General features: G+C 35.3%; 5 protein-coding genes and 1 long non-coding RNA gene across 13 annotated transcripts; 1 reads left to right on the top strand and 5 right to left on the bottom strand.

Moving 5' to 3' along the window:
• Window positions 1-29,480: 29,480 nt before the first annotated feature.
• LOC127880682 (uncharacterized) lies at window positions 29,481-36,606 on the bottom strand. Its single transcript, XM_052428016.1, has 3 exons — window positions 36,394-36,606; window positions 34,798-34,989; window positions 29,481-30,529 (listed from the first exon to the last, which is right to left on the bottom strand). Exons 1-3 carry the CDS (start codon window positions 36,443-36,445, stop codon window positions 30,363-30,365), a joined length of 411 nt encoding a protein of 136 aa, XP_052283976.1. The 5' UTR covers window positions 36,446-36,606; the 3' UTR covers window positions 29,481-30,362.
• A 22,371-nt stretch (window positions 36,607-58,977) lies between these two features.
• LOC127880681 (uncharacterized) lies at window positions 58,978-63,774 on the bottom strand. Its single transcript, XM_052428015.1, has 3 exons — window positions 63,543-63,774; window positions 60,007-60,198; window positions 58,978-59,422 (listed from the first exon to the last, which is right to left on the bottom strand). The coding sequence occupies exons 1-3, from the start codon at window positions 63,592-63,594 to the stop codon at window positions 59,247-59,249; spliced, it is 420 nt and encodes a 139-aa protein (XP_052283975.1). The 5' UTR covers window positions 63,595-63,774; the 3' UTR covers window positions 58,978-59,246.
• A 14,571-nt stretch (window positions 63,775-78,345) lies between these two features.
• LOC127880677 (nonsense-mediated mRNA decay factor SMG8-like) lies at window positions 78,346-136,040 on the bottom strand. 2 transcript variants are annotated; one of them, XM_052428012.1, is made up of 23 exons: window positions 135,871-136,040; window positions 122,987-123,107; window positions 122,018-122,053; window positions 121,015-121,134; window positions 120,433-120,516; window positions 119,049-119,116; window positions 117,056-117,230; window positions 116,307-116,395; window positions 107,959-108,083; window positions 105,252-105,382; window positions 104,579-104,718; window positions 103,318-103,405; window positions 102,351-102,506; window positions 100,779-100,919; window positions 94,347-94,484; window positions 88,005-88,104; window positions 87,473-87,595; window positions 85,736-85,882; window positions 83,851-84,033; window positions 82,603-82,724; window positions 81,518-81,579; window positions 79,732-79,911; window positions 78,346-79,095 (listed from the first exon to the last, which is right to left on the bottom strand). In XM_052428012.1, the coding sequence occupies exons 1-23, from the start codon at window positions 135,930-135,932 to the stop codon at window positions 78,981-78,983; spliced, it is 2,706 nt and encodes a 901-aa protein (XP_052283972.1). In that variant the 5' UTR covers window positions 135,933-136,040; the 3' UTR covers window positions 78,346-78,980. The 2 variants fall into 2 exon arrangements, with proteins under 2 accessions (XP_052283972.1, XP_052283973.1); XM_052428013.1 differs by lacking the exon at window positions 120,433-120,516.
• A 16,152-nt stretch (window positions 136,041-152,192) lies between these two features.
• Window positions 152,193-273,324, bottom strand: LOC127880966 (multidrug resistance-associated protein 1-like). 6 transcript variants are annotated; one of them, XM_052428482.1, is made up of 34 exons: window positions 273,198-273,324; window positions 269,570-269,752; window positions 266,043-266,171; window positions 264,883-265,011; window positions 260,047-260,160; window positions 251,329-251,390; window positions 248,785-248,934; window positions 242,470-242,727; window positions 240,593-240,770; window positions 238,075-238,244; window positions 235,111-235,261; window positions 197,710-197,847; window positions 196,788-197,019; window positions 196,254-196,320; window positions 190,688-190,814; window positions 189,722-189,898; window positions 187,805-187,972; window positions 186,984-187,173; window positions 183,834-183,936; window positions 179,698-179,857; window positions 178,407-178,553; window positions 177,748-177,838; window positions 176,415-176,559; window positions 173,957-174,122; window positions 173,790-173,862; window positions 173,244-173,334; window positions 170,995-171,121; window positions 169,464-169,565; window positions 167,032-167,175; window positions 162,777-162,935; window positions 157,475-157,641; window positions 155,968-156,162; window positions 153,908-154,030; window positions 152,193-152,458 (listed from the first exon to the last, which is right to left on the bottom strand). In XM_052428482.1, exons 1-33 carry the CDS (start codon window positions 273,228-273,230, stop codon window positions 153,910-153,912), a joined length of 4,647 nt encoding a protein of 1,548 aa, XP_052284442.1. In that variant the 5' UTR covers window positions 273,231-273,324; the 3' UTR covers window positions 152,193-152,458; window positions 153,908-153,909. The 6 variants fall into 6 exon arrangements, with proteins under 6 accessions (XP_052284442.1, XP_052284441.1, XP_052284443.1 ...); XM_052428481.1 differs by lacking the exon at window positions 173,790-173,862 and having other exon boundaries at window positions 173,135-173,334; XM_052428483.1 differs by lacking the exons at window positions 173,790-173,862; window positions 264,883-265,011; window positions 266,043-266,171; window positions 269,570-269,752; window positions 273,198-273,324 and adding an exon at window positions 264,396-264,405 and having other exon boundaries at window positions 173,135-173,334.
• Window positions 194,875-224,856, bottom strand: LOC127880968 (uncharacterized). 2 transcript variants are annotated; one of them, XR_008049832.1, is made up of 3 exons: window positions 220,653-224,856; window positions 217,051-219,759; window positions 194,875-194,908 (listed from the first exon to the last, which is right to left on the bottom strand). XR_008049832.1 is itself a non-coding variant. In XM_052428487.1 (2 exons), the coding sequence occupies exons 1-2, from the start codon at window positions 221,167-221,169 to the stop codon at window positions 219,407-219,409; spliced, it is 870 nt and encodes a 289-aa protein (XP_052284447.1). In that variant the 5' UTR covers window positions 221,170-224,856; the 3' UTR covers window positions 214,935-219,406. The 2 variants fall into 2 exon arrangements, 1 of the variants encoding a protein (XP_052284447.1); XM_052428487.1 differs by lacking the exon at window positions 194,875-194,908 and having other exon boundaries at window positions 214,935-219,759.
• Window positions 204,593-209,581, top strand: LOC127880969 (uncharacterized). The gene is made up of 3 exons (XR_008049833.1): window positions 204,593-204,677; window positions 205,159-205,318; window positions 207,470-209,581. It is a non-coding gene; the product is annotated as an uncharacterized LOC127880969 (long non-coding RNA).
• Window positions 273,325-288,358: the final 15,034 nt, after the last annotated feature.

Here is a 288,358-nt window from a genome sequence, read left to right as displayed (position 1 = left end):
AAAGGGAATTAAAACGCATTCAATTTAATTGCTATTTAATTACTCAATTGCATTGAAGATACAAGAGTAACAGAATTACAACTTTTTGACGAACGATCAAATAAAACTATTAACAATTGTCAACTACATTCCTTCTTTATAGAAAAGATTTGAGAATACAGAATCATAGAGTTAATATCTCAGATAATCATCGCGCAAATACAGGAAGAAGCAGCAATAATGGGTGTAAAAATTCCATATTACATAGCTTGGTTGTTTATGTGACTGCTAAACAAATTACAAGGCATTTTTCATGAACAATTCCAGGGAACAGTTAAGCATTTGAAACTTGAAATGTTTTATTTTATTCATAAACCCATGTGGGACAGACAGACACAGTGATTGCAGTATAGCTCCAATCACTTGTGGTAGGGGAAAGCCATATAAAAAGCTACAGCTTTTAAGTGGAGCAAATAATGGTTATTACATGTAATTAACCTTCGGTTTATGACAATTTATTGCAATTTTTCCCCAAAAGTGCCCGTCACATGGTATTTTCCCCTTTTGAAAGGTAAGGCCGTATCCCAGAGTCAATTGTTTGTTTGCTTAAAGGATTTGATGCCCATTTTATTTTTTCAAACATATAAAGGCAAAAACATGTAGTGCCAGCTGAAATTGAAATTAACAAACAAGATTAAATGACTTAAGGTCAAGGCTACAAAGAGGAATCTTAAATGATGCACAGTACCAACTCCAGGGATTTTCTTAACTCTTTCAGTGCTGGAACCGAATTTTGAAGGCCTTTGCAAACAGTTTGGATCCAGATGAGATGACACAGAATGTGGCGTCTCATCAGGTTCCAAACTGTTTGCTATTCTTATAGTATTCTTTGAAAAAATTCAAAGAAAACGCTAATTTGAGAAATTCAGCAGACAACATTTTAGCAGACGACAAATTTCCCAGCATGCAAAGGTTTAAGAACTTGACTTCCACTTGCACAGATCCTAGGCCCAAGCGTTCTTGAGTTATCATCCGGAAACCACCTGGTGGACGGACCGACAGACCGACATGTGCAAAGCAATATACCCCCTCTTCTTTGAAGGGGGGCATAAAAATCAGTTACTTGTTTTATTTCTGCATAAACAAACTGTTGAGTGAAACATCTATCAGACATGAAAATCATGCAAGATTAATACATGGCTTTATATCTAACATAAATGATATTTAAATTTTCATAATATTTAATGATTAATCAAATAACTGTAGAGAATGAAATTTTGAAAGGCCTTATTACTCACTTAATGTCATAAAGACTAGTCACTTTAGGGAGAAGTTCTGCAAAATCTCAAACAGAAGAAGGAATAACGTTGGTCCAGTTCTTTAAGATTATTAAATTGTGTTTTGGAAACAGTCAATCTTTAGAAAATTGAAAACAGTTTAGACAAATGATCGTTGTTGGCAATGTTATTAAAACGACCATACTATTGACTGCTAGCCGCTGTCAATCGAACTGGACGGGGCTTTATAATCAATAATCGAGGTGACTGCCAACAGCTGTTGTGTTGGAATGTATTTGAAACTCTGACCTTTGGGCGAAAGAATTTGGTTGAATTTAGATTGATCAGGTTTAATGCCTTCTTGAACCCAAATTAAGGTCATTTTGCAAGTGGTCAGGACATGAACCAGCTTTCCTACTTCTTGTGATCAGTATTAGCCAACCACAAGTGACCCACTTCTTCCCCACTTGATTCAGAGGTTGGGGAAGAATGACCTACAAATACAATGTTACAATGTTCGGGAACCAATCTTTATGAAGAAACTTTATCCTACCCCCAGATTCAAACCTTAGAATTGACAGTCTGGCGCTCTATCAACTGAGCCATCAACTCAGCTAGCTGGGCAGGCCCAAAACATTTTGAATTAAAAAATCAATGCACAGAAAGCAGAAAGCATACTTCATTTTTAGCATATGATCATATAACCGGACATTACCTAACTTTTGGTTCCTAAACATCAGTAAATTACAGACTGCGCATCGCGTTAAATAGTTGATATTTTTAGATGATATTTAATATATAGCATCTTCAAGGTCTGTTCTTTAAAACGCACTGATTGAGTCGTAATGGGAAATACTCTTTGTCAAACATTTCGGTATGTTTTGCTGACATTTATATACAATTTTGTTGATTTCTGTCTCGTTTCCAAATCGAGGTTAAACATTGTTCGCGGCCACATGCTATAACTATGTTGGCAAGCAAAAAGTTTAAGCATTAATTTTAAGGCCATTTAGTAGTCCTGCCTGCAAAAGTCCATTTCAGTTTTGATTCGTGTTTAAAGATTTTCAGCACCTTAAATGAAATAAAGAATAAGGACAATAACAGATCAAGCGTGATAATATGCGTATTGCTAATATATTATATTAAAATATATGAAAATCTTGTTGATTCTTACAATAAATGACATCAATCTTATAGTTTTATTTATGATCCATGTTTAATATCGATGATTATATATGATTCAAATAATTTCATGGTTTATAAGACGCCCATATCTTTCTGATCTATTTAGGATTTTCATCAGATATTTCACACAAGAATACAAGATCACATATAGAAAACAATCAATAACAATAACAAAAACATTAATATTATTTATAACTGGCAATATAACTTGGTCCTTGTTAACAACAAAGTTCATGTTTCGACAGTTCAAATAATATGTTAAATGCCCCCCTCCTTGAGTGGTTTTGATCATGTGATCCGTTATAGCTACAACTGATCCGTTAATGCATGAATTGTGCGGCGAAAAAAAGGTAACACAAATACATTTCGGATTTGACAAGGCGGACAGTCGCTCCAACATTATTTTGCCAACCCGGCTAACATCTATAATTAACAGACAATTAAATTTGCCAACTTGTTAACAGAAAGCCAATTTAACATGAGCCGATCAATGTGATTTTAATTAATCAATTTACTTATTAAGAAACTATGTTACAGTTGGTCGATTCTTTAAATGTAATTTAGCAATCTGTGAAAACAATATGTATATATTGTAATGTCAATATTACGCCAATAATTTACTACCAACATGGAACTTCTAACAAACAAACGCAGTCAGTCTGTGCTATGCTTAGAGGGTCACTCGTACTCAAAGAAGCACATGTCTAAGTCAACCATATGATGGTTATGCAGTAAATCGAACATGTCTGTAGTCGAATTTGCCTGCATGTTGCATTTTATGAATTTCGTCTTCAATGTATAATTTTTCTGGTCTATTTTGTGTTATTGTAAGATATACAGATAACATTCTATCAATATATTACAATTTATTTCTTTGCTATTATATAAATATAATCGGTGATAAAACGCGTAAGAAAGAAGACGGTGAGCCACTGACAGACACTAAAAACCTTTTGTTTGGATGTTTTTTCGTTTGTGTATTTTGTGTATATATATGTTTATAAATGTCATATAAATGTCATATCATAAAAACAAATGAAATTAAGAACAACATATTTGCGGTTTTTATGTTTATCCCATTCGCAAAATGGCACTTACATGTATTCCAATAAATGTAATGTAGGAAATGTAATGTTTTGAATTGGCTAACTGTCAACAAGTTGGCAAAATTAATTGTCGGTTAATTATAGGTGTAAGTCTTTGATAGGCATATAGAACGTTTTGCCGTTGAATAAAAGTAATGTAGGAGCGACTGTCCGAGTTGACAAAATAATGTAGAAGCGATTGTCCGAGTTGGCAAAATAATATAGGAGCTACTGTCCGCCCTATCAAAACATTGTAGGAGCGAATGTCCGCCCTGTCAAATTTAGCGTTAGCTAAAGAAACTTCAGCGTACAGTTTATATAGTATTGACATATCTGTACGCTGAAGCCAACCCTGTATCGAAAGTCAACCAGAGTCGTGACAGATTTATGTCACGCTATAAATCAAAGACAGTATGTTTTCTTGGATACATTCCTTCATATATTGGTGAATGAATATAAATTACTGCATCAGGGCATATTTTAAGATTCAAATTTTTCAAATGCATCTTACAATAGATGAAAATAACTCTCATCAGCCTGAAAGTCATAATTTTGCACCATTGTCGCTTTGTCATGTGACGAGTTTTCATTTGGATTCTTTCGGATCGACCTTGACATTTTTTGCTGGAATTGTAAACATTACTTTCGTTTTCTGAAATCTATTATTTGTGATTAACAAGTTACGTCTGGTGGATTTAAACACTGATTTCAAAGTGAATTTGATAATTTTGAATATTTTGTACATTGATTTTGTATTTACACTACAATTTGTTTACAAAACAAGCAAGAATAATTATAAAAAAAAACGGGAAATGTCTTTCTGAATTTGTAAACAATTGAGCACATGGTTTGTTACTAAAAATAGAAATAACATCATATGACCGTGAAATCTCGGGAGATTCGCATTTCAATCATGTGTGTCACGTCGCTGTTTTTCTCGATAGACCAGTTGAATGTTATTGTTTACATTCGGGATTTTCCGCGCATGCGCACTGGCTGGTTGGCAAAAAACACTGGTTACAGTAACGTAAAACATGTATACATGTCGTTTGTTTAGTCAATAAAACGATACAAAAATCCGAAATAAACTTAAAAACTCTTACATAATAGTGCAAAAATATAATATTTAGTACCAATAAATGTATTTTCATAAATATAATTACCTCTGTATAAAAATACGAATTAATAATATTAATACATCAGACTAAAAACTGGCAATCCAACAAAACAAAACAATAAATATTCTTTCCTATTCTTTGTGATTGTAAGATTTTGGTAAATTATATTTCAAAGATAATAACACATACATTAATTCGATTATAACTATGAGTGGTGCAGATATTGTTATTGTTCATAAGCGAGCGAAGGTGCAAGAGGGGCATTTAATCAATTATAAAACGAAGCCCTAAAAGCGGAATACATTACAATTTATAAACATTGTAGTAATTTTATTTTACATGGAATGAATTACCATTTCGTTTCCATCGAATGACAATATCATAAAGTTTAGCATACATATGAAAAACAAGAATTGCATATTAAGCAAATTAAACTGTCTTTGCATGCACTCTCTTTACTGGTGGTAAGGAGTGATAACAATCTAGCATTTTATGATAAATATATCTATATATTTATTATTATTAATTTATTTTACGCAAGTATTTTTTACCCTTTTGTTGTTTGCTTGTTTTCATGTCATTTCGTACACTACAGAAACGTACAATCTTAACATGAATAGCCGAGTTTACATTTGCCTGTACTCGTTAAATACGTTAATTGTGTAGCAATGAAATTGCACAATATTTTTAATTTATACTTATTAACACTCTATTATTATGATTAAACAGGCTAATATATACATACACTAATTCCTGTTAATCCATTTCGGACAAATATCTTCATTTTTTAATATGTTCAAATATTTTATTAAAGCAACTGTTTCGTATTTTGGCTTTACAATTTTGCTTTGATAATCGCTCAATATGCCAAGAGATGACATGGAGGTATCATAAATGATGTTTAATGACCAGACACTTGTATGCCACATGTGGTTTATGCAGGGGCCAAGAATAGGTCCCTGGATTTATCACACCATGTGTTCTTTGTAATTGTTTGGACAGTATCCGATCATAACGAGATAATCGCTTTATGATGAACAAAGGTGCAATAAAACACCGGGTTAAAAACGCTGAAACAAAGAGTGTCAAAATTGGTGTGAATAATTAAATAAAAACAATTACATTTATCAAGAGAATTTATTTAATGTGTTACAAGGCAAGTTTTTACAGGCATGTTCAAATCAGTTACTATATGTTGCGTACATAAAGTCGATCTATTTGCTGTTTGTTTACATCCTTATGTTTGTTCGTTCATTAAATTTGTTTTATTCTGAAAAAATTTCAATATCAGAGAATTTTTTATCTAAAAAATGGTCGCGAAGATGTGCCAAGTAGAGATTTTTATGGTAACTGCATACCGCGCACGTATATTGTGTTCCATTCCAGATTTCGTTTATAGTAAAAACAAATAATAACAACAATATAATCGTTCCAAAAATGCATTTCCTTGCATGCTTATGTTTAATTCAGACATAGTTAGTAAAATTATATTTGATATAGTGCATGATTATCAATAAAAACGATTATTATTTCAACTTTCTCTATATGCGCTTATATGAATTTCACCTCTTTTTGCCAACCAGTGGGCGGAGTGTAATATTTGCAGGTGCGCGTGACTTCACTAGTCAACTGGTCTATATGTTAGAGCAGAAAAGATAAATGTTAAATGTTTAAGATAGTATTTTGTAAAAAAACATCTCAGTTAAATGTGAAAAATGTCAAGCTTTCCAATAAAGACATAAAGTAGCTGATTTGGGCCAATAACTGCTTTTACAAGCTGTTTTGGACCGGTCTTTGTTAACTGTCAACTTTTCGTATATTCCTGGTTGACTTTCCTACTGGGGTTGGTCCATAACTTTAATGTCGCGCCATTCAAAAATCATAGAAAGCGAATTTTAAAGTTATTGAAGCCAGAACTAATTTAGCGTAGGAGTGATTGTTTGTGGAAGCGTTTGTCCGGATACCTTATCAAACTGATGTAAAAGAAGTCTTAAACCATTTATTGCTTTTCCCCAGAACAACTTTATTACGCTACTGATCCGGTAATAGTAACATGACTGTACCACTAAGGCTAATCCAACTTGTGTGGTTAAAGATTCTGTTCTTTTATAATTTATTTCCCCAGTCTAACCATTGCAGTCAGCCTAAAACATATATTGAACTTGTATCGCATGGAAATGATCTAATGCTACAATCATGCTTGCTTTCATGAATGTCACTATATCTGCATTAAATGCAGATTATAGGTTACATTTGTTTGTTTGCGGTAACAAGGTTGTCACCTAAATTCGTGCCACGGCTTTACTGGTCATGTACGTAATTCCGGCCACTTTTGGGACTATTTAAGAAAAATCTTTAGTGTTAGGCAACTGGTTGAAACTAAACTTCACATATATAATCCTGGGTTCAAAACTCACCTAGCATGAAAATTTAAATAGAATTAGATCAGTGAATGTTACTTAATGAACAGAAAATGATGACATGTAAACTATCCATTTTCGTAGGTTAAATGTACCTAAAAAATCGGCCACTTTTCAGTTTGATCTGCAGATAAAATTTCAAAGCAATATCTTTTGACAAATGTCTTCAATTTCAGAGTTTTAATCTATGTTTAAACTATTAAAATTTTTTACTTGAAATTTAAAATAAATGCGAAACTATTATACCAGTTACTCCCCCTACCAATTTTAATAAATATAAACAATGGGAAACTGCTAATTCATAAAAAAATATTTGTTTTCAATGTGTTAAATAAATTTTTTCAAACATAGCTAAAAAAGTAAACACATTTTGTTTGAAAAGTTGACTTCAGTGTTGATTATTAGTAAACACTTATATATAATATTAAAACATGTAATCTAGTAATATTCCTATAAAGGGAGGTAATTCAGATATTAAAAATTTATATTTATGTTCTGATTTGTATGTGTTGAATATAAGTTTTTGTACAATTAATTTGTAAAACTTTAATTAAAGTTTATTAGATAAAATAAAAATAATTTTATCAAATATATTTGTTTCTTATATGAATATAATTGTTGCAACAAATAATGACATCACTTTCCCCATGAGCCAATTAGTTCCTGCTATAGTTGTGCCATTTTAACACAAAAGTTTACAGTGATATGGTTCTTACAGTTGCAAGATATTGAGAGTGGGATGGTTTTCATGTTGATTTTTCTAAATAAAAACAAAATATGTGCGTTAAGATCATGAAAATGATTTTACACAGGTGGCCGAATTTTTACGTACAGGCCGGAATTACGTACATGACCAGTACATGTTTGAAATATGTTTTCATTGTCAGCAAACACTTCAGAAACTGTGTCCTAATTATTGGTTGCAGTTTCAGTTTAAATTCAGTCATTTGCAGAATAATTTTAATAACCAAAAATATAAATAAACCTAATAAATATTATCGCAACTTACCTCTTTAAGTTTAACCGCGAAAATTGGCAATTTTTCACTCTGGATCAGCAGACGATTTATTTCATAAATCAATCTCTGGGTTATTGGTCGCCATCTTTCGAACTACTTTCAAAAGTACAACAACAACAATAACAGTAGAAGACAATTTTAATTGCGAAAAGTTGAAAAATTGAGTACATGTGTCACGGTTGTTGAGTGAAATAGTGTTATTTTCAACTGTGTATGAAGCATGTGAACTGGTAGTGGAATAACCGAATTGTTGGTGGAAATGGAATTTAGAAATATATCTAATAATTCATCATCGTGTAGAATAATCATCAGCAGCATTTCTGTGGAACATTGCAATATTAAAAAAACAAGTGTTTCATAGATATGGTGCTTTTGACATACTAGTAGTTCACTAACCATCAAGACTGAAATGATTCATGCACACAGGTATAGTAAATAATTGAATTTGTGCAGAATGTTTATTTTTTACAAATTATTATTTAATTTGACCAATTTATTTTAGATTGATTGCACTGAAACTCAAAGTCTAAAGCTTAGTAAGACACTTAAGCCAGTTTTCTGAGAAGAAACAATACTTGTTCAGAGTATAGCAGGCTCATGCGGCCTCTGGTTTATTAATTTGGCCTTGGCCTTTAACCTGGGTCGCTTTGATTTCAGGTGTTTAGCCCCCATATCAACAAGGCTCTCGACCCTATATGTAGTTATTCATATTGTTTAAAGATTTTGAGAACCCTCACTCGGTGCCAGTGGGGATAAAACAGGGACCTTCTTATAGCTAGATGAATGCATCAAATATGCCAGCAACACTTTATAATCAATAACTTTATAATTGATGATTCTGTTCTTTTAACTACATTACTAATTTACTAAAACAATGTGAAACACATTTTTATGCCCCCAAAGGAGGGCATATAGTGATCGCACTGTCCGTCTGTCTATCCGTCACACTTTGCATTTAGGTTTCGAAAAAATGCTCATAACTTCTATGTCGCTTCAGATGTAACATTCATATTTGGTATGCATGTGTATATGGACAAGGCCTTCCCATACACACACAAATTTTTACCCCTTTGACCTTGAACTTAGGGTCGGCTTTTAGGTTTTGAAAAATGCTCATAACTTCTATTAAAGCGTTTATCGGGGGCGTATGTCATCCTACGGAGACAGCTCTTGTTTTTGCTACTGTCCTCTGCACAAACCATGATATATCTGCATATATGCATCCAACCAAATCAGTTATACTATTTTTCACTTAATTACAGTAAACTTATTGCATGTTAACTTTTCAACAATATATATATATACAAGTATATATAATTATATATAACAGATCTTTAAAAAAAAATCACATCAAACTTCAAATTGTTTTAGTAAATTATAGGCTTTAATTGGTATTGTGACATTGACACCACTCATGCATGCGACTATACAATTATACAACTATGGAGCACATTATTTATGAGAAATTCCAATACATCAACATATCGTCTCAGATTTAAGGCAGATAATCTAGTGCTTTTTGCTGCCATTTTTACTATTACACATTTTTTCATTTTATGTTATGATGCATTGATCTTGTTTCTAAATTAACCAAGCAATCATGTTAAACTTTTGAAGAAAGATGTTGTCTGATAAATATAGAAAATATAATCACTACAAAGTGAACAAAATTCAGTTGAATACTGTGACCAACAAAGATTTGCCAAAGAGCAATTCAGATCATGATTAAAATTAAATACAAGTAATATGAAAGTCTGCCTATTGGATCCCAGTTAAGACTTATTTGTCAAATCTGCACATTAATTTTCCCTTAGCCATGTAGAATTGGGGACTAAATACCATCAAGTCATGTAAAAAGGAGCAGGGTATAGCACGCTGCTATTGATCTCTTGAGCTTTCACAAGAATTTTACGGGTAATTTTCATACAACAAATGATATTATGTAGTGTAATGATAAAGCATTATGAGCACAAATTATATCTCTTACTAGTGGTGCAAAAATCATTTAAGTGTCACATTTCAAAAGAAAATTTATATAAAAAGGTATTATTAATTGTTAAAACGTTATAAAAGGTTATTTCAATTCACTAAAGCATTTAATTACAAAAACAAGTGCATTTTATGTCCATCACAATACATGTAACAGTATTGGCATTGTATTTATCTGCATTTGATGTGCATTTAATACACTTAAAAATGCAGACAAGACACACTTCTAACAGAAACAAATGTATTTTTTTCTGTATTTTTCCAGCATTAATACTCTTCAAGTGTATTTTTTATCATCCCAAATACACTTTACCAGGAAAAAGGTATGTTAAAATGCATTTTTAGTTTGTTTTAAGTATATTTTCAAATGCATTAAGACACTCTTTTCTTTTGCAAAAAATGTTGAACAAAAACTTGAAAATATTTAATATACTAAAGCGTAGTAATAATTAAAGTTTTGTATGAGCATCAAAAACAGTGTCAAATTCATACCAGTGCCTATTTAGTAGCAGTAGGCCTTATATGGTCTACTTGTGGTAGAATTAATGCATTTTGTATAATACAACATACATAAATTAAAAAATATAGCTGCCCATACAGTTCAATACAATGTTCAATTAACTACACTATGCAAAGTTGAAATATGACATCAAGCTTGGAATAATCTTTTCAATAATGAATAATATGCTGTTTTAATTTATAAGTGAAATAGACACTTGCATATAAAAACTGATATTAAATCAAAACTAAATGTTTAATTTGATTTTTAGCTCCACTGGCCAAAGGTCCTGTGTCCATCGTGCATCCATGCATAAACTTTTCCTTTAAACATCTTCTCCTAAACTACTGGTCCAATTCTGATGAAATTTCTTAGGAATGTTCCTGGGGTGTACCTCTTTCAAATTTGTTCAAATTATGCCCCTGGGGTCAAATTTGACTCTGCCCTGGGGATCACAAAATTGAAAATTTGCTTAAATAAGGCCTATTTTGTGAAAACTTTCAAAATCTCCCGTCCATAACCATTGGGCCTAGGGCTATCAAATTTGGTATGTAGAGACATCTAATAGTCCTCTACCTAATTTGTTCAAATTATACCCCTGGGGTCAAATTTGACCCTGCCCCGGGGGTCACAAAATTGAACATATGCTTATATAGGGTATATTTTGTGAAAACTTTACATATCTTCTCGTCCATAACCATTCGGCCTAGGGCTACCAAATTTGGTATGTAGTGGCATCTTATAGTCCTCTACCAAGTTTGTTCAAATTATGCCCCTGGGGTCAAGTTTGACCCTGCCCCGAGGGTCACAAAATTGAACATATGCTTATATAAGGCCTATTGTGTGAAAACTTCAAACATTTTCTTGTCAATAACAATCCGGCCTAGAGCTATCAAATTTGGTATATAGTGACATCTAATAGTCCTCTACCAAATTTGTTCAAATTTAATCCTAGGGTCAAATTTGACCCTGACCCGGGGGTCACAAAATTGAACATATGCTTATATAATGCCTATTTTGTGATAACTTAAAAAAAATCTTGTCCATAACCATTAGGCCTAGGGCTACACAATTTGGTATGTAGTGACATTGTATAGTCCTCTACTTATTTTGTTCAAATTATGCCCCAGGGGTCAAATTTGACCCTGCCCCGGGGGCCACAAAATCAATTATATGCTTATATAGTGCCTATTTTGTGAAAATTTTAAAACTCTTCTTGTCCTTAACCATAAGGCATAGGGCTACCAAATTTGGTATGTAGTGACATGTTATAGTTCTCTACCAAGTTTGTTCAAATTATGCCCCTTGGGTCAAATTTGACCCTGCCCGGGGTCACAAAACTGAACATACGCTTATATGGGGCCTTTTTTGTGAAAACTTTAAAAATCTTGTTGTCCATAACCATTGGGCCTAGGGCTACCAAATTTGGTATGTAGTGACATCTAATAAACCTCTACCAAATTTGTTCAAATAATGCCTCTGGGGTCAACTTTGACCCTGCCCCGGGGGGTCACAAAATTGAATAAACGCTTTTAAAGCGCCTATTTTGTGAAATCTTTACAAATCTTCTTGTCAAAAACCATTTGGACTATGGCTACCAAATTTGGTATGCAGTAACATCTTATAGTCCTCTACCAAGTTTGTTCAAATTATGCCCTTTGGGTCAAATTTGATCCTGACCCGCATGTCACAAAATTGAACATTATATACGCTTATATCTTTCTTATTTTGTGAAAACTTTAAAATTATTCTTGTCCTTAACTCTAGGACCTAGGGCTACCACATTTTGTATGTAGTGAGATATAGTAGTCCTCTACAAAGTTTTCTCAAATTATGCCCCTGGGGTTAAATTTGACCCAGCCCAGAAGGTCACAAAAGTGTACATGTGCTTAAATAGGGCCTATAAAAAAGTATTTGCACATGCAGAGAAATTTGTTTCAGCCTTTTTTTCAGCAGTGGAGTGATACAGGGCCATCATGGCCCTCTTGTTTAAATACTCAAAAAATGAAACCGTGTTCATGCTTGCAGTTTATAAATGCTGTCAGAATTATAAAATATGCAATTACTATAAATACAAATGCCAGGGAAAAGTGCTTTTTGTACTAAAAAATTCGAATAAATATAACAATAATACATTTTGAATACTTTAGTATGTAATTAACAGTTTTTGTCTGAGAAAATCACTAAATTTTATATATTTATTCAAATTCACATAAATCATATTTCAAAAACACATCATTACTTCAAATCCTTTCACACAATACTGAAAAAAAAGCACAGTTTCTGATTGTTATTGATTCTTTATTAATTAATACATGTACCATTTTTTAATCTTGATGCATCCTCAATAGTATAATGCACATCTTAATCTGTTTTAACAATTATAATATAAAGATTAAGGCTGACTCAGTAAAATACTAATCCATGATTTCTGCAGTACTTGCAGACAAAATAGAAATACTGCTGTGATATTATCTATCTATCTAATGGGATATTAATTTGGCTTCAATAGAAAAAAATCAAAGCATACACATGTAAAAAATGTGTATGTATATATTAGTTAAACTTAAATTGATTGACCATCGATAAAAGATATTATAATATATGTATGTATATATATATCCTTGTAAAACTAAAAATTAAATATGTATGTTTCTATTACATCATAAAGGACTTTTATTTTCAGACAAAGTACAGTGAAGCTTAAAACAGTATCCAATTGTAACAGTCAATTTTGGGAAAATCAACCTTATAATTATTTTCTGTGTTGGCCAATGTCATAATTGGTATAAAATGTATATTGAACTGGAAGTTCTCTTTATTTTAAATGATAACATTTGCTTGGTCAGCCATAATTGTCACAATCAAGTGGTCTTTTTACACTGTAGTTTTCTCACTGACTATGGGTTTGTTCTGAGAATGAGCCACACAAAGTATCGTTGGGGAGATGAGTTGTCAATTTTATGTTTATCAGTCTTTCATAATCCAGTATACCTGTAAAAGGGAATTTGTAACTAATAATCACACAATATACACAATTAAAATTGTATGCATTTAGATTTATTTAGTACTGCACATTAATCATTTTCCAAAAATATGTAGCAACATTACATTATATAATGCTGCAATACTAAAGTAATTTACTAATTAAAGGTCGCTGATGTGTAATGGATGTGGTGTCCACCTAATGATCTGGAGGTCACTGGTTTGATCCCCAGTGTGGGAGCATTCTTAAGAAATCTCCAAGAGACACCCAAGTACTGGTTCTAGGCCCAGGAAACGAACTCAAGAGCATTTCACATACATGTACGTAGTTAGTACTTTAAATTTAATCGAACTAAAAAAGGGTTAAAACTAACAACTGAAACCCTTATTAATACATTTTATTTTGAATCAAGCAAATGTGGAAATTCATTAAAAATAATGAGTAACATTTAAAAATTCTACTTTAAAGTAATCATGATAATTTAGATCATTTTCAGAATATTTAATGATGATAATGATACAATTATATATTCCCTAAATGATAAAAATAAAACATGTAATGTTAATTTATGAAAAAAAAAAACGTTTTAATTTTATCAATATCATGGTAATTACAACTAGATACAGACAATTAGATCAGAAACGTGCATTTATTATATTAACCCATTCATGCCTAGCGTCCTGAAAAAAAAGGACATTGCAAACAGTGTAGACCCAGATGAGACGCCGCATGATGCGGCGTCTCATCTGGGTCTGCGCTTTTTGCTTAAAGAAATTTCTGTAAGAAATATTCTAAATATAGAAATAAATATACCAGACACCCCTACTTTTGGAAATAAATTGATCCAATTTAGAAGGATGGGTGAGTCCACTGGGCATAAATGGGTTAATGAACAACCCAGACATTTGTAGTGATTTATGGTCACTATTTCATTTGATTAACGTTCTATACATGACCTGTCATAAAAGGTATTTTTTAGCCAGTACTACAATCGGCAATGATAGTCTGTATTGCATACATATTCCAACGTCTATTATCGATTCGCTTCCTCAAACTGAACAAATATTTAATGTTTACATCGCGAAACGTAATGCATCCAGTTTCACTTTCGGTTTGGTTGGTTTTGTAAACACCGTAATTTCATCTTAAAAATTGGATGATAGGGTGATTAAATAATAATGGAAAAGTAAATCACTTGGATAATAGGTCAAAATGCAACACAAATGAACGTTAATAGTGCTCTTAATATCAAAGTTTCGGTAAAAAGTTTGGCGCTAGTTCAACGCGCATGTATACAGCCTCATAACAATAGACTGACAACCTTTTGGGTAGTAAAGTAGTAATACAAGGCAATATGGCGACCGTTAGCCACGAGGCCTATCTTACGGAGGAATCCGAGATAGCCGATGTATCACGATTGGCAATTTTTATTACAGAGTTGTCGTTCGTTGCTCAATCTGAACGCATCGGACAGTGGGCTACACCACACCGTCTCTCTGATGTACGTAGGCGGCCGTCATATTGGATTTGGAACTACTTTAAAAAACAAGATGGCGGCTCCCTTGTTAAGAGGAAAAATTTGAAAGTGTGTTTGAGCTCGTATTTTTCAAGATAACATTCTTTAAGTAATAATTTAATGTAGATCTGTGAATTCCCACAACGTACTTAAAAACTTGTTAAAATTTAAAGATGTCATGACTAACATACTGATAGGAGTAAATTTAAAAATTAAATCGACTGTTTTCATTATATTTTGTGAGATACGAGGATTGCTTACATAAACTTGATAAAGTATGAAACACATCACTCATTGTATGAGCATGGATGGCCGAGTGGTCCAAACGGTAGACTTTTACTCCATGGGGTCAATGGTTCGAGCCCATTTGAGGGTTACTTTCATATTTGTATTCAATTTTATTCCTTTTTTAATTGCATCTTTTAGATCCAATGTTTGCATTTATCAATATAGCATAGAGTCTATAATGAAAAGAAAATTTGGGGAAATCTTATGTTGTAGTTAGATTTTGTGACATTACAAGGATTGCTTATATAAAGTATAAAATAAACAAGGGTTGGCACCAATTGACCGCCCCCGGTTTTAACCAGGGTTTTTTACTGGTTAAAACCGCCCCGGTCAATACTCCCGAAGTGGTCATTACTGGTCAATTTAGGATTCGACACTAAGGCACGTCCGACAGACATTGTCTAGTAAGATCCGTGGTCGGGCTAGTAAAACTGTGGGCTAGCTTGTCCGACTGGTCGTACATACAAAATCTATACTGATTCATATAACTATAACTAATCGAAAACCTTTTTCTCTTAATGTGTAAAATAACTATTGTATCCATTATTTACATCAAAACAAAACTAGCGTATATAAATAAACGCGGAGCATTCACATGAATCATCGCTATTTTTAGACGCGAAGGAGAGCTTCCCGCAGAAATAGCTTGTTTCCATTGGTAAAGTTGTCATGAATATTAACGCTTTGCATGCTGGGAAATTTGTAGACTGCTAAAAAGTTGTCTGCTGAATTTCTAAAATTAGCATTTTCTTCAAAAAAAATTCAAAGAATACTATCAGAATAGCAAACAGTTTGGATCCAGATGAGACGCCACGTTTTGTGGCGTCTCATCTGGATCCAAACTGTTTTCAAAGACCTTCAAAATTCGGTTCCAGCACTGAAAGAGTTAATGATTTTCTGCAGTGTTCTTGAACTTTACATCATGTTTTTACGACTTCTATGGAAAATCTGTATCGTCAATGTAAACATTTTGGCGTAGCAGACGAGAGAATGTAATTTAAAGAATGACTTTGTTGAAGATTGGATTTTCGTCCGACAAATAAGTTAATAAAGAAGAATCCAACGGTAAAACTGACACAGATTATGATGGAAAAGGGCATTGGAGCTGTGGTAGCATGGAGCACAGCGGTCAAGGAGGCCAGAATTTGATAACGTTTAATAAATGTCACCTGCTTTACAGACATCATTTGTTTAACTGGTGATAAACAGTGAAATTACAACAAACAATTTATGTTGTTAAATACTTAGTAGTTTTATTTAATTTTTTACTCTGTGCATCAAAATAACTTTCTTGTGTTCACTAATTATTTTCTGATAAAACCTGATTAAACAGTTACATGACACAATTCTGTTTATTTGCTATGTCATTTATGGTCTAGTAGACATCAGATTCGGGCTAGTACATTTTAAGAGGAGCTGGTCCGATGGTCTGGCTGTAAAAAAAGTTAATGTCGAACCCTGTCAATACTGGTCGATTGAACTTTACCCCCAATTTTAATTTATATTCCATGCCTAATTAAACAATATTGATAATATAAATTAAACCACAGGAGTTTGAAATTCTATCAATATAGCTAATCTAATGGCTAAACATTTTTGTTAATTAGCCATAAGATTAGCTATATTGATAGAATTTCAAACTCCTGTGATTACACAGACATGTTGCCAATAATGTCTTAAGCTATTAATACCCACTATTTTATACCCGTTCATGCAATTTGTAGGCCAACCTCTCAAAATTTTGCAAATAAGTCAAAGTTGGTCAATTGGATTTTTCTGGTTGATTGAACCTTTTTTATTCTAATGAATTATGATGCTCAGATAATTCTGTGCTTGATTCAACAATAACCTGTCAATTACTGTGTATGCGTTGTTCCTCATACCCCACTGTCCCCACAGTCTTCTAACAGTCTTCTCACCTATACTGGTTGGGGCACCCGCAACTGATAATAGGGCCTTAAATGGCACCTTTTTGACACAATCCTTACTTGTAGTGTAATCTTGCATTGATTTCTTTAAATACTTTTTAAACAAAATAGTGAAAAAAAACTTCAATTTTTATTGATATAAGAATAAAAAACATAATAAGAAATAATTATTAAAAGAAAAAAATAATTGAAAAGAAAAGTAGACCCCCACTTGGAAAACATTATTTGTTGGCAAAATCAAGAACTTTGATTGTTTATTCATTTGAATACCAATTGAACTTTTTCGAAAGTTATGAGGGTTTTTTTGAAAGGGAAAAAACCCTCATAATACAGAAAGGAAACAAGTTAGAAGTAACTATTAAATAAATAGCAAGTACAATGTAATCTTCTTTTGTGTGAGTGATATGAAATAGCCTAAGGGCAGATTTGCTTAATTGTCAATATCAGAGACATAACACTGCATGCATTTTATTACCAACTAAGAGGCCAGATTTATAACCCTAGAATACACAAGAGTTCTGTTTGTGCATCTGCTTATCAAATAGATATACCAATAGATAAGTGAAATGCTATGGTACCTACAATAGTAATAATACTTTAGTAACAGATGTGATACACTGAGAAAAAGATATTGCCTTAGTCCTTATGTAATTGAGGCTGTTTCCATAAACAATAAAGAAGTAACTTTTTACAGCTTTAAAGATTTTTTTTTACAATAAATAACTCAGAAAAAAGTTGATCAATTACAGAATAATTATTGATTTAATATAAAATGGCTCCTTTGTAATGTTTAAATGCTACAATTTTCAATCGACCAGTATTGACCGGTTTTAACCGGGTATTGACCACCGGCCCGGTCAATACTCAATTGACCGGTCAATATGCCAACCCTGAAATAAACCACTGACTATAATGGGAGCACCGATGGCCCATTGGTTTAAGCTTTTACTCCAAGGGTCAGTGGGTCGAGCCCTGTTAAGGAAGACTTCCTTTCTTTTTAAATTTCTATTTTTTATTGAGGTATTTTGCTCAAATGTTTACTTATCAATTTAAAGTATTTAATAACAAACTTCAATCAAGTCTAATCGGTGAAAATTTCCCTTTGAAATTGCTAGTTTTCCTCTTACATGCCCTTGTATTTTAAGATAGAATACTTTCCTCTCCAGAGGAAAGAGGTGTGGGTTTGAATCCCATCAGGGGCTTCAGAGGATGATTCATTTTGAGACAAATGTTAATATTTGCTTTAGTGTATACCAAAAATAACCTAATATTAAATATATAACTGTGAAAGATAATTCAAAATAATGTTTATTTCTATATACATTGTGATCCATGGACATAAACATTCAATTATGCAAGAAACATGTATGATTTGAGGGATGAATACGACAGAAAACTTAGAATGGACATTCTTTTAAGATTGTTAAGTAATTAAAACTATAAATGTTGTAAAGCTTGTATATGACGTCCTTGCTTCTGGACAGCAGAACAGTTTAGGCATAAATGATTACTCTTTTTCTTTAGAATCAACATTTATGCATTATTACTTAAGCAAAGTTGAACTTTTTAAAAACTCGATGAATTGGGAACTAAATTTTTCATGTTCGTTGCTTGCAATTTACCAGTACTGAACATAATGTTACTGGTGAACAAATGCCTTCTGTCTTTACACTTTACAGGGAGATGGTGTTTTTCATAAATATCCAGGTTAATTTGTATAAATACCGGGTATCATATTTATATACACGTAAGCTTTACATTTATGATGATCACATTTTGTGTTTCGCTGTAAATTTACAGAGAAAATATACTACAGCAGCATGTCACCAGAGTTGTTAAAAGGGCATTTAGACAGTATTGTCCCTGACTTTTGCCCATTTTGACATATTCTTATAAACAAGAGGGCCACGATGGCCCTCTATCGCTCCACTGCTGAAAAAAGGCTGAAACAAATACTCTTGGCATGTGCAAATACTTAAATATAGGCCCTATTTAAGCACATGTACACTTTTGTGACTCCCTGGGCTGGGTCAAATTTAACCCCAGGGGCATAATTTGAGAAAACTTTGTAGAGGACTACTATACCTCACTACATACAAAATGTGGTAGCCCTAGGTCCTAGAGTTAAGGATAAGAATATGTTAACAGTTTTCACAAAATAAGCAAGATATAAGCGTATATAATGTTCAATTTTGTGACCGCCGGTCAGGGTCAAATTTGACCCAAAGGGCATAATTTGAACAAACTTGGTAGAGGACTATAAGATGTTAATGCAAACCAAATTTGGTAGCTGTAGTCCGAATGGTTTTCGACAAGATTTTTAAAAAAGATTTCACAAAATAGGCGCTTTATAAGCGTTTATTCAATTTTTTGACCCCCGGGGCAGGGTCAAATTTGACCCCAGAGGCATTATTTGAACAAATTTGTAGAGGTTTATTAGATGCCACTACATACCAAATTTGGGAGCCCTTGGCCCAATGGTTATGAACAAAAATATTTTTAAAGTTTTCACAAAATAGGCCCCACATAAGCGTATTTTCAGTTTTGTGAGCCCCCGGGCAGGGTCAAATTTGACCCAAGGGGCATAATTTGAACAAACTTGGTAGAAAACTATTAGACGTTACTACATACCAAATTTGGTAGCCCTATGCCTTATGGTTAAGGACAAGAAGATATTTAAAGTTTTCACTAAATAGGCCTTATATAAGCATATAATCGATTTTGTGGCCCCCAGGGCAGGGTCAAATTTGAACCCTGGGGCATAATTTGAACATACTAAGTATAGGACTATACAATGTCACTACATACCAAATTGTGTAGCCCTAGGCTTAATGGTTATGGACAAGAATTTTCTTTTAAGTTTTCACAAAATAGGCCTTATATAAGCATATGTTCAATTTTGTGACCCCCGGGGCAGGGTCAAATTTTACCCCAGGGATAAAATTTGAACAAATTTGGTAGAGAACTATAAGATGTCACTACATACCAAATTTGGTAGCCCTAGGCCCAATGGTTATGGACAAGAAGGTTTTAAAGTTTTCACAAAAAATAGCCCTTTATAAGCATATATTCAATTTTGTGACCCCCGGGGCAGTTTCAAATTTGACCCAAGGGGCATTATTTTTTTAACAAACTAAGAAGAGGACTATTACATGTCACTACATACCAAATTTGGTAGCCCTATGCCATACAGTTATAGACAAGAAGTTTTTAAAGTTTTCACAAAATAAGCCTTATATAAGCATATGTTCAATGTTGTGACCCTCGGCGCAGGGTCAAACTTGACTCAAGGGGCATAATTTGAACAAACTTGGTAGAGGACTATAAGATGTCATTACATACCAAATTTGGTAGCCCTAGGTCCAATGGCTATGGACAAGAATATATTTTAAGTTTTCACAAAATAAGCACTTTATAAGCATATATTCAATTTTGTGACCCCCGGGGCAGTTTTAAATTTGACCCAGGGGCATTATTTGAACAAACTAAGAAGAGAACTATTACATGTTACTTCATACTAAATTTGGTAGCCCTATGCCATACAGTTATGGACAAGAAGTTTTTAAAGTTTTCACAAATTAGGCCTTATATAAGCATATGTTCAATTTTGTGACCCTCAGGGCAGGATCAAACTTGACCCCAGGGGCATAATTTGAACAAACTTGGTAGATGACTATAAGATGTCACTACATACCGAATTTGGTAGCCCTAGGCCCAATGGTTATGGACAAAAGATTTTTAAAGTTTTCACAAAATAAGCACTTTATAAGCATATATTCACTTTTGTGACCCCCGGGACAGGGTCAAACTTGACCCCAGGGGCATAACAAACTTGGTAGAGGACTTTATATGCCACTACATACCAAATTTGGTAGCCCTAGGCCCAATGGATATGGGCAAGATATTTTTTAAGTTTTTACAAAATAGGCCTTAGCCCAATGGTTATGGATGAGATTTGTAAAGTTTTCACAAAATAGACCCTATATACACATATACTCAATTTTGTGACCCCGGGCAGTGTCAAATTTGACCCCAGGGCATAATTTGAACAAATTTGGTAGAGGACTATTAGATGTCTCTACATAATAAATTGTATAGCCCTAGGCCCAATGGTTATGGACGAGAAGATTTTGAAAGTTTTCACAAAATAGGCCTTAAATAAGCAATTTTCAATTTTGTGACCCACGGGGCAGGGTCAAATATGACCCAGGGGCATAAGTTGAACAAATTTGGCCAGTGGAGCTAAAAACTGATTCTTTGTTTAGCGTGCAAAGGGGATGGAGGAACATTTTTTGGTGCCTTTTTAAAAAGCTGCTTCATTGTGTGGAAAATTGATTTTAAAAATGTATGCACAATGCCTAATATGTGGCAAATTCCAACAATGTCTGTGGTTTTTCATGTAAAAACAAGAGACGTGTTTGTCAGAAACATAATGCCCCCTAGTGCGCCGCTTTGAAGCCGTATATTTGACCTTTAAGGATGACCTTGACCTTTCAGTACTCAAAATGTGCAGCTCCATGAGATACACATGTATGCCAAATATCAAGTTGCTATCTTCAATATTGCAAAAGTTATAGGAAATATTTAAGTTTTCGGACAGACAGCACATATAAGTTGGTTTTACAAATTCACTGAGGGTAAACATTGGGCACTTATATAGTTCAAAGTGACCGGGAAACAAATTCTTGTGTTCTGATTTACATACATGTATTTACACTTGCAAAATTCAAAATTAAGAATGGTAATTGTTCTCTTATTGCCAACAACTGCATAAATCTTAACATTGTAAACTGGTTGTTTTATCTTTATTACTACTTTTGTACATTCTTTTGTATTGCCCTCTTTATATTAACTTTCAACATATATATTATATCCAGTAATTGTAGATATCATATGTTTTGTGATGTAAATGTGTAGGGTTCTTGTTACTTGTCACACCATTTCCATTTCATAATGCCTTAACACTGATATAGGATATGAGTGATTTTTGATTATTGTATTTATGTAAACTTATTCTATATGCCGATGAAAGTGTCATCCTTTATTTTCACAAAGATCCTAGTATCATCAGTAGTGTTTTTTGTAAAGAACTTGCAAATTGTATTAAATGGTTAGTGGATAACAAACTGTCTTTACACCTTGGAAAAACTGAATGTATAGTGTTTGGTTCCAAAAGGAAATCTAAACTTCATAATTTTAATGTAAAATGTAATGATCACACTATTGTTTCTCAATCATCTGTTGAACACCTTGGTTCAATATTCGACACTGATCTTTCTGCTACATCTATTGTTAATAATATAATTAAAAAAGGTGAACTCAAGAATAAGATTCTTCAGGGGCGTAGCTAGCATTTTTTGAGCTGTAGGCCCGAATATGTTACATAAAAACGGGGTGTGTGTGCGGGGGTCCTCCCCCAGAAATTTTTTAAATCCAATAACGCCTGTGGTGAGATTTAAAGCATATCTAGACAAATAATAAGGTAAGAAAATATAAGACTTTTGCCTGTATTTCTTTGATATTTTACTTTTTTATCTCAATGTCAGAGAACTAAATTTTACTGTATTATCTTTATACCAGAGAACTAAATTTTAAAACAATATGGAACAGAGAAACATTTAAAATTGTAACACTCGCTTATTCACAAGTCAAACCATGGGAATTCTTTCCAATAATACTGTCTGCATGTCTATATAGAAAGAAGTAGAGTTGATAATTGGAAGATATGTCCTTTGAACAAGACCAGAATCCATTGCCTGAGGATCATGTCAATATGAAATGCAGATTCAGGGTCAACATTTTAATGCATTTTTGAAGTTGAAGCAATTTTAATTTTTTCATGTTTCAAAAAACAATGTAGGCCCGGGCCTGCTGTGCCTAAAAGCAGCTACACCCCTGTTCTTTTATAGACAAAACCACTGTTCAAATATGGAATTAAGAAAATTGTTATGTAACTCATTGCTTCAATGCCATTTTGACTATGCTAGCTCTTCATAGTACAATGGTATTAGTAAACAGTTAAAAAATAGGTTACAAGTTGTACAGAATAAAGTTGTTAAATTTATTCATGGATATGACTCTAGAACATCTTTGAAAGTTAAAGATTTTAGTAATATTGGTTGCTTAAATGTTCAAAACAGAGTTAAGCAAATAACACTCATTCATGTTTATAAAATTGTTAACAAGAAATGTCCTTCTTACATTACCTTTTTTGTATAATAATTTTAGTTTAGTGTCTGATATACATAGTGATAACAGTAGACATAGTAAAGATAACTTTTATTTACCTCAATGTCCTCAAGTGAATGGTTTTACCAGCACTACTTTTAATTATAAACGATCAAAGACTGGAACTGTTTACCTGCTGATGTAAAAATTCTTATAAAAGAATAAATATGAATTTGAAAACAGAGTGAAAACTTCTCTCACAGACAATATGATTGAAATTGAAAAAGATGCTGATTTTATTTGTTACTAGTAGTCTTATTGTTTAAATTATTGTTTTATGTGATTGGTTTGTTATATTATATATATAATATATATATATATTGGTTTGTTATAATATATATATATATATATATATGTATTACTGTTGTTCAAATAAGTCATCAATAAAGTATTTGTATGTACATTTAAATGTAATGACAAATTGTCACAAAATAGTAGTATACATTGTGTAACTAATGCTCTCTAATAATATATGCTAATTACTATTTGATCTCAAGACTATAGTCTCAAGTTTAAATTAATGATATTTTTATGCATATTAATGCCACCATTTTTGTACATTTTCCACCCATCTATAGGGCCCCATTGGAAATAAGTTGCAAACCTTTCATGGGACATCCTGTGGTATATATATAATGTCTTGATTTAAACATCTTGTAACTACTTGTTATTTCAGATCTCTGCCAAATACACTGACTATTTACTTATAACTGAATTTAAATGATTAACTTTGACTGTGATATTCAAAATGTGATATATCAATGCATTGTGATCCAAATCCTGTGATAATTGTTTTCCAATTGTTAAATGTTGTAAATTGACTGTACTTGTATGGCATATATATACATATGCATGAATAAATCAATATTTAGGAAAGTGTGACTGACACTGTTTCCAGACATATTACAGTTAAATAACTTCATGTCAGTAATGGCAGTCATGGATGGAAAATATCTTTTTACAATTGTTGCCTGCACTGTCGACCATATTTAGTGTTTTTGTTTCCCATCTAAAGAGTACCGACCCAAAACCATGGGCATGCCTGTGATATGTATCTTAAAGTTTCTTAAAAGATAAATAATATAAATTTTAACAACACCACAGCTCAGTTTTAACATTTCCAATACAGTATGTCTTATTTTGAGAGGCCATTCTGAATTGAGTTCATTTCCAAGGGCAAAGTTATGCCTTATAATATATTAATATTACAAAACTGAACATTGTTACACTGTCCCTAATTTTAATGGCACTGGATTGTTTAAGGCTTTGAAAAGCTAGTTGCCTGGCCGGGATTATAACAACATCTGGAATTAAAATGCCTAGGATAAAGTATAAACAATATCTGCCAGAAGTACTGTATGGTTGCCATCATCAAATGTACAGAAAGAATCGTTTTTCAAATTCAATCAAGCTCCACTCATTCCATTTCATGAAATATACAGTTTGTGACTGCCTGGCTGGTCACTATAATGCCATTGGGACCAACGTGGAGTTTACTATTTCTTATATTACATCGAAAAGTTTTCTCTGTACCACTGTACAGTGTTGTACGATTGTTGATGGTATAGAACATAGACATATTGATTTAATCTCAAAGTTTGTCGCCTGCAGCCGAACATCAGCAATGTTGCAATGAATATAATTTAAGAAAAACTGATTCTTTTAAGTTTGAATAATGTTGATGTTTTCCCTTCAATAAATAACTAATAGGCTTTTTTAGCATTTTATTAAAATTTGAATATTTTGCATGCAAAATATCTAATTTTAAACAATAACATTAATAAATATTCTATTATATTACTCCTTAAAGATATTGGTCCTTATATATCTATATTATTGTTTGATTCAGTGCAAATTTAATGGTGTGTAACCCGAACTATATTTTCGGTGTAATATCTTCCGCCTAGAGGCGTTAGACATATCCTTCCACCAAATACACCCGAGAGACGATCGCCGATATGGCGGAATTGTCCGAGGAGTCCCGATTGGTTCGTTGCTATGCTGGTTCCCGTCAAATCACTGCGCCGAGGTTGGTCAATCTCATACGCAGTGGCCTCCCTTATTCTAGAAAAAGACATTAATGATTGGCGAATGCCCAAGGGAAGTAACTGCTGTGTGGAGTTTGACCTAATGTGTGCTAATGGGAGATATAGGCCCGACAATTCGAGTAAAATAACATATGCAAATTTGAATTAAAAAATAGTGATGAGAATGTTAAGCAGCAGTTTTTTAAGTGGGTCTTCAACGGTCGGGTCCAAGGGCCCGATAATCGACTTTGGGACCCGACAATCGACTAAAGACCCAACAATACGGCGGTAGAATGGACGTTTGACCCACCATTTTACCCAATCTGAAACTATAATATATATATATATATATATATATATATATATATATATCTTTTTGCTCAACTACATGCAAGAACTGCATTATGTTTTAGCATGTTATTGTGTAAAGCATTGTTCACCACTCGACAATATGTTTAAATGCTATGCCAACAATTTGTGCAAACACCGTTGTCATGCATGAATTGTAATATACATGAATATGTGTCAGGAGCCGGAGGCCTATATCACATAAAACAGATTCAAGATTCAAGACAATGACAAATGAACTAAACTTGGCAAAATATCTCTTTAAGAGTATCCATATATTTTTTTTAATTTTCACGCAGCGACTTAGTTTTAAACCTCACTTAATTTATTTTCGAAATCCCCGAAATACTATTTAAAAAAATGTTATGTACACGTCTAATGGGCAATCCATTTGGCCTACAGATAACATTACGGTCCAAAAATAAAATTAAATTGCATAATGATATGATAAAAGCAAATTTACCTAGCGATTACTTTACGGTGTCGTAAAATATCTAATTCAGATTGTCTACATACTTTTGAATAATTATCGAAAGGCGACCTAATGTTTGACCCCGAGTGCTTAATTGTCGAACTCCTGTGAAATATAGTTTTAACAAGAGCTTGTCACAGTAGTGCCAAATCCCCGCCGAAATGTGTTTGCTTGTATGACAACATTTGTTTTAGAGAGTAAAATACTATTTGTAAAACATGACAACTGTGTCATCTATTTATACTTCAAGGATCAATTACTTATAAAGTGTTGGAGTTATGCTGTAGAGAATTAAATATATGTGGAAATGAAAAAAGGGGGGTAATTAAACAAGAAGACAAAAACAGTTACTGTTCTTGATAACTGTAATTTTCCTTAAACTTATCTATTCATTTTACAGTGAATACTTCAGTGTTCAAATTAAATAATGTTGCAAAATTAGATAAAGGGAGATATTAAAATTAAAAAGCTAAACTATTTACCATGGAATTAAATTAAATATAATTTAACATTATAAATAAATAAAATAACAAAATAATTAAAATAAAGGGATATAATTAAACAACTACAGCCAAAAGAGTTATGGTTCATGTTCACTGCACTTCTACTATTTGCCATCTGTTTGTATTTATAGTTTCAAGTAAATCCCTCCAGTAGATTTAATGTTATGCTCCGGACAAAAATTAACTTTGAAATTAAATAAAGGGAGATAATTAAAAAACTAGGGTAGATATAGTTATGGTTCTTAGTCACTGCATTTTTCCTACTTGCCATCTGTTTATATTTAAAGTTTCAAGTAAATTCCTTCAGTAGATTAAGAGTTATGCTCCGGACAAAAATTAACTTTGAAATTAAATAAACGGAGATAATTCAAAAACTAATGTAGATAGAGTTTAGGTTCTTAGTCACTGCACTTCTCCTACTTGCATCCGTTTATATTTAAAGTTTCAACTAAATCTCTTCAGTAGATTTAGAGTTATGCTCCGGACAAAAAAAATACTTTTAAAAATGTATAAAATGGGAGATAATTGAAAAACTAAGGTAAATAGAGTTATGGTTTTTAGTCACTGCACTTCTCCTACTTGCAATCTGTTTTTATTTCAAGTTTTAAGTAAATCCCTTCAGTAGATTTAGAGTTATGCTCCGGACAAAAATTTACTTTAAAATTATATAAAGGGGAGATATTTCAAAAACTAAGGTAGATAGAGTTATGGTTCTTGGTCACTGCACTTTTCCTAGTTGCCATCTGTTTGCATTCTAAGTTTAAAGTAAATCCATTGAATAGATTTGGAGTTATGCTCTGGACAAAGTTTCGGACGGACGCACGGACAAACAGACGGGCGGGACCTATTACTATATTCAGAGCTCCAGATAAGGTTTTGTGAAATTCTTAACGTTACTACGAAATTTTCACAAATAATTCTTAACTCTGAAATTTTATTCTTAACGTTACTACTAAGTTTCGGAAAATAATTCTTAACTTTTCTAAATGACCTAAAAATAAATAATAATGGTTATTTTCATGCAAAAAATCAAGATAAACATACCAGCAACTGTATTTATACGAGTTCTACAGTGTCTATTCAGTATCATGTAATTTTATTTTTCAAATACCTTCATATGCCCAAACTGTGCTTAGATTGAATGCCTTCGATGAATTTTTACTTATTTGATAATCAAAACGGGTCTCCCATTCAATCTTTTCAACGATTAGCCAAGGGAATTGTTTCTTCCACTCGTTCAATGTTTTTTGTTTAAGTTTGGACCCGTCGTGTCGCGTTTTTTTTATAGCTTTTCCGACTGTGTGGGAAACTGAACATACAACATCGTATAAGATATTTTCTGTAATGTCTTTCTGAATATTCAACTTCGACTCACTTTACGTACACTATGTTAAAAGCGTGTTTTTGCACGCTATGCAGTTTTTTAAGACGCTCTCTGGGCGCCGCCATTGTTTTTTGACAGATAGACTGTACACGCCGCTTTTATTGGCAAAAAATGCGCTTTGTTAAACAAACCCGATAACCATTCTTTATAAGCACCGAAAGATCTTTAATACGCGAAAAGTACTCAATAAAAATTGATACGAACCGATGTAACAATAATATTCGTAACTGTATTTTGTTATTCTTAACGGTACGACACGATTTTAAAATAAATACGTAACGGACTTGAAAATAATTCGTAATTACGAAAAATACGACCCTTATCTGGAGCTCTGATATCCCCTCCGAAATTTGTCGGCGGGGATAATTCGTGCTATATCAGAGGGGGTATTCACGTGATAGTCAAGATGGCGACGTCCATGCCGAGACAGTTATTTTTCGACGCTTTATACACTTTATTACTTTTGTTTAATTATAAAATGACGCTCACGTTTCAGCCATATCAGTAAACATGTGATTAGCGTTTATTTCGTTTTAAAATTCGCTTTATATCTCGACTTAACTCCCCGCACATTTTCTTAGTGGAGCTTTTATTAGGTCATCCCGCTAAGCAATTTCGCAACGAGTTAAGTCGAGATAAAGAGCGAATATAAACACGAAATAAACGCTACTAACTTTCTTGCTGATGTCGCTGGAAAGTGAGCGGCATTTAAACAATAAAAACAAGTAATAAAGGGTATACAACGGCGAAAAATACCTGCCTCTGCATGAACGTCGCCATCTTGACAACACGTGATTACCCCCTCTGTATATACACGGCTAATAAGCAATACAGATTACATTACGGTCCAAAAACAGTTTGTTTTTGAGTCAGTTTCAATTTTCTCAACAATTCTATAATGAAGACTTGTAAAGCCCCCAACCTCTAGTGCACAATACTACATAATCAACATCTTATACCTACCGTACACTGTAAAAGCTTGAAATCTCAGCAATATGTTGTCCCTTTGTTACGCTTTCCACAGCATTATACGTGCATGGAACACACTCTTAGCGAAGGTCGTATGCTGTCGCATGTTCTACTTCAAAATACCGACATACTGTTTTACTAAGTTACATATGAAGACAAATATATCGTTTCCTACATCGGAAAGCTTTCATGTGTATTAGCGTATACTATACGTGTAGATCTGTTGAAGTACCAAAATAATCGCACAAATAATTAACAATATCAAATATCAGCAATTTACTATACACCACAGGAACAGGCTAGAGGAAGTACCCATTTGTGCATTAATGATGTTCTCTTCGTGACAACACAAAATATCATTGAAGTAAGATGATTGCGGATATGGTTAGAATATATCAATATTTTGAAAAGAGCAAATACTTAAATAATGTCTTCTATAATTCGTCATAACTGAATGAAATTCTAACAAAAAAACATAAGGTTGAGTAGGGATCCGATCGGTTGGTTATTCTTACGCCACTACCTAATTTGGGTTAGCCTATGACAGCATTTCTGTTGCATATTATACGTGAGATTGTAATAAATGTAAACGTTATAACGAGTGGCACAACACGTCAGAAAACGATCGAAAACATATGTAGCAAAAGCTCTTGATGTCACGTTTATATTCAAACGGACGATTTACGCAAACAACAGAACAACACAAATGGCATGTCATTTGATACAGTTTGTTGAGTATGCAATTTATAACTTTATGCTGTTGATTTGTGCATTTATCGTTATTGAAACAGCGCAATTTATAAAAATCAATTTAATAAATATAACTGGTCACGCTTAAACGAAGACTAACGCGTTACTAAGTTTTCTTACCAACAATTTACAGACGATAATTAAATAAGTATAGACAGTGCTTGCACAAATAATGTTGTACGTCACGAGGAACAATGAACAATATCATTCAAAAGAGCACGACAAATGCCCAATATTGACAACTTACCGAACTAAAACAAAAATCCCCCAGCTTGCCTTTTCGAAACTGTCATAGAAATTCAGTTAATGTTCAACATATCTATGATTTATTACGAGTACTTAAACTCATCAAATGGGCGACAGTCATATTGGCATTTTGTGTATTGCTGCACTTTAACTCCAAATCAAACGGTTGACAATCGCCGGTAGAAGCAGTTCAAGAAGTGAAGTTGAAGTCGTCGTCATGGTAACAGCGCTGTTACAGAGGTCAGTGGTACAGGCGCAAGCGTCCTTCAGACATCCGACGCCTCGTGGTGAATTCTCGCAGCCGCGCGCATAGGCTGTGTTAATAAAAGATAATAAATAAAATATATACATAAACAATAAATATAAACTTCACCGATCATACAATTCCTTTTTATTCATTGACTTTTGCCATAAATAAAACATTCCCCTAGAGTTTCCATTCCTATATGAGTAACATCACGTGAAAGATAACCCAAATTTATTTTTTAAAGCATCATTTCCTCGCCTACTGAAGGCTTTGGTTATTAAAAAAGGCATGAACAACAATGTACCGTGATACTTGTTAAGCTTACCTAAAGACAAAGTGATGAGTGATGTCACGCGCCCGCAAAGTTCAGACTCCATAAGTTGACAAAATCTGATATATTTATATAAGGTCGCCGTTATAATAGTTTATATTCACAATAATTCGATATAATTTTACGAATTGATTGATTAATATAACATGATAATAAGAAAATATGCATTTTGACAGATTATGATTGATTTTAATTACACCTTTAGATAACATTGTTTAAGAAGAGAAACACTCAGTAGTCGAGCTTATTTGGAAAAAAATCTAATTTTCTGTACTCAAACAAATATGGATAAAACAAACAATTAACAAATCGAGTCCAAGCACAATGTATAATAACCAGCAAAAATAGTATTTGTCAGGAAAAAACGCGCTGTGAAACAGTGAACAATTGTTCATGATTAATTTTATCGTTTTAATTTAAATGTTTGCATCAATCTTCTATTCGTTTGAACAGTTTTATTCCGATGTTCAGTTGCCCCTTGATCTCTTGTTGATCAGTTACCGATAAGGCGATCACTGACGAACACCACGGTGTCATAAACCACAGGTGTCAGACAAATGTCTGGTCATTAAACACTTTTTATCATTCATCCATGTCTTCGCTTGGTTGTGTAATCAGCAGCCATTACGTTGAGTAATCTTAGGTACAAAATACTTATGTGTTCATTCAATTAGATATATAACATTTAAAAACACAATAAAAGTCATTTGTCGAAAAAAGATTATCCGACAGTACATGCTGTATAGAAAGTAGTACTGCATTGATAGTAGTCCGTTTAATAAAAATGGTAAAGTTTAAAATAAGTATTAATATAACATTTAAACATTAATCGTATTTAGCGTGTAACGGTAAATAAAAAGTCCGCCATAACCCATAAATATTGTATATTATGTCAATTTACGAAACAACATCATAACATCAAACAATCACGTTTGTAAAGAAATAAATATATAGGCGTAGACAGATCAATAAGCTACGTGGGCAACTTTGTTATTTAGTTAAACTTCATTAATATCATCAATCAATTTAAAATAAAATTTCATTCAATGTTTAAGACAATAAATGTAACATTTAAATTATGTCATGCACCAGTTTGAACGCTAATGAAAAAAAATAACACATACATGATAAGCACACCCATAGCATTTATAATTATATTTACTAGTCTATAACAACATGTTTCATCTTTTTTAATTTAACATTGTGAAGCACTTGATCAATAAATATTTAACGGCTAATTGATAGGATCGTTTTGTGAAATTGTCGGTGTATAGTCTCCTTTACGCTGCAGGGTTTTTTCCAGCCATTTTCGGAAAAGGAGTCTGGTCAAACTGGGATTTTTTAATTGATAAAAATGGCATTTTGGGGAAAGTTTTATCGACAAAAAGGACCAAATTGGGATTTTTTATAACCAAATATTCGCAAAAAAGGTCTTTTCCTGACAACTTTGGGGAAAATCATAAAAATTATAGTTAAATATTTTGTAGGTTGTTAATATTCTTATTGAGGTTTAGAGTCTTATAATCCTAATAATCATAAGGTCAGAAGACACTTCTGTCTGAAAAATATATAAACAATTATCATTTCGCTTTGGACTCGGGTCCGTTTGCTTTGGGATCGGGTCCGTTTTGGCCTTTTAACATAGCAGAAAAAACCTGCTCTGGGTCTAATAACTTACTCGTAATTTAATTAAGTTGCAATTAAATGTATTAATATATAGAATCTTTATATATATCGGTACTAAAAAATGATATTTCTGTATTATAGTTTAAATGTTATTATGTGTACTTTGCAATTGTTTATCGATGTATTGTCTGAACACACGCTTGTATGAATATTTAACCGCTATCATAACCAGTACTGGACTTATTGTGTGTGTTCTATGACCAATATCTACAACCCTGCTCGGAAATTAGACAAATTAAAATCTTCTTCGAATTTCGAAAATTATTGTCATTTAAACAACAGTACATGTCATATAAAATAACGATATATTAATTACGGCCACTGACGTAAGACCAGCAATCTAGGAGCAGTATGCCCCTTTTGTACAAGGAAAATCGGTTTAAATACTTAAAACAAATGTATATCTCTGTTTAAGTACCGAGATATAGTATAATTTAACTCAAAACTTCACCCAGAGTATAATTGTCTGATGTTATTGCATGCATGATAAAAGCCAATATCGTTGGCCTTCAACTTTTCAGAATTATGCCACATAGTGTGCTTAGAAAACGGCACATTTAAAAAATAGTTAATTATCATTTTAATTGCCTGAATATTAAAACTTCGTGATAAAATTGAAATAATTGTATTGGTTGCATAATCGGTTAATATTTATCACCTAATTGACAATCAGATACATTGCTCTTAAAGGGACAGTTTGCAGATTGTGACATTTTTTAACTGTGTCAGTATACTCAGTATTATTTAAATTGCTGTACAGTAAGCATGGAACTTTTCAACACTTTTATGATAAAAATCATAGAATGGTTTTAGTTTATAATTTAAAACACAAAAATACACAATACAAGCGAGTCCTTTCGAATGAAAAGTGTATTGCGTGAGAAACTCGGCCATCCTTGCTGTTGAATCATAATTATTTCGTCATCGAAATTCAAGCCGAGTGCGGTATCGTGTTACGTCACTTCTGACTGAATTTTTCTCTTACTGAGACATGTAGATGGCCCATAGTCTAGCTGAATAGGTCAAGTTCCCCACGGGTCCTACTTCCCCGTACCCCGGATACTTTGAAGTATACTTCAACGTACACCGATTTTCAAATGATACTTTTTGGTACCCCGGTATACTAACAAGTACACCATCTTTTCTAATAAAAAAAAATTCGTACCCAATATTTTTTTCGTACCCACAACTTTTCGTAGCCTTTTATTTTCGTACCCAATTTTTGTTGTACCCATTTTTTTTCGTACTCATTTTTTTCGTACCCATTTTTTTCTTGCATAATTTTTTCGTACCCGAAATTTTGGATACCCGAAATTTTCGTATCAATTTTTTTTCGTACCGCAAATTTTTGTACACACTTTTTTTCGTACCCAAAATTTGTTTTGCCATATTTTTTAGTACCCAAAATTTTCGTATCCAAATTTTTGTTTGTACCCACAATTTTTGTTCGTACACCGAATTTGTTTTGGCAAGAGTTTTGGGTACAAATACAAATTGGGTTACAATTTTTTAGGAAAGATGGGGTACCTGTAAGTTTACCGGGGTCCCTGTACCAAAAGTATCATTTGACAATCGGTGTACGGTGAAGTATACTTAAAAGTACCCGAGGTATGGGGAAGTAGTACCCGTGGGGAACTTGACCCATTCAGCTCCAGCAGCCATAGTCTATATATTATATATTACATATACGCGTTTTTTTGTGCCGAATCCCTATGGTTCTGAGTAAAAGAATCTCGCTTTTATTTTGAAATAATGAAACGTGTATTTTTTAAGTGACTTAAGAGGGACTTACAATATCCATGCTTTGAAATTTGACCTATACATGGCTTTTTCCCATTCATTAGCAAGGGCTTTATAAATGCCCCGTCCCCAAAGAGAAAGGCCCCTTCCACTAAGAGAACGTCTTTAAAATTATTCAATTTTCCCCAAACTTCAAGCAAACTTTGGGAAATGTCTTCCTCATTTTCGGTTTTATCGATACTGTTTTCCCCAAATCAAGAAACGAAACTGCTATAACAACCTTATGTCGACTTCAAGAAAACTTCCAAAACTGTAAGACAAGCAGTCCGACAACTTCAATGACATACTTGAAACAAATCTTGTTTATAACATGCGTCCCGTTTATTTTTTATACACAGCCAGACGATAAAAAGAGTCTTGAATGATATTTATAAATAGAAACGGATACAAAATGTCTATGCTGTCCGTTGTCACCCAATGTAGGCCAAGGCTCATTTGTTTTCAATTAATCATTGATACCGACCAAGGACCAAATACAGCAGCACGATGTCGGAAGAGCGCATAAACATATCACTTACTATAGAAGCCCGAAGTTGGGTCGTGAAAGTATGCCTTTGTGCAGTAATTGCATTCTTTGCCTTTGTCGGGGAGGTGGGATACGGTTTTGATGGTGTCGTTCGAATGCGCTCTTGGGTCGAAGTTATCAACATCGCACGTTGCAGGATTCAAGACACTTGCACACGCATAGCAGGTCAAACCAGTTACTGGTGCTTTAAATAAAAATTGAAATGTGTATGTTAGCTTTCGGGTGCTTAGATCTACTAGTAGATCTAATTAACAAGATATTTTATTATTTTGAACTATAAATTCCTTCAACTAAGTTTGATAGATCTAATAACCTTACAAATAATCAAAGAGGTTAATGTTTCGTTTTATTTTATTCCAAACACCATAAAAACAAATATGCAATAACGCGGACAACCCATTATTTGGACATTTATAAAATGTAGAACTTTAAACTCAATAAAATGAATGAATACAGTATTCTTTCCTCGTTGATATTCAAAGAGTCTGAATCATAGGGATTAAAATTTGCTAACCAATTATTCCAATGACGGAAATAACAGCAGCACACGCTATGGCAACAAAGGCCATGTTTGTTGAACTGATAATTTATGTAAATCAAGCTAGATTTATAATTTTATATGACGAATAAAAGGTACCCGTATGTATATGGACCTAAAACAATTCAATGATGGATCTTCTGACAATGTGATGTTTATTGCGTTTTGTGTGTGTATGTGTTTTGAATATGATATTGATTTGCGTGAATGTTATGTCATGTGCGTTGCTAATGGTTTAATTATGCTATTGTTTTGCATATTTTGCTTTTCATTTTGCAATGTGTATAAACTTAAACTTGTATGACATCACGAATATGCAGACAATTTTATTTACGTCATTGGATAATATTGGATGCATGATGTCATTAATCATGTTTTATGTCATACCCTATTTTCAATTATTTGCAGACATGTTTATTTTGTAATAACGAAAAAAAACTTCATACATGTTTTATGTCGTTCTCCACTTTATTTAATAAAAAATAGAATTCACATGTTTCACAATATTATTATGTAATCATGTTGTATTTTGTCAGTGTGACTGTATATTGTCTGTAAATGTTTGCTTGTAGAAGTAGAAGTAAATGTATAACATACTAAAATACCAATAATTGCTTTAAGGCCTTTTTGGTTCATTTTTTGGCCTTTTTGGTACCCTTTAAGGCCTTTTTTGGTAAGGCCTTTTTGGTATTCGGCCTTTTTGGTATGCGGTCTTTTAGGTTTTTGGCCTTTCTTGACCTAAACCTTTTGCGCTAAGGTGACGATATAGTTGTTCTGAAAACTTGAAAAAATCTGTTTTCAAAAGAGGATTTACATAGCAATTACAGTTGCCAGCCATGAAGAAACAAGTTCTTTATCAAATAAAGTACTTATAAATATGTTTCATTACTTTCAATATTATATTTGAGTCAAATTGACGTGTCAAAAATTAAGAGGTTCGAAAGATGGTTCGTCAATGATGGGTATTTTTTAATTTAGCCATTAGATTAGCTTTATGGATAGAATTTCAAACCCTTGTGCATTGCCAAGAAAAAATACCAATTTACTTACCGGTAACGACAAACAGGCAAATAACAGCCACTAGTATCGCAATGAACTCCATAATCGCTTTTAAATCCTAATCGATCAGTGATCGTATGGCGCTTAAAAAATGTGTTAAAGAAAATTTACGAAGTCTTCCAACGACCGCAGATGATTTAATTAGTATCCAACAGAGAAGAATTATTTATATAAGCAAACATGGCGGCTGTCTTAGCCGGTTTATTCGAGTGACAATAACGTAGTGACGTCACCATCTATGTATAGAATGCGAGTAGGATATAATTCGGTCCAATAGTTACCGGCATAACATTTTTAATTGCACCGCATTGGACCCGGGTAAAGCAGATTAAAGGGGCATTTAGACGGTATTCCCTTGAAATGTAGACGAATGTCTACCGATAAGATTGTTTAGAAATTATTGTTTAGACATACGCCTTCAGAGGTTTTCAAAGGTGCCAAATTGTCTTGTGATCGTTTTCGCCATGCATTGTTGAGAGACTTGCGGAAGATGGATGTTCAACAGCTGTATCTTCATCTAGGCTCAAATGACATTCTTACGAATGAAGCGGTGTTTTACCGGTACATAAACAATTATAAAAAAAAGCTTTGATATTAAAAGTTAGTGTAGTTGTTTCCCATAACTATATAAATTAGCAAAACTAACATTTTACATGGTTTATTCCTCAATGAGTCATGGAAACTTGCAATCATTGTAGAAGTGTGATCTAGTTTCTAATTTATAAATAAAGCATTTCACAATATTTTCTATTATCCATGTTAATTTGACATTTTATGCACCCACCAAAAATTTGGGGGGGGGGGAGCATATAGTCGCCGCTTCGTCAGTCCGTCTGTCCGTCCGTGCACAATTTTTGTCCGGGCTATTTCTCAGCAACTAATGACCGGAATTCAATGAAACTTTATAGGAAGCTTCACTACTAAGAGGAGATGTGCATATTATCAGCGGGTTCTGGTCGGATGATTTTTCACAGAGTTATGGCCCTTTGAAATTTTCCATTAACTGTACATATAGTGCAATTCTTGTCCGGGCTATTTATCAGCAACTAATGACTGGAATTCAATGAAACTTTATGGGAAGCTTCACTACCAAGATGAGATGTGCATATTATCAGCGGGATCTGGTCGGATGATTTTTCACAGAGTTATGGCCCTTTGAAATTTTCCATTGTACATATAGGGCAATTCTTGTCCGAGCAATTTCTCAGCAACTTATTACGGGAATTCAATGAAACTTTATGGGAAGCTTCACTACCAACAGGAGATGTGCATATAATCAGCCGGTTCTCGTCGGATGATTTTCCACAGAGTTATTGCCCTTTGAAATTTTCCATTGTACATAAAGTGCAATTCTTGTCCGAGCTATTTCTCAGCAACTTATTACGGGAATTCAATGAAACTTTACGGGAAGCTTCACTACCAACAGGAGATGTGCATATTATAAGCCGGTTATGGTCGGATGATTTTTCACAGAGTTATGGCCCTTTGAAATTTTCTATAAACTGTACATATAGTGCAATTCTTGTCCGGGCCATTTCTCCCCAACTACTGACTGGAATGCAATAAAGCTTTATGGGAAGCTTAACTACCTTGAGGAGATGCGCATGTTATTAGTTGGTTCTGGTTAGATGATTTATTTACAGAGTTATGGCCCTTTGACATTTTTAAGGTGCTAAACCATCCATCGTATTATTTTAGCCAAAGTTATGCCCCTCAAGACGTTTCCATTTATCTGAATATATAGTGCAATATTGTGGGAAAAAAAACTTTGTGGAGCATCACCCGTCTCAAACGGTTTCTTGTTTCATTATTTGCTGTCTACAATTAATTTTTCATGAAATAGCAAATGTTTTATTTATGCGCATAATATAAACAATATAATTATACTTATTTGTTTATATAACTATTTTGATAGGTACTGTAAGTCAGTCTGCAAAGAAAAAGTACACATTTGTATACTTTACTCCACATTTTTTATGCCCCCTTTCGAAGAAAAGTGGGCATATAGTTTTCGCACTGTCTGTCCGTCTGTCACACTTTTCTTGTCCGCTCTCTAATTCAAATAGTTTTTATCCGATCTTTACCAAACTTGGTCAGAAGTTGTATCAAGACAATATCTAGGTCAAGCTCGAATATAGGCCATGCCGGGTCAAAAACAAGACCATGGGGTCACTTAGTGCATTTCAAGGATTAAGCATGGTGTCCGCTCTCTAATTGAAGTAGTTTTTATCTGATCTTTACCAAACTTGGTCAGAAGTTGTATCAAGACAATATCTAGGTCATGTTCGAATATGGGTCATGCCGGGTCAAAAACTAGGTCACGGGGTCACTTAGTGCATTTCAAGGATTAAGTATGGTGTCCGCTCTCTAGTTTTTGACTTATTTTGCATTTCTGGATTAACTTTTTTTATGCCGCCGAAGGAGGGCATACAGTGATGGCACTGTCCTTCCGTCTGTTTGTCTGATGTCTGTCTGTCGGTCACACTTTGTGTTTAGGTTTCGAAAAATGCTCATAACTTCTTTTGTCGCTTCAGATGTAACATTCATAGTTGATATGCATGTGTATATGGACAAGGCCTTTCCATACGCACACAAATTTTACCCCATGACCTTGACATTAGGGTCCGCGTTAAGGGTTCGAAAAATGCATTTAGATTTCGAAAAATGCTCATAATTTTTATCAAAGCATTTATTTGGGGCATACGTCATCCTATGGAGACAGCTCTTGTTTAACAATTTAATTGAAAATAATATGTTTTCAACATGAAGTGTATATATGCAAGATCACAATACCAGTGACAACAACTCTTTAATTGTTGACTGTATTTTAGCTCGACTATTATATATGAAATATATATAGTGGAGCTATTCTACTCACCCCGGCGTTGGCGTTTCAGTGAGCGTGCAGATGTTAAAGTTTGCGTACTACCCCAAATATTTTTAATTTCCATTGACATATTGCTTTCATATTTTGCATACTTTTGTTTACCAACATGATCCTAACCTATAAACAAGAGCAGACCACTGTATCAAGCATTTTGACAGAATTATTGCCCCTTTTATACTTAGAATATGCATATTATTGATAATTCTATGTTAAATTGTGCGTACTACCCCAAATATTTCCTATGTCCTTTGACATATTGCTTTTATATATTGCATACTTGTTTACCAACATGACCCCAACCTACAAACAAGAGGAGATCACTTAATCAAGCATTTTGATAGAATTATGGCCCCTTTTATACTCAGAATATGCATATTATTGATAAATCTATGTTAAAGTTTGCGTACTTCCCCAAATATTTCCTATGTCCTTTGACATATTGCTATTATATTTTGCATACTTGTTAACCAACATGACCCCAACCTACAAACAAGAGCAGACCACTGAATCAAGCATTTTGATAGAATTATGGCCCCTTTTTTACTTTGAGAATTGAACATTTTGCTTAAATTCACATAACTTCTTTATTTATGATAAGATTTTATTAATACTTTGACAAAACAACACTTACCTGAATACCACAATGGATTCCACCCATGCAATACCAATACTCCAGCTAGGCCTAAATCGAAGGGCGCCCCGCCCTGCCCTCCCGAACCTCCCCCCTGACCTTCCTAGGGCCCACCCCCCCTGCCCTTAAAAAACAAATATATATTTTTTTATTATTTTTTTTACATATTATGATGATTAATAAATCTCTTATTAAAATACATTGTAATTAATTTATTCCTAATTGTAGTCATTAAATTTGAATTGTTTAATGACGATGGGAATAATTTATTCTTACAATTATTAAAAACATATAAATTAACATGCATGAGGAAGCATTCTAGAAACGCCCGCGCGCTCGAAAGTGCCCTTTTGACAAAATACTGCGCGTCCAAAGTGCCCTTTGGCAAAAAATCCCCCTGCTCTTTTCAAATCCTAGCTGCAGCACTGCAATACCCCACGCTCCAACCCAGAATCCCTGCCCCCCCCCCCCAAACCCCCCCCCCAATTTTTTTTTCCTTTTTTAATTTTTGAAAGATCGTCAGATCGTCTTATAAATGACCACACCCCACGTTATTAACCCCCTCTCACCCCCCTACCCCCCCCCCCCCCAATTTTTATGTTTTTTCCTTTTTCTATTTTTGAAAGATCATCTAATAAAATATTGAATATGAACAATTTCCCCATGATGGCTTACGTTATACTGTCAAGCACTCGAATAGTCGAGCGCGCTGTCCTCTGACAGCTCTTGTTACATATTTTTATTAATGAGAATGATTGTATTGAAATAATTTCAGAGATGTAGCTGACTTGTGCGATTTGGTGCATCAGGTAAGTCCAGACACTGAGGTTGTCTTTTGCAAAGTTTTCTGAATAAAATACCGGGTACACTGAACCTAGTGGTTTGATAAAAATAGAAAATGCCCAGAGCCAGTAGCACTGACACTTGCAGTGTGATATAAGAAATGGCAAAAATATTTTGAACCTTCTCCCATAACAGATATCACCCTGTTAGCTAACAAACGTTTTTTTTTACTGATAGTTCAGTCACATAAATGTGAGGGGGCTGTCAGGATGTTTTTTTTAAAATAATAACTATTGGTTTAGTGATAAGAAAAAATTGAAATTGTGTTCATTGTTATTTGAACTTACTTTAAGAAAATATTGAAATTGTGTACATTGTTATTTGAACTAACTTGCTTACATTACATGTTTTCTTATCTAAGTTAATCTCAAAGTTCTTGTTTAGTAGGTATTTATTGGTTAAAATGATGAAAAATAAATGTTAAATATATTTTTATGTTTCACAAAGTTTTATATTTTATATTTATATTTAAAGTAGGCGCACAATCGGTGTCCAGAATGCAGGGTTGTTTGCTCCAACGAAGACGCTTTGCTGAGCCACTTCTGCAGTCGCCATATCAAGCAACCAGAGACTGGAAAAGAGAGTAAAATTAAGCTGATAGGCTCACCAATGGTATGACTTTAAATCAATAAATTATGCATGCTTGACAAGCATTTTATGTACAAATAAAGTAACAAAAAAAGGAGGTCAACACATGCACTTTCCCATATAATGCTTTCTGTATCTTTTAGCAACTAATAACACGATTTTGTGTTGACATACTCAATATGATAGTTATAGCCCTATATAACTGGTATGTTCATTTTAGTTAATCTTTCTATTTTAATTAAACCTGTTTGTTTCAGCTAGATTGCTTTACAAACACAACCAGGATTATTTTATGCCTCCGGATCGAAAGATCGGGGGTATATTGTTTTTGGCCTGTCTGTCATTGTATGTGTCCGTGTGTGTGTGTGTGTCCCAAAACTTTAACAAAACTTTAACCTTCATCATAACTTTTGCAATATTGAACATAGCAACTTGATTATTGGCATGCACATGTATCTCATGGAGCTGCACATTTTGAGTGGTGAAAGGTAAAAGTCAAGGTCATCCTTCAATGTCAAAGGTCAAAAAAAATAATTCAAAAACTTTAACCAAAACTTTAACCTTCTTCATAACTTTTGCAATATTGAACGTAGTAACTTGATATTTGGCATGCATGTGTATCTCATGGAGCTGCACATTTTGAGTGGTGAAAGATCAAGGTCATCCTTCAAGGTCAAAGGTAAAAAAAATAATCAAAGTGGCGCATTAGGGGGCAATGTGTTTCTGACAACCACATCTCTTGTTAGCATTGTCTTACCCTGTTACATGCAATGTACATGTGGCTTATTAAATTGGAAACCCTGGTTCGCATGAGAATATTTTGCAAAACATAGTTGAAAAAACATACATGTATACAATTTAGTCATTACTGTTAGTATAATGAGCACCTCTATTTCTGAATATTTTGATTGGATGGTTATGGGCCTTAATGCGTGTGTCACATTTATGTATGTGAAAGTGTGTAATTAGACAAAAGAATTTATATTTTTTTTATTTTTTGGGCAACGATCACTTATTTTAGAGTTATTTATAAGTAAATCTTACAGATTGCATCTGCTAATCATGAACTCAACGAAGTCAGCTTAAGGAAGTGGAAGGCATGCTTGGAAAATAGAAGTTTCCATTATGAAGGCAAATTTTAGTATATTTCAAATTTGTAACCAAATGAAGTGACAAGATCTTGAATGAAAATTTGATTGAACATTTGTTATCTGTCAAGAGAAACAGTTTGAAGAGAATGAATTAAGTATTGCCTATTGTCTATAAGTTTATTGTGTGACCTGAACGCTGTGATGGATATTACTTATTTTTAAACGCCGGTTTTGAAAAAACGGGACGTATTATAGTTTCACCCTTGGCGGGCGGCGGCGTCCATAACAGTGTCCGCTCTCGTATTCAAATAGTTTTCATCCGATCTTCACCAAACTTGGTCAGAAGTTGTATCTAGACAATATCTAGGTCAAGTTCGAATATGGGTCATGCCAGGTCAAAAACTAGGTCACGGGGTCACTTAGTGCATTTGAAGGATTTAGCATTGGTGGCTCTCTAATTGGAGTAGTTTTCATCTGATCTTTACCAAATTTGGTCAAAAGTTGTGTGTAAATGATATCTAGGTCAAGTTAAAATATGGGTCATGCCGGGTCAAAAACTAGGTCGCGAGGTCACTAAGAGCATTTCATTCATTTCGCATGGTGTCTGCTCTCTAAATGAAGTCGTTTTCATCCAATCTTCACGAACTTTGGTCAGAAGTTTTATCTAGACAATATCTAGGTCTAGTTCAAATATGGGTCATGCCGGGTCAAAAACAAGGTCAGGGGTTCACTTAGTACATTTCTAGGATTAAGCATGGTGTCCGCTCTCTAATTGAAGTAGTTATCATCCGATCTTCACCAAATTTGGTCAGAAATTGTGTCAATATGTTATCTAGGTCAAGTTCAAATATGGGTCACGCCAGGTCAAAAACTAGGTCACGAGGTCACTTAGTGCATTTCAAGCATTTAGCACGGTGTCCACTCTCTTATTGAAGTAGTTTTCATCTGATCTTCAACAAATGTGGTCAGACGTTGTATCTAGACAATATCTAGTTCAAGTTCAAATATGGGTCATGCTGGGTCAAAAACTAGTTCACAGGGTGCATTTCAAGGATTTAGCATGGTGTAAGCTCTTTTATTAAAATAGTTTTCATCCGATCTTCACCAAATTTGGGCATAAGTTGTGTCTTAATGATATCTAAGTCAAGTTCAGATATAGGTCATGCCGGGTCGAAAACTAGGTCACTTAATGCATTTCCAGCGGTGAGCATGGTGTCCAAAACCTTCAAACGGGCGTATCTTGTGACAGTTTGGCACTCTTGTTTATTACATTAAAGCCACACACCTTGAAATGAAATACATGTTGATCAGTACATATAGATGCTATTTGAAAATGTGCAAAATTGTCATTAAATCTATAGCATAGTTAGCAAGTAATTTATTTTTTTTATATTTTAAAACTGAATGTATGATTTGTATACGTACATGTTCAATTCGAGAAACACAATTATTTTAAGTTTTAAAGCGCAAAAAAGACGGATTTCTACCTTGCAACCACCAGATATATTCTAATTGGCAATGATAAAATATGTTTCTTATTTATATCCAAATTTACTATGCCATATATTTCATTTCAAGGTGTGTGGCTTTAAGGACTGTTTTTTAAATGGGTATATTACCAAGATCTGCACAGCCAGGATGATAGTAACCTTCAGACGCATTAAGAGCTATTTTCGCAAGACGCGACTATAAGTGTGATTTGGTTGTGTTGAAAGAACACTGTGCATGTATGAACTATTTACATCTCATTGCGATGGCGATATAATAAATTCATAATAAGCCTTGTGAGGCCACATATGATCACATGTAGTATATTTTTATCTAAGAACAAAATTGTTCGGTTTGAATATACGTGCACTTTATAAGAAGCACATCATGCGGTGGATATGCGACAATTAAACCTTTATTTTCTATTTAAATATTTATAAACGTGAATATACGACTTGCTTTAACGAAACAAGCGTTAATGCGTTACTGATGGGAACATGCGGCAGCAATGAATTGGACACTCCTCGTGCAAGTAATCATCATAGTCTAGGGACCCTTCAGATTTTGCATCGTAAAAAGTGTGACCCAGTAATATTGCATAAAATGGTTGAGCTAACTTAATTTTCATCTTTTCTCGTGCTCTTTAATTACCCACATATTTAGGTCTGGTTGATTGTACTTTTACTTCCCACAGAGCAATGCGGTTCAAATTACTAATAACAACAATACACATTTTTAGCTTTATTTCAAAAGTGAACATATTTATTTAACGCAGACGTGTACATAATTTTAACACAGAACAAGGGCTGTTTGTAAAACATGCATGCCCCCCATATGGGCTGTCAGTTGTAGTGGCATCCATTGTGAATACGTTTTTTGTCACTATGAACTTGACTTTTGACCTAGTGACCTGAAAATCAATAGGGGTCATCTGCCAGTCATGATCAATGTACTTGAGAAGTTTCATGATCATTGACCTAAGTATTCTTGAGCTATCAACAGGAAACCATTAAACTGTTTTGAGTCACTATGACCTTAATCTTTGACCTAGTGACCTGAAAATCAATAGGGGTCATCTGCCAGTCATTATCAATGTACCTATGAAGGGGGTCATCTGCCAGTCATTATCAATGTACCTATGAAATTTCATGGTCATGAAATTATCGGAAAACATCGTTAAAGTTAAAGGGTATCTGCCAGCTTATGCCATTATAACACAAATTTTAAATGACAAAAGCTGTTGCCCGGTTCACGGCACGCGGAGCCTACCCTATTGTGAACCATAACCTTTTTGTGTATTTCATCCTAGTAGTTACCTTGACATAGAACAGAAACATTGGTTACTTTTATGAAACAATTCTTATAAAACTTGGTATACAAATTGCGACATTGTTGCCCATTTGTCTGTCAGTCCAGGTCCGAATAGTCGCTAAAATTGAGAAAACTCAGTAAGATTTCATGAAACTTAATATTCACATCATTTTTAAATACACAAAATAATACATTGACCATTTTAATTTTGTGATAACACTTGGTTTACAAATGAACTCAGAAGAGCAATGTGATATTTATTTTGTCCCTACCGTTTTCACATGAAGGGATTTACGGTTGACCCACTGTCTATCGGTCTGTCAGTCAAATAAACAACCTGGATCTGGTTACAATGTTTTCCTAAGATTTCACCAGGTAACCTACTTTTTGGACACACTTAACACAGGCTTACTCAACCAAGATGAGTATGTCGATCAGGTTTCATCAACATTGAGTCGAAAAGGGCCTGGTTTCTTTCTTCACCTGATGATCCCCTAACACAGCAAGTCAATCCTCAAATGTCCGAAATATGTTCTGGTTCTTATAATGGCAGACAAAAACAAGACCTATGATTTTAAGTAAATTTGTTATGTTCATATATACATTAATTATTCCAACTATTTTTTAGCTTGTATATGTTGTTATACAATTGTATTAAACATGGCCATTTAAGTCTTTCATAAGATTCTAACTAAACAAATGAGTTTTAATTTCTTTTAAAACTCTTGATGCAAGCAAACGATGAACGGCAGTATTGGGGAAAAAACTGGCAGACAATATGTATTTGACCATCAACACTAGAGAAGACTGAGATAAAGATATGCAGAAAATGAAGTAACACCAGTTCATACACAGTGCTCAACTTACATCATAGAGATGTTTAAGTGCATGGATTTCAAGGCTATTAAAGCTCAGGACTTTGATACAGTCTCCCCATCTACAGCATTTCTCTTGAACCACGTGAGAGATGATATGTGTATCTTGCTGTCCTCTGGAGTGGAAGTCTTCCTTGCAGGATATCCATTTGCACGAATACTCCTATAACAAGCAAATTTGTAAAATGCAGATTGGAAGCCAAAGTCAATTAACTTACAGTGTCCACATTTTTAACTGTAGTTATAATCATTGACTAAGTTTTTCACAAATGTTATTTTTGATTGAAAATGTTAATTAAAAGGCAAAAAAAAGAGATTTACTGTGAAATAAGTCAATGGAGATAAGCCTACTAATAGCTCTTGGTGTGTATTGTGGATTTCACCATGACTTGTTTTACTCTATTTTTGTTTTATTTATCTTTATATTGATATATTCCATGAGCACTTTACGCAGATACACATCTAATCAGAGCCTCTGTTAAAGTAATAAAAGTATGTTACTGTTTTGTTCTTCTGTTAATAACTAATCTAAAAAGAAAGAAAAAAGTAAATTTGCTCTATTGTATGAATATGGCATACACTTATTTTTTCATGTTGAAATCTTATTAAATTCATGATATATAGCCCTAAAATGTTTGTAACAAACAGATGGATGGACTGACAGACTGACCGATTGAAAACGCCAACACTATATCTCTCTGGCTTTAATGAGGATAATGATTCAACAGAAAGTAGAAATCATCAATAAAAGCTTGATGCATCTAAGTTAACTTAGCAATTAGTGAGTTCAATATGTCCTTTAACTGAACAAAAAACAGATGTTTCAAAAACTTAACATGATTTGTTGCAAATATTAAGAAGCACTTACAGGTCCTGGGTTTCAATCACCAACATATGATAAAATAGTTCTCAGTAATAAAAGGCACAAACATGCAAGAAAAAAATCACTTTAATGTTAAAATAAATATATATAGTTATTCAATAAACAATGTATATTTTGTCATAAAGTACCGGTCCTGGATTTTTCTCAACATCATTAAAGAGCATCAACATCTGCTGGGACAGGTTAACATGTTGTTGAATACACAGCTGCATCATGATGTAATGAAGACCACCTTGTCCACACATACGACCCAGAATCATCAGCCCAAACATCTTGATCCACATGGTGGGTGGGAAATGTTTGTATGTTCCTAAAGAACAAAACATGTTATTTATTTATCATTTCAAGAATAAAAGGCAAGCCTTAAAATTCATAGAAAGCTTTTACTTCTGAAGGTTAATATCATCCTGGCTGTGCAGATCTTGGTAATATACCCATCTAAAAAACATTCCTTAAAGCCACACACCTTGAAATGAAATATCTGGCATAGTAAATTTGGATATAAATAAGAAACATATTTTATCTTTGCCAATTAGAATATATCTGGTGGTTGCAAGGTAGAAGTCCGTCTTTTTTGCGCTTTAAAACTTAAAAATAATTGTGTTTCTCGAATTGAACATGTACGTATATAAATCATTTATTCAGTTTTTAAATATAAAAAAAATAAATTACTTGCTTACTAGGCTATAGATTTAATGACAATTTTGCACACTTTCAAATTGCATCTTTATGTACTGATTAACGTGTATTTCATTTCAAGGTGTGTGGCTTTAATGTAATAAACAAGAGTGCCAAACTGTCACAAGATACGCCCGTTTGAAGGTTTTGGACACCATGCTCAACGCTGGAAACGCACTAAGTGACCTAGTTTTCGACCCGGCATGACCTATATCTGAACATGACTTAGATATCATTAAGACACAACTTCTGCCCAAATTTGGGGAAGATCGGATGAAAACTATTTCAATTAAAGGCTTACACCATGCTAAATCCTGGAAATGCACCCTGTGAACAAGTTTTTGACCCAGCATGACCCATATTTGAACTTGAACTAGATATTGTCTAGATACAACTTCTGACCACATTTGTTGAAGATCAGATGAAAACTACTTCAATAAGAGAGTGGACACCGTGCTAAATGCTTGAAATGCACTAAGTGACCTCGTGACCTAGTTTTTGACCTAACGTGACACATATTTAAAGTTGACCTAGATAACATTTTGACACAATTTCTGACCAAATTTGGTGAAGATCGGATGATAACTATTTCAATTAGAGAGCGGACACCATGCTTAATCCTTGAAATGTACTAAGTGAACCCCTGACCTTGTTTTTGACCCTGCATGACCCATATTTGAACTTGACCTAGATATTGTGTAGATAAAACTTCTGACCAAAGTTCGTGAAGATTGGATGAAAACGACTTCAATTAGAGAGCAGACACCATGCGAAATGAATGAAATGAAAACCCATATTTTAACTTGACCTAGATATTATTTACACACAACTTCTGACCAAATTTGGTAAAGATCAGATGAAAACTACTCCAATTAGAGAGCCACCAATGCTAAATCCTTCAAATGCACTAAGTGACCCCGTGACCTAGTTTTTGACCTGGCATGACCCATATTCGAACTTGACCTAGATATTGTCTAGATATAACTTCTGACCAAGTTTGGTGAAGATCGGATGAAAACTATTTGAATTAGAGAGCGGACACTGTTATGGACGCCGCCGCCCGCCAAGGGTGAAACTATAATACGTCCCGTTTTTTCAAAACCGGCGTTTAAAAATAAGTAATATCCCTCACAGGGTTCAGGTCACACAATAAACTTATAGACAATAGGCAATACTTAATTCATTCGCTTCAAACTGTTTCTCTTGACAGATAACAAATGTTCAATCAAATTTTCATTCAAGATCTTGTCACTTCATTTGGTTACAAATTTGAAATATACTAAAATTTGCCTTCATAATGGAAACTTCTATTTTCCAAGCATGCCTTCCACTTCCTTGAGCTGACTTCGTTGAGTTCATGTTTAGCAGATGCAATCTGTAAGATTTACTTATAAATAACTCTAAAATAAGAGATCGTTGCCCAAAAAATAAAAAATTCTTTTGTCTAATTACACACTTTCACATACATAAATGTGACACACGCATAAAGGCCCATAACCATCCAATCAAAATATTCAGAAATAGAGGTGCTCATTATACTAACAGTAATGACTAAGTTTGTATACATGTATGTTTTTTCAACTATGTTTTGCAAAATATTCTCATGCAAACCAGGGTTTCCAATTTAATAAGCCACATGTACATTGCATGTAACAGGGTAAGACAATGCTAACAAGAGATGTGGTTGTCAGAAACACAATGCCCCCTAATGCGCCACTTTAATTATTTTTTTTACCTTTGACCTTGAAGGATGACCTTGATCTTTCACCACTCAAAATGTGCAGCTCCATGAGATACACATGCATGCCAAATATCAAGTTGCTACGTTCAATATTGCAAAAGTTATGAAGAAGGTTAAAGTTTTGGTTAAAGTTTTTGAATTATTTTTTTTTAACTTTGACCCTGAAGGATGACCTTGACTTTGGCCTTTCACCACTCAAAATGTGCAGCTCCATGAGATACATGTGCATGCCAAAAATCAAGTTGCTATGTTCAATATTGCAAAAGTTATGATGAAGGTTAAAGTTTTGGTTTAAGTTTTGGGACACACACACACACGGACACATACAATGACAGACAGGCCAAAAACAATATACCCCCGATCTTTCGATCCGGAGGCATAAAAACAATCCTGGTTGTGTTTGTCAAGCAATCTAGCTAAAACAAACAGGTTTAATTAATATAGAAAGATTAACTAAAATGAACATACCAGTTATATAGGGCTATAACTATCATATTGAGTATGTCAACACAAAATCGTGTCATTAGTTGCTAAAAGATACAGAAAGCATTATATGGGAAAGTGCATGTGTTGACCTCCTTTTTTTGTTACTTTATTTGTACATAAAATGCTTGTCAAGCATGCACAATTTATTGATTTAAAGTCATACCATTGGTGAGCCTATCAGCTTAATTTTACTCTCTTTTCCAGTCTCTGGTTGCTTGATATGGCGACTGCAGAAGTGGCTCAGCAAAGCGTCTTCGTTGGAGCAAACAACCCTGCATTCTGGACACCGATTGTGCGCCTACTTTAAATATAAAACTTTGTGAAACATAAAAATATATTTAACATTTATTTTTCATCATTTTAACCAATAAATACCTACTAAACAAGAACTTTGAGATTAACTTAGATAAGAAAACATGTAATGTAAGCAAGTTAGTTCAAATAACAATGTACACAATTTCAATATTTTCTTAAAGTTAGTTCAAATAACAATGAACACAATTTCAATATTTTCTTATCACTAAACCAATAATTATTATTTAAAAATAAAAACATCCTGACAGTCCCCTCACATTTATGTGACTGAACTATCAGTCAAAAAAACGTTTGTTAGCTAACAGGGAGATATCTGTTATAGGAGAAGGTTCAAAATATTTTTGCCATTTCTTATATCACACTGCAAGTGTCAGTGCTACTGGCTCTGGGCATTTTCTATTTTTATCAAACCACTAGATTCAGTGTACCCGGTATTTTATTCAGAAAACTTTGCAAAAGACAACCTCAGTGTCTGGACAGACCTGATGCACCAAATCGCACAAGTCAGCTACATCTCTGAAATTATTTCAATACAATCATTCTTATTAATAAAAATATGTAACAAGAACTGTCAGAGGACAGCGCGCTCGACTATTCGAGTGATTGACAGTATAAGCCATCATGGGGAAATTGTTCATATTCAATAATTAATTAGATGATCTTTCAAAAATAAAAAAAGGAAAAAAAATATAAATTGGGGGGGGGTAAGGGAGGTATAACGTGGGGTGTGGTCATTTATAAGACGATCTGACGATCTTTCAAAAATAAAAAAAGGAAAAAAAAAATTGGGGGGGGGAGGTGGGGGGGCAGGGATTCTGGGTTGGGGCGTGGGGTATTGCAGTGCTGCAGCTAGGATTTGAAAAGGGCAGGGGGATTTTTTGTCAAAAGGGCACTTTGGACGCGCAGTATTTTGTCAAAATGGCACTTTCGAGCGCGCGGGCGTTTCTAGAATGCTTCCTCATGCATGTTAATTTATATGTTTTTAATAATTGTAAGAATAAATTATTCCCATCGTCATTAAACAATTCAAATTTAATGACTACAATTAGGAATAAATTAATAACAATGTATTTTAATAAGAGATTTATTAATCATCATAATATGTAAACAAAAAATATATATTTTTTTTAAGGGCAGGGGGGGGGGCCCTAGGAAGGTCAGGGGGGAGGTTCGGGAGGGCAGGGCGGGGCGCCCTTCGATTTAGGCCTAGCTGTAGCACTGGTATTGCATGGGTGGAATCCATTGTGGTATTCAGGTAAGTGTTGTTTTGTCAAAGTATTAATAAAATCTTATCATAAATAAAGAAGTTATGTGAATTTAAGCAAAATGTTCAATTCTCAAAGTAAAAAAGGGGCCATAATTCTATCAAAATGCTTGATTCAGTGGTCTGCTCTTGTTTGTAGGTTGGGGTCATGTTGGTTAACAAGTATGCAAAATATAATAGCAATATGTCAAAGGACATAGGAAATATTTGGGGTAGTACGCAAACTTTAACATAGATTTATCAATAATATGCATATTCTGAGTATTAAAGGGGCCATAATTCTATCAAAATGCTTGATTAAGTGGTCTGCTCTTCTTTGTAGGTTGGGGTCATGCTGGTTAACAAGTATGCAATATATAAAAGCAATATGTCAAAGGATATAGGAAATATTTGGGGTAGTACGCCCAATTTAACGTAGATTTTTCAATAATATGCATATTCTAAGTATAAAAGGGGCAATGATTCTGTCAAAATGCTTGATACAGTGGTCTGCTCTTGTTTATAGGTTGGGATCATGTTGGTAAACAAAAGTATGCAAAATATGAAAGCAATATGTCAATGGACATTAAAAATATTTGGGGTATTACGCAAACTTTAACATTTGCACCCTCACTGAAACGCCAACGCCGGGGTGAGTAGGATAGCTCCACTATATATAATTCATATATAATAGTCGAGCTAAAATACAGTCAACAAATAAAGAGTTGTTGTCACTGGGAATGTGATCTTGCATATATACACTTCATGTTGAAAACATATTATTTTCAATTAAATTGTTAAACAAGAGCTGTCTCCATAGGATGACGTATGCCCCCAATAAATGCTTTGATAGAAATTATGAGCATTTTTCGAAATCTAAATGCATTTTTCGAACCCTTAACGCGGACCCTAATGTCAAGGTCATGGGGTAAAAATTTGTGTGCGTATGGAAAGGCCTTTTCCATATACACATGCATATCAAATATGAATGTTACATCTGAAGCGACAAAAGAAGTTATGAGCATTTTTCGAAACCTAAACACAAAGTGTAACCGACAGACAGACATCAGACAAACAGATGGAAGGACAGTGCGATCACTATATATGCCCTCCTTCGGCGGCATTAAAAAAAGTTAATCCAGAAATGCAAAATAAGTCCCAAACTAGAGAGCGGACACCAATCTTAATCCTTGAAATGCACTAAGTGACCCCGTGACCTAGTTTTTGACCTGGCATGACCCATATTCGAACATGACCTAGATATTGTCTTGATACAACTTCTGACCAAGTTTGGTAAAGATCAAATAAAAACTACTTCAATTAGAGAGCGGACATCATGCTTAATCCTTGAAATGCACTAAGTGATCCCATGGTCTTGTTTTTGACCCGGCATGGCCCATATTCAAGCTTGACCTAGATATTGTCTAGATACAACTTCTGACCAAGTTTGGTAAAGATCGGATATAAACTATTTGAATTAGAGAGCGGAGAAGAAAAGTGTGACAGACGGACAGACAGTGCGAAAACTATATACCCACTTTTCTTCGAAAGGGGGCATAAAAAATGTGGAGTAAAGTCTACAAATGTGTACTTTTTCTTTGCAGACTTACTTACAGTACCTATCAAAATAGTTACATAAACAAATATGTATAATTATATTGTTATATTATGCGCATAAATAAAACATTTGCTATTTCATGTAAAATTATTTGTAGACAGCAAATAATGAAACAAGAAACCGTTTGAGACGGGTGATGCTCCACAAAGGTTTTTTTTCACAATATTGCACTATATATTAAGATAAAAGGAAACGTCTTGAGGGGCATAACTTTGACAAAATAATACGATGGATGGTTTAGCACCTTAAAAATTTCAAAGGGCCATAACTCTGTAAATAAATCATCTAACCAGAACCCACTTATAACATGCGCATCTCCTCTAGGTAGTTAAGCTTCCCATAAAGCTTTATTGTATTCCAGTCAGTAGTTGGGGAGAAATAGCCCGGACAAGAATTGCACTATATGTACAGTTTATAGAAAATTTCAAAGGGCCATAACTCTGTAAAAAATCATCTGACCATAACCGGCTTATAACATGCACATCTCCTGTTGGTAGTGAAGCTTCCCATAAAGTTTCATTGAATTCCCGTAATAAGTTGTTGAGAAATAGCTCGGACAAGAATTGCACTATATGTACCATGGACAATTTCAAAGGGCCATAACTCTGTGGAAAATCATCCGACAAGAACCGGCTGATAATATGCACATCTCCTGTTGGTAGTGAAGCTTCCCATAAAGTTTCATTGAATTCCCGTAATAAGTTGCTGAGAAATTGCTCGGACAAGAATTGCACTATATGTACAATGGAAAATTTCAAAGGGCCATAACTCTGTGAAAAATTATCCGACCAGAACCCGCTAATAATATGCACATTTTCTCTTGGTAGTGAAGCTTCCCATAAAGTTTCATTGAATTCCAGTCATTAGTTGCTGATAAATAGCCCGGACAAGAATTGCACTATATGTACAGTTAATGTAAAATTTCAAAGGGCCATAACTCTGTGAAAAATCATCCGACCAGAACCCGCTGATAATATGCACATCTCCTCTTGGTAGTGAAGCTTCCCATAAAGTTTCATTGAATTCCAGTCATTAGTTGCTGAGAAATAGCCCGGACAAAAATTGTGCACGGACGGACAGACGGACTGACGAAGCGGCGACAATATGCTCCCCCCAAATTTTTGGGGGGAGCATAAAATGTCAAATTAACATGGATAAAAGAAAATATTGTGAAATGCTTTATTTATTAATTAGAAACTAGATCACACTTCTACAATGATTGCAAGTTTCCATGACTCATTGAGGAATAAACAATGTAAAATGTTAGTTTTGCAAATTTACATAGTTTAATAGCTGAAATACAATAATGTTCTGTGAACAGCAGTATTTGGCATACGTACGTGTTTTTTTATGCCCCCCCCCCCCCGAAGAGTGGCATGAAGTTTTTGAACTGTCCGTCAAGCCGTCCGTCTGTCTGTCTGTCTGTCCGTCAGTCCGTCCGTCCGTCCGTCCGTCCGGCCGAACACTTTATCATTGGTCATAACTTTTGCAATATTGAAGATAGAAACTTGATATTTGGCATGCATGTGTATCTCATGGAGCTGCACATTTTGTGTGGTCAAAGGTCAAGGTCATCCTTCAAGGTCAAATATCAAATATATGGCTTCAAAGCGGCGCAGAAGGGGGCATTGTGTTTCTGACAAACACCTCTCTTGTTAGTTGTTCGCTTGCGAACAATTAAGGTTAAGAGCTAGTTTTGCAAGTCGGTCTGCTCTTAACTACCCTAAGAACGATGACCACCGCATCTGCTTGTGCACACTGATTAGCCTGTTTATGCTTCACCACTGGTACACTGCAGACAGTGAGTGTGTATGTAATCAATAGTGTTTAACAGCCTGTGCGACGACATTGGCCAGTTTGTCATTGAAATCTGTACATATTGGAAGCGTTCAGGGAAAACGGGGCCTTATGTATGTCCAATAAGTGGTGTCCTGTGCACACTGATTAGCCAGTGCAGTTCGCACAAGCTAATCAAGGACGACGCTTTCTGATTCTATGGTGTTTTTCGTTTAGAGACAGTCTCTGGTACTGGGTTGACAATTTATGCATATGCATTAAGCCCTGTTTTCCCAAGAAGCTGCAGTCAGTATACAATACACTAATTGTTTCAGTAATGAAGGAATTGAAACAGCGTAACGGTAGCGATACAGTGTGTTTAAATTATATTTTATTTAGAGGAATTGTCCGAACGTAGTTAATCTACATTTAATAAACATCATGATTTCGGAACTTGTAATCAGTTTCTATCCCAGGTAAATTATAGTTTATAAGATTGTTCGCCGAGTGACTCAGCGTCATATCACCAACAATTTCCTCGGCATCATGCCGAGGCGTGCCGCGGCGTGTCTCGGCGAACAGACACGGCGACTCGGCAACGAGATGGTCGATGCCGAGTCGACTCAGCGAATAATTGATGTCGTCAAACTCCGCGGATCGCGGAATTTGTTGGTTTTGCGTGAGCTGTACTGTACAAGACCTTTCTGAAACTGGCATTATTTATCAGGAAACCTTATGACTATTAATACGGTTCCAACCATGTACATATGAGTCGCGTTCTGAGAAAACTGTGCAAAATGCATGTACGTAAGGTGTCGTCCAAGATTAGCATGTGCAGTCCGCACAGGCTAATCAGGGACTTCACTTTCCGCATGTATGGTATTTTAAGTTTCAATGAGTCCCTCCTTACACAAAATCAAGTTTCGGCGGAAAGTGTCGTCCCTGATTAGCCTGTGCGGACATCACAGGCTAATATGGGACGACACTTTACGCACATGCATTATGCCCAGTTTTCTCAGAACGCGGCTTTTATAGACGCTTGTAGATGCGTAATTCGTTCTCTGGTGATCCTAGTTTGAAACATTTTACAAAGAAGTAATGCTAAACAACAACACTCGCTAGAAATCTGGTTCTACTGGAACGGAAGCAACGTTCATTAACCTATTTAAGCCTAGTGGACTCTCCCATCCTTTTAAATTGGATCAATTTATTTCCAAAATTAGGGATGTCTAGTTTATTTATTTCTATATTTAGAATATTTCTTACAGAAATTCCTTAAAGCAAACAGCGCATACCCTGAAGAGACGCCGCTCATCATGCGGCGTCTCATCTGGGTCTACGCTGTTTTCCAAGTTTTTTTTTCTAGACGCTAGACATAAATGGGTTAAGTTACGTTTGCATATCTACCAAAACTGTTCATGGCAATCGAATAGTCGAAAACTTAATATTAGCCAAACTAATTAAAAAAATATTTAAGACATTGGTTTTGATTTGCGTTGATGAAAGATAATCAGCTATATCAAATCGATCAAAGATCGAGAAGGCCCTTTTCTGCGCACCTCTTAGCTGCATTTCACCCGCATCAATTTCGGGGTGTTGCGCAAAGTCTCGTGACGTAGTTCACATTATTATTTGTTATTTCTCATAAATCCATATAAATCACAGACATACAAAAAAATGGAAGAGAATTGAAAATCTATAAGTTCGCTGAGATTAATGTTGACAAAAAAACCGTTGAAATAACGATTCACGGGAAGACTTACAGTGAACTTTTGATACCTTTCGGGATGGAATGCGATGTATGTATAATGAGGCCACAATTTAACCGCTGAAGATACGGCTTGTTTTAAAATTGATACTTTTACATGCTCAAAGTCCAATTTTGAAAACACTTAACCCATTTATGCCTAGTGGACTCTCCCGTCCTTCTAAATTCGATCAATTTATTTCCAAAATTAGGGATGTCTAGTATATTTATTTCTATATTTAGAATATTTCTTACAGAAATTCCTTTAAGCAAACAGCGCAGATCCTGACGAGACGCCGCATCATGCGGCGTCTCATCTGGGTCCACGCTGTGTGCTAATGCCTTTTTCTAGACGCTAGGCATAAATGGTTTAAGGATATGGGCCGTGCTCTGTAAACATAAGATTTAATGCATGTGTGTAAAGTGGCGTCTCAGATTAGCCTGTGAAGTCCGCACAGGCTAATCAATGATGATATTTTCCGCATAAACTGGATTTTTGCAAAGAATGGACTTTCTGTCAACGAAAAATACCATAAAAGCGAAAAGTGTCGACCCTGATTAGCCTGTGTTTATTGCACAGGCTAATCTCTGGGACGATACTTTACGCAAATACATTAAGCCCCCTTTTAACTGAGCGCGGCCCATATTTTGGTGTAAAAATATCAGAATAGTGAGCAACAGTTCTTAAATAATATACAAGGAATATCTTTCTTTAAAAAAAGATATTCGGCATATACCTGATTTTTAGACTAAGTTTGACAATGCAAGTTTCTAAATAATTTAATTGAAAACAATTATGTTAATGTTGTGTCTTTTTTGTCAACGATTGGTCACATATCTACAGCATAAACTATGTGTTATTACGTGCACTTTAATTAAAACGATACTAAATTGCCTGCGCAATTGCAATCACGCAATGTTTCGTGGTCTCTTTAGGTATCTTCTGTCCAGACTGTGTGATGAGCAAGCTGGGCTGCGGTAACGCTAGCCGTATAAGGCATTAGACCTATTTTCGCATGATGCGTGTGTGTAAAAATCTCAATGCGTCGTGTAAATGGAACATCTCACTACGATATTTTTTGAGAGAACATGGGTGTCAAACTGTGTTATTTATAGCCAACTGGCACAGTTCGGTAGCCTATTCAGACTTTCAGGAATAATTTCAAACACGCTGACCAGGTACGGTGTAGTTAGACGATAACGATTTCCTTCTTTACATGACACTATACATTTTCGGCAGTGTTTGTTTTCGAAAAAAGAAAATAATTGTCATATACAATTATCAATAGGTTTTCTTTGATGCCTGAAATTCGTGTTATTTATACATGTATTTCAAATAGTTCATGACCTAGTAGTGACCCTGAAATTCTCACACCGTTCAATCGCCTCCAGCGAGGACTGTGGATCATACGACGACTATGATAATGTATATATGTCGGTTGAAAGCGGAGTGTAATTATTTCCCTATTCTTTTTATTTTACGTATTCGATTGAGCAGGTTTGATTGCGTTCTTTGAGAGCCTAAGTAAGAAGGACATTGTTAACGGAATCCCTACCTTCCTATTTGCTTATGTTTCAAGAAATCCGTTAGAATGTGGTCAAAAATCAAACAAAATTCACAACTCTGTCAGTAAAACTCTAATTTCACACGATTTAGCCCAAACATAAATATGAAAAACATGTTATTGAAATCTTTTATCATTTTTCTTTGGTATTCCAAATTACAGTATCCCACATGAACAAACAAGAGATGTGTTTGTCAGAAACACAATGCCCCCTTTTGCGCTGCTTTGAAGCCATAAATTTGACCTTTGACCTTGAAGGACGGCCTTAACCTTGACCTTTCACCACTCAAAATGTGCAGCTCCATGAGATACACGTGCATGCAAAATATAAAGTTGCTATCTTCAATATTGCAAAAGTAATGACCAAGGTAAAAGTTTTGACGCCGCGTTGAAGCCATATCTTTGACTTTGAAGAATGACCTTGACCTTTCACCACTCAAACTGTGCAGCTCCATGAGATACACGTGCATGCCAAATATCAAGTTGCTGTCTTCAATATTGCAAAAATTATTCAATATTGAAAATTTTTAACCAAGGTTACAGTTTTCCACAGAATGACAGACAGACAGACAAACAGAAAACACAGACTGGCAGGCAGGCAGGCAGGCAGCCAGACAGACAGACAGACAGACAGACAGACAGACGGACAGACCAAAAACAATAAAACCGCCAATCATTCGATCTGGGGGCATAAAAACATGTTTATCCACGATTATATTCGAGTGAGTTTTGAAAAACGCATCATGATGACGGCCATGACTTATTATTAGATGGTCATGATAACGGCTACAAAAATAAAGTTATGCTCATTTAAGGTAAACTTACAATTTTAATATGTTACATGCATTAAGTAATTAAGCATTAGTATACAGATTAACACAAACATGTCGTAGAATTGGTACAAACATTAAATGTTTACAAAACACTTCGAAACAAGCATCACACAGTGTGTCTTCACGAATATGTCACACATATAAGTAATACAAAAGAAATGCATACAATATCTACGAATTGAGTCACGAAACTCACATAAAAAGCATAACAACTTGTTCGTTGTAAAGAAGATCCATCTCTGCTATCATAAGGCTCTTGAATTCATCAAATATGTGACGGCCCCAAATGCTACGAGTGCTAGGAATGCATGTGCGTTTGATGACATGGTTACAGCGCTGTTGCAGAGGTCAGTCGTACAGGAGCAAGCGTCCTTCAGACATCCGACGCCTCGTGGGGAATTCTCACAACCACGTGCATAACCTTAGCAGATAACATCATTTTAATATTAGCCGCGTTCTTCAAGCATGTGCGTAAAGTGTCGTCTCAAATTAGTCTGTGCAGTCCACACAGATTAATCAGGGACGAAACTTTCCGCCCAATTTTGATTTTCGCTACGAAGACACTTCCTTTTAACAAAAAATACCATACAAGCAGGAAGTGGCATCGCTGTATAGGCTTATCTGATACGACACTTAACGAACATGCATTAAGCCCAGTTTTCCCAGACCGATGCTTATATTGTATAGATAAGATAATTTAGATAAATATAACTATCGACTATTATAGAAATATACCATATCATACTATTCTTTGTTAAGAGGTGTTCAATAAAAGTTGCTTTGAAAATCAGAAATCGTTTCATGTTTTGTCAGAATTCAATGACTGTCTATCAGATATGTAAATAGCGGACTTCTATGCATGAATGTGATGAAAACGTAAAAAATGTGTATATTGTCCGTCGTTAATACGTAGTTTACAACTTGAAGATCAGGATGGTTCATTTACAACGAAGCAATTTCCAAAGAGAACAATGTCAATTTGAAAGATGACATCATATCACTTACTGTAAACGCCCGTATATGGGTTGTGGTAGTACCCCTTTGTGCAGTACACGCATGTCTTTCCGGTGTCGGGGGGATGGGGTACGGTGGTGGTGGTGGTCTGCGCATGCTTGCTTGGGTCGAAGTTTTCTACGTCACATGAATTAGGGTAGGTTACCGAATCGCACACGTAGCAGGTAAGACCCGACGCGGGAACTGTAAAGTAGGGATTCACACGAAAATTAACTAACGATTAATTTACTAACTGCCAGATAGGAATTCCAGCGCTATAGAGATATATAAGGCGTTTAAGGTGTTCAGAACTTTATATGTTGAAAACAAAAAATACTATTTACTTTACCCAATAACAGCATTGTTTATTGCAAAACTGTGTAACCTGTGAAAAAGTATTTATAATGTATATTATAACTGATACAATTATTTGTAACATTGCTGCCTCGCTGCAGTTAAATTGCAATAAGTATTATATTAAATAGATGTGTGAATAATTGTGTATCAGTGTTGAGAATTGTTATCTTAAAATAAATATTTTGCTTTTAAATACTTTAAAAAATAGAAAACCGCTGAAAATGACCCTTGCAGACTGGATTTTCAGGGGCATAACAGGACCAGATTGTCAGTCCTGATTTTAATCATTTTCATACCCTTCTAGATTGCATTTCCATGCAGTTTTAAATGCATTTAATTATAGCGAAAGAAAGATTTTTTCCAAGAATTTACTTACATAAATAGAAGTCACATACCATTCTCGATAGATGCTTCAGATTCTCCGACAGAATAAAAATGTGCAATAAAAAATAATCATTAAAAAGTACGACCTTAGCCAATAATATAAACAGCACTACAGAAAAGTCACATACATATATATATAATATGAACGATTTCCATATAACAACTGATGCTGTTACAAGAAAACATAATCATAAATTATTCGTCGAGTGGCTAAATTTACCACACATACCCCACCTACCCGTTTACGCAAAGTAAGATTCACGGTCGTTTTTCTTTGTTTTTGTTCCAATGTCAAAGTTTATCAAATTAATCGTTTATGTAAAGAAAGAAAATACGTTTAAAAGCTTCTAAACATAGGTTACGTGGTCAAAATTTACCTTCAAACTTGGGATTTGTTTCGTCGTTACTCAAAGTTGATAAACGATCACTGATTTTACTCTGTAACATTTCAGACCATGGGTCATTTGATTCTCTTTTATTTAATCTATAAAATTACATATACTAAATTCAATTTATCGGTTTAAGTTAACATATTAAATAACCATTGCCCACAGGAGTTTGAAATTCTATCCATTAAGCTAATCTAATGGCTAAATAAAAATAATACCCCTATATAGTATAAGACTACAGGAATGAAACGCAGCAGACCCCGGACTCGCCCATTTTCCAGTAAACAAGGGAAATTACTGGAAAAACAGGGTACTCTACATTTACCCATGGTATAATAATCAAAAGGCCGGTGAAAGAAACTACGAACACTGCTTACCGTGAACTATCTTCCTCTCAATTAAAAAAATATATATAATTTTACAGGAAATTGTGTATTCTTGAATCCGAAAGTTAAGCTTAATTTAATTAACGTTCATTTTATTGACGTACATTTTCCCGCATTTTAATGTACGTTAAGTCAATGAAGTAACATTTGTTATTATTTGTATTATTCTGATGAAGGCGTAAGCCGAAACGTTGATAAAAAAGGAAAGGAAAATATGTGTTATTGTTGGATTTATCATACTATATTTTCATTATTACCAACAATGTGGCATCTCAAGATCCACATATACAAAATCTACAGCGGATAGCGGAGAAACAGATGAAAAGTGCACTTCATGCACAATTTCTCGAAAATTGCAGAGCAGAAAACATAATTCCAAAGGGTCTTCAACTCCGTTTAAAACTGAACGTCGGCAACAATTCTAGCGAGCTACAAGATTCCGTAGATCTTCTTTTACGTAAAGTGAGCATAGAAATTTGCGAACGTATACGTGATGACCATCTTCGTAGATCGACAGAATATGGGTGTTTACTCGAGGAAGTTAGAAACGAACTTAAAAAGAAAATGTCAAACGCCGACATGTTTGACTTGGATTGTGAAATTAATAAACAAACAGAAATGAAGCGCGAAAAACTTGCTGCTTTGCACGAACAAAAAATTCGCCACATGGTTAATAAAAAGTGAGAAGAGAATAAATCAAATAAAGTGAACGAAAATACAGATGCAACCTTGCTTAAAACAAAAAACGATGAGCAAGATTCATCGCCACGCAATCGCCGAAACAACGGATGGAAGTCAAAGGGTGCAGTGAATCACAAAGAGGATAAACGCATCAAGATTTCGACAAATACGGCGCAGCGCGTTGCTGATTCCAAGAATACGGAAAACGCAGTATTACATCACATACTGGAAACACAGTCATCGGAACAAAAGGCGATAGTTCAATACCTGACGATAGAGCAACACCGTCAAAAAAACGAGGCAGCCCCGGGTCCAAAGAAAACCTACGCAGAGGCCGTGAGCAACGGGGCACATGTAAATCTACAACTGCGTATTTCAAGTCTTCAAACATCGTTGGACAGCCTAACAAAAACCGTTGCGCAACTAGTAGCAGCAGCGGCTCAAAGGGGAAACGACAGAGACGTTTTGTCCGTGTTTCAGACCGAAAAACATGTAGGAAGACAGAGAAACATGATAAAATTAAGTTGGCCGAAGAAACATTTAAATACAGTAAGCGTTTAAGACTTAAAGAATTTTTCAATGATTTAAATAACCCTGATACCCAGTCTACTATTATTAATAATGATGAAGACTTTCAACGGCCATTCTTCAATAAACGCGAATCTACTTTTACTTCTTTCGCCGCTAGAGACATGTACCTTGACTTTAATATCACAGCTATCACAGAAGAAATATTACAGTCCCCTAGTAAAAAACAACAGTATAGTAATATTACTAAGGAGGAACTAGCTTCACTTTGAAAACTGTCCCAAGATGATAGCATTGTTATCTAGAAAGCCGACAAATCTAACACTTTTGTGATTATGAACAAAATAGATTACAAAAATGAAGTTTTACGTCAACTAAACAATGAAATTCATTATGAAAAACTACCCGGCGACCCATCAGAAAATGTAAAAAAAATGTATCATCAATTGCATTGTAGATATCCAAAAATCACATCCTAGCATTTAAAACGAATTTGATGCGTTACCACTGGATATAAAGTCTCCATTTTTCTACATTTTACCAAACTTGAAAAAAATCTGTTTTCAAAAGAGGATTTACATAGCAATTACAGTTGCCAGCCATGAAGAAACAAGTTCTTAATCAAATAAAGTACTTATAAATATGTTTCACTACTTTCAATAATATATTTGAGTCAAATTGACGTGTCAAAAATTAAGAGGTTCGAAAGATGGTTCGTCAATGATGGGTATTTTTTAATTTAGCCATTAGATTAGCTTTATGGATAGAATTTCAAACTCCTGTGCATTGCCACGAAAAAATACCACTTAGGCACTTTACTTACCGGTAACGACAAACAGGCAAATAACAGCCACTAGTATCGCAATGTACTCCATAATCGCTTTTAAATCCTAATCGATCAGTGATTGTATGGCGCTTAAAAAAATGTGTAAAGGAAAATTTACGACGTCTTCCAACGACCGCAGATGATTTAATAAGTATCCAACAGAGAAGAATTATTTATATAAGCAAACATGGCGGCTGTCTTAACCGGTTTATTCGAGTGACAATAGACCCATACCCTACCACAATAACGTAGTGACGTCACCATCTATGTATAGAATGCGAGTAGGATATAATTCGATCCAGTAGTTACCGGCATAACATTTTCAATTGCACCGCATTGGACCCAGGTAAAGCAGATTAAAGGGGCATTTAGACGGTATTCCCTTGAAATGTAGACGAATGTCTACCGATGAGATTGTTTAGAAATTATTTTTTAGACATACGCCTTCAGAGGTATTCAAATTAATGTCAACAAACATAGCTTAATTGAAATATTAATGTAACACCACAGATTGTTATCGATAGTACACAAAGTCATGCGGTGTATGCGGTTCTCTTGTACACTTCATTCGTAATAATTTTTATACTTTCACTCCCCTTAATGCGCAGCGTGTTCCGAAACATAAAAGGATCTGGGCTGGGTAATTTGCATCGAATTTATTAAGAAGTTTTTTCACAAGAAATGCATAATTGTTGAAATCAAAACAGCTTTATTTTTCCTGAATTCATGTACTCCCTCTTAATTTTCTTAAATAAGCTTATTGAACAGTGTTTTCAAATAAATTAATTATAGAAAAACTGTGTAAAACGTCATATACATTTTGACAATATTTCAAATGTTAAATCAGTCCATGAGTAAACTAGAAATGGAGCGGCAGAGGCCGACGCGTATCTCCACGCCGCATGTTTGACCCAGACGGCGCCCCATGATTGTTAATGGGGCCATGCATAGTTTAGATTTACCGTATTGTCATAAGAGTTCAGTATCAGTTTGAAGTAAATCGGTGTAGAAATGAAGAAGTTAATGTAAAATAACATAAAAAATGAGTGGCAATCTCTCACGCGGCCCACCTCAACCCCCATAACGTTTGACCCAGGGGTCAGATCAAAATTCCAAATAGTGCAGGGTCGCACATATGCTCATAGCTACCATGTGTGTAAGTTTCAAGGTTCTAGTGATAATAGTGTAGGAGGAGATAGTGGCCAAGACGAACGGACGGACGGACGGCGGAGATATCCACAATTTACCCACGCTTTATAAAAAGCGTGGGGATAACAACATGCCCTGTTATACGTCGCTGTTAAGTGCCTTTAAACATTTTGCAAAAAAATAATCGCAGGTAACTTCATCGTGGCTATTTAAAATACATTCTTTTGTTAATCGGCTCACGCAGGCTAATAGCATTATTGACAAAACATTAACGGTCAAAATCTATTACGAAATTGTAATCGCAAATGTAGCACAAGAACGGTATTATTTGTATAACCCTCGGCCCGTTCTGCTAATCACTGGGTGATCAATGTAAACATTTCGCTAGTGTTTTAACAATGGTACAATGTATTTGATTGCATTGCGGATCGGTAGCCATATCAAACAAATATAAACAGTATAACATACTAAAACGTATGCACATGACGAGGATTTATTACTAAACGTCGGTGAATAAATACACTATAACATTGTGTTACCGGCCTTTACAATTATAAATGAAATATATTGTACTTTCAAAAAGATTATGCTTATATATTTACTCGGTGTTTATTAAAACTATGAAATATGAAATAATCATTGTATTTGCAGTTAAAAGGGTCAACCTACGTCTAATCATTTTATTTGCAGTTAAAAGGGTCAACCTACGTCTAAGAAATGGTCTAAGGAAATAAGTTGTCCAATCAGAATTGGAGACGTTCATTTAACAGGAAACTGTGACAGAACTGATAAAACTGATTATTACATAATTTGTTTAATTGCAGATTGCCTTATGCAAAAATTAATAATGTCTTCTATACACCACACATAGCACATCATTTGATAATCAATAACTTTTTCAGACAGCAATACATATTTATTAATCAATTTAAATTATTTCCCATGAAATTATAAAAATATATAATAATAATAATGATAAAATAAATAAAAAAAATAACAATAATAATACCTCATCTCATTTAAAGGGACCTTTTCACATATTTGGGCATGTATTGAAGATTGACATTAAATGCTTTATATTGATAAATGTAAACATTGGATACAAAAAGCTCCAGTAAAAAAAAAATATAATTGAGGAAAGAAAAAAAGTAACCTTCAACTTGACTCGAACCACTGATCCCTGGAGTAAAAGTCTAACGCTTCGACCACTCGGCCATCCGTTTTGTGCTCATACATGAGTGATGTATTTTATATTTTATATAGCAATCCTCGTTGTGTCGAAACACATAACGACAACAACAGAACTCTCCAAATTCAACGCTTAGTAAATTTCAGGTTTTTAAATCGTCAAAAGATGCATTTAATCGATATTTTAGAGCATGATAAATGTTCAGTATTTCTGTTTCCTTACAAATATAAAAAATACAACGAAAATTTGCGAATCTGAAACATTTTTTATTATTTTTTGTCAATTTACCAAAACGTGACCAGGGCCCTGGGAGAAAATAGTTTTTGAAGATTTTATATGGTTTGCCAATTTACTATGTATAAACTATTAGTACCCATATGCTGACTGGAATATCACATGGGGTGAATAAACATTCATCAAACTTTTCCTTTTAAGTGTGTTTTTTTTGTTTTGTAAACTTCCAATAGCATGTGTCACAGCCCCCTGGGTAGCGAATGAAATTCCATGTGTTCAATTCGGATTCCCGACGCAAACTTTGGTGCCAGTAAGAACCGTACATTTATCTGAAATGAAGCATTTTCCGGATAAACATAATAAACCATCGCCGTTTCTGACTACACTGATGTGAATGCGAGTTCTTTGTTTATTGATTGATATGTTGATTTAAGTCATATATCATCAAAATCAAGACTCTGACGAAGGGAAATTACTCGTCTGTGTATATGATAAATAGTATTTTACTGCTTGCGCCCCTTTGTATAATACCAATCATACAATTTAAGGTTTATGTGACGTTATACCCAGTATGACCTACCAGGTAACCAACTCTTTGATCCGATGACACGTCAGAATTTTAGTAATAAAATGAAACGATTTATCTTAAAGAGGGTTGCATTATTGTATGCCATGCCTGAAGTCGGTTTGGTTTCTTCAAATACTACTTGCTTAGAAGCTGTTGTAAACATAAACCTATTTTAGATTTCTTTCTTTCTTTCTTATTTCTTTATTTACTGTACAATTTAAAAAAAAGTACATAAGCGAATCTTCAGAGCACGGGGGGGGGGGGGGGGGAGGGGGATCTTAATCTTAAACACAAACAAAATCAACTAGACAAGCAAGCAGAGCGACTCTGGTCCCTGACCGTCTTTACCTTATATGGTAATCATAACCATATATGTCACAACACAAACATCTATAAATAAACGTGATGAATGATTGTAATATGACCATCTATGGCGAAAGCGTAATCAAATAACGTGCGATGGGTACCGAATGGAGAAACAATAAAAAACATCGTTGGAATAATCTCCCCTTCTGATTGCCCACGAGCTTTCAAACGGTTAAGATCCGGTATTGTATACGTTTGCAGGCTTTTTCCGCTCCATTTTGGGAATACGCCACACTGGAATTTTGGGAATTTCGCGTCGTGTAAACCCCCATTTTGGGAAAAAAATTATTCGCAAAATTGGCTCAATTGGGAAAAAATATCGCATGTAAATAGTGTTTCTTATATTTCAAAGAAGCCGTTAATTGGAAAGTAACGACTATTTTGATAACTTATTGTTAAAATTTTACAAAGTATTATGAACATGTGAGATAAGTGCAGGTTTTTTAATCAGAATTTGGGGAAAAGGCCTGGCCTTTTTTGAGGTGAAAAAAATCTTTCGAAGCGCCGGATTTTGAGGAAAATAAGGAAAGTCTTAAATAATCATTAACATATTTTACAGTTTTTAAAACAAATTCAAGGCAACAGATAATTTAATTATGCAACACTTTCTATTTTCTACACCGGATCAGGTTAACTTATATTTTTTAAGTTAAAAAAAAAAAAAAAAAAATTTTTTGGGGGGGATTTTTTTTTTCATTTGGGAAAAAAACAACCAGATTTGCATTGGGAATGGGGCCGAATTTCGGACCCGTGGCATAGGGCGGAAAAAGCCTGGTTTGTGACATTGTTTTGAGATCAAGAAGTCATTTCGGCGCTTTTATATTTCAGTGTTGTTTTTGAACTTGCAATAGCTATCTTTTAATTGTGATTTGGTGTATTTCGACGTTGTAAAGTGTATAATTCAAAAGTGGCATTCATTTTCGCGACCTAGTCCTAGTAACTCAGTGTGAGTGAACGAAGGATTTGTGTTTACTTTGTGTTCAACTGTGTGTTTTAATACCCATTTTGTGATCTATTAAAAACACGTGCTTCGCGCATTTGAACACTTACAGTGTGTTTTACACTAGTGCAATAATTGACGCTTTTGATGTGTTTATAGTGACTGTGTGATATTTGCATTGATTGAACACTTACCAGTGGATTGCAATTTTGAATGACACTTTATACTAATTATTAAAAAACAGGTGCTTCGCGCATTTGGACACATACAGTGTGTTACACACTAGTGCAATAATTGACACTTTTGACATGTTCATAGTGATAATTGCAATTTTGACACTTATTGATTATTGAAAACTAGTGCTTTTTAACTTGTGTGACCTTTATTTTTATTAAAGCGTGATTGATCTGTTTTGTTTATATTCTTTTTGTGTAGTTAGACACACATAAGACAAGTTTAGTCGTCCTTATTAGTCTTGTTGCAAAAGTATTGTTAAGGTAGTATTTGGATTGTTAAGACTTGTCTTTTTATAATTAGTAGATTTATTACGCAGGCTCTTTTGAACAGGATGCAGCGTTGTGTCAGGAAGCATTTTCCTTTTATTTTTTCAGGTGCCCAAGACAGGAGAAAAGTGAACCTTATTGCTGGGGACTCCAATGTTCATCGGATTAAGGATATTCTTCCTGACGATATAGCTGTCAAATGCCTGCCAATCTCTGGTGAGAATATGTAATGAAAATGGTATAGAACAGTAGTTACAGTTTCAGGTTTGTTTCTATTAATGGTATCACATGTACAGATTTTTCTAAACGTTAAAAAGAAATGATTAATGAAATAAACAAAAGGTTACCGTTTAAACGGTATCCATATGTCAGTTATAAAAGCGTCCTTGACATCGCATTTCCAAACTGAAAGTAATGATTATTTCCAGAAGTTATATTCAGATCATAACCCATTTGCGCAATAACGTCATATTAAAACCAACTGTTCTTGCCGTTGTCGAATCATTGGGTACACGTTTTCTACTTACATGCTGTAGTATTTTATAACAAAGACGAATAAATATTGATCCCACATTTCTTCAATAAGACTACACCTGTGTAAATTTTTTATTGTTTTCTACCTAACAAGATGTACATAAAAACGAGTATCTGTTTATTAAATTAAAAATGAATGCGGATGAATAAATGTCGGGAAAATTTTCTCATGCACGTTGTGCTGAAGCGCGTCGAATGTTCAAGACAATTCGGGGCATGATCATACAACAAATAGCTGGAAAATTTTCCCGAGCACTTTGTGCCGACGTGTGTCAAATATTCAAGACGTCTAGGTCGTACATGGTGTTTTGCTATGTTTATGCTGTTGTGAATAAGGGCCATCTGGCACACATAATACAAATGTAAACGAGTCTTTTTTAACAGCTTTTAATAAGTTTTGCAACATTGTAACGTAATGAACTTAAATGGATTATGTTGATATCAACAGTCGTTTAAATGTTTACTGTTTTTGTAAACATTTTTGAGGAAATTTTTTATTATGCTGATGTGCAATGATTGCGTTTTCTTACTAATTTGCATGGTTATATATTTTATTTAAGCGTGTGGAATATTTTACAGATTGTAGGGAATTGTATTTGCAAACTTTTCATTTTAATCCTGAGGCAAAGCATGCATTTTCCTTGTGTATTCATTCATTGTATATTTGTGATTTATTTACACAGACATTCGCTAACTCTGTTTTCAAAGGTGCCAAATTTTCTTGTGATCATTTTCGCCATGCATTGTTGAGAGACTTGCGAAAGATGGATGTTCAACAGCTGTATCTTCATCTAGGCTCAAATGACATTCTTACGAATGAAGCGGTGTTTTACCGGTACATAAACAATTATAAAAAAAAGCTTTGATATTTAAATTTAATGTAGTTGTTTCCCATATTATAATTTGCAGCCGTTGTTCAGTGTTTTAACGTTTGAAAAATGATTGCTATTTTTTCAGGAAAGAGATGTATACAACGATTGCATCAGGAAAAGTAAGGAGGCAAATGAAGGTCCAGACAGATATGTCCATTTTACGTTCGATTTGAGCGAGAATGTGAGTCTACCTCACTATTCCCGCCAGATAGGACCGCTATATTTCCTCACTCTAAGGAAGGTTCAGATCTTTGGCGTTCGAGTGGACAGTTGAACTTCCTGATTGGCGAGGACCAAACGATTGGCAAAGACGGAAAGACCTCACATGGCCCGGACGCTGTCCTTTCTATGCTTGATTGGGCCCTGCAGAATTACGAGTCTGATGCTTACACTTGTTCCGTTCATGCAGACAATTGTCCCGGTATGTACAGTTTATATAAGAACGTATGTGTGTGCATGTACAACGTGTGCATGTGTTTTTGCGCGCGCAGTTGCCTTGCTGATTTCGCTTGCGCACATGTATTTTTAAAGTGAATTCTTTTAGCAGCTTTTCCACTTATTTCTACATGAATGTTATATACGCAGTGCCAAAATAAAGATTCCACACAGGGCATTTACATTGCAGGGCAGAACAAAAACCGGTACGTTCTGGGTTATTTCATGTGGCGAGTGATGACTGGCCAACATCGCTTGATTGAGTATCACATGCAAGTTCCTGGTATGTATACAAATTATATGACGGAAAAATAATTTGATGTATTGTCGAATAACTTTCTTAAAAGATTTTTTTACCATTTTTCAATTCCCTACCTTAATTATTTTCTGAAGGGGTAATACGCGCCGAAATATTCAAAAACACTTACAATTTTGTTCTATCGCATTTTAATAATTAGACAAATGATTTTTTTTTACATCATTTAGCATTTTATTAAGACATTTTAAATATATCATTATCAGTACAATTATATCAAAACATTTTTGTTTCTGTCAAAGGGCATGCAAGGTGTTTGGTGGATTACGGATTTGCGCATATAAAAAACAGATACCGGAACCACGACTGTGAGACTCTCGAACAACTAACGGCGCTTGTTGACCAGTCGTCTGTTACCAACACGGCAGTCTCGTACCCGACCTGGACATGGCGGCAATGGAAGCCTTTCCTGTAATTGTACTTTAAACCTGTTACAATAATAATGTAAGTACCTGTTACAGACTTGAATGTTCAAATGTTAAGTAAACTTAAACAATTGATGTCGTAACGGTTACTAACCCAGCACTTTTTGTCGACATTTATTCTTTACATTATTTTGTCATGCTATTTGCATAAATTAATGTATTTGTTAGCCCTTTCAGGCAGTACCAGTACTTTAGATTTGACCAAAGAAAGCCGGGTATTGTGACTGCAAAAATCCAACACGACGGAGAAGAGAAGGAATTGCAGATCCTGAAATCCCCGACATGTCGGTTCCAGAATGTGGAGCGTCCACACCCAGTTCCCTCTACTGGATTGAATGCAGACCGCCGGTAATACTTGCGCCGATCCGTGAGCCGGTATGTCCGACCAGCGTCGAAGGATTATTTCTTTGGAAATTGACTCTTGTGACGACGTGCATATTGTTAATGTATTTAATAAACATCATGCAACTGTACGTGCCAGAAACGAATATGACTTACTGTCCTGAATAGTGTGTACTATTATGATACAAATGCCATTTCATTGTTTTCAATTATCTTTGTATCTGATACTTTGCGCATCAATACATTCATACACTATAGCATTGGTTGTTTTATAATATAATTATTATAATAATTATATATAAGCCCTTTAAAGAATTATGCATTAAAGGAACAATGAAAGTAAAACAAAACAAACCCTACAATCTACCCTCGACGTCAAGTAGAAATCGCAAATTTAAGAGTTTTTTATAGGTAGCTCTAAATTTGGCTTTGTCGTAAAATGAAGGATAACGATTTATAAAATAATGTTTTCTTTAAACGTTGCATCAAATTGATACATTAATTTATAATTATGTCGGTAAGATTTTTCAAATTATGACTGGTTTCGGATCAAAATAAGCCACAAGCCGTCTAAAATCGCGACACGTCACGCTTTTCTTATCGCCGACATTCTATCGTTGCGAGGAAACAACATGTAGTTACGAATAATGAAAATATAAAATATACTTATTTTGATCATATTGTTGTAAGTTTTTACCGTTTAAGTGATTAAAAAGTAATTATAAATATTGAAAGAAATGTGATACAAGAAATTCTAACACGGCACGCGACTTGTTTTCTATAGACAAAGAAGGAAATCAAGTGTGGGTTATTCTGCAATAACTTATGGGCGGAGCTTAATGTTTCGAAAAATGTTCCGAATAAATAAAGAAAATATTGCAGTAAAATGCACGTGCTAAAACCCGCTTTAAAAGAAATGTAATAAATGTAGCATGTATATAAATGTAATGAAACAACAAATTGTTTATTTGGTGATAAGTGGCATAACCACACCTACAATGAATGTTATTGGCTAGGAAGCGTAATTCAGAAAACATTTATAGCATGTCAGCTTTTCAGTAGCATCTATAAACGTGACGTCATTAAGTTTCTACGATTGTTGTTTTCAATGAAAGTGACGTCATTTGCAAAATATTTATGAATGAAAACGACGTCATATGTTTGTACAATTCAATGACGTCACTAAATAGTGAACTTTGTACTAAGAAGGGCGGCGTATTGAAAAATATAGTTCACGTCCTAAAGCTTGAAACAAATCAATGAGAATCGTGTTAGAATCGAAATAATATTTTTCTATGATGGTTTGTTGTCGAATAACCCACAGTAAGTTGTATAGATGCGTGTTATCAAATCACTCGTGCTTCGCACTCGTGATTTAATTCCTACGCATCTATACTCCTTACTGTGGGTTATTCGACAACAAACCATGATTGAAAAATATTATTTCTTAAATAACACGACGTCATAAATATAACGTCATAACGTAAGCGAATAAAAAACCGGATTCTGTGACGTCATTAAATACCCATTATTCCGCCGTTTTGCATCGGATACTTAAAACAAACATACCGTTATGCTCAGAAAGGTCTGCACTTTAAGAAACTATAAAAATCTAAAATTCGAAAATTGTGTCATTAAGCCCGGTTTTCTCACGACGCTCCTCATATATGAATGAATAAATGCATGAACGAACGAACGAATGAATGATCGAACGAACGAACAAACGAAAAAAAGAATTAAACAAAGACCAAAATCAAAAAAGAACGAAATAACAAAAGAACAAACAAACGAACAAACAAACGAACGATCCAAGGAACGAACCAAAGAACGAACGAACCAACCAACCAACAAACAATAAACAAACGCACGAACGCACAAACGAACAAACAAACGGATGGACGAACTGACGGACGGATGGAAGGATAAATGAATGAATTAATTAATAAATAGATGGGTAATTTATTAAAAAAAAATAATTAAATAAAATTACGTTCATACTTTTTGTTTGTTATTATTTTTTCTATTGCATACTTAAATATAATTTAACTACATGTATCAACAAATGCATAGTGTTTTTCAATATATTGAATCTATTGTACATTTCACAGGTATTACAAATAAACCACGAGGTAACAAGATAGATTCACTTTAGCATTTATTATATTCAATCTTAAAATGTTCTAAATTCCTTGAATAAAATAAATATTTGCATTCCATATTTAACATTTTTTTTAAAGTTCAAGACCTAAAAGGGCGTTTTTCTTCATTATTTTCAATAAATAATCGAGAGATCGAGATACCGTGACCTAATCCCTTTTCCTTCGTTATCTATAAATAAACTATTTATTTATAGATCTTTGATCCAGGTTATCTACAGGCTAACCCCATACCAAATGGTATGATGGTAATACCATTGCCTGTCCGTACAGGCTAACTCCGTTAACCTAAGGCCTGTTGAACAGACTAACTCGAGTCGTATCGGGTGTTGCATATTCGGTATGCACGTTCTTTTCCGGTTCGAAATATGTATAAAACGTCATACTTTTATTGCTATAGCCTATAATCATTTACATTTTCGTGAACCTATCTAACGCTGAGACGAGCGTCATTACGACGTAATTTTGACGTCATGTCGTTCGGAGTTTATTTAAAAAATAATCGACGGGTTACCGTTGGTTATTGTGGTAATAACCAACGGTATGGAGTTCCGATGCGTAGGAATTAAACCACGAGGACGTAGCCCGAGTGGTTTGATAACAAGCATCGGAACGACATACCGTTGGTTATTTCGATTCTAACACGATTTCATCAATAAGTTATCCGCGATTTAAAGGTTTTATTTAATGCTTTCCGGTGGTTTATAGAGAAATATCAGTGAATTAAAACTGATAATTTCACTGTTTCAAACAGTGAAAATTATCAGTGAGAATTATCGATAATTTTCATTGTTTACTGTGAAATGACGTCATTTTTTTGACGAAATGACGTCATTATCCCAGCAAAATTCGTTAGTTAAACTCTTGAACAATGTATATAAACTGTGAAAAATGCATTAAATAAAAAGAAAATTTGTTGGATTCGGTGGATTATCGACTTTAATTCACTCGTGATCATAGAAAACATATATTTTCACTCGTGGCTGCGCCACTCGTGAAAATATTATTTTCTATGATCACTCGTGAATTAAAATCGATAATCCACCGGATCCAACAAATATCCTCTATATAAATGAGAATTATATTAACCGAACGTCTTTTCCGCGAAAACGTGACGTCACCACAACAATGACAATCAAATGACGTCGTCTTCATTCATAAACAGTGCGCGGACAATCAAAGTGACGTCATACTTATCTTCGTTGGTATATCGGGGTAATAACCCACGGTATTTTTCCTTCTTTGTATATAGAAAACAAGCTACGTGCCGTGGTAGAATTTCTATTTCACTACGGATATCTTTTATATTTGCAATGTCCGTAAGGATTGATTGATAATTTCAATGTTTTTCTTTTTGATACCGATGACGTTTACAGTATGTGTTACTGTTTGGTTATGCCATATAGATCTATATAGGATCTGGCACGAGTTGTCATATCATACCATATTTTATTAAACGAGTTCAGGAATTGTGTTAGTAAGCGAGCCTTTGGCGAGCTTACTAACGAATTTCCTGGACGAGTTTAATAAAATATGGTATGATATGACAACGAGTCTCAGATCTTTTTTATCACATGCTTTTAAATGAGCAAATTAAATAAATATTAACGCATACGTAATGATAAATCCCGAATGTTGTTTGCATTTCGTGACGTCATTTTACGTTGCAACGTCATTTCAGCAAAATAACAAAATGCGATTGATCAATAAACGAAAACTAAGCCAATGAAAACGCTTAAAAATGTTGTATTACACATGTGTAATAAAAAAAATATGTAATGGTTGTATTACATGGGAGACAGGGTATAGCATGTGATAAATTGTGATATTAATTTATGATTTTCTTCACAAAATTGAATGCCGTTAATTTATTTCAATTTAAATAATCGCATACTCATTCTATCTTTTTGTGATACAAACAAACGTGCAGAATACATAATATATTTACCATAACTGGTTAGATGAAACACTTTAGCAACAATACAAATGCCACATGCTGTCTAACACGGAAAGCCTTTGCGACCCCGAGCTGACAATATAGACCGCACGTTGTCACGCAAGTAGTCGCGCCGTGCTGCAGATAATCCCGCGGCAAGTATCGGCACCGGGCGGTGTACATAGAGCGAACACGTTCGTTCTTCAGGAAACAAAAGTCTTCACCATGACTACGCCTGGGGTTGCAGACGACCTTTGGAAGTACAAATATTTCCTGTAGCGATGTACACATTCTATTTGCGGTAGTTTGTCAAAATGAAATAAGTGTAAATAAATATTTGCGTACAATTCACTTTTTTATTATTTCATAGCTGCTACATACCGGATGCCAGATAGCGCATTGAAGTGTTCGTATTAAAGATCGACTTCCAGTTACACCAGGGCCTTTATTCACCAAACAATTCTTAGACTTAAGTCTAAGAATAAAGAAAATTCTTTAAATTAGAATATTCAAGATTTTCTTTAATTTTGAGTCAAACTCTGCAGTAAACATCTTTTTCTATATTATTCTTCATATAGAACATTTTGTTAATGACATAATCACCAGTGGAGGCCTGTATATATTCAAACACTGAACACATTTTTCTTGGTTCTAAGTCTATTTTTTATTCTTAAGTCTAAGAATCGGTTGGTGAATATGGCACCAGCTCCACGCAGTCTAAGTAAACGTTTCTTTCATGTAAATATATAAAGATAGATTAATTATCAATACCAATTACCGCTTTGGTTTTCATTTTCACTGGCATTTTAACTAAACATACACAATATGGGAATATTACATTACATTATTACTTAGATTTACACATATTAGACAGTGAATCATGGTTTAAAAAATCAAAAATAATCAAGTAATCAAGTAAGTGTCTGAAATATTCAACAAAAGTGTCTTTCATTCAATGATTCAGTGCAAAAAACAATACGTGACGTGGTTCAATAATCAATAGGAGGCTCTAATAAATGACATTACACAGTTTATTCAGTGACGATTTAAAAAACAACATCAACATTACATAAAATAAATGTATGAACTATAAAGTAATTAAGGTTCTTACCTTAAGTTTGGCATCCATTCCTTAAGTTCTTAAAGGAACCGTCAACCAGATTGACGAAAAAAGAAAGTTCTAAAATACCGTATTTTTTTACAATTATAATATTAGTTTATATTGATTAAAATATCACGACTGGTATATTACATTACTTGAAAAAAGTTGTAAAGTTTTCAGAATTTCAGTATATTCGGTACGGAATACAGATAGTGCCATCGCGGTTACACATTAAACTCCAGAGGGCGACAATGCGATAGTACGATGACGACAGTGCGACAATACGATGACGACAGTGCGACAATACGATGGCGACAATGCGATAGTACGATGGCGACAATGCAACAACGCGATAGTACGATGACGACAATGCGACAATACGATGGCGACAGTGCGATAGTACGATGGCGACAATGCGATAATCATATCTTACTCTCGCTATCGTATCACTCAGACTGGGTGCATCATACTCGGACTGGGTGCATCATACTTCGACTGGGTGCATCATACTTGGACTGGTTGCATCATATTCGGACTGGTTGCATCATACTCAGACTGGGTGCATCATACTCAGACTGGGTGCATCATACCCAGACTGGGTGCATCATACTCAGACTTGGTGCATCGTACTCAGACTTGGTGCATCATACCCAGACTGGGTGCATAATGCTAGGACTCGGTGCATCATACTAGGATTGGGTGCCTCATACTCGGACTCGGTGCATCATACTTGGACTGGGTGCATCATACTCGGACTGGATGCCTCATACTCGGACTGGGTGCCTCATACTCAGACTTGGTGCATCATGCTCAGACTGGGTGCCTCATACTTGGACTAGGTGCATCATACTTGGACTAGGTGCATCATACTTGGACTGGGTGCATCATTCTCGGACTGGGTGCATCACACTCAGACTGGGTTCATCAAATTTGAACGGGTTGCATTAAATAATTTAACTATATAAATGAAGACGTGTTACTATTGATATTATTTTAATCGATTTTTTTCTAGTTGTTTCAGCTGCTCCACCCACATCTGCTGAAGATTAAATTTTGAGATAGACTCACAATTTTGTTTTGACTCGCGTCATTGAAATCTTCAACAGTAGCTAATGAATGCATTACATCATGCAAACGTGAGGAACAAGAAGTATGAAACTATTTTATCAAACAAGTTTTCTTATATTTACACAAATAAGCGGCGAAAAAGAAAACAAAAGTATTAAAAAAAAACAACACAAAACCACACATGATAAAAAGGTAATTATCTTATAACATTCATAATCGTTGATTCTTTCTTTCGCAAACTATGTGGCTTTAGCTTCAAAGCTTTGCTAAAAAAGACATGAAATACATGTAACATGTATTTTAGGTCTTTTTATACGTGATGTATACGATGATCTATGCGTATGAGTACTTTTTTGAAGAATTTATTAGCAAATGAATACAATTAACATATAAATGATAATTAGATTTTAGAAAACTTTTACCCTTTAAAACCTTAGTCGGTAAAATAATGGTAAATAGAACAATTCCGGCGAAAATCTCACATACAGGCTTTAAAATTCACGAAGGCTTGAAAATCGCTAGCGCCAACTCGGATCTGTCTCGGATTTACTTTCGCTCAAATGACCCACGTCGTTGTTTATGCTAACGGGCAAAAAGAAAGGTTCCTCGCAATAAACTGAGATATGTGGTGACTCTTTGGTTTTATGAGCTTTTAGAATAACAACAAATATGTATCTTTATTTTTTAAATATATATTTTGGAAACAGACAATATTGTTTGAATGTCAAGAACATTAAAGGGTAAATATACTCAAACAACATATTCATAACACATATACACCTAATATATCAATGTACATGTACATGACAAAATACTCGTCAATCATGTGCAAATTGTTTTCTTTTATGAAAACATTCTTCTGACATAAAAGCATCAACATCTACATTTGTGTTAGACTTACGTGTATGCTAATGATTTAAAAAAGTTTCTGAAGTCTGAGTCTAATACAGTCAAGTCATATATAAACTTCTAAGATAGATATTGACTTTATTTCGGTGCGAAAATTCGCACATTTTACATTTTAACTGCCTCTTTATGACGTCATTTCATGTAAAGTTGATTGCTCCTTTCAGTTTGGTAGCTTCATTATGCCGTTATTTCATCACGTAATAAACGCTCAATTCTGTTAAACGGCAGTACAAAAATGTCATTTTCTTTACAAGACAAACGCTACCTTCAGTTCACCGTTCTCATTCTGAGATCACTTCCAAACGCGATAAATGCTCCTTTCTTTTATCGACCTCATTACAACGTCATTTCCTCATTTCCGGTGGATGGACGCTCCTTTCAGTTTACATTTTCATTCTGACGTCATTTCCTTGAAGTTAAAGGTTCCCTTCAGGAGCCTGCAGGCAGGCAGCTGGGCTGCATCAGATGGTATTGTATATGGGCCTTCGTCCCCCATGTACACGGAACTGAACTCACGGTTAGGGATCATAAATGTTTAACTTTATATGATCCTCGTCCTGCGAAAACGGGACTTAAAGCATGTGCGCAAAGTGTCGTTCCTGATTAGCCTGTGCAGCCGTCATTTTCCGTTTGAATGAGGTCTCTTGTGAGTGCACACGCTTATCGGGACAACACTTGTCGCACATGCATAAAGATACGTTTTCACAGAACGCGGCTCAATTTGATTGTCAACCTACTTTTTGTGACACAGAGCTGCATAAGGCATGGCTCAAAGTGCGTATATTGTTCTTGATATTAAAAAGGTAAATGAACAAGTGAAATAACTGTAAATAAGAGCTACCAACTTGTTTGTTTCATGTAACATGATCAAGAAAGTAATAGCATAGATTGGATAAAATTGCAAATACCGGGGTAGCTTGCTTGAATGTTTTTCGTGGGAAGCAAATACCCTCTACGACAGAACTGGGATTATTTGTTTGAATTGTTATAATAAATGCATACTTTAAATTTGCGGCTGTCAAAATAAATAAAAAATCTAGCTGAAATTAAAGCAAAATAAGACATTAAAATAGATGATTGATAGTTACCAAAAGGAAACTGGAAAATAAAATAAAGTGCATATAATTTTGGATGAAGGATACGGAAGCCTGAGTACCCAGACTGACGCCGGAGTGAGGTCAATCTCCTCCCCGACCCCTGGGTGGAAGGTGGGGCAAGGATGGGGTGCAGGTTGCACCAGGGGATTCACGCTGACCTGTAAGGGACCATCCGGGGTCACAATGTAGATACGCATCATCTGGGCCATATACCCCTTGGATGACCTGGGATACACAAAGGGATGCATGATTTTTAAATTAAACTTTACTATTTCTTTTATACCTAATAATAAAATATGACATTTCTGCAGTGAAACAATAGCATTGAAAATAAACAAGTTGTTATGTTCACCAGTGAAAATAACACATTTTCGAAACTACTTTTTCTTTTTAAAGATTATCATATCAAGATTTATTTTATTAAGATGTATTTTTATGATCATAAGTGAATTAAAATCGATATTCCATCGAATCCAACAAATTTTCTTTTTATTTTATGTTTTTTTTTACCATTTATTTACATTCTAATAGAGTTTAACTGGATAATATCGCTGAATTTATGAAGTCATTTTGTGTATTGAAATGTATTGAGGCACGCCACTGGAGATAGGGTAACTTTTCTGCGAAAGGGAAGCAGCTGTTAATTATTTTCTTGAAAAAAGGGCATAAAAGAAGCACAAAATTTGCTCATGTTAGGGTAAGATTGTTTGTTATTTCACTCGTGATCATAGAAAAATAAAATTTTCTATGATCACTCGTGAAATAACAAACGATCTTACACTGACATGAACAAATATCTTCTATTTCTTTATTTTTTTTTGTAAATTGCCAGTGTTAAATTGTTTATATTGATATTAGAGCCTAATTCTGGCAAAACTGGGCTAAATGCATGTGCATATTGTCCAAATTGGACTGCACAGGCTAATCTGGGGAAACACTTTAGGCACATGCAATAAACCCTGTTTGTTCAGAGCAAGACTAAAATTATGTACTCACCTGCAGTGCAGACACGGGCAGTAGAGGGGCATGTCCAGGTACTCACCTGCAGGCAGACACGGGCAGAAGAGGGGCATGTCCATGTACTCACCTGCAGTGCAGACACGGGCAGTAGAGGGGCATGTCCAGGTACTCACCTGCAGTGCAGACACGGGCAGTAGAGGGGCATGTCCAGGTACTCACCTGCAGTGCAGACACGGGCAGTAGAGGGGCATGTCCAGGTACTCACCTGCAGTGCAGACACGGGCAGTAGAGGGGCATGTCCAGGTACTCATCTGCAGTGCAGACACGGGCAGTAGAGGGGCATGTCCAGGTACTCACCTGCAGTGCAGACACGGGCAGTAGAGGGGCATGTCAAGGTACTCACCTGCAGTGCAGACACAGGCAGTAGAGGGGCATGTCCAGGTACCCACCTGCAGTGCAGACACGGGCAGTAGAGGGGCATGTCCAGGTACTCACCTGCAGTGCAGACACGGGCAGTAGAGGGGCATGTCCAGGTACTCATCTTCAGTGCAGACACTGGCAGTAGAGGGGCATGTCCAGGTACTCACCTGCAGTGCAGACACGGGCAGTAGAGGGGCATGTCCAGGTACTCACCTCCAGTGCAGACACTGGCAGTGGAGGGGCATGTCCAGGTACTCACCTGCAGTGCAGACACGGGCAGTAGAGGGGCATGTCCAGGTGTACTCACCTGCAGTGCAGACACGGGCAGTAGAGGGGCATGTCAAGGTGAATTCACTTGCAGTGCAGACATGGGCAGTAGAGGGGCATGTCCAGGTGTACTCACCTGCAGCGCAGACATGGGCAGTACAGGGGCATGTCCAGGTGTACTCACCTGCAGTGCAGACACGGGCAGTAGAGGGGCATGTCCAGGTTGACCAGCTTGTTGGCGTTGTCCTGGAAACGGATTAAAACGGCTACATACTTTCATGCACATTTTTAGTGAAAATAATTGAAGTTATCCAATCAACACAGTTTTACTATTTTTTATGTAAAATATATTTTCCTAACCAAAAGTTATTGTGTGCGACAAAAATGATTTGTTGTTTGAATATAGATATCTCTGTCTAAATAACGGTCATTGTGTGGAAACTGATTTGTTGATACAACCAGCTAAAAGTACGATCCCATGCTAGATCTCTGTGCAAGCTTTAAGACAGGTAAATGCCCAGAGTCCTCTGTAGATACCTTTAAATGTTTATATATTTGTGCCTCTCACTCTAGTAAAAGGGGGTTTAAATGCATTTGCGTAAATTGTCATCCCAGATTAGCCTGTGCAGTCCACACAGGCTATTCAGTGACAACACTTTCAGCCTAAACTGGATTTTTGCAAAGATGAGACTCTCTGTAAACTAAAAATACCATAAAAGCGGAAAGTGTTGTCCCTGATTAAACTGTGCAGACTGCACAGGCTAATCTGCGACGACACTTTAGGCACATGCATTTATACTCTCACACTGCGCTTACAGCTACATCCAAGAGTTTACTGAGGAATGTGAGGGTTAATGGGAAGGAAAAAGTATCTTATACACAAGTATGTCTTGGTGATGACATATTTGTTCTTTTGGGAGCATTATTAAGTAACAAAAGAAAAACACTGTTTTGTTGGTTTAAGTTTCTTTCTTTTAGGGGCTGGATAAATATTGGCTTATTTTTACAGAGCCAATGTTCACTAACCCATTGTTAGATTTAGGAATAAGGAAAGACTTAGACCAAAGAAAACATTCTTCACAGGGTGCATATATACAGGCTACAAATTGTGCTTACACCATTAAAAACAAATGTTGCAATTATAGGTTTTTAATGAAGTGCTAGACTTCACTTGTAATTATTCCTTAAATGTAAGTTTTAAGAATTTTTTTCACTTTTCAGACTTAAGTGTAAGCATGTGTTGGTGACTACGAGCCCAGTCTCCCTAACCTTGACACTGCTGGTGCTGGAGACCTTGATGACCTTCTCTGGACCACTGCAGCAAAACCTGTGACCCCTTGGGCACTCATACTCCTCTCCCAGGTACACGCGCAGGCTAACCTCCACTAATTCTGAAAATCACAGATTTGTTTGATACGGTTTAGACACATCCATTTTACCGCGTGTACACATGACGGATAACCTCCACTAATTCTGCAAATCAGAGAATTGGTCAATCAATTTTTACATATAACCTTTTCACCAAGATCCTCATGAAGGATAATCTCCACTAATTCTCAAAATCAGAGAAATGGTCAATACCATTTGGACATACACAACTGTTTTCACCAGGTACACATGCAGGATACCCACGACTTATTCTCAAAATCAGACATGAATTGGATCACATACGACTCATTCTTGCAAATCTGCTATAGTGTAGTCCCAGATTAGCTTTTGCCATCACAGAAGGCTTATCAGGGAAGTAACCTTCGCCCTTAAGCGGATTCTTGGTTAGAAGAGACTACCTTTAAATGAAAAATTCCATAGAAGAGTAAAGTGTGGATCCTACTTAGCCAGTGAAGACTGTACACGCATCCATTAACCCTTTGCATGCTGGGAAATTTGTCGTCTGCTAAATTGTCGTCTGCTCAATTTCCAAATTAGCATTTTCTTTGATTTTTTTTCAAATAATATTATCAGAATAGCAAACAGTTTGGATCCTGATGAGACGCCATGTTCTGTGGCGTCTCATCTGGATCCAAACTGTTTGCAAAGGCCTTCAAAATTCGGTTCCTGCACTGAAAGGGTTAAGCACAGTGTTCCCAGAATGTGGCTCGTATTGATAAGCACAAAAGTTCTGTTGCACTTTTTCACACCTTTTGAATAACAAGTCTGGCAAGCAATGTTAATCAAAACATTGAAGAAGTGAGTTAAAGAGAAAACTTTAATCCAAGACAGCCTGCTTTAGTCTGCCTTTTTCAACTTTATGAAAAATTATCATCCAACCCCACAAACTCCTTTAGAATATAAAGCATGAGAAGTCTCATTGATGTCAAATAAAATTTTTATAATAAGTTCAAAGGAAAATACATGTTAACAGACTTTAAAAAGGGCAACCAACAGACCAACATTCTTGATGACTCAAGTGCTCCCACATCAAACGTTTTTTCTGGGCGTACAATTAGCTTAAAATATTAACAGGCAAATTATATTCAAATGAGGTTATTAATTTAAAACAGCTATATTGTTTTTCACCTTTTCCTCTGGAGGATTTCTTTTGCTTTCCTTTCTTTACTGCAGTTTCCCCTACTGAGGGCCATTTGTCTCTCTTGCTGCTACTTTCCCCTACAGTGGGCCATTTATCCCTCTCTGCCTGCACAGTGACATCCCAGGGCAGGAGGAAGTTGCTTCCAGGCAAAAAGCCTGGCATTTCAAGTCCTGTAATGAATTGCAGTATCCATCCTGATAAGTCTGTGACACATAACAAATATGAGCCTGGTTGGAAAAACTGGGCTAAATGCATGCATGTAGAGTGTCGTCCCGGATTGGCCTGTGCTATCTGCCCAGGCCAATCAGGGAGGAAATTTGTTGGCTTAAACGGATTTTCCTTTACCCGGTAAAAGAGACTTCCTTTAAATGTCAAATTCCATGAACGCCGAAAGTGTTGTTTCTGATTAGCCTAATGGTAGTGCACATGGTAATCTGGGATGACACTTTGAAACATAAGCTTTTAGTCCAGTCTACCAAGAACAAGGCAAATGTTAAGTCTTCACAGTATGCTCAGTTGGGAGTGTTCTGGACTACATATCCTATAAGAAGGTCTTCTCAGTATGATCAACTGTGAACACATGGGGGCAGAAGTTACTGATATCATTAATATCGAAGTAAGGGAAAACTTGTTCTTTTCAATTATACATATTATATACATATTATATAGATGTGTTTTATTATTATTTAATGCTTTCCGGTGGTTTATAGAGAAACAATATATTTTTTTATTTTTTTTGTTGCCATAGCAACCAGAATTCTTGACGTAGGAACAATATGAAATCACGTGCATACTCTCCATATTGCCATCTATCCACGTTTCAAGTTTCATGAAAAAATACGTAGAACTTTAAATTAAATTTAAAGTTATCGCAGGATCTAGAAAAGTGTGACGGACAGACAGACTGAGCGCAAACCAAAAGTCCCCTTTCACCGGTAGGGGACAATAACAGTGAAATAAAACTGATATTGCACTGTTTCAAACAGTGAAAAATAACAGTGAAAAAAAATGATAATTTTCACTGTTTTACTGTGAAATGACGTCATTTTTTCGACAAAATCACATCATTATTCCAGCGAAATTCTCCAGTAACACTCTTTTACAGTGTATAAAACGGTGAAAAAAAAGCATAAAATAAAAAGAAAATTTGTTGGATTTGATGAAATATTAATTTTAATTCACAATGATCATAAAAAATATATTTTTTCACTCGTGGCTGCGCCAGTCAATATTCCACCGAATCCAACAAATATCCTCTATATATTACATTTGCTTCATATTAGCATATTATCAAAAAAATGTTTTAAAATCTAAAAAGCACAAACTCCATGTATCTTAGTTATTGAAAAAACTTACATCCCCCTTTACAAGGTTGACAAAAACTTTTCAATTGTACCCACATTACGCAAGGAGTGACAGGGGACAGTGCCCTGAATTTTACCTATTATCTCAACAGTTTCCCACCTTTCGTGGTTGTATATAACTGACTCTCTCAGGTTCAAATTTCACCCATGATCCCAACAGTTTACCACCTCATTATTTTTTCACCATTTTGAGAATGGGGCATGCTGTCAATTGGATTGGAAAAAATCACGCTGTTTGCCCAAAAATCTGGGTTGGGTGTATTTAATTGTTACTAATAAATACTTTGAAATTGGGAATAGGAGTTTTCTATTAAATTCTAAATTCTATTAACAAATGTTCCACCAATAAAGCTGCATAGGATAATTAACTATATGTTTCATTTTATGAAAAAAACAACATCTTTTCAAACCTGCAATAAAAATTTTTAGGCAGTTATTTGGGATGAAATTTACACCTTAAGGTTGGGAATGGGGCCGAATTGCCGCCCCAAATTTGACAACACTGCACCTTGATTATGGTTGTAGATACTGGATTTTCCAAGACACACGAGGGACCAGGATGGGAACTTGGGCAGCAGCCCTGCGGGAGAGTCCGTGTGAATCATGCCCGGCAGGTACTCCGTTGTCGAGTGTTGGCGGGCTGGACTCAGGCATTCTAAAATATGTCACAATATATATGAGCCGCGCCCTGTAAAGAAGGGGTTTAAAGCATGTGCGTAAAGTGTCATCACAGAGTGTACGGACTGCACAGGCTAATTTGGGACGACACTTTACGCATATGCATTAAACCCCCTTTTCACAGAAATATACCCATATATATTCAAAAATGTGACACAAGTCTACCATCTATTGCACATCCTCTGTTATTGTGACAAAATAACACCCATGGGATTTATAATTATACCAACTATTCTGCATACTAAAGAATTCAAAATTATAAGTATAAGTAGGTAGGTATAATTATTGACTAACCAAGAACAAAGTGAGTAAACATTCAATAGGACTAAATTTCCACTTGCTACAATCAACATAGTTAAGAATATAAATGTGGCAGATATCTCAGATTTCAATCATTGTAAACCATTTGTACATGCATCCACTTTTTATTGTGTTCATCAAACTTTATATTGGTTTCATTTGCATATAAACTCATTATATTTCATTATATTTCTGATTGCAAATTACAGAAAACAAAAATTGAAAACAAGCTATGTGTTTGTGAAACACTATGTCCCCATATATTTGACCTTTGACCTTGAAGGATGACCTTGACCTCTCACCACTCAAAATGTGCAGCTCCATGAGATACACATGAATGCCAAATATCAAGCTGCTATGTTCAATATTGCAAGTGTACATGAAATGAGCGATTTTGACCCATATCTTTGACCTTGAAGGATGACCTTGACCTTTCACCACTCAAAATGTGCAACTCCATGAGATACACATGCGTACCAAATATGAAATTTCTATCTTCAATATTGAAAAATGTGTTTGTCAGAAACACTATGTCCCCTTCTGCGCCGCTTTGAATTTATTTTTTTTACCATTGACCTTAAAGGATGACCTTGACCTTTCACCACTAAAAATGTGCGGCTCCATGAGATACACATGCATGCCAAATATCAAGTTGGTATCTTCAATATTGCCAAGTATTCATTAAATTAGCGATTTTGGCCACATATACTTGACCTCTGACCTTGAAGGATGACCGTGACCTTTCACCACTCAAATGTGCGGCTCCATGAGATACACATGCATGCCAAATATCAAGTTGGTATCTTCAATATTGCCAAAGTATTCATAAAATGAGCGATTTTGGCCACATATATTTGACCTCTGACCTTGAAGGATGACCTTGACCTTTCACCACTCAAAATGTGCGGCTCCATGAGATACATGTACACATGCATGTTAAATATTAAGTTGCTATCTTCAAAATGGCAAAAGTATTCATAAAATGAGCGATTTTGGCCACATATATTTGACCTCTGACCTTGAAGGATGACCTTGACCTTTCACCACTCAAAATGTGCAGCTCCATGAGATACACATGCATGCCAAATATCAAATTGCTATCTTGAATATTAAAAAAAGTTATTGCAAATGTTAACGTTGGAGCAAACAGACCAACAGACCAACGTACAGACCAACAGACAGGGCAAAAACAATATGTCCCCCACTATAGTGGGTGGGGGACATAAAAATTAACAACCCAAAGTGCATTTATCAAACCCATCCTTACCTGGTGACGCTGGTGACTGGACGTCCGTGTGATCTGGAGGATTGGATACTGAGTCTTGGTCAGGCAGAGGACTGCAGTTACTATGGTTATTAGCCACAAACAGGTCAGAACTGCCCGGCTGACCTTAAAGAATAATGGTTAAAATGAGGTCACTGGGTTCTGGAAAAAAAATTGGCTTAAAGGGACTGTCAACCACCACGACAAAGAAAAGAAAAGTTGTAAAATACCGTATTTTTTTACAATCATTTGTTTATATTGATTAAAATATCACGACTGGTATATTACATTACTTGAAAAAAGTTGTTAAGTTTTCATATTTTCAGTATATTCGGTAATAAATTTTACTGGGTATGTCTACCAGGTAACTACCAGTTAACTATAAATTACGCCAGTAGATTGATCATCATCGTCACGTGGGAATGCAATTTGTGCATGCATAGTGAATTGTATATATTTCAATTTATTATAATAAATCAATCAAGCAATTTCTCACTTTAGGGTATACTAACTCAATATGATAGGGTATACTAACTCAAGCTGAGCGCCAGACTAAGGGTGGCCATGCCCTGGGTAGCTGCAGTTAGGTCAGTCTTGATGGCCTCAAGGTCGCCACTCCGTATTGGTGCTCTGACCTTTGTAAGGACAAAACAGAACAGAACAATTGGTTATTCATCCCAGGTAAACATCAATATAACAATGGGGAACTTAAAATGTTCATAGTACAAAATACGTAATTTTGTTTCCATTTCAAGCGTGGTACAGTTTAGTATATAGGTAAGTCATTTAAGCAGTGTGAATCACTGTAATAGTTGGATTGAATTTTTGGTGTGAATTCAGTACAGTAATGATGAATATTAACATAGGTCTACAAAATGAACATTCATGCTACTATAATAACAAGGGCTGTTTGTAAAACATGCATGCCCCCCATATATGCTGTCCGTTGTAGTGGCAGACATTGTGTGAATACGTTTTTTGTCACTGTGACCTTGACCTTTGATATAGTGACCTAAAAATCAATACGGGTCATCTGCGAGTCATGATCAATGTACCTATGAAGTGTCATGATCCTAGGCAAAAGGGTTCTTGAGTTATCATCCGGAAACAATTTTACTGTTTTGGGTCACCATGACCTTGACCTTTGACCTAGTGACCTGAAAATCAATATGGGTTATCTGCCAGTCATGATCAATGTACCTATGAAGTTTCATGATCCTAGGCGCAAGCGTTCTAGAGTTATCATCCGGAAACCATTTAACTATTTCAGGTCACAGTGACCTTGAACTTTGACCTAGTGACCTCAAAATCAATAGGGGTCATCTGCAAGTCATGATCAATCTACCCATGAAGTTTCATGATCCTAGGCATATGTGTTCTTGAGTTATCATCCAGAAACCATTTTACTATTTCCGGTCACTGTGACCTTGACCTTTGACCTACTGACCTCAAAATCAAAAGGGGTCATCTGCAAGCATGATCTAATTACCTATGAAGTTTCATGATCCTAGGCGTATGCGTTCTTGAGTAATTATCCGGAAACCATTTTACTATTTCGGGTCACCATGACCTTTGACCTAGTGACCTCAAAATCAATAGGGGTCATCTGCAAGTCATGATCAATCTACCTATTGAGTTTCATGATCCTAGGCATATGCGTTCTTGAGTTATCATCCGGAAACCATTTTACTATTTCTGGTCACCATGACCTTGACCTTTTACCTAGTGACCTCAAAATCAATAGGGGTCATCTGCGAGTCATGATCTATCTACCTATGAAGTTTCATGATCCTAGGCCTAAGCGTTCTTGAGTTATCATTCAGAAACCACCTGGTGGACAGACCGACAGACCGACATGTGCAAAGCAGTATACCCCCTCTTCTTCGAAGGGGGGCATAATAATCATAATAATTATAATAATAACTAGAAAAAATGGCGCAGCAGTGGACGACACATATCCCAACACCGCATGTTTGACCCAGGGGGCGCCCAAGGGTATGTAATGGGACGATGCATAGTTGAGACGGTATTGTCATAAGAGATGTTCAGTATCAATTGGAAGTGAATTGGTGTAGAAATGAAGAAGTTAATGTAAAATAACATAAAACAAGAGATGTGTTTGTCAAAAACACAATGCCCCCTCCTGCGCACCGCTTTGATTTATTAACAAGAGGGCCAAGATGGCCCAAGTTCGCTCACCTGAGAGGAGTGGGATTGTTCAATCTTTACCAAATGTCAAACTTGACCTAGATATTGTCCAGACAAACATCCTGGTCGAGTATCATCATTATTTCATTATTTCATCTGCGAGTCATGATCAATGTACCTATGAAGTTTCATGATCCTAGGCGTAAGCATTCTGGAGTTATCATCCCGAAACCATTTTTCTAAGTTGAGTCACCGTGACCTTGACAGCCGTTGTGTGAATATGTGTTTTGGCACTGTGACTTGACCTTTGGCCTCGTGACCTGATAATCAATATGGGTCATCTGCGAGTCATGATCAATATACCTATGAAGTTTCATGAAGCTAGGCATAAGCGCTCTTGAGTTATCATCCAGAAACCATTTTACTATTTTAGGTCACCGTGACCTTGACCTTTGACCTAGTGACCTCAAAATCAATAGGGGTCATCTGCAAGTCATGATCAATCTACCTATTGAGTTTCATGATCCTAGGCATATGCGTTCTTGAGTTATCATCCGGAAACCATTTTACTATTTCTGGTCACCATGACCTTGACCTTTTACCTAGTGACCTCAAAATCAATAGGGGTCATCTGCGAGTCATGATCTATCTACCTATGAAGTTTCATGATCCTAGGCCTAAGCGTTCTTGAGTTATCATTCAGAAACCACCTGGTGGACAGACCGACAGACCGACATGTGCAAAGCAGTATACCCCCTCTTCTTCGAAGGGGGGCATAATAATCATAATAATTATAATAATAACTAGAAAAAATGGCGCTGCAGTGGACGACGCGTATCCCAACACCGCATGTTTGACCCAGGGGGCGCCCAAGGGTATGTAATGGGACGATGCATAGTTGAGGCGGTATTGTCATAAGAGATGTTCAGTATCAATTGGAAGTGAATTGGTGTAGAAATGAAGAAGTTAATGTAAAATAACATAAAACAAGAGATGTGTTTGTCAAAAACACAATGCCCCCTCCTGCGCACCGCTTTGATTTATTAACAAGAGGGCCAAGATGGCCCAAGTTCGCTCACCTGAGGAGTGGGATCGTTCAATCTTTACCAAATGTCAAACTTGACCTAGATATTGTCCAGACAAACATCCTGGTCGAGTATCATCATTATTTCATCTGCGAGTCATGATCAATGTACCTATGAAAATTCATGATCCTAGGCGTAAGCATTCTGGAGTTATCATCCCGAAACCATTTTTCTAAGTTGAGTCACCGTGACCTTGACAGCCGTTGTGTGAATATGTGTTTTGGCACTGTGACTTGACCTTTGGCCTCGTGACCTGATAATCAATATGGGTCATCTGCGAGTCATGATCAATATACCTATGAAGTTTCATGAAGCTAGGCATAAGCGCTCTTGAGTTATCATCCAGAAACCATTTTACTAATTTAGGTCACCGTGACCTTGACCTTTGACCTAGTGACCTGAAAATCAATAGGGGTCATCTGCGAGTCATGATCATTGAACCTATGAAGTTTCATGATACTAGGCATAAGCGTTCTTGAGTTATCATCCAGAAACCATTTTACTATTTCAGGTCACCCTGACCTTGACCTTTGACCTAGTGACCTGAAAATCAATAGGGGTCATCTTCAAGTCATGATCAATGAACCTATGAAGTTTCATGATCCTAGGCATAAGCGTTCTTGAGTTATGATCTGGAAACCATTTAGCTATTTCGGGTCACCATGACCTTGAACTTTGACCTAGTGACCTGAAAATCAATAGCGGTCATCTGCAAGTCATGATCAATGTACCTATGAAGTTTCATGATCCTAGGCATAAGCGTTCTTGAGTTATCATCTTGAAACCATTTTACTATTTCGGGTCATCGTGACCTTGACATTTGACCTAGTGACCTGAAAATCAATAGGGGTCATCTGCGAGTAATGATCAATGTACCTAAAGTTTCATGATCCTTGGCATAAGCGCTCTTGAGTTATCATCTGGAAACCATCTGGTGGACGGACGGACCGACATGAGCAAAACAATATACCCCCTCTTCTTCGAAAGGGGGGGGGGCATAATGAGAAAACTGCCCCCCTCCCAGCAGCCATAAACTCAACTCTTGTATCAAGGAAACAAATGTTCAGAGCAAATTTCATGAAAATTGGGCCAAAAATGTGAATTCTACTGTGTTCACATGTTTTCACTATATACATATAGAGAAAAATGCCCCACCCACTGGCGGCAATGTTTTTTCACCGATCCCGACCATTTTCAAACTTGTCCGAGATATCAATAAAACCAATGTTTAGACCAACTTTCATGATGATTGGGCAAAAATTGTGACTTCTTGAGTGTTTACAAGGTTTTTCTATAGCCAAATCGAGAAAACTGCCACTATATACATAATTATAGAGAAAAATGCCTCGCCCACTGGCAGCCATGTTTTTCACCGATCTCGACCATTTTTGAACTCGTCCGAGACATCAATTGAACCAATGTATTGACCAACTTTCATGATGATTGGGCAAAAATTGTGACTTCTAGAGTGTTTACAAGGTTTCTCTATAGCCAAATTAGGAGAACTGCCCCGCCCCCTGGCGGCCATATTTTTCAACGGATCGGAACCACTTTTGAACTCAATCAAGATATCATTAAGACAAACATTTTGACAAAGTTACATGAAGATTGGGCATGAAATGTGACTTCTACAGTGTTTACGAGGTGTTTCTTTTTTTTGACCTAGTGACCTAGTTTTTCACCCGGCACAACCCAGTTTCGAACTCTGCCGAGATTTCATTGGGACAAAGCTTCTGAACAAGTTTCATGAAGATGGGACAAGAAATGTGACCTCTAGAGTGTTTAAGAGCAAATGTTAACGGACGGACAGACAGACGGGCGGACATACGATGGACAAAGACCGGTCACAAAAGCTCTCCTGAGCAATCAGCTGAGCTAAAAAAAACACTAGAGCTTTGTCACAGACGTGACGTATACCCCCACATGATGCATTGACACAGACTATTTTGCATACTGTCTTCACATAACAAGAGAATCTAATTTATTGCGATTTTTAAGAATTATTATGCCATTTTTGACCTTTGAGTTCCAAAGTGTAACCTTGACCTTCTAGATATCGACATAATTCTTTCGTGCGACACACAGTCCAATGATGATGAACAAATGATTTAAAATCTCACAATGAACGACAAGCTCATTTATGGCCATTTTGACCTTTGAACTTAGTGTGATCTTTGCCTTGGAGATATCGACGTAATTCTTTCGCATGACACACCGTCCCATGATGATGAACAAATGTGCTAAATGATTTGAAAATCTCACAATGAATGACATAGTTATGGCCATTTTTGACCTTTGAACTCAAAGTGTGATCTTGACCTATGAGATATCGACGTAATTTTTCCGCGCGATACACTGTCCAATGATGGTGAACAAATGTGCCAAATGATTTAAAAATCTCACAATGAACAACATAGTTATTGCCCGGACAAGATTTCGGGACAGACCAACAGACCGACCAAGTGACTCCTATATAGCCCCCATTACCAATGGTAATAGGGGTATAATTTGGCAGGTTCATTACTTACCTCCCTTTAAAGCTTATAACTTCCCTTTGATTTGTTTTTTTAATCTTGAAGGATGACCTTTCACCACTCAAAATGTGCAGCTCCATGAGATAACATGCATGCCAAATATCAAGTTGCTATCTTCAATATTGCAAAAGTTATGGCCAATGCACCATACCGGGGGCATAAAAATGAGTGAAAATCTCTGACCCGGCCCCACCTCAACCCCCATAACTTTTGACCCAGGGGTCAGATCAAAATTCCAAATAGTGCAGGGTCGCACATATGCTCTTAGCTACCATGCATGTAAGTTTCAAGGTTCTAGTGCTTATAGTGTAGAAGGAGATAGTGGCCAGGACGGACAGACAGACGGCGGAGATAACCACAATATCCCCACGCTTTTCAAAAAGCCTGGCGATAATAATAATAAAATCATAATAATAATGATAAGAATAACAATAATAATAATGATAATAATAACAAGCAAATTGTTGAATTTGTATCCCCCGCAAACAAAATCCTTTTGTGACAGACAGATGGACAACCCCAATTCTATATCTCTCTCCTTTGGCGTTGGATAATAATGATGGTAATAATTATAATGATAGTAATAATAATAATGATACAAATAATGATATACTCCAGATCTGTTAAATTGCGGTCCCCAAGATCCATGGATTGCCGTATATTTCGATCGCCATATAACTTGTCAGGTCATTGATATGTATGGATTAGCATACCTTGGCAATTTCAAAACACCCTTTTTACCTACCTGTACCTTATTTTATTATGTGTTATATCCATATGTTATCCATTGGTATAAAACAAAAACATTATTCAATGTAAGTATTTTCAAATGCGTATAATTACATTTGAAAATAAAGTTTATTGTTCACAAAAGATGACAAAATCTAGCCACAAATAAACAGTGATAATTATAATAATATCAAGCAAAGTTGTTGAATTGATTTCCCCCAAAAATTTCAAATTTTATCACAGAGAGGATGACAGAATGACGTATGGACAGAATGAGGGACGGACAGAATGACGGACAGACGCCAAATTGTATATCCCCCTGCCGTTGGTGGTGGATAATAATGACAAGACTACTATTTCTAAAAGTAACATAATAATGACCTTTGTTTGCGGGCTGGTGAAGGCTAGCGTAGCTGCCTTGATGTCTAGGGTGCTGGGTTTGAACACAGGGAATGCATAGCTCTCCAACGTGCCACAGCAAGTCTCCTTCAGCTTCTCGTAGAAGTCAAAATTAGCGACCTATAACAAAAGTGTTTGTGTGTGTGTGTCAAATGTTACGAAGTCATTCGCGTATGAGGAGCCATAATGTATGGCCCCAGAATGTGTCCCTGCACTCAAACCTCATTTACTTGCTTGATATTTTGAATTATAGCTGAAATTTCCAGCTATTTTGTTCTAACTGAAAGATTTTAACATTTGGTGTGATCTGATGTGTTTGAGAGGGGGGAAGGCGGAGTACCTAGAGGAAGCCCAACCCGTCCTAAATGGTGACCACCAACCACAGAGTCACATGCTTCCAGGAACAGGCATTGATCCTGGGTTGCCTAGGTGATGGGAACAGGCATCGATGTTGAGTTGCCTAGGTGAGAAGCACTTGTATCAACCACTGCGCTTACAAGACAAACCTATATCACAATTTACATGCATTAGAATACATCCCATATTATTTGATTTTCCTTCAAATTTTCCAAACTACCTGTTCCCAAGAAATACAGCAGTTGATAGTGGCCAATTCTGAAAAAGGCACAGTTTGAAAAACGCGTTCTCCTGAAAACAACAGTTATTTTGCATTTTTTTTTGCTTTACTGTTCAGCCTGAATGTTCACATATCATTGTATATAAGTTTGTGGCTTTGAATACATGCAGAGATTTATAGTATGACATGGCATGTTTCATTTAGCAGTTCATATTCGTCAAAGCTGGCCTCTTAAAACAACAAAATCATAATCATAAGAATTTTTCATAGTGATTTCTTTTATTCTTAAAAATGTTCAACTGCTTGTGAAAAAACAACCCATTAGATAATACCTACCAAGTCCTTAATAAATAGTTTCCCAGTATATCAGCAGGTTTTCTTTACTTCCTCATGGAAGATAGCAATTATAATGTATACTGTTGATTTATTTTCTATCATTGATATGACATTTTGTGGAATCCTAAAATTGGACATGATCGTTGGATACTAAATTTGTGATTTTGTTAATATTGTCTGATATAAGCCTTAAAGGAGCCTTTTTACAGATTTTGGCATGTTCTGAAGGTTGTCATAAAATGCTTTATATTGATAAATGTAAACATTGGATCTAAAAAGCGCCAGTAAAAAATCAAGAATACAATTTTTTTTAAAGAAAAAAAGGTAACCCTCAGCAGGGCTCGAACCCTGGAGTCCTGGAGTAAAAGTAGTACCCACATAGACCACTTGGCCATCCTTCCGGATACAATATATTGTATTTTATACTTTACATAAGCAATCTTCGTAGTTTCACAGAATATAACGACAACAACAGAACTCTCCAAATTATTAATTTGTTTCGCGTTGCAATGCTTTATAAGTTTTGGGTTTTTAAATCGTCCAACTATGCATATAATGGTTATTTTAGAGCAAGGTAAATGATCAGTATTACTGTTTCCTCACAAATATCATAACTAAAACGAAAATTTGCGAATCTGAAACAACTTTTTTTCAATTTTTTCAATTTACCCAAATGTGAAAAGGCCCCTTTAAGGCGTAAAAGTTTGTTGAACCTTTGATTTTGTTGTTGAGTGGACACACAAAAATCGATTTAAATAAGCATCCTATAAAAGGTATTATTTTCAGAGTAATACAACCATCAGACATTTGGATATATTTACAGTTCTTGAATATCCCAAAAAGTACTAATAGGCTGGCATAAAATCCCCTGTGTTAAGCACATTTAGTAATAAGCGATTGAAAAGAGAATAAATGTTAGAAAGTGCCTATGATACATTACTTGACCTGTTAATATGCACACCGTATTACACCTATGTAATAATAATAAACTTTATCTATGTGAAGACCTTCTTAAACAAGTTCCATATTTAGTAGTTTTGTTGACAGTTCATGCCAAACGATCATGCCTATACTGTCAATAAACATCAGTATCTTATTCTTGTATCATTTTTGTCCCTGTCTTTGCAGCCATGATCAATAAATAATGTTCATAATATCTCAAATTTACTTCTAAATAAACACGCAAATGCGTAGATTTGATATCCCACCAAAAATCAATTGTGTTGATAGACACCAATTCTATGTCCCTCCACCCTGGGTGGGGGATAATAATTTGATAAACTTAACAAATGGCTTTACGAAAATGTAAGAATATTTAATTCATTTTTCTAAATAACATACTGTAAAACCATTAAATTTCGTGAAGTACGAATTTTTGTGGATTTCGTTGGTCCGCTGAACCACAAATTCAAGTACCAACGATTATTTATACATTTTTAATCAGAAATTGGTCATTTCGGAATGTCAATTCCGATACTTTCTGTTGTTGTCAGTTATCCGAGATATTTGTTGTTGTTTTTTGTAATAGTTACTTCACTTCAGTAGGTCGCATTACACTATATCTTGACTAATTAAATATTTCCGAATCGAAAATGTTCTTATTTTCCACCCATTTGACATAAATATATTTGTTTGATACTTACTAACATTATTTTGATTACTTAGTATGATAAGAACTACGATGTTAATGAATACTTAGTGTGAATGACAGTGTGTTTATATTAAATATCAGTTTGTTCGCCCTCCAGTGCATTAATAAAAATCTAAAATCGTGTGAGTTTTTCTTTTTTTATTCATCATCGTTAATGTACATTTTATTCATCATGGTTAATAAATATAACATCAACGATTATTCTCATTTACGTGACGTCATCAAATTAACAGTTTGCAGATTTATCACATTTGTCAATTAGTGCCAATTAAAGTTAAAAGAGACAACGGTTTTCACACGTGATTTTGGGGTCCTTATTACTCAATTGTCACTACTAGGGGACCGATTGCGCTGAGAATTGCAAATACTGTCAAAACAACATTGATGGCAATTAGCGAGCAGGGACCCACAAGTGCGCCATTTTATCGCTCATATTAACAATTATCGGCAACACTTTCATGCTTCAGTGCACATGAACCTCAAGTCTTGCTGTCAACACAGATCAGCAGATTATGCTTCGTTATTACTCTGCTTGTTTTAATAAAAGTTTAATGGCGGTCAGTCTTTCCCAAAAATTTGAAACCCACGAAATAATGTATCAGCGAATTAGTTGTTTTTTATTTGAAATCCATGAAATTACGTGTCAACGAATTAGTTGTTTTTTATTAAACCACGAAATTTCATACCGACAAATTTCTATACGTTTACAGTAGCCAATGTTTTTTTCACCATTGTGGTAATGGGGCCAGGCCCATTTGGGATGGAAAAAGTATGTGACATTTTGACTGTAAATGGGGTATTTGTGTTTACTTACAAATACTTTAACATTGAGGATAAGTGTTTTCAGTATTATATTTACTGATGTTCAATTTATAGACCTTGATAGGAAAATGAGCTGTAATTATTTTTTTAATTTATTTACTTTATTATTTTTAAAACTTCAATTGGAATTTAATTATTCATTTCGTACCAATATATACTGTTATACTGGCAATCGTAAATGGGGCAGAATTTTGGAACAAAAACTTAACCAAGTAAACCTACTAACAAGAGGGCCAAGATGGCCCTAGTTCGCTCACCTGAGAGGAGTCGGTTCATTTAATCTTTACCAAACGTCAAACTTGACCTAGATATTGTCCAGACAAACATCCTGGTCAAGTTTCATCATTATTGAACCAAAACTCTGGCGTATGGAGTGTTTTTGTTTTTGTAAGATTTTACCTGGTGACCTATATTTTGAGTTGACCCCCCTTACCAAACATCAAACTTTGCTTACAAAAATAAATATTTTGACCAAGATTCATAAAATCTGAAACAAAATTGTGACCTCTAGAGTGTTTACAAGGATTTTGTATAATATAATGAAAATTTGGACAATCTAAGGGCAATCATTATGGCATTAACTATGTGATTTTGCTCATTATCAAACTTGACTGAGATTTTTCAGCAACTTTCATAAAGAATGCTTGAGAAGTGTGAATGCTAGAGTGTTTACAAACCAAATGTGGACGAACGGATGGCGGACAAAGACCAATTCACAAACCTCACCTGAGCAATCAGGTGAGCTAAAAAGTGTGTTTCACCAAGTTTCTTGATGATTGGGCAAAAAATGTGACTTCTAGAGTATTCACAAGCTTTTTTTTACTATGTAATTATAAGAAAACTGCCCCCCCCCGGCAGCTATGTTATTCAACTGACCGGAACCATTTTAAAACTCAACTCTCGTCTCAAGGAAACAAATGTTCTGACCAAATTTCATGAAAATCGGGCAAAAAATGTGACTTCTAGAGTGTTCACATGTTTTCACTATATACATATAGAGAAAAATGCCCCGCCCACTGGTGGCAATGTTTTTCACCGATCTGGACCATTTTCGAACTCGTCCGAGATATCAATAAAACCAATGTTTTGTCCAACTTTCATGATGATTGGGCAAATATTGTGACTTCTAGTGTGTTTACAAGGTTTCTCTATAGCCAAACAAGGAAAACTGCTACGCCCACTGGAGGCCATGTTTTTTAACGGACCAAAAGCACTTGTGAACTCAACCAACATATCATTAAAACAAACATTTTAACAAAGTTACATGAAGATTGGGCATGAAATGTGACTTCTACAGTGTTTACAAGGTTGTTTTTTTTTTACCTAGTGACCTAGTTTTTTACCCAGAATGATCCAGTTTCGAACTCGACCGATTTATCATTGAGACAAAGCTTCTGACCAAGTTTCATGAAAATCGGAAAAGAAATGTGCCCTCTAGAGGGTTTACGAACAAATATTAACGGACGGACGACGGACAAAGACCCGTCACAAAAGATCACCTGAGCAATCAGGTGAGCTGAAAAAAACCCATGGAACCTCGAATAACAATTAACACATAAATGATACACACAACTACACTGTATTATTATGAAAACATTAAAAGTCAAAGGGGAGTTACTACTGTTAAACTTAAATGCAATATTTAGAAGAGTTGTCTCCCATGTTACATGACCTTAATTCATGATTGTTTACAAGCCTTTTTTACTATCGGGAAAACTGCCCCGTCCCCCTGGCAACCATGTTTTTCAACAGACGGGAACCATTTTCGAACTTAACTCACGTATCTAAGAAACAAGTTCTAACCAAATTTCATGAAAATTGGACCAAAAATGTGACTTCCTAGAGTGTTCACATGTTTTTACAATGTACACATAGAGAAAACTGCCCCGCCCCTTTGTGGCCATGTTTTTCACCCATCTGAACCATTTTCGAACTTGACGGAGATATCAATAAAACCAATGTTTTGGTTAAGTTTTATGACGATTGGGCAAACATTATGACTTCTAGAGTGTTTACAAGGTTTCTCTATAGCCAAATAAGGAAAACTGCCCTGCACACTGGCGGCCATATTTTTTAACAGACCGGAACCAATTTTAAACTCAACCAACATATTATTTAAAAAACATTTTGACAAAGAAACATGAAGTTTGGGCATGAAATGTGACTTCTACAGTGTTTACAAGTTTTTTCTTTTTTTCGACCCAGTGACCTTGTTTTTGACCCGACATGACCCAGTTTCAAACTCGACTGAGATTTCATTGGGACAAAGCTTCATACCAAGTTTCATGAAGATCGGACAATAAATGTGGCCTCTAGAGTGTTTACGAACAAATGTTGACGGACGGACAGACGACGGACAAAGACCGGTCACAAAAGCTCACCTGAGCAATCAGGTGAGCTAAAAACACAACAAAAACCAAGCCGTCAATATGAACACATTTTTTGGCTCAAAACTTTGATGGCCAGTTACGGTTACAGTCTGTTAACTTCAGACACAGATAAAACTAGAGCTTTGTCACAGACGTGACAAATACCCCCACATGCTGCATTGACACAGAATATTTTGCATGTTGTCTTCACAAAAAACAGTGGACACCATGCTCAATGTTTAAAACGCACTAAGTGAACCCGTGACCAAGTTTTTGACCCGGCATGGCCCATGTTCGAACTTGGCCTAGACATCATCTAGATACAACTACTGACCAAGTTTGGTGAAGATCGAATGAAAACTACTTCAATTAGAGAGCGGACACCATGCTCAATGTTAAAAACGCACTAAGTGACCCCGTGACCTAGTATATGACCCGGCATGACCCATATTCAAAATGACCTAGACATCATCTAGATACAACATCTGACCAAGATTGGTGAAGATTGGATGAAAACAACTTGAACTAGAGAGCGGACACTTAATACCTAACGACCGACAGACAAGCTCACTCCTATATACCCCCCTAAACTTCATTTGTGGGGGTATAACTAATTTTAAAAGCAAAAATATTCCATTCGAAATGCAATTCCTTCAAACCTTGTGAGTAAAAGGGTCCTCTTTGTCTTCAATGCGATGTCCACAGTTGCACGCAGCAACCATCTTGAGTTGGCTGGAGTGGGGCATCATGGGAAGGTGACTCAGCGAGGGTGCGATGATGTCATCATCCGTGCGATGAAGCTGCAATTTATTCTTAAAATTGTAAAAGCAATCGCCACCTGGCTTACCCCTAAAAAAAATAAAATAAATGTGCATATATTTTCTATTGTCTACATGTTTGCATTTTATTTGAATATCAATTGACATTTTGTGTTTGTAAATTTGTTTCAAGTTGTAAACTCATACCATCTACATATTTGCTTCAATCTGTGAACTCACATCGTATATGCATGTCCTGTGTATGAATTAACTGCTGTGTTGCATCATTTTGGGGAGGCGGAGGGTGGAGCGGAGATGAAATCTTATTATTGCAAGTGAATGCTAAAAGTTTTTGGAATACACTGATTCTGGAATTGGCTAGAGTTTAGAAAAAAAACACTAACCCCTCGGTACAAACAATGCTGGTCCGTTATATCAACCAATAAAGCTTGATCTAAATAATAACGGTTGATACAGTGTGTGATTTTGAAAGGTTTATAAATGGGTCAGTTTTTTTTGTACCCATAGATAAGTGTTTTTCTCGAAAGGTTGCATTTCCGGGATACATATATTCTAATGTTATATTATGCAAGTGTAATTTAAATAGTTAATGATTAAAATTCAACATAAATATCAAGTAACTAGCTTAAACAATAACAAAATGTTATCATGAAAGAGCATTTTGAACTTTTTTCCACAAAAGAAAATTTAAATAACAAACGTATAGTCGTTAATAGAATGGTTAATAAAATACTTGATTATCACTCTTAGCTTTACATATTAAAAGCTAAAAAACTGAAGCAATTAATTCTACAAACCATGTTAACACAGTTCCTGCCAAAGAGAATTGGTCAAATCAAAACCATCTTGAAACATAAACAATTTTGCAATAAGAGCTAGCTCTAGGAAAACGGGCTAAATGCATGTGCGTGAAGTGTCGTCCCAGATTAACAGGTGCAGTCTGTACAGGCTTATGAGGCAGCGCCCTCACACTACTTTGGAGGAAGGGGTCCGCAGCCCTTAGGAGGGAGAATTTTTGCGGCGTTTCCCTTTTTGGGGGATTTTTTCACTTACTCTCTCATTATTACATTTGTACATGTTTGCACTATATTCATTGCATTTTTCATAATTTAGTATGTTTGCAAAGATTAAATTGAAATAGAATTGAGATATAATAATCATGAGACATTTTTTTTTTTTTTTTAGGGGGAATTTTTCCCCACAAAAGGGGAAAAAAGTATACTTTTAAGGTGGGGGACTGCCGCCGAAATTTAATAGAATAAGGGCCCTGTAAGGGATGACACTTCCCGCTTTAATGGAATTTATTTGTTAAGGAAGTTACTTTTGAGCAAACATAAAGTTCACTGCACAGGCTAATCTGAGAGGACCCTTTACCCACATGCAGTAAGCCTCATTTTCCAAGAGCAAGACTCATATTCATTTCAAGAAGTTAAAAACAATCCCAATGCATACCGGGTTAACGCAGTGGTTCCCAGTGAGACTAGTCTCCTCACAGAGTTGTCTCCCATTTTTCCAGAACGTGTCACATGACTCCTCCAGCTGGTTCAGGTATTTGTCACATGCCGGTCCCCGGGCCAGCTGGGTAAACACCTTCTTGGCATGGGCAAGCTGCAGGGAGCCAGTAAAAATATTTGAACATATTTATAACATACTATTCTTAAAACGTGATTTTGTTACATTTTTTATATTTTAAAAATACATTTTGCTACATATTTTTAATTTATGGTAGTAGGGTTTAGCTTATCGAATAAACACACAACATTTATGTGTAGTTATTTGAGAAAACTTAATATATGATGGTATTCTAGATATATACTCCATAAAAATTAGGACTCCAAACAGTAAGTTCTCATTACAGTAAACAACATACATGTACACATTTCTGCTTTATTCATATTATCACAAACAAAAATTGTGATTTGTTCTGTACTTTAAAAAACATTGGAGCCTGCTGAGAGATGAGAGATACAATGGTTTAAGTTTAATCTGCCTATTTCAATATATTGTACAACAGTACAAAATATTGAATAAAATATAAAGGAACAGTGTGTTTCCAGTGACAAAGCTGAAAGATAAGTATGCAGTCAAAATATTAAATAATCTTTAAGTCTGTGCTGCATTAGTTTTTAAAAATGAGCATTGCTTTGCTAAAACAGGGCTTAATTCATCTGGGTGAAAAGCTGTCCCAGATTAGCCTATGCAGTTTTCACAGGCTAATCAAGTACTACACTTTCTGCTTAGACAGGGTTTTCTCTAAGAAGAGACTTCCTTAAAAAAAATAAAAAAACAGCTGAATGTGTCGTGCCTTATAAGCCTGTGCAGACTGCACTGGCTAATTTGGGAAGACAACGAAAATGCATTAAGCCTGTTTCCCCATAGCAAATCTCACATCGTTTTTTGCTTATAAAATACCACCAACCTTGCTTAGGTGATAGGCAGTTACATAGTGGGTTGGAAGGTTCTCCTGGTATGCACTCTCAGCCAATGGCAACACCTTGTTACAGCGACTGAGGAGCAAAAAAAAACTGTTTCACAGGGCTTCGTGTCAAAGATGGCACTACAGACTTGCACTTGTTTTAACACATTTTTGTTGTCATGTCTGTGTTTGAGGTTTTAGAGTCCACAAGCAATCTGCACATGGTGAACACACAAATGAATACTGACCCTTTTCCCAAAAACTTGAAAACAAATTCAACAAAGGTACCCCTATACAAAAGGTTCTTGCCAAAGGGGAGATTTGGGGCACCCTTTCAGAGGCTTGTAAACAGATTTTGTAAACTGAGAATTGTCTCATATTTATATAAGGATGTATGCATTTTTTACACAAGCAAAATAACAATTCTGGCTAAGAAAAAAATGTTACAAATATATGTTTGTTTATTCATAATCTCCTATCAAAATCACAAAAATAGTTTAGCATTTGTAACACTTCTCTTTTATAATTTAGCAAAAACTTGTATCATCATCATTTAGTTTCAATTACCATTGAAATTTAAAAGCCTGCATGATGTAGTGGTAACAAGTCCCAGGTTCAAATCTCAAGACTGGCACTTTTTTTAAATTTAATTGTTTATCTTATTGTTTAAATAATTTAAAAATCTTCAACATTTTCTTTGGATTTGCATTTCAGTCCACTAAGACAAGGCACAAGACCTCTTTCTATGTATACAGTATATCCAGAATTTAAGTGCAGAAAAATTTATCTGTTCAACAGTCCTATATCACATACAATAGTTTTACACATTAACCATGAATTTAACTTTATTGTTCTTTTGTGTTTTTGCATTTTATGACATTAACCATCGTATGTTAATCATTTCAAATTTTGTAACATTTCTGAGAATTTGAGGTATGTTTTCAATAAAAACATAAAGGATAAAATGCTTTTTTAACAGTAACCCTTTCCCACTTAGAGTCAAAGGGACAATGGCTATGTACAAACAGCATAAAACCAGAACAGCCTGCTAGTAACTTGCAGTCTGTTGAGGTTGTATGCTGTTTGCTGCTCATCATTATGACAGTATCTAAGGGTTGGAAATGAAGCCTTTATCACTTTAATCTAGTAAAAAAGGTCTTTCATTAAATTTAAATTTATGAGGGACTACAAACACATCAAAATACATATCTAAGTGGTAATGGGTTAAAAAGAATAAACATAAAGCATTCACTAGGTATGCTACTTTTCTGAGAATCTCCGGTCTGTTTCCAGCAGAGACTTCAGTGTGTTCCAGTGCGGCTGTAGTTTGGCATCCACTTTATCACCGAAAAACATGGCGTACAGGCGACCAGCTAGGTTGAACCATGTCTCACTTTTTGCTAGCTGAAAACACACAGAAAGTCTTAATTTGAAGCTATTAAAACTTCTACTGCAATTGATCAACAGTTTGTTTTTTAGTTTCTTAGTTTTAGAGGTTTGAGTATGAATAACATTCATCTAATTAATAGAAAGATTCTCACAGAATGTAAAACATGACAAGTCAAACAGTGATGCATTCAAGCATCAAAGTGATGCTAGTCATTTGTCTCTTGATACATTCAAGCATCTAAGTGATATTGATAATTTGTCACCAGATGAATTCAATCATCTTAGTGAAATTTATCATTTGTCTGTTGATGCATTAAAACATCTTAAGAATATCATTTGTTTCCTAATATCATGTAAGTGATAGTGATCAACTCTTTTAGAGTGCAAAACAAGACGAGTAAAAATAGGATGCATTCAAGCATCTAAAAGATCTTGATCATTTGCCTTTCAATGCGTTCAAGAGTCTAAGTAATATTGATCAAAGATCTCTTTAAAAAATAAATGCCTACAAAGCACATCTTGGATTTCAATTTTCAGATCTTGTTTACCTCAAAATGAGCAGCCACCTGGTGTCTCCCTACATTGTCATCAAATCCCTTGGTCAGAGCCATCTCTATGTGTTGCCATAGAAACTCCTTGAAGCTGACCTGCCCTTCACTGGGGCCCTTCTTAGGTCCAACTGAAAATTTGTCACAACAGTGAGGGAAGACTATATACCCTTTACAGCTTAAATATGCTTTTTAAGGAGTTTGTAGTCGCTTAAAAAAACAATTTAAATTAAAGACATTTCTTACTATATTTAATTTTTAAAGAGTTCATTTCCAATCCTAGATACTGATAAGCAGAAAACAGCCTAAAACCGGAACAAACTGCTAGTTACTTGCAAAAGCAATTTTTACTTTGCGTAACTAAGCAAAAAAGGGTCAAGAAACAAATTTGAGGTAGAAGTCAATGCTCCCTTGACTGGGCTTTATGATAAGTCAGTAGAAATCAAGAAGTAATGTGTTTTTGGTTACATATTATATCTTGTGATAAGTTGCATTATTTTACCCTTTAAAAATATTGTACTTATTTTTTTTTATATAAATTGTAAATGATAAATACTTGAAAAACAAAATTAAGGTGTAAAATATCTTAAGTATAAACTGAATTTACCATAAAGAAAACAAAACTACCAACAAAACAAACAGCTCATAACAATCTTTGCCATCAAGTGTGCATGTAACTGCATTTATAATAGCTTCACATCCACACCTTAACCATTTTTTAAGCCTTTCACCCATAAGAAGTAAAGTGGAAATGGCTTTTGCAACTACATGTAGCATATAACCAGTACAGCCTGCGAGTTACTTGCAGCCTGTTCAGGTTTTATGCTGTTTGCTGCTCATCAGTATCTAAGAGTTGAAAATGAAGCTTCTAAAAATTGAATTTATAAATAAAGGTATTTAATTAAATTTAACTCACTATGGGACTACAAATGTTTCGAAAACGTATCTACATGTAAGTGGTAAAGGGTTAACAAAACATTATACCGGTACTTATATTCCAACCATATATCACATTAAACAACAATAAACCTGTTAAAAATACAAGACTTGATAATTACCCCTATGGGACAGAATGACAGCTTGTTAAGTCATACAAATATACCATAAGAAAAAAGAATAATCCCATGACGTACATATACATTTTTAGAATGATGTTATGAAAAAATCTTTTTAAAGTTGAAAAAAGGGCTCATCTTTTGGACTCTTTATTGTAGAATGAAAAAAAGCATAAGCACAACTTCATAAGGAACAATTGTAAGCAAGTTTAAATATTGTTAATTGAAAAGTGTAGGAAAACACATTCAGACAAGGTTGTGACTTCAGACAGATAGATGGCAGAACAAACTAATATACAAATACCATGTTGACTCAAACACACTGCAACATTACTTAGTTTGCAGAATAATAATTTATTTCCGCTAAAACCTGTTCATTTAACTTGATTGGGTCAAATATTTTAAGAAGAACAGTGAATAGTGACAAGTATTTTCAATATCATCATTTTACCAAACTGTGAAAAAGTCCCTTTAGAACCCTAAATAAAAATGTACAGTCAATCTTGTATTTAGAGACCACTAAAGGGAGTATCCAATAGTAGTCTCTTAATAAAATGGTCTTTAAATAAAAAAAGGCCATTTGTGATGAATGCGCACCTTTGATTTTAAATCCAGATATCGGATTATCTCCTTTTGACACAGCGATTTCTGCTTTTGTAATCAAATGAATCTAAATATAAATAAAATGAATAAAACAATTTTTTACTTAAAATAAGTTGTATTTGTTCTCTCTTATTCTAAATACGTTGTAAATGGTTTGCACGGAGAATGGGTTTTTCCGACTCCAAACTCATTCGCGATTAAATTTACGTGCACTTTTACTCTTCGACACTTCCAATACACAAATTTTCTCATTTAACGTTAATACTTTCCGTTTTGACATTTTAATTTCTGCATGTAAGATAATATATATCTGACTCGGTTATGGTACATAGGGAAATAAATAAAACACCTTGATTGAAAACTAAATAAACACGCCTGATTGGAAAATTTGCTAACACAAACTAATTAGCATAGTAACAATTACATTTTTTAATGAACAGATTTCGCTACATGTTACCCATTAATAGTTTATATTTTACACCTCTCGAGAACACTGTGAAAATGTTTGTCGCATCGGCGCATTGTTTCTGCAATAAAATCGGCAATCAAATTTGTCACTTAACGTCCCAGATAGTTAACTCTTTAACCTGAAGACTGTTGGCAATACCTCAATGTATTATTCAACACCAAAATTGATATGCAGTCAGCATTAACACCGGTCAGAACCGGTCATCAAGACAAAGGAAAATGGCTGGTGTGAAATCAAAACAAAGGTGTAATCGTTCATGTAATCGGCTTAGATAAACAATCAACACTGATTTGTCCCTGAACGGTCAACAGATTTGCCACTTTTACCTTAAAGTGGTCGCTTAATTCAAGACTCGGGCATCAAAATACACTAAAATCAGCGGTCCCTGGTCACGTAAGACAAAAGTCGCTTAATACAATATGAAAATATAGTTAAAACGCTCGGGCAGAATTTAAAGTGGTTGCATAAGACAAAAGTCGCTTAATTCAAGTGGTCGCAAGCACACGATTGACTGTACGTTCTTTTTCATTTCAAATTGAATGAAGCCATTTTTTTCTAAAGAAAATAACTGGTATGTAACCTGTATGAGTGATGTTTTCCCGTAACTGGGACAGGAAGAATTTAACAGGATCAGCTGCCTCGTTTTCACACACATGTAGGAATACAAACTCCTGATTGGCCGGGACTGCGAACAGCGAGTTGTTGCTAAAAATAACAAGAGCACCGCCTTGCGGGTGCAGACCGCTCATCTATTTTCTTTTTAAAGGTGAAGGGACTCTCATTTTCAATCACAAAGGAGGGAGGAGTGGAGTGAAGAGGGGTGTATAGTGTGGGGTTGTGGACATTTATTACATTATCTTCCAAAAAGCGAAAAAAAAAAAAATAAAAAAAAATAAAAATCGGGGGGGGGGGGGGGGGGGGGGGGTTGGGTGCGATGGTTGGACGGTATTTCAAACATAACAGTTTTAAAAAAAAAAATGGGAGGGGGGGGGGGGTATAGTGTGAGGGTGTGGTGGTAATTTGTGAGATGATCTTAAAAAAAAAAAAAAAAAAAAAAAAAAAAAAAAAAAAAAAAAAATGGGGGGGGGTGGGGGGGGTGGGGTGGGGGTATAGTGTGAGGGTGTGGTGGTCATTTGTGAGATGATCTTAAAAAAAAAAAAAAAAAAAAAAAAATAGGGGGGGGGGAGGGGGGAGGGGGGGGGAGGGGGGGGGAGGGCACGGGGGTGGAGTCTATTGTGGTTTGTCAGGTAAGAGTTGTTTCATCAAAGTATCAATCAAATCTAATCATAAATAAAGAAGTTATGGCAATTTAAGCAAAATTTAATAATTTGACCTTGAGAGTCAAGGTCATTCAAAGGTCAAAGTAAAATTCAAGTTGCCAGGTACAGTAACCTCATGATAGCATGTAAGTATTTGAAGTTTGAAAGCAATAGCCTTGATACTTAAGAAGTAAAGTGGATCGAAACACAAAATTTAACCATATATTAAAAGTTACTAAGTCAAAAAAGGGCCATAATTCCGTAACAATGACAACCAGAGTTATGCAACTTGTCCTTTTACTGTACCCTTATGATAGTTTGTGAGTGTTCCAAGTATGAAAGCAATATCTATGATACTTTAGGGGTAAAGTGGACCAAAACATAAATCTTCACCAAATTTTCAATTTTCTAAGTATAAAGGGCCCATAATTCCGTCCAAATGCCAGTCAGAGTTACATAACTTTGCCTGCACGGTCCCCTTATGATAGTTCATAAATCTTGCAAGTATGAAAGCAATAGCTTTGATACTGTAGGAATAAAGTGGACCTAAACACAAAACTTAATCAAATTTTCAATTTTCTAAGTATAAAAAGGGCACATAATTCTGTCAAAATGCCAGTCAGAGTTACATTACTTTGCCTGCACAGTCCCCTTATGATAGTTAGTAAGTGTTGCAAGTATGAAAGCAATAGCTTTGATGCTTAAGGAATAAAATGGACCTAAACACAAAACTTAACCAAAATTGTCAATTTTCTAAGTATAAAAAGGGCACATAATTCTGTCAAAATGCATGCCAGAGTTATCTAACTTTGCCTGCCCAGTCCCCTCATGATAGTAAGTAAGTGTACCAAGTTTGAATGCAATAGCATTGATACTTACTGAGAAAAGTGGAACTAAACGCAAAACTTAACCAAAATTTTCAATTTTTTAAGTATAAAAAGGGCACATAATTCTGTCAAAATGCACACCAGAGTTATCTAACTTTGCCTGCCCAGTCCCCTCATGATAGTAAGTAAGTGTACCAAGTTTGAATGCAATAGCATTGATACTTTCTGAGAAAAGTGGACCTAAACGCAAAACTTAACCGGACGCCGACGCCAACGCCAACGCCAACGCCAACGCCGACGCCGACGCCGACGCCGACGCCGACGCCGACGCCAAGGTGATGACAATAGCTCATAATTTTTTTTCAAAAAATAGATGAGCTAAAAATGAACCTCGCTCTAGGAAAACAGGGTTTTCACTTGCACTTGCGTATGGTGTCGTCCCATATAAGCCTATGCAGTCAGCTGCACTTGAATATGGTGTCGTCCCATATAAGCCTAAGCAGTCAGCTGCACTTGAATATGGTGTCGTCCCATATAAGCCTATGCAGTTATAAGCTGCACTTGAATATGGTGTCGTCCCATATAAGCCTAAGCAGTCAGCTGCACTTGAATATGGTGTCGTCCCATATAAGCCTATGCAGTAAGCTGCACTTGAATATGGTGTCGTCCTATATAAGCATAAGCAGTCAGCTGGATTTTAGCTAACAAGAAACTTCCTTTAAACTAAAAATACCTAAAAATCGTAAAGTGTTATCTACGTGATTAGCCAATGCGAACTTCATAGTCTGATCTGGGATTAAACTTTATGCACATGCATTTAGCCCAGTTTTCCTAGAAAGGCGCTCAAATATTGATACAGGTTCATATAACAATGGCTTTTATATGAATGCAACACAGGGCCAGCTAATAAAACATCATCTGGAGATAATATCTAAATTACACAAGTAAAAATGATAATTAAATTAACACGATTAATTTTGTCTAAAAAATCAAATCAATCTAATTTTATAATTGGAACTTCATATAGATTGACAAAAACATTTGAAACTTGGATTGTTTAAACTACAGCAAAGTGACATACAGCTCAAAATTGAAACCCGACTTCACATAATTGTAACATCATTTTACTTGCCGAGGTCTTATTTCTGAGTATCTCAAGGTCAAAACAAAGAAGCAACAATCATTAATCTTCACAAAATTTAATCTTGCAAATGATTATGGAAATACTATGGTTATTGTAAATGAAACAAAAAAACATTTTTTAAATAAAAAGACCAACAATTTTAACATTAAAAAATTAACTGATTATAAATGGCACATATCTCCAAAGCATTTGTAAAGCCCAAAGTCAGCAATGTAAAAATCTGTTTACCAGTAAAAATACTTGCCCTGCAGAAAAAAAAAGACAAATATGTTTCCCTAACCTTATATGTCACAATACGATTTTAAAATGTTTACAGTCGTTCATTCTAAATAAATCGCACAATCTTTTTTTTATTGATTGATGGAAAATAAAATCTTTTGATGAACATATTACCCCCACATAATCACATTCCTTCCTGACAAGAACTTGTTTCATACTGAAGATGCTGACTGATCTAGAGATAGATTTCCCTGAACTTGTTTCATACTGAAGATGCTGACTGGTCTAGAGATGGAATTCCCTGAACTTGTTTCATACTGAAGATGCTGACTGATCTTGAGATAGAATTCCCCGTTTGAGCAAGTATTTCTGATATCGTATTAGCAAGGTGCCTGTACCACATGACTTTTTAAGATCTGTGTTAAGAGAATAAACCGCGACCCAGGTAACATTTTGAACGATGTCTTTTTAAATATTTCACCATTTTTAATGGGATAAAGTGGAGAGCCTGCTCATTCGTGAGAGTTTTCTATGTAGGTAAAATATTTAACAAGGGACAAAATTGTCACAAAACCAGGTTTTCATTGTGAAAAAAAATCTGATAAAGGGAGAAAACTCAAACTGAACTTTTGAAACGACCAAAAAAAATTAACCCCCTTTGTAAGTTTTTTTTTTTTTTTTAATCTATTTTTAGTCGTGGCGACCTTGACATTGGAGATATTGACGTGATTCTTTCGTGGGACACACCGTCCCATGATGGTGAACAAATTTGCCAAATGATTTTTAAATCTCACAATGAATGACATAGTTATGGCCAGGACAAGCTCATTTATGGCCATTTTTGACCTTTGAACTCAAAGTGTGACCTTGACCTTGGAGATATCGACGTAATTATTTCGCGCGACACACCGTCCAATGATGGTGAACAAATGTGCCAAATGATTTTAAAATCTGACGATGAACGACATAGTTATGGCTCGGACAAGCTCATTTATTGCCATTTTTGACCTTTGAACTCAAAGTGTGACCTTGACCTTGGAGATATCGACGTAATTATTTCGCGCGACACACCGTCCAATGATGGTGAACAAATGTGCCAAATGATTTTAAAATCTGACAATGAACGACATAGTTATGGCCCGGACAAGCTTATTCCGCCAGCCCGCCAGCCAGCCAGCCAGCCAGCCCGCCAGCCAGCCCGCCCGCATTCGCCAATCTAATAACCAGTTTTTTCCTTCGGAAAACCTGGTTAAAAAGACATCCTTCAAAATGTTATCTGGCTGGCGCTTTATTCTCCTAACACAAATCACGTGGTATAAGCATTGTGATTAGGATTCAGCAAAACTGTAGTCACCTATTCAAGCAGGTGAGTGGAAACTTACACCTCTGAGATTTAATGTTTTGCATACATGCTTTTTTTGTATATATGACAATTATTTTCAAAATTGTCATTTTACCATACTATTAAAAAGTCCCTATAGGACCCTAAATAAACAGGAGCTGCTTTCGTGAAATACAATGCCCCCTACTGCGACGCTTTGAAGCCATATATTTGACCTTTGACCTTATAGGATGACCGTGACCATTCACCACTCAAAATGTGCAACTCCATGAGATACACATGCATGCCAAATATATAATTGCTATCTTCAATATTGCAAAGTTATGACCAAGGTTAAAGTTTGTGACACATAAAATGACAAAAGTTTGTGACAGATAAAATGACAGACACATACAATGAAGGACGGCCATAAAAAGTACATTCTTTTTAATAATTTAATGTAGCCATCTTCTAAAGAAATTTTCTGGTATGTAACCTGTATGAGTGATGTTTTCCCTAATAAAATGCAATGTTTTAAAGTACCTTACTATTATAACAAGAGCTTGTCACAGTAGTGCCAAATCCCTGCCAACATGTGTTTGCTTGTATGACAACATTTGTTTTAGAGAGTAGAATAATATTTGTAAAACAAATAAAGGGAGATAATTCAAAAACTATGGCTGAATGAGTTATGGTTCATGTTCACTGCACATCTCCTAGTTGCCATCTGTTTCTAGTTTCAAGTAAATCCCTTCAGTAGATTTAGAGTTATGCTCCGGACAAAAATTTACTTTGTAAATAAGCAAGATCTTGTCACAGTAGTGCCAAATCCCTGCCGAAATGTGTTTGCTTGTATGACAACATTTGTTTTAGAGAGTAGAATAGCATTTGTAAAACAAATAAAGGGAGATAATTAAAAAAACTATGGCTGAAAGAGTAATGGTTCATGTTCACTGCACTCCGGACAAAAAATTACTTTGTAATTAAAAAAAGGGAGATAATTAAAAAACTAAGGTAGAAAGTGTTATGGTTCTTAGTCACTACACTTCTCCTACTTGCCATCTGTTTTTATTTAAAGTTTCAAGTAAATCCTATCAGTAGATTAAAAGTTTTGCTCCAGACAAAAATTTACTTTGAAATTAAATAAAGGGAGATAATTAAAAAACTAAGGTAGATAGAGTTATGGTTCTTAGTCACTGCTCTTCTCCTACTTGTCATCCAGTTATATATCAAGTTTCAAGTAAATCCCTTTAGTAGATTTTGAGTTATGCTCCAGACAAAAATTTACTTTTAAGGCCACGACTTTTTTTTTTATTGGTTTACAAAAATTATTTTGAAAATGGTCCATCGGGCGGTCGAAAAAAAAAAAAAAAAAAAAAAACATCATTGGAAAATTAAGTTATTACTAATAACATCAGAACAAAGACATCATATCTTTTATAACCTTAACACAGAGACGAAAAATCAAAATATGCAATGAAAGACATCTATATCTTCAAATGAAATGAGTCACCTAAAAGCACCTTTTGTAACATCAGGATATTTTAAACACTCCATTAAATGACATGCGTTCTTCTCCCATTAAAACGAAAAACTGCGCTTAATTTCCGTAATTCGATGCGCACCATTACGCAATGCGATGCCCGTTGCATAAATCTCATATAAGATAAACTACTCATACACAAAGTATGTGTTTGCTCTTATTCGATTTATGACATCGCCCATGCAAAAAATCGAGGTAGATCGATCCCCGCGTCGTCGCGGTAATGTTTGTTAAAGTTGTTGTTGTCATGAAAACTCGTTGATTTACAACGCAAAACGTCTTATTTGAACTGACGCGAATTAATACAATCATATTTGTCAACTTGGCTTTTGCTTTATTTTGATAATTTAATCCGAAGTTTAATGTTAGCAAGTGTTTTGACTGGAATTGTAAACAAGGAGCCAGTTAAAGTCTTCCGAAAATGTGCAGTCTGTGTGAATTGACAGTTTGACGTCATCAAAGGAAAGCCGCTTGCTTTCTCAAGCAATAAAGCGACAAATTTCGCGCCGACAAAATTGGCTTCCTTTGTCTAGCAATCAACATGCCGAACCAATCGTGCGTTTGTTTCTCAGTTGCAATGCTCCAATTTAATAATAGCACGTGCATAGCTCCGCCTTCGAATCTTTTGCAGAGAACGGAGGCGGAGTTTAACGGTTAATTGAGCTAGTATTTTACGCAAGTTGAGTTCCGATTTGCCGAAATTACTCGGCCCTAAGCATTAAAACGACAAATACATTTATCAATGATTTTCCGAGATATACCGATTTGTTCCGATTTCCAAACTTTCTGTACAGTTCCTATAAACTATGGCGGACGTGTTAACAAAATTCCTAAACACATATATTGTAAATAATGGCAGTGTTTTATTGGATTATTTATACTAATTATCAAATTGCACGGTAATACTTTTTTTTATCTACTAGAATATCGGGTTTGTTTAATATAATAAACATGTTAAACAATATAGTTGCGTCACAGACTCGGAAATAAATTATGATGCGGTCGACATTTTACTGACGCTGATTTTCCTATTGTCTGTAAATAAATAAATTTTGAGAAGTGCCCATAAAAGGACTGGTACATACTGTGTCACATTGAAAATATCCCGATCTCTGCAATATATGTGAACCAATCGTTGATTGTACTTACTTGATTTTATTCGCAACAGTACTCAAACCGGATCGTTTTTTTCTCGGTTCGCTCGTTTTTCAGTGCGGTCGGGAATAAAATATATAAAAAAAAGACGATTTTCCGATTTTATTTTTTTTCCCATTTTCCAAAAATTAGGGTCGGCGGTTTTGTAAACCAAGAAATATAAAAGTCGTGGCCTAAATGATATAAAAGGGAAGATAATTAAAAAACTAAGGTAGATAGAGTTATGGTTTTTAGTCACTGCACGTCTCCTACTTGCCATCTGTTTATATTTTAAGTTTCAAGTAAATCCCTTCCGTAGATTAAGAGATATGCTCTGGACAAAAATTTACTTTAAAGTTATATAAAAGGGGAGATATTTCAAAAACTATGGTAGATAGAGTTATGGTTTTTGGTCACTGCTCTTCTCCTAGTTGCCATCTGTTTATATTCAAAGTTAAAAGTAAATCCATTGAATAGATTTGGAGTTATGCTCCGGACAAAGTTTCGGACGGACGGACAGACGGACGGGACCAATTACTATATCCCCTCCGAATTTTCTTTTGGCGGGGACAAAAAAGGGAGTTTATTCAAAAACTAAGGTAGATAGTGTTATGGTTCTTAGTCACTGCACTTCTCCTACTTGCCATCTGTTTATATTTAAAGTTTCAAGTAAATCCCTTCAGTAGTTTAGAGTTATGCTCCGGACAAAAGTTTACTTTGAAATTAAATAAAGGGAGATAATTCAATAACTAAGGTAGATAGAGTAATGGTTTTTAGTCAATGCACTTCTCCTACTTGCCATCTGTTTATATTTGAAGTTTCAAGTAAATCCCTTCAGTAGATTTTGAGTTATGCTCCGGACAAAAATTTACTTTGAAATTGAATAAAGGGAGATAATTCAAAAACTAAGGTAGATAGAGTTATGGTTCTTAGTCACTGCACTTCTCCTACTTGCCATCTGTTTATATTTCAAGTTTGAAGTTAATTCTTTAGTAGATTTAGAGTTATGCTCCGGACAAAAATTTACTTAAAATTATATAAAAGGGGAGATAAATCAAAATGTATGGTAGATAGAGTTATGGTTAATGGTCACTGCACTTCTCCTAGTTGCCATCTGTTTATATTTTAAGTTTCAAGTAAATCTCTTGAGTAGATTTAGAGTCATGCTCCGGACAAAATTTACATTAAAGTTATACAAAAGGGGAGATAATTCAAAAACTAAGGTAGATAGAGTTATGGTTCTTGGCCACTGATGGTCACTGCACTTCTCCTAGTTGCCATCTGTTAATATTCTAAGATTAAAGTAAATCCATTGAATAGATTTTGAGTTATGCTCTGGACAAAGTTTCGGACGGACGGACGAACAGACAGACAGGACCAATTACTATATCCCCTCCAAAAAAAAATTTGGCGGGGATAATTAATGTGTGCTGAGAGTGTGCTTGAACGATAGCATGTATATTAGTTGCTGGAACCCTCACCTAATATTGGTGATCACACGAGATTTTCGCAATATCTTGTATATCTGGTCTTCCATACAGTGCTGCAAACGTTTCACAGTCGAAATTTTCTGCAAAATATTGAGCAAAAATAATGCAAAACTACGAATAACAAACCAGATCTTTTTCACATTAAGAATCATTCTTCATAAAAAAAAAATAACCAAGTTGTAGTGAAAACAAGAAATGTATCTGTATGCAAAAATGCATGCACACTCAACTTTCATCTCAAAACTCTAATAATGAAAAAAAGGATCAACATATTTAGGTACTCAAGCTCGTATACTGGTTAATATTTCCTTTAAATATCAACATGCAAACAGCATTAATTGTTTGCTAAATAAACAATATTTAAGTGCAACAACCATAGTCATTTTTTTTTCTTAATATTAATACTAAATGTCTTAAAGCAAAATTCAGTCTAGTAATTGTTTTACTAAATATTATAAAACAAGAGATGTGTTTGTCAGTAGCACATTGCCCCCTACTGCAGCACTTTTTTTTGTTGACCTTTGACCTTGAAGGATAACCTTGACCTTTCACCACTCAAAATGTGCAGCTCCATGAGATACACATGCAGGCCAAATACCAAGTTGCTATCTTCAATATTGCAAAAGTTATGACCAAGGTTAAGACAGACACATACAATGAAAGACAGACAGGCCAAAAACAATATACCCCCGATCATTCGATCCGGGGGCATACAAATATCCAAGGGCAAGAACACTAACCTGAGGTTTGCTCCTATATGCGGAGTTTTCCACCGCCTCTTCAGAGTCAAACTCCAACGTGGACATCTCAAACAAAAAGAGAACGCGGGGAGAGCAAGGTCGAGCGTTGTACTTCCAGTCGGGCGACACTCCAAGGCTTGCAATCTGGTCCTGGACACATTTCTGAGTCTTGACTCTGAGAGAAAGGAAACATGGTACCATATGGATACTTTCATATCTGAACAGTTTGTAGTCAAGTATTTGTTAGCAAAAAAAAAAAACAATACCAAATTTCTTTTCTTTTTTTAAACAATGTTATTTTTCCCACTAAAAAAGAACCAAAGCACTATTTCCAAAAAAAATGTAGTCAATTAGACAATCAAATTAAATTTAAGACCTTTCTAACTAGATTCTAGTTTTAAAGACTTCATTTCCTAACCTAAGCTACTATTGAGCTGCAGACAGAACAAGAAACTGTCTATGCACTATATATTCAGATAAAAGGAAACGTCTTGAGGGCACAGTAGTTGGGGGGACAAGAAATTTTTTATAGAAAATTTCAAAGGGCCATAACTCTGTGAAAAATCATCCGACCAGAACCCGTTGATAATATGCACATCTCCTCTTGGTAGTTAAGCTTCCCATAAAGTTTCATTGAATTCCGGTCATTAGTTGCTGAGAAATAGCCCGGACATGAATTGCAATATTTGTACAGTTAATGGAAAATTTCAAAGGGCCATAACTCTGTGAAAAATCATCCAACCAGAACCCGCTGATAATATGCACATCTCCTCTTGGAAGTGAAGCTCCCCATAGTTTCATTGAATTCCGGTCTTTAGTTGCTGAGAAGTAGCCCGGAGAAGAATTGCACTATATGTACAGTTAATGGAAAATTTAAAAGGGCCATAACTCTGTGAAAAATCATCCGACCAGAACCCGCTGATAATATGCACATCTCCTCTTGGTAGTAAAGCTTCCCATAAAGTTTCATTGAATTCCAGTCATTAGTTGCTGAGAAATAGCCCGGACAAGAATTGCACTATATGTACAGTTAATGAAAAATTTCTAAGGGCTATAACTCTGTGAAAAATCATCCAACAATAACCCGCTGATAATATGCACATCTCCTCTTGGTAGTAAAGCTTCCCATAAAGTTTCATTGAATTCCGGTCATTAGTTGCTGAGAAATAGCCTGAACAAAAATTGTGCACGGACGGACACACGGACGGACAGACGAAGCGGCGACTATATGCTCCCCCAAGGCTGGCTCTGGTTTTATGCTGGTTGCAGAGAACCATTTTCACGCTGTTTCTTAGCGGGAAACAAATAAATAACAGAGACCTCTTATGCCGAAAGTTTAAAGAGGAATATTGTTGGTATAAACAAAATTTCATCAATCATACCTTAAATGAGCTTATTGTTGGTATCAAACTGAAATATTGACATATTTTGCATTAATACATATTCCCTTTTCTCACACATATATCTAGAGAAGCTAATAAAAAACAGTATTTTAAGACAAAATTAATAAAATATCAATTTGTTTCTTTGATACAGGGGCCCAGTGGGACTAAAAACTACAACAGTCATTGAAGATGACAAAATCCCCACACTAGCTCATTTAAAGCAGGTGCCAGACTTAAACATTAAATGCTGATATGTGGAAGATATCACTTATCGGATAGAACATATCATTTACCGAATGGAAGATATCACTTATCAGATGAAAGATATCACTTACTGTATGGAAGATATCACTTACCAGATGGAAGATATAACTTACCGTATGGAAGATATCACTTACCATATGGAAGATATCACTTATTGGATGGAAGATACCACTCACCGTATGGAAGATATCACTTATCAAATGGAAGATATCACTTACCAGATGGAAGATATCACTTATCAGATGGAAGATATCACTTACCATATGGGAGATATCACTTACCGGATGGAAGATATCACTTATCGGATGGAAGATATCACTTATTGGATGGAAGATATCACTTACCGTATGGAATCCAGTATCCTAAAGAGCCTCACGTATGTGGTATCAAATGAGGACCCTGGATGTGAGATCTGTTAATACATGGAAAACATAGGAGAAGAAATTGTGACCGTAGGTAAATTATTGTGTCACCAACCGTGACCATTGCTTATCATGTATTGGAAAGAAAAAACCTTTTTGTACAATTAAGTTTTTTTTCTTCTAAATTTATATTAAAAACATAAACAAGTAACAGATATCTGAAATATTTTGACCACTGCTAAGTCCCTCATAACCAAACCTAGCAGATATTTTTAGTTTTTAAAACCTACAATTTGAATGAAGCTTGGCCTTTTCCCGTAATATAGTTGGATTTTTTTCCATTATGTAAAGATGCAAAAGGTTTGAGTCCTTACGATGATACATTATAAATATACCATTTAATGTGCCATGTTGGAATATATCTATAGACAAGGGACAAAATTGTCACAAAACCAGGTTTTCATTGTGAAAAAAAATCTGATAAAGGGAGACAACTCAAACTGAACTTTTGAAATGAACAAACAAAATTAACCCCATTTGTAAGTTTGTTTTAAAATAAATCTATTTTTAATCGTGGCGACCTTGACATTCGAGATATTGACGTGATTCTTTCTTGCGACACACCGTCCCATGATGGTGAACAAATGTGCCAAATGATTTTAAAATCTCATAATGAATGACATAGTTATAGCCCAGACAAGCTCATTTATGGCTATTTTTTACGTTTGAACTCAAAGTGTGACCTTGACCTTGGAGATATTGACGTAATTGTTTCGCGCGACACACCGTCTAATGATGGTTAACAAATGTGCCAAATGATTTTAAAATCTCACAATGAACGACAAAGTTATGGCCCGGACAAGCTTGTTCCGCCAGCCCGCCAGCCAGCCCGCCAGCCAGCCCGCCCGCATTCACCAATCTAATAACCAGTTTTTTCCTTCGGAAAACCTGGTTAAAAATATATACATTCTTTGCTTCACATGTACCTGTACATGTTTCTCTTTGTTAGACAGATATGACCTAAAGTCTATATTACTCGATAACGTATGTAACAAATATTTTTCAGGTTTACAGTACCTTTGGCCAAGATAATCAAATGTAAAACATTGTATAATGCATTTTAAGCTAAACATGTAGAGAATCACGTTTCTACTGTTATAATATACCATGGTGGACTAAATTTGAACGCTTTATACATATGTTTTATTGTATTTGCCTTCTTCAAATTAATTAAATTTGACCTGTTTAAATTCTACAAAAGCAGAAAGTCTAATCCCTGATTATTCTGTGCAGACTCTGAACGTGGCACATATCATGGAAACTTTAAAGTACTAAAATTGGAGAGCAGTTAATTTGGGTTACATACCACTATTAGATGTGAAACTTGGAACAGGAACAACATGCACTTAGCATAGTGGCACTCCTCCTGTTGCCATAGCCCCTGCAATTCCTAAAAAAAACACCACAAAAAATTTGAATTTGGGCTGGGCTCTGTGAAAAAGGGGTTTAATGCAGTCCACACATGCTAATCAGGGGCAAAACTTTTTGCAGTTATGATATTTTCATTTGAACAAAGTATTTTGGGGGTTAAAATCCAGTTTGGGCAGAAAGCGGACTGCACAAGCTAATCTGGGACGACAGTTTCCGCACATGTATTTAGCCCACTTTCAACAGAGCGCGGCTCATTTCTACATTACCACTGGCGACAACTGACATGAGCCACCATGAAACATCAGAAATATATGAAAAGGGTTTTAAGACAGGAACAGGTAACACATTAACAGGACCTTACAAATATACATTGAATATTAAAATCAAGACTTAGTTACCTCCATTGTCAGAAGCAATTTGCATCTGTTCAGACAGGTTGGACAAATAACACATAAACAAGACCTTACGATTAATAATTATACCTTGAATATAAAAATCAAAACCTAGTTCAAACTACCTTTTCAGAGGCATTTTTCATTTGTTCACAGACGGCTGAAAGTCTGTACGTATCATGTAGACTGGTGTGGTGTAGATAGACCACATTATTGTCACCATCATAGTAACACTCTATCTCTCCCTGTCAAAATAGAGAAACACCGGGATACAATTCCTCACATTTGTCGAAATAGTACAACTAAATAAAGTAAAAAACATAAAATTAAACAAGAGCTGTCTACAGAGATCGCTCATGGCTATTCTTTCACTTTGCTTGTTTAATGATCATTTTATGACAGTCACCTGACATAATGACCACAAACACAGATTTGAAGTTCAATATCTTTATTAGGTATACAGTATAAGTAAATTTAAATATGAATATTTACAAATAAAGGGCAATATTAGTGTAGAGATAATTTCATATCAAATCCCTATACACATATTTCGCTGGGTTGGGCATTGAACCGCTGATCAATGGAGCCACAGTCTGGGAAAACAGGGCTTAATGCATGTGCAAAGTGTTGTCCAGATTAGCCTGTGCAGTTGGCACAGGCTAATCTGGGAACACACTTCCTGCCTGAATTGGATTTGGTTAATTCCATAAAGGCCGAAAGTGTTAACCCTGAAAAGCCTTGCTGCATGCAGGGGCTAATCTGGGATGGCACTTTAAACACATACATAAAGCCCAGTTTTCCCCGAATGAGGCTCATTGAATGTACAGTCCACCCTACCAACTGAGCTAGCCAGTCCTGAGCATGAGGATTCATAAAGGGAGTTTTGACATCGGTCAGTAGTTAAGTTGTTCATACAAGTAATATATGTTTGTGGCACTATTAAGGGTAAAATGACGTTTACCCGCACCATATGTTTTTTAAAACATTATTTGTGTTCAAAGTAGTATATTTAACTGAACAATAGTATTAAGGTGTACTATTGTTAAGATTATTATTTCATTATTATACTATTATAGATTGTTTTTTTTGTTTTTTTTCCTATCAATATGAAACAAAAAATTGTGTTACCTTATTTACCAATGTCTTTAATTCTTTACTAACACCCTGAAACAAAATGAGGATATAGTTATAAAAAGACACAAAATTGTTAGAACAATATACAAAGATGTCTTGATCTAACAACCGTTATAAAGATATTCTACTTTGCAGAATTAGATTTACACAGACCTTATCTAAAGACTGCTACATGACAGTGATAAATCTGATGAAGTTAATTTATTTTCTGCAAAATCATTTTTTGGGGGACACATGAATGTTTTGTTTATTCTTGGGTCACAATTTAATAGCATTTTTTCAAAAACAAACATCTGTGACATTGCCTGACCCTACCCCGTGACTTCATGCTAACTAATTTCAATGATACATGTACTACAGTATTTGTGTCATGGTTTCAAGGCTTGCTTTTGGGATTCCTGGCATTCTCAATATTGTTCCAAGCATTGCACAATACAAAATTAATGAAGTCATTATCCAACACTCGCACAATAATCTAGTTTCTCTTAACTGTACAATCACTTATACATGTGTATTCATATGCTTGAAATTCTGTGTTTTTCCAAAAACTAACATGCTTGAGGACACATAATTTTGTTGGCATTGGAAAAAAAGAACGAGGAATTTGCGTTGGTCTTTTTCTAATGTGTTTAATTTGTGGATAAGTCAACCCAAGAATAATTGAGTCATGTTCTGAGAAAACTGGGCATTATGCATGTGCGTAAAGTGTTGTCCCAGATTAGCCTGTGCAGTTCACACAGGCTAATCAGGGACGACACTTTCCGCTTTGATGGTGTTTTTCGTTTAAAGGAAGTCTCTTCTACACAAAAATCCAGTAGAGGCGGAGAGTATCGTCCCTTATTAGCCTGTGCAGACTGCACAGGCAAATCTGGGACGACACTTAACGCACATGCATTATGCCCAGTTTTATCAGAACGCTGCTCAATTAACCTTTTAACACTATGTGAAATACACAAGCATTACCTGAAAGACCTCTGCGTCTAGTACATTGTTGAACTTGGATGCCTTGGAGGTGAATCCGCTATGGCTGCTCTTTCCAATGATGGACACCACACACACCTTGTTGGACTTCCAGTGCTCTGGACTGATCAAGATCATAATTCTATCTTAACCCTTTACCACTTACAGTAGATACATATTTTGGCATGTTTGTAGTCTCTTAAAAAGTTAAATTTAATCAAAGACATTTCTTACTAGATTCAAGTTTTAAAGGCTCCAATTCTAACCCTAAGATACTGATGAACAGCAAACATGAATCAATTAACCCTTTCCCACTCAGAGGCAAAGTGAAAATGGCTATGTGCAAACAGCATTAAACCTGAACAGACAGCAAGTTACTCGCAGGCTGTTCTGGTTTTATGCTGTTTGCACATAGCCATTTTCACTTTTCCTCTGAGTGGGGAAGGGTTAACTGATTCAGGATTTTTCCATTCTCAAACTGTTAATAAAACAAGCACATGTGCATAGTAACAAACCTTAGCGACCAATCAGAAGGGCCCGTAAGATGAGAAACATAATTGACAGGATACAGATTACTACAGGGAGCTAAATCTAGCCAGTTTTTGTCAAAATCATTTTAATGCAGTTTTTGTTGTTCTGTTCAAGAATAACTTTTTAACTATAAATGGACGTACTAGTATAAAACATTTGTGTTTTTAAATATTTATATTTAGAACTTACATGTAAGGTGTATTTATTTAAAGGGCCTTTGTATGAAATCATGCAAATGATCTACAAAATAATTGTTAATAAACAGAAAATAAATAAAAACTCCTTAAAATGGAAAATCATTAACTGTTCAAAATTACTAAATGGCTATTTAAAGACGAAGAAATATTCTATCAAACCAATTGGATTGTGAGGACCGATGAGAACCAGGCATATATATTGGTAAAATTCTATTTGTTTTATGCCAAATACATGTATGTTATTGTTCAAAGTTCTTTTATTAACTCTTTCAGTGCTGGAACCGAACTTTGAAAGCATTTGCAAACAGTTTGGATCCAGATGAGACACCACAGAACGTGGCATCTCATAAGGATCCAAACAGTTTGCTATTCTGATAGTATTCTTTGAATTTTTTTTTAAAGAAATGCTTATTTTAGAAATTCAGCAGACGACATTTTAGCAGACAACAAATTTCCCATAATGCAAAGGGTTTAAGTGTAACACATGAGTCTTGGAGATTGAGAAGACTATTGGCTTGCAGGCAGCAATTTATATTGACTATCAGGGGTATCGCTAGGTCTATTGGCTCGCAGGCAGCAATTTATATTGACTATCAGGGGTATCGATAGGTCTATTGGCTTGCAGGCAGCAATTTATATTGACTATCAGGGGTATCGCTAGGTCTATTGGCTCGCTCGCAGGCAGCAATTTATAATGACTATCAGGGGTATGCATAGACTATTGGCTTGCAGGCAGCAATTTATATTGACTATCAGGGGTATCGCTAGGTCTATTGGCTCGCAGGCAGCAATTTATGTTGACTATCAGGGGTATCGCTAGGTCTATTGGCTCGCAGGCAGCAATTTATATTGACTATCAGGGGTATGCATAGACTATTGGCTTGCAGGCAGCAATTTATATTGACTATCAGGGGTATGCATAGACTATTGGCTTGCAGGCAGCAATTTATATTGACTATCAGGGGTATGCATAGACTATTGGCTTGCAGGCAGCAATTTATATTGACTATCAGGGGTATGCATAGACTATTGTCTTGCAGGAGGCAATTTATATTGACTATCAGGGGTATGCATAGACTATTGGCTTGCAGGCAGCAATTTATATTGACTATCAGGGGTATGCATAGACTATTGTCTTGCAGGCAGCAATTTATATTGACTATCAGGGGTATGCATAGACTATTGGCTTGCAGGCAGCAATTTATTATCCCCACGCTTTTTGAAAAAAAGGTGGGGATATTGTGGTTATCTCCGCCGTCCGTCCGTCTGTCTGTCTGTCTGTCCGTCCGTCCTGGCCACTATCTCCTCCTACACTAAAAGCACTAGAACCTTGAAACTTACACACATGGTAGCTATGAGCATATGTGCGACCCTGCACTATTTGGAATTTTGATCTGACCCCTGGGTCAAAAGTTATAGCAGTTGGGGTGGGGCCGCGTCAGAAATTATCACTCATTTTTTTAGGTTATTTTACATTTACTTCTTTATTTCTACACCGATTCACTTCAAATTGATACTGGACCTCTCTTATGACAATACGGTCAATCTCAACCATGCATGGCCCCATTCCCAACCCTGGGGCGCCCCGCCCACATAGGCCACACCCACCAAAAATTTCCATTTACTATAATTTTTTCATTTCTACACGGATTCACTTCAAATTGATACTGAACTTTTGTTATGACATTAGGGTCAATCTCAACTATGCATGGCCCCAATCCCAACCCTGGGGCGCCCGCCCACATAGGCCACACCCACCAAAAAATTCCATTTACTATAATTTTTTCATTTCTACACGGATTCACTTCAAATTGATACTGAACTTCTCTTATGACATTAGGGTCAATCTCAACTATGCATGGCCCCATAACCAACCCTGGGGCCCCGCCCACATAGACCACACCCACCCAAAATTGCCTTTACTATAATTTCTTCATTTCTACACCGATTCACTTCAAATTGATATTGAACTTCTCTTATGACAATACAGTCAATCTCAACTATGCATGGCCCCATTACCAACCCTGGGGCGCCCCGTCCACATAGACCACACCCACCCAAAATTGCCTTTTACTATAATTTCTTCATTTCTACACCGATTCACTTCAAATTGATACTGAACCTCTCTTATGACAATACGGTCAATCTCAACTATGCATGGCCCCATTACCAACCCTGGGGCCCCGCCCACATAGACCACACCCGCCCAAAATTGCCTTTTACTATAATTTCTTCATTTCTACACCGATTCACTTCAAATTGATACTGAACTTCTCTTATGACAATACGGTCAATCTCAACTATGCATGGCACAATTACCAACCCTGGGGCGCCCTGCCCACATATGTCACACCCACCCAAAATTGCCTTTTACTATAACTTCTTCATTTCTACACCAATTCACTTCTAATTGATGATGAACTTCTCTTATGACAATACGGTCAATCTCAGCTATGCATGGCCCCATTACCAACCCTGGGGCACACCTAGGTCAAACATTCGGCGTGGGGATACGCGTCGGCCTCTGCCGCGCCATTTCTAGTATTGACTATCAGGGGTATGCATAGACTATTGGCTTGCAGGCAGCAATTTATATTGACTATCAGGGGTATGCATAGACTATTGGCTTGCAGGCAGCAATTTATATTGACTATTAGGGGTATGCATAGACTATTGGCTTGCAGGCAGCAATTTATATTGACTATCAGGGGTATCGCTAGGTCTATTGGCTTGCAGGCAGCAATTTATATTGACTATCAGGGGTATCACTAGGTCTATTGGCTTGCAGGCAGCAATTTATATTGACTATCAGGGGTATGCATAGACTATTGGCTTGCAGGCAGCAATTTATATTGACTATCAGGGGTATGCATAGACTATTGGCTTGCAGGCAGCAATTTATATTGACTATCAGGGGTATGCATAGACTATTGGCTTGCAGGCAGCAATTTATATTGACTATCAGGGGTATCGCTAGGTCTATTGGCTTGCAGGCAGCAATTTATATTGACTATCAGGGGTATCGCTAGGTCTATTGGCTTGCAGGCAGCAATTTATATTGACTATCAGGGGTATCGCTAGGTCTATTGGCTTGCAGGCAGCAATTTATATTGACTATCAGGGGTATCGCTAGGTCTATTGGCTTGCAGGCAGCAATTTATATTGACTATCAGGGGTATCGCTAGGTTTATTGGCTTGCAGGCAGCAATTTATATTGACTTTCAGGGGTATCACTAGGTTTATTGGCTTGCAGGCAGCAATTTATATTGACTATCAGGGGTATCGCTAGGTTTATTGGCTTGCAGGCAGCAATTTATATTGACTATCAGGGGTATCGCTAGGTCTATTGGCTTGCAGGCAGCAATTTATATTGACTATCAGGGGTACCACTAGGTTTATTGGCTTGCAGGCAGCAATTTATATTGACTATCAGGGGTATCGCTAGGTTTATTGGCTTGCAGGCAGCAATTTATATTGACTATCAGGGGTATCGCTAGGTTTATTGGCTTGCAGGCAGCAATTTATATTGACTATCACGGGTATCGCTAGGTCTATTGGCTTGCAGGCAGCAATTTATATTGACTATCAGGGGTATCGCTAGGTCTATTGGCTTGCAGGCAGCAATTTATATTGACTATCAGGGGTATCGCTAGGTCTATTGGCTTGCAGGCAGCAATTTATATTGACTATCAGGGGTATCGCTAGGTCTATTGGCTTGCAGGCAGCAATTTATATTGACTATCAGGGGTATCGCTAGGTCTATTGGCTTGCAGGCAGCAATTTATATTGACTATCAGGGGTATCGCTAGGTCTATTGGCTTGCAGGCAGCAATTTATATTGACTATCAGGGGTATCGCTAGGTCTATTGGCTTGCAGGCAGCAATTTATATTGACTATCAGGGGTATCGCTAGGTCTATTGGCTTGCAGGCAGCAATTTATATTGACTATCAGGGGTATCGCTAGGTCTATTGGCTTGCAGGCAGCAATTTATATTGACTATCAGGGGTATCGCTAGGTTTATTGGCTTGCAGGCAGCAATTTATATTGACTATCAGGGGTATCGCTAGGTTTATTGGCTTGCAGGCAGCAATTCATATTGACTATCAGGGGTATCGCTAGGTCTATTGGCTTGCAGGCAGCAATTCATATTGACTATCAGGGGTATCGCTAGGTTTATTGGCTTGCAGGCAGCAATTCATATTGACTATCAGGGGTAACGCTAGGTCTATTGGCTTGCAGGCAGCAATTTATATTGACTATCAGGGGTATGCATAGAATATTGGCTTGCAGGCAGCAATTTATATTGACTATCAGGGGTATGCATAGACTATTGGCTTGCAGGCAGCAATTTATATTGACTATCAGGGGTATCGCTAGGTCTATTGGCGTGCAGGCAGCAATTCATATTGACTATCAGGGGTATCGCTAGGTTTATTGGCTTGCAGGCAGCAATTCATATTGACTATCAGGGGTAACGCTAGGTCTATTGGCTTGCAGGCAGCAATTTATATTGACTATCAGGGGTATGCATAGAATATTGGCTTGCAGGCAGCAATTTATATTGACTATCAGGGGTATCGCTAGGTCTATTGGCTTGCAGGCAGCAATTTATATTGACTATCAGGGGTATCGCTAGGTTTATTGGCTTGCAGGCAGCAATTTATATTGACTATCAGGGGTATCGCTAGGTTTATTGGCTTGCAGGCAGCAATTCATATTGACTATCAGGGGTATCGCTAGGTCTATTGGCTTGCAGGCAGCAATTCATATTGACTATCAGGGGTATCGCTAGGTTTATTGGCTTGCAGGCAGCAATTCATATTGACTATCAGGGGTAACGCTAGGTCTATTGGCTTGCAGGCAGCAATTTATATTGACTATCAGGGGTATGCATAGAATATTGGCTTGCAGGCAGCAATTTATATTGACTATCAGGGGTATGCATAGACTATTGGCTTGCAGGCAGCAATTTATATTGACTATCAGGGGTATGCATAGACTTTTGGCTTGCAGGCAGCAATTTATATTAGGGATGGCAAAATTATTCGAATAATCGAATATTCGATTGAATGGTCAGCATTCGAATAATAAAAATGATATTCGCATATTCGCATTTTTTTTTCAAACGTAATTTCACTAATATTTAATGACCTGCGAATCGCTTACTAAAAAGCAACCGAAATCACTTGGGAGTAACATGATTGACGTGACGTTCTTCGTGTCAAACTGATAACGCGGCCCGTATCAGTGTTGATTGCGCAATGCAATATACACGCTCTAAGAAAGGCCCCGACTGTTGTTTGCCAATGGGGTGCCAATTAACGGTTTCAATTGACTGGCGAATAATAATTAAGTTTTGTGATCACAGTATGTACAGCCATTAAAATGTGTGAATTACTCAAATCGCGCAATGCAATATTCTTACTATAGGAAAGGGCCCGAACTGTTGTTTGTCAATTAGGTACCAATAAAGGGCTTCAATTTACTTGCGAATAATAATTTAGTTTACGTGATCACAGTTTGAACAGACATTTAAATATGTGAATTACTCAAAAGTAACAGATGATATAAATTAAACAATCATCAAGGAATCATAATTCATATCTGAAAATGCCACCAGCCCCTTCTGCAGTATGGAATACTTTACACGGTCTGTGGATAAGAAGACCGCAACGTGTAATGTGTGTAAACTTAGTTTTACATATGCGCGGTCTGCTACAAATCTGTGGAATCATTAAAAAATAAAATTCTATGACACGGTGTTTTTCATTCTATTTGTGCCCGATCACAGTATCGGTCATAGTATTAGTCGACAGCGATACAATTATTCGATAACAACGTTAATAAACAGCCTCGTATTTAGCAAACGGATATAACTTACAAACCAATGTAAATTAACACATAACAAGGTAAAAATCAATCCAGCCGTTTTATGCGAATATTCGAATATTCGATTGAATGAATTTGCGAACATTCGAATACCGATATTGGTATTCGATGCCATCCCTAATTTATATTGACTATCAGGGGTATGCATAGACTATTGGCTTGCAGGCAGCAATTTATATCGACTATCAGGGGTATCGCTAGGTCTATTGGCTTGCAGGCAGCAATTTATATTGACTATCAGGGGTATCGCTAGGTCTATTGGCTTGCAGGCAGCAATTTATATTGACTATCAGGGGTATCGCTAGGTCTATTGGCTTGCAGGCAGCAATTTATATTGACTATCAGGGGTATCGCTAGGTCTATTGGCTTGCAGGCAGCAATTTATATTGACTATCAGGGGTATCGCTAGGTTTATTGGCTTGCAAGCAGCAATTTATATTGACTATCAGGGGTATCGCTAGGTTTATTGGCTTGCAGGCAGCAATTTATATTGACTATCACGGGTATCGCTAGGTCTATTGGCTTGCAGGCAGCAATTTATATTGACTATCAGGGGTATCGCTAGGTCTATTGGCTTGCAGGCAGCAATTTATATTGACTATCAGGGGTATCGCTAGGTCTATTGGCTTGCAGGCAGCAATTTATATTGACTATCAGGGGTATCGCTAGGTCTATTGGCTTGCAGGCAGCAATTTATATTGACTATCAGGGGTATCGATAGGTTTTCAAAACAGGAGTCCTAGGACTCCTTACTTGGAAAAGTAGGAGTTGCATTAAATAGTGCACACATCTTCAAATTTTCAGCAAAAAATCCATTTCAATATAGCGTGAATATAAAATAATACATAATATAATTGTTGGTTTCATTATTAAAAACACATATTAAACTATTCCTTGCTTGAATGTCCAGTTAAAACCTGTGGTCATGATTTAATTGAATAAATTTACATTGTAACTTCAATAAAACGCTTATGGGTCAAAACCTAAAACCTGGGTTATAAACAAACCACGTTTTAAGTAAGTTCAGTGCTCTTTTTGCCATGTGTTTTCTTACTGAATTTGCAAAACAATTCATATAAACTCTACTGTATTCATAACCCACTTGAATGCTGTAATGTATATGAATTGTTTGTTTTGCTGTTTTCTTTTCTCTTGATGGTCAATTTAATTAACAATTAATATAATTGAATGTGAATAATACACATTAACAGTTTGTACCCATACCATCAAAGGAAGGAACTGCATCGTATTTGGTATTATACCTTTTTTTTTAACAAAAAATATATTTACCTTATAATTATATAACCCAGTTGAAACAACAATAAAACCAGTTTAATACACATGTTTTGACAGTGTTACCAGATGACATTAATTAAATCTATGCCTAATTTTTTTACACCTGTTGGCAGACATCAAATGTTTCGATGTTAATGCTGAGTTGGGGCCAGTTTCTATAAAGATAAAACTGTAAATTTGTAACATATCAGTAAGTGGCCATTTCAAAAGGCATTAATAAATTCTATATGAGAAGAAGCACACACATACTGTCAGATACAGCATTAAAGAATAAGTTTCATAGAGGATGGGATGTGAGAAAACTATCGGACATTGCACTACATTGGATTAATTGGATTTTAAACAGGTGTGAGGATTAGTTTCAATAATTCAACTCTCAGCTTTATAAACCAAAGGGTTGCTGAGAGTTGCTTGATTGCTCCACAAATAGCACGGACAATGTTATGGCATATCAACATCTGCTTTTGTAAAACTTAATTACTGCTTGTATTGATTGTTTCCTCGACCCAATTAATAAAAATGGTTGTCCACGGGCAATTTAATTGTAAAAATATGAGCTGCCCAGACTAGCAAATGTACGACTCAGGCAACTCGGACATTTGATTTCGCCACCCCTGGACTCTCAAGAGTCATCACAGCAACAATTATCATCGACTAGTGCGAGGATAAAAATTGTGTTGGCTAGAATTTTAATAGGATATTGCTTTACATGCATTGTTTGTTAATGGAATGACTTGAATATGTGCATCCCAGGGACTCTAAATTGGTTTCCAACTAGTCCATATAAACGTACTCCCAGAGCCTTTGATAATTTTTGCTATGGCAGCTCTGGCAGTCCATATGCACCCCTTCATAAACATGGGTGCAGTTCAGCGAACGGAATCCGTGCGCCTCACTTAACAGACGTCGTTCGAGAAAAATTAAGGAAAATAATGAATAAACTTCATAAACATGTTTAATTTACCAGAATGGCAACCTATGGATGTTATCCTTTGCATGCACCCTATAAAAACACGACGATGTGTCAACACACTTTTCTCGCTGACATTTTTATGTTTAAATTTGAAACAGTGTATTCTGTATCGAATACCACATCGTTATGGACTTTAATAGCTCCATCACATAACCAACGTGCAAAATATTGGTGTACTGCAACCTAACCAATATTGGATCAATTTTCCAATATGGCGGATACAGCGTACAAAAGAAAAACTAATTCAATAAAAAGCAATTATTTCTTGCTTTAATGGTACCATTTGGATGAGTTTGTGGTTTAGACAGGTAAACTTTAATAAGTTCTTGCAGTTTCAGTGTTCCTTAACCCTTGCATTATTGATAACATTTTGCACCCATGGACAAGAGAGAGCGCATTGCAACTCTCGGCAACCCATTGGGTTATAAAGCTGAGAGTTGAATTATTGCAACTAGTTTCCAACAAGCGTAATTTGTTTTAAAGCGTTTCTGGAGAACCCTGACTATATATATATATATATATATATATAGAGTTATGGAGGTTTCGGTAAATGACAAGTTCGGTAAATTGATTTATAAAGTAAATGCCGTGGAGGTTTCGGTAAATTGGTATAAATAGGGATTATCGCACCTTTTGTCGATAAGCGTGCACATTAATTGAGAATTTATTTATAGAAATGTTCATACACAGATGAGTGCATGGGAGAATATACCACTTTAAAATAACATTTTAATTAACTGATATCATCTTTTGCAACGTATAACCAGTATGTTCAAGGGCCAACGCGTTTGTAGTTTTACCGCAACATTGCACAATCATTTAAAGTTTTGCAACAAGTTCACTTTTCAAATAAACAACTTGATGTACTGTATTGCGAAATGATTTATTTGACATTTGATCAAAACGGGTTTTGCGACTAATTGACTGCATCAACATAAGCTATGGGATGAGGATATATTAGATGTTGTTTTTGTAAAATTGGTTTTGCCTGCGAAAACACTAGTTGTGAATTATAAAATATTCTCCGCCCAAAGATTGTTTCGCATTTGGCTTGGTTAATTATTTCTTGTTTTGATTGCATTGACATTCCTCTCAAAATATATTCTAGCATCATACGTTAATGTTCTTCTGGCGGCGCCACATACATTATTTCCGTGGATTTTGTTTGAATGGGCAATTTCGCGGTTGCCAAATATATTTACATATAAATGAATATTTAACCCCAGAAATATTACCATGACTTAAGTCAAATAACCAATTGGCTTGACATAATATTAAATTATCAAAATATTATATATTTTTAAAAATCCGAATTCTCGGTTAGAAATTTGTGTAATAAACTGTTTTTTATTTCACTAGATTGAAAACGTTGCATTTGTACTCTAATAACACTGGCATGTTTTGCAAACGAGGCAACTCGCTATGTATAGCGACCTTTTCTTTCGTAAATAGAAATGTTATGCTTCATATCCGGTTGCGTGTATTTCTGTTTACCTGTTTTATCGATTGAGTTAGAAATAATAAAGGCGTTTTGAAATTAAGGTAACGCACTTCCTTTTAAATGAGTCATGTTTATAGGCAAATCATATAGAAATGGCCATTTCTACTGAATTATCAAACATGCAAACTGCGGGGTTCCATCTGGAAGAAAGTTTGTACACATTTATGTTTCCTTTTTCAGAAATAACGGCTTACTGGTTTTGATGCAATATATAATTGTGGATAAACATATTAAATATTATAAAAATATAATATATTGTAACGGATGCGAACACACGCTTTATACAATGCGCATTTCAATGGAAGCTATTTTTGTATCTTAAAGACCCAGATTACTGACACGAACCACTTTCTCAAGGAAACTCGGCCAAACTTTTGCTATAAAATCCCCTAAACAACAATAAAGAACATAACATCAAACATGATTTCTTTGTAACAGCATTTTAGGGAAACAAAATTTAATATTATTGTATATGACTTGATATGGATTTTAAAATGATTTGCCTGTTTGAATAAATTGTCACAATCAGTTCCATTGATGTGTTTTGATTTCTTACTATGAATCATCATTGAACATTGAACAACAAGTCCCAATTTATCTTACTTTGCCTTAATATGGTGGACGGATGGGAGAAGTTTACCATCATTTGCTTTTTATGGTCTTATTTTTTACTTGAAATAATAAAGTTTTGATTATGCGTGTTTGACTAGGCGGGTGATTTCCATATTTCTCAATTTAATTTACTGATTGGCTGAAATTATTTGTAATGTGTGCATGAATCAGCGGGTGATTTCCATATTTTTCAGGGTAATTCACTGATTGGCTGAAAGTAATTCATACATACGAGGCTCAGTGGCGCTGTATATTTCAGCGACCAGAATACATTTTTGAAATAATTAGGTGTATGATTAAATCAGTGAAATACTCATTTCAATTAAGTATCAGCGCGTTTGCAATATTGCAATATTCGGGATGACTGAACAACATTCTTGAGTATATCAGGTAAGCCTTTGATGTACAGCGACTTCGATTTCAATGCAATGTTTTTGCACCAACTTATTATGAACTTTTTATCAAAATGCGTTTGGTTATATATATAATGGCGTTACATATAAAACTTTATGCATTCAGCTACATTTTTTTTAATGACATGAAATATTCACATATGTCCTATATATATATATATATATATATATATATATATATATTGTATCCATGTTTTACTTGTTGCCTATTTATAATATATGGTAAATAAAACGGATTACAAAGTCAATCAGTTATTATTTGTTTATTCAACGGATTTGTTCAGGCAAAAAATGATATCAGTTATTTTGGCCGTAAAACCCATTGTTCCAGTACAGTAGCCAGGTGCCTGTGTATTAAGCTGATACGATAGTGATCATCACAGCAGCTTGCTATTACACAGTGTATTCATTCTGCTGGCGTTGTGTTAGATGTCATTTTTATCAGTTTTCAATTATGTGTATCTCTTCGCTTAACTCAACGTTCAATGGCACGCGCACTTAACAAAATTATGAAACATAACGCGTATCATTATATTACTTTTTATTAATTACGTACACGTATAAGATTATATATATTATTTTTTTCTTGTGTTTTTCTCAACCAGAAAGAAATAATAAAACATGTTATATAAAATTCAACATTTGGCTTTTACAAGAGGTGGCCTCCACGTGGCAAGAGCTGGGCAACATATTCATTATGTTGGCAAACTACCTCATGATTATATATTGAGAAATTGAGTATTTATCGGTGGTCTAAAATACTATTGCGCTTTTTATTTAAACTGAAATCATTTTTATTAAATCATGCCTACAATATTTTACAAGAAACTTTTTAAAATAGCATTAAACTTAATTGAAGATCTTACATTGATATCGCCATAAATCATTATTTATTATTACTATTATGTTATTTAAATAAAAGCACCAATTGTTTAAAAAAAACAGTATTGCGTTATTTAAATTGTAAATTTACCTACAATTTCCTAACAGAATTTGTTGTTCAGAGGTAGCTCATTCATTTCCCTTAATTTTTTACCGTAGGCATAGCATTTATTACTCAACTCAAAATTAATCCACAGTTTGCAAATAAATGCCCCTGATGTTAATGTAAGCCAATAATAGGTGTCATTAACACCTTGTTGTAGGTATACCACCTCTATAAAAACCAATTTACCGAACCCTCCACGGCATTTACTATATAAATCAATTTACAGAACTTGTCATTTACCGAAACCTCCAGCACCCTTTATATATATATATATATATTAAGTATGTTATTTCTGGGGATCCATATAGTGAATGATTTTCAAGTTCAACGGGTAAAAAGACAATGCCAAAAAAGTTTAAAAGGCATATTTTTTTCTTTTCTTATTATTCGTACGTGATCAGAGAATTAGTATCCGAAACTATCTTTATCCGAAACTGATTTTAACAGTAGTCTCATAAAGTCAATATATGCAGAGAAACCCTCACATCAAAGTTTCCGGGATCGGAAAGGGCACAGCTACTGCTCCTGTTGATGGAAAATAACTCATGGCATATCAGACAAACGGGAATTTCTGCTTAATACTTTTGTTTTTATTTTGTACTTTACCGGAACCTAAAATTACACAAACAAATTTTACTGACATGGGTGTAGCGATTTTAGGTTAGACATCAGTAAAATACTGGACAGATTGTCAGCTAGTCTGGATTATCTGCCCCTAACTCTTTGTATTGGTATTAGAACGACGGCAACCAGAATAATTGTCAGCGAGTTATGTGTGAATTAATTTCTAAGATTGATGTAGAAATTAAGAGAACGATTTTTTTTAGTTTTTTTACTGGACTCGTGTGCATGTGTTAACATGTAAACAAATATAAGTGTGCACAAAAATGGGAGTAGTAAAAGATGTGTTCTGTTCTGATGAATTCGTAACAGTGATTTTGAGGAACTCGATAGCAATCTTACTAATTATTGTATGGTTTGCAATATCTTTTTATGTACTTGCTTAGGATGTTTGAATATTTAGGACAAATCAATAAAAAAGTTTTTTTTTCTATCATTCCCTAAAAAAATGCATACTCTTACTTACCTCGTTTTTAGTAGTTGCCGCGTTCATGCGATGATACTCTGAACTTGGTTTATGAAATTCTTAAATGCGATTTTTGTTTATTTGAACGTGTGTTTAAATAAGCAATAGGATTGTAGTCTATTTGAATTGTTTATATTTAACTTCTAATTTTGTTTAAAGATATATAATAACTGTTGTTGTAAAGTTTGAATGTTTAAAGGCATATTAAATTGATTCACCCATAGGTTACCTAATCCATGTTCATATACAAATTGGACTTAATTTCTGCGGCTCAATTTTTTTCCATTCTATGTGTTTCCATTACCCTAATGTAATGCTCATGTTAATTATTTATTTTAAAAAAAGATTATATATTACATCAAGCTACTATAACAAAAATTACACCAATGACCGATTGTTTAAAAATTTGGATTTCTTTTCCTTTCGAACGGTGATTTAAAGCGTCTGTCCTTTACTTTATTGAATGCGTTTTATTCCTACTTTTCTGTGCTGTCATTTGGCATACCTAAAGCAGACATTTCATGAACACTGTATACAACATGAGTTCCGCGGTCGGAAACATATGCCCCCCAAACAGGGCTTTGAACTAGTGACCCCCAATTCAATTTTAATATGGGTCATCTACTGTCCAAGGCGAATGCACACGTGAATCAGTCAATTTGTTGAAGAGTTATTGATTGGAAACGATTTTCACACTTATTGTGACAGTGAAGGGGTCATCTACTTTTCAAGGCCAATGGGCATGGGAAGTATCGAGCCAATCGGTCAATTGGTTGACGAGTTATTGATCAGAAACAAGTTTGACACTTATTCAGACAGTGACCTTGACCTAATGACCTCAATTTATGTAGGGGTCATCTACAGTCCAAGGCCAGTGCACATGTGAAGTATCAAGCCAATCGGTCAATGCGTTGACGAGTTATTGGGAAATGATTATACAATTATTTTGACAGTGACCTTGGAGCTAGTGATCCCAATTTCATTAGGGGTCATCTACTGTCCAAGGCTAATATACATGCGAGTTATCAAGCAAATCGGTTTATCCGTTGACGAGTTATTGATCAGAAACGATTTTCACGCTTATTGAGACAGTGACTTTGACCTAGTGACACCAATTTCAATAGGGGTCAACTACTGTCCAAGGCCAATGGAAATGTGAAGTATCATGCCAATCGGTCACTTCGTTGACGAGTTATTGATCAGAAATGATTTTCATAATTATTGTTACAGTGACCTTGACCTAGCGACCCAATTTCAATAGGGGTCATCTACTGTCCAAAGCCAATCCACATGTGAAGTTTCAAGCAATTCGGTTAATCAATTGACGAGTTATTGATCGGAAACGAACTGGTCTTCTTAGTTTAGTATTCCACAATTGCTCCATGGTCTTGCGGTATTCGCCCGACCCGCTGAGTTTTTCGAGTCCCATTATTTGGAAATCATCCATGGAGTGTCCGTCTGTATAGAAATGTTCAGCTACCGGGTCACTGTGCTGTGTGCGAATACGCGACAGAGTCAACAGATGTCGCTGGTACAGAGTTCCGCCAGTGTCTCCCACATACACATACCTGCGACAGCGACGAAAGTTGACCGCGTACACAACGCTCGACACTTCGTCTGCATTATATGGTAAACTTAATGAAACAATATCCATGTATGGATTGACTGATGTAATTAAAACAGCAACACGCTTTGGGAATAATCGTAATATTTTACTTGACCCTATACTTCTAAGGGAATCATGTTAATGTCCTGAAGCGTCTGTTATAAACATGGATGCGTCTTTAAGAGACCACGCAGCATGCACTGCCAATATTGAAATACCGTTTATTTTTTCGAAACGTTTTCAACGCGAAGTATGGGTTTATAAGCGTGCTGACTTTGATCGTTTCAATGAACTTATAAGTAATATAAATTGGGCAGTGTTTTTATCTCCATGCGGGTCTCTAGACCAAGCTTGTGCATCGTTTACATCGAAGTGATTTAATAAAATTTAAGCACCAACGTAACAAAGTTAACAATATGCACAAACATGTCCGTTTGCATTTTATGAGAACGTTGATGGCATAATTGAAAGTTTACACGCATCGGATCCGAAATCGTACATGAGATTGATTAAAAGACTAACAAATAAATCTGGGTCGTGCAACGATATCCTTCCTCTATTAGATAATAGTGGCATTGTTATCATGGACAATATGAACAAAGCCAATCTTTTAAACAATTATTTTAGTTCCATATCAACTGTTAAAGGGGCCTTTTCACAGATTTGTGCATGTTTTGAAGTTTGTCGTTAAATGCTTTATATTAATAATTGTAAACATTGGAAATAAAAAGCTCCAGTGAAAAATCGAGATTAAAATTTAAAAAAAGAAAAGAAAAAAGTAATCCACAACTGCCTGACTGGTTTCGAACCACTGACCATCCGCACTCACTCAATGTGGAAAGTATTTTATACGTCATATACGCAATCCGCGTAGTTTCGCAAAATATAACAACAACAGAAATCTCCAAATTATTCAATCGTTTCGCGTTGCAACGCTTTATAATTGTTAGGCTTTTAAATCGCCAAAAGGTGCATATATTGGCTATTTTACAGCTTGTAAATGTTCAGTATTACTGTTTCCTCACACATATCATAACTTAAACGAAAATTTGCGAATCTGAAACAACTTTTTTTAATTTTGTCAATTTACCAAAACGTGAAAAGGCCCCTTTAATGACGAAAACATTGACCCCCCCCCAAACCTCAATAAAAACATCAATACAACATGTGCATCATTTACATTATCAGTATCGGAAATGCAAGATATATTCAATATATTTAAGCTTGGAAAAGCATCTGGTTGCGATGCGATGGTATAAGCCAATGTATGTTAAAAAAACCCATCCACAACGGTATGTGTTCCCCTTTGTATATTGTTTAATATGTCCTTAAATCAATGTCAATTTCCAACACTATTGAAACAAGAATATCAGTGAAACTGATGGATGCTCCCCGATGATGCGCTTTGTCAATCTATGTGTTAATAACCACCTAAAAAAATCTATTATTAGCCTCTGTGACCATGACCTTGACCCCAGTGACCTCAAACCTCATCAAAAGGTAGAGGTCCATGCAAGGTACCTACATGCCAAATATGAAAGAGATCGGTAAAGTATTGAAGGTGTTATGAGAAACTGTAACAAAAGTGTGACGGAAAAATCTAGTATTAGCCTCGGTGACCTTGACCCCAGTGACCTCAAACCTCATCAAAAGGTAGAGGTCCATGCAAGGTACCTACATGCCAAATATGAAAGAGATCGGTAAAGTATTGAAGGTGCAATGAGAAACGGTAACAAAAGTGTGACAAAAGTAAGGAAGTACGGAAGGAACTTCAAAATGGCAACTATATGCTCCGGTCCATACATTAACCGAAAAGCACCGAAAAGCACCGAAAAGCACTCAATTTCTCTCTATATATATGCAATATATCGTTTTTAGTGTATGTTAACGAGTTTAATTAGTAATAAATGGTTATATGATTGTATGTTTATACTACATTGTGCCCAAAATGGTAAATATCGGCAATTACCGACCGAAAAGCACTTCATGTGGAAACCGAAAAGCACTCAATTTCTCGCTATATATATGAGTATTTGCGTTTCTATTGTGTGTAAACGGATTAAATTAGTTATAAATGGTTATATTTCATGCATATTTATACTACCTTGGGTTTATTATGAGGTATTAAGCCCCAAAATTGGATAAATATCGGCAATATACCGACCGAAAAGCACTTAATGTGAAGACCGAAAAGCACTCAATTTCTCGCTATATATATGAATATTTGCGTTTCTATTGGGTGTAAACGGATTGAATTAGTTATAAATGGTTATATTTCATGCACATTTATACTACCTTGGGTTTATAACGAGGTATTAATGCCCGAAATTGGATAAATATCGGCAATATACCGACCGAAAAGCACTTCATGTGAAGACCGAAAAGCACTCAATTTCTCGCTATATATATATAATATTTGCGTTCCTATTATGTGTAAACGGTTTAAATTAGTTATAAATGGTATATTGCATGCATATTTATACTACATTGTGTTTATAACGAGGTATTAATGCCCGAAATTGGATAAATATCGGCAATATACCGACCGAAAAGCACTTCATGTGAAGACCGAAAAGCACTCAATTTCTCGCTATATATGTGAATATTTGCGTTTCTATTGGGTGTAAACGGATTGAATTAGTTATAAATGGTTATATTTCATGCACATTTATACTACCTTGGGTTTATAACGAGGTATTAATGCCCGAAATTGGATAAATATCGCCAATATACCGACCGAAAAGCACTTCATGTGAAGACCGAAAAGCACTCAATTTCTCGCTATATATATATAATATTTGCGTTCCTATTATGTGTAAACGGTTTAAATTAGTTATAAATGGTATATATATGTGACTACGTGCTAATTTTTGGAGAAATGAAAGATTCAAATGTGTCTTATATATATTTTATCCATGTATCATGTGTATTCAGTTTTCATGCGAAAATATATCTTATTTCTTAATTTCCACCATCACACTTTATTAGCGCAGCGCCGACTCAGTAAATTAATTAATGTATTAAAAAAAAGTGCAACGGAGAGGTGGATCAATTGTTAGTGCACACCACTTCAGCAATAAATGAAAGTTATTTTGGCTGTAAATCCGATATTTCCAATACAGTAGCCATGTTCCTGTGTATTGAGATGATAAGATCACCACAGCAGGTTGCTAATACACAGTGTAGACTGAAATGAAAACAGTTATTTTGGCTGTAAATCCAATTCCAGTACAGTAGCCATGTTCCTGTGTATTGAACTGATAAGATCACCACAGCAGGTTGCTAATACACCGTGTAGACTTCCACTGTTTTATTATAGTAATTGTTATTTACCTGCTTGGGATAAATGGTGTATTCATTCGGGTCTGATGGTGTATTGTAATATATATAATTCTGATAAGAAACAGTAGCACACAACAGGAATTTGGCTGATAAAAATAACTGATGTATTTATTGAAATTGAAATTTGCCCAGAATAGTTGTATAAAATTTTTCGTCTAGCGGCCAAGTGCATTAATCCCGATCGCTGTTGGGTATTTTACTGTTTAGTAACACCTTAATACCATCATTTTTAAACTGATAACGGAAATAAAGAAATATCTTTTTTTTGTTAAGTATACGTGCTTGAATTAATGTTACATCTTTCATTGGAGATACATTGCGGCAGAGTTCTAGTTCGCAGCGTAATCAAGCTCCGTGTAATCGGTATCCTACAATAAATAAGTTTTTAATTATGTGTCATTTAATTCGCAACATTGCTTATCTCAACGTTCAATGGCCCGCGCACGTCACAAAATTTTAAAACATCATTATTGTTAAGTGTACATGCTTGATATATTCATAAAATAGCAGTTTTTTTTAAAAACAATCGGACTTTAACCTTTAATTTGATGCAAATGAACAGAAGAACTGATGTATTTATTTAACGTGAATAACATTTTGAACTAAAAATGTTTTGAATTAATGTTAATGCAAAAATAAATCTATAACATTATACCGCTGATGGGTATTTTACTGTTAGTAACGCTCGATTGGTCATTGTCGGCTCGGGTAAAACTTACATGTACCCCGGGTACTCTTAAGTAACTCATACTCATGTTGATGCAGTTTTTCTTAACAGAAGTTTGTTTAAGATAATCGTTAGCGCGTTTTACGACATCGGATTTTGGGCGGGAAATACAACTGGGGTACAGTCTAATATCGACCGGGTACATGTAGGTAGTACCCGAGCCGACAATGACCAATCGAGCGTTAGTAAGCCATTAATACATACATTTTTAAAATGTGAACGGAAATAGGGAAATATCGTTTTTTGAGAAGTTTACGCGCTTGATTAAATGTTAGCTGTAGAAATTTATTCAACTCTTCGGGACACCCTCTTTTTACAGACTTCGGGCCGCATTACAGTCAAAAAAGAAAAATGCATTGATAAATGCTGCTAAGTCCGAAAGGAAACTATTAGATGCGTATAATGTGGGATTACAGCAGACTGATGTTACGTTCCCGTCTTCAGACGCGGACAAGATGGCGATCAATATTCTGCACAAATTTCATCCTGCAATGATAGGGCATTACACACCTATAAAAACAATCGGTGACGGCAACTGTCTGTTTAGATCTATTTCAAAATGTTTGAATGGTAGTGAAGAGCAACATATTTTGTTGAGATTGTTATCTGCTCTTGAACTTATTGAAAACGAAAGTTACTACAAATCTGATCAGTTCCTCGCCGACGACAGAATACTTAAGGCGGAATATTCAAATTTGTTGCATGATGTTATAGGTCTATACACTTGGTGAGTCGTCGAGCTAATCTTTGTGGTAAGCGCAGTAATCAATCAAAGCGCTGAAAGCACTGAAGATGTTCGCTATTGCATAATTTAACACGCAATTCATTTTTGAAAATCAATCGCAAGTTTGAAATGAACACACGCCATTCAACTTTATAAAGTGCGTGTCATAGCGCACGGGTCGAGTTTTGTGTGCACTTTTTATCATCCTTATTTTTTCATAGAAATAACTAAGACAAAATAAAAACAACATGCTTTTTGGAAGTTCTGAAAACATAGAAAGTATGATGAAAATGGTAATGATAACTTAATATAAAGAAAATTTGCAGTCACCATCATATTAAAGGAATATTTTTTTCTAATATCAAATGACTATCTCACCAAGAATATAAATTCATAATGAAAGTTCCGTGTACAAAACGTTTGATTTTTGACACCATATACAAATTCAAAATATACAACAATCTTCGTATCTTGTATATGGAGGAATAAAAGTATATCAACATTGCTGTTTATGCTTTAATTATTAGCCGAGCAGTTCACACGGTGTCACCAACGCTAACATAAACATAGGTATAGAGCACTCATGCGCTTTTAGGCGTAGCTGTTTCAGTTTTCATCTTAGTGACTTTTACATAACGCCAACAGACACGCATGAATATTTTCGAATATTTAATAAGCTGATTCGAGATACAACCTCTGAATTTTTGCTACATCTCTGCGTATGTGCTCAATTCAAAGGATGTAGCACTGTTCAGTGTAAGGAATTCCGGACTACTCTCTGTATGCTCAAACGACACAAATTGTGGCCCTGTTACAATTACGCGTTACAATCCATCTCGCAGAATTTCACTTTCGCCTCCAAGATGAGAAAACAATCATTAGCGAAATAGTATAGTGTCACGATAAGAGAAAATCGTTTTATTATCATACCACAATGTTTGCCGTACTTGGTCAGCACGTCTGGAAATCATTTCTTAATGTGTGGATAAGCTGCCATTATTAACAAGTTTGCTATTTTCAATTCAATTTTGTATCAAAAAGCATTGTTCTTAAATGTGGCATTTTCAATTCGCAATGACGTCACGTGAAAATGGGTCTTATTCCATATGCGCCCGTCATATAAATAGCCCACTCAGCTATCACTCCTTCTGGTAAGGAGAAACATAACATATTGAGTGATTTTAAAGCGAACAGCATCGCCTATGGCCTGACTGCGCAAAAGCACATGTTGGGTTTAACAAACGCTTGCCGAAACGCATAAGACCAATTTTCGCATGACGGCGCTATTGACGTGTGATTTAAATGTGTCGAAAGAAAACTGCGTTTAATTCAAATATAAACATACGATATATTTCGATAGTGAAGAAAGATACTCATAACAAGACATATGAGGACACATATGAAGTGCTCTCCCGTAGTATATTTTTTATTTTACTCACACTTATGTGTGGTTTGACAATGCTAACACACATTTCATGCGGTGAATATGCAACTTACAAGTGAAAAACACAACACAATAGTTAAACTTTTGTTTAATTGTATTTAATTATTTAGAAAAGTAAATTGCTAACTTTATTTCAAAGTCAGCGTATACGCCGACTACATTTTTGAAAGACATTTATTGTTATAAATATATTTAATATAATATATTAGGTTGTTTTCGGTTTTAGCGATTAAAAAGCATTTTCGAGGTTGCCTATAGTATGCCTGTAGTAATTCATGAACTCATATCCAACTGTCTATGTATTGAGAACTGTGAATATAAACAAGCTTAACCTTCTACTAACCTTCTGCTATTGCATTCGTATTATTATTATAAATTGTTTGTTATATTCGGGTTTAGCAATTATGAAACTTTTTTTTGTCTATTGTATCGCTGAAGTTATTGTCGAACTTATGTTCAACGTTTTATAAATTGAGAATATAAACAAAGACCTATAGATAATATGGGTCTTTGATATAAATAAGCGTCAACTTTTTCCCGAATCTCTCACTTAACGACCTGTACTACGTCATTGAGTTGTATGCGAGAGCGTAACCTATTGCGTTGTTATAACCCGTAAACTTTCCTTTGTTTATCGACAGACGCATCTATTAATAGCCTCATATATCATGAATGCCAAAACAACCGGGAAAAAGAACCACGTGACCAAATAGGACGCAAAACGCAAATACCATGCGACTACGACTTTTATTATGTAAGAAAGCTCCGCAATGCCTTTGAAGTCGGAGCCTTGTGATTGCTATTACTTAAATAATTGACCTCTAACTGAAGTAAGCAAAGGAAACGCAGCACCTAATTGACCCATTCCTTCTATGTGCGAAGGCAGATTTAATTTTACTAATGTATGGTTTGCCTATTATAACACACATTATAATGCGGTAAATATGCGACTAACAAGTAAAAAACACTATAATTAAACTTTTGTTTTGAATTAAGTTATTTAGAAAACAAAATTCCAAACCTTATTTCAAAACAGCAAGACTTCATTTTTTAGAGAATATTATTGTTATATTTAAATGTTTTTTTAACAGTTTCAGCGATAATGAAACATTTTTTTATGTTGTCAATCGTTTCCCTGTAATAATTGTTGAACTCGTGGTCAACGTATTATTAATTGAGACCTGTGAATATAAACAAGCGTAACCTTATACTACTGCGTTATTCTCACACGGACTCCCCTTTGTTTATCGCCAGCCTCAGATTTATGAATGAGCTGAGCGAAAATACTATGTCACGCACACGCAGCAGAAAGTGGACTATTTTAATCATTCATAAACAATCTCCTCCGCGACACGTACAATACGATCATTGTTTATTGATTCTTTTCTATAAAACACCGTTCGAAAATATTGAATGTAACACGATATTAATATAATGTTGCCATTTGTGAATACATATAATTGGAGAACTCAAACCTCTTGCATAAATTATACAACTCTTTCTTGCGCGGATACGCAAGCGGGTATTGGGTTAATCATACCTAGTCGTATCGACATGAATTTCACACTAAGCACTTTAGACGGGCGCTAAAGCGCCCATCTAAAAAATGCATTAAGTCGTACTATCCGCCTCAGCCATTCTCGGACTATACGTCCGAAGTCTTAACACGGCGTGTTGTGGGTAGGGGATGTAAAGACATGTCACCTGATATAACAATAATGTGGTCTCAAATGTCTCGCTCGGAGATAATCAGACTAGAACCTAACCATTTTGTGCCATTGATTCCTGCAAACAAAATTTTAGTAAATGATGTTTCGCCACTCAGTGATGATATTAAAGTTACAAAGGTAGAAACATGTTCAATTCCTGCTAATGCAACTTTTGTGGTAATTGATGGTGACGACTCCGATTATGACCACTCGGAAACTGTTGAAAGGTCTTTTGAAAACTCATTATCTGAGAGCAGTGATGCAAATCAGAATGATGAACTGACAAATGACCAAGCAACGGCTTCTGAGGCAGACAAAACTGTAACATTGTTTAGTGGGAAATTAAACTCTTCATTCATTGAAACGGAGAAAGCCGTTCACCTTTTGAAAAACACCTCGGGTGAGGGGTTGGGCCAAATTCCATGGGGCGCTAAAGAAAATTGTTACTTTTTGATAAATAATACCAAAAATATAGACAAGCGCTCTCGCAATAAAAGAAGCTGTTTCTCGGATGATTGTGGTGTCTGGGATACAAACAGCGGCGCCTCTCCCAAGACATTTCATTTAATTGGTAGCACCGGCGATCTCACAGTTATTTACAAAAAGAATAACGTGTTTTGCTCTTTAACACGTGCCCAACAGAAAAGGAAATATGTTTATGAATGTTTATTCACTTGACAAAACCAGGTATGATACATGAAGCAAAAGCATTTCTATCGGTACCCCATTTCTATCATATTGACGCGTGTGCGCAGCGGGCAATCTGATTGCGCGCTGCGTGTATTAAGACTATCGCACCTTCAATCGGATGCTATTTAATTAACACCCCGCTGATAAGATAACAGTATTAACACCTTCGATCAGTTGTGTTGTAATTAAAACTCACTGATAGTTTACCTGTGCATTCCGTTGATATTTATATCTGAAAATAAATGAAACACGATTTAAATGCCCCGTCGTATAGATTTCTTTACAAATCTTAATGATAATCATACCTGGTTTTTTATCATTGTTCACATTTGTTATTATAATCATGATCTTGAATTTTATAACTTTTGTACCTTCTTTGCATATGTCTATGTAACATAGTTGTATCTTTGTTTATTTTGTTTAATCTATCTTTTATTCTAACTTTACTACCTTCTTTGCATATGTATATGTAACATAGTTGTATGTATAGTTTATCAATTTTTATTCTATGTTTTTTATATTATGTACCACTTATTAGTTAGTATGTACCATATATTTATATACACATTGCGTCCCATATGCCGGTGTATGTCCTGGATTTTTTTTTACATATCATTACTTTCTATAATCATAATCTGATTTGAACTTGAGGGTAACATAATCATTGACAGACAAGCTTATCTTAAGCTGTGCAGTTTTATTTCATTACAAACAGCTGCAAATATTTAATTTCTTGTTTATACAAATGGGACTATTTCCGTTTTTTTTTATTTCTTGCACAAATTTTCGGGAATATTTCGGCCTTTTTTTTTCAAAATTTGGCTCTTACAAGAGGTGGCCTCCACGTGGCAAGAGCTGGGCAACATATTCATTATGTTGGCAAACTACCTCATGTATATATGAGTCGTGTTCTGGGAAGAAAAAGGAGCTTAATGCATGTTCGTAAAGTTCATCCCAGATTAGCCTACGCAGTCCGCACAGGCTAATCAGGGACGACACTTTCCGCTTTTATGGTATTTTTAGTTTCAAGAAAGTCACTCCTCACCGAAAATCACGTTTGGGCGAAAAGTGTCGTCCCTGATTAGCAGTGCGGACTGCACAGGCTAATCAGTGACGACACTTTAAGCACATGCATTAAGCCCACTTTTCTCAGAACGCGCCTCATATATATATAGTGCTTTATTTTCAAACTTAAATCAATATTTAACGAAGTCATCATTGCTTATATTAAATATAGAGAGAAATTGAGTGCTTGTGCTTTATCTTTAAACTTAAATCAATATTTAACGAAGTCATTATTGACTAAATAAATATGTACATCTTTTCAATCCATTATAAACGGCACTTATAGCTTAGTTTCGTTTATATATAGAGAAATTGAGTGCTTTTCGGTGATTCTGTGCTGTCGCGGGAGTGCTTTTCGGTGGCCACCAAAAATAGTAATGAGCTTTATATTTAAACTTTTTGCATGAAATATAACCATTTATAACTAATTCAATCCGTTTACACCCAATAGAAACGCAAATATTCATATATATAGCGAGAAATTGAGTGCTTTTCGGTCTTCACATGAAGTGCTTTTCGGTCGGTATATTGCCGATATTTATCCAATTTTGGGGCTTAATACCTCATAATAAACACAAGGTAGTATAAATATGCATGAAATATACCCATTTATAACTAATTTAAACCGTTTACACACAATAGAAACGCAAATATTCATATATATAGCGAGAAATTGAGTGCTTTTCGGTCTTCACTTCAAGTGCTTTTCGGTCGGTATATTGCCGATATTTATCCAATTTTTGGGCTTAATACCTCATAATAAACCCAAGGTAGTATAAATATGCATGAAATATAACCATTTATAACTAATTTAATCCGTTTACACACAATAGAAAAGCAAATATTCATATAAATAGCGAGAAATTGAGTGCTTTTCGGTCTTCACATTAAGTGCTTTTCGGTCGGTATATTGCCGATATTTATCCAATTTTGGGGCTTAATACCTCATAATAAACACAAGGTAGTATAAATATGCATGAAATATAACCATTTATAACTAATTTAAACCGTTTACACACAATAGAAACGCAAATATTCATATATATAGCGAGAAATTGAGTGCTTTTCGGTCTTCACTTGAAGTGCTTTTCGGTCGGTATATTGCCGATATTTATCCAATTTTTGGGCTTAATACCTCATAATAAACCCAAGGTGGTATAAATATGCATGAAATATAACCATTTATAACTAATTTAATCCGTTTACACACAATAGAAACGCAAATATTCATATATATAGCGAGAAATTGAGTGCTTTTCGGTCTTCACATGAAGTGCTTTTCAGTCGGTATATTGCCGATATTTATCCAATTTTGGGGCTTAATACCTCATAATAAACCCAAGGTAGTATAAATATGCATGAAATATAACCATTTATAACTAATTTAATCCGTTTACACACAATAGAAACGCAAATATTCATATATATAGCGAGAAATTGAGTGCTTTTCGGTTTCCACATGAAGTGCTTTTCGGTCGGTAATTGCCGATATTTACCATTTTGGGCACAATGTAGTATAAACATACAATCATATAACCATTTATTACTAATTAAACTCGTTAACATACACTAAAAACGATCTATTGCATATATATATAGAGAAATTGAGTGCTTTTCGGTGCTTTTCTGTGCTTTTCGGTTATTGTATGGACCCTATATGCTCCCCGAAAATTTTCGGGGAGCATAAAAGCATATGTAATTCCCTTGCTTAAGAAAGGAGATAAACACAATTGCAGTTTTTACCGCCCTGTTTCACTACTCTCCTGTTTTGGAAAAGTATTTGAAAGAGTATTATTTAAACATTTGTTTAACTATATGTTGTCTAACGATCTGTTTCATAGTTCTCTATCAGGATTTCGGCCGGGTCATAGCGCGGTCTATCAAATGCTAGAAATGTACGATTCTGTATGTAAAAATCTTAATGAAAAGAAGAACTTGTCTTGTCTTTTGTGATGTTTCAAAAGCATTTGATAAAGTTTGGCACAGAGGTCTTATTCATAACATGGAAGCTTATGGTTTTAAAAACGAATAGCTATTATGGATTACAGATTATATCTCAAACTGGTCACACCAAGTTCTCATTAAAGATACCATCTCTGACAGTAAGCCTATTAAAGCAGGTATACCCCAGGGTTCTGTACTTGGTCCTCTGTTATTTTTAATCTATATTAATGATATATCTGAAAATCTTGATAGTCTAACAAGACTCTTCGCTGACAACACTTCTCTTGCGTATGCTTCTAAAGATATTGCCGAAATAACCGCATTATTAAATCTGATCTTGACAAACTTAATTGGTCTAGGAAATGGCTCGTGACTTTTAATCCAAACAAGAAATATCTTTAAAAAAGATATACGGCGTTGATAGTTCAATGAATGAGATCAAGGATAGCGAATGTCTTTTTTCTGTGCAGTTCTTAGCTGCATCACACGCAGTACGGGATGTTACGCGGAGTTTTCGCGGCTTATTTTACATTATTACATATTGCTGGTCATAAACCTATAGATACAAAACAGAAAACCAAAAGAAGAATGGAAGTGAAATTAAAACATACGAGTCACCCGGCCACACGAGAAGTATCCGTATTTATAGGCGCGTTCTTCGAACAAATCTGTTTCAGTGGTTTGTCGGGCATTGCTATATGATTCGATTATTAACAGTATCGATAATCATCGCGCTCATGCTTAATACATTGGTCAATATGGTGGAATAATTATTGTTAAATTAATCAAAAATAAGATTTATCATTGTATTGTTTAAAACACATTAAGAATCTACATATTTCTGGTCTAAAGAAAATTCCAGGTCACCTAGTTCTGGGATAGCGTATTTATTACATAACTATTATTTTACTGGCCGCGAACTCCGGTGAAGACCTGAATATAAACTCTGACATTCATACACTGGCCGCGAATTGACCCGGGTTGAAATGCAATGTATTAAAGTGAGGCCTCGCTTCCACTGCTCTTTATACTTTTACATGTTAACATGTTGACAAGAATATGGAAGTAAGTACTAAATATGAGAACATAGCCTTTAAATATAAACGCGTTGCGCTGGTAATTCTCTGAAAATAAAAAAGTGCACGCACAAACTGTATTGATGTCGAGAATTGAGTGCAAAACTGTTCTATCTATTAAGCCTTTTCATTAGAAATAAAATTGTTTCATGCAGTAAAACAGTGTTACAAAGACGAGTATATGTTTCCAATGTTCTGGTGGAATACTCAAATCAGTCAATGGAATAAATGAAGTGTATTCATTCCTACCTAGGCGCGGGAAATTTTATTTGAATTTTGTTGGACACTTACAAAGGTCAGGAGAGGTGAAAAGCTGGCTTAATACAGCTTACGCCGAATAAAACTGAATTCATTTTTGTGTCGAAAACCTTATCTGGAATGACCTTAATATAGACACAAGAGAAAAATCTACAATATCTTCTTTCAAATCAGCGATAACCCCACAGTCATATGTGTGCCCAAAATACTATAATATAGGCAGTAAAAGTAAGCATTGCTCACACTAGACTTAGAAATATATGTAGTAGTTTAAACTAAAATCTTTATAGACCAAATCTAATCGTTGATACAGCTTGTTCTTGCAGAGCTCCTTGTGAAAATGCGTGACATTACTTTTTTGAATGTATAAAATTTACACAGATAAGAGGATCAACTATAAGCAAATTGAACCATAACTTTAATCTTATTTTTTTGCTATGCGGTGAACGCAATATGTCTTTGAATTTTAATGAAATTGTGTTCAGAACGGTACAAGAATTCATAGCAGGCTCAAAAAGGTTTTTAATTTTACATGCAATTGTCAATAACATACATACAATAGTAGATACCTTTATTTAATAACTATACCTACACGTACTTCCATACTTATACATCTTTGTATATGTTATTCTAACTGATTGTGTTGTTGAATTATAAATCATGTATTTTAGCAATTTATGTGATATAATTATCTGGGGGAGGATCCAGAAAATGTTGTAAAAACTTGTACTCCAATCCCATGCATATTTGATGCAATAAATACGTTTAAACTAAATTACCTGCATCATACTTTGATAGTTTATAAGTTCTATAAGTTCATGTGTTTTCGTTTTGACTTATTAATATTAATAACAGTCAGTCAGTCAGTCCATCAGTCCGTCTGTCAGTCAGTCAATCCGTCCGTCCGTCTGTAACACTTTTGCTTTAAGGTTTTGAAAAATGCTCATAACTTCTATGTCCCTTCAGATGCAACCTTCATATTTGGTATGCATGTGTATATGGACAAGACCTTTCCATACACACACAAATTTTGACCACTTTGACCTTGAACTTAGGGTCCGCATTAAGGTTTCGAAATCTGGGTTTAGGTTTCAAAAAAGCATTTTTCGGGGGAATATGTCTTCAGAAGGAGACAGCTCTTGTTATTTTTATTCAGTTGAACATTGTATACATTAAAACACAAATTTTATGTCTCCCACGTTTTCTTTTCACAATGCCACAATGTTTAAAGCTTAGTCCCATATCATTTCAGGGACGCTCCTGATTGCTCTGACAATCAAATGCCCCTGTCAGCTCGTAACCTTTTCTCAGGACTCGAGTACAGTCTTTGTTGCAACAAGGGACCAGAAGCAGCGGAGTCCATCTCTGTTTGAAGTCACGAAATCATTCCAAATCTGCCAACTAATAAAAAGATAATAAGACAATATCAGTGGACTGTTTAGACATATCATTTACACATTAAATTTGGGCTTTAGGGACGTGTGCTTACTTTAATTTTTATTATTTGTTAATTTTTTATTACCAGCCCTCACTCTCAAACTTGGTCTTAACTTAAAAATCATTTTATTTCTTGAATACTCGATGATATTGGATGTTTTTTCATAACATTAAATGTGACAAATAAAATATAAATAAAGACTGCTAGTTATAAGTTGTTTCGAAAGTGTATAAATTGGGAAAGAGAAGCATGTTTTGTGAAAAATAAACTAATAATAAAAATGTTTCATTTATTTTTATATAGAAAGATAGATATTTATTGTATCAGTATTTACTTTTTGACAATGCTGCGAAGCAGCTCGTCTAAGTAATCATGAAAAAATTCTTCACAATGGCGACCTTTGTAAAAGACCGAGCCAGTCCGATTGAGATAGCTCGATTTTTCTAATCGGCATACCTCGCAATTATCAGTGATAAAGGTATAGGAAGCTCAGCTATAAATAGGACAGCATATGCTGGGAAAAAGATTTAATAATAGTTTGAAAACGTTAATTTTAAATCAGTTATATTCAATCCATTATATGTTTATAAATCAATGAAACAACTATGCATTTTCTGTATTGTATTTGACATTTGTCGTGATTCAGTAAATAAATTGCGAATAAAAACGTGTATAAACAACTTTCAACGCGATCATGAGTGTAAAGAAAACAAATTATTTCGAACCTGCCATTTGTAAACGTTCTAAAGACTATGGTATATAAACAGCATAATAGCCAAATACTGTGAAACTCGTTCTTATGCGTGCTTTCTCATTTTGCATATTTAATAAACTTTTCAAACAGAAATTACAGAGCCACATCAGTGCACATACTATTGTTCTATGTGATTGCTATATTGAATCAAATTCAATCCACATAATCCAATTTCAATACCACTGAAAACACAATCCAGAGTGGTGCAGTGAACAGAGCAGTTGACTACTAAGTTGGAGAAGAGCAGTTCAATTCCAGGGCCGGGTAAGTTTATACTTGTTCTATATGAAGTATGCTATGTTTGATGTGAACGATATGACAGAAAATATAAAAAATCATTTCAGCAAATAAACATGAAAACATGTGGGAATAGTGCAGTAAATTACAATAAAACCCAACAAAAATATCCCAATTTATAAATAAATTGCAATTAAAAAAAAAGTTTTTACATTAATTGTTTCAACGTGAATTTGTTTTAAAACACAAGGACCAATAAAGTGTACATGGCTCATTAAAGTAAAATTACTATGTGGTTTCATAGAACAATAATTTTTATTTGATTTTGTTTAAATAGTCTACATGTATATGCCCCATGTTACCCTGCAGCTTTTCCAGTTTTGACTTCAGGGACCGGATTTGAACAAAAATTGGTTCATACCTTTATTCACAAGACACGAGCCCTGCATCCTTGGCCATGGCATAAAAAGCAGAGTTGCTATCAGCCAACAAGGTCTGAGGCCGGTCGTATTCTAGGATTCGTCCATCACTGAGAACGAGGATTCTGAAAACATAGAAAACATGACAGAACTATATTATTTTAGGATTTTTCCACTTCAAAGAATGCCTTAAGCTCATGTGTTTGACCTTTGACCTCTAAGTGTTACAAGGTACTTTGCTCAGTACTCGTACATGACACACATTCTCCATATGTAGAACAGTACATTTATTTCTTATTTTAAAATTGCATGATGAAGTTACAGTCCAAACAAGCAGAATAATGCCATATGACCTGTAAGCGTGACCTTGACAATTGAGCCAGGGAGACAGGTCTTTCAGCTGACATGCAATCTGCATCAGGTGAACTTTTGTGATTATATTGAAATAAAATGTGTCTTGTTCTGTGAAAGCTGGGCATAATGCATGTGCGTAAAGTGTCGTCCCAGATTAGCTCGTGCAGTCTGCACAGGCTAATCAGGGACGACACTTTCCGCTTTTATGGAATTTGTTTAAAGGAAGTCTCCTCTACACGAAAATCCAGTTAAGGCAAAAAGTGTCATACCTGATTAGCCTGTGCGGACTGCACAGGCTAATCTGGGACGACACTTTACGCACATGCGTAATGCCCAGTTTTCTCAGAACGCAACTCAAATGATGAATATGCAGCATGGACAGGCTGCATAATGCTCAAATTCCATTGTTGACCTCGAAGTATAACCATGACCTTTTAGCAAGGGTCTTACACGCAACAAGCTGCTTTCACATGGTGACCATTTTGGATAATTTTAAAACTTCAAGATGAACGCATTCTCATACACTCACAAATAGTGGAGGCTATTTCAAACTTTCAGCACATTGGCTTCACAAAAAAAGAATTAACTCTCTTGATATTTTTCTCAATACTGGGTATCTTAACCTGTCATGAAATATAGATCTTAGTTTTGCTATGGGCAAAAATGCATGTGCGTAAAGTGTCTTCATAGACTAGCCTTTTTAGTCCACAGAGGTCGATCATTGACAACACTTTCCACCAAGACTGGATTTTCTTAGAGAAGTGATTTACTTAAATAAAAAATCCCATTAAGTGCAAAGTGTCATCCCTGATTAAACTGTGGCTAATCTGCGACGACACTTTACCCACATGCACATTCATTAAGCTCCATTTACTGACAATACTTTTGATGTTATTTAATTTTGATTGAAAACGCATAACCCAGTGGATTTAGGGCAGTTGTATTTTTACCTTGTGCAAATTAGCAGACAACAATCATACATACATTACTTTATGCAGATGCATTAAGCCCTGTTTTCCCATAAAGAGACTCATATATACTAATATGAGATGAATATTCACATACTGACAATATATTAGAGGTAATTTTATTTTGATTGAAAACTCATAACCACATGGATTTAGAGCAATTGTATTTTTACCTCATGCAAATTAGCAGAAGACAAGTGTATTGTTATTATACATTTAATCACATAAATTAAGCCCCGTTTACCGAGAGAAAGGATTATTAATATCTTACTTATTGTACTCCATGACCGTGATGAGCAATGGTGAGCACCCTACAATACCCAAAGTCTTTTTTATCGTACTCCATGACCGTGATGAGCGATGGTGAGCACCCTACAATACCCAAAGTCTTACTTATTGCACTCCATGACCGTGATGAGCGATGGTGAGCACCCTACAATACCCAAAGTCTTACTTATCGTACTCCATGACCGTGATGAGCGATGGTGAGCACCCTACAATACCCAAAGTCTTACTTATCGTACTCCATGACCATGGTGAGCGATGGTGAGCACCCTACAATACCCAAAGTCTGAGCTGATCATGACCTAAATGAGTGAGTCCTTCTGTTAAAGTGTACAAGATCAGCAAACTGCACATGCCACAGTTTCCCAGAGTGAGGTTGGGACAACTCTTTATGCACATAAATAAAGCCCCATTTTCCCAGATTAACATCTTATTCACATACTTTCATCACTTACTTATCGTACTCCATGACGGTGTTGAGCCGGTGAGCGATGGTGAGCACGGTACAATCCCCGAATTCTGAGCTGATCGTGTCCTGAATGAGTGAGTCTGTCTCCAGATCCACGGCTGCGGTCGCCTCGTCGAGGACGAGAATCTTCATCTTGCGGAGCAGGCTTCTGGCGAGACAGATCAGCTGACGCTGACCCACACTGAGAATGATTAAGGGTTTCTAGGACAACAGGGCTAAATGCATGTCAGTGTGTAACGTGTCATCCCAGATTAGCCTGTGCAGTCCACACAAACCAATCAGGAATGACACTTTCTGCCTACACTGGATTTGCGTTAAGAAAATACTTTCCTGGCTTTACAGGTCAACTGACGATGAGGGACACTTAGAAATAAGGATTATGAAAAGATTAAACAAGGGCTGTTTGTAAAACATGCATGCCCCCCATATGGGCTGTCAGTTGTAGTGGCAGCCATTGTGTGAATACGTTTTATTGGCACTGTGACCTTGACCTTTGACCTAGTGACCTGAAAATCAATAGGGGTCATCTGCGAGTCATGATCAATGTACATATGAAGTTTCATGATCCTAGGCGTAAGCTTTCTTGTGTTATCATCCGGAAACCACTTTACTGTGTCAAATCACCATGACCTTTACTTTGACCTAGTGACCTCAAAGTCAATAGGGGTCATCTGCGAGTCATGATCAATGTACCTATGAAGTTTCATGATCCTAGGCGTAAGCGTTCTTGAATTATCATCCGGAAACCATTTTTCTAAGTTGAGTTACCGTGACCTTGACCTTTGACCTAGTGACCTGAAAATCATTAGGGGTCATCTGCAAGTCATGATCGATGTACCATTGAAGTTTCATGATCCTAGGCATAAGCGTTCTTGAGTTATAATCCGGAAACCATTTTACTATTTCGGGTCACCGTGACTTTGACCTTTGACCTAGTGACCTGAAAATCATTAGGGGTCATCTGCGAGTCATGATCAATGTACCTATGAAGTTTCATGATCCTAGGCATAAGCGTTCTTGAGTTATCATCCAGAAACCATTTTACTATTTCGGGTCACCATGACCTTGACCTTTGACCTAGTGACCTGAAAATCAATAGGGTTCATCTGCGAGTCATGATCAATGTATCTATGAAGTTTCATGATCCTAGGCATAAGCGTTCTTGAGTTATCATCCGGAAACTATTTACTGGTTCGAGTCACCGTGACCTTGACCTTTGACCTAGTGACCTGAAAATCAATAGGGGTCATCTGCGAGTCATGATAAATGTACCTATGAAGTTTCATGATCCTAGGCCTAAGCGTTCTTGAGTTATCATCCGGAAACCATCTGGTGGATGGACGGACGGAAATACGGACCGACATGAGCAAAACAATATACCCCCTCTTCTTCGAAGGGGGGCATAAATAAAGAAAATACATGTCAAATGTTCTTAGGCTTTTGCTACAATTTGGGCTAAAATAAATAAATAGGTTTTAACTAAATCGCAGTACCTAAGATTTTGACCACCTTCCCCAACTTCATACTCGAGCTGACCGGGAAGTCCTTCAATGAAAGTCTTCAAGTGCGCGTGATCCAGCGATGCCCACAAATCATCATCATTGTGGGCCCCGAGGGGATCCAAATTCATGCGAAGACTTCCTGAGAAAAGGACTGGCTCCTACAAGTTTTGAGATAAATCAGCCATGCATTGGAAAAACAGGGGTTAATGCAGGTGTGTTAAGTGTGTTTTCCCTGAGAAAAGGATTGGTTCCTGCAAGTATGGCGATAAATGTAAAACTAAACTAGTTTTTTAAAGTTTGGAGATTATTGTGAAAGTAGACTGGTTCTTACAAGTTTGGATATAAATGTAAAAGTAGACTGGTTCTTACAAGTTTGGAGATATAATTATGTAAAACTAGACTGGTTCTTACAAGTTCGGAGATAAATGTAAAACTTGATTAGTTCTTACAAATATGGCGATAAATGAAAAAATAGTCTGGTTCTTACAAGTTCAGAGATAAATGTAAAACTAAACTGGTTCTTACAAGTTCAGAGATAAATGTAAAACTAGACTACAAAGTTGGAGATAAATGTAAAATTAGACAGGTTCCAACAAGTTTAAAGACAAATATAAAATAATACTGGTTCCAACAAGTCTAGAGATAAATGTCAAACTAGACTTGCAACTACAAGTTTGGAGATAAAGGTATAACTAGACTGGTTCTTACAAGTTTTGAGAATACGGGCCAAGATCTGTGTTACATCATGTTGCAAGTTGCAATAATAATGTTAGTTGACTTAGGCAACTTTCAGCATGAATTGAATATATAATAATTGCAAAAGCACAACTTTAGATCCTTAGAAACTCTGCATACTGTTTGAATGGTACACCTTACCAAGTAAAGGAGTAAAGTCTCAGACAACTGCATACTGTTTAAATGGTGTACCTTAACAAGTAAAGGAGTAAAGTCTCGGACAACTGCATGCTGTTTGAATGGTGCACCTAAACAAGGATAGAAGTAAAGTCTCAGACAACTGAATACTGTTTGACTGGTTCACCTTGACAAGCAAAGGAGTCAAGTCTAGGACAACTGCATACTGTTTAAATGGTGTACCTTAACAAGTAAAGGAGTAAAGTCTCGGACAACTGCATGCTGTTTGAATGGTGCACCTAAACAAGGATAGAAGTAAAGTCTCAGACAACTGAATACTGTTTGACTGGTTCACCTTGACAAGCAAAGGAGTCAAGTCTAGGACAACTGCATACTGTTTAAATGGTGTACCTTAACAAGTAAAGGAGTAAAGCCTCAGACAACTGCATACTGTTTAAATGGTGCACCTTAACAAGGAAAGAAGTAAAGTCTCAGACAACTGCATGCTGTTTAAATGGTTACCTTAACAAGGAAAGAAGTAAAGTCTCAGAAAACTGCATGCTGTTTAAATGGCGTACCTTAACAAGTAAAGGAGTAAAGTCTCAGACAACTGCATACTGTTTAAATTGTGCACCTTAACAAGGAAAGAAGTTAAGTCTCAGACAACTGCATGTTGTTTAAATGGTGTACCTTAACAAGTAAAGGAGTAAAGTCTCAAACAACTGCATACTGTTTAAATGGTGTACCTTAACAAGGAAAGGAGTAAAGTCTCAGACAACTGCATGCTGTTTAAATGGTGTACCTTAACAAGGAAAGGAGTAAAGTCTCAGACAACTGCATGCTGTTTGAATGGCGCACCTTAACAAGGAAAGGAGTACAGTCTCAGACAACTGCATGCTGTTTGAATGGCGCACCTTAACAAGTAAAAGAGTAAAGTCTCAGACAACTGCATACTGTTTGAATTGTGAACCTTATCAAGTAAAGGAGTAAAGTCTCAGAAAACTGCATACTGTTTGAATGATGTACCTTAACAAGGAAAGGAGTAAATTCTCAGACAAGTATTGTCATTGAAAGACAAAATGTGTAGAAGGTTGTGAATGGTATAAGGCCCACATTGTATTGTTTTAAGGGAATCCCTTTCTTATTTTTCAACAAAACAAATACAAACACAAATAACACATTTGATTTTTATTTATAATTCTCAAGCAGAACTGCTGTATTACTTATAAAAAATGTAAAAAATAAAACACATAAAGGTTTGAAATTAATATATGTATGTTTGATTCTACATAATGTAGACCACGAGTCATTGCATTGGTTGTATGACCTTTTGACCTTCTTTTTCAACATTATTTGGCCAACATTTTCTTAAATAACTTTTTTACCCAAACTATAATTATAAATTGGGTCCATGGGGAAACAAGAGGGCCAAGATGGCCCTAGTTCGCTCACCTGAGAGGAGTCGGTTCATTTAATCTTTACCAAACGTCAAACTTTACCTAGATATTGTCCAGACAAACATCCCGGTCAAGTTTCATCATTATTGAACCAAAACTCTGGCGTATGGAGTGTTTTTGTAAGATTTTACCTGGTGACCTATATTTTGAGTTGACCCCCCTTACCAAACATCAAAATTTGATAACAAAAATAAATATTTTGACCAAGATTCATAAAATCTGAAACAAAATTGTGACCTCTAGAGTGTTTACAAGGATTTTGTATTATATAATGAAAATTTGGACAATCTAAGGGCATTAATTATGGCATTAATTATGTGATTTTGCTCATTATCAAACTTGACTGAGATCTTTCAGCAACTTTCATAAAGAATGCTTGAGAAGTGTTAATGCTAGAGTGTTTACAAACCAAATGTGCACGAACAGACGGCGGACAATGACCAATTCTAAAACCTCACCTGAGCAATCAGGTGAGCTAAAATGTTTACTGATCTGAGCCATTTTCAAACTTGTCCGAGAAATCAATAAAACCAATGTATTGATTAAGTTTCACGATGATTAGGCAAAAAAAACTAACTTCTATAGGGTTCGATCACAATGTTTCTCTCTAATCACATAAGGAAAACTGCCCCCCCACTGGCGTCCATGTTTTTTGACCGATCGGGACCATTTGCGAACTCATCCGAGATATATATAAAACCAATCATTTCACCAAGTTTCATGATGATTGGGCAAAAATTGTGACTTCTAGAGTGTTCACAAGCTTTTTTTTACTATATAAATACAAGAAAACTGCCCCCCGGCAGCCATGTTATTCAACTGACCGGAACCATTTTTTAACTCAACTCTCGTATCAAGGAAACAAATGTTCTGACCAAATTTCATGAAAATTGGGACAAAAATGTGACTTCTAGAGTGTTCACATGTTTTCACTATATACATATAGAGAAAAATGCCCCGCCCACTGGCAGCAATGTTTTTCACCGATCTGGACCATTTTCGAACGAATCCTAGATATCAATAAAACCAATGTTTTGTCCAACTTTCATGATGATTGGGCAAAAATTGTGACTTCTAGTGTGTTTACAAGGTTTCTCTATAGCCAAATAAGGAAAACTGCACCTCCCACTGGCGGCCATATTTTTCAACGGACCGGAACCACTTTTGAACTCAACCAGCATATCATTGAGACAAACATTTTGACAAAGTTACATGAAGATTGGGCATGAAGTGTGACTTCTACAGTGTTTACAAGTTTTTTCTTTTTTTTGACCTAGTGACCTAGTTTTTTACCCGGCATGACCCAGTTTCGAACTCGACCGAGATATCATTGGGACAAAGATTCTGACCAAGTTTCATGAAGATCTGAAAAGAAATGTGCCCTCAAGTAAATACAATGTATTATTATGAAAACATTAATAGTCAAAGGGGAGTTACTTCTGTAAACTTAAATGCAATACATGTATTTAGAAGAGTTGTCTCGCATGTTACATGACCTTAATTCATGATTGTTTACAAGCCTTTTTACTATATAATATAAGGAAAACTGCCCATCCCTCTGGCAACCATGTTTTTCAATGGACTGACACCATTTTCGAACTCAACTCTCATATCAAGAAAACAAATGTTCTGACCAAATTTCATGAAAATTGGGCCAAAAATGTGACTTATAGAGTGTTCACGTTTTCACTATATACATAGAGAGAAAAATGCCCCGCCCACTGGCGGCCATATTTTTTCACCGATCTGGACCATTTTCGATCTCGTCCGAAAAATTAATAAAACCAATATTTTGACCAATTTTCATGATGATTGGACAAAAATTGTGACTTCTAGAGTGTTTACAATGTTTCTCTATAGCCAAATAAGAAAAACTGCCCCGCCCACTGGCGGCCATGTTTTTTTACGGACGGGAACCACTTTTGAACTCAACCAACACATCATTAAAACATTTTGACAAAGTTACATGAAGATTGGGCATGAAGTGTGACTTCTACAGTGTTTACAAGTTTTTTTCCTTTTTTTGACCTAGTGACCTAGTTTCTGACCCGGCACAACCCAGTTTCGAACTTGACCGAGATTTCATTGAAACGAAGCTTCTGACTAAGTTTCATGAAGATCAGACAATAAATGTGGCTTCTAGAGAGTTTACGAACAAATGTGGATGGACGGATGGACGGACAGACAGACGACGGACAAAGACCGGTCACAAAAGCTCACCCGAGTAATCAGATGAGCTAAAAAGATAATTTACACTCTAGCAGTCACATTTAAAGTCCAATCTTTGTGAAACTTGGTCAGAATAAATTGATTAAATAATATCTCAATTTCGTTTAAAAATGTTTTCGGTTTGTTGAAAACAAGTCCATCAGGGGGCGGGGCAGTTTTCCGTATATGGCTACAGTAAAACCATGCTTACTCTCTGGAAGTCACATTTATAGTCCAATCTTCATAAAAAAAACAAAGAAATACAATCATACATGGAATACAGTAATTGAGAATCAAATTAACCAAATTAAAACAACTATGGAGCTACCAAAATACTGACACTGTATGTACACAATATAAAGATACTTAAAATTAAACTTTATTTTAGTGTTATATAAACACTTATTACACAATTTTGTTCAATGTAGGCAACCCCATTTTATTTTTCCCCATAGTTCTTTGCCTTTTCATTTAAGGCAGAACTTTAATTGATACGGCTTTATACCTTTCAAACAAACAAACAAAAAAAGACTCATTCTTGGAATATGGAATTTTGTGCATGTACGAAAAGTGTCTGCACAGGCTAATGAGGGACAACACTTTCCGCCTTAAAATGATTTCCACTAAGAAGAGAGTTCCTTTGAACAAATAAGTATCATACAAGCGAAAAGTGTCGTCCATGATTAGCCAAAGGCTAATCTAGGACAAAACTTTACACACATGCATAAAGCCCGATTTTTCCAGAATAAAGCTCAAATAAATTTGTTCAACCCAACCTGTGGCAGAATTGTCAGACGGGATCGTAAATCATGGAGACCCAGACGACTGATGTCTTCACCGTCAATGACAATACTTCCTTCTGCCGCCTCGATCAGTCGGAACAGCGCGAGGGTCAGCGAAGATTTCCCCGCACCTGTCCGCCCCACTATTCCCACCTGTTGTTAAGAGATGATATTCAGACAATACCTGTCCGCCCCCTATTCCAACCTGTGGTTAAGACATGGTATTCAGAAAATATGACATACTTGTACATTTTTTTGTAAAGAATGCTAATGAAAATGGTTTGAATTTATGGGAGAAAACACTTGAAATCAGGCCCTGTAGTCCCCAATAATAGAATAGAATGTTCTACATGAAGAATAATGTAGATAGAGGCAGTTAATCCAGGATTTTACTAACAAGAGCTGTCAGAGGACAGCGCGCTCGACTATTCGAGTGCTTGACAGTATATTGTAAGCCACCATGGGGAAATTGTTCATATTCAATCATTTATAAGACGATCTTTCAAAAATATAAAAGAAAAAAAATTATTTATTTTTTTTTTTTTTTTTTGGGGGGTGGGTGGGGTGTTGAGAGGGGGTATAATGTGGGGTGTGGTCAATTATTAGATAATATGTCAAAAATAAAAAAAAGGAAAACAAAAAAATTTGGGGGTGGGGGGGGTAAGGGGGGTGAGAGGGGTATAATGTGGGGGGGGGGGTAATTTATTAGATTATGTTAAAAAAATGGAGGGGGGGAGGTTGGGGGGTAGAGGGGTGAGAGGGGGGTATAATGTGGGTGGGGTAATTGATTAGACGATGTTAAAAAAAATTTTTTTTTGGGGGGGGGGGGGTTGGGGGGGGGGGGGGGGGGTAGGGGGTGTGAGAGGGGAGCAAATGTGGGGTGTGGTAATTTATTACATGATGTTAAAAAAAAATCATAAATAAAGAAGTTTTGGCAATTTAAGCAAAATGTTCAATAATCTAAGTGTAAAAGGAGCCATAATTATGTCAAAATGCTTGATACAGTGGTCTGCTCTTGTTAATAGGTTGGGGTCATGTTGGTGTAACAGGGTATTCACTCTGACACTAATCCTTTTAACAATACTAACCCAATCAAGACTGAGAGAAGTTCAGTGTGAGAGATACTTTGTGATGTATTAATGAGTTTAATTACCAACATTGGATGCTTTTGTTGTGAGATGATTTCATGGTCATCTATATAATTTTAAATCATAACTCAACATTTGGTCACTTGTTTGTAAAACCTTGTAAAAGGTAGTAGGCTTTTTCCAATTGTCACTTTCTACAATAAGTCTTGTGGTCACTGGTGAGTGCATTATTCTATGTTTATATAATTGTATTTTCTTGAATTACATTGTATTGCATATTATTTTATATAATTGTATTTTCTTGAATTATAATTGTATTGTATTGCATATTATTATGTATAACAATGAATTATTTAAATTGTTATTATAATTGTTATTTGTTAATTATAACATGATTTTTATTCATGTTTCAGGCCATCATTTACATCATTTATACTTCATAGTATTAAAAGCTTGGAACGTTAAACCCAGGTTGCGTTATAGACTCAAACTCCGGCTACATTGGTAAACAAGTATGCAAAATATAAAAGCAATATGTCAAAGGATATAGGAAATATGTGGGATAGTACGCAAACTTTAACATAGATTTATCAATAATATGCATATTCTAAGTATAAAAGGGAAAATAATTATGTCAAAATGCTTGATACAGTTGCATGCTCTTGTTTATAGGTTGGGGTCATGATGGTAAACAAGTATGCAAAATATGAAAGCAATATGTCAAGGGACATTGAAAATATTTGGGGTAGTACGCAAACTTTAACATTTGCTGCATATTCTAAGTGGAAAAGGGGCCATAATTATGACAAAATGCTTGATACAGTTTTCTGCTCTTGTTTATAGGTTGGGGTCATGTTGGTTAACAAGTATTCAAAATATCAAAGCAATATGTCAAAGGATATAGGATATATTTCAGGTTGTACGCAAAGTTTAACATAGATTTATCAATAATATGCATATTCTAAGTATAAAAGGGGCAATAATTCTGTCAAAATGCTTGATACACTTGTATGCTGCTTGATACACTTGTATGCTCTTGTTTATAGGTTGGGGTTATGATGGTAAACAAGTATGCAAAATATGAAAGCAATATGTCAAGGGACACAGGAAATATTTTGGGTAATACGCAAACTTTAACATTTGCTGCATATTATAAGTGGAAAAGGGGCCATAATTATATCAAAATGGTTGATAGAGTTTTCTGCTTTTGTTTATAGGTTGGGGTCATGTTGGTAAACAAGTATGCAAAATATGAAAGCAATATGTCAAGGGACAATGAAAATAATTGGGATAGTACGAAAACTTTAACATTTGCACGCTAACGGAAACAGCACGGAAAGGTTAACGCCGGGGTGAGTAGGATAGCTCCACTATATATATTTCATATATAATAGTCGAGCTAAAAATGAAAGCAATTCTTGAAGAGTCTTATGTAAAGTCTATTCTTTGTTCAAAGAGTTAAGTCTAAGAATTGTTTGGTGAATACAGGCACAGAAACAAATTTTTTTCAGTTATGTTCCATAATCACTTAGAATCTCAATCAGAAAATGGGGATGCCTCTTGCATTACACTACAATGCTACAATAAGTTTTTAATCCATTCATATTTTATATTCTTTTCAAAATTGATAAGGCACTTGGTACAAAAGACACAGTTTTGAGTTCAAAATACTTAATTAAAACTTATGCCAAAATTAAGATTAATTACATTAATATATATTTTATGGGCTGTGATATTAAATGCAGGATCTCAACCCATATGTATTTCATTTTCAAAACAGAGAAATCCACTATAATTAATAAGCAGAATTCTGGTAAAACTTGGTTTCATGCATGTGCGTCCAGCGTCGTCCAAGATTAGCATGTTCAGTCTGCACAGGCTAACCAGGGTCCACACTGTGCGCCTCAACTGGGCCAGTCTGCACAGGCTAACCAGGGTCCACACTGTGCGCCTCAACTGGGCTATTGTTCAGGGACCACACTGTACGCCTAAACTGGGCTATTGTTCAGGTGAGTCTTCCTTTATAACTGAAATATTCCATAAAAGAGGAATGTGTCGTCATAGATTAGCCTGTGCAGACTTCACATTCCTGGGACCACACTTTACAAACATGCAAAAGATCAGTTTCTCAGAACTCATATAAAGGGTAGTCACTTAATGAACTGTGACCACACTTTACAAACATGCAAAAGCACAGTTTCTCAGAACTAATATAAAGGGTAGTCACTTAATAAACTTGGTCAATCTTTCATTTTCCTTGCCTGAAAAACAAATGTGAAAAAATATCTTGAGTTTCCTTTAAGGGGTAATTACCTTCACACTTGTCCTAAATGCAGCAATTTATATTTTAGGCCAGGAATTTTTCAAAGCAAATCATTAACTAAATGTAAGTTTTTTAGTTGTGTAGCAACTACATAACTTTACAACAAGAATTTGATTTCCTGATCAATTGGAATCCATTGGAAAATTATTGGCCCTTTCTTTTTAAAAATACGTCACTGAAATTAAAACAAATCAGAACAATGCAAGCACATATGTATTTATAAATTTGAAAATCTTATCAACAAAATATAAAGCATTAAACATGTTCCACTCAGATTCGCATTCTAATGCATTGCCTTTGTAGTGCCTTAGAAAATAAAAATAAATAATAATTAATAAAATTAAAATTCCTTACAAAATAAAATTAAATTTAAGACTTTTCTTACTAGATTCAATTTTGCAATTTTTCACTTTCAACCCTAGGATACAGATGAGCAGAAAACAGCATAAAACCTGACTTACTTGCAGGCTGGTAACAAATAGCCATTTATGCTTTGCTTCTGAGTGGAAGAGGGTTAAAGCACCTTAGATAAAATCTCTCACCTTTTCATGGGGTTTGAATTTCACATGTATATTTGGTAAGACCAATACCAGTATAAGTACCATTGATAAAATTTCTTACCTTTTCACCGCCCAAGAGCAAAGCTCGGGTATGGTATGAAAGTACTGAGGGTGTATATCCCAGACATCCTCAATATCACATGTAAATTTGGTAAGTCCAATACAAGGTATTAAAGTACCATTGATAAAATCTCTTAGCTTTTCAGCGTGTACGAATTTCACATATCAACAATATAAAAATATAAACAATAAAAAGTACCATTGATAAAATCCCATACCTTTTCACCGGGTTTGAATTTCACATGTAAATTTTGTAGGACTAATGGAAGACCATCTCTATACCGAGTACAATATGATCGCAGTTCAATCGAGCCCTCAGACGGCCAATCAACAGGCAGCTGAACGTCAGAATGCAGGGGTGCCTGGGACATAAAAAGGCATATAATATTATATTTCTTATAATATTTTCCACTAACTTAAAATCCCTTATTCTATGTCACAAACCTTAATTTGTATCATTTTTATTTATATTCCAGGTTGACTTTTCATTAGTTTTTACTTCTTTTCATGTGGTGCCTGGGACATAAACAAGAGCTGTCAGTAGACAGCGCCCTCGACTATTCGAGTGCTTGACAGTATAATGTAATCATGGGGCAATAGCTTGGGTGGGATGGTTGGGCGGTCCGTCAAAAATAAAGTTAAAAATATATTTGTGTTTTTTTTTTTAAATCTTTTTGGGTGTGTGCGATGGGGGGGGGTAAGGGTGGGGGTGGAGAGGGGGGGGGGGGGATATAATGTTGGGGGGTGGTCATTTATTAGACGGTGGGATTCTGTGGTGGGGCGTGGGGGATGGTTTGGGTGGAGTCCATTGTGGTATGTCAGGTAAGTGTTGTTTTGTGAAAGTATAAATCAAATCTGATCATTAAGAAAGAAGTTATGGCAATTTAAGAAAAAATGATTAATTCGACCTTAAGAGTCAAGGTCATTCAAAGGTGAAGGTCAAATTCAACTTGCCAGGTACAGTACCCGCATGATAGTAAGAAAGTATTTGAAGTTTGAAAGCAATATCTTTGATACTTTAGAAGTAAAGTGGATCTAAACACAAAATTTAACAAAATATTCAAAGCTACTAAGACAAAAAAGGGCCATTATTTCGTAAAAATGCCAACCAGAGTTATGCAACTTGCCCTGTACAGTCCCCTTACGATAGTTAGCAAGTTTCGAAGTCGGAAAGCAATAGCTATGACACCTCAGGAGTAAAACAGACCAAAACAAAAAAAACAGATTGATATAACTTTGCCTGCACAGTCTCCTTATGATAGTTAGTAAGTGTTGCAAGTATGAAAGCAATAGCTTTGATACTTTAGGAATGAAGAGAAGCTAAACACAAAACTAAACAAAATTTTCAATTTTCTAAGTATAATAAGGAAACATAATTCTTACAAAATGCTTAATACAGTTGTCTGCTCTTGTTTATAGATTGGGATCATGATGGTTAAGAAGTATGCAAAATATAAAAGCCATATGACAAGGTATATAGACAATATTTTAGGTGGTACACAAACTTGAACACAGATTTATCAATAATATGCATATTCTAAGTGGAAAAAGGGCCATAATTATTACAAAATGCTTGAAACAGTTGTCTGCTCTTATTTAAAGATTGGAGTCATGTTGGTAAAGAAGTATGCTAAATATAAAAGCAAAATGTTAAGGGACATAGAAAATATTTGAGGTGGTACGCAAACTTTAACATAGATAAATCTAAGTGGAAAAAGGGCCATAATTCTTACAAAATGCATGATACAGTTGTCTGCTCTTGTTTATAGATTGTGGTCATGTAGGTAAAGAAGTATGCTTAATATAAAAGCAATATATTAAGGGACATAGAAAATATTCGAGGTGGTACGCAAACTTTAACATAGATTTATCAATAGTATGCATATTTTAAGTGGAAAAAGGTCCATAATTCTTCCAAAATGCTTGATACAGTTGTCTGCTCTTGTTTATAGATTGGGGTCATGTTGGTAAAGAGGTATGCAAAATATAAAAGCAATATGTCAAAGGACATAGAAAATATTTGAGGTGGTACGCACACTTTATCATTCCAACGCTCACTATCATGCCGATGCCGGGGTGAGTAGGATAGCTCAACTATATATATTTCATATATAATAGTCAAGCTTAAAAGAGATGTAAAATAAAAATAAGTCCTGCTCAGGAAAAATGGGGTTTTTATGCCCGTGCGTAAAATGTTGTCCCAGATGAGCATGTGCATTCCATAGAGGCGAATCATAGACAAAAATTTCCAAGTTATAGTATTTTTGTTGCGACCAGTGTAGCCGTACACCAGCCTTCCCATTCTTGAATTCAGGTCAAGAATGACCATGACGCTTAATGAGACCATTAAACCGTGCATGACGTTCTAGCAGACATGGTGGCATCATGACTGGACTGCATGTATGTATAACCTTGTCTGGAGGTATGCTCGCCGTATATGGCATAGGACCCAATTTCGCATGAAGGGGATCATATATTTGAGAAACCACGCAGTCTGGTCAGGAGATAGGCAGTCTAGTATAAAGTCAAGTTAGGTTTCGTGGTATCACTAGCCGACAGGATAGCTCCTTAACACACTACAATGGCAGCATATGGCATTAGACCCATTTTCGAAATATGCCACTCATATTATTGTACATGTTTAACACACCTCTGTTTTGTTTGCCGTGTATTGGCCTATCCGTTCCACGCTTACAATGTTGGTCTCGAATTCACTCACCATCCTCACAAACCAGGCAAGGATTTCAGTGATCTATTGAATAGAAATGAGAGAAAAATGTGCTAGTAAATAAAAGATATAAGAAGCGATCTCGGAAAACAGGGCTTAAAGCTCACTATTCACTATTTCACTATAGAGCCGGATGTCGGGTTATCAATTTCTTCTACTGTGCCAAATATCTCCTCTCTTGTTATTAACCAGTACATAATCAACAAATTGTAATGCACTTTCACACATTGAAAAAAAATGTATAAATCTCAAGGTTCACATTTTGAAAATAAGAAAGAAAAAGTTTTGGGGCTTCCTGGCTGGTAACTACTACGGCATTTGGCCCAAAGTGGGGTTTTCTGTTACTAATACTGCACCGATCATTTTATAATTAATGAATGTATCAGCAACATAGACAGCACAATAAGAACTCTCTTGAAGTAAGTTCTAATCCAGTAGATATTAACATTTCAAAAATGTCTCATATAAAATGTTAGATTTTTAAAATCATTTAAAATAACAACACTATTTGCACAGTTTGAAACTTTTTTTCAGTTTTCAATATCTAATAAAAGTTATAAAGGGCTACCACACAGTGCAACTTGGCTGAGTGTAACCTGTGTGGCATCGTCATTCATTAACATTTTGCATGCCTGGTCCATATTAATCACACAAGGTTCATATAAGAAAATAGTGATGGGACCATACACTCTTGCATGATTGCCTCTATCATATTTTACGGACCTAAACTGATCACATCCATAAAGAAGGTCAAATTTGTGCCAAGTACATTTGTGCTTTTTTTTTTTGGGGGGGGGGGGAAACTTCACAAACATGAATAACCTTTAAAAGGTGCATTACTACATTACTATTACATCAATTAAATTCTCACAAATGAAGTCTCAAACAATCGGTGCTAAAATATCTTTCTTAATATGAGCGATGTTCTGGGAAAACAGGGCTTAATGCATGCGAGTAGTGTCGTCCCAGATTAGCCTGTGTGGTCCGCACAGGCTTATCAGGGAGGTCCCTTTCTGATTAGAATAGATTTTTGTTAAGAAGGGACTTCCTTTAAACGAAAGATTCAATAAAAGCGGACTGCAAAGGCCAATCAGGGACTACACTTTCCACACATGCATTACCCCCCTTAAGCCAGAGCCCGGCACATATCAATTAATCACTACCTGATAAAGTATGACATTTAAAACAGTGCTAAAATACATTTCTAAAGATGATACTTGATAACATAAAAAAGCCTTATTGAACCAACTCAGGTCTCTGTGCCTGTGGCATAGAAGATATTGTGTCCGCTTAGCGGCCATGAGATTACAGTTTGAATCTTCACTTTGGCAGTGTCTTAAGATCACCCCCAAAGACACCAAATGGTGGTCCTACCCAGGCATTTTAATAAGTTTTCGGGAGCTGGATTCAATAGTGATAAAATAAATAGGTCTAAACTAAACCAATATGTCACCTGCAGGGCATATGATACTGAAAGTCCAACGATAGCGCTCGATATGTTGCCTCTTTCCAGGACCGAGAACAAGGATGCCGCCAAGACCACGACTCCTCCCATGATATCCAGGCGTATACCGAGCCATCTGAATCATTGACAACATTACTTTGTAAGTATATGGATACCTATGAGACTGTCTCTTGGAAAACTGGACTTCATGCATGTGCGTTCAATGTCGTCCATGATGAGCAGTCTGTGCAAAGGATATCCCTTTGCATGCTGGGAAATTTGTCGTCTGCTAAAATGTCATCTGCTCAATTTCTAAAAATAGCATTTTCTTCATTTTTTTTCAAAGAATACTATCCGAATAGCAAACAGTTTGGATCCAGATGAGACGCCACCTTCTGTGGCGTCTCATCTGGATCCAAACTGTTTGCAAAGGCCTTCAAAATTTGGTTCCAGCACTGAAAGAGTTATCAGGGACAACAGTTTCAGTGTAAACTGGATTTTGCTAATAAGAGTCTTCCTTTCAACAAAAAAGTACCATAAAACCGAAGTGTCGTCCATGATTAACCTGTTTAAACTGCACTGGCTAATCGGGGACGACATTTTACGCAAATGCATTAAGGCGTGTTAAACTAGAATTACGGTCATGCATATGGGACATGTAACTATGGACAGAGGTTTGTCTGTTTGGTGACACTAATTTAGTTTTTGTTAATTTGTGCAATTTTGTGTCTTCATAAATATGCCCGCCCCCCCCCCCCCCCCCCAAAAAAAAAGCGGAACAGTTTTTTTTCTTTTACGACTCGTTCATGGGATTGGTAAGACCTTAAGAAATCTTGCACAACTGATAGATATCATGCTCATAGATGCAACATTGAAACTATGTTAACTGACAAGTTGCAGGATATAATTTTACAAATAGGTCTTCTTACAAAAATAAAAAATGATTATGTTTTCAAACTCAATTTTCATTTTTATTCAGGTGACAATACACCTTAATGCACTTGAACACTTGACAGAATAAAAGTTGTCAAACCCATATACAGGCCAACATCTGAATAACTATAAAAATAGTGTAAATTAATTCATGTTAGCCAGTATGAAATTTCGTGGTAAAAAAAATCCTGGACACGTAAATTGCTTTTTTTTTATTCGGAAAAAAACACACAAGAATTTGAGTCAGTTGTTTTCCGATGTGTGTGTGAAAATTGTGGATCGGTCAACCTACAAAGTCAAAGAAAATTTATGTGCCATGCAAAATAATGATTTTACAGTGATTAAATTAAGCAAACATACATGCAAACTTGAAGAGTGTTAAAGACAATTTGAAAATGTACACAAGAACAAATGCTGTCACTGTACACAGTAGAGGCCTCTGAAAAGTATTGTTATGACCCAAAAGTATTGTTTTGACCCAAAAGTGTCAAAGTATGGGAACACAGACAAGTTTTATTTATTTATTGAAAAAAAAACAACGGAAAAGTGAATGTCCTCTGTTGATTTTCTTTTCATTACAACCGATTTTATTCTAATACTTATGCTTTGCTCAATAAAATTTAACAAAGGGAAACAACTCCATAAATATCAAAGAAAGAGTTATGGGTCCTAAACTCCACACGTCGGCTCCAAGTTTTCTGTTTCCATGTTACAGGTATATGAATTTTATTCGTGCTTTTTTGAGTTATGATCTGCACATTAAAAAAACAATATGTAATTGGGCTCTGCAAGAGAAAAATACCAAGAACACTAGCCAAAAAAAAACACTTAAGAGAGATTTAAAATGCCTGCACTGTGTAGGTCATTTTAGATCTATGAAGTTTCATGTTAATATTGATAATGTAATGGAATTGAAATGAAAATAAACAAAGGGCAATAATTCTGTAAATATTGAAGAAAGATTTATGGTACCTTTTCTCTGCACTGCCTTTCAAAGCCCTTTATTTAAATATGAAGTTTTATTTTAATCTCTTAAACACTTTTTACATTAACCTTTTTACACGAAAAATGCACTATGAAGCTATGTTCTGCACATAAAATTAAGCAAAGGTCAATAACACTAATTGATGAGTTTTGCTTTGTTTTCATACTTAAACAAAATCTTTACAATGCTTTGTAATGTTTTGGTATGCCATAAGTTCTGAAATTAACTTGCCTCTCCACGGTATTACTTGCAAATGTGTACTCTTGATTCAAGTCTACCCTGCTGTCAGAAATGTCCATGAATCGTTCTTGGACGCGGAAAGCGCGAATAGTGCTCACACCTGCCAAACTTTCCCGGAAATTGTTGTAGATTGGTGACCGAGTCTTTGTCTCCAACCGTTTGAGCTGTCGTGACGTAGGTATATAAAAACGCTGAAATTACACACAGAAGGTTCACAAATATCATTTTTATTTCTCTGATCGTTTCTCCTTTTATTTATGATTTTTACATTGGGCATTTATCAAATACTAGATTGTTTCAATTATTTTTGTGTTTCAGAAAATTAATGTCAGATTTCTTTACACAATGCTCATTTTCATTATAACGGCATTGGACTGGGAAACAGTCCGCACAGGCCAGTCAGGGATGACACTTTTGCCTAAACTGAATTTTCACTATTAAGAGACTTTCTGTAGAATCACTGAAAGGAATATTGAGGTGCTGTAGGCTGCATACCTGCATGATGAAATAAAGAAATCCCAGGGGTAGAATCACTGAAAGGAATATTGAGGTGCTGAAGGCTGCATACCTGCATGATGAAATAAAGAAATCCCAGGGGTAGAATCACTGTAAGGAATATCGGGGGGCTATAGACTAGTCTACATACCTGCATGATGAAATAAAGAAATCCCAGGGGTAGAATCACTGTCAGGAATATTGAGGTGCTGTAGGCTGCATACCTGCATGATGAAATAAAGAAATCCCAGGCGTAGAATCACTGTAAGGAATATCGGGGGGGGGGGGGGGGGGGGGGCTATAGACTAGTCTACATACCTGCATGATGAAATAAAGAAATCCCAGGGGTAGAATCACTGTCAGGAATATCGGGGTGCTGTAGGCCACGACTACAAAGACGCTGATTACTGCGTAGAAACTCCACAACACTTCCACAATCTTTTCTGGCAACGTACTGTCGACAGCCTCAATGTCTTGCGAGAACCTGGAAGAATGGGAAAACGGGGCTTAATGCATGTGCGTAAAGTGTTGTCCCTGATTAGCCTGTGCAGTCTGCACAGTCTACATACAATCTAAGACAACACTTCAAGCACATGCATTAACCCCAGTAGAAACCCCAAAACACTACCACGATCATTTCTGGCAATGTACTTTAGACTGCCTAAATGCCTTGGAAGAAGCTTTATGAAAAAATTAAAGGGAAATACAGAGAAACCTCGCTATTAGGACCACCTGTGGGACTATTGAAAAGTGGTCTTAATAGCGAGGTGGTCTTAATTCTGAGTTTTCATGAATTTGATGGACAAATAATACAAAAACGTTAACATTTGCATAAAATATACCAGTAATTAATGTATGCAGTATACAAAGATATGTCCGGCTTTGTCCTTAATTGTGGTTAATTGGTTCACAATGGCTTTGTACACAAACGCGATCGAACCATAACACCAAATCAAGTAAGGTGCGAAAATTAATGGTCGTTTGGCGGGTGTCAATTTAGAACAATTTTGTTCACTGCCACTGATAAAAGTGGTCATAATAGCGGAGTAGCGGGATTGGACGGATTAGTGAGCATCAAAAATCAGGACTTCAAAATGGTCGTCGTCTTAGCGAGTTGGTCGTAATACCAAAGTGAACATAAAAATAGTTTTTACTGTACCGACATCCTTTTAAGCACTGTCAGCATTCCACATACTGTAAAATCATTTGTATTGGTTGGATGAAATTTCTTGTTTTTTTACCAAAAAACAACTTTTTTCATAGACATGTCCATTTGTGGACTTCTGCTGTTGGGAAAACAAAAAATGAGGAATTTGAGTCATTTTCAGATGTGTTTGTATTAAATACGTGGATCTGTCAACCCAGAAATCAACGAAAATTAAAGTCCAAGGAATATTAATGATTAGATAGAATTCATGTGTTGTTGTTTTTTTCAACTTACTGTCACCAGACTGTGGAAATATTGATGCAAAAAAACTCCACATAAAATCAAAACTTTAGAAAGAGACACGTCATTCTGAAAACAGAATTCCATTCTGTTTCTTGGATTACAATGCGATGAAAAATCACGCTTAACTAAACACCAACACATACTAAGTAGTCGAGAATTATCTGTCTAATACCCTACTGAAACATAGAAAATGGGTAGAATAAATATTTTATGTCAATAAAAGTGAAAGTGAGACACATTTAACAGATTTCCAATTCATACCTTGACACATAATAATACTATACATTGCAACTGGCCTGAATCAACCGTTTTTGTTTTCGTACACATAACTGAATACTTATAGATAAACATGCAAGAGTATGTCAAATTTAAACAAAATTCTTACCAAATGGCTTATATTATTTGCTGCATGTACAACACGAGTTTAATGTACATAGAAATAGTCAAAACATTTCAAATAAACTAGTGACCTGAAAATCATTAGGGGTCATCTGCAAGTCATGATCAATGTACATATGAAGTTTCATGATCCTCGGCATAAGCTTTCTTGAGTTTTCATCCGGAAACCATTTTACTGTGTCAAGTCACCATGACCTTGACCTTTGACCTAGTGACCTGAAAATCAATAGGGGTCATCTGCGAATTATGATCAATGTACCTTTGAAGTTTCATGATCCTAGGTGTAAGCGTTCTTGAGTTATCATCCGGAAACCATTTTACTGTGTCAAGTCAACGTGACCTTGACCTTTGACCTAGTGACCTGAAAATCAATAGGGGTCATCTGCCAGTCAAGATCAATGTACCTATGAAGTTTCATGAACCCAGGCGTTAGAATTCTTGAGTTATCATCCGGACACCATTTTACTATTTCAAGTCACAGTGACCTTGATCTTTGACCTAGTGACCTGAAAATCAATAGGGGTCAGTCATCTGCCAGTCATGATCAATGTATCTATGAAGTTTCATGATCCTAGGCCTAAGCGTTCTTGAGTTATCAGCCGGAAACCATCTGGTGGATGGACCAACAGACGGATCGACGGACAGACCAACATGTGCAAAACAATATACCCCCTCTTCTTCGAAGGGGGGCATAATAATGTACACATACAAAATTGCCCTACTTCGCCATGGCTTAGTGGATATGGGGTCAGCATAGCGACCAAAAGGTCAGGGGTTCAATCCCCACTGTGGGAGCATTCTTTTGATCTCCCCTAAAGGCACCAAGTACTGGTTCTACCCAGGAAATAGACTCAAGAGCATTTCAATACGACTTTAGCTTTCAGTGCAATAACGCTTAAATAAATAGGCTTAAACTTATAGCCCTACCGGTTGACAATGCGGCCCACAGGTGTAGTGTCGAAGAAGGACATCGGACCTCGCAGAACATTCACGAGTAACTTTTGGTGCAGAACTTTGGCTGCTTCTATTACACAGAATGCTTGCACAAGGGAATATATCAGCACCGCAATTGCTGGAAAAGCAAAAGCAATTAAAATATTTAGTAACACTTTAATATATTAATTTAAAATATGAATTCAAACTTGGATGGACATCATTTTGGTGATTTTCTCAAACAAATTTAATGTTGAATGTTTGTAATATTCTGTCTTGACTTTTTGTATTGTTAGAACTTCTCTATGACTGTCTCATTAAGAAAAGTTGTATTTGTAATAATTTTAAATGTATTTTTAAACTGTGTTCATGCCCCAACGATAAGGTTTTCATTCAAAAATCCAATTCAACATCCAGTTTTGTAGTAATTAATTCAATTTGAATGATGCAATTATGTATGCGTCTATTTTACTTTTACTTTGTCAAAATTAACAAGACTATTGCCAAGCAATATATGTCCCCTACCTGCTCCAGAATTGTCAGAATTTTTTTAATTATATATATTTGTTGCCATAGCAACCATAATTTTTGACGTAGGAACAAAATGAAATGACGTGCATCATGTCCATATTGTCATCTATCCATATTTCAAGTTTCATGAAAAATATGAAGAACTTTTAAAGTTATCGCAGGATCCAGAAAAGTGTGACAGACCCACAGACTCACAGACTGACCGACTGAGGGACACACAGAGCGCAAACCATAAGTCATATTTGGTGAAACCGGTAGGAGACAATAAAAACAACAGAAAAAAATGCATTTAATTCATTGTTTAAAAAAAAAGTTTATTAAAAGATTTAAGATTTATTTCAACTACACATAATATTGTGTTCATTAATAAGAAGAGATGTTTGTAAAAATAAATGCCCCCCCCCCCACCCTCCCTTTACTAACATAACTTGTGGACAGACCAAACGACCAACAATCTTACCAAGGGAGATATACTGCTTCTTCCAAAGGGTGCATATTTATTTAATGACCAGTTAGAATTATCCATTTCAATAAACATATGCTCTGGGATACAGGGGTTAAACGCAAGTGCAACAAATGTTGTCATAGTTTGCCTGTGCAGTGTGCACAGGCTAATCAGGGACAACACTTTCAACCTCAACTGGAATTTTTGCTGAAACTAACACATCATAAAGGGGAAAAGTGGTGTCCATGATTAGCCTGTGCAGACTGCACAGGCTTATCTGAGACGAAACTTAATGCAGTTTCATTAAACCAAATTTCCCAGAGCCAGCCTTAAATAGCATTGAAGTCCCACCTTGGGCGATACCGAATTCTCCGTAAATCGTGAGGTAGTAATTGTTGAGTTCCCTCCTTGCTGTACTATTGGCAGGGTACAGGGTGAGGTTCTGTAGGTTACAGCATACTATATAATTGAAATGTGCACTTAAATGCTCTCTACAATATCATATTGATTTACTTGAAAAAGACATGTTTTAGTTAATGACACTCGTTTTGTTATTCTTTTCATGACTTGTGTGCTGGGAAAGCATTGCTGTTCACCAAGAAATCACTGTAATGTTTTAAGATTAGAGATAGCAGCAGGAAATTTGCCCAAAGGCACATAACAATCTATTAAAAAGTGACTGAAAGAAAAAACGTGGAAAAAAAAACCAACAACTTTGTTTCAAGTTTTTTCTTACACATTGCATGACAAGCCGTTTTTACTTCTGAAATGCATTAAGCTTAGAATGCTTTTTTTAGGAAATATATGGTTATTGGGGTCCCTCTGTTAACTAATTTTAATTTAAATATTTACAAAAATTGAATGAGTATATTGTGACCTGCATGACATTACATAATGATTTGAATTAGTATACACTGTATTGTGACCTGCATGACATAACATAAGGATCTGAATTAGTATATTGTGACCTGAATGACATTTCATAAGGATCTGAATTAGTATATTGTGACCTGCAGCTGTGGGTCTGCAGTCCAGTAAGTGAGCCAGATAGCCGACCAGATATACAGGGACTGATAGATGGCATACAGGACCACGAGACATACGGCATACTTCAGTCCCAGAGCCCTAGCGTACTGCATGTAGACCTTCCATTGTACCTGCAGTTGTAAAGGAAACAATTGTACTGCATGAAGAACTTCCATTGTACCTGCAGTTGTATAGGAAACAATTGTTCAGCATGTAGACATTCCATTGTACCTGCAGTTGTATAGGAAACAATTGTACAGCATGTAGACCTTCCATTGTACCTGCAGTTGTATAGGAAACAATTGTACAGCATGTAGACCTTCCATTGTACCTGCAGTTGTATAGGAAACAATTGTACAGCATGTAGACCTTCCACTGAACCGGCAGTAATATACTTCAACATAGTATATAATGTAATATCATTATTGTTCCGCTTAAACTTGATTTTCTGTAAGAAGGGACTTCCTTCAAACTAAAAATACCATAGACTGCACAGGCTAATCTGGGATGACACTTTACGCACAAGCATTAAGCCCAGTTTTCTCAGAACAAGACACAAATGATTACAAAGTTAGTCCTATCCAGGAAACAGATGTAGGACTGTATCTCAATGCCTTAGGTTTCAAATACAATCTATCTAATAAAAAAAAATTCTTTGTCATATTCCGGGCCAAACTTTGGCCACTTTCCCAATGTCAAAAAGTAAATATCTGTCCAAAATGACTGCCTAAAATTATCAATTAAAGGTCCCCTATCCCAAATTTAAAACAAGAGCACCGCATAACGGGTGACACGCTCGGCTGTGAAAGCTTGTCAGATTTTTTTGATTTTTTTTTTTAAGGTCACAGTGACCTTAACCTTTAACCTAGTGACCCAAAATGGGTGTGGAGTGTAGAACTCATCAAGGTGCATCTACATATGTAGTTTTAAAGTTGTTGGTGGAAGCACTTTGATTTTAGAGGCAATGTTAAGGTTTTAGCACGACACCGGCGGACGACGAGCAGGCTATGACAATAGCTCAGGTTTTCACCCAAAACAGCCTGGCTAAAAATAAATGTCATCATTAAGTTCATTTTCTTATCCAGCTCTACAAGTTACCCAGTAAATATAATACTGAAAATTATTTTTATTCTCAATTTTAAAGTATTTGTAAGCAGAAAACCAAAATCACCTATTTCCAGATTTTTGTCAAAAATAAGTTATTTTTTCTGAATCCAGAAGGCCCAAGCCCAATTCCAAACATGTTGAAATAAACAAGTCTTAAAAAGTACTTACACGACCAATTTCAACTTCCTCTTCTTCTATAAGCCTTGCAGCGTCAATATTTTCAGATGGAACCGGAGACGTCTGCGCTGAATATTGAATCATTTTGTCTCCTTGTGAAGTAAGGCGTCTAACATCTGTTGTACTTTTATCAGATTCTCTATGGGATTTTCTGCATGATGGTAAAGTTAATTAATACGTTTTTTAAAGAAAAGGTGAACAAAATGACGATAAGAGTGTTTTTACATATGCATTTTATTCTTCGCTGTGGTTAACAAGTAAATATCAGCGGAAAGTGTGGTCTCTTCAAACTGTACAGGCTAATCTGGGAAGAAATTTAGCCCACGTGCAATAAGCCTGATTTCCATGAGCATAGCTCAAATACCCGTTTGCATCATATAATAATAATCTGTGGTTCACCCAACTGTTTCTATTTTGCAATTAAAATTGCCGTATTGAACAACTGCAAATATCTGTGAAGAATTTCCAGTTGACCGTTTCCCCCTCAGAAGCAAAGTGAAAATAGCTATATGTAACCAGCAACAAAAACAGAACAGCCTGCCAGTAACTTGCAGTATGTTTAAGTTTAACGCTGTTTGCTGCTCATGAGTATCTTAGGGTTGAAAATGAAGCCTTCAAAACGTGAATCAAGCAAGAAAGAAATTTAATTTAAAATAATTTCTGAAGGACTACAAACAAGTAAAAATGGGTATCTTACTGGTAAAGAGATAAACAAGAGGGCCATGATGGCCCTGTATCGCTCCACTGTTTTTTCTTTGCGAAGAAAACGTGCAATGCGCATGGGTTGAAATGTACTCAAGCATTTGACTTTCTCTTTCTATCCCTAGTCCCACTGGGGGTTTAAAGTCTGAAGGGTAAGCATTTTAATATATGGAAAAAGTTACTACAGTGTTAACTAAACAGACTTAAAAGCCCGGGAATTGTTGCACAGGTCCTTTGCTTATAACGTAGGTACATTTATCTCTCCTAAAGATATTGTCGTTCTTTCTATGTCACATATTTTTAGATGCTGAAGATCAAATCTACGCATTTGATTTGAAACAGATTCACAAGACCCATAGTAATCAAAATGCCTTAACCCTTAACCAAACGACACATTTTGGACTTTCCCAATTTGAAAGAGGTTGCAGACGTCAATTAAATTAAAATGGAATATGAAGGAAATGATCAGGTAGGGTAGAAATCATTGTGATAAAAGGAGAAATTGCTCATCAACCCACACATCCCTAAGACCAACAGGCCTGAGAATATTATGATAATCTAAAGATTATTTCTTTATATTTATAAATGTATTTAATTAAGTTAAACATTTGACTTCTAAGATCAATTCATAACTTATATTAAGAAAATTATAAAATGGTCAGAAATATATATGGATTGTTGAGCAATTGACAATCATATCCACAATTCATGAGTCACGATTCACAAATGGAACAATGAATCATTAGTGATTAAAAAGCAGCATATACGATAGTTAAGAACATTGCACTTCATTAATTTCAACACCTTCTCTTGGATACAAAGTTTGAGTTTACTGTGCAGTATCGTATATTGACTTTTCTTGAAATAATTATGTTCATGGAAGTTGTGTTTTTAAAATCAATAACAAATTATGAAAATGGTTTAAACACTACAAAAGACATGAAATTAACATGTCATCCAAAATATTTTCATCCGGATATATGGTCACTTTCGACATATTAAAATAAAACCTGACTTTTTTCAGTTTGTAAGAAAAACATTCATAACACATGTCCTTACTTCAATGCCTTTGTAAGCAGTCACCATCTGACCTAAAATGGCACTAAATGACAGGGTTTTATATCATGTTTTCAAGATGTTGATGTTGTTGTTGGTCACAGCCAAACGGCCGCAGTAATCTCCACTGGTAAACTTCAGGTATGTTCAGTTTTGTGAGCCCCGGGGCCGGGTCAAATTTGAGCCCAGGGGAATAATTTGAACAAATATGGTAGAGGACTATTAGATATCACTACATACCAAATTTAGTAGCCCTAGGCTCTATAATTAAGAACAAGAAGATTTTTAAAGTTTGCACACAATAGGCCTTATTTAAGCATATGTTCATTGTTGTGACCCCTGGGGCAAGGTCAAATTTGTTCCCAGGGGCATAATTTGAACAAACTAAGTAGAGAACTATTATATGTCACTACCTATCGAATTTGGTAGAAATAGGCCCAATGGTTATGGACAAGAGAATTTTTTTAGTTTGCACAAAATGGGCCCAATATAAGCATATGTTCAATTTTGTGACCCCTGGGGAACGGTCAAATTTGATCCCAGGGGCTTAATTTGAACAAACTTGGTAGAGGACTATAAGATGTCCTTACATACCAAATTTGGTAGCCCTATGGCATACGGTTATGGACAACAAGATTTTTAAAGTTTGCACAAAATAGGCCTTATACAAGCAAATTTTCGATTTTTTGACCCCCCAGGGCAGGGTCAAATTTGACCCCAGGGGCATAATTTGAACAAACTTGGTAGAGGACTATTAGATGTCACTACATACCAAATTTGGTAGCCCTAGGCCCAATGGTTATGGACAAGAAGATTTTTAAAGTTTGCACAAAATAGGCCTTATATAAGCAAATTTTCAATTTTTTGACCCCCCGAGGCAGGGTCAAATTTGACCCCAGGGGCATAATTTGAACAAACTTGGTAGAGGACTATAAGATGTCACTACATACCAAATTTGGTAGCCCTTGGCCCAATGGTTATGGACAGTAAGATTTTTAAAGTTTTCACAAAATAGGCCTTATATAAGCAAATGTTCAATTTTTTGACCCCCCGGGGCAGGGTCAAATTTGACCCCAGGGGCATAATTTGAACAAACTTGGTAGAGGACTATCAGAAGTCACTACATAGCAAATTTGGTAGCCCTAGGCCCAATGGTTATGGACAAGAAGATTTTTAAAGTTTGCACAAAATAGGCCTTATATAAGCAAATTTTCAATTTTTTAACCCCCCGGGGCAGGGTCAAATTTGACCCCAGGGGCATAATTTGAACAAACTTGGTAGAGGACTATAAGATGTCACTACATAGCAAATTTGGTAGCCCTAGGCCCAAATGTTATGGACAAGAAGATTTTTAAAGTTTGCACAAAATAGGCCTTATATAAGCAAATTTTCAATTTTTTAACCCCCCGGGGCAGGGTCAAATTTGACCCCAGGGGCATAATTTGAACAAACTTTGTAGAGGACTATAAGATGTCACTACATAGCAAATTTGGTAGCCCTAGGCCCAATGGTTATGGACAAGAATATTTTTAAAGTTTGCACAAAATAGGCCTTAAATAAGCAAATTTTCAATTTTTTAACCCCCCCGGGCAGGGTCAAATTTGACCCCAGGGGCATAATTTGAACAAACTTGGTAGAGGACTATAAGATGTCACTACATACTAAATTTGGTAGCCCAACGCCCAATGGTTATGGACAAGAAGATTTTTAAAGTTTGCACACAATAGGCCTTATATAAGCAAATTTTCAATTTTTTGACCCCCCTGGGCAGGGTCAAATTTGACCCCAGGGGCATAATTTGAACAAACTTGGTAGAGGACTATAAGATGTCACTACATAGCAAATTTGGTAGCCCTAGGCACAATGGTTATGGACAAGAAGATTTTTAAAGTTTGCACAAAACAGGCCTTATATAAGCAAATTTTCAATTTTTTGACCCCCCGGGGCAGGGTCAAATTTGACCCCAGGGGCATAATTTGAAAAAACTTGTTAGAGGACTATAAGATGTCACTACATACTAAATTTGGTAGCCCTAGGCCCAATGGTTATGGTCAAGAAGATTTTTAAAGTTTGCACAAAATAGGCCTTATATAAGCAAATTTTCAATTTTTTGACCCCCCGGGGCAGGGTCAAATTTGACCCCAGGGGCATAATTTGAACAAATTTGAAAGAGGTTCACCACATGAACATTCCTGAGAAATTTCATCAGAAATGGACCAGTAGTTTAGGAGAAGAAGATGTTTAAAGAAAAAGTTAACGCACGCACGCACGGACGCACACACGACGGACACAGGACCATGACATAAGCCCCGCTGGCCTTTGGCCAGTGGAGCTAAAAGAACACTTCAAAGTGGGAACTATATGTATACCTCCAGTGTATCAGTTTTTCAGTCAAAGTGTTTGCCTCGGAATGATCAACATCAGGCTGAATGGATACCAGTCTGTGGAAAATGTCTTGCTTTAAAACTGCATCTGGAAAATTATAATTGATTTTAAAATCTGAAATCTGAAATAAATAACATTGATTTGAGCAGCACTATGGGAAAACAGGGTTTAATGCATGTGTTTTAAGGGTTTAATGCATGTGCTTTAAGGGTTTAATGCATGTGTTTTAAGGGTTTAATGCATGTGTTTTAAGGGTTTAATGCATGTGTTTAAATGGTTTAATGCATTTGTGTAAAGGGTTTAATGCATGTGTGTAAAGGGATAAATGCGTGTGTGTACAGGCTTTATTGAAAGTGTGTAAACGGGTCTAATGCATATGTGAAGGGTTTAATGCATGTGTTTAAAGGGTTTAATGCATGTGTTTTAAGGGTTTAATGCATGTGTTTAAATGGTTTAATGCATGTGTTTAAAGGGTTTAATGCATGTGTTTAAAGGGTTAAATGCATGTGTTTTAAGGGTTTAATGCATGTGTTTTAAGGGTTTAATGCATGTGTTTAGAGGGTTTAATGCATGTGTTTAAAGGGTTTAATGCATTTGTGTAAAGGGTTTAATGCATGTGTGTAAAGGGAAAAATGCATGTGTGTCAGGAATTATTGCAAGTGTGTAAACGGGTCTTATGCATATGTGAAGGGTTTAATACATGTGTGTAAAGGGTTTAATACATGTTTGTAAAGGGTTTAATGCATTTGTGTAAAAGGTTTAATACATTTGTGTAAATGGTTTATAATGCATGTGTGTAAAGGGTTTGATGCATGTGTGTAAAGGGTTTAATGCATGTGTGTAAAGTGATTAATGCATGTGTGTAAAGGGTTTAATGCATGTGTGTAAAGTGATTAATGCATGTGAGTTATGCATCATCGCACAGGCTTTTCAGGAACGACACTTTCTGCCTAAACTGGATTTTTGCTAGACCAAATATACCACACAAGACAAAAGTGTCATCCCTGATTAGCCTATACGGACTGCACAGGTAATCTGTGTCGACACTTTAGGCAAATGCATTAAGCCATATTTTCCCAGAGCGCAGCTAAAATTCATTTTTACGGTGGACAATTCTGGATTCTTTGTCTTCTTAATCTAAAACAAGATGTGCCACAAAAAGGCACAGACATGGATGTCGTCAAAACAAACGGCATCATCAATGGTATTTTTGCCATTTTTCAAATTTTGAACTGCAAGTGTAACCTTACAGCTATTAGTTTAAACCTATTTATTTTAGCTTGATTGCATTGAAAGCCCAAGGCTTGTTTTAAACCCTCTCAAGTCCGTTTCCTGGGTCTAGAACCAGTACTTGGTGTCTAAACCGGAGATCTAAATTATTGAAACTTATCATAAAATTGTATCATAAATAAAGTTCCAGTAGGAGAAGGTTTAAGGATGTATGTAAGTACATACATACAGAGGGACAAACAGACAAGTACATTGCTTAATGTTAGGGAAAACTTAAAAGACAACTCTTGTAATCATACACAGCTTTCAGAAAGCATACAGATTTCCCTCCTTTGAATAGAATTTGACTTCCTCATTGCTGTTTCCATTTGCAGAATATATAAGAAAATACCTTCTTCTTCATGGTTTCGAAAATGCCTGATACATGGACAAAGTTCCCGTCTGAAAACATTTTCCCGATGTGAATCATAGAGACAGACAAGAGCCTCCCCACTTTGAGGGGGAACAACAACTCTTAAAGACAACCCATGTTGTAATCCTACATCCTGTCTTCAGTAATAAAAGACATTTCTCTCCCTTAGTTAAAACCTAATATAGCAAGATTGCAAGTACTTGGTGTCTATGGGAGAGATCTAAAGAATTATCCCAAAATGTCCCTTTCCTGGGTAGAACCAGTGCTTGGTGCCTTTAGGGGTGATCTAAAGAACGTTCCCACAGTCGGAATCAAACACATGCCCTCCCAGATGCTAGGCCGATTATATCCACTATGCCAGGGCAATGTCTGTACCTCAAATGAATTCAGTTCAACAGTTCCGCTACAAATAATCCACACTATTTGAAGATACCTTTATACAGATTTCTTTGTCTTGACAGGGTTCGACATTAACTTTTTTTACAACAAGACCGTCGGACCAGCTCCTCTTAAAATGTACTAGCCCGAACCTGATGTCTACTAGACTATAAATGACATAGCAAATGAACACAATTGTGTCATGTAACTGTTTAATCATGATTTATCAGTAAATTATCAGTGAACACCAGATATTTTTATGCATAGAGTAAAACAATAAAATAACCCTTTTTTTTTGCTTTTCTTCGTCAAATTCAAACCATGGGAACTGACTCGATTTTCCATCTAGGATAAAATTGACGTTTTCGTGTGTCTTCATATTTACGTTTCGTGTCAGTTAAGCGTTTAATTCTTTTTTATTAACTGATTTGTCGGACATAAATCCGAACTTGAACAAAGCAATTCTTTAAATTACATTATCTTGTCTGCTACAGAAAAATGTTTACATTGACGATACCGATTTTCCATAGAAGTCGTAAAATCATGCTCTACAGTTTTAAGACACTGCAGAAAATTATTAATATTCATGACATCTTGACCAATTGAAACAAGCAATTTCTGCAGGAAGCTCTCCTTTGCGTCTAAAAATAGCGATGAATCATGTGAATGCTCCGCGTTTATTTAAATATACTAGTTTTGTTTTAATGTAAATACAAGAGTAATTTTACACATTAAAAGTAAAGGTTTTCACAGCAGTTATTTATAGTTATATGAATCAGTATAGATTTTTTTTTAAATTTATGTACGACCAATCGGACAAGCTAGCCCGCAGTTTTACTAGCCCGACCACTGATCTTACTAGACAATGTCTGTCGGACGTGCCTTAGTGTCGAACCCTGCTTGATTTAACCCAGTTCAACAGTTCTGCTAAAACAAGACGTAATGGTCAATAAGGCGCTCACCTGTGACCCGAAAGAACTAAACTTTTGAGAGAAGGAGGAGTTCAGAATAATTTTAAAGTACGATATGAAACATCAAATATTTCATTTCTAGGACAATTTTTATTTTAAACGCAGCCAATATATTATGTGAACAAATGTGTATTTAAAGATACCTTCTTCCTCTGCTGCTTCTAATTCCTCCTGGTGCTCGATGAGATATGTCTTCAGGAACTTGGAGAACGCTCCGTCGTGACCCAGTAAGGCCTCGTACGATCCCGTCTCCGATATCTCACCATTGGTAACCACGACGATGGTGTCTACATGAGGCAGCCAGTGGATACCATGGGTCACCAGTACCCTGGTCTTAACCAATCAAAATGAAAATAAATAATATGGCCTTGTTTAACTTAGCTATTATGAGTAATTTGCTTATTTCAGCTGCATTGTGAGAAAACTGGGATTATTGCAATCAAATTAAGTGTCATCCCATAAAAGTCTGTGCTGAGACTTGTAGAAACATAATGTTTATGTACCGATTTGTGAATGTTTGTGTAATAACTGGAGTTGTTTTCTAAGTTTTTAGTTGTTTCCTTGCGAACAACTAAGATAAGTAGTACGCGTTGAAAGTTTTGACGCTAGGATCATAATTTGAACAAATTTTTTAGAGGACCACTAGATTATGTAACACCAAGTGCTTAAAAACTGACCCATGTGGTTTTAGCGATATTTTAAGTTTTCATTTTAAAACTATATTTGTATATTTTAAGCTCTGCTGACCCAAAGGCTGGTGCAGGTTTTTCTGGTTTAATGCTGGTAGCACATAGCCATTTTAACTTTGCTTCCCAGCAGGAAGGGATATAGGCTAGAATCATTCACTGTCTATCATTTACTTTATTGATGCAGACACTAGTCTTTTCAATAATAAGCTGAAAGATGTGTTTTTAAACATGGGTTTATTTAAGATATGCAATATAAACCACTGTTGATCATTTACCTTGTCCTTGAGAACACCGTTCTTTCCGATAACGTGCTCAAAGATGTGTTTTCCTACATGGGCATCGACAGCGCTGAGAGGGTCGTCTAAAATGTATATGTCGCTGTCAAAGTAAACGGCCCTTGCCAGACTGACTCGTTGCTTCTGTCCACCGCTGAGGTTTATACCCTGAAAAATTGAGCCTTGTTCTGATAAAACTGAGCTTAATGAATGTGCATTAAGTGACGCCCCAGATAAGCCTGTGCAATATGCACAGGCTAATCTGGGAAAATACTTTCCGCTTACCCTGTATTATTGTCTTGAATAAACCTCCCTAAAACAAAACTTGAATAAAGGCGGAAAGTGTTGTCCCTGATAAGCTTGTGCGGACTGCACAGGCTAATATGTGATGACACTTTACGCACATGCATTAAACCCCCTTTTCACAGAGCATGGCTCAAAAGTTTTGTTTATTTAGCCAATAATGTTTTTTTAACAGCAAAGCTGAGATATCACCAGAACAATTCTTAAACTCCGCTTACATATCATATATCATTAGAATCAATCTTCTCAGCAAGTTCCATGATGATTGGGCAGAAAAGGTGACTTTCTTCACAAGCTTTTTCTTTAATTTGACCTATGACCTAGTTTTTAGCCCACACGACCCAGTTTTCTAACTTAGCCAAAATGTAATTTGGACCATCTTGACCAAGTTTCATGAAGATTTGGAAATAAATATGGCCTCTAGAGAGTTCACAAGCTTTTCGTTAATTTGACCTAGTGACCTAGTTTTTGACCCCGCATGATAGAGAGTTTCAAACAAATCCTAGCAATCATTAGAACAAATCTTCTGACAAAGTTTCATTTAGATTGGACAATAAAAAAGGCGATCACAAAAGCTCACCATAAGCATGCTTCTCTATGGTGAGCAAATACATTGTTCCTTGTTAGCTAGGGAGAAAAATATTGGGAATTATTTTTTCAATCATTGTTTATTTTACACCACTTTTAAATAAACATGTTTTGTCAACTAATACTAGCCAAATAACATGTTCCACTGAGAAAGCCTTCCCCATGGCATGTGTTAGCAAAACATTTTGCAAGAGTTAACAATAATCTTAATATTAGGAAGACATATTTATTTGAGCTTGATTAAATCGAGTCCATTGGGTAGAACCAGTACTTGCTATCTTTTGGGGGGATCTCAAAAAGGCTCTCACAGCGGGGTTCAAACCCATGACCTCTTGTTCACTAGGCAGAAACCATATCCACAAAATTAATGATAATATAGATATTTAATTGACTCTGTACATGTAGCATGTACAAAGTTTGCCCTGACGTAATGGATATGATGTCTGCCTAGCAATCGGGAGGTCACACATGTAGCATGTACAAAGTTCGCCCTGGCGTAATGGATATGATGTCTGCCCAGCAATCGGGAGATCACGGGTTCAATCCACACTCGGAGAGCGTTCTCTAGATTTTCAACAAGGACACAAAGTACTGGTAATAGGCCTACGAAACGGACTCGAGAGCGTTTCTATAAGCCTGAGACTTTCAATGCAATCAAGCTAAAATAAATATGTTTAAACTCAAACATGAAACGTGAACAAGTCTTTACAGAGAGTGACCACTGGCATTCTCTCATAAAATTTCATAAAATGCACCTTGTCTTTCCACTAGTTTATTGTTTAAATATCATGTTGGTTCTGTCAAAACAAAGAGCTTGAAACATAATAATCCACCAAAAAATGGCACATGATCAGTAACTAGACTTTTGCGTAATCATAGAGAAATATCCATCATAGTCTATCTATCACTTCTTTATTGGAGATTTTGTTCAAGACCTTTGCACATTTCCTTAACAGATTTTTGTCATAAAAAAGTCTGCAACAACTCCTGTTTGGTAGTCATTTCTACAACAAAACCTGAGCAAACCTTTTCGCCAATTTCTGTCAGATCACCTGCCGGCAACATATCAATATCTGCCTTCAGTGCGCAGGCCTCAACCACATCGTCATATCTGGACTCTTGGAAATCGTTCCCAAACAAGATGTTGTTTTTCACTGATGCATTTTGGATCCAAGCTTGTTGAGCCACGTAGGCTGTAGAACCCTAATTAACAAAATTTTATACAATATTTTCTAGTGGAAAAACAGAAAAAGGGCCACAATTCTGCCAAACTTGTCACACCTTAAAAGATCATCTACCCATTAAGGCCATTCAGCTGTAAGCGAGATCACTTGAAGTTAAATTGGAGTTGAAAACACAAGCCTAAGAACATACATACAGATGGCACTGATTTATGTTATGACTATATTTATGTTCTAGTTGAAGAACAGAAAAAGTGCCAAAATTCTGCACAAAAAACTTATAGAAGCCAAACAAATATCTTTATGATCATCTAAACATTAAGGTCATTCAACTGCAAAAGCATAATTGAGAACTATCTACACTGTTATAAAGGATCAGTTAAAAAGACACTCTTTTGGGATTATATATTCTTTAGCAAAAACAGGCAAAGAGAAATAATTCAGTCAAAACTCTTTGCATCTACAAATTATTATTTCATTACAATTATCTATGCATTAAGGTCATTTATCTGTGAGGGAGATCTCCACCAAAGTAAAATTGGAGTTAAACACAAGTTTTGTGACATACATACTAATGGACAAACGTATGTACAGACTTACTCATTTTCATATCCTGTAGAGATAATAGTAAACAGACACAGAAATGTGTTCACTCGGTCCTGATATATTTTGCCTAAAAAAGTAAAAACGCTTTTTCAATTTTTTTTTCTTTTGCAAGTGACTACATTTTCTTATAGTTACCTAACAAAAAGCCTTTTGAGGCAAAATATATCAGGAAAGTGTGAACTTTTGCCTGTGTAAAATAACTTACGTCAACATTAACTGTGCCCCCAACTTTCTCCATCTCTCCCAACATGGCAGACACAAGAGATGATTTCCCAGACCCAACACTGCCCACTATGGCCACCAGACTCCCTTTAGGGATCTGTAGGTTGATCCTTAAATGACACAAACAACACTATTCTTAAATCACATAAAGAACGGAGTTACTAACACAATCCTTAAATCACACAAAGAATGGAGTTACTTACACAATCCTTAAATCACACAAAGAATGGAGTTACTTACACTATCCTTAAGTTACTAACACATCATTAAATAGCACAAAGAAACAAGAGCTGTAACCATAGGATGACTTATGCCCCCTATAAACGCTTGATAGAAGTTATGAGCTTTTTTCGAAACCTAAACGCAGATTTCGAAACTTAAACGCAGACCCTAAGTTCAAGGTCAAGGGGTCAAAATGTGTGTGTGTGTTTGGAAAGGCCTTGTCCATATACACAGGCATATCAAATATGAAGCTTTTATCTCAAGGGACATAGACGTTATGAGCATTTTTTGAAACCTAAACGCAAAGTGTGACAGACAGACAGATGGACGGATGGACAGTGCGAACACTATATGCCCTCCTTCGGGGGCATAAAAAGTAACAAACTCATTCCTTAAATGACAAAAATAACATAGTTACTAACAAAGTCATTAAATGACAAAAAGAACCAAGTTACTTACGCAATCATTAAATGACAAAAATAACGAAGTTACTTACGTAATCCTAAAATAACAAAAATAACCAAGTTACTAACACAATCATAAACTGACAAAGAAAAAGTTACTAACCTATTTCTGAAATAACAAAGTTACCAACACAATCATTATATAAAAATTAACCAAATGACTAACACACTCCTCAAATAAAACAAGAGGGCCAAGATGGTCCTAGTTTGCTCACCTTTTTTTACAACGCCTTTTTTATTGCTTAGTTGAAAATTCAGTACTCTAGAGCATATAAGATTGGTTCTCTTCTGTTTACTTTTGCAGTGTGAGTATATGATTAATTCTGATTGAGTACTGTTTATTTGCATGTTTTTTTTTTGCAAGGCAAACATTTCGTGTAATGATAATTCTACATGACCAAGATTTTTACCCGACATGACCCAATGACAAACTTTGCCTAGATAACATCCTGGTCAAGTATCATCATTATTGCACCAAGACTATGGCCTCTAGTGTGTTTACAAGGTTTTTGTAAGATTAGACCCTATGACCTAGATTTTGTCCCCACATTACCAAACGTCAAACTTGACCTAGATATTGTCCAGACAAACATCCTGGTTAAGTTTCATCATTATTAATGAACCAAAACTCTGGCGTATTGAGTGTTTACGAGGTTTTTGTAAGATTTGACCTGGTGACCTATATTTTGACTCCTCATGACCAAACATCACAAATAAATATTATGACCAAGATTCATAAAATCTGAAACAAAATTGTGACCTCTAGAGTGTTTGCAAGGATTTTGTATAATATAATGAAAATTTTGACAATCTAAGGGCAATAATTCTGGCATTTATCATGCGATTCTGCTCATTATCAAACTTGACTGAGATCTTGTGGCCATATAGCTTCTCAGCAACTTTGATAAAGCATGCTTGAGAAATGTGAATGCTAGAGTGTTTACCAACCAAATGTGTATGGACGACGGACAAAGATCGATCCTATAAAACCTCGCATGAGCAATCAGGTGAGCTAACAATTTTTTTTTTTTTCACCGATTTGAGACATTTTCCAATTTTTCCAAGATATCAGTAAAACCAATGTCTTGACTAAGTTTCACGACGATAAGGCAAAAAAAGTGACTTAAAGAGTGTTCACAAGGTTTCTCTATCATAAGTCATATAAGGAAAACTGCCCCACCCCAACCTGGCGGCCATGTTTTTAGACAAATATATATAACGAAAATGCGTCCCCCCCCTGGCAGCCATGTTTTTTAACGGACCGAAACCATTTTGGAACTCAACTCTCGCATTTAGGAAACAAATGTTCTGACCACATTTCATGTAAACTGGGTCAAAAATGTGACTTCTACAGTGTTCACATGTTTCACTATATACATATTCAGAAAAGTGCCCTGCTCACAGGCGGCCATGTTTTTTCACCAATTTGGACCATTTTCAAACTCGTCTGAGATATCAATAAAAGTAAGGATTGTTTTGACCAAGTTTCATGATGATTGGGCAAAAACTGTGTCTTCTAGAGTGTTCACAAGGTTTCTCTATAGCCAAATAAGGAAAACTGCCCCGCCCACTGGCGGCCATGTTTTTCAACAGACCGGAACCACTTTTGAACTCAACCAATGGAACTTCTAGTGTTAACAGTGTTTTTCTTTTTTTTTGACCTAGTGACCTATTTTTTGACCAAGCATGACCCAGTTTCGAACTCGATTGAGGTATCATTGGGACAAATCTTCTGACCAAGTTTCATGAAGATCGGACAAGAAATGTGGCCTCTAGAGTGTTTAAAAGGTTTGTCTATAGCCAAAAAAGGAAAACTGCCCCACCCACTGGCAGCAATGTTTTTCAACGGACTGGAAGCACTTTTGAACTCAACTAACATATCATTAAGAAAAACATTTTGACAAAGTTACATGAAGATTGGTCATATGACTTCTATAATGTTTACAAGCTTTTTCTTTTTTTGACCTAGTTTCTGACCTAGTTTTGAACTCGATCGAGGTATCATTGGGACAAATCTTCTGACCAAGTTTCAGCCTCTAGAGTGTTTACAAGGTTCCTATAGCCGAATAAGGAAAACTTCCCCACCCACTGGCGGCCATGTTTTTCAACAGACCAAAACCACTTATAAACTCAACCAACATATCATCAAGACAAACATTTTGACAAAGTTACATGAAGATTGGGCATGAAATGTGACTTATACAGGCTTTACAAGGTTTTTCTTTCTTTTTTTACCTAGTGACCTAGTTTTTGACCCAGCATTACCCAGTTTCGAACTCGATCGAGGTTTTATTGGGACAAATCTTCTGACCAAGTTTCATGAAGATCAGACAAGAAATGTGGCCTCTAAATTGTTTACTAACCAAATGTGGACGACGGACGGACGGATGACAGACAAAGACTGATCACAAAAGCTCACCTGAGCAATCAGGTGAGCTAAAAAGTTGCAGTAATCACATGAATATCAAAGGCAACACTTTCTTCTTACATGGAAGTCCCCATTGAATGAAAATCCAGTTTAGGCAGAAAGTATTATCTCTGATTAGCCTGTGTGGACTGCACAGGCTAATCTGGGATGAGACTACGCACATGCATTAAGCCCACTTTTCCCAGAACGAGGTTCAGATTTAAACTAGGAGAGTCACTGTAATGACACAAATACCCATGCATGCCATTTGTCTGACAGCTAGAAGCATTAGTTGAAATACTTCAACTCTCAGCTTTATAACCCAATGGGCTGCTGAGAGTTGCAATGCGCTCTCTCTTGTCCATGGGTGCAAAATGTTATCAACAATGCAAGGGTTAAGGAAAACTGAAACTTCAAGAACTTATTTAAGTTTACCTGTCTTAACCACAAACTCATCCAAATGGTATCATTAAAGCAAGAAATAATTGTTTTAATTGAGTTAGTTTTTCTTTCGTACCCTGTATCCGCCATATTGGAAAATTGACCCAATATTGGTTAGGTCGCAGAACACCAATATCTTGCACGTTGGGTTATGTGTTGGAGCCTATTAAAGTTGATAACGATGTGGTATTCGATACAGAATACACTGATTCAAATTTAAACATAAACATGTCAGCGAGAAAAGAGTGTTGAAACATCCTTGTGTTTTTATAGGGTGCATGCAAAGGATAACATCCGTAGGTTGCCATTCAGGTAAATTTAAAATGTTTATGAAGTTAATTCATTATTTTCCTCAATTTGTCTCTAACGATGTCTGTTTAGTTATGCGCACGAAATCTGTGTGCAGATTTGCTCTTGTCTGTATGAACGAGTGAATATGGACTCCCAAAGCCGCCATAGAAACAAGATGCGTTTGTGAAACACAATGTCCCCCTATATGACTTTTGACCTTGTAGGATGACCTTGACCTTGACCCTTCACCACTCAAAATGTGCAGCTCAATGAGATACACATGCATTTCTAACATAAAATTGCTAGCTTCAATATTGCAGAAGTGACATTACATGACCAATTTTGACCCATATATTTGACCTTGGAGGATGACCTTGACCTTGACCTTTCACCACTCAAAATGTGCAGCTCCATGAGATACACATGCAAGCCAAATATCAAGTTGCTATCTTCAATATTGCAAAAGTTTCATAAAATAAGCGATTTGGGCCACATATATTTGACCTCTGACCTTGAAGGATGACCTTGACCTTGACCTTTCACCACTCAAATTGTGGAGCTCCAAGAGATACACATGCATGCCAAAAATCAAGTTGCTATTTTCAATATTTCAAAAGTATTAATAAAATAAGCGATTTGGGCCACATATATTTGACCACTGATCTTGAAGGATGACCTTGACCTTGACCTTTCACCACCCAAAATGTGCAGCTCCATGAGATACACATGCATGCCAAATATCAAGTTGCTATCTTCAATATTGCAAAAAATTCATAAAATGAGCAATTTTGGCCACATATATTTGACCTCTGACCTTGAAGGATGACCTTGACCTTTCACCACTCAAAATGTGCAGCTCCATGAGATACACATGCATGCCAAATATGAAGTTGCTATCTTCAATATAGCAAAAGTTATTGCAAAATGTTAAAGTTGGCGCAAACCAACCAACCAACAGACCAACCAACAGACCAACCAACAGACAGGGCAAAAACAATATGTCCCCCACTACTATAGTGGGGGACATAAAAATTATCAAAGGCTCTGGGTGTTGGTTTATATGGACTACTAGAAACATAAGCATGTTGTAGCTATAAGATTCATAAATTAAAAAGAAATTGAACGAGGGTTATAATTCCTTTAATATATTCAAATTCATTTTTAGGTATAATCCTTATGCACTGCACTTCACCTTACTACCATTTTATTTTATCTATGTACAAAATTCAAATCTTTAGTTGTTTTTGAGAAATGGCAAGAGACAGATAACTGACAATAACTTTGAAAATATTGCAGCTAGAGTTACGATTTTTGGGTACTGACTTCTGCCAGACATGTTTATATATGTATGCCTTTTTTTTAGTCTCCAAAGTTTATATTTGTTTGTTAGGACAGAATGTCAGACGGATGAACAAACAGTATACTCGGTTACAACTTTGTCGTGCTGTAAACTAAACAACTGATATACAGTTAATTCATTATTATTCATGCATGATTCATTTTCGTTGATCTCCCGTGTTGAACAATCACACAAATTCAACACAACACATTGAAAAATGACGGACTGAAATCTCTTACTTTTATTTTATTTTTTTCCAAAATCAGAAATCCAATAATGTAAGTTCCCACAAAAATGATGTTTTGTTTTTTTTAACAAAATGTCATGGCGAAGAATATAAATGATTTTACAGTTATAAAGCAAAAATACTTATAGAAATACAAACCTTTTTAATGCTGGACCTATTTCCTTATCCCAAAGAAATGTGCCATCCATGATTGATACTGCATTCTCTGTAAAACATTAAAAAATGATGCTTTTCATGGTTTTTCTAATTTATTTTGGTATGATTCATGTGAATTATCTACAAAAAGTTTAGTTCATGCGGATGCTTTTGTGTTAAAATTTGAGAAATATATATACGTATTACAAAAGAAAAGTCAATTCAAAACAACATGAAAAGAACTATTATTTAATAAATTAGCATTCAGCAATGTTATAATTGAATGTTTACATAAACATTACATTCAGTATCAAAGTTTTGAGAATATGATTTTCATTATTAGCAAATAAACACACATTACTTAACCCTTTCCCACTCAGAAGCAAAGTGAAAATGGCTATGTGCTAACAGCATAAAACCAGAACAGCCTGCAAGTATCTCTGTTCAGGTTTCATGCTGTTTGCAGCTCATTGGTTTCTAAATGAAGTCTCAATGACAACTTTATTCAGGAAAAAATTAAAAATAAACAGTAATTACTACTATCCGAGAGATGGGTCACATTGGAAGTGTCAATGTCCGCTTTATTCAGGTAAGCCTGTATCCTAGCAACAGACACCCAGCACATGACAAGCTCCATAAATAGTTCCGGGGCCACGTTCATCGCAAACCGAAGAATGTTGAAGAGAACAATGGCAACGAATATGGACTGCGGGTCGAACCGATGGTCTTCTTTGGTAAAAATATATGTGGCAAATGTTGCTAGACCGACCTACAACACATGAAACTCATGACGAAGATCATATATTATTATATACATCCTAAAGTTGAAATGGTAAAAATATACGTGGCAAATGTTGCTAGACCGACCTACAACACATGAAACTCATGACGAAGATCATATATTATTATATACATCCTAAAGTTGAAATGGTAAAAATATACGTGGCAAATGTTGCTAGACCGACCTACAACACATGAAACTCATGACGAAGATCATATATTATTATATACATCCTAAAGTTGAAATGGTAAAAATATACGTGGCAAATGTTGCTAGACCGACCTACAACACATGTAACTCATTTGCTTCATGGCTTATAATAACTTAACACAAATGTGTTCTGAATAGGATTACAATTATTGCAGGAAAAAGGATCGACCAGGGGTAAAGCCATAGTCTCGAGCGAACCAGTAGAGGACGCACTTAATAAATGATCCGCGTTCTGAGAAAACTGGCCATAATGCATGTACGTTAAGTGTCGTCCCAGATTAGCCTGTGCAGTCCGACAGGCTAATCAGGGACAACACTTTCCACTTTTATGGTATTTTTAGTTTCAAGGAAGTCCCTCCTTATAAAAAATCAAGTTTAGGGGGAAAGCACAGGCTAATCTGGGACGACACTTTACGCACATGCATTAAGCCCAGTTTTCTCAGAACAAGGTTCAAATATTCTGCTTACAGTAAATGGTGCTACGGTCCAAGACAGAGTAGATATGCTGTACATCATTTGCTCCTTATACATCATGGCCAGTTCCTTGCCTCGTATCAAGGTTATTTTCTCACCGAACGCCATCTCCCAAGCGTACAACTTTAAAATCTGAATAAAATATCAATAAGGCATATTAGAGCAACTTTCAGGGCTTTAAATGCCTAATTTGAAATGTTCTTGAGTCTGTTTCCTTGGAAGTACACTTGGAGACTTTTCTAACGCATCACTTAATCATATCAATATAGCTACCTTATTTTTGAACGGCTTGTGTTGAAATTTGGACCAAGAATAATTCAACACATATCTGATAATTCCTAAAAATTTAATTGAAATTGAAAAACAACAAAATATAAAACTTAACAAATTAAAAATGTCACTTCAAAAGCCAAATTTGCAAACTCGTACAACGTTAAATAATAACAATGTGAAAAGTAAAACACATAACCTTACACGTCTTAATAACTGACCGGCTTGCAACATGCCGATTAAGCCATTTCTCTCCTGAATATTCATACGAGCCATATTGTTTTTCTTTAATTAATGTTATATTTTTCTTGTGTAAAAAGTTACTTGAATTATGAAATTGAAATTAAATTGGAATAACATGTATATCGCCTTATACTACACTTGGTGATTTTTCTTACGCAACACTTTTAAAACTTACATATCTCAGTAATGAGTAAATATTTTTTATTTAAAATTGCACATGTGATCATTTGAGTACAATATGCGCAAGCTAACGATAAAATCATTCATCCGTGACAATCAGACGCTTAAGCAAGTGGGGAAGATAGCCTGTAAAATGCAAAGTGCGCGATTGCGCACCTGAATATTCATACGAGCCATTTCAAATTATGTATTTAAAGTAAAAAATCACACACAAGCAAATGATTAAATTGATATTCCCAGTTAATGGGTTGGTGTAAATCCCTTGATGTATGGTAGAATCCTAACAAAATAAGGCATATTTAATCAAAATTTGTTACATTTGACCTACATGTAAGGGTGTTAGGCAATGGCTTAATTTTGAATAAGTCATCAAATTTGTGACCTTTGAACTTCATGTGAGGCCTTTAACTTGCCTCTTGTGTGATTGGTCTAGTTTAAATCTATTTAATTCAGCTCGATAGAAAGTCTAAGGCTTATTTGAAACACTCTCGAGTCCTATTCCAGGGACTAGAACCAGTTCATCGTGTCTATGAGGGAGATATAAAGAACAAAACGCTCCCACAGTGGGGATGGCCCGTGACCTCCGGATCGCTAGGCAGACACCATATCCACCACACCACTGCAACCTAATGTGATGGGTCTGAAAAATGACTCTGTCCCAGATTATTGAGAACCTTGATGTTATGGTAGACTTCTTACTAAACAAGGAAAATTTTATCGAAATGTGTAACATTTGACCTCAGTTTGTGATCTTGACCTTGACCCTAGAGACCTGAATCTTACATGTGACATACCACCAGATAAGGAGGACAGTTGTAGAAAGTTATTACAAAATTTAATGAGGTATAGTGAAGTAATGGCCAAATTATGAATAAGACATCAAATTTGTGATATTTGACCTCGATGTGTGACCTTGACCTTGCCTCTGAGGTTAAGAGTATCGCATTTGACTCAGTCCCAGATGATTGAGACAGATGTGGTAAGTTTCAGAGCTGTCGCTAAAATTTTATTGGAGATTCGATCAGCTCAAGACAGAAAAAATACTATAAAAAAAAGTGTATTTTCAGGTCAAAAATAGCCGTGACTCCATAATTGCCAAATGGTTTGCGTCGCAATTTTACATGCATCGTCCTCTTTTCCACATATACACACATACCAAGAAACAATGAAATCTGCCCAAGCAGTTCCATAATGTGGCTTCGGACACAAAAGTTTTATTTTTTAACTAAAAAAAGGGTCATAACTCTGCTTTTTACAAATGGACTGTGACAGCATTTGACATGCATAATCTTCTTATCCATATGAACATGCATACTGAGATCTGAGATATGACAGCGGACACAAAAATATTCATGGTGGACAGAGTGACGGACAGACAACGCCCAGACAGTATCCATCTGTCTATGGCGGGGAAAAATAAATATGGCATATAGCATTGACTACATTATTTGATAGGTCACTTGTGAATTATTATATATCAAATGGAGAGATTCCAATGACAGATATTGACATAGCATGCATTTTGGATGAAAGGTTAAATAAGATTCAAATGAAACAGTTGTTATTGATTTTATCACTGTGTGATTGTCTTGAAAAATAAATACCGGTATAATAATCTGAACTATTGGAAATTTTTACTTACTAGAGTATTTCAATATAATTAGACGATTGGATCATCATCATCAAAAACAACTTCATTGTCACAATATCATAGTATCTTGTTAATGGTAGTAATCATCTTAATGCGAGATTATACGATTTTTTATATGTGTTAAATTGTAATATATTGATAAAATATGTTGCAAAAACACAAAAAAGCAAGACAAATGATACTAGTACATTAAAGACAAATTTCATAAAATGCAGCAAAGACAAATTAGCGCCCGAGCCGATTGTGACGGACATATTTTCCTAAAATAACCGAAGCATTCGTCTTTTTATTAGGACCAGAGTTAGTGTTTGTGTGTCGTATGAAAATACATTGTTGCAAGAATTTAAAATGAACCGTTAAACTAAGTTTAGATATACATGCTTGCGATTTCGACTGTACAGCTGTTTTTGATTTCAGAATTAAATATCTGGCTTATTTCGCATTTTTCGACACATGCTCTTCTGAACTTTTATTTTATTTTATATTGAAATATTTATATAATAAGTTGTTTACACATTTTATATAAATTCATTAATATTTGACAAAATCATATAATCTCGCTTTAAACCTGTGTTGAAAGTTTTCACTTTAGGCAAACTTACAACCCTTGTCAAAAAATAACCCACTTTCATACCAAAACACACTTAAACCAACATAAAACTGTGTTTTTTCTGAGTTTTTCTTAGCGGAAGTTGGTTTTTGCTAATAAAAGTGAGTTTTATGTGCGCTAAACTGTGCTTAACTGAGTTTAAAGTTGGTTATTTTAAGAAGATGTGTGTTTAAGCGAGTTTTTTTCAGTAAGAAGTTGGTTTTTTGTGTGTCAAAAGTGAGCCTTTTTATTTATGAGTTGGTTTATGTGTGTTTAAGTGTGTCTTTTTGTTTTATAAGCGAGTCTTTTACAACAGAAGTTGGTCTTTTTTTTAAACAGAAGTGGGTTTAAGCAAGTTTAACTTGGTCTTTTTGTAAATAAGTTGAGAGCTGCAACGAGGCTTAAAGACTCACTTTAACACACTTTTCAACAAGTTGGTCTTTTGTTTATTAATATAACTCCTCAATGAAACAATAATTCTTCAACTGGGTCTTTGTTTGATGTTTATAGCCATAAATAAAACAAGTCAATTGTAAAGGGGCTTTTTTTACAGCTTGTTTGCCATTGTCCCTATTGTACATTTGTGTGCTCCCCATAATTTTTAGGGAATATTGGATGAAAATGGCTCTTTCAGAACATCACAGGTTCACAGATGGACAACAAGTATCACTGACAAAAACTATAACAATGGTCAAGCTTAGTTTTATACATGAAAATGAAAGAGTTTGTGTTTCACTTTGAATTTTTTCTTTATGTTTGTGTTTATTATAAACAATATCTTATGATTGTTTTATGTCTTAATTTTTTATTTTTTTTAAACAATCTCATATGATTGTTTATATTTGTTTAAAACAGTATTTACTTGATAAATCTGCATATTTAAATAATTATGGTATTGGAAACATTATTTTGGAAATAATCTATTTATTTTTGTACATAAGTTATGCAAGATTTTCATATTTGCATATGATACCATCATATCCATTTTCTTAATTTGCAATAAAATAATAAAATGCCAAACATGACCTGTGTTACATAAACTGTCAACAAAATAACAAGACAATAACTAAAACCACCCTTATTTCACACCACTAACAATAAACAGATAACAATCTGTCAGGCATTCCGAGCTAAACAGGGTACTGATTATCTAGGGGTAGATAAGGCTACTGATGGGGTTTGCCTAGAGATAAGGCTGTGTGGAATAAGATATAAGGCTTTTGATTGGCTATTGCACTGAGGAAGTTATCTTTTTGAAAACAACAACTTTTGAAAAACAAGCTGGTGTCAGCAACTGAATATTGAGCTAAATTTAATTCAGCAACATTAATATAAAGAAGTGAAAGACTTATAATGGTAGTGTAAAATGTCTTGAATTCTGTCAGCATGAAGTATTGTGTGATGAAAACAATGTGTTTTTTACTGCAATGTGGAAATCAATAATAAGTTGGTTGGAAAGGAGGTTGAACTGATGTTGTTTTTGGAATACTGAAGAACAGTTTTAACAGGTTTGTATTGTGATTTCTTCACCCCTTTTTTTATTTAGTTTATTGAATTAATTATGATCATTATCATATTTATGTATTGTCACTGGGAAATGTAAATGGATAAGTTATTGTATTGCAATTTAAAGGATAAACAACACATTTTGAAGGAAAAATAGATAAACTTACACATGAAAAAGTGTAAATGTTGTGTACAGTGAATAATTATGGTTGTATTTCATGGTTATTGTCATCTAAAATTTTATTTATATCTATTTCTGGTTATTACTGAACGGATTTCTTTCCCTCTTACTTAATTAGAACTTATATATTTTAATTTTGAAGGTTAAACTCTTGCCACAAGGCAAAATTGACATCGATGGGAAGATCCTTTGGAAAGAATATGCATCATCGCCTGCCTGATGTATGGACTTTTAAACCTGGTTTTTACCCTGCACAAGCTGGCAAACTTGAGGGGAACAAGAGTGGGAAAACCTCGCCCTGTCATTGACCAAGAAAGCTCGATTTGTTGAGAGGTAAACTATACAGGTCACTGCATTTACAATGCCACCAGACCACACAGCCATATGAGACCACGCATCTTGGTACATTTTCAAACTGCATTTTCTACCAAACGCAATTTCTTTTAATAATTGATGAAAAGTGCTAAGTCACATGTGATCACGGGATTAAAATTTCAAAAATAAACAAACAAAAACAACAAGCAAATAACTTAAATTTATTATTATTAAAGCAACAAGATTACCATAACAGCAATATTTCATAGTTAAGTGGAACAAAAACATAACAAATCAACATGTTTGAAGAATGCCTTGCCCTTTTGAAAGTGATATGGTATTAATCCTTTGCAGATCAACTGGCATAAGAGATGCTCAAGAGGAGAAGGACACAAGCAGCATCAATGGTACAACTACATGTCGCTCCAGCGCCCGCTTTCCAGGTCTCTACCAGCTGCTTTCCAGGTCCCTCCACCCGCCAAGATCAGGTCTAGGTCCCTGCACTGGCTGCTTTCCAGGTCCCCTAGCGGTCAAGGTCTCTCCAGTAGCCGCTGTGCAGGTCCACACACCGTATGCCGTCAAGGTCCCTCCATAAGCTGAAATCCAGGTTCCTCATTCCACTGCGGTTCAGGTACCTCCAACAGCTGAGATCCAGGTCTCTGCAGCAGCTGCAGTCTAAATACTCCACCCGAAGTGGTCCATTGCGGTCAAACTTTTGCTTTAAAATCTTCCATAAATGTCTATTATTTTATAATGTATTGTAAAAATAATCTGTTTGTATTAATTGGGTGTACTATTTTTGTCATATAAACATAATTTTCGTACACATTGTGTTTCTTTCCCTTTTAACCACATTGGGCTTATAATGAACTGTTGTTATTGCTTCACAAAAACCATTTTTTCTAGAACATATCAGTCCAAAACTATTTTTTTTCACACTGCAAAATCCCACAAAAGGCTCACAAAAAACCTACTTTCTTAAAAAAACTCACTTAAACACTGTTAAAACCCACAGAAATCAACTTACCCAAACCCACAGATTGCTTTTGTTTTTTTCACAGATAAAATACTGTTAATAACCCAGCAAACATGCCCATATCGGCCCGATATCGGCTAAATGATGGAATATCGGCAGAGATTTGCCGATGTTGGGCCGACATCGGACCGACATTTATGTTAAACAAAAAATATTTTGTTAAGAGATGAGAACTTTTTGCAATTTTCCATTTTAGTGAATCCATCTTGTTTAATAATGTTTAATTAGGTCGCATATTATTCAATTTATATTTATAGGACAATGTCGGCCCGATGTTGGCCCGTTGTTATAAAAAATACTTATAACTCCACAGTTCAAAGTATGATATCGGCCCAACATAGGCCCGATGTCATAATTAACACTCAAGAGAAAAGGTAACTTTGATTATTTTCTTTTTAATTTCTTGTTGCGTTAAATTTAATTGTCTATGTCTCTTTTAAAAACCGTGAAAGATAGGTCGCATATTATACAATTTATATTTATAGGACAATGTCGGCCCGATGTCGGCCCGTTGTTATAAAAATACTTATAACTCAACAGTTCAAAGTATGATATCGGCCCAACATAGGCCCGATATCATAATTAACACTCAAGAGAAAAGGTAACTTTGATTATTTTCTTTTTAATTTCTTGTTATTAAATTTTATTATTATGTCTCTTTTAAAAACCGTGTAAGATACTTGATATAAAATCAATATTATCATGTCCAGGAAGAGTAACCGTTGTTAAAAGGAAATACACAGGTTGCTTCCCTTGGCTCTTGTGCAGTGAATCTGCCCAGGCTTATGGAGTAAACAAAATAAAGTATGTCAACTAAATGTATATCACATAATGTTATAAAATACCTTTCATTTAATAAATATATTTGTCATATTACTTTTTATGTAAATATGCGTTTGAAATATTTGACTTTAAAATATATTCAGTCCTGTATGATCATACAAATAGGCGCGCGACAAAGCTGCATTGACTCAATTTCGAAATTATCAAGGTAGAACTATTCTGTCCTGGACTTTTTTATTTATTTTTGTTCGGAAACAATTTTATTTCTTTATTCACAAGATCAGACCATTTTTAGAGTGCCTTTTTTCTGAAATTGCTATCTGTCATCAAATGTCACATGTTTTCGCGACTGTTCAATGTTTGTTTAATTTCATAAATGAATAGCTAGTCAGCTATAAGTTGTTTCATAAAATTCTTTCTAATAAATTTTGGTGAAACTGAGAACACTCCGTGTATTATATTAGCAATGTCAAAATCAAGGGATAAAACATACTGGCACTCGTACAGACAGGTAAAAAAAATGTTTCACTTAAATCATGTTTACAATGCTGAGGAATCATGTTCCAGTACACCCAATGCAACAGGCCATTTGGCAGCTATTTCTTAGGTAATTACTTATTGTTCTTTTAGTATACAACATAAATTAATGAACTGAGAGCTGTGTACAGATGCTTTGTGTTTCTTTTCAGGTGAGCCATTTGTCTGTATTGGGTGGCCGAAACCGCGCTGATGTGTGCCGGCGCATTCTGAAGCATTGCATGTCAAATGAGGTGGCCAACCAGTACAGCTGGCATGGGAGGAAGAAAAAGGCAGTATTTGGAAAACTTCCATTGGCTGATGCTGTGCAGAGTAAGTTGTCATAGTATGTGTAAAAAGATAAGGTCACAGTTAGAACTAATTCATAGTGCCAGTTACGCGGTCTTGGTAGTTTTCAGACTATACCTAAGGGGTCAATATAAAAAACCGGGTCTGTATACAACCACGCGTTCTAGGCACCTTTAATTACTATGAGGGGGGTCAGGGCTTGCACTAAGCGGCGTACGGCCGTATATTACGCCCGATAATTGTTTCCATACGCCGATAACAAAAACCCATGACGTCCACTATACTTCCTTAAAATTGGTCATACGCCGAAAATAGCAACCAGTAACGTAAGCTGACGATTTAAATAATACTTCAATCAACACTGCTTTCTGCCGACTCAATGTGTTTTGCACACGTCTCGATCAGTCTAAACTTCGCCTCCTTATATTTGATACCGCCCGCAGGTGATTAGCAAGTTTATTGTGTGTTGTTTATCTAACGGTTACACAATTTACCCCCGCGCGGATCGCAAATTGACCGTGACAAACCAGTCGCTTAATATTGGTTGCTTTAACAACACACTCGTGCCTCTTTGCGCGTGTCGCATGTTGTCTAATGATTAGGAGATAATTGCTGGTTTGGGGCAGACGGCACGGTAAAAGAAAGACGGCAAAAATAATTAAAGAAAAACAAAACTGATCAAAATTTAATTAATTACGTAGATTCACTACCGTATAAGTTCCCGCGAGTTTTCTCAGTTTGTTAATCCACCGATAATTACGAGTAATAACCATCTTATATAAACTGGAATCACAATTCATTTTCTATACTAACATGTCATTTTACTAGTCAGAAACATTCAAAAAACACATTTCCTGGATTAGATATAAATTATCCGAGTAGAATTAAATTGCTACGCCATGACCTTCGACATTGCAAATGGCTGACCTATTGTAACATTCAACCCGCGTTCAGTTCAAAGCTGGCGATTCAAATTACAAGTAATGTTATTTCAATAATGGAGAAAACATTAAATGGATTTAACAAACATTTGATAATGTTTGTTAATCCAGATAACAACAAGGAAAGTTTGGGTTATTAAAGTTAAACTGGTAAGACATTTATAAAGTGTACATATTTCGGACATGTATAGTATTCGGATAAACAGTAATAGATATACTAGATGCTCCATCATGACTATTCATTAAGATTGTGTTTTGTTGCAAATGCAGTCATAGGGGTGAGGATAATAAAATGACAATAAATATGTGATGAAAACTTGCAACCGCACATATCTCAAATTACTTAAATGTGTTGAATGACTTAAATGTGTTATGATTATTAATCAATTAATAAATAATTTAAGTAGATTTTAATGAAAATTTATTGTTTTTACAAATGAACATAGTAAAATGATAGAAATAATAAAAGTTTTGAAATTAACATGTTTTGCCGATATTGTTTGCACAAACTTATACAAACTTTAAAGCCTAGGGTAGTTTCCGCCTTGTTGTATGATATATCTAGTTACTTTCACAGATGTACAGTGACCCAAAATGGATGGGAAGAGTTTGTGATCGTTTACGCAGTTGACATTCTGTTAACATCAACATTAAAGTTGTTTGGACTTCCAACATTTTTGAGTTGGACTTCCATAAGTAAAGGGCAGGAAGTCAGGACTTCCAAAATTTATTTCTTAGTGCAAGCCCTGGGGGGTGTAGGGGAGGTAATGCAATCAAATGTCGCAATAAGGTCTTATATCGAAAACCACAATCACGTCTGAAATTGAAATTTCATGTACCTAGCAATTAATGTCGCTATATATTTCCTTGTATGAGACGTAAAATAAATGACGTATTTATATATAATACTATATAAGGTACCCCTATACACCTTAATTCGTGTTAATATCGGGTAAAAAAGGGTATGGAGATACATGTATTTAAAGTGGGAACCCCATGACCTATTTCTTAATCAGAGACCCCGTAACTGGCCATATGTGTGAATATATATAAACATACAGAATTACATCCGGCTGTTTTCCTTTTTCAAAAGTAGTCTTCATATTGTAATTTAAAAAGGGTTAAGAAATAATATTGGTTTATAAACTGCCCAGTATCGTTAATTCTTGCAACACTGTTTGAACATATAATGGATATAGAATAATATGAGCCTACATGTCATTACCATTTTCAGAAGCTGTCATGCGGTCCTTGAAATGCACAGCTGCAGAAGTTGAACATGAGTGCAGGGAATGGTTTAGAACAGCCTCTGACCGTGACGGTGGAAGAAAAAAGAGGACAGCCAAAATAAGTGATGAACCGTCCCAATGAATTTTAACTCGTGTGTGTTTTAACTTTTAATTTAGTCTCCTCCTGCAATTTGTTATGATGTAAAGGTCTCTTTGAACTTGAAATTAATGATTTTACACAACTTTTCTTTTAATATGTATACTGATGGAAGCAGTGTATATTTTTTTTGTTTATTTTTTGCCTTTATTACCTAAATAGCTGTAACTCTGTGTGTTACTTAGGTAAACGTAACTTTTCAATATATTCTTGTTCTAATTGTTTTCATTTGTCATTTTTGAAGAAAACAAGTTTCATGTAGTTTGTATTAATATTGAAGACAATTTTCTTGTAATATTTTTTATTCAAAACTTTCTAGAAATGCCCATAATTTATGTCTAAGTTCAGGGGACATACAAGGTGTTTATTTCTGAAAATACTCAATTATAAAAATCAATTCCCTCAATTCATTTTGAATTTGATAAGTGACAGAACTCAATTATTTTTATTTTCAAGTGATCATTTCCTGGTGAAAACAACAAATAATTTTAATATATGTTAGTTTAAGGTATTTATAACCATATGTAAATAAGTCCCAGTAAACTACTCAATTATATATCATTCAGCAATATATTGCTCTGTCCTACTGCAATGTATTCATTAACAAATACTGGCTGCTTTATACTGCATATCATTATTAGTTCTCTTTGAAGGAATGGTCTGACTTAATGGCTTTTTTTTCAGTATTTTGGGGATGTGATCCCATTCCATGAAATTGGGAAATGTTGTGTCAATATATATATTTACCTGCAGTTCAGAAAAAGTACAACTGATTAACTACAAGTCTTATTCCACATTTCACAGCTAGTATTTACCATTTAAGACTATTCAACAATGAGGAATTGCTTGACTTGATTTAGGGGGAAAAAATGTGTTCTGCCATTGACAACATGGCCCATTACCTTAAAGTGAGACTTCTAGTCACTTGTACATTTACATTTTGTGCCATTACTATGTTGTTGTTTTTTTTGCTGGATAGCAATTTCCTGAATTTACTTGTTACAATTTTTGTGTATCGTATGACTGCTATGTTGTACTTTGCTGACTAGTCTTGTTACTATCTTTGTGTATCATATGACTACATTGTTGTATTTTGCTGACTAGTCTTACTTGTTACTATTTATTGTGTATTGTATGACTACTATGTTGTATTTTGCTGACTAGTCTTATTTGTTACTATGTTTTGTGTATCGTATGACTACTATGTTGTACTTTGCTGACTAGTCTTACTTGTTACTATTTTTTGTGTAAGGTATGACTACTTTGTTGTATTTTGCTGACTAGTCTTATTTGTTCTTATTTTGTGTGTATCTTATGACTACTATGTTGTATTTTGCTAACTAGTCTTAATTGTTACTATTTTATGGGTATCATACGCTATCCATTTTAAAGAAAGGGTTATTTTATTAATTGCCAGGGTATATAGACCAGTTTTGATAATATGGGTGATATGAACCATTTATACATGCATGTTTGGTAATTTTCCATGTATACAATATGCGTGTTGGATACGTTGGTTTTCTTCATAATTCTCTTATTTTATTTTCATTTGCTGAATATTCTATTACCAAAATACAAAACTCAAGTCATTTGGTCATTTAACATTTTGTTTCAATGTGTTACTTTTTCAGTTTCTGTACCTGTAGAATTATAGAGTCTGTTTAAATAATTTCTTTTACATTTGTTGTTAGTCAATGTATATATTAATTAATTTTACCCCATTAGAATAAAAATGTTGGAATTAGTAATAAATCAGTTTAATATTTTCAGTTTCAAGACAGTAGTATAATTAGCAAATACTGTATTCCAGTTTGGTTGAAAAGAATGTAAAAATAAAATGTTGTCTGAAGAAAATGTTCTTTCATTTATTTAAGAAACTGTTTTAGGCCCTTAACACTACCAACAACAATTAAAAACAATTGAGGCTAGACAGGGACTGAGGAATGGTTAAAAGTATGTCGGCACCATAATGGCTCAAGAAGGTATCGCCGATATACATACCAATGTCGGGCCAACATCGAGCCGTGTTGCACTCCCGATCTCGGGCCGATATACATACCAATGTCGGGCCAACATCGAGCCGTGTTGCACTCCCGATCTCGGGCCGATGTAATTACCGATGTCGGGCCGATATACATACCGATGTCGGGCCAACATTGCGCCGTGTTGCACTCCCGTTGTCGGGCCGATGTAATTACCGATGTCGGGCCGATATTGAAATAAAAATCGGGCCGACATCGGGCCGATTTAAAATGTTTGCTGGGAACTGGGTTTAAAGCGAGTTAAAAGCATGTTTTCACTGTGAAAAAAACTAACAAAGGCTTGCTTTCAGCTCACTTTTCGCTCACTTAAAAACCGTGTTTAGCCTGCTTATAGCTCACATAAAAAACACACTTTTTACCCACTTAAAACCAACTCCACAGACAGAAGTTGGTCTAAGCATGTTTAAAAAACCTCAAAAAACCAACTTGTAGAAAATCATACTCACTTTAAACCCACTTAAGATGGTTAAAAAACCCACTATGTTGGTTTAAAGCGAGTTAAACCTAGATTTAACTCAGAAAAAACCAAGTCGGTAAGCTAAAAAACCCAGTCGGTAAGCTAAAAGCCTGTCTGAAAAACCCGCTTTTAGCACAGTGCAAATACCGCAGAGTTAAACACAGATGCCTGAAAAAACTCACTTTAAACCCACTTAAGACAGTTAAAAAACAACTATGTTGGCTTTAAGTGAGTTAAACCAAGATTCAACTCAGATAAAACCAAGTCGGTAAGCAAAAAGTGTGTTTAAAAGACTCGCTTTTAGCTCGGTGCCAATACCGCAGGGTTAAACCCAGTTTAAAACTGGGTTATAACCGGATTTTGCTCACTTTTTTGACAAGGGAAGATAATCTAACACATCCTGTGGCAGCCATATTTTCAACGGACTTGAACTGTATTTGAGCTTCAGCTATTATTGACGAACATTCTGAGTAAGTTTCATAAAGATTGTGCACAAAATGTGACTTCAAGAGATTTGACAAGGTTTCAATTAAGTCATAAAAGTCATAAAATGGAAAATTATCTGTTCATTTGGCGGCCATGTTTTTTAAACAGACTGGACCCATTTTAAACAGTCTGAGAACCAAGATCTAATAAGAACAAATTAACCTTCTAAGAACATTGCATAACGATTAAACTAAAAATAAGACTTCTACCACAGTTTTGCAATGTTTTTAAATGGACTCGAACCATTTTACAACTTTGCTGAGATATCATTAGAACATTAAATGTCTGACCAAGTTTCATGAAGATTTGACATAAAATGTGATTTCTAGAGTGTCAACATGTTTTTTCTTTAATCTGCCTAGTGACCTAGTATTTTTTTATTTGACCTAGTGACCTAGTTTTTAGTCCCATATGACCCAATTTCAAACACGGCCAAGACATCATAAGGAAAAATGTTCTGACAAGGTTTTCGTAAGACATGACAAAGCAGAGTCCAGTACGAAATGTTCCGCCCGGAATTGACCCGGAATCACAAACTAAATTCCAGGCCTAAACATGATTTCCGGGCGTATTTTTCTATTATGTGTTAACAAGGTTTCACTATAGGAGTGTATACAAAAACAATTTAGATCACAAAAGAGAACTTGTCTGACGTTTTTCTATATTAAGCAGGACATTTTTCAGACACTCAGGACATCTATAGATATAAAATTGTTGCAAATATATTAATGCAAATCAAATACAGTCCAACCTGTCAATAAAGACCACTCAAGGGATTTGGTCGTTGTGGTCTTTGTTCACAGGTGGTCTTTATTCGCAGGGTCGATCGAAACTTTGCAAAATATGCTAGTTGTTTTTTAACAGGTACCTTATCTATGTATGTGCTCTATTGTTTAAATGTTTGAATACTTATGCATGTATAATGAAATAAAGGATTGAAACACAGTTTTGTTTTACATTTGTATATTTATTACATGTTGTATTTCTATTCCCTTATGTTTTTATTATTTATTTAATTTATCATATTCTGTATAAATAACATTTGATATACATGTATACGTACATGTACATGTAATTCTACAAAGAACAAAGTACAAAATACACATAACATAGCAAACATTTATACATGAAATACATGAATCACTACTACACAACCAGTAAAGTTGACAGTAATGGACAATAAATGACATCTGATATTTATATACGCGAATTCCGACTCACGCTTAGGGCGTTGACTTTCACAGTTTACGTTCTCCTCGAATTCGTCCATAATCTCATGTTAAATGCTCTGAATTTGAGTTTTTCCTACACAAAGATCACTAGCGACTCGTCTACAACTGTGTCCTTTACCTAACAAACTAATGACCTTAACGCGTTCTTCCAACGTCAAGAACTTACGCTTGGAAGCCATGCTGGTTAACTTGAACTGACAATTTACTTTTCTATAATCTATGAACGTCTTATTACGGAGAAATTTAAGAAGAGAATGACTTTCACAATGTTTGTCTTTAATAGGCATCGCAAATTATATAAAACCGTTAATTTCCTTAATGAGTTCACGAAAGCCCCACATTTGTCTTTGATATTTTCGGCAATTAGTAGATTAATTGCGAGTCACTTAAATACAAAGGCAAATTTTTACACTTTTGACAAACTGTCAAATGCAAAAAAGAAGCAGGCGACTACCAATTAGCAATGCATGTTAAATAAACAAACAACTGCTATCGAGTGCAATAAACTGTCACTTGCCAATATCTCCATAGCGACCGACGAGACCACTGGTAAGATGTGTATCACGTGACTACGCAGCGTCCTGGCGGCCATTTTGTTATTTGAAAGTTGCGAAATCGTTGATTATTATGATTGCAGTGGTCGTTGTAAGCTATCAAAATGGAGAATGTAAAAGGGTGGTCGTTGGTCTTTGTTCACAGGTGGGCTTTATTCGCAGGTTCAATATATAGTGAAATCGTTCGGGAGGAAATCGGTGTGGTCGTTATTGACTGTTGGTCGCTATTAACAGGCGGTCGCTCGGGCAGGTTGGACTGTAAATAGCAAATGGTTTTCCAATAACATTTAACATCATATTAATTTGGAAAACGCCACGTCCCCTGGCAAAGCACATTACTAATGGCCATGTTTAAACAGCTGGTTATAATTTTAGTCCTCTTCACTATTGCTGTATTTTACTTTACTTTTTAGTTATTCCCTTGTGAACAACTAAGGTTAGTACTACGCGTTGCAAGTAGGTCTGCTCTTAACTACGCTAAGAACGATAACCACGGCATCTGAGGCTATTAATAAATGCTGATTAACAAGTATAGTGGGATGCTGTGTTACCTTGTCCATAGTGCATGCTACTAATGCTGTTTCTGGGAAACATTCTTTTGTTCTAAACAGATAGCGGTGATCTTTTGTATTCACGGGTGCTAACAACGCAAAAGTAGAAGGTTAAGTTTGTTAACATTGACAGTTCTCAATTAACAAGCAAATACGTTGAATTGATATCCTCCGCCAGTATGCTTCTGGACACAATAGTGTTATATTTGACACTCAAAAAGGCATTTTTTCAAGATACAAAGGGCCATAACTCCGTTATTAACTGATGCCATTTGGCATGCATCAACCTCTTATCCATATATATACTCATACCAAGTTTCAATGAAATCAGCCAAAGCACTTCCAAGATATGGCTCCGGACACACAAAAAAGCATTTTTTCCAAGATACAAAGGGCCATAACAAGATATGGGTCCGGACACAAAAGTGCCGGACGGATGGACGGAAAGACAGACGGACGGAATGATGGAAAACGCCAAAACAATATCCCTCCGCCTATGGCAGGGGATAATAAAACTTTGGACACATCAGTACACCAATTACTACAGGTATATTATAGACAACAACAAAAATGCTTAATAATCGCCTAAACCGAATATAAATAACGACTAAACATAACAAGAAATATCTATTTAAAAGGTAGTCAGCGTAAATGCTGACTATGAAATAAAGTTTGCAATTTTCGTTTCTAAATAATTAAATTGAAAACAAAAGTTAAACTATTGTATTTGTTAACTTGTTAGTCACATATTCACAGCATGTAATGTGTATCAATTTATCATTGTCAAACCACATATAAGTGTAAGTAGATAACAAGAGATGTATTTGTCAGAAACACAATGCCCCCTATTGTGCTGCTTTGAAACTAAATTTCAATATATCATTTGGCAGGTTTAGAAATTATCTCCCTTTTAAAGCTTGTTACTTCCCTTGGATTGTTTTTTTTTTTACTTTTGACCTTGAAGGTTGACCTTGAGCTTTCTCCACTCAAAATGTGCAGCTGATTTTTTATTTATTTTCATCAATTACTTCTGTATAGTTTGAATTTGTATATGGTGTCAAAAGTTTTGTACAGGGAATTTCCATAATGAAATTATATTCTTAGTAAAATAGGAATTCAATATTCCAACAATATTCATTTAATATGATAGTGATTGCAAATGTCTTTATATTCAGTTTTCAATACCATTTTCATCATACTTACTATGCTTTCTGAATCTCAAAAAAAGGGCCATGTAGTTGTTATTTTGTCTAAGTTATATAAAATAAATAGGATGATAAAAAGTGCACACACATTTTGAAAAATGAGTTGCGTGTTAAATTGTGCAATTATAGCTAACATTACTTCAAAGCCTTCAGCGCTTCGATTGTCTTTTGCAGAGGTGGGAAGTGAAGTGGAAGTTACATGAAGTGGGTGGGGGTAGAGTGTGGGAAGTGAAGTGGAAGTTACATGAAGTGGGTAGGGGTAGAGTGGTCATTGCTAATATTAACAATAAATATTTGAAAAAAGACCCATGGCAAAGATATTAATTGGTTTTTGTTGGTAAAAAACAATTTTACAAAAATTAATTAGACAAGAGATGTGTTTGTCAGAAAGACAATGCCTCCTATTGTGCCGCTTTGATGCCATATATTTGACCTTTGACCTTGAAGGATGACCTTGACCTTTCACCACTCAAAATGTGCAGCTTCATGAGATACACATGCATGCCAAATATCAAGTTGCTATCTTCAATAATGCAAAATTTATTGCAAAACTTTAATCAATGTTAAAGTTTTGGGACACACAAAATGAATGAATGAATGACAGACAGACAGGCCAAAAACAATATGCCCCGATCTTTGGATCTGGGGGCATAATAAAACAGTTATGGCTTATATTGGGGATGATTTTTCTGAACAAATTATAACTACATTATATCTCATTACATTTAAATTAGGAAAAAAGTAGTTTATTATCTTATTGGAGATCTTACTTTATGTTGACACCCAATTAAGACAATCTTTTGTGAAAACAAGCTTGAAGTTGAAGATGTGGTTTGTCTATTTATCAATTGCCTCAACCATCACAGAACTTGAGTGCACTAGATAGTGATTAAAATTTGGTGTATAACATTGGTGGCAGACTGGTACATGGTCTTTATGTACACCTTCTTTCAATTCTTGATTTTAATTTGCAATATATTATTTTCCATTATAAAATTTCTTTGAAGATCTAAATAAACAAGAGATGTGTTTGTCAGAAACACAAAGCCCCTTTATGCGCCGCTTTGAAATGAAATTTCAATTTATCATTTGGCAGGTTAAGAAATTATCTCCCTTTTAAAGCTTATTACTTCCCTTGGATTGTATTTTTTTTACTTTTGACCTTGAAGGATGACCTTGAACTTCCACCACTCAAAATGTGCAGCTCCATGAGATACACATACATGCCAATATCAAGTTGCTATGTTCAATATTGCAAAAGTTATGAAAAAGGTTAAAGTTTTGGTTAAAGTTTTGGGACACACACACACACACACACACACACACACACACACACACACACACAGACACATACAATGACAAACAGGTCAAAAACAATATACCCCCGATCTTTCGATCCGGGGGCATTAAAATTGTGAACTGGCATTAAAACCATCAATGGCAACAATATTGACATTTTATCAATATAACCTAAGTCTTTCAATGTACAAAGCCGATAATAAATCTTCATAAAATAATAGGGATTTCCCAGCAGCGTACACTTTTTACGCTTAACTGCACAACAAAGATAACCAAGCAGTTTTTCATATTAGAATTTCACACTGTATGAAGTTAAGGCATAACGATTTCTATTTTTCTTTGATTAGGTATTTTTAACAAATGCACAATTCCACTTATTCCTTCGCGCCTACTGACGGAAAATTTCTACACAATTTTATTGGCTGCAATAAGGGTCAATTAAGGTAAAAACCTGGGTTAGACAGCTACGCCAAAAATGTAAAGTGTTTCACTGGATTTCAGTAGATTTTATAAAGGAATCAAATCACACCTAGTCTGAAACTTTGAGAAGTCAAACTAAATATTGCAGGGGTGATCTTTAAGCGCATCTTAATAATTAATTTAATAAAAGTAGAAGTAACACATTGTTTAAAAAGTTTTATTGCTTAATTCAAAAATAATTATTTAACAAACATTTTCCAAACATTGATGCACAATCATGACAAATAGTCCAAATTTAATATGTATAAACCATAAGAACTAGAGAAGCAATGGTACCTTAAAGGGTATCAGTGATCAAGATTAATTATAAACAGCAATTAACGAGTAACATATTTTTGCAATAAACTTAACAAGGGACCACTATGTGAAGTTTCATGCTAACTTTCAAAATGTTGGGCCTTATGGTTTGAGAGCATAATTTTTAGTGTTTGAATGTTTACATATATAGAAAACAATAAATAAACAATAAAGACCGTGCACAATTCAGTGCAGAAAACAAAATAATACATTGCCACATCTTACTTAATTAACCAAACATTCAACAAAGTTAAATTATAATGATTACAACAAATGTGATTGTGAGGTAATGCAAATAACAACAATTACTTTTTTAGACTAAACTTGTTTTTTAATTTGACAAGCAGTTCATGTGAATCTGTTAAGTCAAAGAGAAATACAACAAGAGCTGTCTCCATAGGATGACATATGCCCCCGAAAAACGCTTTGATAGAAGTTATGAGCATTTTTTGAAACCTAAACGCAGATTTCGAAACCTAAACGTGGACCCTTAGTTCAAGGTCAAGGTCAAAGGGGTCAAAATTTGTGTGCATATGGAAAAGCCTTGTCCATATACATATGCATACCAAATATGAAGGTTACATCTGAAGCGACAAAGAAGGTATGAGCATTTTTTAACAAGATGTGTTTGTGAAACACAATGTCCCCCTATATGATGTTTGACCTTGTAGGATGACCTTGACCTTGACCCTTCACCACTCAAAATGTGCAGCTCCATGAGATACACATGCATTTCAAATATAAAATTGCTAGCTTCAATATTGCAGAAGTGTCATTACATGAGCAATTTTGACCCATATATTTGACCTTGAAGGATGACCTTGACCTTTCACCACTAAAAATGTGCAGCTCCATGAGATACACATGCATGCCAAATATCAAGTTGCTATCTTCAATATTGCAAAAGTATTCATAAAATTAGCGATTTGGGCCACATATATTTGACCTCTGACCTTGAAGGATGACCTTGACCTTGACCTTTCACCACTCAAAATGTGCAGCTCCATGAGATACACATGCATGCCAAATATCAAGTTGCTATCTTCAATATTGCAAAAGTACTCATAAAATGAGCGATTTTGGCCACATATATTTGACATCTGACCTTGAAGGATGACCTTGACCTTTCACCACTCAAAATGTGCAGCTCCATGAGATACACATGCATGCCAAATATCAAGTTGCTATCTTGAATATTGAAATACTGCAAAAGTGTACATTAAATGAGCGATTTTGACCCATATATTTGACCTTTGACCTTAAAGAATGACCTTGACCTTGACCTTTCACCACTCAAAATGTGCAGCTTCATGAGCTACATATGCATGCCAAATATCATGTTGCTATCTTCAATATTGCAAAAGTTATTGCAAATGTTAAAGTTGGTGCAAACCAACCAACAGACCAACAGACCAACAGACAGGGCAAAAACAATATGTCCCCCACTACTGTAGTGGGGGACATAAAAACCTAAACGCAGATTTCAAAACTTAAACGCAGACCCTAAGTTCAAGGTCAAGGTCAAAGGGGTCAAAATTTGTAAGCGTATGGAAAGGCCTTGTCCATATACACATGCTTACCAAATATGAAGGTTACATCTGTAGTGACATATAAGCAGGGATCATATTTTTGTCGTTTTTTTCGGTCCTAGACTGATTGAGGTCATGAAAGACCGATTGAAAATCACAAACAGTCTGTCTGATTCTGTTTGCTTAACTTCCCATGTCATGAAATCGATTACACAGTGCACACCCTTATTTCATTCTTATCTCGATTAGGTGTGATAAACCATTCGCTGCAGTCTCTAAACCGCTCAGGACCAGATTATTGCACGTCAGCCGACTAGTATCAGAGTATGGCCCCAAGCAGCGAAGATTCGCGAGGCTGTGTATTAGTCACGCGTGAATAACCCCGTGTCAATATCAATCGATAATTTTTACTGGCTTATAGCACAATCGGTCCGTAAGGCGTACTCGTCCAGGGTAAAATCGTTGACAGTTACTTCGGAGATACAACCCTCGATGTTATCCTCGTGGAAAGTGTGCATTTCATGCATGATACAGGACACTGTTGTATAAACAAAGAAGAAAAACGGATATTCTGCAATAATTGTGGGCGGACCTTTTCACTGAAAGCACGCGCTGTAATTAAACAAAATATGCAGATACATTTTCCACCAGCGTAATAATTCGGCAATAAATTAATAAAAGTTGTGGATCTGATCGACAGAAAAGCCAAACGTTATTTTTATGGGCGGAACTTTACATTAAAAAGTACACAAGAAAAATAATATACATTGTATAAATCTTCAGTAAAAATCGTGTTAGAATCGAATAATTTGTGTTCTTTATTGTTTGTTGTTGAATAACCCACGACCGAAAGTTTAGATGCGTGGTTTCAAATCATTTAATCCCTACGCATCTTAACTATCGGCCGTGGGTTATTCGACTACAAACTATAATGTACATGAATTATTTCTTAACTATTTGGTTTTGTTATTGTCAGTAACAAACCTACGCACAGATATTTGTTTGGTTCAATGCATGTTTGTAAGCTATTATCGAGTTGACAACGATTTAAATCATCTGTATAGATTTACACAGACTAATAATATTGACAACGATGAAAAACAGTCAGATAAAACAGCACGCGAAACAACCAATGTCAATGAAATAGCAAATGAATAAACAAAATGAGAAAACTCGTATGTTCCGTTTAAAAATAATTCCCAAGGGAATTTAACTTGTACATTTATTATACCATCTTCATGAATAGCAAAATCAATGGTTTTTATTTTAACTTATTTGTCATGATTTCGGATATAAATTTTCGGAAACTTTTTCCCCATTTAAATCCGGACCGATTGATGTTGCGGGAAAATATGATCCCTGCATATAAGTTATGAGCATTTTTCTAAACCTAATCGCAAAGTGTGACAAACAGACAGACACACAGACAGACGGACAGACAGACGGACAGACAGACAGTACGATCACTATATGCCCTCCTTCGAGGGCATAAAAAACAATTGCTATCGATGTAACAATATAATAACCTATATGCAGTTTTTCATGTTCACAGAAACTCTTAACATTCTTTGAATTAATAACATTATTTGTTTACAAAATAAATGCATCTGCAAAGAAACCAACATTGGTTAAGTATCATACCACAATGTAACTCTATTGCACTTTGAACACAAGGATGCTATTGTTCTCATCAAGTCCCACAATGATTGAGGCAGTGTGTCTGTTGTAGCAGACTGACTGTGGTTCCACCACTCCATCCGCCTGTGTAGCAAGAGTTGTAAGCTTCTTTCTGCCCTCACCGTCCACTTGTAGGATAGCTTCCGACTGGCCTCCACAGACCAGCACCTGGCCTGCAGGTGTCACGTGTACACCACGTGGGGCTTGTAGTGCTGGGTCAGTGAAGGTTGCTAGGACTGACCCATCCCTGGCCAGGGTGAGGAGCTTATGCTGGGAGTTGTTAGTGATGTACAACTTGTCTCCTGTGGGACTCACAGCACACTTCCATACTGCAAAACAGAGTAACATGAGATATTGAATTATATGTGTAGTAGGTAATAACAAATCTCATTGAAACTGTATTAATAATCTGTTGATAAAAACCAGATAAACAAATCACCAAGATTTGTATCAAATCCTATACAAATAAATATGTATGTGTGGCAGGAAATTCTGTTCCAGTGATGTGTGTTCTCTCAATGTTTGACAGGTTTATGTTGGATGATTTTAAGTCCTCCACAACAACATAGAAGGAAATCACTACATGCAACAATAAGACATTAACAACACATAAACATATGATTATAATGTTATCGACACATAATGATATTGAAATATTTTACATGACAATCATACAATCAAACAAAATAATGACTATAGATATTTTTTGTTACTAAAATTTAAATAGTGTATCTAGATTTTCCTTCAGTTACAAAAGTCAATTGATGAGTTATAAATTCAAATTAAAAATATACCCCAAACTAAAAAGTTCCAGGTTACAAACAGTTATAAAAAAGTATGCAGTGTCTTATCTGAAACCAATATAATTCATTGGAGATTAATTTCCAACAAATTTTGTGTTGTTGGTTCAATGACGAAATCAAATGTTCACCTAAGTTTAAAGTCTAATATCCAAAGTCTAATATCAGACATTCTTTTAAAAAACGCACACTTTTAAGATCCAACAAAAATGCCAAACTTTACTAATCCACACATTTAATATAAATTAAATTAAATGAATTCACAAACTTTTAGACATGACATAGACATGGAATGTCGAAATGAACTAAACATTAAATTGTATTCATAACTGCCGCTGAAATAATGAACTGGTGGTTCATTATAAATCTATTTATTGAACATATTCCTAATGATATCAAGATTAATTAAGTTTGATTCTTACCTGTATAAGGGTGTGCTTTATCCTCATATATCTTGCTTACAAGTTTCCCATTCAGTGTGTACTTATACAGTGCAGTATTAGCAGTAATGTACAGGTCTCCCTGGTGAAAGGCAATACCAATACATTCATGTGGTAACTGAAGCTTCTTTCCTGTCACCATCAGACTGTTGTTGACTGTGAGAAACTGGACCTCATGTGTGTTTGTAAGAGTATCACTCACAGTCACAGCCACCTCACTGGCAGTGATCAGACACAAGTCCCATTGCCAGGCACTCACACCACAGTGACTCACAACCTGGTAACGCTGGTCAAGAAGCTTGATTTTCTTATTAATGTGGTCTGCAACCAGGACATGTCCATCATGGAGAACTAAGATGGCTATGATATTGCTTTCAAATGAATCACTTGATATTTTCACATTTTTTACAGACTTCCCCTGCAAGGTGAATACCTTGTTTGGATCCTCTTCGACCATGTCAGATCCCTTCTCCATAATGGATTGTGAAAAGGTTGCCATTTTAGTGAGAGTTTTACAAAATTCACAGCTTAAGATCTCTTAAAATCTCTTTGATTTTCATTCAATATTTTGGTATGTCTTAATATTGGTAGGCTAAATTAAAGAGTTGATAAAATCACACCAATCTAGCAATTGTCGGACATCAGTTCACAAGTAACACCTTACACTGCCACCATCCAACACAAATACAACTCCAGTTTGTTTGAAAGCTATACTTCAGTAAACAAGGTAACTATGTTATCTGTCACGAGAGTTTACGGTTGGCTTATTTGAGCGTACAACAGGAAATATTTTAACTCAAGGTTGTGTTCAATCAATAAAGCAACGAGAATAGTCGGTTTAAGTGAACTTGATACCATGGGTATAATCAAAGAGTATTTTTAACTGCAGATGACTGGAATGCAAAGTAAGACTCAAAACTAGTTTTAATGAATGTACTGTTTAATAATAAATAATGCATTAACAGACTAATGTATCAAATACATGAGAAATTAACAATTAATACAATTGTCTTTGTCATTCCTGAAATACTTTACCTTGAGATGCTTTGTCTGAGGAAATTGCTAGTTTGATAAATATTCATTATGTATAATAGAAACCACTTATAGTCTTCAAAATTTGCACGCTACAATTTTTAAAAAACAACAACAAAAGACTAACAATCGGGTCAAAGGCCATGGGTACCTCACCTGAGACTCAAAGCTGAGTGTAGCCATGATACCATATGAACAAATGATCTGAGTAAGTGTTTGCAATGTTTCATTACAGCCATGTAATTCAATCCCTGTTCCCTGAACCATGGGATTTTGGTTGGTAGCCACCATAATGCGCAGGTGGGGTTTCCTTGGATACTCTCGCTTTCTCCCACAACAAAAGACCACACCAAAATTGAATGAAAATATTTCAGAAACAAGTAGAAATAGATGACAATTGCAGCTATAATTCAAAATTCGTCCCTTTTTTTAGTCTAATTATAAATTTGAAATACACACAATAATATGCAGAGATACACGGCTGTTAATCACGGGCCCCACCTCTTTTTTGAGATTCATTAATAAATGAGCCAATGTAACTTCCGAGGTGGTGCTCAGGCTTTGAAATTTCATGGATAATTTTACAGGGTGATAAGGTTTTCAATGTTTTTTCAGCATATATCGCATTATTTTAAAAAGACAATGTAGTGCGATTCAGCGAAGATTAATTAATTAAAAAATGTACAGAAACATAAAATTCACAACCCAATTAAAAACGTGAGAAACTTTGTAAGTTATGGCATGGTGGAGTTAAAACAAGCAAATTCGTTGAATTGATATCCCCCGCCAATATGCTTTTGGACACAAAAGTGTTATATTTGACTCAAAAAAGCATTTTTTCAAGATACAAAGGACCGTAACTCCGTTATAAACAGATGGTGTAACTCCGTTATTAACAGATGGTGTACAATGCCATTTGGCATGCATCATCCTATTATCCATATATATACTCATACCAAGTTTCAATGAAATTGGCCAAAGCACTTTCAAGATATGGCTCCGGACACACACAAAAAAAGAATTTTTTAAAGATACAAAGGGTCATAACTTTGTTATTAACAGATGGTATACAATGCCATTTGGCGTGCATCATCCTCTTATCCATATATATACTCATACCAAGTTTCAATGAAATCCGCAAAAGCACTTCCAAGTTTCAATGAAATTAGCCAAAGCACTTCCAAGGTATTGCTCCAGACGGACGGAAAGACGGACGGACAGAAGGACGGGAAGACCGACGGACGGAGAGCCTGCTCATATCTGAGTATCATGATCTTTTTAAACAAATAAGTATTTTTTCAGTAAAATGAAGCCACGCGTTTGTAATATGAAGTGCACGTACTGATCCGACATTTTTCTAACCGTTCAAACACGCCGTTGCACTTTATTGAAAAGAATCTTATTTGTTTAAAAAGATCATGATACCTCTAGAAAACTCCCATTAAAAATGATTAAATATTTAACAAGAGCTGTAACCAAAGGATGACATATGCCCCCTATAAATGCTTTGATAGAAGTTATAGCATTTTTCGAAACCGAAACGCAGATTTCGAAACCTGAACACAGACCCTAAGTTTAAGGTCAAGGTCACAGGGGTCAAAATTTGTGTGCGTATGGCAAGGCCTTGTCCATATAAACATGCATACCAAATATGAAGGTTAGATTTAAAGGGACATTTAAGTTATGAGCATTTTTCAAAACCTCAACGCAAAATGTGGCAGAAAGACGGACAGACGGACAGACAGACAGACGGACAGTCCGATCACTATATGCCCCCTTTTCTTCGAAAGGGGGCATAACAAGAGATCCTTAAAAAATGTTAACTGGGTCGCGCTTTATTCTCCCAACACAGATCTGAAAAAGTCACGTGGTATAGGCACCATGAATATACTCAAGAGGAATATGTAAATAGACTCGTTATTATGCTTTTTCCATTAAACCTTCATTTCAGAGACATCAATGAAATTGAGATAATATTAACAACGTCCCTGTGGGTAATAAATGTTATTCAGACCCTGGCATGTAATAAGTTCAACGAGTCCATATAAAATCAATAAATTGTTATCAATAACATACAGCTCCAATGTCAAATAACGCTGCTGCAGGTGGCAAACACATGCTGCTTTCCCAATTTAAATGCCTTCTTAGTGTTATTAGGTAATGCTCGAAGGTACAATAAACCCTTTTTACAGCTGGATATTCCAATGTAGGTTAAACTCCACCAGCGACAAGATATATTTTTTAATTTATCGTTGTGCATTGAACCATAAATTATTTTATTGTATTTATTGTTCATTATTTTCTTTTTTAGATTTTACATAATTATTCACTAAATCCATAAATTATTCAACTACAAGCCATACAAATCAAAAGGTTAAGTCATCCATTCAAGTTCTACATGTAAAATGCATGATTAGTTTTGTACAATCTAAGCACTACCTGTCAACACTCATCAGCCGTACCCATTTAACACTGGCATTATATTTTTTGGCCCAGACATTACACACCTGTCTCAATTAACCCATTTATGCCTAGCATCTAGAAACAAGAGATTGCCAAGCAATATTGTCCCCTACCGGTGAAACTCCACCATTGTTAGTAATTTTTATATTTTTTTTTATATGTTGCCATAGCAACCAGAATTCTTGACGTATGAACAAAATGAAGTGACGTGCATAATCTCCATATTGCCATCTATCCATAATTCAAGTTGCATGAATCGCAGGATCCAGAAAAGTGTGACGGACTGACATACAAACAGACTGACAGACTGACAGACAGAGGGAGCGCAAACCATAAGTCTCCTCCAGTTTCACCGATAGGGAAAAAAAGGCCTTGGCAAACAGCGTAGACCCAGATGAGACGCCACATGATACGGCGTCTCATCAGGGTCTGGGCTGTTTGCATAAATGAATTTCTGTAAGAAGTATTCTAAATATAGAAATAAATATACTAGACATCCATAATTTTGGAAATAAATTGATCCAATTTAGAAGGATGGGAGAGTCCACTCCGCTTAAATGGGTTAATGTGACACAATATACACCACCTAAGATTTCAGCCAATTGACTTAATGTATTTCTTTGTATGTCACTGTCTATGGCACGCCTGAACCACAAAAAAGAGAAAAACTAAGTTTAAGTAACTTAAACTTAGTTTTTCACTACTTAAACTCAATTTAAGTAACTTAATTCGAATTAACGCTACTAAATGCATTAAGTAGTTAAGAAGAGTTATTTTCTATTTATGTGAGAAAAATGAATTAAGCAGAGAAAAACTTAGTTTAACTCGTTAAGTGCGCCCGAACAACAAAAATTGATTTTTATTACCGTTAAGTTACTTAAATTGCATTTAACGCTGCTTAAAATTAATTTAAGTGCTTTCGCATCGTTAATTGTATTTAATTATTACTTAAGTAATAAAATTTTTACTTAAGTTGAATTATTAATTATCGTTAAGTCAAAACTCGCGTCCGAAAATAAGCATATGAAACAAGCGTTTTGATTGGTTGTCAGGTTTGTTAATAAATTCATGCCCGAGGTCGGAAGAAAAAGATTGCCATGTGGTACGAGCAAAAAATACAGATATTATAAATTTGGATTAGAATCTTAAGTCAGCTAAAATTTGTTTTAGTCTGGAATAACATTCAAAACACCCTTTCATCATCAAATTTTGCTGACAGTCAGTAACTATGCAATAAACATCAAAAACGATCCGCCCGTCTATATATTTCCGGGTCATATCGCATTTACCTGTAGTAATAACTTGTCTTGTATACGAGTAGTCATACCAGCTTGTATGTAGAAACTGGGACTATATTATATGTCCCAGGTAGAAATTAAAGATTATATCGTGTCACCGAATCCAACTTAATTATATTCTATACATGTAAATTTTGGCTTTGATTTTAGTATTTAAATGGAAAAAAAACAGTCTCCAGTATCTCAGTATTGGCAGTGAACTTATAAGTAAACAATCCCAAAAAGTACACATATCAGAAATTACCCAGGTGATATTTTAAGTCTGAGTGCACTATTGTCTTTTAAAATAATTTTTCTGTTTGCCTCTCTGTACATCTCTGAGTGTTATTGAAACTCTTTCAAGAACACTGTCAGCTGTAGGTAAATGCGTGCGTTGTAACCGATCCATTGCAAAATTGTAAATGGCGGTAGAAGAAAATCCTTTCCTGTTTACGTTTGTTACGACGTTTCTGATTGGCTTAGGTCTTCCGGATCATTAACTGACCAATCAAAACAATTCGACTTTACAACTTAAGTAAAATTCCTTACTAAAGTTGAATTCGTGTAACTAAAAACATATTTTAAGTAGAAAAACCTATTTTAACGCAACTTAATTGAAAATAGTACAATTGATAGAGAAAATCCTTGTTAAGTTGAATTAATTCAACTTAAGTAAGAAAATTACCATTAAGCACCGTTAATGCATTTTCGGTGTTTTAATTAGCGTTAACGCCGCGGGAACCACAAAAACTACTTAAATTCATTTTAAGCAGCGTTAATTCGAATTAAGTAACTTAAATTGAATTTAAGTAGAGAAAAACCTAGTTTAAGTAACTTAAACTTAGTTTTTCTCATTTTTGTGGTTCAGGCGTGCCATAACTGTCTATAATTATATAGATAACGTATGAGTAGATGTGTTGCATAAGTATTTATACATGTATCTGTTTTCCAGTCATGTAATCAAATGTATTGGAAACAAGAAATATGTTTGTCAGAAACACAATGCCCTTTCTTTTTAAATCAGAGTTTATTTACAGGTCCTACCGGCCTCTTCACGAGGTCTTTGAGGTCCGACCTGAACACAATGCCCTCTATTGCGCCGCTTTGAAATAAAATTTGAATATATCATTTGTCAGGTTTAGAAATTATCTCCCTTTTAAAGCTTATTACTTCCCTTGAATTGTATTTTTTTACTTTTGACCTTGAAGGATGACCTTGAACTTGACTTTTCACCACTCAAAATGTGCAGCTCCATGAGATACACATGCATGCCAAGTATCAAGTTGCTATCTTCAATATTGCAAAAGTTATGGCCGATGTTAAAATTTTCGGACAGACAGACAGACTGACGGACGGACAGTTCAACTGCTATATGCCACCCTACCGGGGGCATAAAAAAAGATTTCAGCCGCACCAGCATGAGAAATCTTTTTATAGCATGTTGTCCTTTTTATTTATGGCAAGACATGAATCCCCACACACTGATGCACAGATAGATGTAACACACTAACATTAATTTTTCTGATCATGCGCTTTACAATGTTTACATTGATAATAAGAAATCAATTCACAGAGTGCTATTTTTGAATAAATTCATTTTTAAGCCATCCTTAAAAAATTGATTGTTTTATAATAAACCAAGCAAGTACATGTCAGAAGGGTCAGTAAGTAGGTGATATTCTTTGTTTTCATGAAATATTTTTTACTTGTAGTTCTATAGTTTTTCATTAAGAAAAATAACACATTTTTTTTAATCTTTATACTTAATTCGAATGCACAGCGCTTGCAATGTTTTTTCTCGATAAGACTTCTGAAAACAGTTCAAAGCAGTTAATCCTGCACAAAAATACACTTACTTAAGCTGCTGGTAGAGGCAATACATGTATATCATACAACAAAATTAATGTTCTGAGCAAGTGTTAGGAAGAATGGATAAAATTGTTACATAAGAATGTAAACAAGCACTTCTTTAATTTGACTTTGTGATCAAAGTTTCAAAAAGATTGTGCAATTAATGAGGCCTCTAGAGTACTCACAAGGAAAAACGTTGATCATACATGAGGCACCACATGAACAGAAAACAGTGATCACAACAAGAGCAGTCGACTATTCAAGTGCTTGACATTATAATGTAAGCCATCTTGGGTAAACTGTTCATATTCAATAAAGTCAAGGTAATATAGTCATATTCTAAATGGAAGAGGACCATAATTTAAACATATTGATTGCTTATGTTTTAAAGAAGTTGTACTTTATAGACGATTCTGAGTTCAGATATATTTTCCACAATCTATTGAACATTTGTAAATTCATAAAACAAACTAAAAAGATTTTATTTCAAGTTTGATAGCAATAGCTAGGGTGGGATGGTTGGACAGTACTTAAAAAATAAAATAATAAAAAATGTGTGAGTTTTTTTTCCATGTTTAAAAAAAACATAGAACAATCTTTTTGGGTGTGGGGGGTGGGGTGCAGAGGGGGGTATAAGTAGGGGGGGGGTCATTTATTAGATGATCTTTCAAAAAAAAAAAAGAGAAAACAAATAATAATTTATTATTTTTTTTTGGGGGGGGGGGGATTCTGGGGTGGGGTGAGGGGGATGCTTTGGGTGGATTCCATTGTGGTATTTAGGTAAGTGTTGTTTTGTCAAAGTATGAATCAAATCTGATCATAAATAAAGAAGTTAAGGCAATTTAAGCAAAATTTATTAATTTCACCTTAAGAGTCAAGGTCATTCAAAGGTCAAGGTCAAATTCAACTTGCCAGGTACAGTACCCTAATGATAGTAAGAAAGTACAGTCTGCTCTCGTTATCTCGAAGTCGGCGGGAACAAGAAAAATATCGAGATAACATGAGTTCGAGATATCCCATTAGGCGTTTACAAAGAAAAAAATTTACCTTGTTTTTTAACATCTTCTAGTACATACCAGCTAAGTGGTCTAACTAAAGAAACCACCGTGTCTATTACCTCATATATACGTCTTTTTACGAGGCACAATTAAATTTGCTATTTAAATGCTTAAAATGACGTTTTAAGTGTTACTGAATTAACACATGCGGTTATCATTTTCTAAACTGTCGAATAAAAATCCGGTAATGTTATTATTTAAATATGATGCAATTGACGTCCAATCAAGATGAGGGTTTTTCATCTGAACATACGTAATTCACGTTCCAGAAAACTGAGCTGTACATGTACATTTTTGAGTTTGAAATGCAAAATTCAATTGATTATTACTACAGGATAAAATAAACCCAAAACTTATAAAGTGACAGGTCTTCCTCAAGTGTTAATGGCTAACGACATTACACATGTGTGGTCATTGATGCAATTAACGGATCACTTATCTACCGCACAGTTTTGGGAGCATGCGTGCAAAGCGGGACGATGAAGTATCAAAGAACAAATTTCTCACCTTTGCCGACACTGGGACAGTTATTCGCACTTTGAGATAAAACACAGTAAATACATGTAAAATTGGGACATGGGACAAATTTTTATATGGAGATATCGAATTATTCGACATAACAAAAACCAAGATATGCGATGTTTATTAATATAGATAAAGAAGGAAAAAAGTTGGGACATTGAACTTACTTCGACCTATCCAGAAAATCTAGATATCTGATGTCAAGATAAAGAGAGTGGACTGTATTTGAAGTTTGAAAGCAATAGCCTTGATACTTTAGAAGAAAAGTGAACCTATACACAAAATTTAACATAAAAAGTTACTATAAAAAGTCAAAAAAAGGCAATAATTCTGTCAAAATGCCAACCAGAGTTATTCAATTTGTCCTATACAGTCCTCTTATGATAGTTAGCCAGTGTCCCAATTCTGAAAGCAATAGCTTTGATACTTTATGAGTAAAATGCACCAAAACACAAAACTAAACCAATTTTTCTAATTTTTAAGTATAAAAGGGTCATAATTCTGTCAAAATGCCAGGCAGAGTTAGTAAACTTTGCCTGCACAGTCCCCTTATGATAGTAATAAAGTGAATCTAAACAAAAAAATTACCCAAATTTTCAATTTTCTACGTATAAAAAGGGAACATAATTCTTACAAAATGCTTGATACAGTTGTCTGCTCTTGTTTATAGCTTGGGGTCATGTTGGTCAAGAAGTATGCAAAATATGAAAGCAATATGTCAAGGGACAAATATTTGAGGTGGTACGCAAACTTTAACATAGATTTATCAATAATATGCATATGCTAAGTGGTAAAAAGGGCCATAAATCTTACAAAATGCTTAATACAGTTGTCTGCTCTTGTTCATAGATTCGGGTCATGTTGGTAAAGAAGTATGTAAAATATAAAAGCAATATATCGAGGGACACAGAAAATATTTAAGGTGGTACGCAAACTTTCACATAGATTTATCAATAATATGCATATTCTAAGTGAAAAAAGGGCCATAATTTTTACAAAATGCTTGATACATGTGTCTGCTCTTGTTTATAAATTGGGGTCATGTTGGTAAAGAAGTATGCACAATATAAAAGCAATATGTCAAGGGACATAGAAAGTATTTGAGGTGGTACACAAACTTTAACATTCCAACGCTCACGTTGGTGTGAGTAGGATAGCTCCACTATATATATTTCATATACAATAGTCGAGCTAAAAAGGGGGGAAAATAAGAATTTATATTTGTTTGTTTGAAATATTCCTCCCTAGCAACTTAACAATTTTACCGATGAAAATTATGGATATCATAGGAAAAAGACAATATGCAATGGAATTCATCACTGAATGCTCATGAAGTTATGTCAAACATTCTTTAAAGACAATGATTATTTTTCCAAGAAATCGTCATCAAACAATTTGCATTTCTAGCTTCCTGAGCAGCTCAACACACTTGCAATCAAATCACATCAATAATTCAAAATATCTGTCATTCAAATCACACCTTTATTGCTCTCAACAACTCTCAATCAAATCCCATTGATAATAATCAAAATTGTTAATCAAATCACATTAATATGTCTCAAGATCTGTCAATCAAATCACATAGATTTGGCTAAACATACTGTCAATCAAATCACATAGATTTGGCTAAACATACTGTCAATCAAATCACATTAATATGTCTCAAGAACTGTCAATCAAATCACATTGATTTGGCTAAGCATACTGTCAATCAAATCACAAAGATAGGACAAAAACAGTAAATATAAACATACATTATATTAGCACTAAACAGTAAAACTTTGTTAGCTATTAGGGCTGTCACAATTCACCGGTATATCGGTATATCGCGGTGCATGTCGTGAAAAAAATCGCACTGCGGTACGGCGTTGCCGCACCGTTTTTTTATATATTATTATATTAGCACAGATATAAATACATTACATAATTATTTTGATATAGATAGCGTTATGAAAAATGTAGAAGCCATTCAAAAGGGCTAAATAAATAATCTGTTAATATCCAGGTCAAGCAAGCGCTTCCACTTGTAGATGATTAACTTTCACGTTTAAAATACGGCGATGTATGGGTCCCTACCTTTTTTGGAATTAGGGACAGATTTCCTTTGCAAATAATTTCATAATTATCCAAAAGATGTTTATTCTATTTCTTATTTTCTTTCTTTAGTATATCGATCGTTCAAAGCATTGCACTTCCGAATCATGTTATCTTAAGATTCTGAATATGTCGAGGAAGAGTCAGAACGCTACAGATTTTCAATACTGGGCCCGCTGACTCCGCATTTTGAACATGCCCTTGAAGCGTTCGATTTACACAGATCGTAGTCACAGCTATTGTAAACAACATGGCGGACATTTTAGAAAAAGACGCAAACAATAACAATGACTACTTCTATCAAGTTTATTACAGTTTCTTTTACAGTTTCTAGTCATACTATAATACCAGTGTTTTCTGATTATTGACAGGCTGTCAAGTGACCTTTTTTCAAAAAGTAGGAAAAAATAGGAACTACTTTTGCAAGAAAAGAAGGAAAAAAGTAGGAAAAAGTAGGAACTTTTCCCTCAAAAGTAGGAATACATAATACTAATTTTTTAGCCACAGGTCCAGGAAACATAGCTGGAAACAGAGCAGGAGTGCCATCACATGTTCTGTATGGATACCCACTTGAAGCTACCTTAAGGGCCCAGATGATTTCAGCCTTTTGTATCTGTTCCTTGTGTGATGGATGTACTTGCATACAGAAAGATTTATCCCCACCACCCTGAGAGCTGCTTGGCTTTGGAGCACTTCCAAACAAACGCTTTTGTGAATTATCATGCATGTATTTCATGTTTTCCTTGTGTTTTTGTCCATCTGCCTGACTTATCAGTTGATAAGCACCAGAATTACAACACGAGATGCAGACAGTACAATATCTTGCAAACTCATTGCCGGTATCTCTCTTGCACCATGATCCAAGTGTTTTTCCACTGTTCTCCAACTTCTCCATCCATGAAGGGTAAAACTTTGTTTTCCCACTAGGCATTTTAGCACTTATAGTGTATCTATGATAATTAAGTTTCAAGCAAAGCTACCCTGATTAAGAAGTTTAATTAGATGCTGTTCATTTTGGTGTATCATCAAATAAGTGGTTAGAGGTCTTCTGTGTATCGATATACAAATGGTAATATATTGTGCATGTTATATCCTTAGGCAGAAGACCAAATTTATTTAGTGATACACTAACTTGTTACAATATGAATACTAATATATAAAGCAGTGTCAATGCTCTGCTACAGCTACATCGTGAAACCTTTAAATTGACAATAGGGTGCAGTTATAATGACTTAAGTTACATTCAAAATGACTGGTCATTGCAGAGCAGATTATGCAACTGGAGATAGACCTTATCACCTGACATCTTTTATGACATCATTGATTGGGCAATGAAACAGTTGCACTATATTGTTTATTCCATTTTCAAATAATGGTTTTTACATTATTGATGACTTCGCGGGAGTGTAATAATGCCGTTTAATAATTTTAATACTACACTGTAACATCTTAAAGTTACCTCACTAGCTATGGCATCATTAGACAAGAATTGTGTTTGTCAGAAACTCAAAATGTGCAGCTTCATGAGATACACATGCATGCCAAATATCAAGTTGCTATCTTCAATATTGCAAAAGTTATGGCCCATATTAAAGTTTTCGGACAAACACACAGACAGACAGACAGACAGACAAACGAACTGACAGTACAACTGCTATATGCCACCCTACCAGGAGCATAAAAATGTATCAGGGCATTTAGGCTCTGTGCATTTATCTTTAATTACTAAACATGATGTACCTATGATATCAATAGAACATCATATCCGTTGTCATGTAATACAGAATTTATTACATTATATTTGCAAATGATGAAAACTCGGCAAAGCATCATTTTATCTTTTTCAAATAACTTGTGTAATAAATTCCATATTACATAACCACTCATACAATACATGTATCTCTATATCTCTACATTCCAAACAGCAATATCATGTAAACATGCATAAGGTTTGTCAAATTGTTGTCAATGGAAACAAAATAAAACTGGAATAAACAATGGGTTCCCTCAGCTCTTGCATCACTGGGAACTGTGTAAGGTAGTGAAGTCTGCAGTGTACAAATGCTAAGGAAGTAAACAAGGTTCTATTGTTATTTAAAAAAAAACTTGTTAATAATTTCAAAAGTTACATAAGAAATAAATATTTATGCTTCCTGAAGAGGTGCTAGCAGACAGTCAGCATGGGTTGTCAGGTCTCATCAGGTCTCATCTAGATGAATGCACATTAACAGGGATACAGTCATGCCATAGATTCATTCGTCCTGCAAGTTTACTAAATAAACTCTTGAAAAAAAATAATTCTCCATTGAAAATGAAAAAGTAGGAATAGTAGGAAGATTTGGTAAAAAAATAGGAAAAAGTAGGATCCTGATGAAAAAGTAGGAAATAGTAGGAAAAAGTAGGAAAAAGTATGACCGCTTGACAGCCTGTATTGAGTTTAATAAAGTTTGTAAAACTTGTTATTCTGCTGTTTTCTTCACAGATACATATTCTATAAAATATCGCGGTACGTACTGCGATACAGTGTTGCCGTACCACGATATACCGCGGTACGCTCACGGCGTATCGTGACAGCCCTATTAGCTATACATCAAAGGTACGCTCACGGCGTATCGTGACAGCCCTATTAGCTATACATCAAAATATGGAATACATACTTGATCAACTTAAATGATGTTCTTTAAAGGGATCTTTTCACGTTTTGGTAAATTGACAAAATTGAAAAAAGTTGTTTCAGATTCGCAAATTTTTGTTTTAGTTATGATATTTGTGAGGAAACAGTAATACTAAACATTTACCATCGTCTAATATAGCCATTATATGCATCTTTTGACGATTTAATGACCTGAAAATTATAAAGCGTTGCAATGCGAAACGATTGAATAAGTTCTGTTGTTGTCGTTTAATTTTGTGAATCTACGAAGATTGCTTATATAAAGTATAAAATACGTCTCTTATACATACTTGGCAGGATGGCCGAGCGGTCTAATATGGTTTTTACTCCAGGACTCCGGGGGGTCACTGGTTCGAGCCCGCTGCGGGCTACTTTGTTTCTTTTTTTTGAAATTTTATTCTTGATTTTTTACTGGAGCTTTTTAGATCCAATGTTTACATTTATCAATATAAAGCATTAATGACAAACTTCAAAACATGCCAAAATCTGTGAAAAGGCCCCATTAATTTTGCAAAAAGCATAATTCAAAAATGTGCCTCGGGATGTTTACCCAATTAGGTCAGAAACTGGCCTGTCATCTTCACCTTAAATGAACTGTATAAACATATAAACATGTATTCGTCAGATTGAAATTTTGTGGTTCTTAAAAAAAGTGTAAATTCCTGGATTTCTGATTTTTGAAAAAACAAGGCATTTGCACCGGTCATTTCCGATGTGTTAATATTGAATTTGTGGAATGTTCAAACCATGAAATCAAATATAATTAATGTACCACAAATAATAATGATTCAACAGTAAATAAAAACTAACCTTGATCCTATTCAGAACCTCTAACATATCTCAAATCTGTATCCTGCTCAGTATATCTAACCTTGATCAACTTCAGAAATTGTAAAGTATTTCTTATATTGATCCCATTCAGTTTATCTAACCTTGATCTCATTCAGTATCTCTAACTTTGATCCCTTTCAGAATCTCTAACCTTGATCCCATTCAGTATCTCTAACATTGATCTCATTCAGTTTCTCTAACCTTGATCTCATTCAGTATCTCTAACCTTGATCCCATTCAGCATCTCTAACCTTGATTCCATTTAGTATCTTTAAAATATATCTAACCTTTATCTCAATCAGTATCTCTAAAGTATATCTAACATTGATCCCATTCAATATCTCTATAGTATCTCTTACCTTTATCACACTTATAATCTCTCAAACATCTTTAACCTTGATCCTATTCAATATCTCGAACATTGCCCCACTTCATCATCTCAAAAATATCTCTAATATTGATCCCATTCAGTATATCTAACTTTGATTTCATTCAGTATCTCTATCCTTGATACTGTCAAAATATTTTAAGTATCTCCTCCCTTGATCTCATTCAGTATTTCTAACCTTGGTCCCAGTCAGTATCTCTAAAATATCTCTAACCTTGATCCCGTTCAGTATCTCTAAAATATCTCTAACCTTGATCCCGTTCAGTATCTCAGTCATCAGCTTGATTCTTGAGTCCTTGAACTCCATCATGGTTTTCTGGTACGTCTGTACCTTGGACGTGGTGATCAGATTGACCGGTGTTAACAGCAGCATGACACCCAGCCCAGCAAACATGGCAAAGCTGAGGGTGGAGTACCAGAGATATGATAAAGTGATTTTAATAGATTTAAAAGAAGAAGCAAAAATGACCCCATGCTTTCAATTTTTAAAAGGTTGAATAAAATGTTATGGGGTCAAATACTGAAGTCTAGTTTTATTTAAGTTCTGCCTATTTGTTGAATTCTATGCCCTGCTCTTCAGATGATGTTTGCAAACAATTAAACTAAATGCCAACGAACATATTTTGTATGACATAAACTTTATTTTGGGTTCACAAGTGCAAGAAGAGATACAATAGAGAGCTTATAGTGAGGAGAAAATTTTGCCTCTCTCTGGGAAAACTGGACTTGATGCATGTGCTTAACCCTTTCAGTGCGGAAACCGAATTTTGAAGGCCTTTGCAAACTGTTTGGATCCAGATGAGACGCCACAGAACGTGGCGTCTCATTTGGATCCAAAATGTTTGCTATTCTGATAGTATTCGTTGAATAAATTCAAAGAAAAAGATTATTTTAGAAATACAGCAGACAACATTTTAGCAGACAACAAATTTCCCAGCATGCAAAGGGTTAAGAGTAGTCCAGGATTAGGCTGTGCATTCAGGACAGGCTAATCAGGGACAACAGTTTCTGCCTAGGTTGGTTTTTAGTTAAGTAGAAACTTCCTTTACACGAAAAATTTCACAAAAGCGGAAATGTTGTCTCTGATTAGCCTGAGTGGACTGTACAGGCTTACCTGGCATCACGCTTTAAACCCACTTTACCCAGAACAAGGCTCAAAAGTTTTCGGACGGACGCACAGACAGACAGACAGACTGACGGAGAGTTCAACTGCTATATGCCAACCTACTGGGGCATACAAAGATAATTCTTATAGTGAGGAGGTTATTTAAAGCTTCCAACACGTTTGATGCTTGATTTTTTTTGTATTTTCACCATTTACAACAGGATTTCCGTCATATCTTTCAGTCATTTAACCTACTCTCACTTTTCCTCCATAATTCCATTTACTAGTACTAAGTGCATAGTGGATATGATGTCTGCAAAGCAACCTGGAGGTCAGGGGTTCGTTCCCCACTGTGGAAGAGTTCTTTAGATCTCCCCCCCCCCTTCCCCCTCCCCGAAGGCACCAAGTACATGTACTTGTTCTTTCCAGGAAATGGACTAGAGAGCATTTCTCTAAGACTATGACTTTCAATGAAATGAAGTGAAAATAAATATGTTTAAACAACTAATTTATACATGTAGTGCATATACTTGTGCCATTAACAGACGACACACCTTGGATCACAGGTAAGGGGAAAATAGCTGGAGAAATGATGTCATTACAAAATCCTGTCATGTTGCTGTTCCTTGATAGTATTTATGACATCCCAATCTCTAAAAACATTGTTAAGACATGATCTAATGTCTAGATCTAACTAACAGACAAACAGTTCAAACATCTCAACATTAGTAAAGGTCGAGCTTTGTCACAGACATTTAAGCAGTCCAGTACCATGTTAATGTTGCTCGATTGGTCATTGTTGACTCAGGTACAACTTAAATGTACCCCGGGGTCAAGTAAGTACACTTTAATGTACCCCATGTACGGAAAACATACTTTAACGTACCCGGCCGATAAAGAAAGTACCCGAGTTTGATTGCTGCCCAAAATTCGATGTTGTAAAACGCGCTGCGGGATACGCAACAAAAATCTTTTTGAACAAAACTTGCCTCAATATGCTTTTTCAGTACGAGTTTTGATAATATATAGAGGCCATTCAACAAAATATTGACCTACATATGAAAATTATTAATTTGAAAAAAAAATGCAGACAACGATCAATTTAGCGTTAGAATTCACAGGTACGTTTAAGTATTAAGTATATTTTTTGTACCTGGGGTACATTAAAGTACGCTTTAAGTAGTACCTGAGCTGACAATGACCACTTGAACGTTAATGTTGTTGGAGTAAGAACAGGATATCCATAAGTTTCATCATGCAAGCTTTAGTATTTTTTAATTATGGCAGGGTCGAGATTTGTGTTTTCAATTATTTTTGTAACCATAACAACCACAATTTTGCTCTGCAGAAAAAAACTGAAATAACATGCACATTCCCAGCAAAGTCCCTTATTTACATACATCCAGTTGCATCAACTTAGGATAGTACTTTTGGGTTGTCAAAGACTAAACATGATAGTTTTGCTCTTATAAGTAACCACAATTTGTTTGCCAAAAAAATGCTGAAATCATACACTTTTAAATACACACACACATGCTACAACTACCCAACAGTATAGTAGAGTAGAATCACACAGACAATTATATAGTTTAACACCCAATTAATCAAGTATAATACCCAATTAAAATCAAGTACAACACCCAATAAATCAAGTATAACACCCAATCAATCAAGTATACGCCCAATAAATCAAGTATAACACCCAATAAATCAAGTATAACACCCAATAGATCGAGTATAACACCCAATAAATCAAGTATAACACCCAATAAATCAAGTATAACACCAAATTAACCAAGGACAACAACCAATGGTTAACTATACCTACCCAACAGTATAGTAGAGTAAAATCACACAGACATTTATATAGTTTAACACCCAATTAATCAAGTATAACGCCAATAAATCAAGTATAACACCCAATAAATCAAGTATAACACCCAATAGATGGAGTATAACACCCAATAAATCAAGTATAAAACCCAATAAATCAAGTATAACACCCAATAGATCGAGTATTAACACCCTATTAATCAAGTATAACACCCAATAAATCAAGTATAACACCAAATTAATCAAGGACAACAACCAATGGTTTACTATACCTACCCAACAGTATAGTAGAGTAGAATCACACAGACAATTATCTGCAAAGGTCCTGACCACAGGCACCACATATATTCACACAGATCCTTGATATTTTGGGCATCAACCGACATCAGGTTCATGATTTCACCAGAAGTGGATTCTGTGCGAGCCTGATTGCTCAATCGCAGAGACTGAAATATGGACAAAAACATGCTAACCATACAACACCACGCATAACACAGTATACTGTACTTAATCATGTATTACGTGCAGTTTTATAGCCCCAAACCTCAATTAAAAAGGTGGGTGCGCCTTATACATTGATACAACACTATTCTGCCTAATTCTGACTATATATAATTGTGCTATTGTAAATATACATAATAGTTATAGTGCAAGTTACACATGGTTACGCATAATACATGGTAAAGTAGAGTAATGGCTAAAGTTTTGGTGCACACTTTTTGTGCATTCCTTACAAAAGATAACATTTCAGCCATTCAATTACTATCAATATTTTTATTATCATTATTATATATATTAATAATTATATATTTTTAATTATTATTATAAGAATATGTTGCTGAAAACAGGCCCTGCATTCAGTGTTTTATTCTCTGATATAATTCAATCTTTGAACCTTTGGTGTCACATTTTCGAACCATGATAGGTTAAATACTATCTATAATAAAAATTTTGTTATTTTTCTTTAGCACTTTATTTCATTTTTAATAAAGCAATATGCTATGCCCAATAAACGCTAATGACCCTGTTGATTAATTGGTAATTTGAAGTCTATGTGAATGTCAAGGTCAATATGATGTCTGGAGATGTGAGTGTGCTGAGCCTGGAATGAAAGATTGAAAGCTTTAACAAGAGCACCGCCTTGCGGGTGAAGACCGCTAATCTATTTTCTTGTTAAAGGTGAAGGGACTCTCATTTTCAATCATAAAGGAGGGAGGGGTGGAGTGAAGAGGGGTGTAAAGTGTGGGGGCGTGGACATTTATTACATTATTTATTATTATATTTGTGTTTTTTAACCGTTTCAAAAAAAAAAATAGGGGGGTGGGGTGGGGTGGGGGGGGTATAGTATAGTGTGAGGGTGTGGTGGTCATTTGTGAGATGATCTTAAAAAAAAAAAAATTAGGGGGGGGCATTCGGGGGGGGGGGGGATTCGAGGGGGGGGGGGGGGGTATAGTATAGTGTGAGGGTGTGGTGGTCATGTGTGAGGTGATCTTAAAAATTAGGGGGGGGATTCTGGGGGGGGGATTTTGGGGGGGGGTATAGTTAGTGTGAGGTCGTGGTGGTCATTTGTGAGATGATCTTAAAAAAAAAAAATTCGGGGGGGGGGGGGGGCGGGCGGGGGAATTCGGGGGGGGGGGTATTCTTGGGTGCGATGGTTGGACGGTATTTCAAACATAAATTAATAAAAATAAATATTTGTGTTTTTTAACCGTTTTTAAAAAAAAACACAATTTGGGGGTGGGGGTGTATAGTATAGTGTGAGGGTGTGGTGGTCATTTGTGAGATGATCTTAAAAAAAAAATAGGGGGGGGGGGGTAGGGGGGAGGGCACAGGGGATGGTTTGGGTGGAGTCTATTGTGGTATGTCAGGTAAGAGTAGTTTTGTCAAAGTATCAATCAAATCTAATTGTAAATAAAGAAGTTATGGCATTTTTAGCAAAATTTAATCATTAATATGTGTTGCAAGTATGAAAGCAATAGCTTTGATACTTAAGGGATAAAATGGACCTAAACACAAAACTTAACCAAAATTTTCAATTTTCTAAGCATAAAAAGGGCACATAATTCTGTCAAAATGCACGCCAGAGTTATCTTACTTTGCCTGCCCAGTCCCCTTATGAAAGTAAGTAAGCGTACCAAGTTTGAATGCAATAGCATTGATACTTTCTGAGAAAAGTGGACCTAAACGAAAAACTTAACCGGACGCAGACGCCAAGGTGATGACAATAGCTCATATTTTTTTTTCAAAAAATAGATTAGCTAAAAACAAGTAGTATTGTTGTTAAGCCAAAGGTCAGATTTGGTTAACCCAGAATTTTGACCTTCAGGATTAACTTCAGGATTAGTCCAAAAGCACGTCAAGGTCAAGGTTGAAATGAAGTCATGTGATTTATGTGTCTTTAGATTGTTCATATTGGGTTTGGGCCTCTAAATAATTCAAAATCTAGGTCAATATCAAGGTCAGGTGATGTGGGTATGTTCAGATTGTTCATTTTGTATTTACCAAGAGTTTGGGCCTTCTGAATAATTTCAAATCTAGGTCAATGTCGAGGTCAATATGAGGTCACCTGATGTGCCTGGGTTATTCATTTTCAAAGACATTATCCATTTAAATATCACTATCAAAGCTATGTAGGAAGAATTATTGGTGTTTAACAAACTGCGTTATTTTTGGTTGACCAATATTTCGTACCTTTTGAATAAGTCCAAAAGAAGGTCAATGTCAAGGGCATAATGAGGTCAGGGTGACATGGGTGTATTGGTAAATTTTCAAAGACAATATCCTTGGAAGTTACCTTTTTGAAAATGGCCGATATCAAAGTGGACCTTAACTTTATGCCCAAGGTCATGGATTGGTGATACATGTTGTGCATTAACAAGCCCTGAAGTACACTGACTGCAAAGAATCCCACGCTGTATACGTAACCCTTCCACGTGGGTTGAGTGGTATCCTCAGTAAAATCTATCAATTGTCTGTAAAGTAAAACAATGTACCAATAGTCTGTAAAGTAAAACAATCTATAAATAGTCTGTCAAGTATAGCAACTATATCAATTGTCTGTAAAGTAAAACAATCTTTCAAAAGTATGTAAAGTATAACAATAATATCAATAGTCTGTCAAGTAAAACACAAAATCAATCAATTGTCTGTAAAGTAAATAATCTATCAATAGTCTGTTAAGTAAACAATCCATCAATAGTCTGTTAAGTAAAAAATATATGAATAGTCTGTTAAGTAAACAATCTTTCAAAAGTATGTTAAGTAAAACAATCAATACATAGTCTGTCAAGTATAGCAATTATATCAATTGCATGTAAAGTAAAACAATCTTTCAATAGTCTGTAAAGTATAACAATAGTATCAATAGTCTGTCAAGTAACACACACAATCTATCAATTGTCTGTAAAGTAAACAATCTATCATTAGTCTGTAAAGTAAACAATCCATCAATAGTCTGTTAAGTAAACAATATATCAATAGTCTGTTAAGTAAACAATCTATCAATAGTCTGTAAAGTAAACAATCTATCAAAAGTAAGTAAAGTATAGCAATAATATCAATTGTCTGTCAAGTATAGCAAAATCTGTCAATAGTCAGTAAAGTAAAACAATAATATAAATAGTATATACAGTAAAAATAATATATCATTAGTCTGTTCAGTAAAACACAAAATCAATCAAAAGTCTGTAAAGTAAAAAAAGTTTAGCCTCTTAATGCATGTGTGTAAAGAGTCGTCCCAAACTTTCTGCCAACACTGGATTTTTGTTTAGAAGAGACATCCTTAAAACCAAACATACCATACAATAGGAGAGTGTCGTTCCTGATAAGTCTGTGCGGACAGCACCGTCTAATCTGGGATGACACTTTAGGAACATGTATTAAGCACAGTTTTCTTAGAACAAGGCTCATTTTTATATCAATATCAATTGAAATACTGGCAAAAGTCACCAAAACAAGAGATTTGTTTGTCAGAAACACAATGCCCCCTATTGCGCAGCTTTGAAATAAAATTTCAATATATCATTTGGCAGGTTTAGAAATTATCTCCCTTTTAAAGCTTATTACTTCCCTTGGATTGTATTTTTTTACTTTTGACCTTGAAGGATGACCTTGACCTTTCACCACTCAAAATGTGCATTTTCATGAGATACACATGCATGCCAAAATATCAAGTTGCTATCTTCAATATTGCAATAGTCATTGCAAAACTTTATTAATGCAAGGTTAAAGTTTTGGGACAGAATGACAGACCGACAGGCTAAAAACAATATAAAAAGACACCAATATTTTGAAAAATATTGCTGAGTGTCATATTATAGTTGGGGTTCATGTTCTTAAAGCTACAGCAAATCTACAGCCAATATTTGACCCTCCCTCCAGGAAAACTAGGCTTAATACATGTACGCAAAGTGTCGTCCCAGATTAGCCTGTGCAGTACACACTGGCTTACCAGGGATATCACATTACGCCTAATCTGGATTTTTGCTAAGAAGGGACATCCATTCATACAAGCAGAATGTGGCGTCCTAATTAGCCTATGTGTGTTGCACAGGCTAACCTGAGATGACACTTTACACAAATGCATTGAGACCCATATTCCAAGAGTGTGGATCATTTAGTGTCACAAGAAGTGTCACAAGAAGTGTCACAAGAAGTGTCACAAGAACTTACCTCAACAAGAATGGGTTGACAAACAGTAATACATCGTAGAAAAACTTCGGGAGATTGCTCCTAAACAATTCAAATCCAAACGTCTTAAACAGCACTTTGTACAACGAGACTCCCACTTTGTTCTTTTTTTCATCAGAACTTTCTGACTGAGCGTTCACTTTGGAATGGTTTTTCAACAGAGGTGTTCTTTCAGAGAATTCATTGTAGGATTCGCTAGCAACTGGTTCAAACTGGACGGAGTAGGTTTGGTCACGTGTTCTGTAAAAGTGAACAACATTAATCACTTCAGAATAAGATGCAGACTCAGAAAACAAGTGCGTAAAGTGTTGACCCGGATCAGGCTAAGCAGTATGCAAAGGCTAATCAAGGATGTCACTTTCTGCTTGTATGGAATTTTTGTTTTAAAGAGATGTCTTTTCTTATTGATAATCAAGTTTAGGAAGAAAGTGTTGTCCCTGATAAACCTGTGTAAGCTGCACAGGCTAATCTAGGACAACACTTTACGCACATAAATCAAACCAGCTTTCCTAGAGTGTGACTCATAAACATACATGTATTAGTGTGACTCATATACATACATGTATTAGTGTGACTCATATACATACATGTATTAGTGTGACCCATATACATACATGTATTAGTGTGACTCATATACATACATGTATTTGTGTGACTCATATACATACATGTATTAGTGTGACTCATATACATACATGTATTAGTGTGACTCATATACATACATGTATAAGTGGCACTCATAAACATACATGTATTAGTGGGACTCATATACATACATGTATAAGGGGGACTCATATACATACATGTATTAGTGGGACTCATATACATACATGTATTAGTGTGACTCATATATACATGTATAAGTGTGACTCATATACATACATGCATTAGTGTGACTCATATACATACATGAATTAGTGTGACTCATATACATACATGTATTAGTGTTGTATTAGTGTGACTCATATACATACATGTATTAGTGTGACTCATATACATACATGTATTAGTGTGACTCATATACATACATGTATTAGTGGGACTCATATACATACATGTATTAGTGGGACTCATATACATACATGCATTAGTGTGACTCATATACATACATGTATTAGTGTGACTCATATACATACATGTATAAGTGTGACTCATATACATACATGTATTAGTGTGACTCATATACATATGGAATATTACGCTAGTCAATTGTTCCAAGAGTTTGTATCACTTGAGTGGCTTGTGTGATGACGTATCACACAAGAGGCGGAGCCTCGAGTGTGATGCGAAATAGCACAAGCCACGAGAGTGAAACAAACACTTGGAACAATTGAATAGCGTAATATTCCTTTTATTGTTGTATATATACATCAACTATCCAAAACAGTCAACAAATGTATTTTTTTTACTTTAACAAAACTGACAAAACAATGACTAAAACGGTACGCCATAGTTTATTTAAGACGCGTATGAATACAGTTGATGTAAATTAACGTGAAAACATTCGAACCGGGAAAACACAGGTTTCCGACACGCTTACCTTAATGCCATTGTTAATCCAATTTTTATAACATATTAAGTTGACAACTTTAATCCGATGTTCATAACAAAAACGTTTAAACGATATGCACTTCCACTTCTATCTTCCATGTCTTTATCGAAACATAGTTTAAACCACACTATTTTATTGTATTCCTATCGAAATATACATTTATGCATGATAAACACACACTCCAAAAAACAGTTTTAACACCTAGTTTACTGTTAAAAAACACCACATCCGACATGTTCGTACAGAGTTTAGATAAAACTATTGTGTTTTATCACAGAAATGACTTCACACGATGTACTACGTAATATATTTCGTAATATAAAATATTTCTATTTTGGGTGCATGTAATGTGACGTCATTAAATGGGTCGAAGTAGTCCGGCAAGTATGGTAATACGGAATCGGAAACAGCGAGTAGCGTAATACGGGATTTTTTATTTCAACGATTGATACAACAACTATTTTGTTAAAAGAATTAAACAGGTATATAATAAATACATGTATTAGTGATAGATCTATTCTTAGCAGTGACTCATATACATACATGTATTAGTGATAGATCTATTCTTAGCAAGAGATGTACATCTCGTGACACATATACATACATGTATTAGTGATAGATCTATTCTTAGCAAGAGATGTACATCTCGTGACACATATACATACATGTTTAAGTGATAGATCTATTCTTAGCAAGAGATGTACATCTCGTGACACATATACATACATGTATTAGTGATAGATCTATTCTTAGCAAGAGATGTACATCTTGTGACTCATATACATACATGTATTAGTGATAGATCTATTCTTAGCAAGAGATGTACATCTCGTGACTCATATACATACATGTATTAGTGATAGATCTATTCTTAGCAAGAGATGTACATCTTGTGACACATATACATACAAGAGATGTACATCTCGTGACTCATATACATACATGAATTAGTGATAGATCTATTCTTAGCAAGAGATGTACATCTAGTGACACATATACATACATGTTTTAGATACAGATCTATTCTTAGCAAGAGATGTACATCTCGTGACACATATACATACAAGAGATGTACATCTCGTGACTCATATACATACATGTATTAGTGATAGATCTATTCTTAGCAAGAGATGTACATCTCGTGACACATATACATACATGTATTAGTGATAAATCTATTCTTAGCAAGAGATGTACATCTCGTGACTCATATACATACATGTATTAGTGATAGATCTATTCTTAGCAAGAGATGTACATCTCATGACTCATATACATACATGTATTAGTGATAGATCTATTCTTAGCAAAAGATGTACATCTCGTGACACATATACATACAAGAGATGTACATCTCTTGACTCATATACATACATGTATTAGTGATAGATCTATTCTTAGCAGTGACTCATATACATACATGTATTAGTGATAGATCTATTCTTAGCAGTGACTCATATACATACATGTATTAGTGATAGATCTATTCTTAGCAAGGGATGTACATCTTGTGACACATATACATACAAGAGATGTACATCTCGTGACTCATATACATACATGAATTAGTGATAGATCTATTCTTAGCAAGAGATGTACATCTCGTGACACATATACATACATGTATTAGTGATAGATCTATTCTTAGCAAGAGATGTACATCTCGTGACTCATATACATACATGTATTAGTGATAGATCTATTCTTAGCAAGAGATGTACATCTCGTGACACATATACATACATGTATTAGTGATAGATCTATTCATTCTTAGCAAGAGATGTACATCTTGTGACACATATACATACATGAATTAGTGATAAATCTATTCTTAGCAAGAGATGTACATCTCATGACACATAGACATACATGTATTAGTGATAAATCTATTCTTAGCCAGAGATGTACATCTCGTGACTCATATACATACATGTATTAGTGATAGATCTATTCTTAGCAAGAGATGTACATCTCGTGACACATATACATACATGTATTTGTGATAGATCTATTCATTCTTAGCAAGGGATGTACATCTTGTGACACATATACATACATGTATTAGTGATAGATCTATTCTTAGCAAGAGATGTACATCTCGTGAAACATATACATACATGTATTAGTGATAGATCTATTCTTAGCAAGAGATGTACATCTCGTGAAACATATACATACATGTATTAGTGATAGATCTATTCTTAGCAAGAGATGTACATCTTGTGACACATATACATACATGTATTAGTGATAGATCTATTCTTAGCAAGAGATGTACATCTCGTGACTCATATACATACATGTATTAGTGATAGATCTATTCTTAGCAAGAGATGTACATCTCATGACTCATATACATACATGTATTAGTGATAGATCTATTCTTAGCAAGAGCTGTACATCTCATGACTCATATACATACATGTATTAGTGATAGATCTATTCTGAGCAAGAGATGTACATTTCGTGACTCATATACATACATGTATTAGTGATAGATCTATTCTTAGCAAGAGATGTACATCTCGTGACTCATATACATACATGTATTAGTGATAGATCTATTCTTAGCAAGAGATGTACATCTCGTGACACATATACATACATGTATTAGTGATAGATCTATTCATTCTTAGCAAGAGATGTACATCTTGTGACACATATACATACATGAATTAGTGATAAATCTATTCTTAGCAAGAGATGTACATCTCATGACACATAGACATACATGTATTAGTGATAAATCTATTCTTAGCCAGAGATGTACATCTCGTGACTCATATACATACATGTATTAGTGATAGATCTATTCTTAGCAAGAGATGTACATCTCGTGACACATATACATACATGTATTTGTGATAGATCTATTCATTCTTAGCAAGGGATGTACATCTTGTGACACATATACATACATGTATTAGTGATAGATCTATTCTTAGCAAGAGATGTACATCTCGTGAAACATATACATACATGTATTAGTGATAGATCTATTCTTAGCAAGAGATGTACATCTCGTGACACATATACATACATGTATTAGTGATAGATCTATTCTTAGCAAGAGATGTACATCTCGTGACACATATATATACATGTATTAGTGATAGATCTATTCATTCTTAGCAAGAGATGTACATCTCGTGACACATATACATACATGTATTAGTGATAGATCTATTCTTAGCAACAGATGTACATCTCGTGACACATATACATACATGTATTAGTGATAGATCTATTCATTCTTAGCAACAGATGTACATCTTGTGACACATATACATACATGTATTAGTGATAGATCTATTCTTAGCAAGAGATGTACATCTCGTGAAACATATACATACATGTATTAGTGATAGATCTATTCTTAGCAAGAGATGTACATCTCGTGACACATATACATACATGTATTAGTGATAGATCTATTCTTAGCAAGAGATGTACATCTCGTGACACATATACATACATGTAGTAGTGATAGATCTATTCATTCTTAGCAAGAGATGTACATCTCGTGAAACATATACATACATGTATTAGTGATAGATCTATTCTTAGCAACAGATGTACATCTCATGACACATATACATACATGTATTAGTGATAGATCTATTCATTCTTAGCAACAGATGTACATCTCGTGACACATATACATACATGTATTAGTGATAGATCTATTCTTAGCAAGAGATGTACATCTCGTGACACATATACATACATGTATTAGTGATAGATCTATTCATTCTTAGCAAGAGATGTACATCTCGTGACTCATATACATACATGTATTAGTGATAGATCTATTCTTAGCAACAGATGTACATCTCGTGACACATACATGTAGACATACATGTATTAGTGATAGATCTATTCTTAGCAAGAGATGTACATCTTGTGACTCATATACATACATATATTAGTGATAGATCTATTCTTAGCAAGAGATGTACATCTACATAACTTTAGCAAGTTTATTAGTGGGGTTACATACATTGCACAAACACATCTTCAGTATTATATTGAACGATGCATGCAATATTTGATTGTTGTACGTTGAAAAGTGTAAGAGTACAGAAAGACAGATGAGCATTGTAACTACAGCAGAATTTTTCCTCTGCTTGGATTCACCTCATTTTATGACAAAATTATAAGAATACAATTACTTGAACAAATTTAAAGAATTATTGATAGAAACAAAAGATATGTTTGTCAGAAACACAATGCCCCCTACTGCGCCGCTTTAAATAAAAATAAAAAAATTATATCTTTTTAAAAATATTTCTTCCCTTGTGAAAATGATCTGTACCTGCCAAATCATATAAAATAGAAATTATCTCCCTTTAAAGCTTGTTACCAAGGGAAGTAACAATTTTTAAAGGGAGATAGTTTTTTTTTCCTTTGACCTTAAAGGATAACCTTGGCCTTGACCTTTCACCACTCAAAATGTGCAGCTCCATGAGATACACATGCATGCCAAATATCAAGTTGCTATCTTCAATATTGCAAAAGTTATTGCAAAAGTTTAACTAATGTTAAAGTTTGTGACAGACAGACAGACAGACACATACAATGACAAACAGACAGGCCAAAAACAATATACGTAAAAAAAAATGTTCACTACCATTTGTTTTTTAAATTGCAAATATGACCCCATTTAGGCCTTAAAATTGGCATGAAAAAGCACTGAACTCTCATTAAACCTTCTTGGATGCAATAAAAATGTACCAAACATATACCTATTTATTCCTTTCCTTATTTGCAGTTTTATTTCTTCTTTCAGCCAGTTTTGTTCAAATGGAACTACCAGTGTTTTAGACTGGTCCTCCACTTTTAATGAAAACATGTCGTCCTCTGCAAGTGGTTGGCGGTAACCAGTCACCACTAAGCTGAAATTAAATAAAAAGCAAAACATTCACATTTAGTTTTATACTTTATTATTATCTCAATTGCGTCAAAAACCTTAGGCTCTCAGGTAGGTTTCTTTGGTAGAACAACGGCTTGATTACTATTGGGATTATCTTCTGAATTCTGCATTTCCACCATGTGTTTACTTTTTAAAAAGATTTCAACTGAAAAAGTATTCTTGAAAGCATCATATTGTAATAATCAAAAAAAGATTTCAAACACTTCAAGTCCAGCAATTTTTATGATAATATGATTGACAATATGAATTCAGAAATCAGAAAAATGTAGTTACTTTTAAAAATGTAATAATAACTTTAATTTTCACATTTATCTTTCACTATTTGATCAGTGAATTATGTTTTATGACTGATATGTCACTTTAAGCCGAAGGAAAGCATACAATAAAAAACCTTGACGGATTACAAACTTAGAATCTCAATAAGCAATTACAAATTAACAGTAAAAAAAAAGTATTTTGATTAAAATTATTTTTAATTACAAGAAAACAGACACAAACTATTTTCCTTTTTCTCGGTAACCTTGTTAGTACATTCCAAAACATAAAGCGGATAAACAATACAAATTCTAATAACAGTTTAAACTAGAGCTTTGTCACAGACGTGACGTATACCCCCACATGCCGCATTGAAACAGACTATTTTGCATGCTGTCTTCACAAAACAAGAGAATCTAAATGGTGATTTTTAAGAATTATTATGCCATTATTATTTATGGTCATTTTGACCTTTGAACTCTTGAATTCTTTCGCATGACACGCTGTCCAATGACTGTGAACAAAATTAATGTACAGTGTCATTTTAAAATCTCACAATGAATGATATAGTTATGGCCCGGACAAGCTCATTTATTGCCATTTTTCACTTTTGAACTCCAAGTGCGACCTTGACCTTGGAGATATCGACGTAATTTATTCGCATGACACATTGTCCAATGATTGTGAACAAATGTACCAAGTAATTTTAAAATCTCACAATGAATGACATAGTTATGGACCGGACAAGATCATTAAGGGCCTTTTTTGACCTTTGAACTCATAGTGTGACCTTGACCTTGGAGATATCAACGTTATTCTTTCACGCGACACACCATCCAATGATGGTGTACCAATGTGCAAAATGATTTTAAAATCTCACAATGAATGACAAAGTTATGGCCCAGACAAGCTCATTTATGGCCATTTTTGACCTTTGAACTCAAAGTTTCACATTGACCTTGGAGATATCAACGTTATTCATTCACGCGACACACCGGCCAATGATGGTGAACAAATGTGCCAAATGATTTTAAAATCTCACAATGAACAACATAGTTATGGCCCGGACAAGCTCATTTATGGCCATTTTTGAATTTGAACTTAAAAAGTGAGCTTGACCTTGGAGATATCAAGCACGACACACTGTCCAATAATGGTGAGCAAATGTGCTAAATGATTTTAAAATCTCACAATGAATGACATAGTCATTGCCCGGACAAGCTCATTTATTATCATTTTGATCTTTGAACTCAAAGTGTAACCTTGACCTTGGAGATATCGACGTAATTCTTTCACGTGACATACCGTCAAATGATGGTGAACAAATTTTCCAAATGATTTTAAAATCTCACAATAAATGATAAAGTTATGGCCCGGACATGCATTTGACCTTTCTTTGAACTCAAAGTGTGACCTTGACCTTGGAGATATCGACGAAATTCTTTCGCCCGACACACCGTCCAATGATGGTGAACAAATTTGCCAAATGATTTTTAAATCTCACAATAAATGATAAAGTCATGACCTGGACATGCATTTGACCTTTGAACTCCAGGTGTGACCTTGACCTTTGAGATGTTGACGTACTTTTTTCACACGACACACCGTCCCATGATGGTGAACAAATGTACCAAGTTATCCAAAAATCTAACGATAAATGACATAGTTATGGTTTGGACAAACTTTCGGTTTAAAACACACTAAGTGACCCAGTGACCTAGTTTTTGACACGGCATGACCCATATTCAAACTTGACCTATACATCATCTAGATACCACTTGTGACCAAGTTTGGTGAAGATCGGATGAAATTTCGGGACAGACAGACAGACCGACAGACCGACCAACCGACAAAGTGACTCCTATATAGCCCCCATTACCAATGGTAATGGGGGCATAATAAGCAGCGCACTGGGAAAAAGGGGCTTAATGCATGTGCGTTACGCTTTTATGGTAATTCTTTTAGACAAAAATCCAATCTAGGCAAAAAGTGTGATACCTGATTAGCCTGTACCTACTTCACAGGCTAATCTGTGACGACACTTTACACACACGCATTAAGCCCTGTTTTCCCAAAGTGAGGCTAAAACGTATGAACTCACCTTTGTATCCATTGAAAGAACAACCTTGAGAAGAAGGAGGCACTTGACTCTGGACATGGCTTCTGCAGGAATAATTGAGAGTTAGTTGAGTCACATTCTGGGAAATTTGGGCTTAATGCATGTGCACAATTGTCGTACATGATTTGCCACTTTGGATTGCAGAATCTAATCAAAGCGCTGAAGGCACTGAAGATGTTCGCTATTGCATAATTTAACACGCAATTCATTTTTCAAAATCAATCGCAAGTTTGAAATGAACACACGCCATTCAACTTTAAAAAGTGTGTGTCATAGCGCACGGGTCGAGTTTTGTGTGCACTTTTTATCATCCTTATTATTTCATAGAAATAACTAAGACAAAATAAAAACAGCATGCTTTTTTGGAAGTTCTGAAAGCAAAGAAAGTATGATGAAAATGGTAATGAGAACTTAATATAAAGAAAATTTGCAGTCACCATCATATTAAAGGAATATTTTTTCTAATATCAAATGACTATCTCACCAAGAATATAAATTCATAATGAAAGTTCCGTGTACAAAACTTTTGATTTTTGACACCATATACAAATTCAAAATATACAATAATCTTCGTATCTTGTATATGGAGGAATAAAAGTATATAAACATTGCTGTTTATGCTTTACTTGTTACCCGAGCAGTTCACACGGTGTCAACAACGCTAACATAAACATAGGTATAGAGCACTAATGCGCTTTTAGGCGAAGCTGTTTCAGTTTTCATCTTAGTGACTTTAACATAACGCCAACAGACACGCATGAATATTTTCGAATATTTAATAAGCTGATTCGAGATACAACCTCTGAATTTTTGCTACATCACTGCGTATGTGCTCAATTCAAAGGATGTAGCACTGTTCAGTGTAAGGAATTCCGGACTACTCTCTGTATGCTCAAACGACACAAATTGTGGCCCTGTTACAATTACGCGTTACAATCCATCCCGCAGAAATTCAATTTCGCCTCCAAGATGAGAAAACAATCATTAGCGAAATAGTATAGTGTCACGATAAGAGAAAATCGTTTAATTATCATACCACAATGTTTGCCGTACTTGGTCAGCACGTCTGGAAATCATTCCTTAATGCGTCGATAGGCTGCCATTATTAACAAGTTTGCTATTTTGAATTCAATTTTGTATCAAAAAGCATTGTTTTTAAATGTGGGATTTTCAATTCGCAATGAGATTTGTAATGACCCTCGTCATGCGAAAATGGGTCTTATTCCATATGCGCCCATCATATAAATAGCCCACTCAGCTATCCCTCCTTCTGGTAAGGAGAAACATAACATATTGAGTGATTTTAAAGCGAACAGCGTCGCCTATGGCCTGACTGCGCAAGAGCACATGTTGGGTTTAACAAACGCTTGCCGAAACGCATAAGACCCATTTTCGCATGACGGCGCTATTGACGTGTGATTTAAATGTGACGAAAGAAAACTGCGTTTAAATCAAATATAAACATACGATATATTTCGATAATGAAGAAAGATACTCATAACAAGGCATATGAGGACACATATGAAGTGCTCTCCCGTAGTATATTTTTTATTTACTCACACTAATGTGTGGTTTGACAATGCTAACACACATTTCATGCGGTGAATATGCAGCTTACAAGTGAAAAACACAACACAATAGTTTAACTTTTGTTTAATTGTATTCAATTATTTAGAAAAGTAAATTGCTAACTTTATTTCAAAGTCGGCGTATACGCCGACTACATTTTTAAAAGACATGTATTGTTATAAATATATTTAATATAATATATTTAGTTGTTTTCGGTTTTAGCGATTATAAAGCATTTTCGAGGTTGACTATAGTATGCCTGAGTAATTGATGAACTCATATCCAACTGTCAATGTATTGAGAACTGTGAATATAAACAAGCTAACCCTTCTACTAAGCTTCTACTATTGCGTTGCTAGCACCCGTAAATACAAAAGATCGCCGCTATGTGTTGAGAACCAAGAACGCTTTCCAGAAATACCCGATGTAGTAGCTTCAACGAGGTTATGAAACAGGTCATTCGTATTATTATTATAAATTATTTGTTATATTCGGGTTAAGCGATTATGATTTTTTTTAGTCTATCGTATCGCTGAAGTTATTGTTGAACTTATGTTCAACGTTTTATAAATTGAAAATATAAATAAGCGTCAACTTTTTCCCAAATCTCTCAATTTACGACCTGTACTACGTCATTGAGTTGTATGTGAGAGCGTAACCTATTGCGTTGTTATCGCCCGTAAACTTTCCTTTGTTTATCGACAGGCGCATCTATTAATAGCCTCATATCATGAATGCCAAAACACCCGCGAAAAAGAACCACGTGACCAAATAGGACGCTAAACGCAAATACCATGCGACTACGACTTTAATTATGTAAGAACGCTCCGCAATTCCTCTGAAGCCGGGGCCTTGTGATTGCTTTTACGTAAAGAATTGACCTCAAACTGAAGTAAGCAAAGGAAACGCAGCACCTAATTGACCCATTCCTTCTATGTGCGAAGGCAGATTGAATTTTACTAATGTACGGTTTGCCTATTATAACACACATTATAATGCGGTAAATATGCGACTAAAAGTAAAAAAACACTATAATTAAACTTTTGTTTTTAATTAAGTTATTTAGAAACCAAAATTCCAAACCTTATTTCAAAACAGCAAGACTACATTTTTTAGAGAATATTCTTGTTATATTTAAATGTTTTTTAACAGTTTCAGCGATAATGAATCATTTTTATGTTGTCTATCGTATCCCGGTAATAATTGTTGAACTCGTGGTCAACGTGTTATTAATTGAGACCTGTGAATATAAACAAGCGTAACCTTATACTAGTGCGTAATTCTCACCCGGACTCCCCTTTGTTTATCGCCAGCCTCAGATTTATGAATGAGATGAGCGAAAATACTACGTCACGCAGACGCAGCAGAAAGTGGACTATTTTAATCATTCATAAACAATCTCCTCCGCGACACGTGCAATACGATCATTGTTTTTTTAAATCTTTTCTATAAAACACCATTCGAAACTATTGCATTTAACACGATATTAATATAATGTTTCCATTTGTGAATAAACATAATTGGAGAACTCAAACCTCTTGCATAAATTATACAACTCTTTCTTCGCGCGTAGTGTAAGCGGGAATTGGGCTAATCATACCCAGGCCGTATCGACCTGAATTTTACATCAAGCACATTAGACGGTCGCTAAAGCGACCATCTAAAAAGGGATGACAATTTTGACTTGTATGGAATTTTTGAAGGAAGTCTCTTCAAACCAAAAATCCATTTTATGCTAAAAGTGTTGTCCCCAATAAACCTATGTCTGCACAGTCTTCTCTGGGACAACACAATATCACACATGCATTTAGCCATTTTTTTTCAACGCAGCTCAATTAACAAGAGAGCCATGATGGCCCTGCAGCGCTCACCTGTGTTGAAGGTTCACCAATTGTAAAAGACATGATCTTGAGACAAAGTTTTTAGCCTCACTTGAATCAGATTCAAACATGGCCTTGATATTGTCAAGATAAAACTGTCTGACCAAGTTTTATTATGATTAATTCACTAACGTGGTTACTAGAGAGGTAATAACGTTTTTCTAAACAAGTTTAACCCTTTACCACATAGATACATATTTCGAAGCAATAGTAGTCATTAAGAAAGTTATAGTTAACAAGACTATTGCCAAGCAATAAAAGTCCCATACTGGTGAAACTCCAGCATTTTCAGATTAAAAAAATAAATATATTTGTTGCCATAGCAACCAGAATTCTAGACCTTAGAACAAAGTGAAATGATGTGCATATTCTCCATATTGCCATCCGTCTATTTTTCAAGTTTCATGAAAAAATATAAAGAAGTTATCGCAGGATCCAACAAGATATGTGTTTGTCAGAAACACTATGTCCCCTTTTGCGCTGCTTAAAAGCTATATATTTGACCTTTGACCTTGAAGGATGGCCTTGACCTTAACCTTTTACAACTCAAAATGTGCAGCTCCATGAGATACACATGCATGCCAAATATCAAGTTGCTATCTTCGACATTGCAAAAGTTATTGCAAATGTTAAAGTTGGGTAAAAACAAACATACAAACACAAACCAACAGACAGGGCAAAAACAATATGTCCCCCAGTATAGTGGTGGGGGACATAACAAGAGCTGTCAAAGGACAGCACGCTCGACTATTCGAGTGCTTGACATTATAACGTAAGCCATCATGGGGAAATTGTTCATATTCAATAATTTATTAGACGATCTTTCAAAAATAAAAAAGGAAACAAAAAAATATTTTATTTTTTTTGGGGGGGGGGGGGGTATAATGTGGGGTGTGGTCATTTATTAGACAATCTTTCAAAAATAAAAAAGGAAAAAAAATTGGGGGGACAGGGGGGTGAGAGGGGGTATGATGTGGGGTGTAGTAATTTATTAGATGATGTTTATAAAAATAAAAATAATTGTTATTTTTTTTTTTTGGGGGGGGGTAGGGGGATGGTAAGAAGGGGAATGAGAGGGGGGTATAATGTGGGGTGGGGTAATTTATAAGGTGTTTAAAAAAATTGGGGGGGGGGTAGGGGGGTGGTAGGGGGGTGAGGGGTGAGAGGGGGGTATAATGTGGGGTGGAGTAATGTATTAGATGATGTTTTAAAAAAAAAATTGGGGGGGGGGAGGTTGGGGGGGGGAGGGATTCTGGGTAGGGGCGTGGGGTATTGTTTGGGTGGAAAACATTGTGGTATTCAGGTAAGTGTTGTTTTGTCAAAGTAATAATAAAATGTGATCATAAATAAAATAGTTATGGCAATTTAAGCAAAATGTTCAATTATGTAAGTGTAAAAGGGGCCAAAATTATGTCATAATGCTTGATACAGTGGTCTGCTCTTGTTTATAGGTTGGGGTCATGTTGGTAAACAAGTTTGCAACATATAAAAGCAATATGTCAAAGGATATAGGAAATATTTGGGGAAGTACGCAAACTTTAACATAGATTTATCAATAATATGCATATTCTAAGTATAAAAGGGGCAATAATTACGACAAAAAGCTTGATAGAGTTGTCTGCTCTTGTTTATAGGTTGGGGTGATGTTGGTTAACAAGTATGCAAAATATAAAAGCAATATGTCAAGGGACAATGAAAATAAATGGGGTAGTACTAAAACTTTAACATTTGCTGCATATTCTAAGTGGAAAAGGGGCCATAATTATGACAAAATGCTTGATAGAGTTGTCTGCTATTGTTTATAGGATGGGGTCATGTTGGTAAACTAGTATGCAAAATATGAAAGCAATATGTCAAGGGACAATGAAAATAATTGGGGTAGTACGAAAACTTTAACATTCAACGCTAACGCTGACGGTCACGCCAACGCCGGGGTGAGTAGCATAGCTCCACTATATATATTTCATGATATATAATAGCTGAGCTAAAAATGTGTGACAGATTCACAGACTCACGGACATACAAAGCGCAAAACCATAAATCCTCTTCGGTTTCACCAGTAGGGGACTATTTAAATACCTTTCTTATTAAATTCAAGTATAAAAGGCTTCATTTCCAACCCTGAGATACTGATGAGCAGCAAACAGTATAAAACCAGAACACACTGCGAGTTACTCGGAGGCTGTTCTTGTTGTGTGCTGGTTGCAAAAGCCATTTTCACTTTGCTTTTAATTGAGTATGACCTAGTTCTTGGACACGCCTGACACAGATTCAAAGGTGGCCTAGATATTGCCAAGATAAACAGTCTGACCAAGTATCATCAAAAAACAGATTAAAAAAATAATAGCTCTTGAGTGTTACCAACCTCAAAATTGACACCGCACAATGCTCTACAAGAGACATAGACTGACCACAATAGCATAGCAAGAGAAATAGATTGACCACAATAGCTCAGCAAGAGACATAGACTGACCAAAATTGCTCAGCAAGAGACATAGACTGACTACAATAGCTCAGCGAGAAACATAGACTGACCACAATAGCTCAACAAGAGACATAAACTGACCAAAATAGCTCAGCAAGAGACATATATTGACCACAATAGCTCAGCAAGAGATATAATTATACTGACCAAAATTGCTCAGCAAGAGACATAGACTGACTACAATAACTCAGCGAGAAACATAGACTGACCACAATAGCTCAGCAAGAGACATAGGCTGACCAAAATAGCTCAGCAAGAGACATATACTGACCACAATGGCTCAGCAAGAGACATAGACTGACCACAACAGCTCAGCAAGAGACATAGACTGACCAAAGTTGCTTAGCAAGATAATAGAATGAACACAATAGCTCAGCAAGAGACATAGACTGACCACAATATAGCTCAGAAAAAGTCATAGAATGACCACAAAAGCTCAGAAAGGGACATAGAATGACTGCAATAGCTAAGCAAAAGACATAGACTGACCACAATAGCTCAGCAAGAGACATAGAATGACCACAATAGCTTAGCAAGAGACTAAGAATGACAACAATAGCTCAGCAAGAGACATAAACAGATTACAATACGTCAGCAAGAGAAATAGACTGACCAAAACAGCTCAGCAAGAGACATAGACTGACCATAATAGCTCAGCAAGAGACATAGAATGACCACAATAGCTCAGCAAGAGACATAGACTGACCACAATAGCTCAGCAAGACACATATACTGACCAAAATAGCTCAGCAAGAGATATAGACTGACCACAAAAGCTCAACAAGAGACATAGACTGACCACAATAGCTCAGCAAGAGACATAGACAGATTACAATACGTCAGCAAGAGAAATAGATTGACCACAATAGCTCAGCAAGACACATAAACTGACCACAATAGCTCAGCAAGAACATATGGGCATGAGCTGACATGGGTACAAACAGCTATATTTTCCTTCCTTATAAAGTAAGCATAAAAGGTATTTTCCCGATAGAGAAAAAAGTATGAAATTCCCAATTGACATCTGAACAAGGGACAAAATTGTCACAAAACCAGGTTTTCAATAAAAAAAAAGTCTGATAAAGGGGAACAACTACAACTCAAAATGTGCATTGCTACTGATTGTTCATCAAAATTACCCCCTTCTATTTTTAGTTGTGGCGACCTTAAACTTGGAGATATCTACGTAATTCTTTTGCGCGACACACCGTCAAATGATGGTGAACAAATGTGCCAAATGATTTTAAAATCTGACAATAAATGACATAGTTATGGCACGGTCATGCTCATTTTTGGCCATTTTTGACCTTTGAACTCAAAGTTTGACCTTGACCTTGGAGATATCGACGTAATTCTTTCGCGTGACACACCGTCCAATGATGGTGAACAAATGTGCCAAATGATTTTAAAATCTGACAATGAACGACATAGTTATGGTCCGGACGAGCTTGTTTGGCCCGCCCACCAGCCAGCCCGCCCCCATTTGCCAATCTAATAACTAGTTTTTTCCTTTGGAAAACCTGGTTAAAAATTCCTGAAAGCAATGAAAATTTATTCAATTTCATTTCCAAAAGTGCATTATCTGCACATGAACAAACACTGTGAGCATTGAAACTAAACATTTTAAGCAAAAAGGGATGAAAATGAATTTATAAATTGGTTTGTGCAATTTATATGAAGCAATTTAAAAGAGACCCATATTCCCAATCTGAAGATTTCACGACGGGTATATTCCAAATTTCTGGGTTATTTGCACTACTTTTTCTCAATTGGTATGGTACTGGTACTTTTTCTAGTGGGTCCAAAAATTGCTGGTACAACGTAACAATGGAATGAGTTTTCGAGGGGTGCTAGTTGACTGATAACATGTAATACTATGCCATTGATGCAACAGTGTGTTTTAATTGTTTTACTGAGAATGAAAACTGAATTCATAAAAAACATTTTACTCAGTATGGTTGACTTTAAGGTTAGGAAAAATACTGATTAAACCAGTGCAAAAACATAATTTTATTTCATTATATTGTCAGGTAGTAACCCGTTATAACTTTGTTGGATGATGTCACAACAAATCTGAAGCAATAATTGAGCCTTGCTCTTGCAAAAATGGGGCTTAATGCATTTGCATAAAATGTTGTCAATAATTAGCCTGTGCAGTTATAAGCACCGGATGATCAGGGACTCCACTTTCTGCTTTTACAGACTTTTTCATTTAAAACAGATTTCTTCTAAACCATAATCTAGTGTGGGCGGGAAGTGTAGCCCCTGATTGACCTTCGCCAACCGCACATGCATTAAAGCTTTCAGTGCGGGAACAAAATTTTGAAGGCCTTTGCAAACAGTTTGGATCCAGATGAGACGCCACAGATCCAAACTGTTTGCTATTCTGATAATATTCTTTGAAAAAAAACGAAGAAAATGCTAATTTTAGAAATTCAGCAGACGACATTTAGCAGACGACAAATTTCCCAGCATGCAACTTGGGTTAAGCCAAGTTATCTCAGAATGCTGTTCAAATATGTTAGAATAACGAATTCTTATCAAATTAATGTACTTATTTATAAGACACTATGGATAATGGATATTATGTCCGCCTAGCAACTGGGAGGTCAAAGATTTGATCCCCACCACGGGAGCTTTCTTCAAATCTACTCCAAAGACACAAAGTCTGGTTCTACCCAGGAAACGACTCAACAGTGTCACTAAGCCTAAGGCGTTTGATGCATTCAAGCTCAAGTAAAATAGATTTTAATTATCTTAACGTACCTTTCTTGTAGTGACTGGTACCTCTTCTGCAAGGCAACTCAACACAAGCTGGGCCACACTCATGAGGAAGTAAATGTTGGACATCACAAATCCCAGAAGAAATGTTTCATACTCCTGCAATGTCCACATTTTCTGGTCACAATAAACATTCAACTCAAATATTGATTTAATCAAAGTTCAAATCAACCAACATTTATCATTATTTGTGTATCTATATCAGTTAAACTATCCAAGAAATGTTTAATACTCCTGAAATATTCAGAATTATATCAATGCCTATACTTAACCCTATTATACTCTGATACACACTTTTACCCCTTTGAACTCCCAGAAAATCAAATTAAATTTAAAGTAACATTACTACTCAAAATCAACGAAAATATCGTACTATTGTTCGTAAAATAAACTTAACCAATTAAAATTCAGTGTTCCTTTTGGCAATTGCCAAAATCTCAACGCCAGATGTGGTCTGGTAAAATAGATGTTTGTAGATACAAAATGCTCGTTTTTATTATTGTTTTGTATATCTATTCATACGACACATGAACACTAACATAGTTAACCCTATTATACTCTAATACACACTTTTACCCCTTTGAACTCCCAGAAGATCAAATTAAATTTAAAGTAACATTACTACTCAAAATCAACGAAAATATCGTACAATTGTTCGTAAAATAAACTTAACCAATTAAAATTCAGTGTTCCTTTTGGCAATTGCCAAAATCTCAACGCCAGATGTGGTCTGGTAAAATAGATGTTTGTAGATACAAAATGCTCGTTTTTATTATTGTTTTGTATATCTATTCATACGACACATGAACACTAACATAGTGTTTGTGTGTCGTATGAAATGATATATTCGTGGGAATTAATTGTGGCCACAAATAAATACAAACGAGCATTTTGTATCAACAAAAATCTATGTAATCATACCACGTCTAGCATTGAAATTTTGGCTATTGCTACAAGGAACACTGATTGTTAAGGTGTTAACTTTATTTTACGAAATACTTAACGAAATTTTCGTTGATATTGAGCGTCATAGACACTTTAAGACCTTTAGATTCAAGTTTTAAAGCCTTCATTTCCAACCCTAAGATGAGCAGCAAATAGCATAAAACCTGAACAGACTGCGGGTTCCTTTGCATTTCTTGGGTACATTAAACATGTTAAATATTCATCTTAAATATTCATTAAAGCATTATCTTGGCATATGAAACATGTTAAATACTCAACAAACATAATGCATTGACACAAAATAAAAATCTATCAAAAAATGTATTACTTTTTGTAACTATAGCCTGCAACCCGGGTGAGTCGCGGTACTTAAGGAATATTCATTTGCGTCTAGAAACCATCTTCAAATATCAGATAAATAATTTATAAGACAAACATATTTGACTTAACTTCATTGGAAAATAGCTTTTTTATGACGAAAATCCTTCAATTTTAACTGCGGTATCAACAAAACAACACCACTGTCCGCCATTGTTGTTTATTTTCCCTCCCGGTTGACTCGCGGTAAATAGGTTAAACGACACTAATATAAAATTTAACATGAATAAACATAAAGATCTGACATACCATTCAAAGTAACAATCAATAACGTATATAACAATTAGAACATATGGAATTTAAGACATCAAATAAAATAAATATCACAGTTATGTTCAAACAGTGTCTAATTTTATTTCTCAATATTCAAATAACTGTTCATGTTCATTCATTCTTATGCTTTAGAGCCTGACCTGTCGAAATAATTTTTAAAAAATCGGTGGTGTGTAACCCCTTCACAAAGAGAATAATATTGGTAGTGTCTGACCTAAGCAACCGCAAGCAGACGAACTTAAAAAGTGAAAAAGTTGAAAGGGAAATTTCATTTTAACATGGATTTTTACATAATTTTGGTTTAAACTGATGTTTTGAATCGTTTTTGGGTAGTTACTTACCAAAACTCTATTCATACTGGCAGCAAAAGATGTTTTCTGTCAGATTTCAAAAGTAGGTCACGCAGGTTTGTTTACAAACACAATCCAGAGGGCGCTAATGAAATACCGCGAGTCAAAACGACCCGCGACTCAACCGGGTTTGAGTATACCTGTTGAGCTATCAAATAAAACTTGTTTTGTATTCCCATAAATGAGTCGCGTTCTGAGATAACTGGGCATAATGCATGTGCGTAAAGTGTCGTCCCAGATTAGCCTGTGCTGTCCGCACAGGCTAATGAGGGACAACACTTTCCGCTTTTACAACATTTTTCGTTTAAATGAAGTCTCTTCTTAGCAAAAATCCAATTAAGGCGGAAAGTGTTATCCCTGATTAGCCTGTGCCGACTGCCAAGGCTAATCAAGGACAACACTTTACGCACATGCATTATGCCCAGTTTTCTGAGAACAAGGCTCAAATAAATTTGAACCATGTTATGGGAAAACTGTTCTAAATGAATGTGCTTGGTGTTCTCTGAGATTAGTGTGTGCAGACGCCACTTTCTGCTTTAACTGGATTTTCATTAAGAGAATTTCTCTAAACTAAACATACTTGTCCATAAAAAGTGTAAAGTGTTGTCCCTGATTAAACTGTGTTGACTGCACAGGCTAATCTGGGATGACACTTTATGCGCATGCATAAAGCCCCATTGTGGCTCATTTTTACATTATGACATGACAACATTAGCCTGACCCTTGTGACATCTTTTAGCATAAATTACCTGCATGAATAGTGTGTCTTATTTTTTTATTTCATGTTTGGTTTTGTTTGTGGATGTGTCTTTAATCAATTGCACTCACTTGCAAAACAGAAAGTACTGAAGTAATCTATTCAAGGTGAGAAACTTTGATGATTCTGTAATATATATGCATAGGTTAATGTCCGATTAGTGGTGTTAAGATTTAAAGGAATTTTTTCACAGATTGGTAAAATTGTGATTTTCAAAAAATCATCATAGATACAAACAAGAATGCAAACATTAAATTTAAACAAGCGAAATAACACTCCTGACTAAAAACATGTTTAAAAGGTTGGTTCATTAATGTATAATCCTCATGTGAAGTTGGTAAAATAATACCTGTAATAGATGATAATTATAAAGCCAGCGTGGCATAGGGGATGCACTCATGCTTTTGCCCGGTTTCAAATCCACGGAATGTCAATTTTGTCTATTCAACTTTTTAACTTTCAATTGTAATTATGCAAGACTTAAAAACATTATAGATTTGTTAGTTAACTACAATTACATTTTAAAACAAGTGATGTGTTTGTCAGAAACACAATGCCCCTTATTGCGCTGCAGGTTTAGAAATTATCTCCCTTTTAAAGCTTATTACTTCCCTTGGATTGTATTTTTTTACTGTTGACCTTGCAGGATGACATTGACCTTGATTTTTCACCACTCAAAATGTGCAGCTTCATGAGATACACGTGCATACCAAAATTCAAGTTGCTATCTTCAATATTGCAAATAGTTATCGCAAAAATTTAACCCAGGTTAAAGTTTTGGGACAGAATGACAGACAGACAGGCCAAAAACAATATGCCCCCGATCATTCGATCCGGGGGCATAAAAAAAAACACTAAAATCTGCGCATACGTCCCTTTAATAAGTAACGCATAAATAACGTATGTCAGACTTATTTAAAACATTATAAATTTGTTAGTAAACATAACAAGACTTTTGCCAAGCAATATATGTCCCCTACCGGCTCCATCATTGTCAGAAATAATATTTATATATATTTGTTGCCTTAGTAACCAGAATTTTTGATGTAGGAACAAAATGAAATGACATGCATAATGTCCTTATTGATATCTATCCATGTTTCAAGTTTCATGAAAAAATATTAAGAACTTAAAAAGTTATCCCAGAATCCAGAAAAGTGTGACAGACTCACAGACTGACGGACACACAAAGCGCAAACCATAAGTCCCCTCCGGTGAAACCGGTAGGGGACAATAAATTACATTTAAAATACAGGAAAATCTTAAATAAGTAACACATAAATGTATTCCATATCTATTATTTTAATATTAATGAAACATAAGCCCAAGAACCATGAAACCAGATATTTGAACAAATAAAACAATATTTTTGCACAGTGGATATGGTGTCTGCCTAACGACTGTGAGATCAAGGGTTCGAGCCTAACGACCGTGAGATCAATGGTGTCTGCCTAACGACCGTGATATCAAGGGTTCAAGCCCCACTGTGGAAGCATCACCCGGTATATACAGAGCTAACCTTTTCAATCAAGTATAGGTAAAAATGGATGACGTAGGCTAGGTTGGACTACATACCTTTTCAATCAAGCATAGGTAGAATGGGCTGACAAAAGTAATCTTGGACTACTTACCTTTTCAATCAAGCGTATGTAGAATGGGATGAGGTAAGCAATGTTGGACTTCTTACCTTTTCATTGAAGCATAGATGACATAAGAAATGTTGGATTATGTACCGTTTCAATCAAGCGTAGGTAAAAAGGGATGGGGTAAGTGATGTTTGACTATTTTACCTTTTCAATGAAGCAAATGTTCATTAGGATGACGTAAGAAATATGTTGGACTACATAGCTTTTCAATCAGGCATAGATTGAATGGGATGACATAAGCACTGTTGGACTACATAGCTTTTCAATCAAGCGTAGATAGTATGGGATGACGTTAGCAATGTTGGACTGCTCACCTTTTCAATCAGGTGTAGAAGAATGAGATGACGTAAGCCATGTTTGACTGCTCACCTTTTTCAATCAATTGTAGGTACAATAGGATGACGTAAGCATTGTTGGACTTTTTATTTTTTCATGTAGAATGGGATGACGTAAGCGATGATGGACTACGTACCTTTTCAATCAAGCGTAGGTAGAATGGGATGACGTAACCAATGTTTGCAATCACCCAGTAAATAAAGAGAACTCCTGATGTTACGATGCCCTTTCTCCGTTCCAACTCTATATATACCGCCACTAGGACCTGAAATGCATGTAAACCATTTGCAAATGGTGCTTAACACATGCACAAAAAGTGTTTCCCAGATAAGCCTTGAAAGTCTGCGCAGGCTTATCAGGGACTACACTTTTTTGCCTAAACTGGATTTTTGCGCTAAAATGAGAAGTCCTTTAAAAGAAACAAAACCATTTGAGTGGAAAGTGTCATCCCTGATAAGCTGTTGGGACTTCACAGGCTAATCTGGAACGATTCACACATTCATTAAGCCCTGGTTAAAAAAGATTATCTTTTTTTTAAACATTGGATCGGAAACTTAAGGCTTTTTTTTCCAGAAAATAATTCATGTTAAATGCAAATACTTTTTATCTGGACGAGAATGTTCTTATTAAACATTTGAATGCAACATGCAGAAACTATTTTCTTAAAGTGACTTTTAACATTTTCACAGTATAATATACTGAACTTACTATACCAGCTGACGAACCCACCTGAAGGGAGTATTTCAGGCATGACAGTAACAGTTCTACTTATTTTTTTATAGATATAATATTTCATTATTGTTCCAGTCCATTCAAAACAATGGCTGACAAGGGGTATGTCTGCTGTCCATATATGGCTATAGTGAAACATTGTGAACACTCTATAAGTCACATCTTTATGCAGTTCTCATGAAAGTTGTAACATTTGTCTAAGTTATACTTAGACGAGTTTTAAAAATAAATACTGTCTGATGGAAAACCTGGCCACCATTGAGTGGGTCAGTTTTTTATCTTAAAATTGTTAAAGTGAATCTTTATGAACACTCTAGAAGTCACTTTTTTTGCCAAAACATCCTTAAAGGTGCTTAGAACATTTGTTCTTATGACTTGATTGCATTAAAAAGCCGAAGGTTCATTGAAACACAATCAAGTCCGTTTATCTGTCCGAACCTCTACTTGGTGTTTTTGAGGGAGATCGAAAGAACGCTCTTAAAGCAGGTATCAAACCCATAATCTCATGGTCATAAGATGGGCACCATATCCACTCCGCCAGGGCATTCTATATTGAAGCCTTACCATTGTGACGGCTTCAATAAGAGGCCCCACGAAACTGGCCTGCCAGTAGGTCTCCTGTTTTCTGTTAAGCTCGTATGCCCGGTGCGATAACTCCACAATGAGGACTATCATTTGCAGCACTGCTATCACCTGAAACATGTGACACTCCCGCCCATGATATATGCTCTGCGCTTTGGGAAAGGTTTTTAATGCATACGCGTAGTGTCATCCCAGATAAGCCTGTGCAGTATGAAAAGGCTAATCAGGGACGATTGTTTTATTGTATTTTTAATTTAAAGGAAGTCTTTTCCAAGCGAAAATCCAGTTTAGGCAGAAAGTGTTGTCCCAGATTACTCTTTAGGACAATCATCTTGATACAAAATAGGATGTCCGTAATCATGAAGCTAACCATCATCTATTCTAGTAAACAGGCATCAATATTGATCTGGTTGGTAACGAAACTCAGTAAAAACAAGCGATGTGTTTTTGAAACACAATGTTCCCATATATTTAACCTTTGACCTTGAAGGATGACCTTGACCTTTCGCCACTCAAAATGTGCAGCTCCATGAGATACACATGCATGCCAAATATCAAGTTGCGATCTACAATATTGCATAAGTGTACATAAAATGAGTGATTTTTACCCATATATTTGACCTTTTACCTTGAAGGATCACCTTGACCTTGACTTTTCAACACTCAAAATGTGCAGCTCCATGAGATACACATGCATGCCAAATATGAAGTTGCTATCTTTAATATTGCAAAAGTTATGGCAAATGTTAAAGTTTGCACAAACAAACAAACAAAGCAACAAACCAACAGACAGGGCAAAAAAACATATTCCCCCACTATAGTAGTGGGGGACATAAAAATGAAAAAGTATATATAACAGATAGAAACAAACACACACACACACACAAATATCTATAAAGGTGTGGAGGAGGGGGGCAGAAATAAATAAATAGCAGTATCTACCTATTAAAACAGAAGAAAATATCAATGAGCCACACTTTGGGAAAACAGGGCTTAATGCATGAGCGTAAAGTGGTGTCCCAGATTAATCAGGAACGGAACGTTTTCGCTTTTGTGGAAGTCCATTCTGAACAAAAAAATAAGTCGAGTCCAGTACCTTTACACACAAGCATTATGCCCATTTTCAAATGTTATGGCAAAGAAGCAACTACAGTAATCCTGACAGCTGACCTCACCAGTTTCAAAAGAATCTTCTATTTGCTAGATAACACGTTTGAGGGTTAATACAGAAGTTGCTATGCTAAGCAACACATAAAGGGTTGCTTCAAAAGTTACTAACAAGTTTCAAGCAATTCTTCTTGTTGCTAGGAAACACATGGGAGGGTTGAAAGGGCTTTTTTTGGCACGATTTTATAGCCGAAATTCGGCTATATTCCCAATCGCAAAAAGTATACTTTTTTCACAAAATTTGCTAAAAAATTCCCAATTGGGAAAAAAACGCTAATGACATCGGCTGTTTTGCTTTTTAACAAAGCTTAATCTGATCCGGTCTCGTACGGGTTTTAGACTATACCTTGATTTGGATAACATCGGCATTATCCATGTGCACAATATTATCCGTGTTGGTCCGGCTCTTATTATATTTGCGATGAAATTCATGATTCGGCTGAATGTCAAACCAAGATGACAGACAATTCAAAATATTACGTGAAAAAGATTCCTAAGCAAAATCCTGGCATCAAAACGAAAACAGTTGATTTTGTTAAGCAAGCGTCATTAAATAAACAAACATCATCACGAAGAACAAGTCTTCCCAATGAAACTCCTTCCATTGTTAATGAAAGTAATTTAATAACAAGTGACTCTTTTGCATCATCATCGTTAATTTCCCAAAGCAAAGTGCTGACTGATATTCAACATGTTGAAAGCAGTAAGACTCCAGAAGAAGATGAAGCGCCTCCTAATAAAATGCCGCCTGATGTGACTGAAGACTTTGTGTGAGCTTATTATGTGGAAAACTGTTGATCATGATGGTGTTTGTGATTGAAGATGCAGTTTTAAATCGCAATTTATTTTCCCAATTTCTTGAAAAAGCAGATAAAATTCCCAATTTCAAAGCCATGGGCTATCTTCCAAAAAAGCTGAAAAAGAGCCCTGTTGATACAAAAAGTAACTTATCAGTTTCAAGAGATTCTTCTTGTTGCTTTGAAAAACGTTCGAGGGTGGATAAAAACATCTCACCAGTTTCGAGAGAACCTTCTTGTTGCTATGCAATACGGTCGAGGGCCAATACAAAAGTTACACGTTTCAAGAGATTCTTGATGCTATGCAATATGTTCCAGGGTGGATACAAAAGTACCTCACCAGTTTCAAGATATTTTTATTTTGTTGCTAGGTATCCCATTTGAGGGTTGATACAGACGTTGCTATGCTCAGCAACAAATTTTAGGGTTGAAACAAAAGTTACACACCAGTTTCAAGAGATTCTTCTTGTTGCTCTGCAATACATTCGAGAGTTGATACAAAAGTTACTAACCAGTTTCAAGAGATTCTTCTTGTCGCTAGGTAACACATACAAGGGTCGATACAAAAAAGTTACTCACCAGTTTCAAGAGATTCTTCTTGATCCTGGGCAACATGTTTAAGGTTTGATACAAAAGTTACTTACCAGTTGCAAGAGATTTTACTTATAGCTGTACAACATGGTCAAGGGTCGATACAAAAGTTATTTACCAGTTTCAAGACATTTTCAGGGTTTTTTCGGGGTTGTGGGGGATGGGGCCTTTAGCCCTTACGTGTGGGAAATTTAAGGTGCTATTTTCCACTTTTGGGGAAAAATTGTGCACGTTTTTTCCTTATTGGGGAAAAATGTTAAGAGTCTTACTTTTACTGTTAAATGGGTTTAAAAAAAGACTGTTATCCTCTTCATAGATCAAGGTTTCTGGTTATTTTACATTTCATAAGACAATTTTACAGTTGCATTTCCCTGTTTTTCTTCCCCTTAAACATGTCCACTAATGCTTCCATGCCCTCCTCTGTCAATAACTGGTGTGGCCCTGACAGTTCTTGGAAACTGCTGATACGCATCAGAGCATTCAATGTTGGTTGTCCCAAGGTACAGAGCTCTGTAGCAATGTTGATGGAATGACAGAGTTATTCGCACTTTTTTTTTGGGGGGGGGGTCATTTGCTTTTCCAGTTGTGCGACATTTTGGTGACAATTAATGTAAAGCGAGTTTAAAGTTATCGTAAATCGACCAAGGGAGGTAAAAATTCGTCATAAAATGTATACCGTACAGTACGGCGTGTACAGGATGGCAAACATAATTGGATGGGTACCGTTATGTACAATTTCGAGCGAATTTGTTGTAAAATTCAATTGTTTTGAACTGTTTTATTGAGGGGAAAAAGCTTCCGCTGGGGGAATTTTTCAGTCCGGAAAGGAGAAAAAACCAGCCTAGATTGCTTGGGGAAGATGCAGACTGCGTCTGTTGTATATAAAGGTAAAATCCCCCTGATTTTTCTTGTTGCTAGATAACATGTTCAAGGATTGATACAAAAGTTACTCACCAGTTTCAAGCGATTCTTCTTCGTCCTTAGCAACACCTTCGAGGGTTGATACAAGAGGTAGGGAAAGTACACAACAGAGGCCAAGAACAACCATCCACTCGGGACCCAGACCAGAACCGTGTTCTGGAAACATTCTGTGAAACCTGGGTATAGTCTGTCATTTCCCCATGTTAATGACGTGTTCTGAAAAGATACGCAGTAATAAAAATCAAACTTGTACCGATTCTTGAAACATTCTGTGAATCCCGGGTATAGTCAGTCATTTCCGCATGTTAAAAAAATGTACTGAAAAGATACGCAGTTATAAAAATAAAACTTGCACCAATTCTTGAAACATTCTGTGAATCCTGGGTAAAGTCTGTCATTGCCCCATGTTAATAAAGTGAACTGAAAAGATACGCAGTTATAAAACTTACATCTGATCCATATATATATTTATATATTAAAACTTGTACAGTGTTCTGGAAAAATTTCTGCGAATCATGGGTATAGTCGGTGTTTCTACAGGTTAACGGAGTACATGTATTCTGAAAAGATACGCAGTTGTTAAACACTCTGGAAACATTCTGTAAATTCCAAGCATGTTGTGTCATTGTCAATTACGTGTTCTGAAAAGATATGCGGTTTATATGAAACATTCTGAAATCATTCTGTGTATCCCGGGTATAGTCTGTGTTTCTCCAGGTTAATGAAGTAATCTGAAAAGATACCCAGATATCAAACATTCTTGAAACATTAAGCGAATTACTGGTATAGTCTGTCACTTCCCCATGTTAATGAAGTATTCTGTAAAGATACCCAGATATCAAACATACTGAAAACATTAAGCGAATTACTGGTATAGTCTGTCACTTCCCCATGTTAATGAAGTATTCTGAAAAGATTCACAGTTATGAAACTTCCACTCATGACTGGATCTTCAGTCCGTCCTGTGTACAGCTGCCAGTCAAGGATAGCAGTCAAAGTGGCTGCTTTAGTCAGGTAGCTGCTATATAAAGTGAGGTGACCCATACTAACGCTTGACTGGTCATTGTCCACTTTGGTACTACTTAAAAGTACCCCAGTTACTCTTAAGTATACTACAGTTTACCCCAGTTACGGAAAATATACTACATTGTACCGGGAACACTAATGCTAAATTGGTTTTTGGCTCCTCATTTTTTCAAATTAATTATGTAAATACACATTCAGAAATCTTTGATTGAAAAAAACAATACCGTTTTATGGTATTAGGTAGAATGTTTCACAACATCAGATTTGGGGATGGAATAACACTCTGGTACAGTCTTTTATCATACCGCAACATTTATATCTGACTGATATATGTTGCATGACATATTTTTGTTATCGGTTCAACAGGAAGTTGGTATATCAGTTCATGTAAGGAGGTAGGTCTTATTACTTGCTAGGAACTATTAAGTCATCAGTTTAAGTAAAATAGAATCAGATTAAACAAAACAAACAATCTGATGTATAATATATTTTAGACAGAAAAAGGCATCAAAAACAGCAACAAACATATTTTTACAAATATTAAGAGCAATTAAGTGCTCATGATGTCAGTATAAACATGTCAAACATCTAAAATAATAGTCAGTCCCGCAAAAAAAAGCAGCGTCATATCGTTTTTTTCATTATTTCTTTTAAAATGGGGACGTATAGGTATGATAAACAGGGCTGTTTGTAAAACATGCATGCCCCCCATATGGGCTGTCAGTTGTAGTGGCAGCCATTGTGTGATTATGTTTTTTGTCACTGTGACCTTGACCTTTGACCTAGTGACCTGAAAATCAAAAAGGGTCATCTGCCAGTCATGATCAATGTCCCTATGAAGTTTCATGATCCTAGGCGTAAGCATTCTCGAGTTATCATCCGGAAACCATTTTACTGTTTCAAGTCACTGTGACCTTGACCTTTGACCTAGTGACCTTAAAATCTGTAGGGGTCATCTGCCAGTCATTATCAATATACCTATTAAGTTTCATGATCCTAGGCGTAAGTATTGTTGAGTTATCATCTGGAAACCATTTTACTATTTTGAGTCACTGTGACCTTGACCTTTGACCTAGTGACCTGAAAATCAATAGGGGTCATCTGCCAGTCATGCTCAATGTACCTATTAAGTTTCATGAACCTAGGTGTAAGCGTTCTTGAGTTATCATCTGAAAACCATCTGGTGGGGACGGAGACCCCACCACACCAGTGCATAATTTAATCTGCAAATGCGGTCCTAAACTGCATCAAAGAACGAGTCACTGTGACCTTGACCTTTGACCTAGTGACCTCAAAATCATTAGAGGTCATCTGCCAGTCATGATCAATGTACCTATGAAGTTTCATGATCCTAGGCATAAGCGTTCTTGAGTTATCATCCGGAAACCATCTGGTGGGGACGGAGACCCCACCACACCAGTACATAATATAATCTGCAAATGTGGTCCTAAACTGCATGCAAGAACGAGTCACTGTTACTTTGGCCTTTGACCTAGTGACCTCAAAATCAATAGGGGTCATCTGCCAGTCATGATCATTGTACCTATGAAGTTTCATGATCCTAGGCGTCAGCGTTCTTGAGTTATCATCCGGAAACCATCTGGTGGACAGACATACGGACGGACCGACATGTGCAAAACATTATACCCCCTCTTCTTCGAAGGGGGGCATAAAAACAGGTTACTGCCTGATTGTTTCCTGTTCTTCTCTTTTTATTGGCCGGGTGCCTTTAAGCGTATTTTCTGTACCCAAGTTACATTACAGCATACATAAAGAATTCATGAGTTACTTTGAAGTAGTAAGCGAGCCAACTATGATCAGTTCAGCCATACTTTATGTAGCCTGCACAGGCTAATCTGTGACTTATATTGACTGAGTGCGTTAAAGTATTGTTAAGTATTTGTGACGTCAACGCCATTTGCCCGGGGTATATGTAAGTATACTTAAGAGTACCCGGGGTACATGTGAGTAGTACCAGAGCCGACAATGACCAATTGAGCGGCAGTAACCTGTTATTGTCTATATATTTGCCGGATGCATTTAGGCGTATTTTCTGTTCCCGTTGTACATTATAATATACTTTTTTAAAAGAGTACCCAAAGTACTTTTAAGTACTACGGTACCCCAGCCGACCGTGACCAGTTGAGAAATATTTGATAAAGCCTGCACAGGGTAATCTGGGAAGAAACTGAACGCACACGAATTAAGCCCTGTTTTCTCATAGCGTGGCTCATACATAATTATACAATTTTAGCCTGTAGTATCCATCATTTCATGAACACCTCAGTTAATATTTAATAATTTCGCAAGCTTAACAATCATGCTTATGTATATATGACTGCAAAAACAGCAACATCAAATTAAATATTTAATTTTTGCCCATGTAAACATTGTCTGTTAATTTTGCATAATGTACCACAGGTACTTGAAAAAAAAATTGGGTCCTTATATATATTATAATATAAGGACCAAAAAAAATTTCAAGTACCTGTGAAACACTGTAATGTACATAATAATGTCTATTTATAGATCTTTGACCAACTCAGTGAAGAATTTGGTTGCGAATTCAACTTTGTATGCTTTTCTGATATATGACAGTGAATTTATTCATATGAAAGATAAAAAGTACACATACCCATAATGCTTCACCCCCGCAGAACTCTTTCATTGTATGCAATTCACCAGTAAACGAACAATTTAGTGTTTGACATTTACCGGCAAGTACAGATCGTTTCACAACATGTGCTCGATAATCTTCGGTAGTTTCCGTCCTCAACCGATATCAGCCGGGAGTGCAATCGTAACACTTTGTCCCAATCGTGATACATCGGCTATCTCGGATTCCTATGAAATAAATCGTCTGCTGATCCAGAGTGTCTGAACGCATCGGACACTCTGGATCAGCAGACGATTTATTTCATAAATCAATCTCTGGGTTAATGGTCGCCATCTTTCGAACTACTTTCAAAAGTACAACAACAACAATAACAGAAGAAGACAATTTTAATTGCGAAAAGTTGAAAAATTGAGTACATGTGTCACGGTTGTTGAGTGAAATAGTGTTATTTTCAACTGTGTATGAAGCATGTGAACTGGTAGTGGAATAACCGAATTGTTGGTGGAAATGGAATTTAGAAATATATCTAATAATTGAATTCATCATCGTGTAGAATAATCATCAGCATCATTTCTGTGGAACATTGCACAATTCAAAAAAACAAGTGTTTCATAGCTATGGTGCTTTTGACATAGTTCACTAACCATCAAGACTGAAATGATTCATGCACACAGGTAAAGTAAATAATTGAATTTGTGCAGAATGTTTATTTTTTACAAATTATTATTTAATTTGACCAATTTATTTTAGATTGATTGCACTGAAACTCAAAGTCTAAAGCTTAGTAAGACACTTAAGCCAGTTTTCTGAGAAGAAACAATACTTGTTCAGAGTATAGCAGGATCATGCAGCCTCTGGTTTATTTATTTGGCCTCGGCCTTTAACCTGGGTCGCTTTGATTTCAGGTGTTTAGCCCCCATATCAACAAGGCTCTCGACCCTATATGTAGTTATTCATATTGTTTAAAGATTTTGAGAACCCTCACTCGGTGCCAGTGGGGATAAAACAGGGACCTTCTTATAGCTAGATGAATGCATCAAATATGCCAGCAACACTTTATAATCAATAACTTTATAATTGATGATTCTGTTCTTTTAACTACATTACTCATTTACCAAAACAATGTGAAACACATTTTTATGCCCCCAAAGGAGGGCATATAGTGATCGCACTGTCCGTCTGTCTATCCATCACACTTTGCATTTAGGTTTCGAAAAATGCTCATAACTTCTATGTCGCTTCAGATGTAACATTCATATTTGGTATGCATGTGTATATGGACAAGGCCTTCCCATACACACACAAATTTTGACCCCTTTGACCTTGAACTTAGGGTCGGCTTTTAGGTTTTGAAAAATGCTCATAACTTCTATTAAAGCGTTTATCGGGGGCGTATGTCATCCTACGGAGACAGCTCTTGTTTTTGCTACTGTCCTCTGCACAAACCATGATATATCTGCATATATGCCTCCAACCAAATCAGTAAAACTATTTGTCACTTAATTACAGTAAACTTATTGCATGTTAACTTTTCAACAATATATATATACATGTATATATAATTATATATAACAGATCTTGAAAAAAAACTCACATCAAACTTCAAATTGTTTTAGTAAATTATAGGCTTTAATTGGTATTGTGACATGGACACCACTCATGCATGCGACTATACAATTATACAACTACATGTATGGAGCACATTATTTATGAGAAATTCCAATACATCAACATATCGTCTCAGATTTAAGGCAGATAATCTAGTGCTTTTTTGCTGCCATTTTTACTATTACACATTTTTTCATTTTATGTTATGATGCATTGATCTTGTTTCTAAATTAACCAAGCAATCATGTTAAACTTTTGAAGAAAGATGTTGTCTGATAAATATAGAAAATATAATCACTACAAAGTGAACAAAATTCAGTTGAATACTGTGACCAACAAAGATTTGCCAAAGAGCAATTCAGATCATGATTTAAATTAAATACAAGTAATATGAAAGTCTGCCTATTGGATCCCAGTTAAGACTTATTTGTCAAATCTGCACATTAATTTTCCCTTAGCCATGTAGAATTGGGGATTAAATACCATCAAGTCATGTAAAAAGGAGCAGGGTATAGCACGCTGCTATTGATTTCTTGAGCTTTCACATGAATTTTACGGGTAATTTTCATACAACAAATGATATTATGTAGTGTAATGATAAAGCATTATGAGCACAAATTATATCTCTTACTAGTGGTGCAAAAATCATTTAAGTGTCACATTTCAAAAGAAAATTTATATAAAAAGGTATTATTAATTGTTAAAACGTTATAAAAGGTTATTTCAATACACTAAAGCATTTAATTACAAGAACAAGTGCATTTTATGTCCATTACAATACATGTAACAGTATTGGCATTGTATTTATCTGCATTTGATGTGCATTTAATACACTTAAAAATGCAGACAAGACACACTTCTAACAGAAACAAATGTATTTTTTTCTGCATTTTTCCAGCATTAATACTCTTCAAGTGTATTTTTTATCATCCCAAATACACTTTACCAGGAAAAAGGTATGTTAAAATGCATTTTTAGTTTGTTTTAAGTATATTTTCAAATGCATTAAGACACTCTTTTCTTTTGCAAAAAATGTTGAACAAAAACTTGAAAATATTTAATATACTAAAGTGTAGTAATAATTAAAGTTTTGTATGAGCATCAAAAACAGTGTCAAATTCATACCAGTGCCTATTTAGTAGCAGTAGGCCTTATATGGTCTACTTGTGGTAGAAATAATGCATTTTGTATAATACAACATACATAAATTAAAAAATATAGCTGCCCATACAGTTCAATACAATGTTCAATTAACTACACTATGCAAAGTTGAAATATGACATCAAGCTTGGAATAATCTTTTCAATAATGAATAATATGCTGTTTTAATTTATAAGTGAAATAGACACTTGCATATAAAAACTGATTTTAAATCAAAACTAAATGTTTAATTTGATTTTTAGCTCCACTGGCCAAAGGTCCTGTGTCCATCGTGCATCCATGCATAAACTTTTCCTTTAAACATCTTCTCCTAAACTACTGGTCCAATTCTGATGAAATTTCTTAGGAATGTTCCTGGGGTGTACCTCTTTCAAATTTGTTCAAATTATGCCCCTGGGGTCAAATTTGACTCTGCCTTGGGGGTCACAAAATTGAAAATTTGCTTAAATAAGGCCTATTTTGTGAAAACTTTCAAAATCTCCCGTCCATAACCATGGGGCCTAGGGCTATCAAATTTGGTATGTAGAGACATCTAATAGTCCTCTACCAAATTTGTTCAAATTATACCCCTGGGGTCAAATTTGACCCTGCCCCGGGGGTCACAAAATTGAACATATGCTTATATAGGGTATATTTTGTGAAAACTTTACAAATCTTCTCGTCCATAACCATTGGGCCTAGGGCTACCAAATTTGGTATGTAGTGGCATCTTATAGTCCTCTACCAAATTTGTTCAAATTATGCCCCTGGGGTCAAGTTTGACCCTGCCCCGAGGGTCACAAAATTGAACATATGCTTATATAAGGCCTATTTTGTGAAAACTTCAAAAAAATTCTTGTCAATAACAATCCGGCCTAGGGCTATCAAATTTGGTATATAGTGACATCTAATAGTCCTCTACCAAATTTGTTCAAATTTAATCCCTAGGGTCAAATTTGACCCTGCCCCGGGGGTCACAAAATGGAACATATGCTTATATAATGCCTATTTTGTGATAACTTAAAAAAAATCTTGTCCATAACCATTAGGCCTAGGGCTACACAATTTGGTATGTAGTGACATTGTATAGTCCTCTACTTAGTTTGTTCAAATTATGCCCTTTGGGTCAAATTTGATCCTGACCCGCATGTCACAAAATTGAACATTATATACGCTTATATCTTTCTTATTTTGTGAAAACTTTAAAAATATTCTTGTCCTTAACTCTAGGACCTAGGGCTACCACATTTTGTATGTAGTGAGATATAGTAGTCCTCTACAAAGTTTTCTCAAATTATGCCCCTGGGGTTAAATTTGACCCAGCCAAGAAGGTCACAAAAGTGTACATGTGCTTAAATAGGGCCTATATTTAAGTATTTGCACATGCAGAGAAATTTGTTTCAGGCTTTTTTCAGCAGTGGAGTGATACAGGGCCATCATGGCCCTCTTGTTTAAATACTCAAAAAATGAAACCGTGTTCATGCTTGCATGAACACAGTTTATAAATGCTGTCAGAATTATAAAATATGCAATTACTATAAATACAAATGCCAGGGAAAAGTGCGTTTTGTACTAAAAAATTCGAATAAATATTACAATAATACATTTTGAATACTTTAGTATGTAATTAACAGTTTTTGTCTGAGAAAATCACTAAATTTTATATATTTATTCAAATTCACATAAATCATATTTCAAAAACACATCATTACTTCAAATCCTTTCACACAATACTGAAAAAAAAAGCACAGTTTCTGATTGTTATTGATTTTTTATTAATTAATACATGTACCATTTTTTAATCTTGATGCATCCTCAATTGTATAATGCACATCTTAATCTGTTTTAACAATTATAATATAAAGATTAAGGCTGACTCAGTAAAATAATAATCCATGATTTCTGCAGTACTTGCTGACAAAATAGAAATACTGCTGTGATATTATCTATCTATCTAATGGGATATTAATTTGGCTTCAATAGAAAAAAATCAAAGCATACACATGTATAAAATGTGTATGTATATATTAGTTAAACTTAAATTGATTGACCATCGATAAAAGATATTATAATATATGTATGTATATATATATATATATATCCTTGTAAAACTAAAAATTAAATATGTATGTTTCTATTACATCATAAAGGACTTTTATTTTCAGACAAAGTACAGTGAAGCTTAAAACAGTATCCAATTGTAACAGTCAATTTTGGGAAAATCAACCTTATAATTATTTTCTGTGTTGGCCAATGTCATAATTGGTATAAAATGTATATTGAACTGGAAGTTCTCTTTATTTTAAATGATAACATTTGCTTGGTCAGCCATAATTGTCACAATCAAGTGGTCTTTTTACACTGTAGTTTTCTCACTGACTATGGGTTTGTTCTGAGAATGAGCCACACAAAGTATCGTTGGGGAGATGAGTTGTCAATTTAATGTTTATCAGTCTTTCATAATCCAGTATACCTGTAAAAAGGGAATTTGTAACTAATAATCACACAATATACACAATTAAAATTGTATGCATTTAGATTTATTTAGTACTGCACATTAATCATTTTCCAAAAATATGTAGCAACATTACATTATATAATGCTGCAATACTAAAGTAATTTACTAATTAAAGGTCGCTGATGTGTAATGGATGTGGTGTCCACCTAATGATCTGGAGGTCACTGGTTTGATCCCCAGTGTGGGAGCATTCTTAAGAAATCTCCAAGAGACACCCAAGTACTGGTTCTAGGCCCAGGAAACGAACTCAAGAGCATTTCACATACATGTACGTAGTTAGTACTTTAAATTTAATCGAACTAAAAAAGGGTTAAAACTAACAACTGAAACCCTTATTAATACATTTTATTTTGAATCAAGCAAATGTGGAAATTCATTAAAAATAATGAGTAAAATTTAAAAATTCTACTTTAAAGTAATCATGATAATTTAGACCATTTTCAGAATATTTAATGATGATGATGATACAATTATATATTCCCTAAATGATAAAAATAAAACATGTAATGTTAATTTATGAAAAAAAAACGTTTTAATTTTATCAATATCATGGTAATTACAACTAAATACAGGCAATTAGATCAGAAACTTGCATTAATTATATTAACCCATTCATGCCTAGCGTCCTGAAAAAAAGGACATTGCAAACAGCGTAGACCCAGATGAGACGCCGCATAATGCGGCGTCTCATCTGGGTCTGCGCTGTTTGCTTAAAGAAATTTCTGTAAGAAATATTCTAAATATAGAAATAAATATACCAGACACCCCTACTTTTGGAAATAAATTGATCCAATTTAGAAGGATGGGTGAGTCCACTGGGCATAAATGGGTTAATGAACAACCCAGACATTTGTAGTGATTTATGGTCACTATTTCATTTGATTAACGTTCTATACATTACCTGTCATAAAAGGTATTTTTTAGCCAGTACTACAATCGGCAATGATAGTCTGTATTGCATACATATTCCAACGTCTATTATCGATTCGCTTCCTCAAACTGAACAAATATTTAATGTTTACATCGCGAAACGTAATGCATCCAGTTTCACTTTCGGTTTGGTTGGTTTTGTAAACACCGTAATTTCATCTTAAAAATTGGATGATAGGGTGATTAAATAATAATGGAAAAGTAAATCACTTGGATAATAGGTCAAAATGCAACACAAATGAACGTTAATAGTGCTCTTAATATCAAAGTTTCGGTAAAAAGTTTGGCGCTAGTTCAACGCGCATGTATACAGCCTCATAACAATAGACTGACAACCTTTTGGGTAGTAAAGTAGTAATACAAGGCAATATGGCGACCGTTAGCCACGAGGCCTATCTTACGGAGGAATCCGAGATAGCCGATGTATCACGATTGCGCATCGGACAGTGGGCTACACAATCGGGACTCCTCGGACAAATCCGCCATATCGGCGATCGTCTCTCGGGTGTATTTGGTGGAAGGATATGTCTAACGCCTCTAGGCGGAAGATATTACACCGAAAATATAGTTCGGGTTACACACCATTAAATTTGCACTTAATTAACTGATAATAAAGATATAGAAGGACCAATATCTCTGAGGAGTAATATAATAGAATATTTGTTTCTGTTATTGTTAAACATTAGATGTCATTACATACAAACTATCAAATGTTAATTAACCCTTAAAGCGCTGGAGCGGAATTTTAAAGGCCTTTGCAAACAGTTTGGATCCAGATGAGACGCCACAGAACGTGGCGTCTCATCTGGATCCAAACTGTTTGCTATTCTGATAGTATTCTTTGAAAAAAAATCAAAGGAAATGCTAATTTTAGAAATTCAGCAGACGACATTTTAGCAGATGACAAATTACCCAGCATGCAAAGGGTTAAATGTTTTGAAAGCCAATTAGTTGTTTCTTGAAGTGTAAACAACACCATTATTCAAACTTAAAGAACCAGTATTTCATAAATTGCATTAATTACCAGTACAACATTGCGGATGTTCTGCAGGGCGAAAAACTTTGAGATTTAATCCATATGTTTAGGTTCTATACCATAAACAAGCGTACAACACTGTACAGTGGTACAGGGAAAACTCTTCTGTGTTATATAAGAAATAGTAAAATCCACCTAGATCCCCCCCCCCCCCCCTCAAAAAAAAAACAACAACATTATAGTGACAAGCCAGACAGTCACAAACTATATACAAGCCATATGGCCCTCAGTGGGGTTTACTATTACCAGTATTGAGATTACTATTACCAGTATTGAGACACCTAAAGGGTTTCGCAGGATGGATTAAGTGGAGAGCTTGATTGAATTTGAAAACAATTCTTTCTGTGCATTTGATGATGGCAACCATACAGTACTTCTGGTAGATATTTTTTATATTTTAGCCTAGGCAACTTAATTCCAGATGTTGTTATTCTGGCCAGGCCGATACTCTTTAGCTGGGCAACCAAAACACTAAATATGGTCAACTGTGCAGGCAACAATTGTAACTAGAAGTGGCGCGGCAGAGGCCGACGCGTATCCCCACGGCGCATGTTTGACCCAGTAAGCATTTAAATGAACCTGGTGGTGAATATAATGGATCAGCCCTGTTTTAGCCTTAAGTGTAAATTGGTTATTCCAATACTGTGGAGACACCAATAACACCTATAAACAAATTAAGAATACAGTTTTTTATGCCTCCGGTAGGGTGGCATATAGTTTTTGAACTGTCCGTCAGTCTGTCTGTCTGTCCTTCCGTCTGAAAACTTTAACATTGCCCTAACTTTTGCAATATTGAAGATAGCAATTTGATATTTGGCATGCATGTGCATCTCATATAGCTGCACATTTTGAGTGGTGAGGTCAAGGTCATCCTTCGAGGTCAAATAAATGGCTTCAAAGCGGCGCAATAGGGGGTATTGTGTTTCTGACAAACACATCTCTTGTTTTTAAATGAAAAACCAAAGACATTGTTGGAATTTGACTTATTTAAGGCATCGTGTATACATTTTAAAACTCAATTTTCCACAATATGAAACAACTTTTTTAAAAGGCACCAATAAATGCTCCTCCATCCCCTATGCACGCTAAACCAAGAATCAGTTTTTTTTTATAAGATTATCCTTCAAAATGGGCAAAAGTCCGGGGCAATACTGTCAAAATGCCCTTTAACAACTCTTGTGGCATGCAGCTGTAGTCTATTTTCTCTGTATTTTTTTTAACAGCGAAACACATAATGTCATCATCATAGATGTATAGCTCAGAATTCATTTTATACTATATGAATTTGTTATGTGGTCTTATTCATACAAAATAACCTGGATATTTATGAAAAAACACCATCTCCCTGTAAAGAGAGATGGCCTTTGTTCACCATTAACATTTATATATTCAGTAAATTGTAAACAACAAACATGAAAAATTTAGTCCCCCAGTCATCGAGTTTTTAAAGAGTTCAACTTTGCTTAAGTAATAATGCATCAATGTTGATTCTAACAAAAAAAGAGAAGTCATTTATGCCTAAACAATTCTGCTTTCCAGAAGCAAGGACGTCAAACACAAGCTTTAAACCATTTATCGTCTTAATTATTAAACAAGAGGGCCATGATGGCCCTGTATCGCTCCACTGCTGAAAAAAAGGCTGAAACAAATATTCTCAGCATGTGCAAATACTTAAATATAGGCCCTATTTAAGCACATGTACACTTTTGTGACCCCCTGGGCTGGGTCAAATTTAACCCCAGGGGCATAATTTGAGCAAATTTTGTAGAGGACTACTATATCTCACTACATACAAAATGTGGTAGCCCTAGGTCCTAGAGTTAAGTACAAGAATATTTTATTTTTACAAAATAAGCAAGATATAAGAGTATATAATGTTCAATTTTGTGACCCGCGGGTCAGGGTCAAATTTGACCCAAAGGGCATTATTTGACCAAACTTGGTAGAGGACTATAAGATGCTACTGCATACCAAATTTGGTAGCCATAGTCTGAATGGTTTTCGACAAGAAGATTTTAAAAGATTTCACAAAATAGGCGCTTTATAAGCGTTTATTCAATTTTGTGACCCCCCGGGGCAGGGTCCAAGTTGACCCCAGAGGCATTGTTTGAACAAATTTGGTAGAGGTTATTTTAGATGTCACTACATACCAAATTGGGTAGCCCTAAGCCCAATGGTTATGGACTAGAATTTTTGAAGTTTTCACAAAATAGGCCTTATATAAGCATATGTTCAATTTTGTGACCCCCGGGGCAGAGTCAAATTTGACCCCAGGGGCATAATTTAAACAAATTTGGTAGAGGACTATTAGATGTCTCTACATACCAAATTTGATAGCCCTAGGCCAAATGGTTATTGACGATAAGATTTTGAAAGTTTTCACAAAATAGGCCTTATATAAGCAAATTTTCAATTTTGTGACCCCTGGGGCAGGGTCAAATTTGACCCCAGGGGCATAATTTGAACAAATTTGAAAGAGGTTCACCCCATGAACATTCCTGAGAAATTTGATTAGAATTGGACCAGTAGTTGAGGAGAAGAAGCTATTTAAAGGAAAAGATAACACGCGGACGGACGCACGCACGACGAACACAGGACCATGACATAAGCCCCGCTTGTCTTTGACCAGTGGAGCCTAAAAGAAATTCGGCGTATAGCCTGATTTTGTTATATAGTATGAAAAATAACATTTTTATTTGATTCTGTAGTAGAAACAAAGAAGAACCCCTTTCTTTTCAAAGTAAAAGTTTTAGAATTATGTTATTTTTATTTTTTTTACATTTTTTTTTAGTCAATATAGTACATACAATGTATACATGTATATGATCATACAACAAAGTGATTGTACAAAGCAATAAAGTTCAGACATGTTATACAAGATATGCTAATATACATACTTTTTTTGGTTTCCTTAAGATTAAGAAATTATTTTTTTTTTAATGGGTTAATATGTTTTTACTTTGGTTGTTTGTGATATGTGTTTTTTTTAAAGAGAAAAGAAAAGAACAACAGAGGAACAGTTATGAAAAATGATGAGTTGTATAAAGTGGGAAGAAAGCATACTGGACTTGTGTGTTTTGTTGTATATTCACAATGATCTTATAAGATTGAAAAAAAATATACACAAATATTTTAGAAAGATAAACTAACATTAGAGTGAAATGTATATAAGTGGACAAACATTATGAAAATTGTATCCGATTCCATTTTTGTTCAAAGAATTGTAATGTGTCATTACTGAGGGCAATTTCTTTCTCAATCTGGATTTTTAGTTTAAGACTATGGAAAAAAACAATTAAAATTTTGCACTTGTTTTTTGTACTTCATGTTAAAGATAAAAGATGTTTAAAGGAAAAGTTAACGCGCGGACGGACGCACGCACGACGAACACTGGACCATGACATAAGCCCTGCTGGTCTTTGGCCAGTGGAGCTAAAAAGATATTCGGCGTATATCCTGATTTTGTAATAAAGTACGAAAAATAACGTTTTTATTTGATTCTGTTGTAGAAACAAAGAAGAACCCTTTTCTTTTCAAAGTAAAAGTTTTATAATTATGATAAATTGCCAGGACATAATTATGGGCCTTTGTTTTTGACATCTGATATCATGTGAACCTAATAATGGTGCCCTAATACGAATGATACATGACATGAAGTAAAACAAAACAAAATTACTGCGTAAGTGTGTGTGAGAATGAGATAGAGAAAATTATAAAAAAACAATGAAAATTTTATTTGCATATTAAATACAACACACTTTTACAACAAAAAGTATTGTTTGTATAATCAATATGAACATAATCTAAGTTGCTGCTAATATGGGATCCCCACCAGGATTTGAACCTGGATTTCCTCTCCATATAGAAAGGTGTGTTTGCTTACACTATAAGGATGTTCCAATTAACAGCAATAATATTGGTTACAATAATTTCTGTAAACTATATTAATTGTTTAATTAAGTCTTGACACAAAATGTGTAAATTAACGTTTTAAGCTTTTTAAAAACAATTTATTCTCCATCCATTTTTTAAGGCAACTGTCACATTGATAATGACATGTATCATAAGGGCTCGCCTTTAAAGCTGCTCTGGATCAGGAACTCATGTTTTTCCACCAGCACTGAACCTGAAATCAGAAAAAGATTATTTAAAACCACTTTTTTGTTATAGAAACAATTAAATGCCTTTTTTATTTCAATTGATAATTGATCTCCATAAAAATCTGGACACATAACCCAACAACTTGTTGAAAATGTGTTTGCTTATTTACATCTGTGAGTACATGTGTTGGTACATGTGACAGTGAGGCGGTAAGAAACTGCAACAACTAAATCGAAACAAATATTCAAATAACTACAATGGTATGTTTCTTATGCTAGCAATTAAGTAGCAAATAATGAGAATAACTAAATATGACATTTTGGGCTGCACAAACTATTAAGATCTATATAATGTTCAATGAACTTTATATACAAACAGGGCAGAGTTGCAACATTTTACAAGATAAACGTTTGATTACTTGTACGGTAAGAAATAAAACTTTATAATTGATGTAGCATGCATCAAAATAATCCCAAATAGTTTAAACAAAAAACACAGAAATATTAATTGACTAGATAGTAGATTGACATGAACAGACAGTAAAATAGAGTTTTGGAATGGTCATGTTCATCAGATCATGTACAAAAGTGGGACAATCATAGCTCTACACAGTTTCCAACTAGTATTTTCAATGTAAAAGAAACAGATAAAGAAAAAAAGATGTACACAGAACATATGCTTGGAAAGTTCTGGGATTACTTCATCAAAATTTCTTCAAGAAAGTATAATGTACTGAAAAGTTTAGCTTAATAAAAAAAAAAACTTAACAATATATATATAATGTTACAGATATTCACATATAAACATTGTTACTGAACTCAACAGAAAACACTTTAAAAGTTTCAATGACTTAACATATCGTTGTTGAAAAAAAGGGGCGCTTGCTGCACTGGTAACAACAAAATTATATAACGCGATAATTTGCTCATAAAATGTCCATAATCAAGAATTAGGTCAACATTGTGGGCAGTCAATCGTTTGGCATATGGGTGTTTGAACTAAATTGCAACCGATAAACAAAATGGCAGCAAAAGCTATTGATGCTATGTACATTGAAAACCCGCAGAACTAGATATAATAAGCGCTTGGTGAAATCTACAATTAATTATGCTCACCATCTTGAAATAAAAAGTTCTTCAGCAAGCGTCGATTCTTTCTTGGATCTGATGCGCAATACACACCTGATCAATTATTATGCCACTTGAAGTGATTAATAGTAATAACACATTTAATTAATATATCAGTGAACTAAATCGTGCAACAGACTAACACTAGTATAAATTATTACATTTTTTGACTTGATACATTTGACATGTATAACTATGCTGTTTACAAATTTAGATAAGAGTGGGTCTCACTAAACACTGCAAAGACACACACAGTCTAGCAAAGGCTACAAAGACAAGTAAAGTCAGATCAAAACACAAATAAGTTAACCAGTGTATCCTTTATTCAATAAATTTAAGACTATTAGGGGAATATATTAAGGAGGAACAAAGATTTTAACATAAATAACTGTTTTTATTTGGTCTACAGTAGTTTTAATATAATTCCAGGCAAGTTATAACAAAGGCAATCCAAGAGTTACAGTGGGTTTATTGGACTTTGCAGCATGTGTTTGACTTTGTGTACCTTTGCTACACTTTGTGTGTGTGTTTTTTTAGTGTTTAGTGTGAGCGTAACGGCATGTAAACAATAGCTTCTTTTAATTTTAGAGACATGTGATTAATGCTATAATGCTTTTTAAACTAAGGAAAAACGTTTCGGTGTAATGTTTAGAGAATGTTTTTAATCATGATTTTTATTTATTGTAATTAACATGCACATGTTTTTTACAATATATTCATATTTCTGTTCAATGATTTGCATCCATTGTTCACAGTGATTTTTGTATTATTAGCTAAAGTACAATTCGGATTTATTCATTTGGCGGGAATTTTTATATGGTCATGATTAAAGGTAAACTAAGGTCAAAAGTGACGTTAAACAGCTACGCTGAAAAAAAGAAAGGAAGTCTTCCTTAACTGGGCTCAATCCACTGACCCTTGGAGTTAAAGTCAATCGCTTAAACCAATGGGCCATCAGTGCTTCCATAGTCAGTGGTTTATTTTATACTTTATATAAGCATTCCTTGAAATATCCCACAATCAAACAATAAAAAAAGAACTCTCCCAAATTATTTGTGTCATTAAATGCAATATTGATAAATGTAAACATTCGATCTAAAAAGCTCCAATAAAAAACAAGAATAAAATTAAATAAAAAAGTAACCCTCAACTTGGCTAGAACCATTGACCCCTTGAGTAAAAGTCTACCGCTTAGACCACTAGGCCTTCCATGCGTATACAATGAGTGATGTATTTTATACTTTATGTAAGCAATCCTTGTTGTGTCACAAATTATAACGAAAACAGTCAATTCAAAGGTGCCAGTTAAAACTCAAGAATAGAATTAAAATAAGGAAAAAAAGTAGCCCTCATTAGGGCTAGAACCACTGACCCCTAGATTCCTGGATTAAAGTCTACCATTTAGACTACTCAAACATCCGTGCTTATTGAATGAAGGATGTATTTTATACTATATATAAGCAATCTTCATAGCTTCACAAAATATAAGGACAACAACAGATTTCTCCAAATTATTCAATCGTTTCGCATTACAATGCTTTATAATTTTCAGGCTTTTAAATCGTCAAAAGATGCATATAATGGCTATTTCAGAGCATGGTAAATGTTCAGTATTACTGTTTCCTTGCAAATATCATAACTAAAACCAAAATATGCGAATCTGAAACATTGTTTTTAAATTTTCTCAATTTACCAAAACGTGAAAATTTAAAAATAACTTAATGCCATTTTTTAGTCCAAATAATTAGACGTAAATTACTCTACCGCTGTATACATGATGTATCGACCTCATATTTATAGGATAGCTGAAATTATTCGCGTTCAGAATAAATCTGAGCCAAGAGTCTGCCAAAGCAGAAATCATCAAAAGACTCTATTGCGGCAATTTATATTGACAATACATACATGAAGTCATTATTGATAATTAATACTATAGGAGTACTCAATGTCAATATTAGAAATTTTACTTTTAAACAAGTGTAATTATGTTGTGGGAATTCACAGCTTTACACTTTATTTTATTTAAAGAATGTAATCTTGAAACAGACGAGCTACAAACAACACATTCTACTGTTTTTTTCTTTACGTCAGGTTTGAAACCGTCGGGCCGCCATATTGTTTTCAAAAGTAGTTCCAAATCCAATATGACGGCCGCCTTCGTACATCAGAGAGACGGTGTGGTGTAGCCCACTGTCCGATGCGTTCAGATTGTGGGCCAATCGTGATACATCGGCTATCTCGGATTCCTCCGTAAGATAGGCCTCGTGGCTAACGGTCGCCATATTGCCTTGTATTACTACTTTACTACCCAAAAGGTTGTCAGTCTATTGTTATGAGGCTGTATACATGCGCGTTGAACTAGCGCCAAACTTTTTACCGAAACTTTGATATTAAGAGCACTATTAACGTTCATTTGTGTTGCATTTTGACCTATTATCCAAGTGATTTACTTTTCCATTATTATTTAATCACCCTATCATCCAATTTTTAAGATGAAATTACGGTGTTTACAAAACCAACCAAACCGAAAGTGAAACTGGATGCATTACGTTTCGCGATGTAAACATTAAATATTTGTTCAGTTTGAGGAAGCGAATCGATAATAGACGTTGGAATATGTATGCAATACAGACTATCATTGCCGATTGTAGTACTGGCTAAAAAATACCTTTTATGACAGGTAATGTATAGAACGTTAATCAAATGAAATAGTGACCAT

Source organism: Dreissena polymorpha, chromosome 5, assembly GCF_020536995.1.
Source record: "Dreissena polymorpha isolate Duluth1 chromosome 5, UMN_Dpol_1.0, whole genome shotgun sequence".
NCBI lineage: Eukaryota > Metazoa > Mollusca > Bivalvia > Myida > Dreissenidae > Dreissena > Dreissena polymorpha.
This window is presented reverse-complemented; position numbering and strand designations above follow the sequence as displayed.

What these genes read in the sequence shown, in the direction of transcription:
- LOC127880682 (XM_052428016.1), bottom strand. Translation starts at nt 36,445, where the DNA reads ATGGAGTTCATTGCGATACTAGTGGCTGTTATTTGCCTGTTTGTCGTT. An exon ending in TTGCCTGTTTGTCGTTACCG is followed by an intron (nt 34,990 to 36,393) that starts GTAAGTAAATTG and finishes TTTTATTTAAAG; the next exon opens with CACCAGTAACTGGTTTGACC. An exon ending in CCCAACTTCGGGCTTCTATA is followed by an intron (nt 30,530 to 34,797) that starts GTAAGTGATATG and finishes TTATTAACACAG; the next exon opens with CCTATGCGCGCGGCTGCGAG.
- LOC127880681 (XM_052428015.1), bottom strand. Translation starts at nt 63,594, where the DNA reads ATGGAGTACATTGCGATACTAGTGGCTGTTATTTGCCTGTTTGTCGTT. An exon ending in TTGCCTGTTTGTCGTTACCG is followed by an intron (nt 60,199 to 63,542) that starts GTAAGTAAAGTG and finishes CCTACTTTACAG; the next exon opens with TTCCCGCGTCGGGTCTTACC. An exon ending in CCCATATACGGGCGTTTACA is followed by an intron (nt 59,423 to 60,006) that starts GTAAGTGATATG and finishes TTATCTGCTAAG; the next exon opens with GTTATGCACGTGGTTGTGAG.
- LOC127880677 (XM_052428012.1), bottom strand. Translation starts at nt 135,932, where the DNA reads ATGAGTTATTTTCCATCAACAGGAGCAGTAGCTGTGCCCTTTCCGATC. An exon ending in TATCTACAACCATAATCAAG is followed by an intron (nt 84,034 to 85,735) that starts GTGCAGTGTTGT and finishes AATTCATTACAG; the next exon opens with GACTTGAAATGCCAGGCTTT. An exon ending in GTCTGGGTACTCAGGCTTCC is followed by an intron (nt 79,096 to 79,731) that starts GTATCCTTCATC and finishes CCGTGAGTTCAG; the next exon opens with TTCCGTGTACATGGGGGACG.
- LOC127880968 (XM_052428487.1), bottom strand. Translation starts at nt 221,169, where the DNA reads ATGGCAACCTTTTCACAATCCATTATGGAGAAGGGATCTGACATGGTC. An exon ending in TAAAGCACACCCTTATACAG is followed by an intron (nt 219,760 to 220,652) that starts GTAAGAATCAAA and finishes TCTGTTTTGCAG; the next exon opens with TATGGAAGTGTGCTGTGAGT.
- LOC127880966 (XM_052428481.1), bottom strand. Translation starts at nt 273,230, where the DNA reads ATGAAAGAGTTCTGCGGGGGTGAAGCATTATGG. An exon ending in GGACCGTAGCACCATTTACT is followed by an intron (nt 197,020 to 197,709) that starts GTAAGCAGAATA and finishes CATGTGTTGTAG; the next exon opens with GTCGGTCTAGCAACATTTGC. An exon ending in AGAATTCGGTATCGCCCAAG is followed by an intron (nt 176,560 to 177,747) that starts GTGGGACTTCAA and finishes TTGCTTTTCCAG; the next exon opens with CAATTGCGGTGCTGATATAT.